Consider the following 288,358-nt stretch of genomic DNA (forward strand, 5'->3'; position numbering starts at 1 on the left):
TGTTCATGCCATTGACAGACATTAATGCTGAATGCCTCGATCCATTAATTCGTTGGGAATAGCAAAATGCTGAAATTCGAATTTATCATTTGTTATGTACTGAATGCTTGTGCCCACCCCCAAAATGTATGTGTTAGACCCTACTCCTCAATATGATGGTATTAAAAGGTGGGGTCTGTGGGAGATAATTAGGATTAGATGAAGTCATAAGGGTGGAACCCTCATTAATGGGATTAGTACCCTTATAACAATCACAAGGGAACATCCTTCATTATTCTGCCCTTCCACCATGTAAGGACACAAAGAGAAGCTGATTTCATGCACCCTGGAAGGAGACCCTCACCAAAATTCGACCAAACTGGAAGCCTGACCTCAAACTTCCAGTCTCCAGGACTGTGAAGAAATAAATGCTTGTTGTTTAAACCACTCTGAGGTAGTTTGTTATAGCAGCTCAAACTGAGTAATGCATCATTTATTTTTCATTTGTTGGTGGCAATACTTTTATGAAAGTTTTCCCTTATTTACTATTTGTTTACCTAGTGGTACAGACATAAGGAAGGCTGAATTCTTGATTCTTTCCCTTTATTTACCAGTTTTCAAGATAAAGAATTAGTTTACTATTATCTTCTGAAGGTGACCAATTAGATTGCTTATTTATGATATATTTGAATATTTGATGGGGTTCACACTTGATGGGGTTTAATCTATTGAAATTATTATCCTTATTGAAGTTCAAAATTGCCCATCTTTGGTCAATGGGAACCTCTTCAAATTGGCTTCCATGCTATCAGGAATAACAAGAAGTTCAAAGCTCATTTTGTACATTTCCTCAGACCTACAGTCAGCGATTTCCCCATGAAAACCTGATTTCTTTTAGTGGGAGGAAGTATTTCAAAACTACAATCTGGATACTAGGGATGCTTATCACTACTGGATTGACCCTTGATTTACTTAATAGTTCGGTAATGCTGCTCTGTGTCAGGTATTGCTCTAAGGTTTTTACAAATGTTAATTCATTGATTCTTCATGACAAACCTATTATCCCCATTTTATGGATGAGGAAATTGAGGTACACAGAAGTTAAGTAACTTGTTTAAGGTCATACAACTAGAAGTGGCAGAGCCAAGATTAGAACCCAGAGTCTAAGCCTTTACCCATCATGATTTGCTTCTCCACAGATGATGTGTTTTTAGTCATAGGCCCACCCTTAGTCTAAAGGAAACATATCCACTGATAAATCCTTTTCCCTAAAAGACACAAAGGTTCTGTTACCAGAAGCAGAAATGAATCCTGGAAGCCAAACAGCACACAATGTTCACTGCATTAGTACAAACACACGCACAATGATTCAAGATTATATAGACCAATTTTTATTACAGGCATTTCAATGATTAAATTTTGAAAGACTATATTAAAATAGATTAATCCCCAATAGACTAATCCCAAAAGCCACAGGAATAATATATGAGTAAATATGAAGTTTAGTGTGACATAAATTTTGTATTCAAAGAAGTGTTTTCTTGTTAGTTTTTCAGTATTTCGCCCTGAACAGACTCAGGGTTATTAGCATGTGAATGATCTGATTCGTCCTCTTCTTCCAAAGCTATAATATCTGGAATTTCATCAGTCTCAGATGTCAAGTCTATGGCAGTGAAATCAAATACCTGTAAAAGAAGAATCTTGGATATTAAAACAAACACTACTAAAGTAAGCTGGCAGTTTCGGGTGATTTCATGGAGACATTACTTACTGCATGGGGGTGAACCTTACTTTGTCTATAGTTGTGCCTTCTGGCAAGGTGTTTTATAGCCTTATTCCCCAAATTCACTCGTATTATAAAAAGCACTATAAAAGGAAAGTTCTCTTTAAAAGAATAGTGACTAGTGGTAGATTTATTAAATGAAAACTTTTTGAAAATACAAGAAATAAAAGCATTTCTGGTTATTCATTTATCAATTATTCTCCTAAAAACAATAATGCTCTACTTTTTTTTATAAGCCGGACTTCCAACAATATAAACCCTTTTGGAAATGTTTAGGAACTGAGAAAGCAAAAGTTCTTTTACTAAATAGCCATCAAAGTCCTAGCTCTTCTCTTCATTGGAAAGCCTTTTAGGAGTAAGTTCTATTAATTCTTAGTTTACATACAATTTTGACAAGCTAAGTAATGTTTCTTAGCCAAAAGCAGATTAGAAGCAGAAAATTAGTGAGGTTTAATAAATTACCTAAGGGTGGAATCTTGATAACTGAGAAAAATTTCCTGATTACTTAACAGAAACAAAATTAAAAAAAAAAAAAAATCCATCAAAAACCAGAGGGGGAAGGGAAAATGGGAAGTTATTGTTTAACGGGTATAGAGTTTATTGCTTGAGATGAGGATAAAATTCTGGGAATGGCTAGTTGTGATGTTTGTGCAACATTATGAATATATTTAATGCCACTGAATTGTATACTTAAAAATAGTAAATTTGATGCTCTGCATATTTCATCACAATTTCTAAAAATATTGTTTAGCCCTGGCTAGTGTGTCTCAGTGGAGTGCTCATTGAGTGCTGGCCTGCAAACCAAAGGGTCGCTGGTTCCATTCCCAGTCAGGGCACATGCCTGGGTTGCAGTCCAGGTTCCCAGTGGGGGCACACAAGAGGCAACCACTCACTGGTATTTCTCTCCTACTCTTTCTCCCTCCCTTCCCCTCTCTCTTAAAATAAATAAATAAAATTTTAAAAAATAAAAATACTGTTTAAAATAACAAACAAGAATAATGTTCCTTTGGTCACTGAGCCCCCTTACCTGGCTCTTTGTGGTCTTCATTGCACTTTTCCCTAAGAACCAGGTGCTCAGAGGATTGCCTGGTTTGAGGCACAAACTTCCATTTGTTCCTGAGGCTTTCCGTTTGGGTAGACCAAACGGCATTGTAAAACTACTCATGAATGTTTCTTTGCAAAGATGATATCCATCCTGATATCCACAAAAGCCAGCAATATTTATATGAATGGATTCAGAGCATCAGCCAGACAAGTCAACAATTGTAATTTTAGTCCTTTTAGGTTAAAAGCATACCTTGCTTATCTTTCTCTCCAGAACTATTCCGAATAACTGTATACTTTAACCTTTTCTTTTCACTTTTGTATTAAAAGTGAAAAAGAAAAACAAATATCACTTTATTTGTTTCTAATAAATGTAAAAATGGGACAGGAAGCTACAAGAAGATATAGGCAGAGGGATTTTCTGGGTCCCAAACAAGAAAACAAGCTACTGCTTTCTTCTAGCAAAGGCCTAGAATGCTAAAACAGAAAAAAACCACACTTTTGACAGCAGTAAGACTCTGTGCTAAATCCTCACTCTGCCATGCATCTTGTGTACTTCTTTCCTTACCTGTCAAATGAGGACAATACCTAACTGGTGGGTTGTAGGTGATGAATAAAGGTAGTATGTACCTAGCTTGTAAATGGTGCTCGATAAACAGTAGCTTTTCTCATTAGTCCTTTAAATACCACCACACACAAAAACCTCCAAAGTCACCTATTGACCTAAAATAGAGTTCTTTACAAAGGCTGGAAATTTCACAGAGTTTTAAGAGAAGTTTCCATCACCACCACTACCATCCCAAAAAGTACCCCTAGTCCCTGAGATGATTTAGGAGAGCCATATGAATCAGGGCTGTGAAAGAAATAGGAGAGAGCCGGCAGCTAGAAGGTAGCCATATTCTATCAAGTTTCCAATGGTGAGTTTAAAATGTAGTGGTTGTACCTGACAATCTTCATGGGGTTTTTAGAAATGTGGCAGAATTCAGTTCACAGATTTATACAATAAATCTTTTTGATTTTCCTGAACAAGTATCAAAGGAGTGTAGAAGTCTCTTGCTGTGAATGTTCATCAGTGATGGAAGCCAAACTCAGAATCTGATGCTTACTTTGAAACTAGTGAGATAACCATAGTCCCTCCCTGAAAAGGACAAGAAAGCAATAGTATGTTCTTTTAAAGAAAACCAAGTGACCATACTAGGATTTCCTGGACCCTGTGCACACTTTGCAGGTTGCTCACCATACCACCACAGTCTGCACCTTTCCTATCCCAGACTTCATTAATTTGCATATTTATTATGACTTTCCAGAAGGTGACACTCCACATGTTGAGGATAAGGCACCATTTTCTAATTGGCAAGAAGGTAGGACAGTAGTGGCCTGGGATCTTGGAGAGGGGAGGCTACTACAGGGGAAAAAAACAAACAAAAAAACCCCATCTGTGCGAATTTAACTCACTAGTAAAGGTGAGTTGGCACATAACGCTGGTAAACATGACACAGAATCAGGACAATTGAATTATTCTGAAGTAGAAAATAACTATTGAAGAAATAGTGAAGTGAAAAGAAAAATTAAAATTGTTGTTTGTATAAATGTATAAAAGTAATTCCTACGTGGAAGGCCATAAAAGGATAATAATGTAAGAGGTAATGATTACCTCTAATACTAAACACATAAGCCCAACTCTGTTGAGGGTTTAACAGAAATCTCTTCCCATCCAAAATAGTTTGCATATTCAGCTTGATTATGCACTTGCAAGTTACAGGGGCGGTACCATCTAGGTTCTGCTGTACTCTCTCTTTACCCTCTACTTGAACAATTTGATAGAGCTTGAGTGGGGACACACCTGTACCCTGTAGCAGGAACACCCTCTTGTACCAGTATTTTGTCCTTGGCTTAGGAGAATCAGTGGAATTGGTTAGAACTCAGCCTAGGGAACAGGTTGGGACTTACTGCAACAAAATCAAAGTGATTCTTGGTACCCACTGCACAACATTCAACTAGTCAATGCTAATTCCTTTGTATTTGATATTTAAGCAGATACATCAATAGTAGGTCTTTTTAAAATACAACATTTAGGGAGCCCACACTGAAGATCTTGTTTGGAGAGAAGGGACTACATGTAACCTTATCCCTATTTTTGTCTCAAGCTAATATCATTTGTTTCCTATTTCTTTTGCTTCCCAAAGTGTGGATAGTGGTTCACCTGCAGTAGAATCACTAGGGATGATTTTTTTCTTTGGCAGGCGGTGGAGAAGGGGAGGTGTTGCTTTTTAAAAGTGCAGATACCTGGTACTACCTCCAAACCTACTAACCAGATTCTCTGGTGGTGGAACCCAGGAATCTGCATTTTATCAGTCCTCCCAGTTAATTCCTGGCATAGACAGGAAAGGCAGGAGAAGATGATGTGGTTTTATCCACACTAAGAGTTCACTCGGGCCACTTTATATAAGGGAATCAATCTGCTAAATATATTAGCTACCTCCTTAGCTGAGTTTTCCTTTAATCTCCATAGAGTAGACAATGAAAAAGAAAAAGTCCTTAATTCACAGTATGCGACATCAACTCTTATTCATTTATAATTTAAGTGGTTAGCTAGAATCACAAAGTTAAATAACAAGTGTTGGTGAAGATGCAGAGAAATCAGAACCTTCATACCCTGCTGGTGGGAATATAAATGCTGCAGCCACTTTGGAAAACAGTCTGGCAGTTCCTCAAATAAACATAGAGTGACCTTATAACCCATGAGCAATTCCACTCCCAAGTATATATCCAAGACAAAACAAAACAATTTAAATGGTAACCATTTTTCATCACTGACATTTACACAAAAGTACCATTTAATCTGTTCATTACTTTTGTAAAATGTTAATTAATAACACTCTTTATTACTTTCTTAAGAGGAGATTTAAGTTAGTGTTCTCTTTCACTTCGGTCAATAAAACTTAAAACTCAAATTGTTGCTCTGTACAGCCTTATGCTGAGATGTCATATTTTACAGGTTAATTTTGTAATAAAGGTAGGAAATTTAAAAATTAGCAACTTGGGACCATTAAAAGTGAAGGACACATAGTGCTATACCAGGATATTACTTGAATATTCATCAACGAGCTTACCCTAAGCCTTTCATAAGTCTCTTGAGGACAGTTTGTGGTGTTTACATTCTCAGCAAGGCAGAGTTCATGCCTTATACTATTAGGAACTCAAGTACTGAATCGAATCCTTTTTAATGCAGGTACATATAATAATGTAACTACCTACATATTCACATTGTCACTAAGCAGTAAGTGCAACAACTATTAATAGATGTTGTCATGTTAGCTCAAAATGTACATATTATGACATGGCTTTAATATCTTTTATATGGCTCTCTCAAAGAGCACTTTCATAAAGCCAGTACCAAGGTAGATAACTTAGAAGGTCCATTCTATATCAAGACTAGTCTCCCCTGTGAGATGCACAGCCTTTCATTATATTATAATCCATTTCTCTCTAATCTATATGCCCAGTGGAAGCAAATTAAGCATGAAAGAATCCCAGCCAACTGTTCCACCTCCTCCAAACAACTGCCTTTCACACTGCCTTCCTCTCGTTTCGCTTAGTCATCTTAATGACAATCTTAACTAAAGATGTATTATTCAGCAATCTCACAGTCAAACTCAGTAACCTGCCCGCTTTTACCACGTCAGCACCAATTGAGGGTATGACTTTCCTTTTCAGCCTTTTCCACCTGAGTACCCTGCCCCTGCCTCTCAGTTGAGCTCAGCCTCAGCCGGATGGTGACCAAGAGGGCTTGACTCCTCACCAGCCCCAGAAATATGACCTGGGACTATCCTAGTGAGGATCCAGTTGACACCATTTCTCCCAGGAATCAGCAATTTCTAACACATGGGACAGTGGCATCAGAATCTCAAAAGGTGAGCACGGAGAATAGGGAAGACACCATAAAACGTGTCTTTGGCTTAAACTGACCATAAGCCTGAAGAGACTTCTTATTCTTCTTTTTGAACAGTTTGATGCTATTATCTTTCCAGTGTCTCCACCATTCAAATGAAGTAAGCTGCTACAGGTCAGACTCGAAACTTAAGATGTTTCTTAACAAACATCTTAACCAAATGGTTACTGTGGAAATATAGGATAACTGTTGGTAAAGTGAACACCTATAGCATAAAGGTATTGCCCTTTAAGATACAAGCTACAAATACTTTGGCCTACAGAAGAGGGACATCTCACAAGACCAACACCCATGCAGGCCTCAGTGCTGGGTCACTCCTGAAACTGAAAGAGGACAAGGCCTAGCTGACCCAGTCCCAAGTCCACGAGAACCCAGGAAGGTCAGGCTGGCAAGAGGCCCTCCTTTCCATCCCCCCACAGCTGACAGATATATGCACAAATATCTGTCCTGCTCCTTGTTCGTCCTTCCCTCACTACCACCTCCATGAGCTAAATGATATCTAAAAAAGGTATCTCAGGCAAACCAAATTTTAGTTTTTTCCCTTTTAATTTTTTGTTTTTCTATACCTATAATGCCTTAACAAAGTAAAAATATTTTAGTAATCATGACCTTATAGTATATACTCACACCTGAACTAACAAATTAAAGACACTACATGTCACTGTCCCATAGATGGTGTCCCCTTGTCTCTCATGCAAAATGAGAAAAAGACAGCCCATCCTCAGACACTTCACTTCTATCTGTTGAGGGATCACTAATTTTATGACAGGTGGAAAACTAAGGTCAAGATATTAATAGCTAGTACATCACATCTCTTTGATTTTTTTTTCACCCAGAATAAACCATAAAGCCAATATTATTATTACATGCAAAGGAAATACATCCTTGAACGTTCAGGAACACCATGACCAGCTTCATGCTGCTAAATGTTTAAAAACCTGCCATAGTTACTGTGCTAGGCCTAGGTTTTTTCCTCAAAAGAATTGCCCTCCTAGGGGAAAAGTTTGTTAGACCAAAACTGCCAGTTTATACAATAAAGTTTAAGACACAAGAACACTGCAAATTTTGAAACATGTTGACAACAGAATGAAATGGCCTGAGGCACAAACTTGAGACACAAAGACAAAACCACAAGAGTGCATAGCTCATGGCAAAAAGCAAGGGCTGGTAGTGTTCTAGAAGTTAAGAGGTCTCCTTCATACTGTCTCGCTTACATAGAATGCCTTTGACATGTCTCTTTTTCACAAGCAATTCAGTTGGCACTATAACTCTTATGACAGGAAAATGCAAGTTTATATTCAAGTAAGAAAGCAATAGTATATGAATTTCTCAACCACTTTGAATAAAAGACAAAATGCCAGCCTTGGAGTTCTGAGGCAAAGAGGGGCAAGGTCATATTCAATTTAAACTAAATAAAACTTAGAGGCTATAGAAAATGCCAGTCACTGGGGGCAGGCAGGCGGACAAGTGAATGGATAAGCTCTATTCCTAAAGCCCATATACCATGACAGTCCCATCTTCACCAAACCAGAAGCTTCTTAGCTTCAAGAATCTCAATCCCTTCAATTCAATTCACCTGTTTACTGATTCCTGTTACTGATTTCTCAAGGGGAGAAAATTTAGCCCTATAACTGAGTTTTGATAGCCTCATTCACACCAGTGCATGTAACGTTATGTGCTGCCTCCTTGTTTTCATGGGAAGAGGCAAACCAGGGCAGAAAGAGGAGACATTAAAATTTCGACTTTGGCTCTGAAGGGCAGTCTTGCTAACCTTTTAGTAAGGACAGGCAGGGGCATGTAGGCCTAGCTCACAAATTCTATGACTTTTTGGAAACATCTGGCATCCTGCAGCTTTTTTATAAGTAGATTTATATTTCCTAAGTAGCTGATCAGCATTGAAGGGGCTAAAAGTCTAAACATCCTGGACAGGAGGTTAAGTTGAACCCTTTTCTACAGGGGGTCCAAAGTCTTTTAACTGCTGATTATTCTCACGTGATCTTCTAAGGGGTGTCCAACCTGTGGCCCACAGGCCACATGCAGCCCAGGATGGCTGTGAACGCAACCCACCAGAAAATCGTAAATTTACTTAAAATATGAGTTTTTGTGATTACATGTTGTAATGTACTTATTGTGCGGCCCAAGATAACTCTTCTTCTTCCAGTGTGACCCAGAGATGCCAAAAGGTTGGACACTCCTGATTCCCACTAACAACTCTTAGTGACTTTCTGGAAAGTTAGTGACAACAGAGTCCAGCTGAAACTGGACACTGAACAATCTCACTCCAGGCCTCACAGTTTAAGTGGCCCCTGGGTGAGAAATGCCTTTATGTGAAACTGATGCAAATAGTCACTCACTTGCCTATTTTCACTTTGGTTGCTTTTCAGCAAGGCAATCAGTCATGAGGAGGTCCTTCTACTGGCTTAAAAACCCTCTCAAGGGGCCCACTAAATGCGCAGATAAAGGCAAATGTCACCCAGTAAAATTCTTATATGCACATTACGTTTTCACTTGTTTAAAACCTGTCATCGCACATTCCATTTTTGACATTAGTCTTCCAATGTTACTATACTGCCAAATTCCCTCTAACGGCCCAATTGGAATTTATGCATGTGTATTAAGAACCCTGTCACACCGGCCAAGCAGCTCAATGAAAGCAACGCAGAAGCACTGGAACACATAGCATAAAACTGATCTATTCTGTAGTGAATTTTATTGAACTCACAGGGTGTGTTCCTTTATGAAAACATAACAAAAACCCCTGAAGTTGTATAAACATGCATTGTGTGACAAACCAGTGATGAGGCCTGCTCAGACCAAACTGGAGCAGATCCAGTTCACATGACAGCCGACATGAAGGTGTTTTTATTCAATGCAAACAAACAGCAACAGTGGCAGCAGAAAGAGACCATAAATGCAATGTGATTTTTGGTGACCCCTGACCAGTTTATCATTATTTTCTTACCAGCCACGTAAGCAAAATAACTTATCTGCTAATGCCAGAAACTCTAAAGATCTTAATCCAGTTGGAAATGACTGTAATGAAGGGATCTTTTTCTAGCTAGCTGTTTCCCCCAGTTCAGAGTTGTCTAGCAGGTTATTTTCAATATAACAAAAGGTGTCATCTGGCTGGCTGCACCATGCACTAGTGATAGGGACAGGATTAATGTGTTTTGTGCTCAGGCTGCTGGGCCTCCTGGCTGGTTGTGTCCTTCTCTGCACCTCAGTCCTGAGTTTTCTGAGACTCGGTTATCTGAGGATAAAAGGGACCTACCAGCCAGTTGAGGGGTGTGTTGTTAACAAGATAATCCATCACATCATCTAAAGACTCTTTCATTTTCTGCAGCTGTCCCTTGCTAGATGTGAGGAAGCCATCAGACACTTCTTTAAAGGAAGCAGCATTGCGGAACACTGAGTAGATGTCTCCAGCCATCAACCCCAAGTGACTGGCCTGATCTTGGATGTTTTGCGGTAACCCTTGGATGTTAGACCGGAGAGTGGAGCACGTGGTCTGCAGCTGCTGAGTCAGGTTTCGGGCAATAGCAAGAGTACGTGACTCAATATGCTAAAAATAAAACAAATTTAAAATTAGCCATGAACCTAACAATGCTATGTATGAATTAGTTCATTTACAGTATGCTAGTTATGTGTCCACCACATATGCAGATTCTTCAACTTTTTAAAATTCTCATAACAATCCTGAGTGCAGCAGCAATATTTTTATTTACATTTCACAGATATGCGTACTAGCTTCTGGAACCTAAAGAACCACTTTTGAGGACTACAACACACTATTTCTTCTGTCTGGAACATTAGTCCCCTTACTACCCTTTCACCTAGTTTATTTTCTCATTCAGTTCCAGCTTAACACACCTCTTCCAGGAAGTCATCTGACTCACCCATCCTCACTCCAAGACTAAGTTAGGTACTTTTCCTATATAGTCTCAGAGCCCCTGTTTTATGCTGTTAAAAAATACCATGACAGTAAAAATGTTTATATGCCCTGTTAGTCTATACTGAGGGCCAGGCCCACGTTTCTCATTTAGCTGTATACCTTAGGGGCAATATGCATATCTGTAGGTTGTTAAAGTTACTGTACCATTTGGCTTTTCTGCCACATAACTTTGCTTTTGTGTTCAAACTTTTGCTGAAGAACAGTATTCTAAGAGGAACTATGGCAACACTGAAATAAAAGCCTGGTAGGACCTCTTCAGGAACTGTCGTGGACGAGTGCGTCCCAATTGTCTTACCTCAGCGCAGTGGGATTCATCGGTGTCATCATAGCCAATGCTTCTCTTCCACTCCAACCAGGACAGGTAGAGCTTGTCCTGAGCACCCTGAATTTTCTGGTTGGCACTATGCACATTCTCCCTGGCAAATTCAATCTAGAGCACATTGAAATAAAACGAAGGAACTAGTCAGACATTTGTGCCAGCCTGTTCTCAAACCTATGGTGAAAATCACACAACCTAAAAACCAAGAATATCTGTAAGAGTTGAAGGAAAGCAATCCCTGCCAACACTGTTACTTATTATCAAGTAACCATAGTTCTTTCTTGCCTCTATTTAATCATAAACCACTGTCTACAAATTTACCTCCAGTTTTCCACAGTGTAAAATATAAGAAAAAATTACAAGAAAGAAATTCAAACTTCCTGTTCCCTGTGGTCAGTTGTGCATTTTCCCTTCCAAGAATGGCTGTACAATACATACTCTTCTGTAACTTGGCAATCTTTAAAGCCTACACAATAGTCTTTTGTGATCTATCAATTCAATTAGTTCCCTATTAGCTGGCATGCATTGTTTATAGTCTTCTGCAACTCTAAACAAACATAAGTATCTGTGGAACAAGTTTCTGAAAGTGAAAGTGCCGAGGAATAGGTGTGTTTGTAACTTTCTTAGCAGAAAATTACCACCCCTCAAATCCTCCAGAAGTACACAAGTACACCTCTTCCTCTATACCACTGCCCACAGCATCACACTTTTGCCACTGTGTAAGGAAGAGAGAGGAACCTATAATTTGACACCTCAGAGTAAGATTAACAACACTTCATATATTTCAGCTACTTATACTTCCTTTTCTGTGAGTTGTCTGTTTACTCTTCACCCATTTTTCTATTGGGTTGTTCATAAATTAAAATTAAAAATTCTTGGACCTCATGATCACATTTACTTTCACCCCTTGGGATTAATGATCTCACACCAAATACCTTTAAATGAACTTATACTCACCAGGTTAACAGTGGAATGGAGCTGAGAAATGGTCTCTTGGCTCTTTTGCTTAGTTTCTTTCACCCTGCTAAGAGCCTGCTGGTAGGCACGTGAGCGGAGCTTGGTAGACAAAGATCCCAGCCTAATATAATAACTTGGCTTCTGAACGGTATCAAATCCTTCAACTTTTTTTGCTTCTTTTTCTGAAGTTAGAAAGAAGGGACAAAAACCATAAGGGACCAAAGCTGTAAGTGACAAGGCCTGGACTCTAACTTGGATCTTGATTTTGTTGATTCTATTAACCTACCTAGCAATTATACACACACTTTCCCAAGACAACTCATGTCTACCGATGGGCTGATGGCTACCTAAAACTTACCACTGCATCTGACAGGTGAATCTACACACATCTCTTCCCACTGGAGCAAGCTTCTTGGGCAACACAGAACCCGGCATACAGTAGCCACTAAATGTTCAATGATTCTGCAAAGCAGTCCATTAACTATCTATTTGTAGAAAATATTTCTCTAGGCTAATTCTTCCTAAAATTTCAAAACACTATGCACAATTCAATGTGAAACTTAAGAAAGAAAGAAAATCTATGAAGACAGAAAGGTTAGTGGTTGTCTGAGGGAGAACTGGACTGAGGTGATGCTGAGAAACTGCAAATTTAGACAAAAAAGGTGAATTTTTTGGTATATAAAGTATATCTCCATGAAGCTGGTTTAAAAGATTGACTTAAGATACGCAAAACTATTTCAAGACAAAAATCCACTTACCTAGTTCTTCCTCAGTGAGAGGGAGGTACTGGTCTACCAGCAGTTCTGATGTGGTGAGCGCATTTTCTACTCCACTGCTCACCAGCTGCATCATCCGACTCCCCATGACTGTGTTAATGCTGCCATTGACCACAGACTTGGTTTTCTCCACACTGCCAGTCACTGCTCCTTTGGTCCTGTCCATCACCCCCGTGATGGTATTGGCCACAGAATCCTTGGCCCCAGTCACAGCACCTTTGGCATTGGCAACAACCTACAAGTAGAAAAACAGATCACTTGGCTAGTGAGAAACAAGGGCATAAATACATATTGAAGGTCTTAACTTAGGCAGCATAGCTGAAGAGTTATAAAAGGAGTCGGGCCCTTTCACTCTGGGTTTAGGTCTTAGGCAAGTCACTTAGAATTAATGAACCTCAATTTCCTTATCAGGTATACTTGCTCTACCTGCCACCATTCAAGGGTTGTTGGAGTAGCAAATGAGGTAAACATATAAAATTTATGTTACATACAGGCAGACACGTCTGTTCCTTTATCTTAGTGGATGTGCTCTCAGACACCAAGCAACACAAGGTTCTGTATACCATCTCTGCATTTACCAAACACCACATGAGAACCAGTTATACTAAATATATAGAACATGAAAACAGGTGAGGTAGAAAGCCTCAGTCTTCTTGTCCCAAGCTCACCTGATTTGTTGGCTGATTCAGAATAGGCAGTTTCTCCTCAATCCTGTCCAGCCCCATACAGGCATAAGTATTGGCAACAGCAACTAGAATAATCACAGATGGGGAAAATATTAGCACTGTAGGTATAGGATGAATGCATATTATCATACCTTAAATATTTAGCTATAAAAAACAGCAAGAATGATAAAATGACCTTCATTTGTCACACTATGCATTGCCTGGTTTCTCTCGCTCAGACAGGAAGAGGCTCAGCAGGATGCTGGCAACTTTCTTCTGACAGGGAAATAAGGGGGTGGAGGAGCAGCAGGCAGAAGGAATGACAAGCCAGGTAGGAAGCTGGCTAAGAAGCTTCTTCCTCATCCATTGGCTCCTAAGGTTAATGTGAAGAGAAGCCAAGCTTCCCCTGAACCCTCAATTCAGGAATAAGGTTTCTGAGAACTCTCAAAATTATCATTTCCGTGTTAGTTTAACCCCCACCTAAACTTAATTCAATATGTGGCAACAGGAAATGGTTATGCTAACAGCACCCTGGATCTCCCTGACAAGGCCTAGATTTTAGTCCAAGCTTCCCCCTAATGATTATCAAGTCAAGCACCAGCTTTAAAATTCATTTGGGAAGTAGCAGAGCTAGAAAACTGGTCTCTAAAGTTCCTTTTACTCCAGAAACTCCATGCCTTACCCATTTAAGTGAATGATTTAAACCTTCATTCAAAAGGGCTCAGACATAAACCTTGATACACTGCTAGTGGGAATGTAAAATGATAAGCCACTCTGGAAAAGTTTAGCAATTCCTCAAAGGCTGAAACAGTTATTATATGACCCAGCAATTTCATTCCTGGTAATTACTCAGGAGAACTCAGAACATGTTCCACACAAAAACAAGTACACAAATGTTCACAGTATCATTCATTATTCTTATCACCATAAAGCACCCAAATGTCAATCAACATAAAGCACCCAAATGTCAATCAATTGATGAATAAATAAAATATAATCTAACCACACAATGGAATATTATTCCACAGTAAAAAAGAAGTACTTATATATTGTACAACTATCACCCATATCATTTCCATAACTTTTTCATCATCCAAACAGAAACTGGTATGATAATCCTTTTTGGGATGATAATAATGTTCTAAAATTGATTGTGGTGATGCTTGCTCAGCTTATTCAGGCTAAAAAACAGAACAAAAAAACCACAACACATTGACTTGTACACATTGAGTGTGAATTGTACAGTGTGTTAATTACATCTTGATAAATATGTTTTTATTTATTTTTAAAGTAGTTGATGTACACTGTCTGGTCTCAAGAAAGTCAACTGCAGTTTATGCACTGCCTCTCCTGGCAACCTCAGCTGCCAACATAGAAGCATTTAAAGGTTTTTAAAAAGTTATCATGAACATCTACCATTGCTGGGAAGCAAGCCTTCTGTAATAACAAGGGTCACCCAGCAGTTGCTAGACAAAGGCAGTATGTGCCTCCAGAAAGGCTGAAAATTCCCTGATGCTGACACTGTGTGCTCTAGGGCACTAGACTGGCATTCACCACATTCAAACCAGCTCTGGGCTTACTTTCAACAGGTCCCTTGCATTAAATCTTGAGAGGGGGAATCAGAACTCACTTTGTGGCTCTAGCTTCTGGATGATGGGCAGAGCGCTCATCACAGCCACCGATGTGATGGTCTTCACACCCTTCTCCGCAATTTCACACACAGACTTCAAGTAAGGATGCTGATCCTTTGTGGTGACATACGCCGAGGAGACGAGGTCACACGTGGAGCTTACCAAGGGTAGACTGGCGACCCTGGTCACCACACTCTGCAATCATGAAGGAGAGGGAATTAACTTCTCAAAACATGGGGAGAGAAAGGAATCATGAAACAGCTATTTAAAATTCATACCGGCTGTGGATCAACTGCAACAGATACCATTTTTCTTCGTGGAGAAAGAAGAAATCTGCAGAAGAGAAACTTATTTCAGGACACTAGGACGAGACTCTCCCAGATTCATTCCTCAACTCAAGCAAATGCTAATTTCAAGTAGATTAAAATTCAAATTGATTAAAGTGTAGTCTTCTGCACTTATTCACACCTTCCAGCTGAGACCTCTCCCCTGGGGGAACACCTCAGGCAAAGTTTCAGAGCTCCCTTGTAAACCCTTCAAGAGAAAACAGACAGCAGGGAAAAGCAAACTTGCTGATACTTTCATTTCTTCACCAGAATACTAGAAATGACTTTTGAAGGGGAATATCTGTTTGCAAAAATGCTAACCAAGTTAAAACGCATGTTAAAACTAATGGGAGATTTCAATCAGAAGGCATTTTGGACAGTCAGTACTACGGAGTGGAAGCACACTGGAAGGGGGAACGGGTTTATTCCTTCCTTGTCAAAGAAACTAGTTTGACGGTGATTAAGCAAGGGAGGAAGGAGGTGCTCCCAGGAACTGAGAAACATTTCAGGGCGGCTCTAAATGTAAATTGTGGTCCCAAAGACCCACACCAACACAATCGCCTCGCTGCTCAGCAAGAGAGCTGGAAGTTACAAGAACCCGCACAGCCCGCAGTCCAGTACTTCTGGGCCAATCAGTTCACTCTCTGGCCACCAAGGGTCCCACTTCTACAAGAAATGAGTAAGAACCGCGCTGGAGGGGGAAGTCAGGCCCCAGCATCGATTGCCCTGACGTCACTGCGTACCTCACACAATTTTGCTTTAAGACGATGTTCTAACTTAGCTTTTCCTTTTAAGTAATGTTCTTTCGGGACAAATGAAAAATGTTACCCTGCAACCACGCCAAAAAGCTACAACGGTACTAGAGCAGCTGGCAGAAAAGGAGACAAACTACCAAAAGCAAGGGTCGGAGGCGAAGGCGCCGGCGCAGGCCCAGGCCCAGGCCCACGCCTTCCCAGCAGGGCCCGGAGGCGGGCACACCCCACCGGCCACCACCCCACGCCGTCCAGCCCAAGCCCCGCGGAGGAGCCGAGCCAGATGGCTGGTTAAAGAGAAGGCGCGTACTCACCGTCCGACAGCAGCCCAGAGGCGAAGATCCCGAGAGCCCCACAACCCGGGTCCTGCAACACCTACGGCGTTCGAAGAGCACGGCCCGCGGACGGGACTATATACTCTGGCCCGCCCCGCCCCTCACAACACGTGACCGCGGCCCGGGACCCGGAACACCCAGCGAACTAGGCCGAAAGTTGCCCTTGACAGCGTCCCTCCGTTGCGACTCCTTGATTGGGTGAGACCTGTTCCGCCAGAGTTGCGGGCTCTGCCTGAGTTAGGGATCCCGGGAAGCCTATGGCAAAAGTGAGGCGGGCGCCCACGCGGCCTCTGGGGTTTCTGGAAACGGCAGTGTGGAATCGTGCAAGTTAACAGGAACAGGATTACAATTAGTCCTCAACATAGAACTTAAAAAAAAAAAAAAAGGAAACAATAATTCTAGATTTATTTTTATCAAATAACTTGTAAAGTTTTGTAAAATTCGAACCCAGTGATGAACCTATAGAGATTTGTTTCACTGTTCTTTTGACTTTGAAGTCTATTTCTCATACATAGTTCTATTTTAAAGTTGAATCAGAATGTCCAAAAGAGACCCTGAACATTCTGGGTCGATCCTCCCTTTTTTCCTCAGCAAGACACTCCGGGCTGACAGCTGCCTATGCTTATTATGCAAGATGACTAAGTCGTGGGCTATGCATTAGTTTATTTTAAAAGAAACAAATCAACGTATGAGTCAGTTTTGTTGTTGTTGTTGTTTTTCTCCTCGTGTAAAATTCCCAACTTCGACCTGATTTTTTGAGCAAACAGGCCGGGCAACTGCCCAGAGCTGGGTAGGTGTTCCGTGGATTTCTCCCCGAATGACTGGCCAGGGAATCTCCAGGTGACGGTTCCACGGGCCTCGGCCTCCCTGGTGTCTCCCAGGCGCTGGGGGTGGTCACCGGGTCCTCCGCCTCCAGAACGCGGAGCTGGTATAGGCAGCCCAGACGCTAGAGCTGGGGGCACCTGTTTGTGTGTCAAGGTAGAAAGCCCTTAAAGGCATTCACTCAGTTACTTAACTAATGTCGCATGCGTCTGGATACTGTTTATCATATTTAAACCTCCAAATTGACCCATTAAAACTGTCCCTTATACACCATTTAATACACCTACAGGTCCTCAGCAAGGAAAAACAATTATGGCATTTCTCACCCCCCTCCCCATGTAGTTCAAGGTAAAATACAATACTAAACTCTAAGATAAATGTTAGAAAGCCCAAAAAAGTCCTACCCACCATGTTGATAGCCTCACTGATTTAAGCAATCAAATTATTACTTTTTCTTTTTTGACTTTCTGGCTTGGTGCTCTAAGCAGATGTTTGGTGTGCCTATCATTAATTTACCTCTGCTCTGGGAGACAGGAATGTGCAGAATTTTGAGTAATGATGGTTTTTTTTTTTTACATGCTACTAATCTGACCTCCTATTTTGCAATAGAGGACTCTTGCCCTTTCACCTACTAATGGCTCCATCTTTTCCTTTTTTTTAAAAAAACCCTGTGAGTCACTTTGTCCTCTTGGAGGATAAGCAACTTCCTTTTACTTTTCTATTACATCTATAAAGCTTCAGGAACAAATATTGGGGACAGATTCTCTAATCTCACAGAGGACGAAGCACCAAATTCTGCACATGCAACTTTCATCTTTCTGACTCTGTGAGAAGGTGGAGCTAGTGACAAGAATAATACTTAAGTCCTCCAGGTTATTTTGATAGTCTCTAGAGAACCATTTTTTACAGAAATGTTTTTTCACAGTTTGGGAGGGGAACTAGTTCATCAGAATCACCTAGCATGTTTGTTAAACATTCTGCTTTCTATCCCAGATGTACTGAATCAGGATCTACAGGGGCAAGGCCCAGAAACCTGCCTCTTTAACAATACTTCTTTTGAGAACCACCACTTTTTACTCTTCACAAAGCATTTTTGCATGTTCCTCAGATTTGAGCCTCACAACAGCATGGAAACTCAATGGAATTGGGGTTATCATTCCCATCTTAACAATCAAGAAACAGCCTCAGAGAAGTTACAGGATTTATCTACAGTTTTATGACTGACTTAGCAGCAGCTAGGCTGACTAGATCCCAGGGGCATGACCAAGGCTGGTTGTCTAATTCTCTTCACCTTAGTTCCTTGATCTATAACATAGAAATACATACCATATTTTGCCATGTATAATGTGCACTCATGGTTTTGGCCCAAACTTTCAGGGAAAAAAAATCTACATTTTAATTTTTTTATTCAATTATTTGTTTATTTATATTTAGAAACAAAACCAATCATTGTATTCCAGGGTGTTATTTTGCGTATAGATATCGATATTGCTCTCTAGAGTTACACTTTTAATGCATAAACATAAATAGAAGAATTAACATTTATATAGATACAGAATTACTACTAATATATAATGCACATCTTTATTTTCCCCTCAAAAATTTGGGCAAAACAGTGCACATTATACACGGCAAAATATGGTAATAATATTCCTTCACAGTCTCAGTAAAGGGTATTTGGGTATTCATTGTACTAGTTTTTCAACTTTCCTGGCACTAAAAATATTTCAAAATAAGAGATTGAGGGTATTATATAGCAATAAGAGAATGAACAGACCTATAACTACATGCAATGAAATGTAAGTGAAAGAAGCTGTATACAAATAATACTGTATAAGACAAGCAAACTGAGTTCTGCTCTCAGAAGTAAGGATAGTAGTTGCTTTGGGGCAGCAGTCACCAACCTTTTAGGCACCAGGAACGGGTTTCGTGAAAGACAATTTTTCCATGGACCAGGGTTGGGGGAATGGTTTCAGGATAATTCAGGGGTGTTACATTTAAGCTCACCTCCTGCCATTCGGCCGGGTTCCTAACAAGCCGAGACTAGTACAAGTCTGAGGCCTCGAGATTAGGGAACCCCTGCTTTGGGGGATGGGGAAGACTAGTGACTTGATAGGGCCTCAAGGGGCCTTTTAGGTGCTGGTGATTTTCTTTCTCTTGTTCTGGATGCTAGTTATACATGTGAAAATTTATTAAACTGTACACTTACATATAGTTTTTTATATGCATGCTATATTTCTATTAAAAACTAAAAAAATTTTCGAAAAGTTGAGGGAAAAAAATGGTGGTGCTTACTTCATAAGCTTTTTGTGTGGATTAAATGAAGCATTACATCCAACAGTTAAAATAATGCCAGGTACTTAGAAATGGTAGTTATTATTAATGTTTTCCAACCATACCCAGAGCCTTTTTGCCCAGGACAGCCTTGCTGGGCCTTGGCCTGCAGAGAACCCAGCTCACAGGGGAAGTAGAAGGGGTGCGAAGGCAAAACCCCAGGTCCTGTCTGGTCTTCCTTCTTGGGCTGCAAAGTATGGGAGACCCTGTTGACAGACATATTCCCTAGAGTTCATAGCAACTCAACCTTCTTTGGGTGTACATTTTTAAAAGATTTTATTTATTTGTTTTTAGAGAGAGGGCAAGGGAGGGAAAAAGAAAGGGAGAGAAACATCAATATTTGAGAGAAACATTGATCGGTTGCCTCTCACATACCCACAACTGGGGACCTGGCCTACAACCAGGCATGTGCCTTAACTGGGAATCAAAGCTGCTTCCTTCTGGTTTGCAGAGTGACACTCAATCCATTGAGCCACATCGGTCCCAGCTCATTGGGTATATTATTGATACAAAGTAATAGTAAAATAGCAAGAAAAAAAATCTGGCAGTGAAGGTTCCTCTCCCAGAGGCAGGGTAACTCTTCCTTCCTCCAACACCCCTCTGTCTTTACTTCCCTCTCCCATAAGCACTGTATGCTTCAGCTACATGTACATGCATCTGCTCCTCCATTAAGCGCTCCCTCCCTCTCATACCTCTCTCTTTGGACATAGCCTCATTTCCTCTGTCTGGAATGCCTGCCCATTGTGGGGAAAGAAGAAACTTACTTCTGCCTTCAAGGTTCTTTCAGCTTGATCTACTAATCAAATAGATATGAGACAGATTAACAAGAGAAAATGACCAAATTTAATTACATACATGTGAATGGAAACCCCACATACATGAGAGATTCAGGGACAGAAAGTTAAAATGAGGCATACATGACATTCTGAGCTAAGATTGAGGTAAGGTGCCTTGGGGGCTTCAAAGGGTCATTGCAGGATCATAAGAGGAGCAGATGTTTAGAAATTAGACATTTTCCCTGCACTATAAATAGGTCATAAAACGTTATTTCTGGTGACAGCTGTTATTATGGGCAAGGCCCCTAATTTAAATTCTTTAAGGGAGAGGTAAAAGTATCTCACAAGTCTGCTGTCTGCTCAAAATAATTCCAATGCCAAAGTGGCATGTTTTGGGAAGGCCTGTTCTGAACCCCTACACCATCTGGCATACTCACTCTGTATGACCCAGCTCTTCATCTCCGTAAAGTCTTCCGCAGCTGTATGTCACAAACTAGTAAGTGGTAGAGCTGGGCCTCAAACCAGGCATGTTCAACTCTGCAATCTATGCTGTACATCTCTACTTGATATATGCGCTCAAGTAATAAATACACTTGACTCTTATAGGCCTCAGCGCCTTTAAGATAAAGGGGTTAGGTGACATCTTGGGTTCCTTCCCACTGTATTATCTTATTTCAATATATACCAATGCCTTATCTTGTTTATAGCTTTACAATATCCTTCCTATAAACATTATCTCAAAGGAGAAAAATGCCTTTTCCTATTCCCTTGTTGCAGACAGCCTCAGCCAAACACAGGGGAATATCACTATGTTCATTTTCCCTTTCACCTAAACTTGAAATTAAATAAAGCTACCTTTCTCATGGACCAGAGGCGAAGGTAATGGGCCACAAGTAACGAATCATGACTCCAGATGATTTCTGTTTTGACCAGTTCAAACTCCATGCAAACTGGTCACCAGCAGGAAGAGTCTCTTTGATGACCCAATTAATCTACCTTCCTATTCATCCCTGAACTTGATCCTCTGCCATTCTTCTTTTATTTCCCTCCAAATACCTGGTAAAGGAAATGGCAATTGCTCTTTTGCATGCCTTTCATCTTGACTCAGTTTCCAAGCAGGCTAACCTTCTGTCCAACTGAACTTCATGTATTTTAGTCTGCCATGGCTCCTTCCCTTCTCTATCTAAAATAGATAACTTGGGTAGAAGCAATCAAAAGATACATCTCACTAAATTTCAAATCGATTTTTCATCTCACCTCTTTTCCTCCCAATGTTGTAGGTGGTTATGTATCAGAGAGGGCTGACCAGATAGTTGGGTAGTGGGGGAGGGAACCCCAGGTGGTATGAAAGGCTCGCTTCCCCGGACTGAGGGAGGGGTAGCAGGAAACCCCAAAGTGGTGGATTGAGGCCTAAGCAGATGCGAGCCAAGCGCCAGGGTGAGGGTAAACAAACTGGTGCATGACCCCGCCCTGGCAGACTCGATGGGCCCCTGCGCCCAGCTAGAAATGCTCCTACCTGCTTTTGCATCATGGTGGCAGGCGGAGGGGCAAAGACGCTGTGGGGGCTGACCCTTGTGGTAGAAGTTTGCCTGAATGGGCTGGCAAGTTGGACACTTCCACAACACGCAGGATTCAGGGGTAGAAGATTTAAACAGAGGGCGTGCAGAAACTTGTCTTTTTCTCCTTCCCCTCGCTAGCCCAGGAAGGGGCCCTGGAGACCATATGGTCTGGCAGTGTTCCCAACCCTTCTTTGCATGAGAAGCGGCAGCAGCATGGGCAACTGGCACTGTTCTAGACTGCACAGTCCCACTTGGCCAGGTGCGTGGATGCGCTGGCAATCCAGAAGGACGGGGCACAGGCCCTGAGCTGGCAGGCAGTGGCTAGAGGAAAGGGCAGCGTGGAACAGGCAAGATCCTGGAAAGTAGCACAGACTCCAAAAGAAGCCTGGAGCCAGACTGTGGCCAGGAACCAGCTAAGCTGCCTGGATAATCATGCTACAGCCATATGCTTATTCCAAAGGATGGCATTTTTAAATGGTAGAAGGAATTCCAGGCACAGCCTAGAACTTATCTGGCAAAGGGTGGAGGAGTTATTTGTCTCAGGGTATTTTAAAGGGAATGGCCTTTGAGACAGAAGCCCATTATCCAAAATTGTGTAGTTTTTGAATGGACAACTCCTTTCCTTTTTCACCAAGCTTGTGCCTCCACAGTTTGTAGTGGCGGACAGCAGAACCCCATATGCTGTTTGGTAACAGTTATAGGTTTGAAATTTTATAAATTGAAATTATCCTGTGCTGTCACAATTTTATGTATTTTTATTTTCTCTAAGTGAATGTAACCATTAAATGAATTCATAATATAGCTTACTTTTTGTTATTTATTTATATTTAACTTATTCCTTACCATACCTTTTTTACCATAGTTTACCATATCCTTTGTGTATTTATAGAATACAGAAAGAATAAAATTTAAATAGGTAAAAGAGAATGGCAAAGAGGAATTAAGATGAAGCTTATTGTTTTTATATTATCATCATCACATCAGATAATTAGCGTTCACAATAGGAGAAACTAGGTGATTCAACAAGGATGAAGAGGGGGGGAGGCAGAGACAAATGTATTTAAAAAGTAAATAAATTTTAAAAAATAGTAATAAATAAATAAATAAATAAAAACAAGGATGAAGAAACAGTTACTAAAATAGTAATTTATTGTATGCAAATAAGGTACCACGCTGGAGCTTATAAATTACTATAAGATCTTTTGTAGTTTCTTACTGTAACATGACACAGTGAGGAATAAACATTGACTTTGAAACCAGAGTCCCAACTTTCTTGTTGTTGTTGTTGTTGTTTTTCAAGTACAGTTGTCTCCATTTTCCTCCCACCACTCCCCCTCTCCCCACCCATCCCCACCTCCCATCCTTGATCCTACCCCGCTTTGGTTTTGTCTATGTGTCCTTTATACATGCCCTTGACAACCCCTCCCCTTCTTTCCCACATTATCTCCCTCCCCCTGACTCTGGTTACTGTCAGTTTGTTCTTTGTTTCAATGTCCCTGGTTATATTTTGTTTAATTGTTTGTTCTGTTGATTAGGTTACACTTATAAGTGAGATCATATGGTATTTGTCTTTCATTGCCTGGCTTATTTCACTTAGCATAATGCTCTCCAGATCCATGCATGCTCTCATGAAGGGTAAGAGCTCCTTTTTTCTTTCTGCCGCATAGTATTCCATTGTGTAAATGTATCATTTTTTGATCCACTCATTTACAAATGACAACTGTTTCATTTCCAGCATTATTGAGGTACAATAGACATATGACGTTGTATAAATTTAAGGCGTACAACATGGAGATCTTACACATCTATATATTGAAAAAAAGAATACCACAACAAGGTTAATTAATGCATCCATCATCTCACATAGTTATAATTTGTGTGTATGTTTGTGATGAGAACTTTTAAAATCCACTCTTAGTGACTTTCAAATATACAATACAATATTGTTAACTGTAGTCACCATGTTATACATCACATCCCCAGAACTTATTCATTCTATAATTAGAAGCTTGTACAGAGTCCCAATTTGAATCTATGCATGCTATGGTGGTAATAATAATATCTGCCTCAAAGGTTTATTATGCAGAAAAATAAGATAATCTGTAAAAGGCCCCAAACATAGCACTGCACAAAGGTTATTAGCACATGTCATTTTCTTTCTCCAGTTAATTTTGCTTTGTTCATGGAAAAATAAAGCTAACTAAAATTTAGATAATCACAATTAACATAATTTTAGAATAGACACAGATCCTGTTGATGGTCCCATCCAGCGGGTCTCTGTGTGCATCCTAGTGGCCTAGGACCCTAATTAAAAACATAGATCCTCAGAGATTGATTCACCTGATTTAGGAAATAGGCTAGAAATGTTTAAAAAGTACCCTAGGACATTCTGATGCAGGTAAACCAAGAATTACACTTCAAAAAACGATCACATTCATCAGACTCTTCTGAGGGACAGAGCAGCTGCGTGATTTGCCTAAGGTAGCAATTTTCTTTTTTCCTATTCTTTTTTTTATTTTTGTCTCCACCTTCCTGCCACCACTTTTCCCTGCCCCCCGCCCCCACATCCCTCCCTCAATCCTTTCCCACTTTGGCTTCATCGATGGGTCCTTTACTAAGGCAGCAATTTTCAACCGATGTGCCCTTAGCAGACACAGCGGTGTGCCGCAAGAATTTTTAAGACATGCAAATACCTGACTATTTGGTCAGAGACTCTGACCTGTTTTCCCTTAGACTGTCAAATAAAAAAAAAAATGACAACAGCTAACACAACAATAGTCCAGTGTGAATGAATCAAAATTATTTTAAAAAATACAAATATATATAAATTTATATAAAAACATTAAATAACTTGGATGAAAAACCTTGTCCAAGTTTAGCCAGTTTGTATGTGACAGAGTTGGGTCTACAACCTTTTAAGACAATGGTCTTCCAGCTATATCATGCCACCTTCAAAGGATAAATGTCTAAAGGTCCCAGTAAATGTTTGTTGAATGGATGTTAAAATAAAGAGTAAGGAGGAGTGAAGTAGTAAGAAAGAAACAAAACAAAACAAAAAAAACAAAGCTAAGGGGCATTTCCTTAGGGGAACAGGAAGGAATTATGCTTGGTAGTTGGGGAAGAAGGCTACGTGAAGTTAAGAAAGTCTGCCCCAAACACACACACACACACACACACACACTCCTCTCGTGTGCTACCTGTGTGTCAGCCCCCAGGTTTGATTAGTTCCTAAAGGCCTGTGGATAACATGTTTAGTTCTTTTTTGTCCTCTTTCTCCAGAATTAAGAATCAAAGTTGGGTCATTTTAATTTGGGGCCAGAAAGTACAGAAGACAACACTAGTGATTATGTAGTCCAGTGAGTTGCTATGTGCTTCTGCATGCATGAAAATGGACTGGGACACAGAGCCTCAGCCAAGAACCTTCTCCTCAGGTGGCTGCTTCAGCAGTTTTGTTAGAGGCAAGAGCTGCTGGCAGCCACCCTCGGAACCCGTCCATTTGGCCTGGTTTCATTTTGTGAAGGTGCCTGATTCTTCCATTTCTCTGAGTCCTCTTATTGGTCAAGAGCAAGGTGGGAGAGGAGATTTGTTATTGGTTTTTGTTTAAGTATGGTGATTTTGGAAAGATGACTGAGCCAAACGTTTCAAGAATGACTTCACTGTCATATTCACTGTCAGCGTCCACATTCCAGCTCTGGAATTGGATTTGGCAGAGTCTTCTAGGTTGCCTCTGACGAGGCCAATATTAACAGTTCTTAATGACTCAACAAACAACTGAGGAAGTTGGGGAAACATGATTTACCAACCCGTACCAGGGCCATTTCCAGAATCATCCCACTCTCTGAGCTGTAGAATGAAACCCTCAAAGTCAGGAGAATTTTTGTCATCCCACTATGAGTCATTTCTTTTGTCTGAACCACTTAATCAAAGTCCCACATTTGTTCTGATGTTCTATTTTTTAAATATCCTACAAGCTTCGCTAAGACAGGTTATATCATGATCCAAAGTTCAGCAGACATGCAGACCCACACTAGTATAAATGTTATGAAATTTATCAAGGATTCAGAGTTTATCTAAGATGATGCTGGTATTGAGGAATCCTAATACATGTTTAACATATCAGTAAAAAGAGTAAACAAATCAATCTTTCTTTGATGATCTTCAAATGTTAGAACACTGAAACAGAAAAAAAATGTGTGACACAAAGTTATTCTTGTGAGAATGGCGTCTATGATAACAAAATCACTTTTCCAAGGCTCCAGGAATTTTCATGTTCATGTTTGGCTTTAGCGAACTTAAACCACTCTAGGACACAGGAGCCACAGGAGCTGCAAGAGCCAGACTAGGTTCGCTGTGCATCTTGCTTCCGAGCGCTGGCCCCCTGAAGTAGCACCCTTAGTTCCCTGCCTGGAGATGGCCAGGGCACCCAATCTACAATACCAGAGAAGTGGAAGCAGAAAGATGAGTGAAATTGCTGCCATTGTCTTCTTTTTCACAAGGCTAATTCAAAAACATGATTAAGTTGAAAAAAGAAGCAGTTGAGAGGTTTGCTGAGAAATTAATGCTAATACTTCAAGAAAAATATAAAAATCGCTGGTATCCTGAAAAACCATAAAAAAGGCAGGCCTACAGGTGCCTTTGTGTCAGTAAGTTTCAGAGAGTTGATCCCTGAAAGCATTGTGAGAACAGCTGCATCTTGTACAGTAACCTGGACTCGACAAAGGAATTCACTGTGTGGGTGGAATTCTATGAGGTGTGCTGTTGGTATGGAGAGAAAAACAAGGTGAAGGGATTAAGCAAAAAGCAAAACAAAACAAAACCTCATAGACACAAACAACAGTATGGTGATTACCATGGTTACCAGAAAGAAAGGGAAGTGAGAGTGATAGAAAAGGGGAAAGAAGAGATAAATTGTGATGGAAGGAGACTTGACTTTGGGTGGTGAACACACAACACAATATACATATGATGTATTATAGACTTGTACACCTGAAACCAATGATTACCTCAATAAATTCATTACCTCAACATTGAAGCAATTAACCAATGATACCTCAATAAATTCAATAAAAATGTAAAAAAAAAATACAGTGCATTCATTGTTGCTAGCTTTGAAAATGAGGATGAGAACAAGGATGAGATCTCTAAGAAAGTTACCAGGGCCCTTGATAAGTTCACCTCTGATTATCATTCAGGATTCTCTTCTTTGGATGAAGAAACAAGTAAGGAAGTAGAATTAAAACTTTTTCAGTGACTGCAACTCCAAACCCTGTGTATCAGATTTCAGAACTGATATTCCCAGCTCCTCCAAAGTGGCACCCTTTGCCCAGACAAGGCCAGGAATGTACCAAGGGAATGGCCATCAGAGTCACTACCCTCATCCTGTTTCATTTGGTCATCCAAGTCAGGGAAGGTAAGGATAAACCATATGGCCCAATTCCAGTAACATGGGTACCTCCTCCTGGAATGCAGTGTGACTGGAATCATTGGCTTAACCTCACATGTTAACACCTCACTAGCTCCTTCGGATTCTGTTGGTGTTGAGAGAAGGTAAAATAAGTCTGACTACATGTTAAAAGTTGAAAGTTCATACTCATAATAGTCGAGTTAGATGGGTCAAACCATCAAACATTTTTTTATAAAGTTATTGAGAATATTCTTTCTTAAAACATAGGTGCACTTTATTTTTTATTGATTTTATTTATTTATTTTCAGAGAAAGGGGAAGTGAGGAAGAGAGGGAGAGAAACATCAATGTGTGAGAGAAACATCAATCGGTTGCCTAACTCACGCCCCCTAACCAAGACCTGACCTGCAACCCAGGCATGTGACCTGACTGGGAATCGAACCATCCATGTTTTGGTTTGCAGGACAGCACTGCATCCACTAAGCCATACCAGCCAGGGTCACATATTCACTTTATTTATTTATTTTTAAATTTTATTTATTTTTAGAGAGAGGGGGAGGGAGGGATAAAGAGAGGGAGAGAAATATCAATGTGTGGTTGCTTCTCATGCACCCCCAACTTGGAGCCTGGCCTGCAACCTGGGCATGTGCCCTGACTTGGAATTGAACTGGTGACCCTTTGGTTCCTAGGCCGACGCTCAATCCACTGAGCTACACCAGCTAGGGCCATATTCACTTTAGGTATATTGATATAGTTTGAGACTTTGTTAAAGTTAGTCAAGTGCCTGAGTTTTAAATATTGAACTTGCTATTTATATGTATATCAACTCTGTTGTATATGAGAACACTGTAGGAGTGGAAAATCTGTTCTAACACCTTTGAGCATTTACTTATAAAGAATATGTAAGTTGTTTATACATGAGGAAATATATTTTATGTCATTGTTGTTTAGAAGAATTGTATGAATCATGTAGTTGCAAATAAAAAGTAGACTGAGGCATGAAAAAATAAATAAATAAAACCACTCTACTGTCCCAGAAGAAAAAAGACCATTTTTTCTGAAATTAAAATGCAGATCAGCTAGCTCCTGCACCCCGTTTACATTGATCACTTAGATTCTGAATAGATATAACTAATAGGGAGGTAATGGAATATGAACTAAAAAATATTCCCCCCTCCTTGCATTAAGAAGCTTCAGGCTGGCCTTGAAGGCCACAAGAGACAAGAAGGCCACAGGTCACAAGATATAATCTTGGAAATACAGACAAAAGTAAATCTACATATACCTAGGTAATATAGAACTGAATTAAATTGAGTGTCATACATACAATACACGCTGGTTTTTCATTCCTCCTCACACTATACTCCTCTTACATAATTTTTGTTTCCAAAAACCATCCTCTTAGAGTTGAGAGGAAACCACAATGTTGGGAAATGCCTTGTCTGGTTCAGGGACTGTAGCCCCGCTGACAGGCAAGAGAGCCCCAAAGCTGGAAATAATCAAGGAGGCCTTGGGAAAACAGGCCACTGAGGAGACAAAACCTGTCCCCCTGGCAGGGGCGCAGCCCCTGTCTCCTTCACATCACCCTGCTGGGAGATGGCTGGTATTCAATGACGGTTAAGATCCCTCAGTGGAAGGGACAACCTAAGCCAGGCACAGCCACAAGTGGGCATCAGGGAAGAACTTGGGGGACATGGAGAAAGGACAAAAGACCCTCATCCCCAGCTTTGATATGGCCAGAGTTCCCATTCTATCTGAAAGAAGTCTCCTTATCTCCTGGTAGCTCTGCCCTGCCTGTTGGCTCAGGCTTGAAACAATACTAAAGGCAAGTGCAGCCCTAAACTGGATTGGGCAGCTCCTGGGAGTAGGGGGGAATCAGACCTAGAAGTAAGTTTCTAGAAGCATGCTTTGTTTCTCCCTCAAAACCTATGATAACCAGCTCATACTGGGAAAGAGATTTACATCATTCATAAACCCTGACCTGAGGCAAATCTCTTGTGTTCCTCCAATTGTTATCTCTGTCTATTTTCTGTAAACACAGCCTTTTGACACTGATTGACGAGTTTTGTTGTATACCCCTGCACTTATGGTTCTCAATAAAAGACTTTGGACATGGGGACTCAGGGCCTTCTCCACTAGAGGGAAGAGCACCCTTCTCCTGGAAAACAGAGAAATTTTCTGTGATGACTCATTTTGTTTGTCCCCATCTGTGACAACCTGGGGATGGGTTCTGCAGGATCAGAGCCCATGCACCCACCTCAGTTTGCCCCGGACAGTGACCCACAGATCCAGGAGCCCCACACTCCCTGCAACACCACATGGCACTTAGTTTGATGAAGGTTTTACATAAGAAGGAAAGACACTGGGACAGAGAGGAAGTTATAAATAAATGGAATTTTCTTTATTATAGTATCATTTTATTTTTGGTCCTAGCAAGGTAGCTCAGTTGATTAGAGTGTCATCCCAATGCACCAAAATTGTGGGTTCCATCCCTGGTCAGGACACATATGAGAATCAACCAAGAATCAGCCAGTGAATGCATAAATAAGTGGAACCACAAATCAGTGCTTCTCTCTCTCATTTCCTCTCTCTAAAATCAATAAATTAAAAAAAATATCCAGTGTTAAAAATTAATAATTATTATAATCCACAACTCTATACTGTTGATATTTTGTATTATAGCATTCCCATATTTTTCTAAGAAAGTGTATCTATCTAATCTTTATTTACTGATTTTTTTTTTTTAAGAGAGAAGAAGGGAGGGTGAGAGAGAGAAGGAGAAACATGGATTTGTTGTTCCACTTATTTATGTATTCACTGGTTGACTCTTCTATGTGCCCTGACCAGAGACTGAACCAGCAACCTTGGTGTATTGGGACAATGCTCTAACCAACTAACCTACCTTGCCAGGGTGTACCTAATCTTATATTTTTATAAAAGTGGTTTTATATTATTGATACTATTCTGTGGCTTACTTTTTCACTAAATATATCATAAACATTAAATATTCTGCAACTGACCTCACTCCTCTTGAAAGCTGAAGAGTTTTTAGATATGTGAGAGAAGCAGACCAGGTTGGTTGTTAACCCAATCATCCACATGACTCCAGTATAAGCAATGTGACTCTATTTGAATATATCTCTGAAGACAAAAGACCTAACAAATACTAAAGGAGAAAATACAGAAACAACCGGGTTTGATATTTAGTGGCTAGAATATTATGGTCCATTTAAGGATCAAACTAAAGCAACATTAATCAAGGTCCAAGGACCTTGCTCTGTGGATCAATATAAAACTTTTTTTAAAACATAACATTCTTTCGAAAATATAAGTATGCCATTTGACAGAATGTGTACTTAAACAATCGGAGTAAACCAATTTATTATCTGCTTCTCAATTCATAGTTAGTAGAATGCATTTTCATGCTTTCAAAAAGAAATCCTTTAGCTCTCAGTGTCTTTATTCAGATGGTAAGGATACAGATATCTGAAACCTCCAAAGTTGCCATTAAGATTGAATGAAAATAATTCATGGTCAAATGTTTTTAAATAATACAAATAAAGTATTTCTGTAAAGAAAAAAAAGAAACATTATAGCTACCCCTAAGTTGAAATAAAAGAAAAACTTTTTCATATAACTATAAAATATCTATTTATTAAACCTTATTAAAGTATGGGGATTTTAAAAGGAAATACACAAAAATGTTAATTACAGTTATGTAGAAGAATTATACAATAGCTCATTTTTCTTATTGATTATTCTTTAAAATGAACATTTACTACTTGTGACAGAATAAAAATGTTTTTTAATGAAGATTTTTATTAGATTGTAATTAATGTTTAAAAACTAAACAACTAGCCAGAGGAGTCACTGATGATTGCTAAATTCTACTTCATAGCTTTATTACAAAAAAAGCCAGTAACTGGGTGCAGAAAAATCCAACTGTGAACTTTCCCACATAATACCTGAGTCAGGAAACCCCACAGCTGCTTGGAGATGGTCACTTAGGGTGTCCCAAAATTGCAATTCTAATTGATGAACCAAGACAGAGTCTCCCAAATGTTCTGGAAACGTGTGGGTGGGGGTGTTGGGTCATAAACTGAGCAGAGTCAGCTACAGTATCACAGGACCATTCCTAGTCACCTGCTGGGCCTTTACAATTGCATTCTCCAAGGAACACACATCTCCTACTAGGCAGCACCAATTGCTAAAATTGCTTGGTGGGTGGTACATCCCCAAAGGCAGATGGTCAACAAAATAAATTATCATCCCCAAGATTATTTCAGCTGGGGGGGATCAGATCTAGTCACCCCAAGATGCAGCATGCAGATTGTTTTGAGTTAAGGTCAATTTGAGCTTCGGGCTCAAGAGAAACTGTTGCTCTTCCCCCTTCCTACCTAGAAGAATTTGAATTGGGGGCCTTGCCCATAATAAAAGATTAATCTGATGACAATCTCTTTTTGACCCACCTATATGGCAGGGCTAACTTCTATTTACCAAACATCTGCTCTTCTTATCATTCTGCAATGACTCTTAGAAGCCCCCAAGGCACATTACTTCATCCCCAGGTCAGAATATACTTCAACCCCACTTTCTATCTCTCAACCTTTTGTGCCTGTGGGATCTCTGACTCTCTCATGTAAGTGACATTCCCATACATATGTATGTATTAAATTTGGTTATTTTTTTTTCACTAATCTGTCTGACATCTATTTGATTACCAGAATAGCTAAAAGAACCTTAAGGGCAGAGGAAAGTTTGTTTCTCCTCCACACAGGATACGAGATTAATATACAAAAGGCAGCTTGCATATCACTTAGCAGTCGATCACATATTGCCATCATTAGCTTCATACCAGACTTTTTTGTGATATTCCTTCCTGCCTATCTTTGAGAATCACAAATACAATCTCCAAGCAGTTGTGAGAATTCCTGAGAAAATCTGGCAGCTCCTTACAAATCCTCTAAATAGTTAGGAAATTGTGTAGATATATACCTTGGGGAAAGTAGAGGTCCCCTGGGCTTCCTTTTTCTGTGACTCATTTGCTTGGGTCTGCTGGTACTGTCTTCACCCATCAGAATGAGCAGTTTCCCTTCAGGTCCTTGCTTACCACCACCTCCAACAAACCACTCCCACTCCCCACCCTACATCTTTTGTTTACAGTTGATTCCCTAGTATGCTCAGAAAGTGGCTAATGGCCGTAGTGAAACCAGAAAAGCTGGCGCGTGTTCGTGTTTGTGTTACCTGTCAACTACCAGACCCGATAAGCAGAGACGGATTGAATTTTTATGGGAGCTTTATTCAGATGGTCGGCAATCTGAGAAGATGGTAGGTTTATACCCTAAGACCACCTTGTATTCCATTTTAAACCGGACCTTTTTATAAGGAGAAGAAAAGTGTAGGTAAGGGGTTTAGAATTCAGGGAAAAAGTTAATCAGATAAAAAGCTGCAGTATTCTTTCATCTGTTGACAGATGATGATTCTTTATCTGTGTCCTGGAATACAATGGCTCAGATATCATCATGATTGTTTGCAGTCCTCCTGAGGCACAAAGGTGGAACTTCTTATGGCCTCCTGGAGTCAAGGTGTGTCATACCTTCAGTTCCTGAAACAACAGTGTTTTACATACATTGATTACTATACTTTTTAGCTGTTACCTGAAACTAAAGTTTTTCCAACATTTGAGCCCCCCATCAATAGGAGTTTAATCTAGTATTGGCTGTTGGCAACAACAAACCTCATGCTTAATCAAAGACATCTGGTAGAACTGAACTGTTAGAAAGAGCTCTTTTTTTTAAAGATTTTTTTTTCTTTTTTAATTTTTAGAAAGAGGGGAAGGGAGGGAGAAAGAGAGGGACAGAAACATCACTGTGTAGTTGCCTCTCATGCTCCACTACTGGGGACCTGGCCCACAACCCAGGCACGTGTCCTGACTGGGAATCGAACCAGCGACCCTTTGGTTTGCAGGCCTGCACTCAATCCACTGAGCTACACCGGCCAGGGCCACTGGTTGATTCTTGTATGTGCCCTGACTGGGGATCAAACCCACAACCTTGACTTATGGAGACGATGCTATAACCAACTGAGTTATCTAGCCAGGGCCTTCCTCCACATATGTTAAGAGCTCTAGCCCTGGCCAGTGTGGCTCAGTGGATTGAGTGCCAGCCTGCACCAAAGGGTCGCAGGTTCGATTCAGGGTCGCAGTCAGAACACATGTCTTGGTTTCAGGCCAGGTCCCCACTTGTGGATACACGAGAGGCAACACACATTGTTGTTTTTCTTCCTCTCTTTCTTGCTCCTTTCCCCTCTCTCCAAAAATAAATAGATAAAGTCTTAAAAACAAAAAGAATCAACCAGTGAATCGATGGATGGGTGGAACAGCAAGTCAGTGTTTCTCTCTCTCTGCCCCAACCTCCTTCCTCTCTCTAAAATCAATTTAAAAAAAAATTTTTTAAACATGTGTGAAGGAAGAATGTTAGAGGTGTGGTGGGGAACTTTTGAGCTCCTGGGGATGCAAGTCATTTAGCACCATCATATTGCCAGGAAGCCAAGAAGCCATTTTCTTTGAAACCAAAAAGAACAACATGCTATATTCAAGGAGGCCCTGACATGACAGCAGCTCTCTGCTGGGAAACATTGGGACACAACCAAGAGAAAAATTCATGACTCCTGCTCTTGAAGAACTCAAAATGTAGTTAATATCTGAGGATTTGACTGTTGTAAAGGGGTAAGGTAATATTGTTCTTTCTTTCCCTCCAACACCCCGACCCCCATGTGTGTCCACATGCTCACACATGCTTAAGGTACTTATTCCTGCTAATCATCATTCTGCTTATATACATAGTTCTTTAAAGATATTCTTCACCAAATCAAGTACTGCTGTTTAAGCTCTCCCTTTCCTTTGGCTTTGGTATTCTCCAGCCACACTTCCTGTTACCATAGGGACAGAAGAGCAGAAGATAAACATTATTATGAGATAAAACAACTATGGGACATCTACACAATGGAATACTACTTGACCATAAAAAAGAAGAAAATTTTACCCTTAGCGACAGCATGGGTGAACTTGGAGAACATTATGCTAAGTGAAAGAAGCAAGTCGGAGAAAGGCAAATACCATATGATTTCACTTATATGTGGAATCTAATGAATAAATTGAACTAACAAGCAAAATAGAGACAGACTTATAGGTAGAGAGCAGGCTGACAGCTATGGGGGTGGGGTTTAGGGGTGGAGGGATCCAGCCAAAAGGAAAAAGGACTCATGGACATGGACAAGAGTGTGATGATCGCTGGGGGAGGGGAGTTATAAAGGGGATAAATGGTAATAAAAAAAATTAGAAAATTAAATACATCTTTAAAAAAAAGGCAGCATTATGATCCAGTCTGCTGCTGAGGAGGGTTGCTTCCACAAGACTCAGCTTATTCTAGTTGCTTCAAAATCCTGTCCACTGTCCTTACTCTGTAGCCCTTCTCCTACTTATCACTTCAGAGTCAACCACTCCTAGAATATTGACCCCTGAGGGGGTTCCTGCTTTCTTTCCCAACCAAGCACAGTTTAGGAATTAAGACCTAATTGTTCTGAGAAAAATATTCTGTTTATACAGAATGAACTTCTAATGGAGTCCTGGGAACTCGGCAAATAGCCACGCAGATTGCTGCCAGCCAGTTCCAGGAAAGACACAGAGGAGCCTGCTGATCCCTCTGTCTTCTCACCTCCATGGTAAATGGTATCCTGCTCATAGTTTACAATGTCCCCATTCTCCTGGTGACACCCACTCAACAGGCTTAAACAGCTTCCTGCCTTATGGCCTGGCAGGGAATATCAAAAGCCACAAATAGACTAGCATTTGTGGCTTTTGATATTCCCTGCCAGACCATAAGGGCTACCTGCAAATGTTAGTTCTCTGACCTATGTAAATTCCTAGAATCGCTAGGTTGGTCAGCACAATTATAAACCCCAGAGAACTAATGAGAACAATGAAAAGTGGAGCTTGAGAATGGTAGAGGACAAATTATTAAACAAAGAGCAATAATAACAAAAGAAACCTCAGAGTCTGCATGTAAGCTAAACAGCAAGCTTTGTGAAGTCTTATAAATTTGCATAATTTAATAAAACACAATTACATTTTTGACAAGATGAAATAATTGTATTTATATGCCTATGCAATATGCCAGACATAATCACATATATATGTAAGTATTTTTAAATAATAAAAGTATTAAAAATAATAGCAAGCTGGTAGGAAAAAAGATGTGCCCATCTGATGACTCAAGCTGAAGTTCATGAAAAGAAAGGCAATAAAGAGCATTAGTAAGAAGCATAGCCTGGAATGAGCCAGGTTTGTGTTTCATGCCAAAACAGTATACACTTACAGGAAATGCCTCTAAGGGGAAATGGGACAGAGCCAGGAGAGGCTGGGAGAGACATCAGACTGTGAGGCAGGCCTCCTCAGAACTGAAGAGGGAAGGAAGGGAGGTTGGGTGGAAGCTTTTTAAGATGGTAGCGTACTCTCAAGCCATCAGAGGAGTCCCACGTCTCCAAAGAATGGGCCTGCCTTAATATCCCTGCTGTATTCCGCCACTGGCGAGCATGGCCTCAGCCAGAACACAGTGATGGACCTCAGGGCTTGCAGAACTCAGTCAGTTGCTTCACGACGTTGGAAGGATATCTGAAAGGCGTATCTCATGGCCAGAACACTTAGTTTCCTCTTCAGTAAAACAGGACAAAATCCATGCCCACTTACTTCCAAGGGCAGGTGTGTGGCTAAGAAGAGGCTATGTTTATGGATACTTTGTAAGTTATAAAGCATGGAATATGCAATCTATTATTTATGAAGTGCTATGCGCAAGTCATGAGGTGTAGTTCTTCACTCCCTATTTCTGTCTGCCTCTGTTAATGCAAGCAAACCTGCAACAGTGGACCAGACTTCCATCCTGCCTTTGAACTCCTCATTCTTCTGGGCTTCCCAACTGAGTTACTTCCTGAACCTAGCCCTATCTGAACAGCAGAAATGGAAACTACAGAGCCTTTGGCTCATACCTAAAATGTCCTCACGTACACAGAGCCAGCTGGTTGTGGCTGGGTTGGTCCAGACCCACGATGCCCCACTTCATGAAACTGGACATTGACTTCTTTGCTAATCATGAGGCATACACAAGTTCCCCAAGAAATATTTAAATCCAGTTTCTTGTGTCCAAATATGGTCTGCAGATAAGCTCCAGAGAACTCAAGTGCTCTTTTTAACTTACAAATTCCCTGCCCTTTGCCCCTATCATCCCACGTGGTGCTGTTTTCCCTGACAGACTTTGTTTAGCTTCCCTCAGAAGACCTCATTCTTTTCAAAAGCTCGGGAGTTTTTAGGCATGTGGGAGAAGCAAGCCAGACAGCCCAGAAAACCCGTTTATCTTTCTTTATCTCAGCCTACTTTGACAAACACCTTACTACTCACAGTATGGCCCATGGACCAGCAGCATCAACCTCACAGATCAGCACCATGACATCACAAATAGCCATCCTCAGGTCCATGCAGCCCACTGGGAGAGAATCTGGATTTTAATAGGTCCCCAGGTGGTTCCTGTGCACATGCCAGACTACTACACTCTCATTTCAGAGTTAAATCCATTTCATGGTTTAACAAAAAGGTCAAGGAGATTTGCTAGATAAATTCCAGGTGGGAAGAAGAAAATACAAGAGCAATTAATGACATTTATTTTAAGGGCTACCTTTTCCTTTTCCTCATTTTATTTCTTAGATCTTCTTTGCTTCTTCACTCTCATTCTTCACAACTTATAATACCACTTGTTGAGCCCCTCCTCTGTACCAGAGACATTTCTAACCCTTAGAAAATTTCAAAAGATGTATTTATTCTTAATGTGCAGATGAGCCTCAGAGGGTAATATATACACTCAAAGTCGAAGAGCTGTAAATTTTAAGCATAGGCGTGTCCCTTTCCAAGGCCTGCTGTTCTCTTCCCAAAGCATGACATTGTCTCTCAAAACCCTGGCAAATGCCCCAGCCTGAACCTGCCCACCTAGGTCAGAGGCCTATGTCTGTCACTTGAGGCTTCTGGATTTGTCTTTTCCTCTCACTCCCTTTCTCTTGTTCCTCTCACTGTAAATTTACCTAGATCTTAATCTCCCAGCTCCCAAGCATTTTACTGCCTCAGAAAAATGGGAAACACCTGTGCATTCTAACAGTAGTCTTCAGCAGCAGTGGGGAAGGGAGAAGTGAGAAAATGGCAGGCAGGTGGAGATGTATTTAGGCAAGTAGAATGCACTCTGCCAGGATATGCCCTCTTTCCATCCAAATACAGAGCTCAAATGGCTGCTGTGGATATGGTACTGAGCTGTACCTGTGCTAGGTAGAAAAATCTGAAAAATGTGATTTCATGCCCGTAAAGAACATTAATCTAGCTGGGGGGCTGGGGAGCTGGGGTCTGGGCACATAAAATCCCCATGAAAAAAGTACACAGGAACAGAGGGGACTGTTTATGGGTATTGATATCACAGACGATTCCACACAGCAAGTAGCATTTGAGGACATCGCCAAGTGGAAGGGTGGGGTGGGAGGGAGAGGGCATCCTGGTCAAGGGGGGAACATACAGAAAGACAGAAGAAGAAGCATCTTTGAAGAGTGTTATCCATAAAGTCCTGTGTGGCTCACAGATGGGATGTTAGATGCCAGGAGGGTGAGGTTAAGGAGATAGGCAGATTGAGGAATGGCTCTTGGGATTCACTGAAGTTTGTGAAGTGGTATGATCGGAAATGGGCACTTGCGTTACTACTTTGGCAGAGGAGATGGACCAAAGCAGAGAGTGACTAGACTAAGGAAGATGACAGATTCATACCTAGAAAAAAATTCAGAAAACATGTAAAAGAGATGTTTTCAAACTTTTTGCCTACTTGTGCAAATTAAATCTCATTCAACTATATAAACAAAATGGATTAAAGTTAAATTGCTCTGATTGGAATGAGAGGGAGGAAAGTACTCTTCTTCCTTCCCTCTTATTCTCTTCTTTCTCACCAACCAGATTCTAAAGGAACTTCTTCTCAAAAATCAGTGATCAATAGGAATCAGCAAACTATATCTAATTCCTGCCTGCTGCCAATTTTTGCAGATAAAATCCTGCTTGACCACCACCATGCCCATCCAATGACGTATGGCTGTGGCTGCTCTCATGCTACATTAACAGAGTTGAGTATCTGGGACAGAGACTGAATGGCCCATAAAATCGAAAATATTTACCGTTTGGCCCTTTACAGAAAAGGTTTGTCAACCTCTCACCTAGAGCCTAGAGACTCAAAGATGGTCCTTAGACCAGTTGTACTGGCCTACACACATTGCCCCTGTACGTATAGAGAGCAGCGCAGGGAAGGTTGATTTAGTAGTCATTACCTTGGAGGGGATCACTGGAATTAGGAGTTGTGTTATATGGCTAGTGACCAAGGGAGGGAGGCCAGAAAGAAAAGAAAAGAGGGTCTGAGAAACTGCAAAGAGTTCCTAGATTTGGAGAGCAGGCTGAACAAGTGAGGAGAAATCACTGGGAGAAGTAGCAGCTGTCACTGGCACTAAAATATGACACATTGAAAGAACTTCTTATATTTTTAGTCAAACATTCTAAAATATTTCTCTCTCCTCCAAAAGACTTGAAATGTTTGCATCTTAAGAACCCAGGTTAAATGATACAGATATACATCCTCTTGCTTTTCACTGCATACAATGTCCTTATATACACCTGCCTTTACCTTTCCAAAGGAGTGTTTTTGAGGCCATTAACACATTCTTAAAACGTAAACTCTTCTTTAAGAAGAAGTGTGTATAATGATGTATTTATCAAATGTCTGAAAACATGGTAAATTTCCTCTCCTATTTAAAGGCATATCCTACTTTTTAAGGTGACATACATGTCAGGAAAATTACAATACAAACTTACAAATGAAAGAACACCTTCTTACAATCCCAGCCTACTTTTTACCTTACAAATAGCCTACAAAGATCTGCTTTTGACAATTGTTAAGTTACTTTTACAATTCTGATTGCTGAAATTTTCCTCAAAGCAATTTCTAACATGTTCTTTTTTCTTCTTTTTCCCCCCTTCCTTCTCTACTATAACCCTGGGTCATTGACTGAATGTTGAATATTCCAAATGTAAAACATTCACAGACATTCTTTAAGATGCTGTTATTATCAGTGTTATCCTATATGCTCACAAAAATGGTATCCTTATGGTACATGAGGTCTGTCCAGAAGGTATCCATCCATGCAATATGAAAAATAGAGACATTTATTGAAGAAAATACAAGATACAAGAAACATTGTACATAAGACAATGAGCCTCCGTCCCCTTCAAAGCAGGCAACTTGAGACATCACACAGTTCCCCCAGTCACCATCAGCTGCCCTGTAGTATTTTCATGAATCTCATAGATGGTCTGAAATCTCTTCCCTTTCAAAAGTGATTTTAGTTTTGGGAAAAGCCAGAAGTCACTGGGTGCCAAACCTGAGCTGTAGGGGGGCTGAGTCACCTGGTCATTCTGTTTATGGCCAAAAAATTCTGCCATAAAATGAGACGTGATGCATGAGCAGGCGCATTTTCATGATGAAGCTGCCAATCTCCAGTTGCCCATAGCTGTGGCCTTCTGAATCATCCGAATAGTTTCTGCAGAGGAATGTTCAAGTTTAACACAAAATCTCATGCAGATTCATTGCTCTACTCGCTCAGTCATTTTGAATGCAATGGGCAAACAGGATACATGCTCACTCAACAGCATCTGCTGCCCCCACTGACTCGCACAGTGAAGTCATCATTGTTCCTGTATATGCATTCCAGTCTGCTCTCTTTGGCTACCAGGTTACAATGATGTAGAGCAAACTGTTCTTGATATATTAACAATGGCTGGACTTTTTCCAGACAGACCTCATATAAACTTTATTTTAACTCCACTGATTTGTACCAATAAACTTTCCAGATCAATGCTGCCCAGTAGAATTTTTTGCAGTGACAGAAATGTTCTATATCTGTTGTGCTAACTGTTCACTAGCTTCTAGCCACTTGTGGTTATTGAGCACTGCAAGTGTGGGTAATGTGACTAGATAATGGAATTTTAAATAATTTTAAATTTTATATACATTTATTTATATTTATTGATTGATTTGAGAGCGAGAGGGAGAGACATCTATTTGTTGTTCTACTTATTAATGTATTCATTGGTTGATTCCTGTATGTGCCCTGGCTTGGGATTGAACCCTCAACCTTGGTGTATCAGGATGACACTCTATCCAACTGAGCTACCTGTCCAGGGCAATTTTTAAAGTTAATATAAATTTAAATAACCACAGATAGCTATGGTTACCATATTAGATGGTGCCATTCTAGATTCTTTCAATCACATCTAAAAGATATCATTTCATTTATTAAAATGAGAAGAGTAACATCGCCTGTTGCTTTGACATACCTCATACACAAATGATATAGCAAAAGGAAAAGGCATTCTTTCTATTCATGAGAAATAGGTTATTCAGGCCTTTCCAATGAACACTATCTATATGCCAGTTACTTTAGTAGAATCTGCAAAGGGATATAGAAATGAAATCGATACAGTGTTAGTCACCAATCTCAAGGGAAAAAATTGTAAACAACTAAATATACTACATTAAAGATGCAGTATGATCTAAACAGAATCATGCCCAAAAGATATAGTTGAACATAAAACTCATTCATATTGGAGTGTGGGGGTTGGGGGCAGTGCTACAAGGAAGTTCTCATAAATGAGGTGGTTTTGGAGCAGGGTTTTCAAGTGAACTCTAGGGAAGGGAACCATATCAACAAAGTGCATGACATATTTTGGGAAAATGTAGTCTAGTGAGGCTGGGACAGATGGTGCATTGAAAATTTGTAGGAGATGAGGACAAAAAGGTAGATCTGAAAGGTCCTTGAAAAGCATGCTAAGGGTGTGAGCTAGGATGAAGGTGGGCCACTGCACTTGCGGAAGGGAATGAAATGAAAGGTATATGTGAGGGAATGGCAGACAAACAGGCAGAGACCAGAACATCAAGGCTTGGTGTGATGAGCTCAGGAGTTAAAACTTTATTCTGAGAGTGACGTTGGGGAATAGTTGGACAAGTTTACACTGGGATTATGTGATCTCTGGCAGCAGTGTGGAGGATGGATTGGAGAGAGATCAAGGAGGAATTCAAGAAATTCTCAAGAAGGACAGCTATTTTGAAAAGAAGAAAGACTAGTTTATCTGGCTCACATGGAAACCCTGAAAAAGTTTGAAATTTCTAGGGAGCCAAGTGTGGGAAACTAAGCATTCTGTAGCTGGTCTATCCCTACCTCAAACCAAGGGACAGAGGTGATTCTTGGACCCTCCCTAGATTACAAACTGATTCTAGGATGTGGATTGACTTGCCTTACCAACATTTTGTCCTATACACAAGGCTTATGGCACTCATTAAAATGTCCTTAATTATTGAAGAGCCCCTGGTAATATTACCATTTCCCAATCAGTGAATTATGACATTCTGGTAATCACAGAATTGGATTACTGTGTTCTGACAGGTGGTTCTCCAACTCAACTTTGCCAGTATTTGCCTAAAACAGTAGAGGGTAGAAGTTGTTACAGGTAGGATGATAAAACAAAGGAGGAAAGAAAGGCAGGAAATGGCAGGAGCGGTAAAATAGGTGGAGGGCTTTGTGTTCTAAAAAGTTCATGGCATAATGGTTAACAGTATGAGCTTCAAAGCCAGACTGCAGAGTCCAAATCACCGTTTCCCTATCAGAGTAGTTACCTTAAGCAAATTATTTAACCTCTTTGTGATTTAGTTTCTTCACTTATAAAATGGGGATAATAATAATAGAACCCAGTTTTTATGAATATTACCTAAAAGATTTACAACAATACCTAGCTTGTAGTAGGAGCTCAATAGGTATTAATTAGTACTATTACCAGAGGATGGGCAAGAAATGCAAGTGCTATTTTCTACAGCTGAGATGGAAGAGTGGTTTTAACTTCAGATGTATGTGCTAATAATGTTTGTGTATTACTTAGATATCTCAAATATCAATAGATTAAAAAAGGATTGTTAAATCCACTTAAAGTACTATTAATAATTTCCGGGAATCAGATATCTAGGCGAAAGTTCACAGAGGAGTATGTATCATTGGAACACAAACTAGGCCAAAGTTCAGAGGTAGATAGACTTACTATATTACTCATTTACCCTATCATGGGACCAGCACAAAGTGAAGGTAAAACTTAACAGAAAATGGGCTCAAATCTAGTCAAATTCTTGGCATTGTGCAAGACAAAAGGGGTGAGTGTTAAGTGCCATGCATGATGGGGTAATATATTGCTTAAGAGGCAAGTGTGCAATCAGTCTTGGCAGCAGTCAGATCATCATCTCACTTTAGAAAAGGTTTTCCATTTTCCCTATACACTTTCATCCTCTGGATTATTTCCCAAAGTACATTTACCTTAAGCTAATAAGCAAAGAAACCCTTTCTGAAGCACACTGAGTTTATCATTCCCCTTTTCTACACTGTCATCAGGGTCATGTTAGTGTGGAAGAAAGTCCCAGAGAAGATCCCCTGAGGAAATTAAGTGTTTATGAACTTAAGAGGTATTCAGGAGTGGCTACACCTGGGGCTGGAAGCTTAGTGTCACAGGGGTTAAGACATAAAGTATCTCCTAAACTTGAGAAGAGTTAAGAAGAATCATCGTGTAAAATGAAAATGAATCAACAACATATGGGGAGGCAATGTGTTGTGGAAGCTAATGATGCAAGAAATGCAACCTAAAACCAAATGAGATACCACCACACACCCACCAGAACAGCTTAAACATTTTAAATGATGAAAAGAATCAGCAAAATAATACTTTTTCTTTCACCTTGAAAGTTCTCCTAGATGGGCAAAAAATCATTAACAGAGACAGATTAACAGGAGAAAATCTAATTTTAATACATGTGCAGGGGAAAACACATATGCATGTAAGGCAGCAGATATTCAGGAAAAAGGAAACTCCAGAGGTACCCCAGGGCTAACATAGAGGACATCCATATAGGACAGAGACCCTATTCTAAGACCAGTTTTTTCCGCTTTCTGGAAAAGCACTGAATCATGGTGAATCATGAATGTACCTGCACAGAAGATGTTGCATGACCCCCATTTCATTATAATAGCATTATAAAAATTTGGCATTGTGGACCCTCTTCCCTAGTGGCCAATCAAGGAAAATCATGGGAGATCACAGCACAGGAGCTTTAAAGTAATATAACTACTTGTACATGTGCAATAAAAGCCCACCAAAAGTAGCCAGGAAATATCCGCCCTATAGGAATAGAAGCCCTCCAGCCCTTGAGGTCAATCTCTGCTCAGAGTTGACCTGCTCCCATGTTCTGTGGAGTGTACTATTGCTTAATGAATATTCTTTCTCTCTCTTTCTGCTATAAACTCTGTGTGTTTGGTTCAATTCTTTGTCCACAATCACCAAGAACCTGGTTACCTGTGCCCAACTGTGACACATGAAAATTCCAAAGACAATAAGGCAACACTGGGTGTGTAGTTATATACATTTTGGACAAAGGAGAAAAGGGGGAGAAGAGGTACTAGACTTCAGAAGTGCGAATGGGTGATTTACAGTGTAGAAGAAGAGGGGTCACATATTAACCTTACAAGTTCAGGGGAGGCCTGTGTGGCAGCCTTACAATCTCAGAGACCTAAAGTAACCACAAAGAATTGTCTGAAATTAAAATTTATTAACTAAAAGCAGGTTATGGAGGGTAGTCAAGTCCTAGGCCAGTGTTTTTCCCTAACAAAGGTCAGTCTTTACTCTAATTGAGTCTGTTTATTGTCCTTTTGCATCTGTGACAACATACCTAAGGAATGTCAAGGTAACTTCCCTTTTTCCAAAACCCTTGGGTACAAGCACCAGAGCTGAGACCACAAATCTCCTCATTGTTATTGTTATCATGTTAATTGTTGACTGTTAACTATGCTTTACCCACCTATGCAAAAGAAGTATGTGTCTATCATTTTACCTTTTATCCAGTCCTAGCAGTTTACCCACTTTGCTTTCTCCTGCTTCCCTAATCTACCACCAGGAGATTTCATGTAACCCCCTTGTGTCTCCTCCTTTGATTGTAATACATAAAATAAGGTGCTAAACTGCCATTTTCTGGAGTGTTTCTCAATTTGTTAAGATTTTGCTTCCTGGCAATTGTCCTCACCTTGGCTCAAATAAACTCACCAAAAATTCTCTACAAGTTTGAATGTCTCTTATGTTAGCAACAGGTAGTTGAGGAGGAACAGAACATACATGGCAGGAAAATTCTTTTTTTAAAAAAAGATTTTACTTATTTATTTTGAGAGGGGAAGGGAGGAAAAAAGAGGGAGAGAAACATCGATGTGTGGTTGCCTCTGGTGTGCCTCTTACTGGAACCTGGCCTGCAACCCAGGCATGTGCCCTGACTGAAAATTGAACTGGAGACTCTTTGGTTTGCAGATAGGTGCTCAATCCACTGAACCACACCAGCCAGGGTAGGAAAATCCTTGCTAAGCAACTCAGAAACAACGGGATGTGGGGAATTTAGCTAACAGGCCTCTACCTGAAGCCCTCTTATTTAACATGCTTAATTCAAATTAGGCTAAGGCAACATCTTAAAATTTCCTTCTTGGAATAGGCCTGTCCATCTGAATCTCTTAGGCAGGAAGGAGGAGGGTCATAGGTTCTTTCTTTTGTTTCTTAATAACCACTTGAAATCAAAATCCCAGAAGGCAGCTTCAGGGTGGCATAAGTTTTGTCCCCTTCAATGGCAATTAGAGTTTAACAATACTTTAAGAAAATATTTTACGATTTTCCTCTAAATTTTCTTCACATTGGTCAACACACAAAGAAAGTGATGGGGGACTCAAATGTTGGAAAAATTTTCGTGTCAGGTAATAGCTAATAAGCTTAGTAAATGTACGTAAAAAGTTATTGTTTCAGGAACTTAAGGTATGACCCACCTTGACTCCAGGAGACCATAAACTGTTCCACCTTTGTGCCTCAGGAGGACCGTCGGCAATCAAGATGGTAACTGAGCCATTGTACTCCAGGGTGAGATGTTCACCCTGAGCACAGATAAAGACCAGAGCCCAGGACACAGATGAAAGAATGCTGCAGCTTTCTATCTGATTAGCTTTTTCCCTGAGTTCCAAACCCCTTACTTACACTCTTCTTCTCTTTATAAAAAGGGTCAGTTTAAAATGGAATACAAGATGGTCTGTTAGGGTACAAACCCGCCATCTTCTCAGATCGCCAGCCATCTGAATAAAGCGCCCATAAAGATTCGATCCCTGTCTCTGCTTATTGGGTCTGGTAGATGACAGGCAACACGAACACAGGCTTTTCCAGTTTCAAAGGCAGGCATAGGGAAAAACAGATGGACGCAGGGATCACAGAAAAAAAATTTGCCAAGGACAGAGTGATGAAGCAGAGAGAGAAACAATGGGAGCAGAGTAATAGCAGAGATTCTGGAATCAGCCATGTGAGAAGCAAATGAGAGCCTTTTGCTGAAGGGCTTTTGTAATCTGTGAAAATGAGAACAAATATTATGTAATCCACTAATGGCTAAACAAAAACTACAATGTTGAAATTCAGCCTTCATCTGACAAAATCAAAGTTCACCATGAAACCATGATTACACTCAAGGTTCTGTACAGAAATAAGGTGTGAGGCTGGAATACTTTGTAGGAAAGGCTCCAAATGTGTCTCAGTTTCCTTGTGCAGGTTGTAAAATGTACAACCAACTAAAACGATTTTGAAAAATGTCTGAAGTATAAACAGCAGCATTCTGAAGAATGAAGGGGGTTGAAAGTGGTGAATACCAGGACATTTTTTTTCAAAGGGGAGAAAGAAATACTTTAGAGGATGCCAATTTAATAATCAAAAAGACACCTTGTGTCAGATGGAATAAGCGGACCTTTGATCACCCACCTACCAGCTGTCATACTTAGCACCATCCCTCCTCCCTTAGGCCAACATTCCCTTTCTCCTACTCAAGTCTCCCAAAAATGCATTCATGTTACTGTTATTCTTCCTCATTCCAAGTCTTATCAGTTCATGAACCTAGTCCTGTAAATCATTGACCTGGTGTGAACTTTACTTCTGGGTTTCGTGGTATGTGTCCTATTTCTTTACCCCAGTAAAAGCCTTTACTTGAATTTTCTGGAAAGCACATCTCTAGCTGTTTTATGTCAATAAAAGAGAGGACAGAATTGTGACTTAAATAATTTCTGAATGTGTTTTATGTGTAAATTTCTAACTGCTCTTAGAGTTAGAGCTCTTTTGTACTATGAGGTCACAAAGATGCTTTTGTGTGGAAGTGATATAATGAAGGAGCAAGGAATGAAGATGCCAGTAATCAAAAAATAAAATATACTTTAATAATTTTGTTGGCTACTTTAAGAAGAAACAGATATAGCTGACAATTTTTTAAAATAATACTGAGAACATATTAGGCCAGAAAGGTTTTTATATTACTCTAGGAAATAGAAAGAACTCAAAGATTTTATCAGGTAATGGGTAATATGTCAATTGAAGTGCATATATTAAAGATTTGCGGCAAAAATCTAAATGTTTGGGTTTTGCTAAATTAACAAGTCTAATACACCAACTTTGAGTGAGATAATTTTCAGCACAATAAAGAAGCTTGTCAACAAGGAAACTGTGTTCTCCACAGATCTGTGGCATAAGGCACAATGCTCCTTTGTGAGATTCTTTCTTTCTCTCTCTCTCCCTTCCTTCCTTCCTTCCTTCCTTCCTTCCTTCCTTCCTTCCTTCCTTCCTTCCTTCCTTCCTTCCCTCCTTCCTTCCCTCCCTCCCTTTCTTTCTTTCTTTTTAGAGAGAGGAAAAGGAAGGGAAAAAGAGAGGGAGAGAAATATCAATGTAAGAGAAGCACCTATTGGTTGACTCTCCTATACACCCCAACTGGGAACTGAACTTGCAACCCAGGCATGTTACTCTGACTGGGAATCAAAACAGCTACCTTTCACTTTGAGGAACAATATCTAACCAACTGAGCCATGCTGGTCAGGGCTTGATATTCTTTTTAAAGTAACATTTGCTATTGTTAATTATTTTTTCCCCTCAAATGGTACAAGGAGGTATAGAAAGTGGTTTTCAATGCTAACTTTACATTTGAATAGCCTGGGAAGCTTTGGAAAAGCCAGTACTTAGTCCCTTCTCTCAGAGATTCTCATTTAATTCACCCCTGAAGTGAACCCAGCCAAAAGTATTTTTTTGAAGTTTTCCATGTGATTCTAATATGCAACTAAGGCTGAGAACCACTGGTGTAGAATGGGAAGAAGCTTTTCTTTTCACCCTGGACCTTTAGTCCCAATTCTCTTGCCAGATGCAGCCACTGTTACCAGGCTGTTGTGAATCCAGATATATATGGTGAATATATATATACCCTGCCATTCACACACACACACACATACACACACACACACACGCACGCACGCACACACGCACACACACAGCGCCTATATGTCCCCTATAGTACTACACATAAATGTAGAGATTAAGAGAAAGGGCCATGAAATCAAGACTACCTGGACTTAAATATCAATTCTTCCAAGCTATAATTTGGACAAATTATTTAACTTCTTTCTGCCTCATTTTCACCTGTAATGTAAGTACCTACTTCCTAGGGCTTTTATGAACAGTACACGAGAAACTCCCTTTTTTATTTTTTTTTAGAGAGAGAGAGAAAGAAGGGTTGGGAGAGAGGTTGCCTCCTGCATGCCCGCAAATAGGGACCTGGCCCGCAACCCAGGCATGAACCCTGATGGGGAATTGAACCAGTGACCCTTTGGGTCACAAGCCGGCACTCACTCTGTTGACCCACATCAGCCAGGGTTAGCAACTCCATTTTAAAGTGCTCAATAAACTTTGACTATTACAACTTCTGGTAATCGCGATGAGATGTACAATTTAACCACTTTTAGGTCACGTCTAGTCTTTTTTTAAATCACAAGTAATTTGCAGTGAATATCTCTTTACACAGGTATTTGTCCATGTGTGAAAGTACTATATACCTTTTAAAAAATGTCTAGAAGAAAAATTGCTGTGTTTAAAATTTTGATGGGTATTGCCGAATTGTTTTCCAGAAAGCATAAACTAATATATACTCCCAAGAGTGGATGAGAGTTCCTGTTACCCTAAATCAACTATAAAACTGTGGATTTTGCCAAACTACTGACTGAAAATGACTTCTCTTTGTAATTTTAGTGTGCATTTTCTATATTATGAAGGAAATTCAGATCTTTTCCAGAATTTGGGGAGACAGATTTATAAACATGTAAACACAATACAAAAGTATTGTGACAGAGATTTTTCTATAAAGCTCTGGGTTAGGAAGGAGGGTGAGATAAGGCTCCACAGAGGAGGTGCATTTGAGCTAGGTCTTAAAGGATGCATGGGAATTCTACTGTGGAGTGCCTTGATCCTGGTATGTAGTAAGTCAAATGCTCAACAACTTTATGTTGACTTGAATGGCAAAATTAAGACATTAAGAAAATACATTATCTGGTGGCTGAGGAAATTTTTGGTTACAAACAGTAAGACACTGATGCACAAATACTAATACATGACTAAGCAAACCATAGATTCAGACAGTGGGAATGGCAGGGGAGGACCAAACTGGAATTTTATAATTCATGCTTGGTTTCTTAAACTTCCTGGATGTTTAGTGACACCTAATGGCCAAAAAGAAAAAAGTCTATATTTTCAGTATTTCATGTTCAAGGAGAAGTCCCTTGTAGTCACATAAGCGCAATTTTAAAATTTATCTCCAGATTTAGGAAAAGCAAATCTCTTCTCAGTGAATAGAGGGGGAAAGTGGAACAAAAATTAATTTTTTTGGTCTGGTGCATTGAATGTTAAATGGGATAAAAGATGACAGAATTGGAAGAGAACATAGACCAGAATCCAAGTAATTTATTTTATCAATGAGGAAAATTTACTTTCACATAGAAATGACTTATCCAAAGTTACATAGCTAGTGAATTATTGGTGCTCTGATATAGTATGCTTTTGGTACAACAAAGAGAATAATGAATATTTATCCATCCATTTGCAAAGCCCAAGATGAGAAAGACAAAACACTTTTGATTACACTAACACCTATTAATTCACAACATGGGACATGTATGAAATTTAATGCTGTCTATAATATTTGAGATACTGAAGTAGTTGGTTACTGATCACTAAACTTTGGATTTTTCAGACCAGTTACTAATAAACAGGCAAGTTCCTATGGATGCCAGACTATGTTCCAAAAAATTCAAGTAAAGATTTGATCTCTGTAACCTAAGAGTTGCTTCCCTAATTTTTCTCTTTGCCTTGTATCTGACAACAGGCAAAGTTGGGGCAGGAGATGAAGATCAATCCACATCATTTAATCAACCAACCCCTAAGCTCTTACTGACCCCTTATGCCCATGTACAGAGAGATTGTTAGGAATACAATACCATACAAAGCAAACAAGTCACAGTGAACTCACTTTAACCTCTTGATCTGAGTTAAGTCAAGGGCAACTTAAAGATGGAAAGGACTTTACTACAGTACAGCCACAACCCTGGGAAACATGTTTATTAATTCATTGAATACGTATTTATTTACCTTCTATTATTATGTTCTAGTGGTAGGGATACTGCAGGGATCCAGACCCAAATTCTCATGGAGCCTATAACCTAGTAATTATATGTTAACAATTGTGATAATGCTACAAAGAGAAGTTACAGGTGCCATAATTACGAAACATAGTTAATATCTATCGAGTGCTTGCTATATTCTTAGCATTTATATATATATATATATATAAAGTACTTTAGTTGTCACAGCAATCCTATAATAAAGGTCTTTTATCCTCATTTTATAGATGAGAACATTGAGAAAGTTCTTTTTTTAACTTGCCTAAAGTCACACAGATGGGTAACTGTATCCTTGGGCAAAAAAAGAATTTCAGAGATATTTAACCTAGTCTGGAGAATTAGGGCATGTGTAAAGAAAAGCATAATTACTACCAATCTTGCCTAAAGTTGATTGTGTATATGTCTAATTCAGAACACTCTGTTGAGCTCCAGATCCATAAATGTCTACATGCTAATTCCATCTGGATGACCCATAAGCACCTCAAAATCAATACAACCAGAATCAGTCTTTCCTTCCCCTTAGGCTATTCTTCCTATGTTTTCTATTTCACCCCTATTGACCAAGTACCGAGGCCATCAATTTTATCCAATATTAATTTTGAACAATGAGTGCAAAAGTCAACACATAAAAAAAGGCAAGTAAAATTTTTATGTTATTATAAAAATATTTTTTATTTTTCAGACCGCCTGAAAATTTTCAGGGACTCCATTGGTCCAGAGATTACACTTTGAAAAATGCTGTTCCAGCTATTAAATCTGTTACTTGCAGACATTGCAAGTACTTTTTCCTAATCTATCATTTGCTCCAGACTCCAGTATATTAAACAAATGATATCCTATGTGCCCCCAAGTCAAATGCAATAGAATCATTTTAGGTGCCTTAACAAATGCAGGTTCCCAGACCTCACACTATACCTACTGAATTAGAGTGGAGAGGGGGGATTTGAATTTTTAACAAGCCTTGTGAATGATTAACCATTCTGGTCTACTGCTTTCTAAAAATGAGTCCTTTTAGAAATGCCTATTTTTAAGGAATTTGTGAAAAAAATTTTTTAAACTGGGCTAAGTGGCATTTTAAGCCAAGATTACAAATAACTTAAGAGGTGGCATTGGAGCCCTTCTTCTTGTCAAAAATTGGCACAACATTGATGAAGCATGTGCTCCGCATTGGCTGGTCTGTCTTCTTTTCCTGTGTGGCCCACCTTGGGAGTCTGACCTCTCACTTTCCCAGCACTGACCAGGAATCCAGTCCCACACCAGTACAATCAAGAGAGAACATTGGTCTTTCCTTACCTCCTAGTCTTCGCTCTATTTCCTTCTGCAGTGACTGCGTAACTGCTTAGAAATGTCATTTTTTGAGAGGTTAGACAAGGAGGGAATAGAGAGGTGAGAACAAGGGGAGGCATTAATAACATTCCTCTTCTCTAGAACTGTCCCCTTTGGTGTTAGCAATGAAGGCTTGTGAACTTTGAGTTAACTGAGTTAATTTAGTATATAAAAATGAGTTGTAGTGCTTGTTAAAATCACATATTACTGGGTCCTTCTCCAGACATAATGATTCCTTAACCTTTATGATTCTAATGTAGGTGGAATCCTACACTTGGGGAAAGGCCACACTTGTGGGAAAAATCACTTAAACCTGGAAAAGAAAAACTAGAAGAAATCTTGAAAATACATGGTCTTTTTTGAAATCTAGAGGTTGGCTACTGAATATTGACGGCTTCCTTTTCCCAACTAATGAAAATTATCCTTGATGGAAGAAAGTGATTCATTCTGTAAAGAGTGTGTTCAGTAATCTCTGAAGCACAAAAACATTTTTTCCATTCTTGGTGTGCAAATAAACTGTTGGCCTTCTTCAGGGAGGCAGGCCCAGACAAAATCTCAGCAGGCCCTTCCAACAGCATTTTTTTCTACAGATGAAATTAGGTCAAAGAGAAAATTCAGAACATTTGAAGAAGGGAAAAACAAAATCCCTGAATGGCAGCATAAAGCTGGGGCCAGAAAGAAGCCCCACCTGCTTTGTTTGCTCTGGTGAAGGCACATGGCTTGTCACATGAATCTCAGGCCTTCCGGTTATGCAGCTGCCTTCTGAGTCACCGTGGGCAGCAGGGGAGGGCCCTGTAAATATTAAGGAACATAGGACTGACTGACTGACCATATGACTTTTAGGTGAGGCTACTGGGCTGGGCTAATTTAAAAATTAAAGAGCAACTGCATCATGACTATATTGTTTATTTTAAGGAGTTCTTTAGTTTTGTCTATTACTGCATATTAGCAGAAGGCACAAAAAACAGGCCGGTAAGTGAAACTCACATCTGGTAAGTGAGAACTAGTGCCAGTCTTACTAGCCACTAAGATCATTTGAGGGTGGAATACATTAGCAGTATAAACATTAAACCAAAATAAAGTTTCTTGTAACAGTTGGGGTTTCCTAAGAAATCTTTAAAACAAAAACTTAGATGCCTAAGCAGGCAAATACAATAGTTAGAAAAGCAGACCTTTTTATACTGTCCTCAGCTGTTGCAGAAGCTGTTGCAGAATGATGTTGGGTATATTATATACTCTGTGAATTAAGATTTCTCTATTAAACATGTATGTTTAGATTATAAGAAAGCCTCCCCACATTTTAAAACATTCAGTCTTTTAAACTGAAGCATTCAAGAATCATTTCATGTAATAGAAACACCATTGAGGTATAATGCATTTGGACTTGAAGTTCTTTCTCTACCCCTCGGCCCAATGCCTGGATGAAAGAAGTACTTAATGAAGACCTAACTGATGGTGTGATCAGCTTATTAGTTGTAGAACAGTTATAATAATTGATTCACTTCTCTAAGCCTCCATTTTCACTTCTGTGATCAGAGAAGAAATATCTTTTGCCTACCATACAGAATTTTTGTTAGGATTAAATTTAAAAATGTATATTTAATTTATGCTTTCTTATATCAGAAAATGCATTTATATTTATAAATATATATATATATATATATATATATATATATATAAAGGGTTAAATAAAAAACCAGGACTTGTGGTCATCTCAGGGTAGGGGAACTGAGAGACAAGGGTCATGGCTAGGCAAAAGATTTCCTTTTCATTGTATACACCATAGTTTCTACCATATTGAAAAAAATGCATGCATAAGCATGATTATACAAAGAGGACAGACAGATGGCCGACAGACATATGGAAAGATCCTCAATGTTACTAATCATCAGAGAAATGCAAATTAAAACCAGAATGAGATGTTGCCTTACACCTGTCGGAATGGCTATCATCAATAAATACATAAACAACAAGTGTTGACAAGGATCTTGAGAAAAAGAAACCCTCCTGCATTGTTGATGCGAATACAGATTGGTGAAGCCACTATGGAAAATAGTATGGAGGTTCCTCAAAAAATTGAAAATGAAACTGCCTTATTGTAGGGGGCCACTTTGAGTGGTATCGGGGACTGTAGTCCTGCGCAAACTGGGGCCTGGGAGAGGACCTGTAAGTATTGGCTGGAACAATGGTAATGTGGTTGATAGGCAGGACCTGATAGTAACTCTGAGGGCCCCTAGGGGAAATTAGGCCTAGAAGGAAAGTATACTCCATGAAACATGCTTTGTTTTTCCCTCAAGCTTTGTTAATCTTATACCATATAACGAGCTCAAGGCTGGGAAAGAAATTTACAAAATTCCTGGACCCCAACCCAAATCTCACCTGGTGCCATAATGTTTGCTCATCATGGACCCAAGCAATTCGGTGTGTTCCTGCCATTGTCTTCTTTAAACTTCACCTATTCTCTGTAAACTTAAATTACTGATATAATTAGATTACCTATACATTCCTGCTACCTATCCCCTGCCCATAATCCTGTCAATAAAAGCCATTGAGCATGGGGGCTTGGGGCATTCTCCTTTAGAGAGAATTGTCTTCCCCTTTCCTTGACAAGTAAACAGTGTCTGGAAAATGACTCTTTCTTTCTGTGGTGAATTGGGGGACTTTGTGGGCCAGAGTCCCTCATACCTTATGACCCAGTGATTCTACTTCTGGGTATCTGAAGAAACCCAAGACCCTAATTAGAAAGAATACATGCACCCCTATGTTTATTGCAGTGTTATTTACAATTGCCAAATACAGAAGCAAAAGAAACCCAAGTGTCCATCAATAGACAAGTGGATAAATAATCTGCAGTACATATATATGATAAAATATTATTAGGGCATAAAAAAGAATTAAATCTTAATATTTGTGTCAGCGTAGATGAACCTAGAGGGTATTATGCTAAGTGAAATAAGTCAGACAGTGAAAGACAGATTTCACTTATGCAGAATCTAAAGAACGAAATAAATGATCAAACAAAATAGAGCTCTGGTTGGCATGGCTCAGTGGATTGAGTGCTGGACTGCAAACCAAAAGGTTACCCGTTAGATTCTTGGTCAGGGCACACCTCTGGGTTGCAGGCCAGGCCTTGGTTGTGGGCGTGCAAGAGGCAACCGATGATTTTACTGATGTTTCTCTCCCTATTTTTCTCCCTCCCTTCCCCATCTTTAAAAAATAAAAATAGAAGTCATAGATACAGAAATCAGACTGATAGTTGCCAGAGGGGAGGGAGGTAAGATGGGTGGAGTAAAAAAAGTGAAGAAATTAAGAAGTACAAATTGGTAGTCACAAAATAGTCATGGGGAAGTAAACTACAACACAGGACCCATAGTCAATAATACTGTAATAGCTAAACGTAGTGCCAGATGGGTACTTGAAACATTGGGGAGACCACTTTGTAAAGTATCTAACCATTATTGTATACATCTGAAACTAATATGAAATAATGTATTAATGAATGTAAACTTAATTGAAAAATAAAATTAATAAAAGAATAATTAGTATGAAATTCAGGCTTTAATAAAGTCATCATGAAAATGCAGACAGAAGCATGCTACATTTAGATCTATTATGCTGACTGCAACCCCTTGTAACAGAGTCTGAATTAGGTGTGTTCTACATGAGAACTAAAATTACATGGTAGGACACTGCATACATTTTAGGGTTATGTTTTTTATCTTATGAAAGTCAATGTCCTTAAACTATTTCAAACAATGGAAACAGTTCAGAGACACTTGAAATGTCATTTTTTGAAAACTCAAGCTAGAAAGAACAGTATGAAATTTATGTACTGGAATCTGATATAGTACTTACAAATCTACGAATTTTTTTATCCTGGGAAAGTATGAAATGCAGGGTAAACAAGACTACTATAATAACTTAACCCAATACAAAATATACCAAAAGCTTACTGTGTGCTGAAAATTTACTATTTAATATTTTGACATACTTACAACCTCTTTTTTTATTAAAGTTTTTAAACCAGGATGTGGTCACTGAAAATTAGAACTATATCAGAGAGTTGTCTCTGAAAAATACAAACCTCACCTAGATGTTTTAATAATACAGCATTTACTGCTCTAAAATTTTTATTTTAAAAAATAAATCTGAGTAGAAGTAATGGCGAAATTTCTCCTTAAGGTCCTCTTTCTCAATAAACTATAATTCAGACTTCTGGTCAAGATGAAGGTGTACATAGCCATGCTTAGCCTCCTTGAACAATCATAAGAAGGATCACGATTAACTTCAAAACAAAAACCACTCAGAACTGCCACTAAATCGAACTGTATGGAAATGTGACAACCAAGGATTTAGAGAAGTCATATCCATCCAGATGGCTGGGAGGGACAGAGATGGGGAGGTGTTGTGGAGAGGATGTGGTGTGGTGGTGTCCAAGAGGTGGTGGTCAGCTGACTGGGTGGTCCTACATCCATGTGGGGTGGAAAAAATTGGGAGGGGTACCTTGGGAGCGAGCGATCCCAGCCCCAGGCCAGACCATGCAGCCCAGGGTTCCAGTACCAGGAATATAAAGCCTCATAACTTCTGGCTGTAAAAACCAGTGGGGGCTGGGATGGCGGAAGAAACTGCTAGTCTCTTCAGAGAATCTTTTTAAAGGGCCCATGCAGCCCCAGAACAAACAAGCCTATCCACTCTCAGAATGACCACTGTGGCAGCAGCTAGAGGGGCACCAGTCTCATATGGGAAGGAGGTGAAGTGACTGGAATCAGGGTGAGTGCTGAGCAAGCCTCCATCAGTCAGGCAGCAGCATTGTCTCTTCTTCAACCCCTCTCCCACATACAGAACCACAAAGCAGTGAGGCAGGTGGCTGGGCCCTGGTGAATACCTAAGGCTCTGCCCCATACAACTTCAGGTGCACTAAGACAGTTCTACCTAATAACACAGAAACAAACAAAGGGAGGCTGCCAAATTGAGGAAACAAAGAAATATGGCCAAATGAAACAACAGAACAAGACCCCAGAAAAAGAACAAGGCAAAACAGAGATAGCCAACCTATTAGATGTAGAGTTCAAAACACTGGTGGTAAGGATGCTCAGAGAACTCACTGAATACAGCAAAAGCATAAGGGAAGAAATGAAAGCTACACTAAGTGAAATAAAGAAAAATCCACAGGGAACCAACAGCAAAGGGAAGGAAGCCAGGGTTCAAATAAACAATTTAGAACATGAGGACGAAATAAACAATCAACCAGAACTGAATGAAGAAACAAGAATTCAAAAAAATGAGGAGAAAATAAGAAGACTCTGTGACATCTCCGAAAGTGCCAACATCCGAATCAGGAATGCCAGAAGGAGAAGAGGAAGAGCAAGAAATTGAAAACCTAGTTGAGAAAAATAATGAAAGAAAACTTACCTAATTTGGTGAAGGAAATAGACAAACAAGTCCAGGAAGCACAGAGAGTCCCAAACAAGTTGGACCCAAACAGGGTCACACTAAGACATATCATAATAAAAATGCCAAAGATTAAAAACAAAGAGAAAATCTTAAAAGCAGCAAGAGAAAAGAAGACAGTTACCTACAAAGGAGTTCCCATAGGAGTATGAGCTGATTTCTCAAACTTTGCAGTCAAGAAGGGACTGGCAAAAAAGTATTCAAAGTGATGAAAAGCAAGGACCTACATCCAAGATTACTCTATCCAGCACAACGATAATTTAGAATGGAAGGGCAGATAAAGTGCTTCCCAGATAAGGTAAGGTTAAAGGAGTTCATCATTACTAAGCCCTTATTATATGAAATGTTAAAGGGATTTATTTAAGAAAAAGAAGATCAAAACTATGAACATTAAAGTGACAACAAACTCTTAACTGTCAACAAATGAATCTAAAAAAAAACCCAAACACAAACTAAGCAAACAACTAGAAAAGGAACAGAATCATAGAGATGGAGATCATTTGTAGGATTATCAGTGTGGGGGGGAGGGGGCAGAATGGGCAAAAATGTACAGGGATTAAGAAGCATAATTGGTAGGTACAAAATAGGCAGGGGTATGTCAAGAACAGTATAGGAAATGGAGAAGCCGAAGAACTTATATGAACAACCTATGGACATGAACTACGGTAGTGGACTGTTTGAGGGAAGGAGGGTACTGGGTGGAGGGCAGAAATGGGGAAAAATTGGGACAACTGTAATGACATAATCATTTTTTAAAAACTATAATTCAGTTTGAGGATTTGAATCTTCAGTTACCCAGGAAATGATTGGATAATGCACTTGGTAATCATAGTGTAGACAGTCCTCAGCACTGTTCAAAAGAATATGCACCCCTTGAACAACCCAGAGGAAACTAAAAAGCAAAAAAGCAGAATTTGTTTCTCTATAAGAAAGACACCATTACTGAGCATTAATCATATAAGGATCTCCTTCCCATTAACCTCAAGAGATTATCATGTTTCTTCCTTGCTGTCAGGAGACCTAGAGTTGTCTTGGCTCCATGCCTATAGTTATAAGTTGATCTTATCCTTAACACTTTATTATTTTTTAAAAAGGTTTTTATTTCTTTATTTTTAGAGAGAGGGGAAAGGAGGGAACAGAGAGGGAGAGAAACATTCATAGGTTGCCTCTCACACCCTGCCAACTGGGGACCTGGTCAGCAACCTAGACATGTGCCCTGACTGGAAATCCAACTGGGAACCTTTCAGTTTGCAGGCTGGCACTCAATCCATTGAGCCACACCAGCCAGGGCTCCTTAACACTTTCAAGCCCTTGTCTTTATTTTGAAACCAGAATAACGGAGGCACACAGTGTGATCATTTTGAAATTATAGCATCTTGAGCTTAAAGAACTTTAAAGACTATCTTGTTATGTAGTTGTTTTTTTCTTTTTTTCTTTTGTGAGTAGAACTCATATTCAAACAAAACTATAAGAAATAAAATGAAAGCTAAATAGCTTTGCTTGAAGGAGGATGGGTGTTGGACGCCTGCCTGCTGGTCTCCCATCCTCTCTCTGTAGTCCTTTGGGGGAGCCCTAGAGCTCTACAGTACAATTTAAACCACTGACTTAGTCCAACCTCATTTCACAGATTGGCAAAACTGAGGACCTTTCTGAGTTCTTTGCAAATTCACAGCAGATTCAGGCCCCCTTGCTCATTGTTGTATCCATATTCATAACAACAAATGTTTGTTGAAATATTTGGGCTAAGCCCTGCTAAAAGTCCCTCAATTGCATTATCTCATTTATTACTTACAATAACCCCCTGAGGTGTAGGTACTGCTAAGATACCTATAATTTAATAGATAAAAAAGTAAGACAAAGAGAAAATAAGTTAATTTCTAAAGTCGCACAGTCACCATGTTATCTTCCTAAGAGCTTCAGCTCCTTCATCTGTAAAAAGCTAGGTAATACCTGAATTGCACACTTGTGTGCAACTCTCAAATTCTATAATTTTATGATTCCAAGTTGTGACCCTTGTTCTTTCACCATGAATTATTCCTTCAGATTTAATGAGACTCTTAAATATTTTAGGATCACAAAAGGACATTTTAAGATGCAATTGTTTCAATTCACCAATCATGTGCGTCTGATAACCTTCCATTTGTGAGCAAGTACTGTCATTGACCCAGTGTTTGTTTATGCAATAAATGGTATTATTATGGGGCACTTTGTTTTGGTCTTGGTCTTTGTGGTCACAGAACCACAGAATTAGGTTGTAGGAAAAGATGAAACAAAAATCTTCTTTTGGCAGTAGAAGTGACAAAAATGTGCATTGGGGCAGAAAAACACAGAACTGTAAGAGAAACTTAAGAACAGGCAAGTGGCAACAACAGCAGGTAATGACCAGGTTAATGTGATAATAGTAAATTGGAGAGCAATTTTTATTTGCAAAAGGACATAAGTCCATTAAGTATACACAAAATATTTTTTACAATCAGCTTAGCTAAAAACATAACTTTTGGCATGGGAAACAAAACTTATTACCTAAATAATTCTGGAACTATTGTGATGATCTTGCAAAGAGAATAGTAATATTTTCATAAAGATAACCAGTTCTTGAACTTTCACAATGTATAATACATAGAGATGATCACATCTGACATCAAAGTATCATGACTCATTAATCTTATTTTATTGTTTCAAGTAAACTCAAGGGTAGTTCACTACTTCCCTTGGTTTCAATTTCCTGCAAGTGGGATTAGAATACTCATCTGTGTATACCTGCCAACCTAAAGAACATGATTTGCTTTTTTAAAAAAGTATATTTTATTACAAAAGTATATTATGCCATTACAGCTGTCCCATTTTTCCCCCTCCACCCTGCACCCCGCTCCCTCCAGCATTCTCCCTCTTAGCTCATGTCCATAGGTCGTACATATAAGTTCTTTGACTTCTTCCTTTCCTATACTACTTTTAACATACTCCTGTCTATTTTGTACCTACCAATTATGCTTCTTATTCCCTGTACCTTTTCCCCCATTCTTCCCCCCATGCCTCCCCACTGATAATCCTCCATGTGATCTCCATTTCTGTGATTCTGTTCCTGTTCTAGTTGTTTGCTTAGTTCATTTTTGTTTTTTGTTTTAAGTTCAGATGTTACTATTTTACTATTTACTGCTCATAATTTTGATCTTCTTGTTTTTCTTAAATAAGTCCTTTTACCATTTCATATAATAAGGGCTTGGTGATGATGAACTCCTTTAATTTTACTTTATCTAGGAAGTACTTTTTCTCCCCTTCCATTCTAAATGATAGCTTTGCTGGATAGGGTAATCTTGGATGTAGGTCCTTGCTTTTTTATCACTTTGAATACTTCTTTCAAGCCCCTCCTTGCCTGTAAGGTTTCTTTTGAGAAATCAATTCATAGTCCTATGGGAACTCCTATACAAGTAAACTCTCTTCTCTTGTGGTTTTTAAGATTCTCTCTTTGTTTTTAACCTTTGGCATTTTAATTATGACGTGTCTTGATGTGTTTCTCCTTGGATCCAACTTGTTTGGGCCTCTCTGTGCTTCCTTGACTTGCACGTATAGTTCCTTTGCCAGATTGGGGAAGTTTTCCTTCATTATATTTTCAAATAAGTTTTCAATTTCTTGCTCTTCCTCTCCTCCTTTGGCAACACTGATTCAGATGTTGCAATGTTTAACATTGTCCCAGAGGTTCCTAAACCTCTCCTCATTTTTTTGAATCCTTGTTTCTTCATTATGTTCCTGTTGAATGTTTATTTCTTCTTCTTTTCCAAATAATTGATTTGAGTCTTGGTTTCCTTCCATTCACTGTTCGTTCCCTGTATATTTTTTCTTTCACTTTGTATAGCCTTCACTTCGTCCTTTATTTTGCAACCATACTCAGCCATTTCTGTGATTACCAGTGTTTTGAACTCTGCATCTGATAGGTTGGCTATCTCTTCATCGCTTAGTTCTATTTTTAGTGCTTTGATCTGTTCTTTCATTTGGGCCATATTTCTTTTTCTCAGAGGGCCTGTTACATTGGAAGGGGTGGAGGTTTAGGTATTTGCCAGGGCAGGGCAACCCATGTCACTGCATTGTGACACTGTATGTGGGAGAGGGGTCCGAGAGGGAACAATGCCACTTGCTCTGCTCTCTGCAGGCTTTCAGTCACTTCCCCCGCTACCCACAAGTAAATTGGGCCCTTCTAGTGCTGATTCCTGGGTGGGTAGATTTGTGTATGTTCTAGGACCCTGTGGGTCTCTCCACCAAACTCTTCTGTGAGGCTGGGAGTTTCTCCTGCTGCCTCAACCCCCACAGGTTTTTAAAACGAGAAGTTTTGAGGCTTTCTTTCCCCACAATGGAACCCTGGATTGCACGGTCTGTCTTGCTCACCAGCTACTCCTCTTGGTTTACCCGCATGCAAATATGAGACTGTGCCAGCTGCTGCCTTGCCCTCCTGATCCTCTGGCCACTGCCTTGCCATGCATCCTCTCTGCACCGGCTGCCTATCTCTGCCCCTCCTACCAGTCTGGATGAATGTTTCTTCTTCAACTCCTCAGTTGTCCAACTTCCATAACAGTTTGATTTTCTGGCCATTCTGGTTATTTTTTGTTTTTAAATTTGTTGTTTGTTTTTGGTTGTGGAAGGAGGCAAAGCATATCTTCCTATGCCTACATCTTGGCCAGAAGTCTCTGAAAGGCATAAATTCTACACTTTAAATTAGTGAATTACATGGTGTATTAATCAGCATTCTCCAGATAAGCGGAACCAATAGGATATATAAAAGGAAGTTTATTGGTAGAATTGGCTTACATGGTCATGGGGGCTGAGAAGTCCCACAATTTTCCATCTGCAAGCTGGAGAACCAGGAGAGCAAATGGTATAACTCAGTCTGGGTCTGAAGGCCTGAGAATCAGGAGAGTTAATGGTGTAACTCCTAGTCTGTACATTCCAGCTCAAGAGAAGGGAAATTCCACCTTCATTCCTCTTAATGTTGTAGTCCAGCCTTCAGTGGACTGAACAATGCCCATCCGAATTGAAGGAGGATCTTCTTTTCTCTATCTACTGAATCAAATACTAACCTCTTTCAGAAATAACCTTACAAACACACCCAGAAATAATGTTTTGCCCGCTACCTAGGCAGCCTGTAGCACAGTCAAGTAGATACATAAAATTAACCAACAACTCTGGCTGGTGTGGTTCTGTGGGCTGAGTGCCAGCCTGTGAACCAAAGGGTCACAGGTTTGATTCCCAGTCAGGACACATGCTTGGGTTGTGGGCCAGGTCCCCGGTAGGGGCACTCAAGAGGCAACCACACGTTGATGCTTCTCTCCCTCTCTTCCTCCCTCCCTTCCCCTCTCTAAATAAAATCTTCAAAAAAAATTATCACATATGGTATATGAATTGTATCTCAATAAAGCTGTTAAATTTACCAAGATTTGGGTGAAAATTACTTGGTGACTATGCATAATTTTCAATGTAAGAGTTGGAAATGTGCCATAAAAATATAACAGATTGGATGGGACAATGCAAGTTCTACCTAAGTATAAAATTTATATTTTCATAGCAAGAGTTAGTGTCTAATATAAAATTCTAATATTAAGGAGTATTTAAATATTACACTTAAATATTCTCAGTGTCAGACTTCCTTTCCTTAGCTTTTCCACAGATGTAGAATTTTAGTTCTAGTTCAAACTCTACAGGTAAAAGGAGAATAGAAAAATGAGACTCTCTTAAACTATAGATGTGAAAGTAAGATTAATTAGCAGGCATCATGGTGAAATGGTTTAAAAAATTTTTTTTGTAGATATAAAACTCTATTTTCAAATAAGATGTAAATTGGAAGTCTAGTGTGTGGAACAGATGAAAGCATTATTGTATAAATGGAACTCCTTTGGTTAAGGTATGGCAGCAAGGAAGCCTTTGCCTCTAATCCTCCAAACAGATATAACTCAGTCCAGTCAGATCAAAGCAGCTCCTTAGTATTCCCTGGAACACAATTTAAAGGTGTAGAAACTCAGCGTCTGTTTTGGCAAAGTACAGAAACTCCATAGGCTTCTGTTTCCTATCTATCAGATGAAGGGTTAAACTAAAACTACTGAAAGCCCCTTCCTATTCTCAAGTCTATAAGTATGTGGCCTGAAAACAGCTAATACAAAACTCAGTAGCGACTGGCTTCTAAAATGTTTATCAATCACCCCAGAGCTTAGTTCAAAGATCAAAACAAATCTTGAGCTATAATCACCTTTCCCAAACCTATAAAATAAACAGCAAACTATGGATGAAAATAGAGAATAGGGGAAAGGCTTTTATTAAAGATAATGAAATAGTCTGAGCAAAGGGCAGCTGCTTTCCATTGATCTTTCTTATCTCTTAGATAAAGGTAGTTAATGGCCACAAATACAAACAAAGGATTTGGTATCCCAGGAAAAGGGAGGGGAGGCAATATAGACCTTACCTCCATGGTGGCAGCACCTTCAGGGAGAAACAGAACAAAGAGTTTCTGTTAAGTCCAGGAACTGGTCACTGTTCAAACAGCTGTGGGTCCTAACACTTGAAGTCCTAAGAACTAGAAACCAATTGAAGAGCTGGGGTGGGTGGAGCAGAGACTGTGCTGGCTAAGGTGCTGCCAGTATGGAAGAGGCCGCCCTCACTCAAGCATCTAAGGGAGAGAGCAGATTTATTCCTACAGGAGTGGTTTCTTTGGTATGTAAAGTGGGAAGTGGGGTCCCTGGACCAGTGGAGTGGGTGGCACTAGTGAGTTTGTTAGAAATGAAGAATCTCAGACCAGCCTGCAACTACTGAATCACAATCTGCATTTTAACAAGATCTCTGGTGATTTTGCATTAAAGCTGGGGTGTAGCTTCACAAAGATGTCAACCATGCTGGCTATGTCTAATAACGGAAAACTCCTGAGAACTCAACCAATTGCATCTGAGTTCCATCAATCTTTGTTTAAATTTTTTAAAGAGAGAGAGAAAGGCAGGGAAAGTGGGAGAGAGAAAGAAACACCATCTGCTGCTCCACTCACTCACTCACTCGTGCATTCATCAGTTGCTTCTTGTTATGTGCCCTGACTAAAGATCGAACCCAAAACCTTGCTGTGTGAGGTCCAACCAACTGAGCTACCCAGCCAGGGCCAGTTCTATCAATCTTAATAAAGAAAAAGCTAAAAGTTAAAAAACTGAACTTCATGATAAAAATGATTAAGATCATCCTTCAAGGCTGGGAAATGTCAGTATAAGCACATATTGATTCTAATTAATCCTGTTATGTGATAGGTAAAGATGATATGATTTATCAATCCAAAGAGTTCTCATTTCACAAGGGAAAAAATTTTTTTCCTTCTCTTTTTACTATAGCTATGAGATGATGGATGCTGACTAAATTTACTGCAGCAATCATTTCACAATATACATGTCAAATCATTATGCGGTATACCTTAGAGTGATGTATGTCAATTATATCTCAATAAAATTGAGAAAAAAAACATTAATCCATGGAAAAAATCTGAGTTCTAGCATTCTTACTAATGTGGACCCCAAGAAGAAAGTGTCATTTTATGTGAATCCTGAGAAGGAATTTATCTGGTGAGATGGATTCCCCATGGTCAACTGAGGGCCCAAATTTTAAAATTAGTAAGATTCTATTATTTTGGTCATTTTCTAATAAGGACTCCCAGGAAGAACCTCAGACTAAACGCTAGGCTTCCTGCACTATGCCCCCATTGGTTACGCTGTCTGAGTCAACCTCTGGAGGGGAAAGCCCTGGTTTTGTCTCTCCACCAAAGGACATAGACCTGCCCCCCCATTCAGAACTGCACAATTATATCCTTATTTGCATCTATACCAATCAGAACTGATCTATAATGACCAATTAAAATTCATGATACTGACCAACCAGAACCCCATGATTCAGGCCAATGAGAACAATATGAATTTGGAAACCTTGTTTGCATAAAGTTGGATCAGTTGGGAACCAGGGTGGGGAACTTTATATATAAAAGGTGGCCTCTCCTTTGTCTCTGTGGAGAGTACTTTCAGTTTCCACCAAAAGCTGTATTTTCTCAGTTTGCAAACTGTTCACATGAATAAAGTCTCTCTATTTTCTAATATTCTTTTTGGAATTACTATCTAGTAAATCTTCCCTGTAAAACCCAAGAGGATTGGGTCTATATGTATTTCACTTACCTAACACACTACCTTACATATTACCAATGATACAGAGAGATCTGATCACATCACTGGGGAGAAGTAGGGAGGGGCCATTGCAGGAGGCTGCCCCAGCCAATGGTAAACAGCCTAGGATGGGATTGGCTGAGAAGCTGAAAGCCTCCAGAATGCAAGGAATTAGAAAGAAGTTACCCGTACATACCTGAGGCAGGACTTGCCCAGCTAGGAACTTATAATCAGATCACCACGTGAGGTTACTTTCTCTAGGATTCCTTTTTTCATCCACAACAGGAACACACCAGGCTCCATGAGGGAAGAGCTCAGGTCTGGTTTGTTCACTATATTCCTACCACAAATTTAGTATGTGACTAGGACATTGCCTAGGAAATACGGGATAGGGCAAAAGTAGGGTTATAGTTATGAGTATGCAAAACACAGTTTACTCTTGTATTATTATTGTATTTTCTGCTGTATGAACGATTGTAAACCTACTTTGCCCCACTCTATATTTGAGTAAATGAATGAATGAATAAGTGAAAGACAAGTCAATTATTCGTAAATATACCTAATAACAGTACGGAGGAACCTACCTTTCTTTAACCCCTGGATGCCCATGAAATCAAGGTTGAATTTACCTGACATTGAAAAGGATCTTGAAGTTGATGTGAGTAGATATCACATAATGCTTACCATCATAACTTAATTATTTTAAGTCAAATTTCAGTTTTTTAAATTATACCATAAAAATGAGGCAAACTTTAACCTAAAATGGGTCTGTCTTACACATTCTTGTTTCTGAAATATTTTTAGAAATGTGACTTACATCATTTATAAAAAAGTCCCTTGGCCTGATTTCTGCTATGGAATATCTGGGCAATACAGGGAAAAAAAAATATTGGGGGAAAAAAAGGCATCTTATATTTTGCCTTTTCAGGATTTTTTTTTTCATTCCACAAGAAATCATAACTTTGTTAATGATAGAAACAGTGCAAATTTCAAGCACAGCTGCAGTTACTCTTTTGAAACACCAAAAAAGGTCCTCCTTTCTGGATGGTTACATTGTTAATTCCATAATGGCATTTACAGTATCATTGCTGTTGTTCTTTAGGGCTTGTACTGCCTTTGTTCTGGACACATTTGCCCGTGACATGCCAACTGTATGTCCTTATCCATGTCTGTTTCATCAACCTCTTCCTCTTTACTCTTCTCTTGTACAGTTGGAGTCTGTGTGTTTTCCTGAATGTTTGAGACAGCTTCACCTTGAACTTTTAATTTCTCAGGAGCTACCAGCTGTGTTCGCTGAGATAAATCCTCGATCCTGGATTCCCACAAAACTATGTAGATATCTAAAGCTGCATTCTTGTAGACATCTGGTTTTGTGATGACAAAGAGGTTATTAGATTTTCTGATAATGACCCTAGTAACCCCTGTAACCTGTTGAAGATCCAGTTTAGATATAGCTTCCCATACCTTCTTTTCACTCAGCTCTCTTTTGCTTTACTGACCAAATCTTCATTGATTTCAGCTGCTGCCACCAGCTGCGGTGGTTGTACAGTTGTCTGGTACTGATTCATCACTGTCAGATTCTGTTCCAGGCCTTGTCCCAAGCCTGGGGATGTGGTAACTCCTGCTCTGCAGTAGTAAAGGTTTCTGTGGCTTATACATGGCATTTTGTGCTGGGAATGCAAAACCAAGATGGCATTAGAAAGACAGAACTCCAAGAATTCAATTTTTAAAAAATCATATTTATTCAATTACAGTTGTCTCAATTTTTCCCCCTTTGCCCTCCTCTACCCATTGTCCTCTGCCCCCCACCACCCAGGCTCCCATAGTCAATTCCCACACTGTTGTCCATGTCCATGGGTCATTCACACATGTTCTTTGTTTAGTACCTTCTCCTTCTTTCCACCATTGTCCTCCTTCCCCAGGCCCCCTGGTCACTTTCAGACTGTTCCATGTTTCCATGCCTGTGGTTTATTTTGTTTGTTGGTTTATTTTGTTGAATAGATTCCACATATAGGTGAAATCATATGGTATTTGTCTTTCACTGACTGGCTTATTTCACGTAGCATAATATTCTCCAGTTCCATCCATGTTGTTTCAAAAAGTAGGAGTTCCTTCCTTCTTTCTTTCTTTCTTTTTTTTTAAAAATGCAGATTGATTTTATTTATTTATTTTTTAAATGCCAAAATCCATTATAAAATATTAAAAAATTTAAATCCCTTATAAAGTCTCAGCAATTAAGACAACATGACTCCAGCACAGAAATAATCAAGTAGATCAATGAAATTAAATGAGCATTCCAGAAACAAACATATATATCTGTCTAACAATGTGATATATGATTAAATTGATATTTCAAATCAATAAGGAAAATAAGGTTTATTCAACAAATAAGGTGCATGGACCACTATTACTTGAAATAAAACAAATATAGACCCCTAGTTCACACATTATACAAGAAATATTCAGGCGAGTTAAAAATCAACAAGCAAAATCTGAGGAGTTTTACAAGAAAAAACAAAATAGTATTTTTCTGACCCTGAAGTAAAATATTCAAACCCCAAAGCTATAAATAAAAATTGACAATGTGATTATATTAAACATGCATATATTTGTATACATGCATGTATACAGTAATATACATATAAAAAAGGTTAAAGGACAAGTAATAGGATAGGAAAGTATTTGCAACACATCTAAAAAAAGGTTAATTTTGGGGGGGTAAATTCTACAAACATTTGACCGAATAATGGATAAAGAATCCCAAAAAGTCAATTAAAGCTTTTTAAAAATAATAGAAATAGGCAGAAATATACAAAAACAGGTTTTGTTTCAGCGAATACTAAAGTAACAACATCATTGTTACAATTGTATTAATAAGTATTAAAAATATTGGTAATATCAAGTTTGGTGACTGTAAAAGGAACTTGGTATTCATAGACTCTTTTTCTTCATCTTAAAGCAGTCCTTTTAGCATACCTTGCAGTGCTGGTTTGGTGGAGATGTATTCTTTTAGCCTTCTTTTATCTGGGAGACTCGTTATTTTGCTTCCATTTTAACTGAGAGCCTTGCTGGGTAGAGCAGTCTTGGTTGCAGGCCTTTAGCTTTTCATGACTTGGGATATTTCTTGCCATTCCCTTCTGGCTGTAGTGTTTCTGAGCTGACTTCTGAGAAGTCAGCTGCTAACCATACTGGGGCTCCCTTGTATGTTATTACCTGTTTTTCCCTTGCTGCCTTTAGGAGTCTCTGTCTGTCTTTGGTATTTGCCATTTTAATGATGTGTCCTGGAGTGGGCCTCATTGGGTTCCTCTGGAATGGGACCCTCTGTGCTTCCTGGACTTGTGTGACTTTTTCTCTCCTCCAATTAGGGAAGTTTTCCATCATGACTTTTTCAAGCAGGTTCTCTATCCCTTGCTCCTCTTCTTCTTCTGGTATCCCTACTATACGGATATTATTACGTTTCAGGTTGTCCTGCATTTCCCTCAATGCCCCTTCATTCTTTTTGAGTCTTTTTTCATTTTCGTGCTCTTTCTGGGAGTTTTTTTCTACCTTATCCTCCAGCTCGCTGGTTCGATCCTCTGCTTCACCTAGCCCGCTTTTGATTCCTTCTACTGTGTTCTTCAATTTGGAAATTGTATTCTTCATTTCCTCTTGTCTCTTCTTGAGAGTTTCTATGTCCTTTTTCATGCTGATATGGTTTGCAGTAAGTTCCTTGTAGTTTCCCTGTAGTTTTTGTTAATTCTCTCTGTGCTCACGAAGCTTCCTTAGAACTCTTGTTTTGAACCCAGTATCTGATAGTTTACTTGCCTCTATTTCATTTAGTTCTCTTTCTGGGGATTCCTCCTTTCCCTTTGACTGGGGGGTGTTTCTTTGTCTTCCCATTATTTGTGAGACTCTTCTCTTTTGCTTCTGATTCTTAAGTTGATCTGTCTCAATTTCCTGACTTTGTGGTGCGAACGTCTGTGGTTGGAGATCGCTGTTTTTTCTTTCTGGATCCGCCTCTGATGATGTCAGATGTTGACCCCGTCTTGACCTTAAGCAGTCTGTTCGAGACTTCCAGGAACCTACTGTCCGTGGCTGTCTCCTTCAGTTGTTGACCTAGTCACTCTGCACTCAGCAGTCTGGCCTAGACACCCCAGGGCAGGGCAGAGTCCCTCCTGGTGGCGAGTTTACTGTGCCCTCTCACGCTGCAGCCACTCAGGGGAGTCGCCTGCCTGAGCAAGATGGCTGCTGCTGCATAGGATTGAGTCAGCACTGGGATCCCTCCAGCTACTCTCTCAGTTCTCTCCCCGAAGCCTCCTTCCCCAGTCTCTCCTCAAGTGCCTGTAGCCCACCCTGCCCCGGCCTTTGCCAGAGACCAGGGTAAATGGCTGCGAATAAAAATGTATGTGTTGGCCCTTTAAATTGTTCTTGGCGTCTCCAGCTTCCTGTCTTTGGTATAGAGCAACCCTGTTGCTTTTCTAATCTGGGTTTATCTGTGTCTTTTTGGGCTGGAGGGGGCACAGTCCTGGGTTGCAGGGCTGGTTCCCAGCTGGAATGCATGCAAGAGGCGACCGATTGCTGTTTCTCACACACATCAACATTCCTCTCCTCCTCTTTCTCCCTTCCTTCCCCTCTCTAAAAGTAAATAACATATTAAAAAAAAATTAGTGTAATATTTGATGCATACAAAAGAATGTGTCATGTGAATATATGTTATGTGTTCTGCTTACAACAAGAACATTATCATTTATTTCCTTTGGGATCTTATACATACTTTGAAAGGATTTTGGTTTCTAGTTACCTGACATTAATGTAAAAGGTTTGAAAAATACATATTCAATAATGTGCTACCTGCTGACAATAGTTTTAGTTTTTATTATTCTTGGATGTATAAAATTTTATAGCATTTTTTTAATAATAAAATTGTATATATTCATTGCAGAAAGTTTTGAAAAATACAGAAACATAAAGAAAATAAAAATAATAACCCCATTATCTCTACATAATTGTTAACATTTTTAAATATGCAGGGGCGTGCATCCACATGCACATACATACTCACACACTAATATATTTTATTAGATGTCTTGAATTCCTTTCAAGAAGCAAAGTTATGAATCCTTAATAGTGGAATTTCAGGCATTGTGGCAGGTTAATGGGAAACTTATTGAGGGTAAGGTTTTCTCAAATTGTACCAAGCAAAGCATTTGCATTCCAAAAATATAGCAATATATTGCCTTGGCTGGTGAGGCTCAGTGGATTGAGTGCCAGTCTGCAAACCAGAGGGTTGCTGGTTTGATTCCCAATTAGGGCACATGCTTGGGTTGCAGGCCAGGTCCCCAGTTGGGGGCATGCAAGAGGCAGCCACAGACTGATGCTTTCTCACTCTTTCTCCCTCCCTTCCCCTCTCTCTAAAAATAAATAAAATCTTTTAAAAAATAAATAGAAATATAGCATTATAGTGATACTCTCATATTCAGTTATTAAGTAACCCAAACAACTCTAAGGCCATGGGTGTAAATAATTGAACATTATAATTCAAACAGATTGGCATCAAATTCATATACTCAAAATAAGATGAGAGTATTCAGCTAAATTCATGCTAAGTAAGCGTATGCCTGGTAACATGCATTCACATGTTCACATATATAAATTTACCTGGACGGATGGGTGGTGACAGAATCAGAAGTGTTTTAACAGTGAAACGACACCAGAACAGAACTAAGGTACAAGAAAGTAGTTCATTCTAATAAACTATCCATGAACCAGAAAACTATTGAGGCAACTGTGTTTGTATATGGGCAGTAAATGAGGAGATGAGCCTCAAATGAAAGACAGATCTCCAATGTGTATCACATGGATGTCTTTTCTGAGAGATGGCAAGTAGTCTAGCAGGTTCTTCTTGTCCTCTTGGGGGAAAAGCCTCTAAGAAAAGATAACTCTTGCACAATGTTTTTTGAATTGACACATTTTGGTTTGTATGTGAGGACCCTCCACCTAAGAACAGATTATATCTAAAGATCATATCCAGAGACTAAGAAAGATGCTTTTCTAGCTGAGCTAATATTTCACTTGTGGTTTCAGTCTCTAGGACATAGCAAATAATCTCTCAGTTTAAGAGGTGTGTGGGTAGAGCTTGGGGAGTGTCAAGTTCAGGAATTTGAATTGAGACACAAGCTCAGGATGAAACAAAAGCTAAGAAAGATGCCAAAGATAGGATAAAAAATATGAGAAACCATATAAACTAAAACCAGAATCCAAAGCTAATTTCACAAATCAGTGCCAGGCAGAAAAGGCCAACAGTAAGATTTATAATACAAAGAAAGTACAGCACTGGTGTCTAATAGTAAGCTCCTATAAATTTTTCTAAACAAGGCTAAAAATATAAGCAGATACCTACATGAGTGGGTCTGACAAGCTTTCAGGGGGATAAGGTCAACTTTTCTTTCATGAGGCCAAAGGTTCATATCTGGCAGCCAGACTTGAATCCTGACTATCTAGAATGTTATGGATTAAATCAGCCAATATAGGCATTTAGCAAATAATGTTAGGCAAATAAATTAATACACCTCACATTTGTTTAAATTGTTATATTGACAGGGGGTCCTGAGAATTAATTTTCAGCTGGGATGTCTTTAGGTAGAAAAAATTGTGTGGCTCACTTGAAAGGTCATTACTTGTAGATTATTCAGAGAATTATCATTTGTATACTATAACAAGCTGTTGCCAAAACTCTAAAAATAATAGTCCCATCTTTCAAAAGTCATTAATGGGTTTAATAGTTTTGCTGGGATTTCAAATTCAGCCTTCTGGTCATTGTTTGTTCCTTTGGGTTTCATAGCTACAAATTATGTTTGGTGTTATCTTAATTAGGGTCACATTGTCCAAACAACTAGACTTCAAGAGCAGGAATGGTTAACCAAGAGGCAGGTTAACACACTGTTACATTCCTCTTCTCTCTAATATAAAAATACATATAGAGCTATTGCTAAACACTATATTTAGATACAAAATCTATCAGGAAAAACTTTACTGAAAACATACACACAGGCTAAAATATAATACTTTTACCACATTTCAAAATATATCACATTTTGGTATTATGCCCATACCAAGTAGGAAGGCTTCTTTTTAACTGACCCTAAATGTAACTTTTATAAAAGGACTCCTGCCAAGATGGTCCCCACGCTTCAGGCCAATCTAGTCTCAAAATTCCTCTAGAAATAAGAGCTCAATGAGGTTGCTCTCTAGCTTCATCAAGTCCAGACTATGTTCTTGCCACAAAAAATTACTTGAGTTAATCGAGGTTTAGTTTTCTTAGTTCCCCTGTTGCCCCCCTCCAATCTGTTAAAGGTCCTTATCAGTTCATCTAACTGCTTTGTTCTCCTTCCACTTGGCGTAAGAATAAAGAAAGAGATAACAGTCACAAAGACACTTCCTTATATTGACAGGGAAAGCTCCAATCCACAGGGAGTCATTTGCTGTTTTCCTAAATACAGAGCAAAGCTTCCTTACTAGCAGCAATCCAGCTTTCCTCTGTTTGCTTTTGTTTCCTTCATGGTCCATTTCTGAAACACTATCTTATTTTTAAACTTATTCCAATGCATACTCTTTGTTAAACATTTTATAAAAGCTTTTATTAGATGATTGTAATATGTGTTCATTGGAAATACAATTAGGCATATTGAAGAAAATAAAGTCTCCATTATCTCACCAATCTTAGTGGCAGTGTTTTTCTATACATATACATAGGCATGTGAATATTCACAGTCATTTAAAAAGCAATCACCTGTACATACCATTTTTTAGTCCACACTTTTTCACATAAAAAAAAATCAATCTTAATATGATTCATAGTAGTTCATCTCATAGATGTCCTAAAATTCAGTTGTTCAACATTTGCTAAATTATTTTTTTAAGATTTTATTTATTTATTTTTAGAGAGAGGGGAAGAGAAGGAGAGAAACATCAATGTGTGGTTGCCCCTTGCATGCCCTCAACTGGGGACCTGGCCTGCATCCCAGGCATGTGCCCTGATAGGGAATTGAACCAGTGACCCTCTGGTTCACAGGCTGGTGCTCAATCCACTGAGCCACACCAGCCAGGGCTGCTATTTTATTTTTTAAGGGCAGAATTTAGCCTTTATACAGGACACTGCAAGATGTGAAATTTCACACAGAAATAAGAAATACATTGAGAGGTGAAGCTTCATATAGTATGTACGGTTTGGAACTGTTACAGTATAATTTTATTGTAAAAAATGCTACAATAACCAACCACATTTAAAAAGAGTTCTTAGCAGAGAAACAGTAAGACAAACTTATACCAAACATACTATACAACAAACAACTTTATGCCTCAGTAAAGGCCCCAGTAGTACCATCCTGAACTTGGAACATATAGCCTTCAGAGGTTGTTTCTGGCACAATATTTTGATCTTCCTCCTGAAGCTTTGTGTACAGACTCATTTTAATGGTTTTGTAGAACTTCAATTTTGTCCAAACGTCTACATTCTTCAATCATTACACTAAGTTTCTCAGTTTCACCTAGTTTCTTAGCAGCCTGGAAAGATAATTTGAAATGGCATCCAGAATAACCAAATAATTCTGATATCCTTCACAGTTAAGAGATTCATCACTAGTTCTATTATGTCACAATGAACAAGATATACAATCTGTGCAACTGTTCCACCACTTGAATAGTTGGTCACGGCCCATACAACTTTGTTTTGTATCTTAAAACCTGCCTTAGAGAGAACGTGAGTGAGGAACAGGAACTAATCCATGATTTAAAACTTTCTGCATCTGGTCCTGCAGCCAGCTGTGATGTTTCACATTGTCTACATAGCCTCCTTCTGGAGTTCGTTACCAGGCTTGGAAAGGCAGCAAATCCTTCCACATCTGTTCATTTGTTCCGGTAACAATATTTCCTATGGCTCTTAGAACAGGAGTCACAATCAGCAATTCAGTAGCTCCTAGGGACTTCACAAGTTGGGGTACAACTCCTGTTTTCATTACCATTTCAATCTGTTCATTTGGACCATCAATAAAGTAGGAAATGGACCATCTGCTATCTGCTAATACTTCTGGGTCATGATGTTGTAGGAGACAAACTAAAGTAGGAATAATTTGCTTAATAGCATCTAATGGGGTTGCATGTTTATTGCAACAAAGGTCTGAAAGTGTCCAGGTAAGATCACGTAAATAACCACATGCTAAAGAGGAAAAGTCAGGAACTGCAAGAAGAGCCAACAGTGGGTCAACTGCACGATATGTGATAATCAAGTCTCGGAAAACTGAACGATCACCTGCAATGTTTCCTAGAGCCCCTATGGCTTGTCCCCAGATATGAACATGGGAAGAGGTCAACAGAGAAATGAATGCTGCAATAGCACCTGCGCCTGCTATAGCCTTGGTCTGTTCTGATGTCCAGTAAGCAAGATTCAAAATGAATGAAACTACAATCAGCTCTGCCCAAGATGGACACAGATTTTGGAATCAAACTAGCCTAGATTATGTTGCATATGGTGGCTGTTTTTCCCTAGAAAGAAGTTTCCTATCAGCTTGAGTAGCTTGCAGCTGGCTTTCCAAATTGTTGCTATTTATGCCTCTGACAGTGTCCTCAACAGATCAATTTGCAGTGCCCTAGTTGTTGTGGGCTTTTTTTCCCCCTTCAGCAGAGAAGTAGCACCATCAGGAAATGAGTTTACATTTCTCCTTTTCAGCATCTGGTCATTCTTCCTTGCTTTCCTCAGCTCCAGGTTAACTTCTATTCGGCATCGCCTCACCTTTAAACTGTTTCTCCTTGTTCTTGAATCTGTTAAAGCAGGTAGTTGGTGAATTAGCGTTCTGGTTGGTGGACATGGTTATGAGACAAAGAGAGAAAGCTACCCAGCTAGCTCAGGCTTTCACAGCGGACACTGTGGAGTGCATAGTTTGCAGGTCTGCTGCTCTGAAAACATCCACATCAAACAAGCCCAAAGATGGTGTGCAAATATTTGCTATTTTAAACTATAGGATTTAAACAATCCCAAAATGATCTTAACTAAAAGTTAACTGAGATGTAACCTTACTTATGTTTTAGTTAAAAATTCTAAAGAATTCATTGGATAAAATGCTATGCAAGCCCTGGCTGGTATGGCTCAGTGGACTGGATGCTGGTCTGTGAACCAAGAAGTCGCCAGTTTGATTCCTGGTCAGGGCACATGCCTGGGTTGTAGGCCAGGCCCCCAGCTGGGGGCATGCAAGAGACAACGGATTGATGTATCTCTCACACATCAATGTTTCTCTCTCTCTTTTTCTCCCTCCCCTCCCCCTCTCCAAAAATAAATATTAATAATTTCTTTAAAAAAAACTATGAATCATTTTGTGGCATTTAATAAACACTCAAATTGTACTGCAGAAAGTATATATGAATTAACTATTCTAGCTTAGTTTATGAAAGTGCTTTTTTCCCATAACACCAATACTTCCTCTTTTTGTCATTCCTTTTTTACCTCTTTGCTAATCTGCTGGGTGAAAGGCAGATCTCATTGTTTTATTTTTTTATTTCCATTTCTAGTAAATGCATATATTTATTGGCCAAATATTTGCATATATTTATTTGTATTTCATCTAAATTGTCCTTCATGTTATTGTCCATTTTTCCCACATAAATATCATCTTTTATGTCATTTCTTATGTAAAAATGCTGTTTGTATTTTTATTATTGATTTGAAGGAGCCATTTATATATGTTACTAATAGTAAACCTTCATATATTTATTTCTCTGTAATAAAATCTCCCAAGCTAGAAAAATCTAAAATACTCACAAACAAGTGACTGATTAAATGCATTATCATTCCATCATGTAATAGAATATACAACGCTAATGTTAGAAAAAGTAAAGTAGCTCTATATGTGCTAACAAGGAAAAATGTCCATGATTTACTGTTGAGGGTGAAAAACTAAGTGGAAAACCTCACTTAGAATGACTCTTGTTTTGAAAAGGTTATATATTTAAGTACATACACTATATGGGTACATACATACTGAAAAAGGTCTAGAAATATATAAACAAATTGTTAGAAATAGTTACCTATGGAGTGAGGAATTGAAGAAAGTAAGGAGACACTAATTTTTTATATAACTATATTGTTTGATGTTTTTATATTGATGTACAATGAATTCATAATGAATATGTATTACTTTCCCAACTGAAAAGTGCTAATCAATAAAAATGGAACATATTTTAATTTTTGTGGAGCCATGTCTTTTCCTGTATGGTTCTCATCTTTGGTATCAAACCTAGAAAAATCTTTCTTGTGCCAAGATTATATTGGTATTTTTTTAAATTTTATTTTACCATTTTTATAGCTTTACTTTCTGACATTTACAACTTTAATAAATTACAATTTATTTTGCTGTGGTATGAGTCACAAAACAACAATAAAAATCTACCTTTCCCAACATTACCTTATTATAAATTTTTAATTTATATATGACATGTCCAGAAAGTATCCAGCTATATACTATGAAAAACAGAAACATTTATTAAAGAAGATAACAAAATACAAGAAACGTTGTACACAGGACAATGATGACTCAGTCCCCTTCAAAGTGGGCACCTTGGTGCCCTGGCTGGTGTGGCTCAGTGGACTGAACGCTGGCCTGAGAAACAAGGAGTTGCTGGTTTGATTACTGTTTAGGGCACATGCTTGGGTTGCAGGCCAGGTCCTCAGTGGGTGGTGCATGAAAGGCAACCACACATTGATGTTTCTCTCCCTCTCTTTCTCCCTCTTGTTTTTTTTTTTTGTCTAAAAAAAAAAAAAGAAAAAGGAAGTAGTCACCCTGGGACCTTACACAGTTCTCTCAATTGACATCAGCTGCCCAATTGTATTTTCCTGAATCTCATCAATGGTCTGAAATCTATTCCCTTTCAAAGGTGATTTTAGTTTTGGGAAAACTCATAAGTCACTGGGCACCAAATGTGAGCTGTAGGAGGTCTGAGTCACCTGGTAATTTGATGTTTCGCCAAAAAACTCTGCATGAGACATGATGCATGAGCGGGCAAGTGGTTGTGATAAAGCTGCCAATCTCCAGTTGCCCACAGATATCGCCTTCTGAGTCATTGAAATAGTTTCTGCAGAGGAATGTTCGAGCTTAATGCAAAATTTGATGCAGAATCTTTGCTCTACTCATGCAGTAATTTTGAATGTGATGGCCACACAGTACATATGCTCACTCAATGGTGTCTACCACTCCTACTGACTAGTACAGTGAATTCGTCATTGTTCACACATGTGCATTCCAGTCTACTCTCCTTGGCTGCCAGACTACATTGATGTGGTGTAAACCATTCTTCTTATATTAACAATGGCTGGACTTTTTCTGTACAGACTATATGTATACACCGCAAGCTGCAACTTATTTATAAAAAAATTGTACATTCTTACATGTTTAAACTTCAGTCACCCTCATAGTATTCTCCATTTGATGTAATACACCTATGAGACAGGTTTTCCACTGCTCAAAACAGTTTTGAACTTGTCGATTTTGATGCCTTTTAGCGCTCCTTCCATTTTTTTGTTTCACCTCTTCCACATTGGCAAAACCTTTCCCTTTTGAGGACTTTTTTCATTTGGGGAAACAAAAAAAATATTGCTCAGGGTGAGACTGAGTGAGTAGAGGGTGGGGCATGGAGATCATGCCGTTTTTTGGTCAAAAACTGTTGGGAACCGTCCTGCCTGGTTTCAAGAACTGTAGCCTCGCCAACAGGCAAGAGGGCCCCAAGGCTGGAGCTGAACAAGGAGGCCTTGGGAAATAGGCCACTAAGGAGACAAAACCTATCCCCCTGGCAGGGGCATAGCCCCTGCCTCCCTCACATCACCCTGCTTGGCCCGAGGATGGCTGGTTAGTCAATGAAGGGTAAGACCCCTCGATGGCAGGGGCAACCTAAGACAGGCACAGTCACATGGGGGCCATCAGAGAGGGACTTGGGGGACACGGAAAAGGGGCAAAAGACCTTCACTCCTCGGCTTTGTCATGGCCAGAATCCTCATTCTATCTGAAAGAAGTCTCCTTATCTCTTGGCTGCTCTGCCCAGCCACCTGATCATCAGTGAAACAATCTAAAGGCAGGTACAGCCCTGAACTGGATCAGGAGGTTCCTGGGGACATTTAGGCTTGGAAAAGGAATGTATTAAATCTTATGAAACTTACTTTGCTAAGAATGCCCTGGAGTGAATGAGTATTGACTTTGTGAGGCACTGGGAACTGTAGCCCTGCAAAATAATACATTGTATACACTGCAACTTGCTCTGCTTCACACTGCCCTCACTGATGAGGAAAAATCAGGTGTTTTACATCACAGCAAGGAGATAATTTGAGTCCCGAAAACTGTGCCTTAATGAGCATCTGGTGCCAACTTGTCTGATGGACCTTGATTTAAGACAAACATCTGTATTTCTTCTATTTATTATCTATAGCCTTTTGATGTAGATTGATAGGCTTTGTATGCATGCTGTATACCCCTGAGCATATCGTTCTCAATAAAAACCACTTCTAGGGAAGGGCTCGGGGCATTCTCCATTAGAGGGATTCGTCAACCCCTTCTCCTGACAGGCAATTTGTGTTTAGTACAGTTTATTTCCCCATCCGTGGCGACCTGGAGTGGCTCTGTGGGACCAGAGCCTGCCTCCCCCTCAAAAACATGCTGAACGCTCAGTGCGGTTTGGGCAGGCGCACTTGTAAATCACCCATCATGAAATGGGCAAATGTGTTGAGTCTTCAGAAAAATTCACTGAAACTGAATGCAGCCTTTCACAACCCAGCTGGTACACTGATACAGATGGGTTCCTAGAACACTCACCTAGTGGGGGAAGCTTGTATTATAAGAGGCCCGCCCTCTTGAAGGTAATTCTGGGTTTTTTCAGGTTCCTCCCTTAATTTTGAATCTGCAGTTAACTATTAAATGAAATTTATTCATCATACTACTTGAAATGTACTTGGTAGGAAAAACACTTTTTAGGCTAACTGAAACCAACTTAGAGAAAAATTTATAGAATCTATCCTGTAGTGTTATAAAATTTGTCTGTATTTAATAACCTGGAACTAACAATAAGAACCTGTAAGAGAGAAGTATCTTTAAACACCCAAACACCGAGAGATACATAAATCCAGATAAAAATAAAGCAGAATAATGTTATCTAAGGTGCTTTAGATATAATACTCTTGGATAATATTGTAAAGGCAAAAAGCTGTATTATAATATCGTTGACAGTTTTAGGGTTTTTCTTTTTCTTTTTTTTTTGGATAGCAGTTTGCATGTACTATTTGACTAGGCTTGAAATAACGATCTGTAATCAGAAGAACAAACTGAGGATTCTCTTGTATGTAAAAAACACATTTGTCAGGATTAATGAATATTCATTTGTTGTATAAATTTCAACTAATGATATTTTTAAATATATATTTTACTGCTTATTCTATTACAGTTGTCCCATTTTTTTCTCCCCTTTATTCCCCTCTGCCCCACATCCCCATCCCACGGACATACCTCTTCCCTCTTTGTTCATATCCATGGGTCGTACATAAAAGTTCTTTGGCTTCTCCATTTCCTATATTATTCGTAACATCCCCCTGTCTAATTTGTACCTACCACTTATGCTTCTTATTCCCTGTACCTTTTCACCCATTCTCCCTGCTCCCCTGCCCCTCTGATCTCCATTTCTATGATTCTGTTCCTGTTCTAGTTGTTTGCCTAGTTTGTGCTTGTTTTTGCCTTTTTTTTTTTTTTTGGTTAGGTGTTGATAGTTGTGAGTTTGTTGTCATTTTACTGTTTTTTATCTTCTTCTTTTTCTTAGATAAGTCCCTTTAACATTTCGTATAATATGGGTTTGGTGATGATGAACTCCTTTTACTTGACCTTACCTGGGAAGCACTTCATCTGCCCTTCCATTCTAAATGACAGCTTTGCTGGATAGAGTAATCTTGGGTGTAGGTCCTTGTCTTTCGTGACCTTGAATACTTCTTGCCAGTCCCTTCTTGCCTGCAAGGTTTCTTTTGAGAAATCAGCTGATAGTCTGATGGAAACTCCTTTGTAGGTAACTGTCTCCTTTTCTCTTGCTGCTTTTAAGATTCTCTCCTTATCTTTAATCTTGGGTAATGTAATTATGATGTGCCTTGGTGTGTGCTTCCTTGGGTCCAACTTCTTCGGGACTCTCTGAGCTTCCTGGATCTTCTGGAAGTCCATTTCCTTTGCCAGATTGGGGAAGTTCTCCTTCATTATTTTTTCAAATAAGTTTTCAATATCTTGCTCTTCCTCTTCTCCTTCTGGCACCCCAGTGATTCAGACGTTGGGACGTTTAAAGTTGTCCCAGAGGTTCCTCAGCCACTGCTCATTTTTTTGAATCTTGTTTTTTCATTCTGTTCTGGTTGAACATTTATCTCTTCCTTCTGCTCCTAATCGTTGATTTGAGTCCCAGTTTCCTTCCCTTTACTGTTGGTTCCCTGTATATTTTTCTTTATTTCACTTTGTGTAGCTGTCACGTGTTCCTCCCTTTTGCGACCATACTCAACCAAATCAGTGAGCATGTTATTACCAGTGTTTTGAATTGTGCATCTGATAGGTTGACTGTCTGTTCATTGCTTAGTTCTATATTTGGAGCTTTGATCTGTTCTTTCATTTGGGCCGTTATTTCTTTGTCTAAGTGTGCCTGTTATATTGGGAGGGGCAGAGCCTTAAGTATTCCCCAGATTGCTGCTCTGTGACACTGCGTGTGGGGCAGGGGTCTGAGAGGAAACAGTGCACTTGCTTGGCTCTTGGCTGTCTTTCAGTTACAAAGGCCCCACTACCCCCAAGCTAGTTGGGCCTTTCTGGTGCTGATTCCTGGGTGGGTGGTTTTGTGTACATTCTTGGACCCCGTCAATCTCTCCAGTGAACTCTCTTGTGAGGCTGGGAGTTTCTCCTCCTGCCACAACCACCACAGGTTTTTACCTCCAGAGGTTTTGAGGCTTTTTTTCCCCATGTTGGAATCCTCAGTGGTGTGGTCTCACTCCCCAGCTGTTTCTCCTTGTTTATCCACATGTGAATGTGGGACCGCCCCGTCTGCCAGCCTCACCTGCCTGGTCAGCCATCTGCCTTGCCAAGCATCCTCTCTGCTCCTCCTACCAATCTGGATGAATGTTTACTGTTTAGCTCCCTGGTTGTTGGATTTCCGTGCAGTTCAATTTTCTGGCAGTTTTAGTTATTTTTTTGTTTTTAAATTTGTTGTTGTTCTTTTGCTTGTGTGAGGAGGCAAAGTGTATCTACCTACATCTCCATCTTGGCTAGAAGTCAGATTTCCTATTTCTTGCTTTTCCTCCTCTCCTTCTGGCACTGGTATGATGTCAATGTTTGAATGCTTGATTTTGTCCCAGAAGCTGCTTATACTATCCTCATTGTTTTGGATTGTTTTTTCTTCTTGTTGTTCTCATTGGTTGTTTTTTGCTTCCTTATGTTCCAAATCATTGATTTGATTCTCGGTTTCATCCAGTCTAGTGTGGTTTCCCCATAAATTATTCTTTATTTCAATTAGTGTAGCCTTCATTTCTGACTGGATGCTCCTGAGGTTATCATTAAGTTCATAGAGCATCCTTCTAACCAGTGTTTTGAGCTCTGCATCTAATTGATTGCCTATTTTCATTTTGTTTAACTCTTTTTCTGGAGTTTTGATCTGTTCTATTGTTTGGGTCATGTTTCTTTTTCTCCTCTTTTGGAAAATTGGGACAACTGTAATAGCATTATCAGTAAAATATAATTAAAGAAAAAATCACTGAGAATAGTGACTGGCCTATAGTAGGTGCTTGATAAATGGTTGCTGCAAATGATAATAATTAATCTTAAATGACTCGGCAGGATGGATATTTTATGCATGAGTAATTAGAGGCTCAGGGACATCAAATAACTTGTACAGAGAATAAATAATAAATACCAGGATTCAAAAGCCTTATCTGTCTGCTCTATTCCTTCTTAGTGAGTACAGTTTTGATTGAGTTTGATCTAACTATAGTAATCTAGGTGAATTGAGTAGTAAGTTCCAGGAAATATGGACCTGGAATTTAAGGGAGTAATGGAAATAGATTTAAATTTTCTGCAGAAACCTGTCTTCTCATTTTAGTTTCTTAATTAGTGATCCCCACCAGGAGCTATTAGGACATCAAGAGAATATTAAAATCACAGTTAACCTTGGTTACTAAAGTAAACACAAACACAATTTTCACTTGGACAAACTAAAAGAAAATGTTCTAATAATTCTTAATGAAGGCAGCAGCCATCAGTAAATAAACCATTAAACTGAGAATTAACATGCTACTCATCAGTTAAGGAAAAAATTCGTGAACTTGTTTTTTTTAGGCATTAATCAGTTAATGGTTATTGTTATCAGAATTGTTCACAATAGTATTTAATGCTCTGGACTCAGCTCAAAGAACTTCCTTACAAAGATTGCAAGAGGGAAAAATATGGATAAGAGTCCCACAGATTTTCAGATATGCTCAGGCATTGGAGATGGGGCCACCTGGGGTTTACTGGTTCTTGGATTTAAGAAATCCCAGGGATGGAGCCCTGGCCAGGCAGCTCGGTACAGTAGAGCATTGTCCCAGATATGTTAAGGTTGTGGTTTGATCTCCAGTCAGGGCACATACGAGAAGCAACAAATGAGTGAATGGATAAGTAGAACAACAAAATGATTTCTCTCACTCTCAAAAAAAAAAAAAAAAAAAGAAAAAAAAAAGAAAAAACAGAAATCTCAGGGACGGAACAATGACCAGAAACATGAATACTGAACATTGGTGAGACAGACAGACTCCTAAAAGTGCTGCTTAATTATTTGATTCACCAATCATTTTTTACTATCAGTGAGACAGTAGTGAATAAAATAAAGATCTTGCCCTTATGGAGCTTCTATGTTGGTAGGGGAGATCAATAATAAACACATAAATAGTAAATGCCAGTGACCAGAGTATGCGGAAAATTTAAAACAGGGCAAAATGGTAAGTGCTGTTTTAAATAGGATAGACAGGGAACACTGAATTAGCAGCACTACACCATTGCACCTAGGGAAAATAAAGGATTAGCTTCATAAAAGCCTATGTTCACATTTGTGACAACTGTTCAACATGACCTTCTTTCATGTGTGTTTCTGTTGAGGCACCTTATTTAATATATATCATTGATTCATTAATATTGAATTCATGGCTAACAGCTCTACAAGTTATGTCTGAATACAGCTTATCTAACATATATTTTTTCCATAAGACAGTGGTTTCACTTCTGCTCAGCCCACCCAAGTGTTGGTGTTAAGGCTTTCTCTTCTGTACCACCACTGCCCCTCTGGGTGTCAAGGTCCCCTTGCCTATATCCTGAAAAACTAAAATGGGGCAGTTGTTTACATGGACAATATGGTTAGGTATTCAAATCTCAGGACACAGGCTTACATTCTTTTGGTCAAGAGCCACAGCCAAGCGTAGACTGCTGTCAACAGAAAGACCACACCCTTCAATGACCAGGTACATAGCTAAGGCAACTGCTTCACTTGACTCCACATGACTTCATGTTGTGCGCAGATGAATGGCAATCAATGGTCTGTAGGCACTGGCCCTTATGTGCCCCCTGGCACTGGCCTGTGAAAGTGCTGGGCAGTTCTCCCATTGCTGTCCCCTTTTCCATTTCTCCTCTCTCTTGCCAAATGATGTCCTCCCTAATTTCATGACCTACCTTTGGAGAGAACATCACTTGGCAAGAGAGAAGACATAGTGGTTCCATGTAATAAAATAAGTAGCCTAAAAAGAAATTTTGGGGGGAGACGCAATGCAGGGAGGGAATTGAGTTGTGTTCTGAACATGCAAAGTATGAGTTGCCATTCAGGTGCAGGATGTAGTTTGATAATTGAAGCAATGGCTTAAGGAAATGTGGGGCTGGAAGGTAAATTTGTTAGTGAACAACATATGTGGGTAGCATAAATACCACTGAGAGGAACAACATCATTTAAGGATAAAGAAAGGGTTAAACTTGGAACAGAAAGGGGTTGAAATCACTGTTTTCTATTGATCTTTTTGAGTGACTATTTCTAGTATTCAGTTCATTTATCCTTTTCTGTGTGAAAGTATAAAACTAGAGGAAATTCTGAATAGTTATTAAGGGGTTATCTTCTTCTTCTTTTTTTTTTTTTGGCCAGGGCATGTAAAACAATACTTAGCCTATTGAACTCAGACTGAATATAAGCTGTAAATAAGTATTACTTTTGAGATTTTTAGGCAGACTCTTGATTCTTATATATTATTGGCATCTTTGATCTGAATAATGAACCATCTTTAGGGGGGAATACTTCAAAGGAAAGAGTCTCTACCCTATATTCTCTGAAGCATGGAAGAAGCTAGAGAAAAGTTAGGATTGAGATAGCAACATTCTTTTGGGTTGGCCAAAAAGTCTGTATGTTCTTTTCTGTAAAGTAAGACACATTTTTCATTTTCACCAATAACTTTATTGATTTATATATTTTTGAGTATGTCAGCTATCTCCTGTGTGGTAGGATGTTGATTGTTCTCAATTAATGTCTTGATTTGAACACTGTCAACTTCAACAGGTCTGCCCCACCGTGGAGCATCATCCAGTGAGAAATTTATAGTACAAAACTTTGCAAACCACTTTTGACCCATTCCATAGCACCTTCTCCATACATTGCACAAATCTTTGTGTTTCATTTGCATTTTTACCTTTCTTGAAATAATAGAGCATAATATGCCAAAAATGTTATATATTTCCTTCCATTTTCAGTATTAAAATGGCTACACAAAAGTTCACCAATTTTCGTAAGTTGTTTTTTTTTTTAAATCACGCTGATATGACAGCTGTCACAATACAACCTAACAAAATTGTTTTGGATGAAGTTAAAGGCAACTAAGCGCTACTAGAGCCATCTTACAGGAAAAACCAAATGAACTTTTTGGCCAACCCAAAAGTTAATTAACCAAAAAGGTGTATGGTAAACTCAAACCTTCTAGGCAAGAGTTGTATCCAAAAATAGATCCTTGAGGAGTGGGAAGGGATGAGAGATACTGCAATATCAATATTTCTAGTTTCTTTTTTTAAAAAAAGATTTTATTTATTTTTAGAGAGAGGGGGAGGGAGAATGAGAGGGAGAGAAACATCAGTGTGTGAGAGATATATCTATTGGTTGTCTCTCTCACGAGCTGGGAACCTGGACTGCAACCAGGCATGTGCCCTGACTGAGAATCCAACCAGAGACCACTTGGTTTGCAGGCTGGTACTCAATCCTCTGAGTCAAACCAGCCAGGGCTCTAGGGTTTTTCTCATTAAAAAATACAACATTTAATAAAATAGTAATTAAAAGTTTTTAAATGGTGAGAATGGCCTTGTGGTTATTTTTTTAAAAAGTCCTTATCTTTTAGAGATACATGCTGAAATATTTATAGTTGAAATGGAATATCAAGCATTTGTTTGAAAATACTGGTGGACGAGTGGGGAGGTAGGTATGGGGTTGCATGAAACAAGATTATGAGTTGAAGCTGGGTGATGGATACAAAAGAGTTTGTTATACTGTTATTTTTTTAAATTTTTTAAAAAAGATTTTTATTAATTTTTAGACAGAGGGTAAGGGAGGGAGAAAGAGAGAGAGAAAGAAAGAGGGAAATATAGATCTTGACCTATGGTCAGGATGATTTCCTATGATGTGGGACTACCAAAACTGAGGCTCACGAAAAAGAGTTTGAGGGAGGCAGGTACTAGTCAGGATAGCAGCATTTCTGTGAATTGGGAAGCTAGGAACATATCTAGATGGATGGATATGGACAAGTGCCAGTTCAGAGTGGCCGTATTTGGAGTTGTTAGGTGCTAAAGTGGTGTTCCAGTTAGCACAGCCACTGATCCCCAATAGTGGGGAAAGACGGGGGAGGGGAAGACTATGACCTCCACTTAAAGTACTGTAGGGAGTCTATAAAAGCCAGACATGGGTAGCATTGTCTTGCATCTTATATCCATATAGGCTATCTTCCTGTTCAACTGCTCTACGCATTATTTCTTTCTGTTTTTCTCCTCATAATCCCTGCCCTTCTTCATGATCTATTAGGACACTTTTCTCGGCATCACTTATATCTCCTCTACCTCAAAACCAAGTGTTTTGTGTCAGTCTTTCTACTCCTAGTTCAGCCATGTTTGGCCTTTAGAAAAGACAGCTGGACAAAGAATGTGCTGAGAAGAGCCCATTCTAATAATGCTGAGACAAGAGAGGCCAGCCAGGTAAGATATTGGAGTGGAACACAAAGAGCGGAATGTTCTAGTGCTCCCTGCGGAGGGCCAAACACACTGAGTCCTTCCAATATATAAATAACCAAGATTTAGGGTTCGCTGATGTCATTATTACTTAAAACTCTATCTAAAACTATAACTAAGAGCACCTGCAGGTGTGAAGCACCAGGCCTTCAAACCCTGTTTTCAAAAATTGATGAGTGAAGGGCTGGAACTGGATAAATTGCCAGTCTACAGCATGTGGAAATAAAGAGCAGGCTCAGATTTTCATGCCGTGGAAGCTACCCTAGGAAATCTGGAGCAAGTTATTCTGTTTGGGAAAATAAAGAGCTACCAATTTAGTAGTTTCTCCTCAGCACTCAACTATGAAATCACTACAACTGAGATTCGGAGACTCTAGGTGAGTCAATAAATTTCACTGGGTCTTCACTTCCCCATCTATCAAATGAAATAATTAGAATAGATGATCTCTGAAGAGTCCCCTCAGCTCCAAACTTCTGATTCCATGAAATACATAAAACATACAACTACTTATTATGGAAAAGAATTTAAGGCATAAAAGGTAGGGAACTCTGAAGTATCAATCACTCTGCTTCAACATGTGTCCAAGTGTGTTTTTAGATTAAAAATTTTTTTTATTGATTGATTTTAGAGAGAGAGAAAGGGGGAGAGAGTGAGAAGGAAACATCTATTTGTCTTTCCACTTACGTACTCATTCATTGGTTGATTCTTGCACGCATCCTGACAGGGGATTGAACCAGCAACTTTGGCATATCTGGGATGACACTCTAACCAACTGAGCTACTCAGCCAGGGTTAGTGTTCAATTGTGTTTTACCTAAACACCTACTTATTCACCCTCCCACTCCCATGGCATTATTTTCAAGCAAATCTTAGACATCATCTGAAATGAATCTGATAATTTTAATCAATTCTCCTGGAGCAAAGATAGTCTATAAATAACAGATCAGGTAAAGCCAGTCTTTTCCTGGATACCTTCTCTTATTGCAATTTTAAAAACTATTGTTAAACTCAGCATTATAGGATATGAAATATTATATGGTAAACCCAGTTACATTCAGTAAAGGAAGAGCTGCCATTAGAGCACTTGCTATCTTACAAGTAGTATAGTTATCTATTGCTGTGTAAAAAATGATCCCCAAATTTTGTAGCTGGAAACAAGAAAAATTTATTATCTCATAGCTTCTGTGAATAAAGAATCCAGGAGCAGCTTTGCTGGGTGATTCTGGGTCAAAGTTTGTCAGGAGGTCACAGTTGAGGTGTTGGTTTAGTCATCGAAAGGCTCAACTTGGCCAGGGTCCAATTCCGAATTCACTTATAGGGTTGTCGGATGACAAGGTAGTTGGCTTCCCCTAGAGTGAGGAATCCAAAGGATGAGAGAGAGAATCCAAGACTGAAGCCACAATCTTTTTTATAACCTCATCTTGTTAGAGAAATCTCATCATTTTTGATATATTCTGTAAGTTAAAAACCAGTTAGTAAGTCTGCGCCACACTCATTGGAGGGACATTACACATTGGCATAAACCAGAAAGGAGGGGTCATTGTAAGCTACAATGAGAGGCTATGCATCACATGCTAAGTACTTTATTGATTACTGAACTAGTCTATTGGATAGTTATAGCTTATTATAATTAATAAATGGTCTTAATTCTTATAAATATCATTATACCCACTTTACAGATGAGAATTAAGTAACCTGCCTAAGGATGGAGTAGAAGAAAGCAAGGGATAAACAGACTGATTTATTTCAGCTGTTTATATTATTTTCTAAGAGTCTATTATATATTGCTTATTCTGCTAGGGATACTGGGGATCTGGAAGAGAAATAAGACATTTAAATACACATATGTGAAATATGTCAACCCTGCTCTCACAGGGCTTACAATATAGTATGGAATTCAGACATTATTCATATTCATTTCTGTGGGTGCAATAAACCAGGAAAACAGGGAAAAAACTCTCAATCTGTGAGTGTTAATAAAATGTATCCATTAAAAATTTTTGTTAATTTTTTAAAATTAAAAGATTTTGTTTACTTTTAGAGAGAGGGGTAGGGAGGGAGAAAGGGAGAGAAACATCAGTGTGTGAGACATATATCAATAAGTTGCCTCTCATACCCCCTTACTGGGGATCTGGCCTGCAACCCAGGTACATGCCCTGACAGGGAATCAAAACCTTTCAGCTTGCAGACCCACACTCAATCAAGCCACACCAGTCAGGGCTGTTTTTATTTACTTAAAAATTTTTTTATCCTCACCAGGGGACATTTTTTTCATTGCTTTTAAAGAGAGGGGAGAGGGCATGGGGAGAGGGAGGGAGAGGTATGGGGAGGAAGGGAGAGGGAGAGAGAGGGAGAGGGAGGGAGGGAGGGAAACATCTATCAGTTGCTTTGTCTACACACCCACCTGCAAACTGGGTATGTGCCCTGCACCCACAGACAACCTGGTTATATGTTCTGACCAGGAATGAAACTCACTCAGTGACATTCTTCTACCAGACCACACTCCAACTAACTGAGCCACACCAGCCAGGGCTATATTAAATGTTTTAAAAGATTACCAGAGAGAGGGGGAGGGAGGGAGGGAGAGATGGAGAGAACCAAACATCAATGTGGTAGAGAAACACTGACCAACTGCCTCTCGCAGGTTCCCAACTGGGGACCTGGCCTGCAACCCAGACATGTGCCCTGGCTGGGAAGACAGGCAACTTTTAGGTTCACAGGCCGGCGCTCAATCCACTGAGCAACACGGCCAGGTCTAAAAAGTTTTAAACTATTAAATAACTTGACCTTGAGAAAGGAAGGACAAGACGTCCACAAGCTAAATTTCTAAGCATTAAACTTCCGTTTACATTGTCAATGTCAAAAATTGGTTTCCAATGGGCTCAAACCGACTCTAAACATTACTAAATAAGCCTTATTTCTACTGCTGTGCATTTCTACTCAATTCAGACTGTGGTTAGGAAAAGAGTTTCTGCTGTTCGCTACAAAATTCAAATTATCCATACATTCAACAATCTTCAGAAGTAAATTGACAACAGGGCCCTCACGACCGCCTGATTTCATATTTTTTGTCAAAAATACAGATTGAGAAAGTGATTCTCAGGAAAATTGTCATTATATGTGAATACTCACTAGATGTGCACAAATCTTACCAGCTCTAATTTTGACTTGCCAGGGAATCTGTGAAGTCTCGCCAAATTTTCCATCTTGCAAAATTTGCATTAAGGCCAAAGGCCCACGTTTGTATCCGTGTAGATACGGAAGCTACACTTAGGAGGCAGGAGAGCACTGATTATTTAAATAAGCGATTTCCACATTCAGATTTCCCATTCTGAAATCTCGGCAGAGGTGGTGACGCGGAGCGCGGCCATGGACTTTCATGGGGCGCCGCAGCCGGGAAGCACCAGTCGGCGAGTCTCTCTCCGGCCTCTGAGGCCAACCGTCTTGTGTGGAAATTCTAACTCCCACCCTGGGAAGGAATCTTCTCATCCACAGACCTGCATCCCTCCCGGCACTCTCCTTAGTGACTTTGAGCGATTCGCCGTCACTTTCCCCATCGTTAAAAGACCCGAGAAACAGCCGCCACCTGCCAGAGGCCAAAGCAATAAACCTACATCACAAGGTGATCTGGGCTCGGAAGGAAGGGCTGCAAGGAAGCGCCCTGGGGCCTTTCTCCTCAGCTGTTTCTACTCGTAACCCAAAACTCAGACGCGCAGCTGGGGCTCGCTAGCTGACTGCGCTGCTGCCCCTCGTACGCAGGGGTCGCGGCGGACGAGGAGGAGGAGGAGGAGCCGTGGCCGCTGGGCCTCCGCCATCCCCGCGGGCGGGGCTCGAGTGCTGCCCCGCCCCCGCATCCTCCCCGTCCCACCCCTCCCCCACACCCTTTTCCACCCGCCCCCGCAGTAGGAAAAGGAGAGGGAGGAGGGTAGGAAACTGCTGTTCGGTGGAAAGGGGCGGAAGGAGAGGAGGGAAAAAAAGAAAAAGGGAACAGAAACATGGCCGTCAGCTGTCTGGACCGCCGTGCCTCAGGCGGCTCCTAGGCGACCCGCCGCCCGTACGCCTGGCCTGTGGTGAGAAGAGGTGCCGGCGCGAGTTCGCTCTCTTGGCCGTTACCCCTAGCTGCATGCGGCGCCCCTGGGGACCCAGCCTGTGAGGCGGCGCAGGCGCAGATAGCGCCGTGGCAGCGACTGCGGCAGCTGCGGCGGCGGCCGAGAGAGCAAGTCCCCCGCCCGGCCCTGCCCGGCCCTGCCCAGAGCGCCCAGACCGCGAAGCCGGCGCTTTCATGCCCCAGGAAGGGGCTGTGTCCGGGGGGCACTGAAGGAGGAGCGGGAGGCAGGTGAGTATGCCGCGAAAGGCCTTTTGCGGAGGATCCCTGTGTGCGCCCGCTCCGGGCCCGTGCTCCCGTTCCGGGAGGGCACTGGGCAGGTAGCAATTCGGAGGTGGGGAGTTCCAGAGGCCTACCTGCAGGGGGTCCCCGAGCTGGCGGAGAGTGGCCGGAGCTGGCATTCCCGGCCTAGTTTCTCCGGGGTTTCCGGGGGCAGGGAGTCCCCGGAGCCTGCCGGCCGTGATGGGTAGAGGCTGTGCCAGGAAGGGCCTCTCCGCGTCCGCCGGGTTCCTGAGATTCACTTGCGTGGAAGCGCGAGCAGTCTGGGCTTTGGGGACTACCGGGGAGACTTCTGTCTGGGTGGGGGCAGGGTGGGGAAAGGGCGGGGATGGGGGAGTTTCTGTTGCGGGGCGCGGGGGGAGGTGGCCGAGGCGGGCGAATAGCGAGGAATTCTCTATCGGGATCGCGGGACACAGCGGGGGACAGTTCGGTGCTTGAGCAGGTGTCGCAGGTGAATTGAGAGCATTTCCTCCTCTGCCTTACGTTGGCCGTTCCTCAGGACTTCTTTGTTGGGGATGACTTTAAGGAAGGCAGGTTCCGTTCAATTCCAAGTGACTAAACACAAAACCAACTAATGAGCCCCTAGTGCTGACTCTTGTAAAGAGCTGTAACTTTTCTGTATTGAGGATGATGTCGTTTTTTTCCTCCCTTTTTCTGCTTCATAGACCTTTCCCTCGAGAAGACCGTGCCTGATCAGAATAAGGAATGACCCAGTTTTTAAAGAGTACCCCCCCCACACCCATTTTGTGTTTCACGCGGCAAAATGTAGGGCAGTTGCCGCAGTTACTTGTGCACATATGAGGGAAAGTGTCATTTTCAGTAAAGAACCCCCAGCAGTCTGTGTGTTTTTGCCTCAGATTTGTCAGGTTTTGTAGTCTGGAAAATTGACAACTTAATTGAAATTGTCTGCTTAATTGTGTGCACACCAGTGTTAAGGCGGTCCCGTGAGGCTCCAGTTTACAGGAGAAGTAGGTCTTCCCTTTCGGTCTCCAGTTTAGAAGTTGTAAAGTATAATATTGTAAGATAGGGGAGAATATTAGTGCTAAGGCGCTAAGTTTTCAAATATTTGATTTAAGGTGATCACGTGTATTAAGCAGCTATCTGAAATGCAGAACAGTGTTCTGTGTACAGGTGATAAGGGGCAAAATTAGTTGCAAAAGGAAAACATCTCTGAGCTTTAATACCTTTTCTTGATCAATATAACCATGAGAAAACCACCTATTTTATTTTCTTGGTATTTAAAAAATTAGTAAACTGCCTTCTTGGTGTGGGACTAGGAACTCAGAAATGAACTTCCATTTGTATTCATGTGGAAACCTCTCATGTAGGTTACTTTGACTCGGTTTTCTAGTAATGGGAAACTCAGTCTACACTTTCCCCTTATTGGTGTCTATAGTGGACATTTTGGATTAGAAATCTGATCTTTCGTATTACTGATTTTAGTAAACTGTTAATGTCGTTTGAGTTTGACTGTAGTACCTCACTTGGTATACTAGTGTTTAGACTTGTTAATTTGGATAGTAGAAAAATCTATGATGTTAAAAATGTTGAAATTGTATTTTGAAGTATTTTACACTTGAATAATTTGTAAGTTAGGCCATTCTGTTGTTGAGAGTAAATACAGTATTTTGTAGTATAAACTTGAGCTCTCAGCTGAAGAAATTGGCAGTAGAGTTGGTGTACGGAGATTGTTCTTAAAATGCAAATATTTTAAATTACAAGGAACTGCAGTGGTGTGTAGGCTGTAACAATTCATGGTGCCAGACTTGGAAGTTACTTGTTTGAGGTATTCTTTATAAAGAAACATGTTGTGTCTGCAATAAAAGCTAATTTGTAGCTCTACAGAAGGGATTTTGCATGGTAAATAATAATCCAAGAAGGCACCTTTGCTTTTTATATATCTGCCAAAGACCAAAACATTTTGTTTTTTCATTGGAGATTCTTGCCAAGACAGATAATGGTTTCACATTGACTTTGCCACTCAGTTTGAAAGTTAGGTTTCAGTCTTATCCTTGCAACTTAAGCACAGGTTGTAAAGTGAAAAAGAAAGCTGCTGAGTCACAGAGATAGATTGTTTCTTTTGGTCTTTCTGATTTAATTTTCCTATATAATATGTTTACTGATACTTAGATAATAAGGGCAAATAAACTTTAATAGCAGTACATGGATTAAAATTTTATCTTCTCTATACTAGTGCCACAATTTGTCCCTCTTTCAGGTTGTCAGTTTGACAGACTTGTAATAATGGGATGTTTTATTGGATTTGGAGATCCCTTTTTAAGAGTTAAAACTTGGAGAAATAGTTGTAAATAGTATAGCTGGTGCGAACCAGTAGGTCTTTGGCATTATCATTAGAATTTGAAACAGTATTTTTACGGGGCAATGTCAGGTAGTTTATCAACTTAAATTTTTTTCTACTTGTATTCGTACATAATACTTACATAAGTAGAAGTAATAGAGCCAAATGTGGTATTTGAAAATGTTTTTATTGTAAAGAATATAATAATTAAAGGAAATTTAAAAGAAAACATTTTTAATATTATGTTTTTCTGTACATTAATTCTATTATGCTTGTATAATATATATTTTTAAAATATTGTTTATTTTCTTTTTTCAATGTTATATTAGTTTCAGGTGTGCAACATAATGTTTAGTATACTTGCATAATATGTTAACTGGTGTAATATACTTGTTATATCTGTACTTGTTTATAATTCTGTTGTTAATATTTACATAATTTTTTAAACATAACATGTTTGCTTGGTGTTGCATATTACCCTTACAGTTTTGTAATAGTTTTACTGTCCAGTTTATTTAAACTTTTCCTATTTTTTGACATTTTAATAATTCCACCTTTTTACTCTTAAAATAATGCTATAATGAAATCACTTTGCTAACATATGGTCCAAGACAAATTTCTTTTTTACATCTTTGAAAAAGGTGTTTTTGGTTTTTGTTTTTCTTTTTGCAGTGGCTGGTGTGGCTTGGTTGGAGCATCATCCAGTAACTAAAAAGTTGTGGGTTCAATTCCCAGTTGGGACACATAACTAGGTTGAGGGTTTGATCCTGGTCCAGGCTCATATGCACCCCATATGATCCCAGGTCCTGGTGCCTATGGGAGGCAACCATGCTTGTTCCTCTCTGCCATCGATGTTTCTCTTTCTCCCTTCTTCTCTCCTTTCATCTCTCTCTAAAAGCAATGGAAAAAAAAAATGTCCTTGGGTGAGAATTAAAAAAGAAGTTGTTGTTTTTTTTTTTTGCTGTAATATCCTGTTTAAAATTTTCAATTACAGTTTACATGTTATTTTGTATTAGTTTCATGTGTGGCGTATAGTGGTTAGATAGTCATATACTTTATAATATGTTCTCCTTGATATTTCCAGGACCCACCTGGCACCATATTATTACAATATTATTATTACAATATTATTATTACAATATTATTGACTGTATATTGGGTTGGCCAAAAAATCTTATTTTTTTTCTGTAAAATAAAAGACACGTTTTTCATTTTCACCAATAGCTTTATTGATTTGGATATTTTGAGTATGTTCACTGTCTCCCGATATTGGCTTGTAGTGGGTAGAGGCCAGGGGTGCTGCTAAACATCTTCCAATGCATAAGGAAAGGAATTATTTGGCCAAAATGTCATTAGTACCAAGGAACTTCACAAATCACTTTTGACACATTTGATCAGTCGCAGTACTTTCTCCATACACAGCACAAATCCTGTTTGCATTTCAGTTGCGTTTTTACCTTTCTTGAAATAATAAAGCACAGTATCCTGAAAATGTTGCCTATCTTCTTCCATCTTCAGTATTAAAATGGCTATACAAAAATTCACCAATTTTGATTTTTTAAAAAAAAATGCACGCTGATATGACAGCTGTCACAATACAATCTAACAAAATTGTTTCAAATGAAGTTAAAGACAACTAAACACTAATGTACAGAGCCATTGTGCAAAAAAAATCTAACGGACTTTTTTGCCAATCCAATTCCTACCATATGCTGTATTTTACATCTTCACAACTATTTTGTAACTACCAGTTTGTACTTCTTAATTCTTCACCTTTGATAAAGTATTTTTTGAACTACTTCTTTTGAAGTGTTTCATTAGGGCTTCTATGATACAGTATTTAATTGAGAATTGAATTAAAAAGCAAGGTGGAAAACTGTAGATGTGCGTATTGACTTGAATCCATTGAGTAGGAATCAAAGTATAAATTCATAATTCTCCCTGTTACTGACTTGCTACAAGTTTCTGTGTCTATTAATTTTACTTTTACAATGTAATAAATAATATTCTTGTAAAAATTCCTTTTCTAAAATTCATTGATTTGAGAGTGCGAGAGAAGCATTGATTTGTTGTTCCAACAACTTACGCATTCTTTGGTTGATTGTTATATGTGCCCTGACCAGGGATCAAACCTGCAACTTTGGCATTTGGGGATGATCCTCTAACCAGCTGAGCTACCCAGCCCTGGCCCCGCTAGGAATTCTTAATTCTTACTGTAATATTGTGGGGAATGTGCTTCTAAGTGTACCTTGTTTCAACCAAACCTTAAATTTACAAATTTGGATTTATAATCTTTTGACTTACAGAAATGTTTTTCTGCAGGGTTTTTATAAAAATATGAAATAAATATTCCTTGAATCTAGGTTATTTAAAATTGTATATTTGCAGTTTATTTACATCTTAATTTAGGGATGCTTAAATACAAAAGCCTAAGAATTATGACTATCTTTTTAATTATGAAAAAATTATTAAATAGATACTATGCTTTCTGCCAGGGATAAAAAGATGAATAACATACAGTCCGAATATTAAGGCCTAGTATGATAAATAGTCTCATAAATAAGGACCGTAACTACAACCCAACAAATCTAGAATAGAGCAAGCGATGCAATGAGAAGAGGGAAATACCTAATTATGTCAATTAGAGGTGGTGTACATAGGAGATACTTGATTTAAAACTCGAAGGATGATGTGAAAAGGCACCAAGTAATGAAAGAATAATGGATTTTAGTGAGTTGGCCCAAAAGTTTGTTTGCTGCTGCTTCCATGAGATGGGCTCTAGTAGTGCTTAGTTGTCTTTAACTTCATTTGAAACATTTTTTTTAGATTATATTGTGATTGCTGTGATATCAGCATGCATTGGAAAAAAAAAATCAAAATTGAATTTTTGTGTAGCCATTTTAATATTGAAAATGGAAGAAAATGTGCAACATTTTTAGTATATTATGCTTTATTATTTCAAGAAAGGTAAAAACACACATGAAATGCAAAAAAGATTTGTGCAGTGTATGTATGGAGAAGGTGCTGTGACTGATGAAATGGATCTGAAGTGGTTTGTGAAGTTTTGTGCTGGAGGTTTCTCGTTGGACGATGCTCCACTGTGGGGTAGACCGGTTGAAGTTGATAGAGATCAAATCAAGACATTATTTGGGAACAGTCAGTGTCCTACCATGCAGGAGGTAGCTAACATATTCAAAATATACAAGTCAATAAAGGTTTTGGTGAAAATGAAAAGTGTGTCTTTTGTTTTACGGAAAAAACCACATAGACTCTTTGGCCAACCCAGTATTAAGTGCAGGAATTTAGTGTTTGGCACAGGTAGTTCTGGATAGAATTGGGGAGTAAGCTATGTCATGAAGGGTATTAAGAATCAAATAAGAAATTAAGACCGTATATTGTGAGGAACAGGGAGCCATTTAATGATTTTTAAGCTGTTAAATATTTTTTACTCTATTTTGAAGGATAGATTGAAAGAACAGCTTCAAGGCATCTAGGTGAGAATTGAGAACAGCAGTGGTAGGGATGGATGAAAAAGTGGATAGATTTGGAAACATATAATACCAACATTTTTTCTTTGGCTTGAAAGCCCTGTCTCTTTAATCTATCTTCTGCTTGTCTATTGTGCATCTGTTATACCAGCCTACCATCAGGTTGTTTCCCTTAGAGCCCATGTATATGCTATTCCATTTACATTTTACATTTTCTGAGAGGTTTCTCTTAATCACACATTCTAGATAGGGAGATAGCTAGCTATTACAGCACCTTTTTATTTTCTTTCTCTGTCCCCTCCCTCTCCCTCTCTCTTCTTACTACTGTGGAAGGTATATGCAATCTGATTCCTTTTTATTTTTTCCTAGTGTGAGTCTATTCTGGTCTCTTTTTTGTTCCATTAGTTTATATCTTTAACCTTATACTGATATTATTTTGTGTTTATTACTATTACTTCATAACAAGTCTTAGAATTAGGAAGTGTCTATCCTTCAATATTGTCTTTTTTCAAAATTGATTTTTTTAGATCTGTAGCATTTTCATATAAATTGTCAAATGAGCTTGTCAGTTTCTAAAAAAAAAAACAACAGCCTATGGGGGAAGTTGACATCTGAATGAGGCTTAGTCTTCCGATACTTTAACATCGTATATCTTTCCATTTATGGGGGTGGGGGGTGTTAGTGTATTTTCTGTAGTATTTTCATTTTATAGGTCCTGTACAATTTTATTTAATTTATCCCTAAGTATTTCATGTTTTTTTGATGCTATCTTTTGTAAGTGATACTATATTTAAAAAAATTTTTTTTTGGTAGTTAATAGTTTACAAAAACAGTTGATTCTTTTGTATGTTGACTTTGTATTCTGTTACCTTACTAAATTCATTTTTTAATTCTAGTAGCTTTTATGTAGATTAATTAGGATTTTCTTCGTGCACACTCATAATGTCTACAGAGAAGAAAGCCAGATTTGCTTCTTCATTTCTAATCAGTATACCTTTCCCTTTTTCTTACATTATTTCCGCTAGCTAGATTGGTGCTATTCACTAGAAATACAGTGTTAAGCCATATATGTAATTTTAAGTTTTCTAGTAGCCCCACACTAAGAAGAAGCAAGTGACATTAAATTTAATATACTTTTTATTGCACTACATCCAAAATATTCACAAAGCTCCCCCAGGCTTGCTTTAAATTACCACAAACCATGTGGTTTCAAGTAACAGAAATGTATTCTGTCACATTTCTGGAAGCTGAAAGTGTGAATTCAAGGTGTCAGCAGGTACATGCTCCCTCTGAGTGAGGTTTATAGGAAAGAATCCTTCCTTGCTTCTTATTTCTGGTGGTTGCTGGCAATCTTTAGATTTTCTTCTAAGTTGTTGAATTTATTGGCACATAAGTGTTTATAATATTTTCTTGTTATATTTTTAATGTCTAAAGAATCTGTAATGGTATACCTTCTGTCATCCCTCATATTAGTAATTTCTCCCTTTTGCTTTTTTCTTGACTTAGAAATAATTGATTTCTATTTCTTGTTCATTTTCAATTTTATTTATTTCTGCTTTTAATTTTTCCCCTCTACTTACTCTTGGTTTAATAAATTTTTCTTTTTCAGCATCTTAAGGTGGTCACTTAGGTCATTGATTAAAAACTTTTCTCTTTTTGATATAAGTGCTTAAAACTATAAATTTTCTTCTGAATACTGCTTTAGCTACAGCTCACAAGTTAATTTTTTTTTGTGAAGTTCAAAATATTTTCTGATTTGTGATTTCTTATTCGATCTGTGGATTATTTAGGAGAGTGCCATTTGATTTCTAAATGCTTGGAGATTTTATAAGCTATCTTTCTGTTATTGATCCTAAATTTAATTTCTTTGTGGGCAGAGAACATGTTCTATATGATTTATATTCTCTTAAATTTATCCAGGCTTGTTTTATGGGCCAGCATATAGTATATCTTGGTGAATTTTCTATGTGCACTTAAAAAGAGCTGTTTTGCTGTTGTTGAGTGGAGTGTTCTGTAAATTTCAATATATTCAGTTAGTTGATAGCTCTTCAAATTTTATGTATCCTAACTGATTTTATGTATATTTGTTCTATGAATTACTGAGTGAGGAGTGTTGAATTCTCTTTAATTGTAGATGTTTATTTTGCCATTTAATTTTGTCAGTTTTTGCTTCACAGACTTTGACACTTTCTTGTTAGGTATATATATGTTTAATATTCTTATATCTTGATAGATTATATTATTGTTAAAATGAAATGTTTCTATTTACCCCTGCTCTGAAGTCATCTTTGCCTGTTATTAATATGGACAGTCTAGCTTTCTTATGATTAAAATTTACATGTTATATGTTTTTCAAGCCTTGTACAGTTTATTTTTACAACAGTTTTAGATATACAGGCACATTAAGATTTTGCAGAGAGTTCCTTATAAGCCAGACTTAGTTTCTCCTAGTATTAACATCTTATATTAGTATAGTATATTTGTTACCATCCTAATTACTGAACCAATATTGATGTATTATTATTAATGAAAATCTATAGTTTATTTAGATTTGTTTTTTCACCTAATGTCCTTTTTTTCCTATTTCCAGATTCTATCCAGATACCATATTACATTTGGTTGTCATGTCTTCTTAGGCTACTATTGGGTGTGACAGCTTCTCTTTCCTTATTTTTGATGACCATGACAGTTTTGAGGAGTACTGGGCAGGCATTTTGTTGAATGTCCCTTCCTGTATTAGAATTTTTGTGATGTTTTTCTTATAATTAGACTGAGGTTATGGGTTTTTGTGAGGAAAATCACAGAAGTAAAGTGCCATTTTCATCACATCATATCAAGGGTACATACTGTAAACATGATACACGACTTTGATGGTGATCTTGATTACTTGGCTGAGGTAGTGTTTGTCATGTTTCTCCACTATAATATTATTCCCCTCTTCCCCCTTTCCATTCTCTATTCTTTGGGAGAAAGTCACTAAACTCACCCCACACTTAAACAGTAGGGAGTTATACTCACTTTTTGAAGGCAGAGTATCTACTATGTTATTTGGAATTATTTTGCAGGGGACATTTGTCTTTTTCCTTCCTTTATTTATTTATTCATATCATTGATTTATGTCAGTATGGACTTATGGATATTTATTTTATACTTTGGGCTGTAATCCAGTACTACTTTACTTACTCAAAGAATTCCAGCTTTGGCCATTGAGAGCTTGTTCAGGTGGCACATGTGTTCCTTTAACAGATACTCATCAATGTGGGTTTGTTTGTTTCCTTTTTTAAATTTATTTTTATTATTTTTTAAATATATTTTATTGATTATGCTATTACAGTTGTCCCATTTTATTCTCCCCTTTATTCCCCTCTGCCCCGTACACTCCATCCCACCAGCATTCCCCCGTACCTTGTTGATGTCCATGGGTCGTACATAAAAGTTCTTTGGCTTCTCCATTTCCTATATTATTCGTAACATCCCCCTGTCTAATTTGTACCTACCACTTATGCTTCTTATTCCCTGTACCTTTTCACCCATTCTCCCTGCTCCCCTGCCCCTCTGATCTCCATTTCTATGATTCTGTTCCTGTTCTAGTTGTTTGCCTAGTTTGTGCTTGTTTTTGCCTTTTTTTTTTTTTTTTTTTTTTTTGGTTAGGTGTTGATAGTTGTGAGTTTGTTGTCATTTTACTGTTTTTTATCTTCTTCTTTTTCTTAGATAAGTCCCTTTAACATTTCGTATAATATGGGTTTGGTGATGATGAACTCCTTTTACTTGACCTTACCTGGGAAGCACTTCATCTGCCCTTCCATTCTAAATGACAGCTTTGCTGGATAGAGTAATCTTGGGTGTAGGTCCTTGTCTTTCGTGACCTTGAATACTTCTTGCCAGTCCCTTCTTGCCTGCAAGGTTTCTTTTGAGAAATCAGCTGATAGTCTGATGGAAACTCCTTTGTAGGTAACTGTCTCCTTTTCTCTTGCTGCTTTTAAGATTCTCTCCTTATCTTTAATCTTGGGTAATGTAATTATGATGTGCCTTGGTGTGTGCTTCCTTGGGTCCAACTTCTTCGGGACTCTCTGAGCTTCCTGGATCTCCTGGAAGTCTATTTCCTTTGCCAGATTGGGGAAGTTCTCCTTCATTATTTTTTCAAATAAGTTTTCAATATCTTGCTCTTCCTCTTCTCCTTCTGGCACCCCAGTGATTCAGACGTTGGGACGTTTAAAGTTGTCCCAGAGGTTCCTCAGCCACTGCTCATTTTTTTGAATCTTGTTTTTTCATTCTGTTCTGGTTGAACATTTATCTCTTCCTTCTGCTCCTAATCGTTGATTTGAGTCCCAGTTTCCTTCCCTTTACTGTTGGTTCCCTGTATATTTTTCTTTATTTCACTTTGTGTAGCTGTCACGTGTTCCTCCCTTTTGCGACCATACTCAACCATTTCTGTGAGCATGCTGCATTACCAGTGTTTTGAACTGTGCATCTGATAGGTCAGCTATCTTTTCATTGCTTGGTTCTGTTTTTGGAGCTTTGATCACTTCTTTGCTTTTTTAAAATTATTTTTATTCTTTATTTTTTAATCATGTTTATTAAGTTGTCTCAGTTTTCCCCCTTTTGCCCTCCTCCACCCATTGTCCTCTGCCCCCCACCACCCAGGCTCCCATAGTCAATTCCCACACTGTTGTCCATGTCCATGGGTCATTCACACATGTTCTTTGTTTAGTACCTTCTCCTTCTTTCCACCATTGTCCTCTTTCCCCAGGCCCCCTGGTCACTTTCAGACTGTTCCATGTTTCCATGCCTGTGGTTTATTTTGTTTGTTGGTTTATTTTGTTGAATAGATTCCACATATAGGTGAAATCATATGGTATTGGTCTTTCACTGACTGGCTTATTTCACGTAGCATAATATTCTCCAGTTCCATCCATGTTGTTTCAAAAAGTAGGAGTTCTTTCTTTCTTTCTTTCTTTCTTTCTTTCTTTCTTTCTTTCTTTCTTTCTTTCTTTCTTTCTGTCTTTCTTTCTTTTTTAAAATGCAGATTGATTTTATTTATTTATTTTTTAAATGCCAAAATCCATTATAAAATATTAAAAAATTTAAATCCCTTATAAAGTCTCAGCAATTAAGACAACATGACTCCAGCACAGAAATAATCAAGTAGATCAATGAAATTAAATGAGCATTCCAGAAACAAACATATATATCTGTCTAACAATGTGATATATGATTAAATTGATATTTCAAATCAATAAGGAAAATAAGGTTTATTCAACAAATAAGGTACATGGACCACTATTACTTGAAATAAAACAAATATAGACCCCTAGTTCACACATTATACAAGAAATATTCAGGCGAGTTAAAAATCAACAAGCAAAATCTGAGGAGTTTTACAAGAAAAAACAAAATAGTATTTTTCTGACCCTGAAGTAAAATATTCAAACCCCAAAGCTATAAATAAAAATTGACAATGTGATTATATTAAACATGCATATATTTGTATACATGCATGTATACAGTAATATACATATAAAAAAGGTTAAAGGACAAGTAATAGGATAGGAAAGTATTTGCAACACATCTAAAAAAAGGTTAATTTTGGGGGGGTAAATTCTACAAACATTTGACCGAATAATGGATAAAGAATCCCAAAAAGTCAATTAAAGCTTTTTAAAAATAATAGAAATAGGCAGAAATATACAAAAACAGGTTTTGTTTCAGCGAATACTAAAGTAACAACATCATTGTTACAATTGTATTAATAAGTATTAAAAATATTGGTAATATCAAGTTTGGTGACTGTAAAAGGAACTTGGTATTCATAGACTCTTTTTCTTCATCTTAAAGCAGTCCTTTTAGCATACCTTGCAGTGCTGGTTTGGTGGAGATGTATTCTTTTAGCCTTCTTTTATCTGGGAGACTCGTTATTTTGCTTCCATTTTAACTGAGAGCCTTGCTGGGTAGAGCAGTCTTGGTTGCAGGCCTTTAGCTTTTCATGACTTGGGATATTTCTTGCCATTCCCTTCTGGCTGTAGTGTTTCTGAGCTGACTTCTGAGAAGTCAGCTGCTAACCATACTGGGGCTCCCTTGTATGTTATTACCTGTTTTTCCCTTGCTGCCTTTAGGAGTCTCTGTCTGTCTTTGGTATTTGCCATTTTAATGATGTGTCCTGGAGTGGGCCTCATTGGGTTCCTCTGGAATGGGACCCTCTGTGCTTCCTGGACTTGTGTGACTTTTTCTCTCCTCCAATTAGGGAAGTTTTCCATCATGACTTTTTCAAGCAGGTTCTCTATCCCTTGCTCCTCTTCTTCTTCTGGTATCCCTACTATACGGATATTATTACGTTTCAGGTTGTCCTGCATTTCCCTCAATGCCTCTTCATTCTTTTTGAGTCTTTTTTCATTTTCGTGCTCTTTCTGGGAGTTTTTTTCTACCTTATCCTCCAGCTCGCTGGTTCGATCCTCTGCTTCACCTAGCCCGCTTTTGATTCCTTCTACTGTGTTCTTCAATTTGGAAATTGTATTCTTCATTTCCTCTTGTCTCTTCTTGAGAGTTTCTATGTCCTTTTTCATGCTGATATGGTTTGCAGTAAGTTCCTTGTAGTTTCCCTGTAGTTTTTGTTAATTCTCTCTGTGCTCACGAAGCTTCCTTAGAACTCTTGTTTTGAACCCAGTATCTGATAGTTTACTTGCCTCTATTTCATTTAGTTCTCTTTCTGGGGATTCCTCCTTTCCCTTTGACTGGGGGGTGTTTCTTTGTCTTCCCATTATTTGTGAGACTCTTCTCTTTTGCTTCTGATTCTTAAGTTGATCTGTCTCAATTTCCTGACTTTGTGGTGCGAACGTCTGTGGTTGGAGATCGCTGTTTTTTCTTTCTGGATCCGCCTCTGATGATGTCAGATGTTGACCCCGTCTTGACCTTAAGCAGTCTGTTCGAGACTTCCAGGAACCTACTGTCCGTGGCGGTCTCCTTCAGTTGTTGACCTAGTCACTCTGCACTCAGCAGTCTGGCCTAGACACCCCAGGGCAGGGCAGAGTCCCTCCTGGTGGCGAGTTTACTGTGCCCTCTCACGCTGCAGCCACTCAGGGGAGTCGCCTGCCTGAGCAAGATGGCTGCTGCTGCATAGGATTGAGTCAGCACTGGGATCCCTCCAGCTACTCTCTCAGTTCTCTCCCCGAAGCCTCCTTCCCCAGTCTCTCCTCAAGTGCCTGTAGCCCACCCTGCCCCGGCCTTTGCCAGAGACCAGGGTAAATGGCTGCGAATAAAAATGTATGTGTTGGCCCTTTAAATTGTTCTTGGCGTCTCCAGCTGCCTGCCTTTGGCAGAGAGCAGCTCTGTTGCTTTTCGCATCTAGTTGTTATCTGTGTACTTTTTGGGCTGTGGTACTGTAGGTTGGAGATCCCCACTTATGGTTTAGATCCTGCTCTTCTCAGGGGGATCCAAATGGCTGTTCCAGTATCCTACTGGTGTTGCTGCCCTTGGGCACCCTGCCCACCTTGTTGAGTCTGTACTGCACTCCTTACCAGTTAGATTGTGCTAAAGCTGATTCTGCTGTCTGTCTGAGGTTATAAGTCTTCTCTCTCTCTATTGTTTGTTTGTTTGTTCCAGGTGATTTCTCCACAATTTAGTTGTGATTCGTGCTTGGTCCTGGTAAGAGGTCAGTGTGACTTCCACTCACTCCTCCGATATCTTGATTCTCTGATCTGTTCTTTCATTTGGGCCATATATCTTTGTCTCATCCCACCTGTTACATTTTTAGGGGTGGAGCCTTAGGAATTTACCAGGGCAGGACAACCTATATTGCTGTCTTGTGGCTACTATATGTGGGTGTGGAGCCTGAGAACGGACAGTAAGGCTTACTAGGCTTCCGGCCACCTTTCAGTCACTTTCTTGCTACCCACTGGCAAATTGGGCCCTTACAGTGCTGATTCCTGGGTGGGTGGGTTTATGTAAATTCCAGGACCCTGTGCTTCTCTCCAGAGAACTCTTCTGTGAGGCTCGGAGTTTCTCCCGCTGCTGTAACCCCCACTGGCTTTTTATAGGCAGAGGTTTTGAGGTTTTCTTTTCCCGCACTGGAACCCTAGTTTGCATGGTCTGTCTCACTCCCCAGCGTTTTTTCCCCCAGTTTATCCACAAGCAAATGTGGGACTACCCAGACCACCAGGTGCCGCCTCACCCAACTGGTCCTCCAGCCGCTGCCTTGCCACGTGCCCTCTGCACCTTGGCTGCCTGTCTCGGCCCCTTCTACTAGTCTGGATGAATGTTTCTTCTTTAGCTCCTTTGTTGTCAGACTTCCATGCAGTTCGATTTTCTGGTAGTACTGGTTATTTTTTTGTTTTTAAGTTTGTTATTGTCCTTTTGGTTTTGCAAGGAGGCAAAGTATATCTATGTATGCCTCCGTCTGGGCCAGAAGTTCTTGTTTGCTTATTTTTTAAAAATTTATTTACTGATTTTAGAGACAGAGAGGAAGGGAGGGATGGAGGGAGGGTATGTGAAGGGGTGAGGTGGGCAGAGAAAGAGGGAAGAAGAGAGAACGATTGAAATTTGTTGTTCCACTTATTTATGTATTCATTAGTTGTTTGTTGTATGTGTTCTGGTCTGAGATTGAACCTGAACTACCTGGCCAAGTATTGTTTGCTTATTTTATGAGTACTTTCTGGCACTAAAAAAATGTGCCACACTCACTTCGTATACTTCTTGTCCAGGCCTATAATCACTCATTTTTTTCAAGAAGCCTTGACTCATTTTATGGAGAACGGTGTTAGGAACTAAGATTGTGTTCAAGGTATACTGATTGCTACTCTGGGAGTCAGTGTTTCTAGGCTTTTTTAGTTGATTGAGCAATGAAATATCCTTGGGTTTATTAATCTTATATATATATATCTGTTTAAATATTCCTATTATTTTAAACTGCACTTTTTTTATATATACGTTATTGATTATGCCATTACAGTTGTCCTAATTTTTTCCCTTTTGCTCCCCTCCACCCAAAACCCTGCACTCCCTCAGGCAATCCCCTGACCCGTGTTCATGTTGATGGATTGTGAGTGTAAGTTCTTTGGCTACTCCCTTTTCTACACTGTACTTTACATCCCCATGGCTATTTTGTAACTACCGATTTGTATTAATCCCTTGACCTCTCACCCGTTCCCCCCCACCCCCAATCTCTTTATCTTTAATTTAACCTTTGGCATTTTAATTATGATGTGTCTCGTGGTGGGCATTTCTGTGTCTGTCTTGTTTGGGACTCCCTGTGCTTCCTGGACTTGCATGTCAATTACCTTCACCAAATTAGGGAAGTTTTCTTTCACTATTTTTTCAAATAGATTTCCAATTTCTTGATCTTTGTATTCTTCTGGCACCTCTATGATGTGAGTGTTGCAACACTTGAAGTTGTCCGAGAGGCTGCTTATACTATCCTCATTTTTTGGGGGGGGTGGGGGGTGGTTCTTTTTTCCTCTCGTTGTCCTGATTGGTTGTTTTTTGCTACCTTATGTTCCATATCATTGATTGGATTCTTGGCTTCATCCACTCTACAGTGGTTTCCCTGTGAATTGGTCTTTATTTCCATTATTGTAGCCTTCATTTCTGACCACATCTTTTTATGCTGTTGAGGTCCTCACTAAGTTCCTTGAGCATCCTTCTAACCAGTGTTTTGAACTCGGCATCTGATAGACGGCTTATGTCCATTTCATTTGGCTCTTTTTCTGGAGTTTTGATCTGTTCTTTCATTTGGGCCATGTTTCTTTGTCTCCTCATTTTGGCAGCCTCCCTGTGTTTGTTTCTATGTATTAGGTAGAGCTGCTTTGACTCCATGTCTTGGTAGTGTGGCCTAATGTAGTAGGTATTCTATAGGGTCCAGAGGCACAGCCTCCCCAATCACCCAGGCTGGGTACTTGAGGTGCGCCCTTTGTGTGGGCTGAGTACACCCCCCTCCTGTAGTTGAACCTTGCTTGCTGTTGGCAGATCAATGGGAGGGACTTACCTAGGCCAGTCAGCTGTAAGGATTGGCTGTGACCACTTGCTACCAATCTGTACCTCCCATGGAGGATCAGCTGTGCAGGGGCAGGGTATGTTGCTCCAGTGCGGTCTGCAGTTCTCCACTGGGTACATTGGCCCTGGTGCTTCCCCGTGTGGTGCAGGCCAAAGTCAGCCCCTGCCTGTGTTTTCCTTGTGGCCACCCTGCCTGAATTAAAAGCAGTCTGAGATGGCTGCTGCTTGTGCTGGTTTTGGATATTCCCAGGCGAAGCCAAGCTGTTAATCTAGGCTGGCTGCTGCTGGTGCCAGGCCTGGGTCTCACTGAGGCCAGCTGTTGCTTGTTTGAGAGGATATAGGAAGTTATGAAGCCTGAGCCAAGACCAGCCATTCATACGTAAAAGCACCTTGGGTTGGCTTGTAAATTAGTTTGGACAGAGTCTCTGGGGATCTCCAAGGCTGGTCAAAAAGCGTAGCCAGGTTGATGGAACCTTAGATACTGCACTAATATGCTGGCTCTGTAGGGGGAGGGCCCATAAAGGGAAAATGGCTTCTGTTTGCCTTGATGCCAGACACCTCAACTTCCCCTTGCACACCACTGGTTCCCCTCAATCTGCTGCCCCAGTACGGGAGCCTGGAGGGAGTGAGTCTTAGGAGGTAAGTCCTTGTGTGGGTTCTAGAAGAGGAAGTGCTTGTGGCTCCAGCAGTTTCTTCCACCGACTCAGTTGCTGCTGATTTTTGCAGCCAGAAGTTGTGGAACTTAACATCCTGGCACTGAAACCTTGGACTGGGAGCCTGATGTGGGACGGGAACGCCTTGCTCTGGAGATATCCCTCCCACACTTTTATCCACCACATGTGGATCTAGGATCAGCCTCTTCTCCATCTGTGCCATCCCTACCAGTCTGGATGGATGTGGTTTCTTTAACTGCATAGTTGTCAGACTTCCATTCACCTAGATTTCTGTCGATTCTGAGCAATGGTGATTCTATATTTTAGTTGTAATTTTATTGTGGTTGTATGAAGAGGTGAGCTGTGTCTGCATACACCACCATCTTGCCTGGAAATCAAAATCTTTTCTATGTATAACATCTGTATTTATATTAAGCTAAATATAAATTCGTACGTAGTTTTCAACTTTAATCTATTACTACGTAGATCATCTTAGCCTCCTCTACTTGCTTATCTGTAAATTCCTACTCTGGCAGCGGGAAACCTGGCACCCACCATTCATCATCCATTTATGTAATTTTTAATTCCAGTATACATACATAGCAGTATTAGAATTGTTAACTCAGACTCCTGTGGGAAACAATTTTATCAACTAGAGTGTCTCTTTATAGTTCCTTTTGACTTTAGTTTTACAGACTCCGCTCACTTGTAAAGTTACTTTGGTCTGCATTTCCCCCCTCCCCCACCACCTTCAGTGAGGTTGTTTCATACATTTGTAATACAGTTACATTCTTTTGACCTACTCCACAGTTCTTCAGGGGAAACCCTGACCTCCTTAATTTTTTTTTTTTTAATTTTGCATGCAATAAATCTCACTCTCTGCTCTAAAGTTCAATGAATTTTGACAAATGCATGAAGTTATGTATACACCGTTATGGTATCAGACTGAATAGTTTTTTCTCTGTAAAAAAATCCCATGCACTTCACCTCTTCGACATTCTCTGCTTCATCACAAAGTACTGGAAACAACTGATGTCTTTTACTCCTTTATAGTTTTCCCCTTTCTAGAATGTCATGTAAATGGAATCATATGGTATGTAGCCTTTACAGACTGGCTTTTTTTTTTTTTTTTTCCCTCACTTTGTAATGTGCATTTAAGGTTTCTTCACATTTCTTCATGGCTTGATAGCTCATGTTTTTTTTAAAGTCACTGAATCATCTATTTCAGTGTATCAGAGTTTATTCATTTACCTATTGAAGAGTTTTTTTCTTAAAAAAGATTTTATTATTTTTATAGAGAGGTGAAGGGAGGGAGAAAGGGTGAGAAACATGAATGTGCCAGAGAAACATGAATGTGCCAAGGAAACATCGATCAGTTGCTTCTCGCATACCCCCAACTGCATCTCCTGCGACCCAGGCATGCACGCAGCTGACCTGGAATTAAACTGGCCACCTTTTGGTTTGCAGGACGATGCCCCCAACCCACTGAGCCACACCAGTCAGGGTGAAGAATGTCTTGCTTGCTTTCAGTTTTTGGTGATTATGAATCAAGCTGCTATAAACATTGTGTGTAGGTTTTGTATGGACCTATTTTTATATTTTAAATTTAATTTCTAAATTTATTTTTTCTGATTACGTATTTTTTCTTTTTTATTGAATTTATTGGGGTGACATTGGTTAATGAAATTATATGGGTTTCAGGTGTACAGTTCGACAACACATTATCTGTATGTTGTATTGTGTGTTCACCATCCCAAGTCAAGTCTCCTTCTGTCACCATTTATCCCTCTTTTTACCCTCTTCTTACTTCCCCCACCTCCCTTTCTCTCTGGTAATCACTGCATGGACAATGTTTTTAAATCAGTTGGTTAAATAACTAGGAACATGATTGCTGGATCATATAGCAAAGCTCATATTTCTCTTTGTAAGAAACTGTCAAAGTGTCTTCCTAAGTGGCCGTTCCCTTTTGCATTCCCACCTGCAGTAAGTGTGAAAGCTCCTGATTTGCTTCCTCATCAGCATTTCGTATTGGGGGTTTAAAATAGGTGTGTATTGGTATCTCATTATTTCAATTTGCATTTTTCTAATGCCTAAAGAGTATTTTTTCACATGTATTTGCCAATATGCATCTCTTTGGTGAAGTGTATGTTCAGATCTTTTGCCTATTTCTTAATTGGGTTGTTAGTTTTCTTACTGTTGAGTTCCAAGAGTTATTTGTATATTCTGGATACTAGTCCTTTATCAAATACGTTTTGCAAATATTTTTCTCACACTTTGTGGCCTGTCTTTTCATTCTTTTAACATTTTCTTTCATAGGATAGAAGTTTTTAATAAAGTCTAACATCAATTTTTTCTTTCATGGATTGTGCTTTTGGTGTTGTATCTAAAATCTCATTGCCAAACTGAGTATCACATAGATTTTCTCCTATATTTTCTTCTTGAAGTTTCTACTATTGTATTTTATATTTAAGTCTATGATCAGTTTTGAATTACTTCTTGTAGGAGGTATAAGGTTACTGTCTAAATTCATTTTTTTTTCCTGCATGTGTACATCCAAGTATTTCCACCACTATGTGTTGAAAGACTGCCCTTTTTCCACTCAACTGCCTTTACTCCTTTTTTAAAGGTCAGTCATTCTTTTACTTTTAATGCATTTGTGTGTTTGTAATTAAAGCATGTTTCTTTTATATAGCTTAGAATTGTCTTATTTTTAATTCAGTCTAATTTTTTTAATAGGAATGTTCAGACCACTTAAATTTTCTTTTCTTTTTTTTTAAAGTGTATTGATTTTAGTGGAGAGGAGGAGAGAAACATCAATTGGTTGTCTCCCACATGTACCCCAAACCGGGGATCAAATCTGTAACCTATGTATGTGCCCCAACAGGGAATCTAACCTGCAGCCTTTTGGTGCAAGGGATGATGCTCCAACCAACTGAGTTACCTGGCCAGGGCAAAATTTTCTTTTTTAAAATCAACTCTATGGAGATATAATTTATATACCACATAATTTACTCCTTTAAAAGATACAGCTTATTGGTTTTTAGTGTATTTACAGAGTTTTACAGTCATAAACGTAACCTAATTTAGAACATTTTCGTAACTCCAGAAGGAAACCTTCTGGAAACCTCCAGAAGGTCCATTACCAGTTTCTAATCCTGTCTTCCCCACCCTGGCCCTAGGCAACCACTAATCTATTTTCTGCCTCTGTAGATTTGCCTATTTTGGACATTTCACATAAATGAAATGATATAATATGTTCTTTTTTGTGACTGGTTTCTTTCATTTACAATAATGTTTTTGAGGTTTATTCATGTTGTATGTATCAGTACCTCATTCCTTATTTTAAAAATTGGCAAAATTTATATAACATAAAATTCACCACTTTAACAACTTAAAAATGTACAATACAGTGGCATTTAGTACGTTCACGGTGTTATGCAGCTATCACCACTAGCTAGTTCCAGAATTCTTTCATTGGCCCAAAAGGAAACCCCTTTCCCTTTAATCAGATACTCTTCATTTCCACTCCCCAGCCCCTGGCAACCACTAGTCTGTATATTTGTTTATTATGTATATTTCCTATAAATGCAGTCATACAACAATATGTGATTTTTGTGTCTGGCTTCTTTCACTTAGCATACTACTTTCTGTTTTTATCCATGTTATGACTGATATCAATAGCACTTAGTTTTCTGTGGCCATGTAATTTACATTGCATGGAAATATACTGTATTTTTTTAAATTGATTCATGACATGATGGACATTGAGTTTCTATATTTTGGCTATTTTTGAGTAGTGCTGCTATGAATATTTGTATACAAGTTTTCATATGTCTTCATTTGTCATGGTAGGCCTTTTAAATTTAGTGAACTTATCTATATGGCTGGGTTTGAACCTGTTATCTTGCTATTTGTTTTTAATTTTTCCTATCAGTTCTTTGTTCCTTTCTGGATTGAGTATATTTTAGTATTCCATTTATCTCCACATTGGCTTATTAGCTAAACATCTAAACATTTTTTTTTTAAGTGGTTACCTTAGGGTTTATAATATTTTAACTTACCATAGTCCATCTTCAAACAGCTCTGTACTACTTTGGTATAACCCAGGACTACTAATTCAGTACACTGTTCTCTACCATTCTTTCTCATCATTAAAAATCTTGAGCTGTTATGATATGAAATGAGTTTATATATGTAAAATACTTTTAACATAACTCATGCTTTTATTTCTATTTGGGCTAATAGGTGAAACCTTACTAGAAGTTCTTGAATCTGCATATTTTAGGTTTCTTTTCCATCCTGCTTCAGCTATGTACTTCCATGATCATACACAAGACTATTGGTTCTTAATCTGACTGTATATTACAATTAACCGTGCAGCTTAAAAAACATCAATAATTGTGTGCCACCCTCAGAAATTCTTATTTTATTGGTCTAATATATGTGTGTGTCTGTGTCTGTGTATGTTGTGTACACATATCCACACACATATATAGTTGTATAAAATAATTTTATTTATTGATTTTTTTAGAGAGAGGGGAAGGGAGAGAGAAAGAGAGGAGAGAAACATCAGTCTGTTGCCCCGACCAGGGACATATTTCACAACCTCAGCATGTGCCTTGACCTGGAATGGAACTGATGACCTTTTGCTTTGTGGATCAAAGCCCAACCAATTGAGCCACACTAGTCATGGCTGATATATTTTTTAAAGTGTTCCAGCTGGCTCTAATGTGTAGTCAGAGTGGAGAACCATTGCCTGAGACTTTATCACCATGTTCTATAATTTAACACATTATAAGCATCTAAGTCTGATTTCTATCTCCTCTTTTGCCTGGTCTTATATTCTAAAACCCTATTGTGACATTTCTGATATTCATTGAGATCTCCAGGCCATTAGCCAAACCACTTTTTCACTGTCCATCATCCCCTCATGTGGTAATTCTTTTCTTAACCAATTGCATTTATTTATTAAATGAGAATTTTAATGCTTACTATGTGTTCTATACTGTTTTGTGGCATTATCAACTCTCTTTTTCCTCTGTTCGTTCACGGATCAGGGCAAAACTTCAGACCTGATTAAACCCAATTCTTTGCCAATTCAGTGCTTCCTTGAACCTGAGGAACTGAGTGTGACTGGAGAAAACAATACTAACTGGTCTCACTTTAAGTTTATGGTCACAAATATAAATATGTGCCCTCAGGATCAGCATTATCTAGTCATTTTGCTCTCCCACTTCCATTACTAGAAGTTTATTTAATGTCTTTCCCTTCCTTACTTAGCCATACATATGCTGGCCCCTCCATCTGTTCTGTGGCCTCTTACCCATTTAAGGATTCTGCTTCTGGAGTCATCCTTTTTTACCCCCATATCATCTTTCTTTCCTGCTAAATCATTTTTGTAAGCATATGACTATACCTTCATTTTCTCTCTTTCTCTCACACACACATACTTACCTTTCTCTTTCATAGCAAAGTTTGTCGAAAAGAATTGCTCATACTCATTCTCTCTACTTTCTTATTTTGCGTTTTCTCTTCAACTTACTTTAGGGTGATTCTTCTCTACCTCCACCATTTAAAACCACTCTTGTCATTATTCTCATCTTAAAGTTATTCTACCTTTCATCAGCATTCAACACAGTTGATTGATCAGCCCCTATTTTTTTAAAATTTCATTGGTTTTCTGCATGCCATACCATCCTGATTTTTTTTTTCCTGATTTATGGCACTTGCTTCTCAGTCTTGTTTTCTAGCGTCCGTTACCTCTAAAGGTTGAGTGCCCTAGGCTACGACCTTAAAAATTTTCTTTATTAGTATTTGTCACTTTTTAGGGTATCTTATCTAATTCCATGTTTATAAGTATCATTAATTTGTTATTGACTCCAGCTTTGATATTTTTATCAAATTGCACACTGTGGAGCTAACTTCTCCACGTAAGTGTTTTAGTAGGCATTTCAAACTTGTCCAAAATAGAATTTTTGAATTATTTTTTCAAACCTACACTTTCCTCATGCATGGCCATCTCAGTGTATGGCAGCTCCTTTTATCCACTTTTTCTCCTCATACCTTCACTCCATCATCATCAGTTTTACCTTTAAACTGTATCTCAAATATTACTATTTCTTTTTATTCCACTCCTTTGCCCTAATATAAGCCATTATTATCTCCCTCTGGACTATTGCAGTTGTTTTCAACCTGCTCTCTCCACTTCTGCTCTTATCTCCCTCTAGTCTGTTTATAGCAGCATGTAATTTTTTTTAAGGACATAAATAATAATATATCACTCTCATCTGGAGGCCACTAGTAGCTTCCCATCACATTTACAATGAAACCTGAAGACCTTATCTTAGCCTAAAAGGTACTATATGATATCCCCCTTCACTGATCTCATCTTCCAGTACTCCCCTAAGCTCCAGAGCCATTGCCTTCTTGCTTTACCTCAAAGATCAAGTTATTTACTTGTCTTAATGCTTTTATTTTTTATTTTCTTGCTTGGAATGATCTCTGTCATATGGGTTACTCTTTGTTATTACTTAGACCTCTGCTCTGATCTTTCTTCCTTCTTCAAAGAGTTCTTCCCTGATTGCACCATAAAAATAAGCCCTTCTAATATCATTTTCCCTCTTTTATTTTTCTTCCTAGCACTTACGCTTTCTGAAATTATTTATTTACAAGTCTATACTTGTTTACTGATTATTTTCCAACTTATAAAGTAAGCTCCATAAAGACAGGCTGTTTGGTATTTTCATTGCTTTAACTCCCAGCATGTAGAATGATGAGGCTCAGTCATAGGTTATTGATATACCAACAATGATTGTTTAGCAAACATAGGAACTCCCTCCTCTTATCCAGAAAACTGTAAAATACTTGTGAATAATACAAAAAAAAAAAATGCAGATCTGGGTGAAGAAAGTCATGATGACACTTTACTTAAAGGCCTTTTTTTTTTTTTAAAGACCTGAATAAAATGGAGAGATACAACCATACTACTGACTGGAGACCTTAGTGTCATAAAGATCCCTGTTCTCCGTAAATAAGGTGTGTTTTAGTGCAGTTCCAAACAAAGATCTCAACTTTGTTTTCCCTTCTGAAACTTGATGAGCATGAATGAATAAGCCTGGAAAGTATTGAGAAAGGGTGAAGAGGGAGTGTATCTACCAGGTCAAAAAAGAGAGAACTATTATAACTAACTATGGGGATAGTACTATCTTGGAAATTGGCTAAAAAACAAAATAAAAGTTAGATTTTTTAGGATTATATAAGATTTTAGTATATGATAAAGGTGAGAAAAGAATTATTCAGTAAGTTAACCTTTCCATTGTAAGTAGATGACATGATTATAAACTTATTTTGTAGAGCATTTGTAAAACAGCCCAGGTATTTTTGAGGTGTGTGGGGCTCTTCACTCTTACAATTGGGGATCTAGTTAACTGGGCTCTTAGGTTACCTTCTATTTTATAAAATATTTCCTTCATTCTTTGACAGCTTAATTTTTTGAATCTGACAGCGTGTTTATATCTCTTGCGTTTAACTTGTTACTACTTCTGCTGTGTGTTTAGCATTCAAACTAAATAGAATTTCTTGTAAAGACTAAGTAGACTATGAATAGGAGACTGAAATCCATAAAGTATGTATGTTTGCCTCCTTTGTGATAAGTATTGTAGTTCTTCATGGCTGGCTCTCGACTGTATATGAATTGGTGAATTTGCCAGATAGCTGAGTTTCAGAAACTTGTGACGTGTTATTTTACCTAATCAATTGGGAATGTTCAGATTAATAATTATGCTTTCCTTCTTGAAACCAGTGTTATTCATGGCTATATTTTCTTAACCTTGCTAACCCTCCATTTCCCCCTATACTTTCGTTGAAATCTCAAAAGACAGGAACTGCTTGTTTTTTTTAAAAAACAAAACTTTTTATTTAGAAAAAAGTTAAACTTTCAGAAAAGTAAGAATGTTATAATAAGCATCCAGTATACCCTTCACTGAGGTTTACTGATGAACATTTTGACACATTAGCTTTCCTTATGCATATTGCTATTTTTTGGTTAAACCATTTGAGAATTAAGGTCAGCATGTACTTCCGAAGAACAAGGACATTCTCTTACACGATACAATGATTAGGAAAATAAGCTTTGTTACAAAAATATGTGACATATAGCCTGCATTAAAACTTTTCTACTGCTATACCTTACAGCATTTTTTTTTCCTGTTTCCTGATCTATTCTTGTATCATTGATTATATTGAGTTATCATTTGTTTGGTAGATTACTTGGAATCTCTCTGTAGATAGTCCAGTCAGCAAACAGGGATAGTTTTATTTCTTCCCTTATTTCTTTCTCTTCTATCTTTATTATTTTGTTTTTTTCTGCTTTCTTTGGGTTTATTTTGGTGTTTTTTATTTTCTAGCTTAAGATTGAAGCCCAAATTATTAAATTGAGACCTTTCTTTCTTTTTCCCCTACTAAGTGCTTAAGGCTATATATTTCCCTGTAAGTACTGCTTTAACTGCAGCCCATTCCACAAATTTTGATATGTTGTCTTTCTCCTTTTTGTTCAATTCACAATATTTTATAATTTCTGTAAACTTCCTCTTGAACCATAAATTACTTAGAAGTGTGTTCAGTTTCCACGTGTATAGAGATTTTTCTGTTTTCTTTGTTTTGTCACTTACTTTGAGTCTCAGATTTTAATTTTTAATCTAGACTAGTACCTTGGGACTTTTTATCTTTTTCACGATACTGTAGTACCTTGGACCTTTTTCATAATACTGACTTTTTAAAGAATTCTACACTTTAGTTTGACCTTGTCTACCTAATCCCTCATGATTATATTAAGGCTATGCATTTTTTTTTGTCAGGAATACCCTGTAACTAATGTGGTGGGTGTCCTTCTTAGTACATCACATCAGGAGGTATGTAATGTCAGTTTGACCAGTTATTAGTAATATTAACTTTCATTGTTTGGTTAAAGTGGTGGCCACCAGATATCTCTGGTGATACGCTTTATTTCTTTGTAATATTAGCAACTCTGACAAGATTCTGAGATTGTATAAATACCTATTTCTGACAGTATTATATACTCAGTGGTTTTAGCATCCATTGATAATTCTCTCCTGAATCTGAATACTGTGATGATTGTAATACAGTTTTTATTCATTCCTTCTAGATTTATTAGTTGGTATTCCATTGCAAACAGCATTCCTTTTCAACTCTCTCCTTCATTCACTTACTTTATAGTATCAGTATGGATACAAGACTTTAAAAAAACGATGTGTTATATACTTTATTACTGTCATTCATTTTCATACTGAAGTTGTTCACAGTTTGGCCAGTGGGAGACTCTTCAAGCTAGTTCCTGTGTCCTTTTCATAGGACCCTCATTGGTCTTTGAGCAATGATTTTGTTTTGTTTTGTTTTATTTTGTTTTCTCCCTTGCATTAGATGTTCTAGGTATATCTTGTACTCTTCTTGCCCAGCTTTGAAGTTGTTGGTTTCTCCAAGGAGCTCTAGTATCCTTTGGTGGGGAATGGTTTTGAGAAACAAAAGTTTAGGTGCTGCATATGTTTTTGCTTGTGGGGTGACACTACTTCTGGATTTTATTTTTAGCAGAGAGAAAGAGGAGATACATATACATTTTTAACAGTTTTATTGAGAGACAATTTACATACCACACAATTCACTGATTTAAAGTATACAATTCATTGTTTTTAGCATAGTCACACATTGCTCAACCATTACCACATTAATGTTAGAACATTTTCAGCACCATAGAAAGAAACCATGTATCCATTAGCAGTCACTCCCCATTTATCCCAACCTCCTAACTTTAGGCAGCCACAGTGTACTTTCTCTTTCTATTGATTTGTCTATCTTGAATATTTCATATAAATGGAAACATACAATATGTGGTCTTTGTGACTTCTTCCACTTAGAATTTTTTTGAGGCTTCAGAATTTTTTTGAGGCTTCATCTTGTAGCATGTAACAGTACTTAATTCCTTTTCATTGCTGAGTGACAGTCCATTGTATGGATGGTACCCCATTTTATTTATCTCTTTTTTTTTTAGTCTCCTGATACCCCTTCCCCCAGCTATCATCGCACTGTTGTCCATGTCCATGAATTCTTTTTCCTTTTTGCTAAATCCCTTCCCTCCCCACCTTAGCTGTTATCTTGCTCTTTGCGCATCTGTCTCTATTTTCCTTGTTATTTCAGTTTATTCATTAGATTCCACATATGAGTGAAGACATATGGTATTTGTCTTTCTCTAACTGGCTTATTTCACTCAGCATAATGTTCTCCAGGTCCATCCAGCTGTCACAACGCATAAAATTTTCTTCTTTTTTTATGGCTCAGTAGTATTCCATTGTGTAACTGTCCTGTAGTTGTTTTATACACTCATCTACTGACAGACACTTGGGCTGCTTTCATATCTTGGTGATTGTAAATACTACTACAATGAATATAGGGGTGCTTATATTCTTTTGAATTAGTATTTTGGGTTCCTTTGGATATATTTGCAGAAGTGGGGTTGCTGGGTCAAAAGGCAGGTCCATTTTTAATTTTTTGAGGTATCTGTATATTGCTTTCCACAGTGGTTGTACCAGTCTCCATTCCCACCAACAGTGCAGAAGGGTTCCCTTTTCTCTATATCCTTGCCAGGACTTGTTTGTTGATTTATTGATGATAGCAATTCTGACAGGTGTGAGGTGGTATCTCAGTGTGGTTTTAATTTGTATTTCTCTGATGTTGAGCATCTTTTCATATGTCTATTGGCCATCTGGATGTGCTCTTTGGAGAAGTGTCTATTTAGGTCCAATGCCCATTTTTAAATTGGGTTGGTTGTTATTTGGTGTTGAGTTTTGTAAGCTCTCTATAAACTTTGGATATTAACTTTATGTCAGGTGTATCAACAAATATGTACTTCCATTCTGTAGATTGTCTTTTGTTTTGATGGTCTCTTTTGCTGTGCAAAAATTTGTCAGTTTGATATAGTCCTATTTGTTTATTTTTTTCTTTTGTTTCCCCTTGCTTGGGGAGGTATATTAGATAAAATATTGCTGTGAGCAATGTCTGAAATTTTACAGCCTATGTTTTCTTTTAGGATTTTTATGGTTTCAGGTCTAACATTTAAGTCTTTGATCCATTTTGAATTTATTCTTTGTGGTGTAAGAAGGTGGCCTAGGTTCATTTTTCTGCACATATCTGTCTAATATTCCCAATACAATTTATTGAATAAACCGTCTTTAGCCCATTGTATGTGCTTGCTTCCTTGTTGAATATTAATTGAGTGTAAGGATATGGGTTTATTTCTGGGCTCTTTATTCTGTTCACTGATGTATCTGTTTTTATGCTAGTACCATGCTGTTTTGATTATTATGGCGTTATAGTATAGTTTGATATTAGGTAGTGTGATTCCTCCAACTTTGTTCTTCTTTCTCAGGATCACTGTTGCTATGTGGGGCCTTTTGTGGTTCCATATAAAAATTTTAAAAAATATTTGTAGTTCTTGAAATACGTCATTGGAATCTTGATAGGAATTGCATTGACTCTATAGATTGTCTTGGGTAGTGTGGACATTTTAATTATGTTAATTCTTTGTATCCATGAACATGGTATGTGCTTCCGGTTATTTGTATCTTCTTCAGTTTCTTTCTTCAGTATCTTATTATTTTCCAAGTACAGGTCTTTTACATCATTGGTTAAGTTTATTCCTAGGTATTTTATTCTTTTTGAAGCAGTTATGAATGGGATTTTTTTCTTAATATCCTTTTCTGTTAGTTCATTATTAGCATATAAAAATGCAACTGATTTCTAGATATTAATTTTGTATCCTGCTACTTTGCTGAATTCATTTATCAGTTCTGGTAGTTTCTTGGTGGAATCTTTGAGGTTCTCTAGGTATAATAACATGTCATCTGCAAATAATGTCAGTTTTACTTCTTCCTTTCCAATTTGGATGCCTTTTGTTTCCTCTTGTTTTATTGCTGAGGCTGGGACTTCCAGTACTATGATGAAGAAGAGAGGTGAAAGTGGACATTCCTGTCTTATTCCTGATCTTAAAGGGAATGGTTGTAGATTTCACTCAATGAGTATGATGCCAGCAGTGGTTTTGTCATATATGGCCTTTATTATATTTAGGTATGTTCCCTCTAATCCCACTTTGCTGAGAGTTTTTATCATAAATGAGTGCAAGATTTTATCAAATGATTTTTGTGTATCTATTGACATGATCATGTGGTTTTTATCCTTCATTTTGTTTATGGGGTGAATCATATTTATTGATTTGGAAATGTTCCAACCTTGCATTCCCAGAATAAGTCCCACTTCATCATGGTGTATGATCTTTTTGATGCATGACTGTATTTGGTTTGCTAATGTTTTGTTGAGGATTTTAGTGTCTGTGTTCATCCTGGATGTTGGCCTATACTTTTCTTTCTTTGTAGTGTCTTTATCTGGTTTTGGAATAAGGATAATGCTGGCCTCGTAAAACTGAGTTTGGGAGCCTTCCCTTCTCTTGAATTTTTTGAAATAATTTGAGAAAGAGAGGTGTTAGTTCTTTTCAGAACGTTTGGTTAAATTTACCTGTGAAGCCATCCAGTCCAGGGCTTTCTTTTTTTGGGAGTTTTTTGATTAGTGCTTCCATTTCACATGGTGTAATCTGTCTATTTAGATTCTCTGAATCTTCCTGATTTAGTTTTGCAAGATTGTATGTTTCTAGGAATTTATCCATTTCATCCAGCTTGTCCAGTTTGTTGGTATATAGTTGTTCATAATATTTTCTTACAACCTTTTGTATTTCATTGGTATCAGTTTTTATTCCTCCTCTTTTATTTCTGATTTTATTTATTCTCCTCCTTTTTTCTTGATGAGTCTGGTTAAAGGTTTGTCAATCTAGTTTATCTTTTCTAAGATCCAGCTCTTGTATTCACTGATCTTTTGTATCAATTTTTTAGACTCTATTTCATTTATTTCTGTTCTGATCTTTATTATTTCCTTCCTTCTATTCACTTTGGACTTTGTTGTTCTTTTTCAAGTTCCTTTAAGTGTAAAATTAGATTATTTATTTGAGCTTTTTCTTGTTTTTCGAGGTTGGCCTGCAATGCTGTGAATTTCCCTCTTAGGATTGCTATCTCAGTGTCCCACAGTTTTTGGATTGTTGTGTCCTCATTTTCAGTTGTTTCAAGGTATCTTTTGATTTTTTCCTTGATCTTGTTGTTGACCCATTCATTGTTTAATAGCACATTAATCCCTTCCATGTCTTTCTTGTTTTTCAGTGTTCTTCTTGTGATTGATTTCTAGTTCCATAGCATTAAGGTCAGAGTAAATGTTGGATGTGATTTCAATCTTTGTAATTTATTGAGACTTATTTTGTGTCCTAACATGTCTATCAGAAAACATTCTGTGTGCCCTTGAAAAGTATGTATATTCTTCTGTGTTGGGGTGAAATGACTCTGAGGGTAATAATTAACTCCATTTCATCTAGTGTGTTGTTTTAAGGCCACTGTCTCCTTACTGATTTTTGGTCTGGAAGATCTAACCATTGAAGTCAATGGGGTATTAAAATCCCTGACTATGACTGTATTTTTGTTGATCTCTCCTTTGATGTCCATGAAAATTTGCTTAACATGTTTAGGTGCTCCCATATTGGGTGCATAAATGTTTACTAGGGTCATATCCTCTTGTTGGATGTTCCCTTCCACATTATGTAGTGTCCCTGTCCCTTCTTTGTCTCTTACTATAGTCCTGGTTTTAAAGTCTATTTTGTTGGATATAAGTACTGCTACCTCAGCTTTTTTCTTCTTTCCATTTGCATGAAATATCTTTTTCCATCCCTTTTAGCCTGTGTGTATCTCTTGATCTGAGATGGATCTCTTGGAGGCCGCATTTATATGGATCTTGTTTTCTTATTCATTCAGCTCCACTGTGTCTTTTGATTGTAGGATTTAAGTCGTTTACATTTAAGATGATTGTTGCTAGATATGTATTTAGTGCCATTTTACTGTTAGGCTGTTTTCCTCTTTTTCCTTTCTCTTTTTCTTCATCATCTTAGTACTGGTTTGGTGTTTAACAAAAATCCTGTAGCTTTTTCTTGCCTGGGAATCGCCTTCTCTCTCCTTTGCTTTTAAATGATAGCTTTGCTGGGTAAAGTAGACTTGGTTGTAGGTCCTTGTTTTTCATCACCTTTAATATTTATTTCATGCCACTCTCTACTGGCCTGAAATATCTCTGTTGAGAAATCAGATAACAGTCTAATTGGTGCTCCCTTCTGTGTAACTGCCTACTCTTCTCTTATGGCTTTTAGGATTCTCTCCTTGTCTTTAAGCCTTGCCAATTTAATTGTGTCTCACTGTGAGCTTCTTTGGGTCCAAGTTGTTTGGGATTCTCTGAGCTTCCTGGATTTGTATGTCTTTTTCCTTTACCAGATTAGGGAAGTTTTCGGTCATTTCTTAAATAGGTTCTCAATTTCTTGCTCTCTCTCATTTCCTTCTGGTATTCCCATGATGTGGATGCTGTTATGCTTAATGCTGTCCAAAACGTTTCTTAAGCTCTCCTCATTTTTTAATATTCTTTTTTCTTTTGGCTGCTCTGTTTGTGTGTGTGTTTTCTACCTTGTCTTCCAAATCACTAATTCAGTCCTCTGGTTCATCTAACCTACCATTTATGCCTTCCAATGTAACATTTATTTCAGATATCACATTCTTTATTTCTGACTGGTCCTTTTTTGGTTTCCGTGTGTTTTTTCATGCTGTTGAGTATCCTTATAATCATTACTCTAAACTCTCTTATCTGATAAATTGCTTGCCTCCATTTCATCTAGCTCTTCTGAAGAATTCTCTTACTCTTTCATTTGAGGTCTGCTTCTTTGCCTTCCCATATTGGCTTCTGCTTTGTATTGGTTTCTGTGTATTAGGTAGATCTGCAAAGACTTTGGTGTAGACCTTTGTCAGAAATTGTTAGTGGCCCTGGTGAATCCGTTTGGAGCTGTCAGTGATCCACAATTTGTCATTTCCTGTGCTGGTCCTGAGTGCTTGTAGAAAAGCTGTTTATCTCTTCATCAGTTGATGGTCATTTGGGCTATTTCCACTTTTTTTCTATTGTCAATAATGTTGATACACATGCTTAAAATATTTTATTTTTGAATTATTTTATGTTTATAGAAATGGTGAAAAGGTACTACAGACTTCTTTTTCCTTCCTGGTTAACCTTTTATGTTACCATAGTACATTTGTCAAAACTAGGACATCAATATTATTACATTGCTATTCACTAAAATCCAGATTTTATTTTAATTTCACTAGTTTTCACATCAGTGTGCTTTTCTGTTCTATGATACACATTGCATTTAGTATATATGTATTTTGAAGCTATGAGTTCATATTGATACCTCTAATTCCATTTAATATATAGATTTTACTTGCTTTCTCCCATTCCATATTTATACCTCCCTTTTCTCACAACAAGAACTCTGGTTCCCAATAATTGTTGCATCATATAATACATACAGAATAATTTTAGAATTGCTATAACCATACCACTGTAAAAAGCAAGCCTTCTTAGTAAACTTCAAGATTTCTTTATGTTAAAGTAAATTGTTTGAAAGTTACTTGGATTAGTTCTTTCATTCCCTTTTATATGGTTGTATTACCAATTTGATATACATTTTGATACATTGGCTCACATATCTTTAATGTTGAGGTTAAGTTTTTAACCAGGTCATTTTTTAAAAATGAAATTTAGAAATTGTTCTTTTCTTAAACTTTACAGTGAATATACCCTGCTTCTGTGCTTTGTTTAATCTTCCTAATGTTTTAGAATTTTGAATTAGTTGCTGATACTTTGAAACTTGGGGATTTACATAGAAGTCCTGATTTCTGGTTTCTCTTGCAAAGGCAAAAAGGAAGTTCTGGCTTTGCTAAGTCCATTTAGCCGCAATTGGATGGATCTGACTCGTAGTCGTTGCCTGTGTTCCCCAGTTCCCAAGACTCATATCCTGCCTGACCCCTTTAGTCATTTGTGTTTGCAACCCTCCTTCTTCACAAAACTTTCAGTGGCAGGTACTATAGTAGAGAATTACACTGCTTTGTGTTTTGGAAAAGAAACTGATTGTATCTGAAATGACTTAACTTCTTCAGTTTGGTAGTTTCATGACCCAGCCAGCATAACTGATGTTGATAATGCTTTCTAAATAGAATCACCAAGGACCTATTTTAAATGGCTTAACTGTAGCAAGTAACTTTGATAAAACTGTAGTTTCTTTGTGGTTTAAACAGACTTCATCATTCATTCTGCATGATTTGGAACACCAGGGAACACACAGATATTTTTGAAGTTTTAAAAAAGTTCTTTTGTTACAGTAAGGAATTGTGTAAACTACACTTAGCCTTGTAAGTTGAAGGTAATAACGTTTTGTTGATGTCAGCAGTGTTTATATATTAAAATGTGTGCCATTTTAAAGGGTAAGTTGAAATGAAATTGGTTCTAAAAAGATTATCTCAGTTATAGTTGGAAAAAGTAATTAATTATTAAGCTATATATGTTTTTACAAATATTTTAATTCTTTTCAAAAGCTTTTGCTAATACAGAATAATATTACCAGAGATAAAGAAGGCCATTGCATAATAATTAAGGGGGTCAGTTAATCAGGAAGACATATTCTAAATGTTTATGTCCTTAATACCAGAGCTTCAAAATGCATGAAGCAAAATCTGATAGAACTGAAAGGAGAAATAGGCAAATAGCAATTATAGCCAGAGACTACAGTACTACTCTTAATAACTGATAGACTTAAGAGGACAGAAAGTCAGCAGGGAAATGGTAGACTTGAACAACACTATGAACCTACTTGACTTGATTGACATTTGTAGAGTCCTCTTTGTAGAGTTCAACAGCAACAGATCACACATTCTGCTGAAGTGCACATTGTTTTCTTATCAAGGTAGACTGTATTCTTTGCCATATAATAAGTATCAATAAATGTAAAAGAATACTAATCATACACATTATATTTTCTGACCACAGTGTAATTAAGTTAGAAATTAGTAACCAAGATTCTTGGAAAATCCCAAGTATAAAATTTGGAACCTGAAAAACATACTTTTAAAAAGCACATTGGTCAAAGAAAAAGTATTTTAAGAAAGGGAAATTAAAAAATATTTTGAAATGAATAAAAAGAGAATACAACATACCAAATTTGTGGCATGCCACTAAAAATTGCTTGGAGAGGGGTTCATAGCACTAAATATTTACTTTAGAAAAGAAGGAAGATCTCAAATTAATAACCTTAGCTTCCAGCTTAAAAAACTAGAAAAAGAAGAGTAAACTAAATTTTGCATAAACAGAGGAAAACAAATAATAAAGATCAAAGTAGAAAGTAATGAAATGTGATAGTGCAGAAAAGCAATAGTGAAAAAGTAAAACTGAAAACTGTTTCTTAGAGAAGATCAATAAAAGTGATAAATTTCTAGCCAAACTGATCAGGAAAAAAAGAGAGACAGCACAAATTACTAATCAGGAATGAGAGGGATGACATCACTACGTAGTCTACTGGTATTAAAAGGATAATAAGGGAATATTATAAACCATTTTATGCCAGTAAATTTAACAACTTAGATGAAATGGACAAATTGTTTGAAAGATACTGCTATAGACTGAATGTTTTGGTCCCCTCTTCTCAAGTTCTTACCTTGAAACCTAATCTCAAATGGGATGGTTTTTGGAGGTAGGGCTTTGGAAGGTGCTTTAGTCATTAGGGTGAAACTCTCATGAATGTGATTAGTGCCTTTCTAAAAGAGACCCAGAGAGATCCTTGACTCCCTTTTGCCATGTGAAGTTAGAGCAAAAAGAGGGCTTTCTGTGAACAAAGAAGCCAGCTCTCACCCAGACACTGAATCTGCCAGTGTCTTGATCTTGGACTTAACTTCCAGAACTGTGAGAAATAAATTACTGCTCTTTATAAGCCATCCAGTCTACAGTATTCTGGTGTAGCCGTGGGAATGGACTAAGATACAAAGTATGAAAATTTTCTTAAGAAGTTGAGTAAACTTTAAAGGAATTGAGTTTGTAGTTAAAAGCCCTACCCACAAAGAAAACACCGAACCCAGATGATTTCACAGGTGAATTCCATCAAACATTTAAGGAGGAAATACCGTATTTTGTCATGTATAATGCATACTCTTTTTTTTGCCCAAATTTTTGAGGGGAAAATATGGGTACACATTATACATGGGTAGTACCTGAAATACCTTGTATCTATTCTTGTGTTTTGTAATTATTTGTTACATAAAATTTTTTGTATAATATGTTCACAATAAATGCTAAAATTCCTTTATAATATAAAAATGTGTCTAAGTATAAATAATTAAAAAATTAAAATGAACATTTTTTTTTTCCTGAAAGTTTGGGGCAAAAACTTGGGTGTACATTATTCAGCGGAGCACATTATACACAGCAAAATATGGTAATACCAGTTCTATACAAACTCTTCCAAAGAACTGAAGAGGAGGAAATTCTTCCCAACTCATTGAGGCTAACATTACTTTCTACGAAAACCAGATAAAGACGTTATAAGAAAACTACACACCAGTATCCCTCATTTAAATATAAAATTTCAATCAAAATTTTAGCAGATAATCCAGAATATATAAAAAGGATAATATGATCAAGTGGGACTCGTCACAGGCAAGGTTGGTTATTAACTTGAAAAATAATCAGTGTAATTCACTATATTAAAATCCGGAAAAAGAAAAACCACATGATTTTAGTAGGTGCTAAAAAAGTGTATGATAAAATCTAACATCTATTCCTGATAAAAGTCTTAGAAATAGAAAGGAACTTCCTTAACCTGAAAAAGAACATGTATGGAAAACCTGCAAGTAACATTATATTTTGTGGTAAAAGAAATAATGCTTTCCTCTAAGATTAGGAACAATACAGATGTCCACTCTCAATACCCTCCCTTTTTATGATCAAAGAAATATATATTTAAACAATTTTTCTGCAACAGCTTTACTCTTAACACTATAAATAAATACAATTATAACAGTCACTGGCACTAGACATTATTGTTGTCATGATAAATTGGCATATTCTTTTCAAAAGGCAAAAACGTAACATCGCAATAGTGCACAGGCATTTATATTCTCTGAATTAGGAAGTTGACTGCAGGAATTTATAAGTTAAAAGAGCCCAAAAGTTTAATATGGAGAGATGATTATTGATGCATTCTCTCTTTTTTTATTGTGGTAAAATATACATATGTAATATATGTCATTTTAACTATTTGTATGTGCACAATTCAGTAGCATTAAATATGCTGACAGTGTTGTGTAACCATTGCCACTGTCTATACCCAGAACTTTCTCATCATTCCCAATATAAACTCTATGCCCTTTAAAACATAATTCTTCATTCTCCCTTTTTCCAGCCCTTAGTAATCTCTGTCTTACTCTGTGTATCTATGAAGTGGAATTATATAATATTTTTCTTTGTCCTGCTTATTTCACTTAGCATGTTTTCTAAGTCCCTTCATGTACAATTTATCAAATTTAATTCCTTCTTATGGCTGAATAATATTCCATTGTATGGATATACTGTATTTTATCTATTCATCTGTTGATGGATACTTGGGTTGTTTCCATGTTTTGGCTATTGTGGATAAAGTTGCTATGACAAATGATGGTGAACATTTATTCATGTGCTTATTAGTCATTTGTATATTTTCTTTGGTCATCATTTCTCTTAAACATTTTACTGAATGTTCTAGGCAGCACAGTGAGACAACAAAAAGAAATAACAGGCAACTACATTGGAAAGAAAGAAGTAAATTTGTCTTTATTCACAAACATTATTATCTATATAGAAAATTCGATGGAATCTGCAGAAAAGCTCTTCAGCTCATAAGCAGCTTTATAGCATGATTGCATTATATAAGATCAAACAATAAAAACCAGTTGTAGTATTTCTTTATAGTAGCAGTGAACAAGTGGAAATTGAGTTAAAAGGAAACAGTGTCATTTACAGTAGCATCTAAATTGTTAAGTACTTGAGGGTAAATCTTACAAAAGATGTGAGAGACTTATGTGTTGTAAACTATAAAATATTGAAGACAGACATTTTTAAAAATCTAAATAAATGCAGAGCTACACCTTGTTCACAGGTTAAAAGATTCATTGTTATCAGTCCTCCTTAAATTGACCTACAGATTCAACATGATCCCAATAAAAATCTTACTAGGTGATTTAGAAGCGACTGGTGTTGAGAGCAGTATGTTGAGAGCAATGTGCTGTCATTGAAGTACCCCATGTGATTGGACTTCTGATTTATTTGCATTCCCACACTGGTCAAAAATGCAAATCCTTGTGAAGACCTTGACTGGCAAGACCATCACCCTGGAGGTGGAGAATGTGAAAGTCAAGATCCAGGATAAGGAAGGCATCCTCCAACCTGCACCCCTCCTGCGCCGCCCCGCCCCCGCCCCGACACACACAAGAGGGGCTCATTTTTGCAGGCAGGCGGCTAGAAGATGGCCGCAGTCTTTCTGACTCTCACAACCAGAAAGAGTCCACCCTGCACCTGGTCCTCTTTCTGAAAAGTGGCTGATAATTCTTCCGTTTTGCATCATAGTGCCCACTGATGGCGCTAGTCTGCATTCTAGCCATTTGCCCCCATTTAAGTTTAGAAATTACCAGTTTCAGTAATAGATGAATCTGTTCAAAGTGTAAAATGTTTTGTTGCATGATAGTAAAACAAACAAACAAAAAAACTTAGTAGGCAGTTTTTTTTAAAAAAGAAAATGACAAGCTGATTCTAAAATGCAAAGAACCTTTTTCAAAACAATTTTGAAAAAGAACAGAAGACTAATGCTGCCTCATTTCAAGATTTATTAAGCTACATTAATCAAAACCATGTGGTACTGGCATATAGATAAGTAGATCAATGAAACAATAGGGAATCAGAAATAAGCACACATACTCGAAATTAATTTTTGAATACAGTGGGGAGAAGATAGTCTTTTCAACTAATGATGCTAAAAATAAAAATGGATCTCTATATGTAATAAGTGAATATTGATTCATAGCTCATACCATATACAAAAATTACCATATTTTGTCATGTATATTGCACTCCTGTGTATAATGTGCACATACAGTTTTGTGCACATTATATATGGAATTATTATGCCCATGATATGTAATGATTATACCCATGTATGATGCTCATCCTTATTTTTCCCTCAAAAATTTGGGCAAAACATTTTGCAGTATACATGGCAAAATATGGTAACTCAAAGTGGATCAAAGACCTAAATGTAAAACCTACATTTATAAAACTTTTAAAAGAAAACATGGGAGAAAAAACCTTTGTGACCTGTTAGACAATGATTTCTTTAATATGACACCACATGCATGATCCATAAAAGAACAGATTGACAAACTGGACCTCATCAAAAATAAAACCTTCTTTTCACAAGGCACTATTAAGAGAAAAAGATAAGTCACAGACTGGGAGAAAACATTTGCAAAACATATGCACATATTCTAGAGACAAGTTATATATTCTAGAGACAAATAACTTCTCTCTAGAATATATAAATATCTTCAAAACTCAGTAATTAGTAAACAACCCAATTAAAACATAGGCAAAAGATTTGAATGGAAACCTCACTAAAGAAAATATATGAATGGAAAATAAGTGCATAAAAAGATGGTCCCCATCACTGTTATAAAGATGCAAAATAAAACTACAGTTAAGTATTACTATAGATGTATTAGAATATCTAAATTAAAAAGTCTGACCTTGCCCTGACTGGGTGGCTGAGTTGGTTGGAGCATCATCCCATACACCAAAAGGCTGCAGTTTCGATTCCTGGTCAGAGCAAAAACCAAGGTTGCCAGTTCAACCCCTGGTTGGGGTGTGTATGGAAGGCAACCTATCAGTGTTTCTCTCCCTTCCTCTCTTAAATCAATAAATATAACCTCATTGAAACTGAGGATTTAAAAAAAATAACTGACCTTATAGAATGTTGGAGAGAATGTGGAAGAACTGGAACTCTAATATACTTATGGTAGGAATGTAAAAAAGTAGACTCATTCTAGAAAACTATTAGGCAGTGTTTTAGAACAACATATACCCATCAGGTGATTCAGCCATTCCATCTTAGAAATTTATCTACAATAGATGAAAGCACATGCCCAGAAGACTTTTGTACATGGGTGTTCGTGACAGCTTTAATAGTCCCAAACTGAAAATAACCCAAATGTCTATTATATAGGTGAATGAGTAAACATATTGTGGAATATTCAACAGTGGACTATTCAGCAACAAAAAGGAGTGAATTGTTGATACATACAGCAGCACGGATGAATCTCAAAATAATTACAATTAGTGAAAGAAGCCAGACAGTAGAGTACATACTTTACTGATTCCATGAATATCAATTTTAGAAACCAGCATATAGTGACAGAAAGCAGAACACTCATTCTCTTGGGGTAGAAGGAGGAATCATGAAGGAGTACAGGAAAAATTTGGTGTTCACAGATATGTTTAATGGTTTCACAGGTGTATACATTTGTGAGAACTTACCAAATTGTACACTTTATATATGTGTATTATACCTCAAGAACATTGTTTTTAAAAAGTACATAAAATCCATGAAAATATCTAAAACTCAGAAGCTTAATTTTATTTTTAGAGGTACTGAATTTAAAAATAATAGAACTCTTTACTCAGAATTCATATTCTCTCAGTTTCTACTATGTAGTGACTAAGTCTCTTAATGTGTATTTTATATAATTTTGTTTTCTTTGGTTATAGCTCTTTATGCTCTGTCTAGTATTTATATATAAAATATTTAATGATTCCTAAATGTAGTTTGCATGGTGTTTACATAAAGTTTCTTAATTATTAGATACAGATTCCTAACTGGATGGTTAAGAGACTGATTTAATTATATTTATTACCATTACCTTCATTTTTTGGTGTGCTGGACCTTGAATAATCCATGATGTGCTGTTTTTATTTTCTGTTTTTCTTTTTTAATATATTTTCTTGATTATGGTATTACAGCTGCCTTCATTTTTCCCCTTTGCCCCTCCTCTACCCAGCACCCCCCACTGCCCGAGGCAATCCCCACACCATTGTTATGGGTCATGCACATAAGTTCTTTTTGGCTACTGCATTTCCTACACTGTACTTTACATCCCCATGGCTATTCTGTAACTACTTATTTGTACTTCTTAATCGCCTCACCTCTTCACCCATTCTCCCACAACCCTCTCCTATCTGGTAACCAACAAACGCTCTCTGTGGCTGTTTTTTAGTGCTGAGTTGTTGATAGATTATTTATTTTTAACCATTTTATTTTTCATAGTTTTCCTCTTCTTCTTAAGTACCTTTAACATTTCATATAATAATGGTTTAGTGATGATAAACTCCTTTAGATTTTCTTGTCTGGGAAACGCTTTATCTGTCCTTCAATTCTAAGTGATAGCTTTTCTGGGTAGAGCAATCTTGGCTGTAGGTCCATGCTTTTCATGACTGAATATTTCTTCCCAGTCCCTTCTAGCCTGCAGTTTCTTTTGAGAAATCAGCTGACAGCCTTCTGGGAACTCCCCTGCAGGTAACTAACATCTTTTCTCCTGCTGCTTTTAAGATTCTCTCTTTATCTTTAACCTTCAGCATTTTAATAATGATGTGTCTTGGAGTGGATTTGCCTGCATCCTGTTTGGGACTCCCTGTGCTTCCTGGACTTGTATCTCTATTTCCTTCACCAAATTAGGGAAGTTTTCTTTCACTATTTTTTCAAATAGATTTCCAATTTCTTGATCTTTGTATTCTTCTGGCACCTCTATGATGTGAATGTTGCAACACTTGAAGTTGTCCGAGAGGCTGCTTATACTATCCTCATTTTTTTGGGGGGGGGGGGGGGGTTCTTTTTTCCTCTCGTTGTCCTGATTGGTTGTTTTTTGCTACCTTATGTTCCATATCATTGATTGGATTCTTGGCTTCATCCACTCTACAGTGGTTTCCCTGTAAATTGGTCTTTATTTCCATTATTGTAGCCTTCATTTCTGACATCTTTTTATGCTGTTGAGGTCCTCACTAAGTTCCTTGAGCATCCTTCTAACCAGTGTTTTGAACTCGGCATCTGATAGACGGCTTATGTCCATTTCATTTGGCTCTTTTTCTGGAGTTTTGATCTGTTCTTTCATTTGGGCCATGTTTCTTTGTCTCCTCATTTTGGCAGCCTCCCTGTGTTTGTTTCTATGTATTAGGTAGAGCTGCTTTGACTCCATGTCTTGGTAGTGTGGCCTAATGTAGTAGGTATTCTATAGGGTCCAGAGGCACAGCCTCCCCAATCACCCAGGCTGGGTACTTGAGGTGCGCCCTTTGTGTGGGCTGAGTACACCCCCCTCCTGTAGTTGAACCTTGCTTGCTGTTGGCAGATCAATGGGAGGGACTTACCTAGGCCAGTCAGCTGTAAGGATTGGCTGTGACCACTTGCTACCAATCTGTACCTCCCATGGAGGATCAGCTGTGCAGGGGCAGGGTATGTTGCTCCAGTGCGGTCTGCAGTTCTCCACTGGGTACATTGGCCCTGGTGCTTCCCCGTGTGGTGCAGGCCAAAGTCAGCCCCTGCCTGTGTTTTCCTTGTGGCCACCCTGCCTGAATTAAAAGCAGTCTGAGATGGCTGCTGCTTGTGCTGGTTTTGGATATTCCCAGGCGAAGCCAAGCTGTTAATCTAGGCTGGCTGCTGCTGGTGCCAGGCCTGGGTCTCACTGAGGCCAGCTGTTGCTTGTTTGAGAGGATATAGGAAGTTATGAAGCCTGAGCCAAGACCAGCCATTCATACGTAAAAGCACCTTGGGTTGGCCTATAAGTTGAGTGGGGCAGAGTTTCTGAGGATCTCCAAGGTGGGGCAAACAGTGTTAGCCAGGTTGATGGAGTCTCAGATATGGCATCAGCTTGTGGGTTCTGTGGGGGGATGATTTAGAAAAGGGACAACGACCTCTGTTTGCCTTGTTGCCAGACACTTCAGTTTCTCCCTGTATACCACTGGTGCCTTTCAAGCTGTACCTGGTGCAGGAGCTTAGAGGGAGTGAGTCTGAGTAGGTGAGTCCTTGTGTGGGTACTTTAAGAGGAAATGTTTGGGGCTCCAGCAGTTTCTTCCACAGAGTCAATCCCCACTAGTTTTTGCAACCAGAAGTTATGGAATCATCTTTGTGGCACTGGAATCCTGGGCTGGGGGGCCTATGTGGGGCTGGGACTCCTCTCTCTAGAGATACCCCTCCTATATTTTTATCCAGTTACGTGGGTGAGGGACCAGCCCATTCCACATCTGTGTCCCTCCTATCAGTCTGGATGGATGTGGTTTCATTTTTCCTGTAGTTGTCAGACTTCCATTCAGCTCTATTTCTGATGGTTGTGAGTGATGGTTGTTCAGTTTTAATTTTGTTGTGGTTCTGCGAAGAGGCGAGCCATATCTGCCTATGTCACCATCTTGACCAGAAAAGTGCTGAATTGTTTGTTTAAATGTAAAGTTTAGCTCTAAGAATTCTGTAACTTAAAAGAGAATGATTTTTAAAATGGTACAGATACTGTTCATTATGTGTATTTTGCTGAAAGGAACGTACCATAACCCGCCTCTGATAGTTTGATTATTCTTACTAGAGGCTTAGGTACATGAAAGGATCATAGTAGCCTTACAAATTAAGTGATGCTGCCAATTCCTACATTGTAGGAAGTAAAAACTCACAAGATAATGCTAATACATGCTTCTATAGAGTGACAATCCTTTGATTATAAATCCAACCGGGAAGTCGATCACTGTTAACTCAGGAATATTTTAATTTTAGTGAGTCAGGATAAAGTATTTTATTTAATTGATTTTTTTCCCCCCTCTTCTAGGAAATATAATAGCCGCCATGATAGAAGACAAAGGGCCAAGAGTGACCGACTACTTTGTCGTGGCAGGTCTCACTGATACATCTACTCTGTTGGATCAAGAAATAAATCGTTTAGATACTAAATCAACTGGACCTAAAGCTCCAATTACAGACATTGCAATTATTAACAAATCAGCTGGGGAAACAGTACCTGAAGGTTACACCTGTGTTGAAGCCACTCCATCAGCTCTCCAAGCAAACTTGAACTATGGAAGTCTGAAAAGCCCAGAACTTTTCCTCTGTTATAAAAGAGGGAGAGATAAACCACCCCTTACCGACATTGGGTACTGTGACTTATTTTTTTTGCTTGGAGTGAAGGGAAAAAAATTTATTTAAGGTGCATGGGAATAGGAATTTGAAATCCTTGATAGTTCTATTGTTATTTGTTACTTCAGTTTTAAGTATTGCAAGATACTACATCTCTCTATCCATGTCTACTAAATGTCTTTGCATTGTGCTTGAATCATTAGATCAGTTCCTTTCAAAAGAATATTGAAATGAAGACATTGGAGCCTGAAATGTGATTCCATTTCTCTTGTACTTATCAGATAATCTTATTAATTAACCATAAAAGAACAGGAAGCTCCAATAAAAGACAGCATTTTTTTTAAAGGAGCTACTTGGGTTATGTTATTGGCTTTATCAAAGTCCTGAACTTATTTAACAGGATCATTCTCCTTTAAAAAATATAATTGTGCCGTGTGGTTTTTAGTGCAATGAAGTGAGGGTATTTACAGTTTAGGAGAAGTGTAGTTGTTTTGAGGTATTTACTATCTAGGCCACAGCTAATGAACATTCTTTGGAAAAGCCTTTTTTCCAAATATGCTTTTAGAACATACATAATATTTTTCCATATATACATGTCATATGTTACTCTGTTCTGTTAATTACAATTATCATCAGTTAAAAAAAAACATACTATCAGGACATAAGAGTATCTTGGGAAGTATTTGGGATCAGCTTATCCATTTATGCAAAACATGCCATTGGAATTTTGATGGGGATTGCAGATGTATTTGGGGAATAGTGCCATCTTTACAATATTGTCTTCTAACCTATGAACATGAAAGGTCTTTCTTTTAATTTAGGTGTTTTTAAATTTCTTTCAGCAATGTTTTGTGGCATTTAGTCTTTCAACTCACTGATTAATTTTATTTCTAAGTATTTTATTATACAATAAATGGGATTGTTTTCTTAATTTATTTTTTGGATTGTTCATTGCTGGTGTACAGAAACACAGCTGAAACTTAATTTCACATGTTAATGTTGTACCCTGCAAGTTTTCTGAACATACTAACTCTAATAGCTTTCATGTGGATTTTTTGGGAGTTTGAACAATAATAAGATTGTATCCTCTGCAAAGAGATGTAATTTTATTCCTTCCACTGTAGTTTGTTTTATTTGCCCCCTACCCCACTTGTTTTATTGTTCTGGCTAGAACTTAAGAGTACAGTGTTGAACAGCAGTGGTAAAAGCAGGCATCCTTGTCTCATTCCTAACCTTAAGTGAAAAGCTTTCAGTCTTCCACCATTGAATATGGTGTTAGCTGTGGGTTTTTCATAAATGCCATTTATCATGTTAAGAACGGTTCATAACTCTTTTATTCTTGATTTTATGTGAGAGGTTTATCATAAAAATGTGTTGGATTTTGTCAGATATCTTGTCTTTGGTAATTGAGATGCTCGTGGGTTTTCATTCATTCTATTAATGTGATATATCAATTGATTTTCTTATGTTGAATCTCTGTCTTTTAATGTAACCATAATACCACATGTCAAAAAATGATTAATTCCTTAGTATCATCATATATACAAATTTCCCTAATCAATGAATTTTTTTTAAGCTGTTGGTTGCTGGTTATTTTGCATTGTTCAGATACTAAGAAAGGTAGTGAGCTGCTGCATTTGAACACCACTTGTTATGTTCATCACTTCCTCAAGTGTTGCAGTAGAACTCTGGTGAAATTATCCTAAGGTCCTCATTATGTTTAAATTTCCAAAGCCAAAGGATGATTTTTCCTTACCTTACTTGAACTTTAAGCAGCATCCGTTTAACTCCTTTACTATCATCCACTCTGTTTAGCCCCCATCATTTTCCTTCAACTCAGTGCAATTAGGATGGTGGTCATACAACTTTATAGGATCATTGGTTACAGAAGCCAGGTTAGAAATGTTGAGAAATGATTGGCACATGGAATAATAGAAGCTTCTTTTGGAAAGCCTGACTATAAGGAAAAGAGAAGATAATGAGCCTTGCTATTCCAGGTGTGGTTCATGGACCCATGTTGTCCATAGGGCCTGGGAGCATGTTAGATATTCAGAATCTCAGGCACTGCCTCAGGTTTACTGAATCAGAATCTGCATTTTTAACAAAATCCTTGGAAGCGATGTTTTAGGATAGTTGAGGGGCTAGGGGATGTGGAGTTAAGGGCTGTTATTTTTAACCTTTCTCCCAGGGAATAACTTGGAATATCTTCATATTGAAGGAAAGAAACCCATGGAGAAGGAAGAGCTGAGATGTAGTAGTAAGAGGAAATATTTGATAGAAAAAATTATGAAACAGATCAAAGGGGTAATAGCAACAGCAAAAGTGAGTAGATTAGCTGTTAATGTGAGGGGTTTTCCTTCTGAGAAGGGGAAGGGAGGTTAAAGTGAGTGTGAACACAAATTATTGGCTAAGATGGAGTGACAGAGGACATGTAATGTATTTACTTTCAGTGTTTAAAAAATTTTCTCTATATTTGTCTTAAGATAGGCAATATCCATAGAAAGATGTTTATAGGATACATTTTTTAATAATATCCATGTCAATTGAAGGAAAACCAGCCAGGGACTTAAGTTCTAGCTCTCACTGTTACCGGTCAGCCGTCCTTGCACAGCCATCTTTTCACGTCCTCCTGCCAGCACCCCACCGTTCAGCCATAATTGAAAGGATGTGAAACTCCAAAAAATTATTGTGGCTTGTGGTTCAGTGGCACAATTTAAAAATAAAATGATTTAGATAATTATACTTAGATGCTTTCAGGTTGCATATGGCTCTTTCATATATATCTTTACAGTTCTCTAGGCATTTAATTTCTGTTACAGTAGTTTACTGATCCAGGTTTGCTAGAATGTATGGTTGTCTTTGAGCTAACCATTATGGTAAATATTTCTCTCCAGATCAAATAATTTTTAATATCTGGTGATATAAATGTTTTACCTGTCCCTCCCCACTCCCCTGCACCCCCTTAGGCATATTGGTGAGGTTTGGAAAACCCATTAACCACTATAAGACAGGTGTCCATCTCATTTAAATATGAAACACCATTGTCCAACTTTTGATCTTTTTGACTGATATATAAACTGAGATATTTACAAAAATAGTTTTTATTTTCTGGAAAGCATGTTTAGTTAAATAAGATATATTCCCTCATAATATTTAAATACTCTATAAAGTATAATTTAACAGGATAATATATGTCAGATATGTTTATTAAGATAAAGAACCACAGACTACTATCCAAAGTTCTTATCTTCCTCCATTTATCAGATTCATTGACTTCCAAATGAGTATTTTCCTCCAGCATTATGTTTTTTGAACTTTTTCAACCATATAGAACAGGTAATAGAAGTTAAGTTTTGAAATGGGGCAGTGTGAATCTTCCAAATTTGTTCTTATAATACCATGTTCCTTCCATTCCCATATGAACTTGAAAGACATGTCGCCAATTTCTATAACAAAAAAAGGCAACTAGGATTTAAATAGGAACTGTGTTGACTCTGTAGATCTATTTGGGAAATATTGACATCTTACTATGATAAGGTGCTTATCCATGACCATGAGATATGTTTTTTATTTATTAGCTCATCCATTATATAAGGGAGTTTTAAAGGCAAGATTTTAACAGGAATTATGAGTGAAAATTTTGTGAAAATATCTGATTACTCGTTCTCTAGGAATTGACCTGAGCATGTTTGTGGTGCTGCCCTTTTCTTCTTTCATGTTTCTTAAAATAAGCAACAAAAAAATCAAGTTCTCTGATTCTATTTACACTTCTTAAAATTATATTCTTGCTGCTTAAAAATAGTGAAGAGATTTATAATTCTCAAAGTAATAATTTTAGTTTTGGTTTGCAGGGAAACAGTAGATAAGAGTATACCAAATTTTTTGTTTTTTCCAAGAAGAAAACCAGCATTAACCTGAAATTTGTTTACTTATCTATTTCTCCTCTCCTGCCATGCAGAGTTCTATATGAAGGAAAAGAAAGGCTTATTCCAGGATGTGAAGTGATCCAAGCCACACCCTATGGTCGCTGTGCCAATGTCAACAATAGTTCAACTACTTCACAAAGAATCTTTATCACTTATCGAAGGGCTCCTCTAATTCGACCCCAGAATTCCTTGGCTGTAACAGATATTTGTGTTATTGTAACAAGTAAAGGAGAAACCCCTCCTCATACTTTCTGCAAAGTTGACAAAAACTTAAATTGTGGAATGGTAAGAATAAAGTTTCATATTTTAAAAAGATAATTTTTGAATTCCCATTTATTATTAGGCATGTAATTGACTCTGAATTTATATTTTTATGATTTTTATTATTTTTAGCTATCTAATTTTTGGGTCATAATAATTTAAAAAAATCCTTAGGTATTTGATGTTTGAGAGTAATTTCATCCAGAAAATATGTACTTAAAGTCAGAATTTTTGGGGGGTGGGGAGGGTATGTGCTAAAATTGCTTTTGTTGCACTATTATATAGCAGTTGTATTAGCTTTTGAGTTTCAGGGGATGTTTCTTAAGGACAACTGCAGGGAGACTGGGTGGGGACCTGCCTGTATGTATTTGTTTGAAATATTTACATAATTTTTTTAAAGGGCTCCAATGAAGAGGAAAATTGAAGATATACATTTGATTTATAGGTTTATGAGACTAAAGTTTACTATTGGGTTTATTTATTTTGAAAAATATGTTTACATGAAACTACTATTAGCTGAAATGTGGTATAGGCAGAGATGTCTAATGCACCCATGGCTATTAGTCAAGACAGATTTGCCTCTGGAGGTCTTTACAGCACCCCAGTTACCCTAGTCTCTCTTAGTTTCAACTCTAGTTTGTTTTGTCTCTTTCAAATATAAGTGGTTTTGGATTATTACAGAATTCTGAACTTTTTGAAACTGACTTCATGTTAGTTTTATATGTGTGGCAATGTTATTTTATTCTGGTGTTCTCAACTTCATGTTTTGCTGTATTTTATACTATATAGTCTGTTTTGATAAACATGTGTTTTAAATAGACTTCCCTGAATAAATAATCAATCTTTAGAAGATATTCAACAAAATAAAATTTGTTCTTTTTCGTCTTTTTTTAAACTTAATTTATATTTTACAGTGGGGTTCCAGTGTGTTTTTGTGTTATAAGAAGTCTGTGCCTGCTTCTAATTCAATAGCATATAAAGCTGGTAAGTAAACTTTAAAAAAATTGTCTCTATTACTGTAGTTATTGTTGCACATTAACATTTCGTTAGGAGAGGCATTGTATGCTCCCTTATGTAGTTTGTGGAATTGATCTATTTATAAATGAAATTATCTATAATCTTAGCATGTAAAGGCATAAATTTTCTTAAATACATTATACTTTACAAGATATATTAATATTGTGCGTCCCACACCCTATACCCCCGCCCCAATCAAAAAGTGTTGTTAATTAAATAGGAAACTTCATCTCAAGCAAGCATTTGTGGAATAAACATACAGGCTTTTAGTCTACACTAATAGATTTAACAATTCAGTGGAAAACTGCTTACTCTCTGATCTTTTTTATTTTGGCAATCAGACAGGTGTCAAACTGCATCTTTACTTCTTACATTTCCTTCTCTTATCTCTGTGTGTCTGATTTGAAACCACATGTTACTTGCCATGAAAGGTGGACTTGCTTCCTTTCTCCCTTGTTGCAAAGAATCAGCTATATGGAGGAGAGGAGGGCCTGAGAAACTTTTCTGCCATGAAGTGTTTGAGAAATCTATCGTCACATACTTACTGCACAGTAAAATGTCAAGGGCTGTAAAGATTTAAGTGTGACCTCTTCATCCCGCTCGTATGGTGGGATAAAAACTGAAAATACAGGTATGCTCCAGTTGTAAATAAAAGAGAAATACTGGAATACTTTTTTGTAAAAACAAGCAGTGTCAAATTCTTTTTTGATCATGAACAATTTTTGGAATAAAGTTTTACTTCAGAGAAGTCAGGCATATATCTGAAAAATGCTGATTGTCCTTATAGAGACAGTCATACTAATGAATTAAACCATTTAATTTATAATATAAAAATTACAAATTCAGTATCATTTTAAAACGTGATACTGTTAATGCTGTAATGTGTTGATTGTATATGATTTTCTTAAAATATTTTTTTTTGGTGGTGAGAAAGTATCACTTAAAAAAAAAAAGCTAACCAAAATGAGCTTTGTAAAAGTATTCAGGTATTTTTTGTAAGACACATACTCTAGAATACAGAGTTTTGAAGTCTGAATTTGGACTCAAAAATCTGCTACTGATTTTCAAGTGTTTATCTGAGATGTGGTCTGCATATAAAGGCTAAGGAATTAATGCCATGGAGCTACTTTATTATGAAGGGGCTTTGTTATGCTTTTCAGAGTATCCCCTTGCACACCTACTTACTTGTTCTCACATACTTTCTACCCAGTCACAAATGGTTTCTCTCATTTACTGTCCATGTTGCATGCCTTTTACACTGCTTCTCACTCAAGATGAGTTTAAGGGCTGTGGTAATTTCTGTTTTCTTGGTATTATTTCATAATTCTTTTCTCTTCCCTGAATTTTTTACAGAAGTCTAACTGAAATGGAAAATTTTCCTGTGTGTTTTTACCATTCCTGTAAAATGTTGGCAGTATATAAAAGAAAATACTTTAAGATTTGTGATCCTGTTGAGTAGAGTTTTAACTAGTATATTTAATACGTTTTATAACCAAAAGACCATAGGTTAAAAAAGGGAAAATTTATTAATTTATTTTAATTTCTGATATGGCAAGAGAAAAATTGATTTTAAAATTTCATACACAAAATATTTCCATGGAATTTGCTATTCAAGTATCCTAGAAACATGTAACATGTAATATATGGAAAAGTAACCATTTAAAAAAATTTATCATTGTCTCCTTTCTCCAAAAGGTTTAATTTTTAGATATCCAGAAGATGATTATGAGTCATTTCCACTTTCAGAATCTGTGCCTCTCTTCTGCCTTCCTATGGGAGCCACTATTGAATGTTGGGATCCTCAAACCAAATACCCACTTCCAGTTTTTTCAACTTTTGTCCTGACAGGTTCTTCTGCTGAAAAGGTATGTTTTTTCCTCTTTTATTTAACCTATTTTGTTCATGTTTTAATCCTGTAAAATTATTAATATGGCCTAAGTTTTATTTGAATGTTAGGATTATTTGGACAGAATACATTGTGGTTTAAATACTGTAATCCCAAGGTGAAAGGTCAGCATGAAAACTGGTTTCAGGATGTTGATAACTCTGAAGCTTGTACAGGAGCAAATACAAAGTCTTTCTGGGGAGACACCCCCAAAACTCAGGCCTTAAAATGAGATTATAGTAAAAGTTACAAGACATAGCTACCATAGGAAGATTGACAAGACTTGTAATACAAAGCTAGGTTAGACCTTTAAGACATTGAAATGAAAGAATAACAATATGAAGGATATTATAAGTTGAATATATAATTGAAATGATTCAAGACCAAAAAGAGAGGCTCAAAGCATCGAGGAAAGAACAGCATATTTTGAAAAACAAACAAAAGAATCAATGTCTAGAAATGAAAAATACGGTTCTTAAAAGTGAATTCAGTGAATGGTTTAAAGAACAGAGAAGACATATGAAAGGAGAATTAATGAAGTGAAATTAGTGAAGACTACTTCAGATGTAGCACATAAAAACATAAAACATAAAAAGAGTTTGGAAATATATACAGGATAGAATAATAAGAACCAATATATATTTAATGGATTTCAGAAGTAGAGACCCCATAAGGGAGTGGCAGCATATAAAGAGCTAATTGGTTGAGAGTTTTTCAGGGTTGATGAAAAATTGAGTCTTTAGATTAAAGAAAGATACACTCTGAACCTTCAGTAGAAAAAAAGTAAAAATACAAAACCACCTCTTTTCATATAGGGACACCAAGACAAAAATCAATAAAAAGAGGAGATATTTACTTTCAAAGGAACATCTATTAGATTGGCTAACTTCTCAACAACAATGAAGGTCAGAAGGAAAAAAATATATTAAAATGGAGGGAGTAAGCAAAGATAGTTTAAACAGCATTCAGAAAGCACTAGCCGTAAGAGAACAGATGAAGAGTAGACATCATTGGAGTTAAGAACATCTATTCATTCAAAGATAACATGAAGAAAGTAAAAAAACAGGCCGCAAGCTGAGAGAAAATAGTGCAATATATGTATTCAAATGGGTCTTGTATCCAAAATAAATATAGAACTTCTACATTATCTGCAAGGAAAAGAAGCAACCCTGCGGCCCAGCAATTATACTCTTGAGCATATCCTAAGAGATAGGAGTGTATACATCTTCCAAAAACATGTATATGCTTTATTTGTAGTAGTCAAAAATTAAAAACATATATAAAGCAGTAATAATGACATAGAATGATAATTTTAAAAAGATATTAGAAAAAATATTAGAAAATAAAACTAAAACTACTGATATAGTAAAATTGAAAATTGAAAATTTTCTTAGGAAATTTGATAAAATAGGCAATTTTATTGAAAATTATAACTAACCAAAGCTGACTCTTGTAGCTCAAACAAAATATATCTGTGGCCTAATTATGCAGGCTACAAGTTTGCAACCACTGTATTAAAGACAGTGAAGTCTAAGATCTTGCACAGCATCTGGAATATAGTAAAATACTCACTGAATGAAGACCAACTATATTAAATGGATTGCTTACAGCTAAGTTAATTCTTTAGCTTGATAATCATTTACTGATTCTCTTATCTGAAAGCTTTAAATATAAATGAAAATTTTAAGATCTTCAAATTTTGGGTTACCAAATTTTACCATTAGAGAACAAGCCTCATTGAAATGCTTATTTAAAAAACCTCTGAGATCACTTTGAAATATTATCTGGGAGTGTTGTATCTATAAAGACAAGGGTTAATGTGATATGTATATAACAAAACAGTTGGAAGATTTATAAAAGTATTACTATGCAGTTTGAGAACTTTTTCATTACCCTAAACAGAAGCTTCCCTCACCCCATCCCAAGTCCCTGATACTCTCTATTTTACTTTTTGTCTCTACATATTTGCCTATTCTAGGTAGCTCGCATAAGTGGAATAATATAATATTTGTCCTTTTGTGTATGGCTTATTTCACTTAGCATAATGTTTTCAGGGTTCATCCATGTTACTCTCTCTTTCAGGATATCATTTTTTAAAGGATGAATAACATTCCATTGCATGTGTATACCACATTTTGTTTATCCATCCATTGATGGAAATTTGGGTTGTTTCCGCTCTTTGGCCATTGTGAACACTAGTGTACAAATACCTTTTTGAGTCATTGTTTTGAATTCTTCTGGGGATACAGGTTTTCCCTACTCTCCGAAAGTAGAACTTTTTTTTGAAATCTTTTGAAAGCCAAAATGGTGTAAAATGAAGAAACAGTTGCCATTAATTTATATAGAAAAAAATGTTGAGCATTCCCAGATTCCAAAAATAACCTACCAAATCATATTAAAAAACTCATGAGACCTAAAGTAACACTGACATGTAGTAAAAGCAGGAATGGTAAGATAAGTACACACTATTCTTTGTACACCCATCAGTCCACTTAAACAATAGACTTTCTATTTGATCCGTTACTGGATGCTAACTAAAGGAGACCGCTTTGTTCCTAACAGAACCAATAGTAATTTTGGCAGATTTCAAGATTTTTTACTCTCTTTGTGTAAATGGTACAAATAGTAGACCAGGCAAGTTAAACACATGTAGGATGTCTTTATTTAGTTCATGATTAAAATGCTTAATTATGTCATTTTAATCATGACGTAATTATGTTATGCTAAGCATAACACCCTTATGAGCTCTTTTAGGCTTTTCTGGTACGTTAGGGCACATCTTGCTAATAGAAACACAAAATAAATCAAGATAAAGCACAGATACTCACAGAGACATTTCAAAGTATGGGGTCATGATGTGGGGATGCTGAGTATGGTTCCCTGGGAAGAAGTTTGGTGGTGCCCCTCTCACTGCTGGGGTGCATACTGCCTCTGTAACGATGGCTGCAAAACAAATGCTGAACACTAGTTTTGTTTTTTTCCTTTTTAAAAGTGAAAACCCCCTTTGGATTTATTTCTGTTAGCATAAACAGGTGCTAATGTAGGTCTTTTGTACAAGTGATGTGGCATACTGTGAACTTTCAAAAAGCAAGGAATGAATACGGGGTGGGGGGCGGGTCCCCCCAAAAACCCATAGTTATCTTCTGGAGCCCTTCCCCTGCTAGGTGAGTGTTCTAGAAACCCATCTCTATCAGAGTACCAGCTGGCATTGTTGTGAGATGCTGTGTTCTGCTTCATTGAATTTGTTTTGAAGACTCTTTCAGTGCATTTGCCCATTTCATGATCGGTGATCTGTGAGCACACCTGCCCACACTGCACTGAGTGTTCAGCAGTTTTTGATAAAAAACGTCATGACCTTCATGCCTCACCCTTCATATTCATTTGACCTTTCCCTGAGTGACTTCTTTTGTTTCCCTGGGTGAAAAAAGTCCTCAGGGAAACGTTTTGCCGTTGTGGAAGATATGAAATAAAAAACTGCAGAAGCACTAAAAGGCATCAGAATCAGTGAGTTAAAAACTTTTCAGCTGTAAAAAAAAATCTTGATAGGTGTATTACATCAAATAGAGAATACTTTGAAGGTAATTTAAGTTTAAACATGTAATTAAAACAATACAATAATTAACACAATTTTTTATTTATAAAAGTTTTGTTTTGGGGGGTACCCTTGTACTTGTATATGTAAGAGAGAAATTGGCTGTATATCATCTGGTAATTCTTCATTAAATTTTTGGAGGAGCTGCCAAACTGTTTTCCACAGCAGCCACACCATTTTATGTTCCCATCAGCAATGTCTAGGTTATTTTTATTTATCTGTCATGCATTGTAAGCCAATATTTTCGTGGAATAAGAGAGAGAGATTAATTTTAAAAAAATCCTCAAATCTTATAACGGAATTCTGTTGCTCTGTAGGTATATGGAGCTGCCATCCAGTTTTATGAGCCTTACTCTTGGGAACAACTAACAGAGAAGCAGCTTGTGCAGCTGGGCCTGTTGACACCTGTGGAGAGAAAAATGATCTCCAAATCCATCAATTCAAACAAATGCATTTGTTTACTCTCACACTGGCCCTTCTTCGAAGCTTTTAGAAAATTTCTCATGTTTATTTACAAACTTTCTGTGTCTGGACCACATCCTCTTCCCATTGAAAAGTATGTATAATGATTAAAGAGAGTTCTGGTGAAAAAACTGGGAATATATTGTATATTATTTTGCTGTTCACCTGACTTTAAGCAGCAAAGTTGGAAGGAGAGTCACAGTCACTCTACTTTTTACTTGCTCCCTTTTTCATCTGAATTATTGACTGTGAATTTAAAATTGAGGAGTGGTGGGCAAGGATGACCAAATAATAGTCTTTTGAGAATTCAGCTGAGGAAGGGACTTTGATTGTTGTGTGTGTTCTTCCTATTCATTCTCTAATAACCAAGAGAAAAATTGTTGTGTATGCACATACACATTTAAACACCCAGTCATTCAAGTGGCCATCCCAAGTTCTAACTATAAAACATTTCTAAACTGATCTAGAAATTAATAAGAGTTAATTGATGTTACAAGTGAGGTTTCAGTTTTAACATTGACAGAATTCTAAATGTTTTCCCTTTGATTTATATTGCCTTTTGTCATGGAAATCTTTTGCAAGCAAGAAAAATATATGTGGAACCTCTGTCTTTTGAAAACCACACTTCTCTGACTTGTAGTGGCACATTGACTTTTATTTATTATAGTAAATAATTTATGTACCCTGCTAACAAACCAGGGGGTGTCAAGAGCTTGGTGGAAATGTATATTATAGTATGTGTAAACATAGATTTTCCTTATAATTTGAAAAATCTCACATTATAGTAGATAGAGTACTAGCAAAATATACTAGTTTAATGGATAAGTTGGGGGTAATTATTTGTAGGTCTTAAAATAATGTTGTTTAAAATCACTTTTAAAAAATAGTAAAGTACTGTGCATAGACTTGTCACAGCTTGGTATAGAAATACGGTTTTGACTTTCAGGTTTTACCCCTGGAATGCCAATCTAATGGTTCATAATTCTAGATTTAACTTTCAGCTGCCAAATTAACTTAAAATTGTTTGAATTAAAATTTAGCCCTGGCTTGTGTGGCTCAGTGGATTGAGTACCTGCCAGCAAACCAAAGGGTCACTGGTTCGATGCTCAGTTTAGGGCACATGCCGGGGTGGCAGGCCAGGTCCCCAGTCAGGGGGCATGTAAGAGATAACCACACAGTTCTGTTTCTCTCCCTCTCTTTCTCCCTCCCCTCTCTAAAATAAATAAATAAATAAAAATCTTTAAAAAAATTTAATATGACAAACTAGCAGCCTTTTGAAAAAGTAAGTTTCTATAGATTTTTAAAATAAAATCAATATATTGATCAATTTTTTTCTCAGTTGAAGTAATACTTTGCATTATAATGGTCTCTAAGATCCCAGAACTTTGAGAAACTTCCAAAGCATAATTTATAGGTGGAAAAACAGAAAGGGTAGGTGATTTGCCCTGAAAGTTATAGTAAAAGAATTAAATTATTAGCTTTAATTTATTATATCACATTTAATTGGTCCCCATATTGGCACTGATAACAAGGACAATATTTGCTTCTTTCATGAAAACTGTATTCATGTTACCCTTATTTTAATAATAATAGAGTATCATAATAATATGGACTTTTATTTAGGAAATACATTGTGCATTTCAGAAGTTTAGTAGGACGAGTACATTTCTTTACACTAAATTTATTTAGGATAAGTTTTAGATAAGTGGCTTTGTTACATTTGGGATAATATATAATGATACTTAAGATTTGTTAAAATCTGTGAAGCATTTTGGAAAAGTAATTATGATCTTTATTCCTAAATTTTTTCCAGGCACATTTCACATTTTATGCAGAACATCCCTTTTCCTTCACCGCAAAGACCAAGAATCCTTGTACAGGTAATTAAAAAGCATATATTTCAGGGGAGCCCTGCTTATGTTCATTATAATCATTGTAGAGTGGGAGTTCTGTGGGTCTTTGGGTTTGAGTGGAGCAATATCCATTCATAAAGTCCTTGAATTTCCTACATTTTATTTCTTTACTGAACATCCTCTGTATTGTTTTTAATTTTGTATGTACAGAATTGGAATAATTATTCTTGGTTCATGACATTATCAATATTGGTCTATGTATGGCATTTATGTACATTTATGTAGCTGATTTTAATAACTTAAAACCCAGGATTATGTTATAGGCATATTTTTAATATAGGAGTGACTAATACTAAATATGAAATGAGTTATGGTTGGAGGGTGAAAGTGAAATAGTCTATAGTATTGGTCTTCAAACTATGTTTAAGGCCTCGTTTCTTTTTATTTCCAACCAGCGGCGAACATACATAAGTATACAGCTTGTGACATATGGAACTTACTGTGTGAGATCTGTATAGACATGAATAGGTCTATACCCCATCCAAAGACATGAATTCACTGAACATGGTCTTGGATGTGTGAGCAGTCTCAGATTGCCATAAAAGTTTCTCAGTGGCGTGCTCTTCATTTTCATCCTCTCTCCCTGAACTCGTAACAGTTTGCAGATTGGCAGTTTGAGTAGCATTGATTTATAGAGGCAAGCGATTTAAAATATTTTTCCAAGATGTTATATGCGATATAGAGGCATTAAGTCAAATATTGTTAATTTTGAATGTGCCTCAGTTTGGCAAGTTTTAATATGTATTAAGGAACATCCAAGTGCTTACCAATGTGTAGAGTAAATAAATTGAGGCTTTTAAAAAGCAATTATTTCAGCCCTGGCCAGTGTAACTCAGTTGTTTGGGTATCCTTTTTCTAATCAAAAGGTCGCCAGTTTGATCCTGGTCAGGGCACACGCCTGGGATGCTGGTTCAGTCCCAGTCAGTATACTTGTGAGAGGCAACTGATTGATGTTTTTCTCTTACATCAGTGTTTCTCTTCCTCTCTTTCTCCCTCACTTCTCTCTCTAAAAATAAATAAATAAAATCTTTTTAAGAAAGCATTTCATACTTTTTAAATACCTATATTTTAGCCAATTAACTGAATCGAAATTCAATTGGATTAATACTTTAAAAAGAATAGTTACCTCTGAACGAATACAGCTATTGTTTTATATCTTAATACATGTTTCCTGCACAGTATTAGTCTGCACAGTATTTTCCATTTTATCCTTGATCTAAATATTTAGGTGTCAAAATTGGCATGGTTAATTTATCTTTTTTTCTTTTTTTTTCTTTTTTAAGCTGTCAGTCCATGATGCGCTCATATTATCACAGCCAGTTTCTACACCTTTACCACTAAGGTAAATAATTTAACTAAAATGATATATTTATTCATTTGGAGCACAGTACTTTTAAAACATTTTAAGGGTTAGGCTAAGAAAGTGCTATTTTCACAAACTATGTAAGAGTAGCCTTAAATGTTTGTAACTTTGATAGTTGGATAGATGGTGGGGCCATTTTAAATATAGAATCCTAAAGAGAGTTACAAGGTTAGATGTAAGGAATAAGTACTTTTTCTTATCTACCCTCCTCATATTTAGTTCATAACTAAATAGTCAGGATGAACTGATTTTAACCTACTAAAATGTTTTAACATCTATTAGCATCTCTTCATCTGCATCACTAGTCCAGGTTAGCAGGATCTCTCACCTGGACTACTTAAGTGCCTCTTAATTGAGATATTTTTGTTCTTTCGTTCCTTTAGTTCTTTATTCACATTGCAGCCAATGTGTTCTTTTGAGAATGCAAACATAATTGTGTCATTTTTATTTTGGCATAATCTCTTGCTATCTTCACCTCTTCCTTTACATAGGCTTCAGTCATAGGTTTATTTCAGTTTCTGGAACTTGACAAGCCTATATATATGTCCCTCCTCCACTCTACCCAACCCTCACCTCCATTCTTTTGAGCTCTTTTCATGGGGTTGGTTGATCTTCAAAAATATGTTTCCTGATAAATACCCCTTTGTTACCAAGGGATGAGTTTGAATCATTCTGTTCCAAGGGTGTCCAATGTGCAGCCTGTGGGCTGCGTGCTGCCCAGGATGGCTGTGAATGCAGCCCAACACAGAATCATAAATTTACTTAAAATGTTGAGAGTTTTTTGTGATGACCTGTTGCAATGTAGTTAATGTGTGGCCCAAGACAACTCTTCTTCCAGTGTGGCACAGAGACACCAAAAGGTTGGACGCCCCTGTTAGATTATCTCATTAGATTTGCTATTTTTCAGTGATACCTAAATCAGGACTTGCAATCAACACTAGATTCTCACTCTATTAATATCTAGGAAATAATTTAATAAGGAAATCTTAAGATGTTTTAAGAAAATAGTTCATAATTATCTCTTTTTCTCTCTCTTTCTAGTGGAGCCAACTTTAGCACCTTGTTAATGAATCTGGGTCCTGAGAATTGCGCAACACTGCTGCTCTTTGTTTTACTTGAGAGTAAGATTCTGCTGCATTCTCTTAGGCCAGCTGTGTTGACTGGAGTAGCTGAAGCAGTTGTAGCTGTAAGTATAGAATTTTTCCTTTTAGTACAGAATGACAGAAGGTTTACTCTAAAAGCAAACTTCTTTTAATGAAAGCAACTTTGGAATTACCAGTATAAGTTTAACGTAAAAATAATAGGATGGCAAAGAGAAACTTTTTCTATTTGAAGGAAACTTTCAAATTCTAATTTTTCTTATTTTAGAGTTCTTCAGAGAATCTATATGATTACAAAATAATAAAACTTGTGAGTGAAACTTAATTGCATTAAAGGAGAGGCTCTGGCCAATTTTAGCTGCCCTAATATAAATGGAAGTAAATTACACAGTTGACTTTCTCCCATTTTGAATTTTTAATCATTGTGAGCCAGTAACATATGGGAAATTCTAACTGATTTTTGAAATAGGATAATGTACAAATGCTTACTTAGTAGCTTGGAGTAAGCACTGAATAAATACTTGTTAAATCAGCAAATGGGATATATCTCTGTGATCTTAATCTGGTCGAAGAAATGCTGCTAGAACTGAAAACAATAACTTGTGAGATGGTTTATGGGAAGCAAAGAACTTCATTATATATAAATTAATTTGTCAAGCCACCACAGTTGCATGTGAAAGTTGTGATAACATGAAAATATTTGTTAATGAGCTGGCCAGTGTTAGAAAGTTCCCACTCAAATATTCCTTCCTATAAAACATTAATGTTGATCCATGCCCCTTTGTCAGGATTTTTGTAGCCCAGTCTCTTGATTGATTTCAGCAGTATAGTTTGAGAACAGGTAGAAAAACTGCAACATGAAATCAGAGATTTTATGAAAAATGCAAGATTGCATGGAATTTATGTAACTGTTGGTTGAGAGCTCCCTGAATTGCATGTACAACCACTGGTAAGTGAGGATTTGGCAGTTACGCAACTTGAAGAAGAGAACATTGAAAAGAATGGTGTCAGGATAAATTCTTCAAAAGCCCTGCAGAAAAGTTAATGAAACCAATGAGTATTTTTGTAACAATCACCCTGTTTATGATTGTGCTGCAAAAGTTAGAGTTGAAAACAAGGGCGTCATATTTTTCTGTCAGATCTATAGTTGCAAGTGTAATGTTGAACAGAAGGACGTTTTCACTGAAGGAAACCTGTAGTCCTTGCAAGTTTCCTGTGTGAGTGGCTCTGTCCCTCTTTTCTTTGATCACTTTTCCCACTACTGTTCCCCTTGATCACTCTGCTCCAGTCACACCGGACTCCTTACTACCCCTGAAGCATCTTAGGCAAGCCCCATACCTTAAAACCTTTGTTCTAGCTGTTCGTTCTCTTTGAGGCACTTTTCTAGATACCCCCTTGGTGAATTCCCTCTCTCACCTCCTTCAGGTTTCTGTTTAGTTGTCACTTTCTTAAAGGAGGTAGGCCTGTCTGGCCTATTTAATAATACTTGTTTCCCCTCTCTTGTGAACTGTAAAACTGTAATCCCCTTCACTTGGTTTTATCTTTTCATTTTTCTGTAGCACTTAGCAGTTCCTGACATGGTATATATTTCATTTATTATGTCTTCTGTTTATTTTCCATCTTTTCCTGCTAGACCAGATGTTGACAAACTATGGCCCACAAATCAAATCCTGTCTGCCACCTGTTTTTGTAAAGTTTTACTAGAACATTGGCCGTTTATTTACATATTACCTTCAACTGCTTTTGTGCATAAAGACAGAGTTAAGTATAATACTTAAGACAAACAATAAGGCTCCCAAGTCCTACAACATTTCCTATCTTGTACAGAAAAAGTTTGCTGACTTTTATGCTAGACTGTATACCTCATGAGGGCAGGGATCTTTGTTTTATTCACTGGTATGCTCCATAATCTAGAACTGTGCTTGCCATGTATTTGATGAGTAAATAAATAATTGAAGATAAAAATCCCAGTTCTGAATAACTGTCTGGAATAATTGGCAGAGATAGTGAATGCTATAGGCATTTCTTTGGGGTGAATGATGATGGATGAGAGTAGAATTGAACTAGGCCTTGAAAGACAGCAAGGCTTTTTATAGTATAGGAAAAATTTTATTGTCAGTAATTAAAAATTTAATTAGCTAATTATTACAATTTTAACCTGGATTTTTAATTAACTATCTTAAAATAAAAACAAACATGTCATAAAATTAAGGCAGATTTTTGTAAAGGTAACCTGGTAAAGACTCTTCACGTATGTTTTATATTGACTAGTATTTTTAAGAGGTCAAGCTTGACTGAAGTCATTTTATGTTTGAATGGTTAGGAAATTTTTTTGTTGAAATTTTTAATAAACTATTACCATTCCCAAGGGAATCGTTTTAATTTTTATTTTTTTGATTCCTTGGTGCTCTTAATTGAATTTTAGTCAAAGGTTATTTTGAGACTTAAGAGATGGATGAAATGCATGAGATTCAAAAAATCATGAGTTTGTTTTATAATTTTTTAGTCAATTATCTAGTTTGAGTTTTCCATAAAACTGAATGTGAGTTTTGTATAGACATTAGAAAAATTAACATGAAAAGAGCTATTAGGATTTCTGTTGCACTTGTGATCATTGTCATGCTCAAAGGTTTTAATTACATTGGCTTATAGTATTGCCTAATAATGTTTTATAATCATTTCTTTTTGGAATGATATTGAAGGTAAAAAAGAACTAGACTTAACTGCTTCTTAATGGTCCCTTTCAGTAATATTAGTTAAATACATAATTTTATTGCACATTTCAAATTTGGCTAATTTTACAAAAACTTTTTTCCTAGATGATCTTTCCATTTCAGTGGCAATGCCCATATATTCCCCTTTGTCCTCTTTCACTGGCGGCAGTGCTTAGTGCACCTTTTCCATTTATAGTTGGAGTTGACTCAAGGTATTTTGATCTTCATGACCCACCACAAGATGTTGTCTGCATTGACTTGGACACAAACATGTTATATGTGTAAGTTGATTCTTTTTATATTATCTGCCATTTATATTTTCTCCTATATAGTTACAGTTCATTGAAAACATCTAGAAATACGCTATTTTTAAAAGTTGTTAGTAGGTCTTCATCTGTGAGTCTCAACCAGAGGAATGTACCAGAATCCTGCAAAATTGTGTGCTTTGGAAAAGAATCATCTACATTATAATAGTTTATATTTGGATACTAATATTACTGGCAGACAGTAGATATTTATATGTTAATCAAAAGAGAATATGGATTTTTAAAAAAAAGATTGAACACTGCTTTCTGAGCTCAAGAGTTGATATACTTTCGAGGTTTAATTCAAAATCCATGGTAAGCTTTAAAAAAAAATGTGTTTACCTCTTTGAGTTTAGAATATAGGGTGATATTACATCATTTCCATAGTTGTCAAGATTTGAATTTTATAAGGATGTATTTTATTGCAGAGAAATTGATAATAAAAATGAATCATAATTTGTGTTTACTGGAGATGATAGATATATCCAACAGTGGTGTAATGGGATTTCAGAGAGTAGTCTACCACATTAATAAAGGAAGCAGCTCTGATGGATGCTTAAAAGCAAACTGCTCCACACTCCCCTAACCCCTCAAATGGGAAAGAGTAGTAAATATGGAAAATTTCTTAGTGTTGGTGCCATCTTCCAGATCTTGGAGTACTTTTATTCAATACTTTTTCAGATTAACATAAAATGAAAGAATAAGAATTTTGGGTGAGACTTCAGTAGTCATAGCGATGAATTGGTTTGGAAAATGTCCCAGAGTGAACCAAAGGAATAACTTAAGGAAGGAAACAACATTTGCTATAACTTTAAAAATAATTTTAAAATGGATCTACCATTGTATTTTGAAACTATAATTGTAGTAGCTCTTTACTCTGCATATGTAGATTTACTTATAGCCTGGAAATAATGACCCTCATAAATGCACTAAATATTTCTTACAGCAACATTTTTTTTTTAGCTGCTATCTCTGAAAAACAGTTATTACATGGTGGTATACATTGTAATGCTTTTGGAAATGATTATTTATGAAGTTGTAACTCAGGTGTTCACCTTAATGTACTTACTCTTCTGAATAAAATAATATTATGGAGATTCTTAATTTTGCCAGTTTTAAGTAACTTCTATAAAATTTATATTGATTAAAACATTGTTTTCAAAAATAACTTTGAATTCTTTGCTCAGTTTTACTTAAAGAATTTTGAAGTATTCTACATAACCAAGAATTATAGAGGATAATGTAAATAACTCCTATGTATCCACCATTTAGGTTAAAAAATGGAATATTACCAATAAATCTGAAATCCCTGGATAGTTCTCTGCAACATGTCTTGCCTCGTCTTGAATTTAATGTTTATTACTTCCATGTGTTTTTGGAAACATGTATTACTTTAAATGATACTTTGTTTTCCATGCTTTAAATTTTTTTTTGTTTGTGTAGTTGTCTGTGACTTGCGTTTTTACTTGGTGTTCTTTATGAGGTTCATCCTTGTTGATACATGTTGCTCTTCATGATACTTCAATTTCAGTGTTTATCAATGTTGATGTATATTTAGATTGTACCTAGATTTTTGTAAAATATTATTATTTATTTTGTCATTCCTCACCTGGGGATGTGTTTATTTTAGAGAGAGAATAAGGGAGGCGAGGGGAGAGAGAGAAACATTGATGTGAGAGAAAAACATCAATCTGTTGCCTCCTGCACATGGCTGGACTGGGATTGAACCCACAGCCTAGCTGTGTGCCCTGATTGGGGGGTTGAACCTGCAGTCTTTTGGTGTAGGGGGTGATGCTCGAACCAACTGTGTTACCTGGCCAAGGCTGTACCTAGATTTTTGCAATTACGAACAAGGCTGCTTTGATCATTATTATTTATGTTGGGCAGGAATTCCTCTGAAACATATACCTTAAAGAGCCAGTGTTGGTTGGTAGGCTTTGCTAATGCCATGTTTCTCTTCCAAGTTTACCCCCTTCAGCAAATGAGAGTTTTTGTTTTTTTCATATCTTTGTCAGTACTTACTATGGTCAGAATTTAAAATTTTGCTAATTTGATGGTAATGCGATCTTACTGTGGCTTTACTTCACATTTGCCTCGTTAGTTACAAATAGAGAATTTTAATTTGTTTTTGTCCTTTAATTTTCCTCTCCTGCTAATTGAATTCCCCCGCCCCTTTTTTTGTAAATTTTCTTGTTGGGTTGTTTGTCCTTTTCTTTTGATTTGTGTAAGTATTCTTTACATAATCTGGAATTAATTCTTGGTTTGTTATATGCATTGCAAGTAGCTTCTCCCACACTGACTTGCCTTTTCATTCTATTTAAATGTCTTTTGGTGAACAGAAGCTTATTTTAATTGATTAAATTTGCCAGTTTCTTATGGATTGTGGTTTTTGGTTCTTGTATATGAAATCCTCTGCTTCAAATCATGAAATATCCTCTCAGATATTCTTAAAGTTGTAAGGTTCTGCATTTCTCATGTAGATCTATTTAATTTGGCTAAATTTGATAATAGTATATGATATGACATACAGATACCATTTTATTTATTTTTTTCACATGGGTAAACAATTTTCACATAGCATTATTTATTGAATAGTGAGTTTATCTCCTTCCCACTAGTCTTCAGTATCAGCACCATTATGTATAAGGTTCTTTATTAGTGTGTATATCTGTCTATTCAGGCTTATTAGTCTATTCTTTTGTTTTGTTTTAGCCTCTTGCCAGTATAACACTATATTAATGACTTTAAAATTAAGTTGTATACAACATGGATGAATTTTGAAAACATCATGCTAAAAGACCTTCTGTGATCCCATTTATATAAAATATCCAAGGCAAATTGATACATACAGAAAATAGATTAGTGGTGGGTTAAGACGGGAGGATGGAGGAATTAGAAGTTAATGGCTAAGGGAATGCAGGGTTTCTTTTTGAAGTGATGCAGATATTCTAAAACTCATATTGGCAGTGGTTACACAACTCTTGACTATATTAAAAACCATCAAATTGTACATTTTAGGTGGGTGAAATGTATGGTGTATGAATAATATCTTAATAACATTGTCAAAAAAAATGTTGTGATGTGACATAGCAAGTCCTGTTACCTGTTTTTAAAAATTGTTTTGATATATTTGGTCCTTTGCTCTTCCATATAAATTTTAATACAAGCTTAAGGTAGTTCCATACAAAATTATATTGTGCTTTTAGTTAGAAGTCTGTTGAGTTTATAGGTTAATTTTGGAACAAATGACATCTTTTTGACATAGTCTTCCTACCCATGAATATGGTATTTTACTTTATAAATCTTTTAAATTTTCAATAAATTTGTAGTTTTCTCAATAAAGACCATACACATCTTTTGTTAGATGTATTCCTAAGTACCTTGTAGTTTTTATTGCTACCATAAATGGTATTTTATTTTATCTTTAAAGTATATTTTATTGATTATGCTATTATAGTTGTCCTATTTATTTCCTCCTTCCCTTTATCCCCCCTCCACCCAATATGCCCATTCCTTCTTGCATTCTCCCCCTTAGTTCATGTCTCTGGGTTATACATTTAAGTTCTTTGGCTTCTCCATTTCCTATACCATTCTTAACCTCCCCCTATCTATTTTGTTCCTACAAATTAAGCTTCTTACTCCTTGTACCTTTCCCCCCATCTTCCCTCTTTTCCCTCCCCACTGATGACCCTCCGTGTGATCTCTATTTCTATGATTCTGTTTCTGCTCTAGTTTTCTTTGTTTTTGTTTTTTTTTTCCTTAGGTTTAGTTATTGATAGTTGTGAATTTGTTGTCATTTTACTCTTCATAGTTTTGATCTTCTGCTTTTCCTTAGATAAGTCTCTTTAATATTTCACATGATAAAGGCTTGATGATGATGAGCTCCTTTAACTTTACCTTGCCTAGGACGCACTTTATCTACCCTTCCATTCTAAATGATAGCTTTATTGGATGGAGTAATCTTGGTTATAGGTCCCTGCTTTTCATCACTTTGAATACTTCTTTCCAACCCCTCCTTGTCTATAAGGTTTTTCTTGAGAAATCAATTTATACTCCAATGGGAACTCCTTTGTAGGTAATTCTCTTCTCTTTGGCTGATTTTAAGATTCTCTCCTTGCCTTTAATCTTTGGCAATTTATTTTTTAAATATATAAATCATGTTTATTCTATTACAGTTGTCTCAATTTTTACCCCTTTACCCCCCTCCACCCATCCCATCCCCACACCCTGCTCCCACAGTCAATTCCCACTCTGTTGTCCACATCCATGGGTCATTCATACATGTTCTTTGTCTAGTCCCTTCCCCTTCTTTCCACCATTGTCCTCTCCCCAACCCCTCTGGTCACTTTCAGTCTGCTCCATGTTTCTGTGCCTGTGGTTCATTTTGTTGAATAGAGTCCACTTATAGGTGAAATCATATGGTATCTGTCCTTTGTCAACTGGTTTATTTCACTTAGCTTAATATTCTCCAGTTCCATCCATGTTGTCACAAAAGGTAGGAGTTCCATCTCTCTCTCTCTCTCTCTCTTAAATGCAGATTGATTTTATTTATCTTTTTACCTGTCAAAGTTAATTATAAACATTAAAAAATTTAAAACCATTGTAAACTCTCAGCAATTAAACCAATATGACCCCAGCACAGAAATAATCAGGTAGATCAATGAAATATAATGAGCATTCTAGAGAAAAACATATATGTCTGTCTAACAATGTAATATATGGATAAGTTGATATTTCTAATCAATGGGTAAAATAAGGCTTATTTAACAGATAAGGTACATGGATCACTATTACTTGAAATAAAACAAATATAGAGCCCTATGTCCACACATTATACGAGAAATATTCAGGTGAATTAAAAATCAATATGTAGAATCTAGGGAGTTTTAGAAGAAAATAAAACTAATATTTTTCATGACCTGAAGTAAAATATTCAAACCCAGAAGCTATAAAGTAAATATTGATAATGACTATATTAAACATTTAAGACTATACAGTAATATACATATAAAAAAGTTGAAGGACAAGGAATAGATAGGAAAGTATTTGAAACACATCTAAAACATGGTTAATAGGATTTTTTGTTGTTTTTTTAGGGAAAAAAGTTCTACAAACCTTTAATCAATAAGTGGATAAAGAATACCAAAAAGTCATTTAAAGCTTTTTTTAAAAATAATCGAAATAGGCAAGATACACAAAAACAGGTTTAGTTTCAACCAATAGTAAAGGAACAATTAAAATAACATCATTGTCACAGTCAGGTTAATGAGTATTAAAAATATTGGTAATATCAAATATTGGCAACTCTGAAAGGAACTGGGTATTGATAGAAATATTTTATTCATCTTAAAGCAGTCCCTTTAGCATATTTTGCAGTGCTGGTTTGGTGGAAGTGTATTCTTTTAGCCTTCTTTTGTCTGGGAAACTCCTTATTTCGCCTTCCATTTTAATTGAGAGCCTTGCTGAGTAGGGCAGTCTTGCTTGCAGATCCCTGCTTTTCATGACTTGGAATATTTCTTGCCATTCCCTTCTGGCCTGCAGGGTTTCTATTGAGGAGTCAGCTGCTAGTCGTATTGGGGCTCCCTTACATGTTACTACCTCTTTCTCCCTTGCTTGCTTTAGGATTCTGTTTGTCTTTGCTATTTGCCATTTTAATGATGATATGTCTTGGAGTGGGCCTCATTGGGTTCCTCTTGAATGGGACCCCCTTGAATGGGACCCCCTGTGCTTCCTGGACTTGTGTCACTTTTTCTCTCCTCCAATTAGGGAAGTTTTCCATCATGCATGACTTTTTCAAACAGGTTCTCTATCCCTTGCTCCTCTTCTTCTCCTTCTGGTATCCCTATTATATGGATATTACTAAGTTTCAGGTTGTCCTGCATTTCCCTCAATGCCTCTTCATTCTTTTCGAGTCTTTTTTCATTTTCTTGCTCTTTCTGGGAGCTTTTTTCCACCTGATCCTCCAGCTTGCTGATTTGTTCCTCTGCTTCATCTAGCCTGCTTTTGAATCCTTCTACTGTGTTCTTCATTTCAGAAACTGTCTTCTTCATTTCCTCTTGTCTCTTACTGATAGTTTCCACGTCCTTTTTCATGCTGATACAGTTTGCAGTAAGTTCCTCATAGTTTCCCTGTAGTTTTTGGTAATTTCCTCTGAGCTCACTGAGCTCATCGAGCTCCCTTAGAACCGTTGTTTGGAACTCAGTATCTGATAGTTTACTTGCCTCTATTTCATTTAGTTCTCTTTCTGGGGATTGCTCCTTTCCCTTCGAGTGGGGCGTATTTCTTTGTCTTCCCGTTATTTGTGAAACTCTTCTCTTTTGCTTCTGATTCTTAAGTTGATCTGTCTTGATTTCCTGACTTTGTGGTGTGAACTTCTATGGTAGGAAACCGCTGTTTTTACTTTCTGGATCTGCCTCTGATGATGTCAGATGTTGTCCCTGTCTGACCTTAGGCAGTCTTTTCGAGACTTCCAGTAATGTACCGTTTGTGTCTGTCTCCTTCAGCTGTTAATCTAGTCACTCTGCACTCAGCAGGCCGCCTTAGACAGTTCAGGGTGGGGCGGAGTCCCTCCTGAGGGCGGGGTTATTGGGTCCACTCACGCTGCCTCCGTATGGGGGAGAAGTCCGCACTGGGATCCCGCCGGCTACTCTCTCTCCGTTCTCTCCCCAAAGCCTCCGTACCCAGAGTCTCCTCAAGTGTCTCCAGACCTCTCCGCGCCCCCGTTAGCCAAGGATCTACTGTCTGTGGCTGCCACTCTGCACTCAGCAGGCTGCTCAGCACAGGGCGGAGTGGAATCCCACCTGGGGTGGGGCTATTGGGTCTTCTGACGCTGGTGCCGCTCAGGGGGAGTCGTCGCCACCTGAGCAAGATGGCTGCTGCCGCATGGGGGATGGAGTCAGCACCGAGATCCCACCTACTACTCTCTCAGTTCTCTCCGCAAAGCCTCCTTCCCCAGTCTCTCCTCAGGCGTCTCTAGCCCACTCTGCCCCCGCCTTTGCCGGAGACCGGGATAAATGGCTGCAGATAAAAATTTATGTGTTGGCCCTTTAAACAGTTCTTTGCATCTCCAGCCTCTGCCTTTGGCAGAGAGCAACCCTGCCGCTTTCGCGGCTGGCTGTTTTCTGTGTACTTTTTGGGCTCTGGTGCCGTGGGCTAGAGATCCCCGCTTTTGTCTTAGACCCCGCTCTTCTCAGAGGGATCCAACTGGCCCTTTCAGTGTCCTTCTGGTGCTGTTGCCCGTGGGCACCCCGCCCGCCTTCTCGAGTCTCCACCGCACTCTTTACCAGTTAAGTTGTGTTAAAGTTGATTCTTCTGTTTCTGAGGTTACAAGGCTCCTCTCTTGCTATTGTTCAGTTGTTTGTTCCAGGTGATTTCTCCACGATTTAGTTGTAATTCCAGGTTGGTCTGGGGAGCAGGTCAGTGTCACTTCCACTCACTCCTCCACCATCTTGGTTCTCTAACCTTTGGCAGTTTAGTTATGTGATGTTTCAGTGTCTTCCTCTTTGAGTCCAACTTCTTTGGGACTCTCTCAGCTTCCTGGACTGGTATTTTTTTTCCTTCACCAAATTGGAGAGGTTTTCTTTCATTATTTTATGAAATAAGTTTTCAATTTCTTTTTCTTTCTCCTTCTTCTGGAACTTCTATGATTTGGATGCTGCAGTCTTTAAAGTTGTCCCGAAGTTTCCTCATCCTCTCCTCAATTTTTTGAATTCTTGTTTCTTCATTCTTTTCCTGTTGAATGTTTATTTCCTCCTTCTTCTCCAAATCATTGATTTTAATCTCAGTTTCCTTCCCTTCACTGTTGGTTCCCTGTATATTTTTCTTTATTTCACTTTTTATAGTCAGCACTTTTTCTTCTATTTTGTGGTCATCCTCAATGATTTCGGTGATCATCCTGATTACCAGTGTTTTGAACTCTGCATCTGATAGGTTGGCTATCTCCTCATTGCTTAGTTCTTTTCCTGGAGTTTTGATCTTTTCTTTGATTTGGTCCATTTTTCTTTGTTGTGGGTTTCCTGTTATGTTGTAAGGGGCAGAGCTTTAGGTATTTGGAGGGCAGGGCAACCCACGTCGCTGCATCGTGACACTGTATGTGGAGGAGGGGTCTGAGAGGGAGCAATGCCACTTGCTCAGCTCTTGCCTGCTTTCGGTCACTTCCTTCCTTCCCACAAGCAAATTTCACCCTTTGAAGTGCTGCCTTGGGGCTGATTTGTGGGTAGGTGGGCTTGTGTATATGCTAGGACCTTGTGGGCTCCTGCAACAGACTGTCCTGTGAGACTGGCTGTTTTTCCTGCTGCTGCAACCCCCCACAAATTTTTATAGCCAGAGGTTTTGAGGCTCCTTTTGCCTGGTGCTGGAACTCTGGGTTGCGCAGTTTGTCTCGCTCCACAGTTGTTCTTCTGGTTTATCCGCACACGAATGTGGAACCACTCCATCTGCCAACTGCTGCCTGACCTGTATGTTCTCTCCATCCTTGGTTCCTGTCTCTGCCCCTCCTAGTGGTCTGGATGAATGTTTCTTCTTTACTCCTTATTTGTCACACTTCCATATAGTTCGATTTTCTGACATTTCTGGTTATATTTTGTTTTTAAATTGGTTTTTATCCTTCTTTTGGTTGTATGAGGAAGCAAAGCACATCTACCAATGCCTCTGTCTTGGCTGGAAGTCCTGTTAATAGGATTTTAAATTACATTTTCTACTTAGTTGTTGGGGTATAGCAATATTACTGATTTTATGTAGTGGTTAGCTTTCCAGCAACTTAGTTGAATTCTTTGTTTTAAGTTTGTAGATTTTCTTCAATTTTCTGGGTAGAAACAATCATGCTATCTACAATTCTTACTTTTCAATTTTTTGTCTTAATTTTCTGGCTGAGACCCTAGTGTTATGTTGAATAGGAATAGTCATAGCCCATATCTTGTCTTGTTCCTAATTATGATTATTGCCTTTAGGCAAGAATTAACATCTAGCCTAAGGGCTGCAAATATGAATAAAATTGTATTCGCATAAAGGCATGCTCATTTGTTTACATATGGACCAAGGCTGCTTTCATGCTAGTGGCACATTTGAGTAGTTGTGACATAGGCACCATCATCCTCAAAGCATGCAATATTTACTATCTGACCCAAAAGCTTCCTAGCACCATTCTAGGGTCTTGATTACTTAATAATAAACTAAGAAACTTTCCTTTTACTTCTAGATTAAGATTTAAAAAAAAAAAATCATAAATAAGTGTTGGATTTTGTAACTCCTTTTTACAACTATTGAGGTGATTATTAAGTTTTTCTCCTTTAATCTTTGTGGGTACATTACATTCTAAAGTAATTTAGTTGTGCCCCGGCTGGTGTGGCTCAGTTGGTTGGAGTGTTGTCCCATAACCAAAAGGTTGCGGGATTGATTTCCAGTTGGGGCACATATCTGGTTTGTGGGTTTGATCTTTGATTCTCAGTCCATGATCCTCAATCCCCAGTCTCCAGTCCTGATGCATACAGACTCTGTACGACACCCGGTCTTGGTGCATACAGGAGGCAACCGATCAATGTTTCTCTCTCACATTGATGTTTCCTTCTTTCCCTTCTTCTCGCGCTTTTAAAAAGCACTGAAAAAAGTGCTCTCAGGTGGGGATCAAAAAATAAAATTAAAAATAAAGTAATCTAGTTGTAAACAATCTACATACCTGAAATAAACATCATCTTGCTCTTGTTTTTTTATGTACTTGTATATGAAATTTTCTAAGAATTTAAGATGCGTGCATTGATGTTCATAAATCATATCAGCCTGATGTAGAGCATTAGGCACAGCCCATGGTTGGTACTTAGTGCTTTCATCTTTATGGAGTTTTAAGAGGTGTTGTGGAAGATGAAAATAAGACAGGAGAATTTTGGGGGGACACAATAAGCCCTTAACAGCATGTTTGGGGAAAAAACACTTAGTGGTACAATTTGACCAAGTGAACAGTTTTAAGAGGTGTTGTGGAAGATGAAAATAAGACCAGAGCTCAGATTATGGGTAGTGTTAAGGGCAGTCTAAGAATATGGATTTTTCTGATCAGCGGTAGTGGCTAATTGATTCATGTTTCTTCTTTCTATTAAAATAATTTTCTTTGTGCATTGTTTTAAACTGTTCTTTTGAACTTCCTAAGTTTTTTTTTTTCTTAAATGCCGAATCAATTGAACTGTGGACAGAACATGCATTATATGTCACTGACTCTCAGTATTTGTTGACATTTGTTTCTAATAGGTAATTTGAAATCTCAAGTCAATTAAGTTTGACACTTTATTTTTTTTAAAGAGTTTATTTTTTTATTTATAGAGAGAGGGGAAGGGAGGGAGAAAGAAAAGGAAGGAAATTATTAATGTGTAAGAAACATTGATAGGTTGCCTCTTGAATGTGCCCCAACCAGAGACTAGCCCACAACCCAGGCACGTGCTCTGACTGGGAACTGAACTGGCAACCTTTTGCTTTGTGGGATGACATTTCAACCAACTCCATACCAGTCAGGGCAACATTTTAAATATTATAATTGTAAAATACTCTTGAGGCAAGACTTCAGTGTTATGTTCATAACTCCAGTATTGAAAATCTGTGCTGGAGGGTTAGCATGAGTGATAAAATTTGACTCAAGATAATTGAAAAGAAAAGAGAAGTTCCTTGAAAACGACTTAGTCAGGCTGTCTGTATCAATTGTTGTAACTTCAGTAAAGATATCCTTCCCATATTCTTTTTTAGTTTGACGTAAGAATTCCATTTTAAGGAAAAACAGATGAGAGACTTCATTAGTTATATTTTTATTTTATAGAGCCGATGAAAAGAAGAACATGAACTGGAAGCAGCTTCCCAAAAAACCATGCAAAAACCTGCTTAGCACCTTGAAGAAATTGTATCCTCAGTTATCTTCAGGTAAATATGAGGAAAAAGGAATATTTTAATGAAAATTCTCCTTAAATTTAAACACAATTTTGCTATACTTAAAAGGAGTCTCATTACAAAATTCCAGTAAGAAGAAATTAATATTGTGGCTCATGACTTTTTAAGTGTGCCTTGTCTGCTTGAGCATTCCTGTTATCTCTTCCTAATGATCCCATTACATTAAGGGAGAGAGGAATTTCAGAAAGTCACAGGCTTTATTTTGACAATTTCCTTAAATGTTCAGTCATTATATATATTACATTATATATCAATATCATTTTCTCTTTTTTCTTTACTTGTCAGTTCACCGAAGAGCTCAAGAAGGTTCAGCAATTGAGATGACTCCCATTGAAGCAGATTTCTCCTGGCAAAAAAAGATGACCCAACTTGAGATGGAAATTCAAGAGGCATTTTTGCGCTTTATGGCGTCCATTTTAAAAGGATATAGAATATATCTCAGACCAATTACAGAGGCTCCTTCAAATAAAGCCACTGCTGCTGATTCATTGTTTGACCGACAGGGTGAGTGTTATTGAAAATACAAATACTTTCTATAGAAATGAAAAATACTTTCTTTTTGCTATTGCTACCAAATAATACTATTTAAACCCTTACAAATTTATATTAAAATATAATGAACTTTTGTCTATTTGTAATCTGGCTCTATGAATAGAATTTCTTATACTTTTTGTACCACATTTTTCCCTGAGAAATCTAAAGCTGAAGGGCTTTAATTATAAAAAGTCAAAGATGTTGCTTATATTTACGGTGCTACCTAGTTATTTTAGTGGAATGTGATTTGCGTTAGGTCTATCTTCAGCTTTGCATAAATTTTGGATGTACATATTCTTTGCTTTAAAATACTCCCTAACAATTAATTTTTGGAATAAAGCCACCAGTTTTTTAAATTTTTCCAAAAATATACCCTTGTTTCAGGGGAAACACTATACTCATCTTTTTTATTATTTGTTAGTTGAAAGAATTATAAAGCTTTTTTTTATTATTCAGCTACTCTTGTAACATATATATAGTAGCAACCTTACAGATTCATTAATATTTATATAAAATTATATTACATTTCTGTGCTTTTATTTAGCAGTGACTTTGAACAAAGTCTGTATTTTCCCAGTAATCCTTTTGTCTTTTACCATTTCTGCTTCAGAATAATTTACCTCTCAAATATTTAGCCACTACTTTCCAAATCCAACTAGGTATTATCTAGGGATATAAAGAAGTATAAAATCTAGCTCTATGGGATACTAAATGGAAAATAATCTAAAATGTTTTTTTCTAAATAGAGCAAGTATTCAAGAAAACAGATTTTAGACAATTCAGTGAGATATTCTAAAAACTCATAAAAATAGAAACATTCTTTCAAATGAATATTTTGGAAGACATTATAGAAGAAGAGCATGACTTGGAAGGATTAAGATAAATCGAGATGAACAGGAAAGGCTTTCTAAAAACAGTAGGCATTAAAAAGCAAATCTGAATTTGAATTTCTTTGCTGTTTATGAAACTTTTCTGGGGTTTTGTTTTCTCATTAATAAAATGGGGGTATACCTAGTTCATGCATGGTTGTGAAGATTAAATGAAAAAATGTATGTGGAGCAACTAGTAAAAATACAATATTCAGTACTTGTGATAACAGCTATTATTGTCAGTGGTATTAACAAAATGGAAGAAACCTCAAAAATCAAAGGAGAAAGATATGTGTGTTTGTTTGCCAGGTTTGACATAATAAAGTACCATAAATTGGGTGGCTTAAACAACAAAAATTTATTTTCTCACAGTCCTAGAAGCTACCTGGAAGGCCTCTCTCCTTGGATTGTGGATGGTTGTCTTTTCCCTATTCTTCACATAGTCTTCCTTCTCTGTGCCCAAATTACCTCTTTTTTTAAGGATACCAGTCACAGTTGATTTGAGTCCACTATACCTCATTTTGACTTGTTTCTTTAAAGGCGTTATCTGCAAATGCAGTCACATTCTGAAATACTAGGTGTTAAAACTTCAACAGGAGAATTTGGGGGGGACACAATAAGCCCTTAACAGCATGTTTGGGAAAAAACACTTAGTGGTACACTTTGACCAAGTGAACAGTTTTAAGAGGTGTTGTGGAAGATGAAAATAAGACCAGAGCTCAGATTACGGGTAGTGTTAAGGGCAGTCTTAAATGCCAGACTAAGAATATGGATTTTTCTGATCAGCGGTAGTGGCTAATTGATTCATCTCTGTAAGCAAGAGGCATTACTAATGAAATTTGGAAAGATAGATATTTAATTAGTGTCTGAGGCCTAAGGAGTTTGTGTTGGTAACAGGTTGACATTTGGTTGAATGCGGGATACAGACATTAGACACAGTAACAAATACTATTTACATTTTATTAAGTGTGTTGTGAAGGAAAGTATTGGGTCCAATGAGAGTGCTAGGTCAGGGAAAGTTTCCCTGTAGAAGGAACAATTAAGCTTGGGCCTGAAAAATGAGTAAGAATTAGCTCTTGGTTTTGGGATAACTTTTTTTTAGGGAATAGTTTCATAAACATGTATCAAATCATATAACCATCTTCCAACTTAAGCAATAGTAGCAGTCAACATTCTCCTATTTGTGTTTCAGCTATCTTGAATGGTCTTTCTCTAAATTCCAAATAGGACATCATTTCACCCATAAGTTGTGTTAATTATCTTTATAATTTTCTGAAATTATCTGTGCTTTTGGTTGTGTGTATCCTTATGGTGTTATTTACATATCTTCCATCATCTGTATTTCCTATAAACTTGTAGTTGGAGCAAGAGCCAATCATCCAATAGAAATATAATGTGAGCTACATATATAGTTTAGAACTTTTAATGGCCACAGTTAAAAAAAGGAGTAAGTGATAGGGGAAATTTTTTTTTTAATTTTATTTTAATTAAATGTATTGAGGTAGCACTGGTTAATAACATATAACTTTCAGTGTACAACTTTATAATGCAACATCTGTATACTCCATTGTGTGCTCACCACCCAGAATCTTTTTTTTGTCACCATATACTTGACCCTCTTTACCCTCTTTGTCCTCCTTTCATTCCTCTTCCCCTATGGTAACCATTATTCTGTTGTCTATATCTATGAGTTTTTGTTTGTTCATATGTTGATTTTTGTTTTATGTCCCACATATGAGTGAAATCTTGGTTCTTGTCGTTTTCCATTGGACTTACTGCACTTAGCGTGATACTCTCAAGATCAATCCACATTGTTGCATTTTAATAATCTTTTCTCCAATTTAATATACTTAAAATAGTATTATTTCAACACATATTCAAAATTTTTTAAATTTAATGAAATATTTTACATTCCTTTTTTTGTACTAAGTCTGAAATCAGCATGTATTTTATACTTACATCATATCTTACTTTGGACCAGCTGTGTGTCAAGAGCTAAATTACCACATGTGGGTAGTGGTTACTGAATTAAATAATACCGATCTAGTGCTTGATTAGATTTAGGTTCAATTTTCTTGGCAAGTAATGCCAAAATACTTGGTGCTCACTACTTCCTGTTTTGAGGTACATACAAGTCTGGCTGTCCCATATTTAGTGCTCTTAAGATTGATTAATGGGTTTAATTGCCACCCTCACTCATTTGTAATGGTTTCCCATCTACTTTTCATTTAATTGTTTCAGGAGCTTTTGCTGATAATTGCCCCTATCCATTAGAAGGAAAAAAAACCTTTACTATTTGTCAAGAATAATTATTTCTATTTTATGTAAGCATTTCTCAACTATTTTGTATTTCACTGGGTGCCACAGTATGTGAAATGGCAAAAGTGTCAAAGAAAGAAAGGCTGGAGAGAAAAGTGGCTCTAAAACCACGCTTCTAATGGCACACATGAGCCAGATCATGTAAGATCTTTCAGAACCAGTGAAGGACTTTAGTCTTTATTCTGAGAGTACTTGGAAGCCAGTAAAGGATATTTAAGTAGGTAATAGGATCAGATTTACATTTTTAAAAAAGATTTTATTTATTTCTGTTTTTAGAGAGAGGGGAAGGGAAAAAGAGAGGGAGAGAAACATCAATGTGTGGTCGCCTCTCATGTGCCCCTCAGTGGGGAACCTGGCCTGCAAACCAGGCATGTGCCCTGTCTGGGAATGGAACTCACAACTCTTTGGTTCGCAGGCCGGCACTCAGTCCACTGAGCCATAACAGCCAGGGCCACATTTACATTTTTAAATCTCTGTAGCTTCTATGCAGAGATTGAATTAAAGGCACCCGAAGTATGGATCTACTAATTTGTTGGTTAATGCATTGGTCCAAAGGATCAGTGGAAGTAACCTGGATTACCTGGTGATAGTATGAATAGAAGAATGATTTTTAGGAGGTAGAGTGGATAAAACTTGGTGATTGAATACAGGATGTAAGATAGAGGGAGATACCAAGAGCAACTTTGAGATATTTGTCTTTAACAACCAAGTTGAAGATTGTGCTCTTTATTGAGCAGGAAAACAGCAGAAGAGGGAGGATCTGATTATTTGTTAAGGAATGGTGGGGGTGTATTTTGTTTGTTTTTATGAAAGAGACTTGAGTATGCTGATAAGTAGCTAACAAAGAGGAAGAATTGTTCTGAGAATACTGAGGGGATGGAATTCCAGGCTGAGGTGGTGGGCTTGGCCTTAGGTAGGAGGCCTGGACATATCAGTTGTAAAAAGAAGGAAGGAATGAATGATAATAGAAAGAGTCAGATTTTGTAGTGAGATAATGAAGGTAGTTCTCATTTAATGATTTCCACTTTCTTTGCACTATAAGATATAATCAGAAATTGGAAATAGCTGTGAAAACACACGTAAAGGGTTTGCTGGTCAGGGATGAAGGTACAGTAGTGATTGTGATCCACCTAACTGTGGAACTTCTTTTTTCCCATTTAACTTGTGCTCAGACACACTGGTGCAGACCCAGAGAAAGCAGGCAGTACGTTCCTCTAGGGTTGGGTAATACTAGTTGGGTTTGATAAAAAAGACAAAGAGCGTAAGAATTTAGAGTGTTGACAGGAAGGTAATTGAAATGATGGGCATGAACATGGGATCACTATTAGATAGGTAGAAAAGTGAAAACATGAGGGCTTACTTAGGTAGAATGGAAAAGGGTAAGTGGATTGTAGATTTCAATGAGTCTATCAGCCTCCCCCCTCCAAAAAAAAAAAAAGAGCCTTGGTAGGAGTACTTAAGCAAGCAAACCAGAAAGATATGGGTAATGGTCAGAGAATAACATGTAAATTAGATATTTGGGAGGCTGAGCTATTTTTAATGATAGCAAGAACAGTCCAGAGAGCATATGTGTGACTTTATGTAGAAGTTGGTGGTTGAGATAGGACAGATCATTGAAAGTGTTGGATGGTTTGTGGTTGGTGTGTGTTGAAGAATGATGATATTAGGAGTTGGAGAAGAGAAGACTTTGAATTTGGTTCCCTGATCTTCGCTGAATGAAGGGGAGTGTCCCTAAAGTCAGTAGATGACTACAGTTGGTAGGGTAATGGGTAAAATAGCCAGATGCTTGAACTTTCAGTGAGCATAAACTTTTATAAGACTACATAGGAATAATTGGTGACATTGCAGAGGAAAGACATTGACACCTCTTGCTCGAGAATATGCAGAATATCAGAAATTTCTATTTGAGAGCTGTAGGGCTAGAGGTTTCTTATAAGAGATTCAGATTTCAGTGAAAAGGTTACTGGTATAAATTAAGCATTTTTGTGGTTGAATCAGGCAGAAGGAGCCATGGTTAGTAGAAGCTTCTATAGTGATATGTATAAAAAGACAACAATATAATATAATGTAGAAGTTTAAAATAGTGTTTAATATAACATCTAGATCCACTTTAAAATTTGAATTTAATTGTAATTTTGTTTTCCTTAGGATTTTTGAAAAGTCGAGATCGTGCCTATACAAAATTCTACACTCTTTTATCCAAAACACAGATTTTTATTCGATTCATTGAAGATTGTAGTTTTGTAAGTGATAAAGATACTGGATTGGCATTTTTTGATGACTGCATAGAAAAGGTAAAAGTTTGTCCTATATATCAATGTTAAGGAAAAACTAATAGTTTGACTACCTATATGTATAATCATCATCATCATCATCATTACTATTGGCCCAAATGATCTGAAGGAGACAACATTGGTGGGGGGGGGTGCGTGTGTGGACACACTCATGACTGTGGGCACATGTCTGTGCTGACATGTGCATGCAAGTGCATCATTCTGGGCTTAATATGAGTCATTTTCCTTGTGGTATCTAGTTCTACCATACATAGGTAATTTTTCTCTTTGAATCTAACTTTGTTTTTGTAACTATTAAATACTAAGAACATTTCATTGACCCTTCTAAATCTTACATTTTTAGATTTATATGGATAATGTAAGAAGATTTAGTAGTTTATTTAAAAAGTTTAGTTTTGTGGGTAATGGAGTCTTGTGTTATTTGTTTTAATGTCTTTCCAAATACTTTTGCTAATATATTTCTTTTGTCCTAATGGAGAATATTTGGAAATATGTTAAATTTTAAAACCTTACTCACGCATCCTAAGGAAGTTCAAGTTGACTCTTAACAGTCAATTGATGACTGACTGAGATTTTTTAAAAAAATTTTTTATAGAATTTTTATTCTTGCTGTGTGACTCTTGAGGCTGATAATTTATACAAACTATATATTATATAAAATTTGAGATTATATCCAAAAAAGGTAGAATATTATGATGCTGTATTTTTTTTATGGGCTCCTAATAATTCATATGCCTTAGAAAACTTGGTTAATTTTTCTTCCATTCTATCAGTGTGATCTCAAACTTCAGGGATACAATTAAAATTATTTAACATTTTAGTTTACTTATAAAATTGATAGTCCACTATCATCCGGTTATAGTGATGCTTAGATAATATCAGTCACTAATGCAGAGGTTTAATAATAATGAAATATTTGATTTGAGAAGCCTTCTTTTGTTTCTGAAGAAGGATTTGTGAAAAAACTAATCAAAATAAATTGTTTTCTATTTTAATAGCCATAGGAGAATGATACTTTAGCCTAATATATTACAATATAGGGTCCCAAAAATATATTGTGAAGTGTTTTGTATCTGCCTAGTATTAAATAAAAAAGATAATTTTTATATAAGAATTTAAGATAATCTCTATTAAATTCACAGTAGACATTTCCACTAAGAATTTGTTTGTTCTTTTCCAGTTGTTTCCTGATAAAGGCATGGAGAAAACAGATAAGGTATTTTTTTCTTAAAATTAAGTTCTGAAATTTCAGGAGTAGATCTTGCTTATATACAAATTAACTGGAAAAAATAATTATTTTCAGGTTGATTGTGATTCAACAGATGATACCAAATTAATAGAGCTAGATGATTCACAAAAAAGTGAGCACACTGTATTCATAATGCCACCAGAGCCGCCTCCTGATGATGGAAAGGACCTGTCACCAAAGTACAGGTAGCAGGAATTTTTTAAAGGAGTTCTTTGGGCATCACTTTAGTAATTTATTTTGATTGTTTCTGATTAATAGTAGTTACGTGTATTAATTATTTGTGAAGGTCATTTTCAAAATTTATTCAGTGAACTGCTGGAGATGAATATTTTATGTCACTGGGTAATGTAAATTTAGAATTGGATAGCCTTGTTGGAAGATAAGCCAGATTTGTTCACTGTTCACTGAAACATTTATCCATATTTTAATGTTTGAAAAATTTATTTACTTTTGTGAGGTTCCCCCTCCTTTTTGGGGGCTTTGTTGTTAGTATAAAGACTAAAATTCTCATGTTTAAGATGTCAGAGTAGACTTAAAAGTAGAGGGCCAAGAATCATTCTTTATTAAAATAAATTTAAAGAATAGGATTTGGATGGGAATCCTTTTTGAGAAATCAAATGTATTTGTTATTATTATAATTGTGATAATACAAAGTTTAATAAACTTAGAAAATGAAACAACAGAAAAAAGAAAATTAGCACTTCATTTTAGCACCAATACTTAGTCTGTTAACAATTGTGTGTGTATTTTTCCTGTCTTTTTGTGCATAAATTTGCATTTACTTTAAACAAATGGAGTTCATCCTGTACATATTCTTTGTAACCTGTGCTTGCCTTTAGTAGTCTGAACATATGTCTATGTCAAAAAATATTTTTGTGCCATATCATTTTGAATGACTACATTGCATGCATTTATTGCGATTTGTTTCATTAGTCTCCTGTGGATTTGTTTGTAGTTTTTTGCTATCTATATCTTTGTGTATATACACAGTTACTTCTTAGGCTGTATTCTTAAAAAAATATCTGGAGCAAAGGAAATATAAAATAACTGTCTTCTAAAAATATGGAAATACAGAATTAGTATATAATCTCAGAAGTACTGCATAAGAATGAAGAGCATATACCATAGAGATTGAGTGGCTTAACTGAGTACCATTTTGATTTCATATTAACGATAGAATTCTTTTCTACTTTGGTCTAATCTCTATACATTGGTATCCAGGTATTGACAAACAGGATAAATAGGGAAAGGCAGTATCTCCCAGAAGAAAATTGGCCAAAGGAACTAAGTAGGCATTTTCTGAGAAGAAATCCCAGTAGTAAATAATATGAAAATATATTAAGCTGCCATATACCTGGCTGGTATGGCTCAGTGGATTAAATGCTGTCCTGTAAACCAAAAGGTTGCTGGTCCAATTCCCAGTCAGGGCACATGCCTGGGTTGTGGGCCAGGTCCCCAGTTGGAAGTGTGCAAGAAGCAACCAATTGGTGTATCTCTTACACATCGATGATTCTCTCCCTCTCTTTTTCCCTCCCTTCCTCTCTCTCTAAGAATAAATAAATAAAATTGTTTAAAAAAGAAAATATATTAAGCTTTTCTAGCATTCAAAGAAATGCAAACCAAAATGATGATTAGAAGCATTTAAAAAATATTTATTATTTATTTTTAGAGAGAGGGGAAGGGAGGGAGAAAGAGAGGGAGAGAAATATCAATCTGTTGCATCTTGCACACACCCAGCCAGGACTGAACCTGCTACCCAGGCATGTGCCCTGACCGGGAATTGAACTGACTACCTTTTATTTTGTGGGACAGCACACAACCAAATTAGCCACACTGGTCAGGGCAGAAGCATTTACAATCTATCATATTGAGGATAATCTGTGCTATTAGAATGTATGTTAGATTGTATGCAAGTATTGCTTTTTTGGAAATAATTTGGTAGTAATTAAAATTTGATTCTCTTGATAAATATTGACCGTAGCAAACCCTGTTATTAGGTTATCCTGTTATTTCATTATCTTAAGAAATTAAGCAAAAGTATTCACAAAGATATATGTACAAAGATATTTAACTGCAAAAATTCAGAAATAATCTAAAAGTGTCCAAAAGTAAAGAATTGGTTAAATTATTGTATATCCCTAAAATAAAAATATTATAAATTTTTTTCCTTTTAGGTATCAGTCAGTGCAGAGTACTTTTATGAAGAAAAACAAAACTACAAATTATACTAAATATTTTTTGAAACATAAATTATCGTTGAACACATGGGTTCTTTTACAAGGGTTAATTCCTCTGTCAAGTAAGATACCAGGGTTTTCTGTTTTCTAGGGATTGGTTGAAAGTAACAAATAGGGTGGCGAGGAGCCAAAGTTTCTGTGTAGGTGGCCTGTGTATTTTATTCCTATATCATTTTACAGTTTTGAAAAAAAAATTCTGTAAGGATTTTGGGGCTAATATTGGGTACTATTAAGGTTTAGAAATAATCACCTAAATTCTGGAATAATATGACGAGGTAATGTATTTTAAATCAGCAGTTCTATTTTTGCTTTTTATTTTAGTTACAAATACTTTCCAAGACTGGACCTTAAGCTTTTTGACAGACCACAGGAGTTGAAACTTTGTTTTAGTAGACACCCTACTGGGAATAGCATTACAAACAGTCCAGCTCTCATGGCTAAGAGAACTAAACAGGTCAGATATTCTTTATCTAATACATGTTAATTTAAAATGTAAAATATGTATATGTGATATGCAGCTCATAGTTTAGAATTATCACCCACAGTAACCATTTGAAGACCCACTGTGGTTGATAATGAACTATATTTCTTGCAACCCTACTTATATTATAATGTTGAGGATGAAGTTTTTGCATGCTTATGTTTATGCTTTAGGAGAATCCTTGGGAACCAAATATATTTTAAAAATAATTTTGTTGAGATATCTTTGACATACATACAATTCACCCATTTAAAGTATATTCAATGGCTTTTTGTATATCCACAGGGTTGTGCGACCACCACCACAGTCAACTTTAGAGCATTTTTGTCTCCCCTAAAAGAAAGCTCTCACCCTTTAGCTATTAACTCCTAGGTTTTTCCTCCCATAGTCCTAGGCAACCCCTAGTCTATTTTCTGTCTTTATAGTTTTGTCGATGCTGAGCATTTCATATAAATGGAATTGTATAACATGTAGTCCTTTGTGACTGGCTTCTTTCACTTACAGTAATGTTTTTAAGGTTCATGAATGTTGCAACATATATCAGTACTTCATTTATTTTTATTTCTGAATAATATTCCATTTTCTTTGTCCATTTCATGGACATGTGAGTGGTTCCTACTTTTTGGCCACTATGCATAGTGCTGCTATGAATGTTTGTGTGGATGTTATGTTTTCATTTCTCTTGGGTATGTACATAGAAGGAGAATTGCTGTGTCATATGGTAACTCTATGTTTAAACCTTTTGAGAAAATGTCAAGACTGTTTTCCAAAGTGGCTACACCATTTTACATTCCCACCAGCAGCGTATGAGTGTTCCCAGGTTGACTACATCCTTGTCAGTTCTTTTTATTATCTTTTTTATTGCAGAATCTTAGTGGTTGTGAAGTGGTAGGTATCTCATTGTGTTTTTGGCTTGCATTTCCCTCGTGATTAATGTAAATATATTTTATACTGCATACTACATTCTAAAGGGAGTTCAAGTGAGTTAAGTCAGGACAACCTAGACATCTTGCTTTAATACCGTACCTGATTTAAATGTGAAGAGTTAAGCTATAGTTAAGTGTGAATTAAAATCAGACATCGTTTATGTATATGCTGACATTTTGGGGGTCTACAAAACATGGAAAATTTCAGAATGAAATTCTTAGTTCAGGTTTTACCTATTCATGTCCAGTCCCCCAAATCTGAGAGGTAATCCGAGGTGTTCCTTAAATTCATACAGTACACATTTTTCTCAGTGTTGTCTGAAGAGAAATTTTTTTTATATCCTTGCCAGCTTACTAAAGGCAAGTTTTTAAAGTGGGAGAATTTTGTTACTAAGTGTTTAAATCTCATTTTCATCACCATTTTTTCCCACCAGCTAGCTGGAAAAGGAAAGGAACTGTATTTTCAAATCTATCTTTAAGTCTTACAAAAATAGATCACAAGAAAAATTAATACATCAGCATATTTTTATTTAGAACACATCCCAGTAGATAGATATTTCATGCAAACCACACTATAGCAGTTTGACATATTTGGAAGGCTCTGTAGTTTCTGGGAGTATGTATAGTTTGGTAAAGCTCAGCAGGTGATTTTGATACCTATCCTCTCTTCCACCTAAATCAGAATGAAAATCAGAAGTTGAAAACATTACTATTGAACAGTGAGGTAGGAAGGTCTATGCTCTTTCTCAGACTGTGCTGTCTTCAAAGGAGTAAGTCTTTTTATGTAATCAGTTAGTGAAGAAAGAATTAACACAGACTGTCGTGAGGGAGGGTAAAGCGAAAATCTTGGCAAGAAATAGCCTAGGCGGTCTTAACTTTTAGTAGGGAGAAGAGTGAGAAGATTCATTTTTTAGGAATGACATTGAAGAACTCGTAAGTTATGAATGGTTAAATCCCCTTTCATCCTTCAAACATATGAGTGCAAAACATATGTGAAGGTCACCGAATAATCATTATATTATAAAAATATGAATGATCTCTGCTTTGAAGGAATTTTTTGTCTTATTAGGAGATGCATGCTTGCTACAGTACAATATATAGTGCTTCTGTAGGTGAATTTTGAAAGAACCATGTGGCGCTAAGTAGGAAGCCACTCACCAAAGTAAAACTATGAAATGCTTGATTTTAGAGTCAAATTTTACACTAAATTCTTTTTTCTCTTCCTCACTTTTTGCTTTCCTTATCCTAATGAATTTTTGTAAATACCATGTTTTATGTATTCTCTTTCTAGGAGATAAAAACAGCTCATAAGTTGGCGAAGAGATGTTATGCAAACCCACCACAATGGGCCAAGTGCCTCTTCAGTCATTGTTACAGTTTATGGTTTATTTGTCTCCCAGCCTATGTTAGAGTTTCTCATCCTAAGGTCAGAACACTTCAGCAGGCATATGATGTCCTTATTAAGATGAGGAAAACAGATGTGGATCCACTAGATGAGGCAAGTATAACAAATTGAGAATGTTACTAAGATAAATTTTATTTTTGTAATTTTAAGAATATTTATGTCTCATTTGCTATAAAGTATCCGCAGGTATTTTCATTAAATAGGAAGGGTAAGAACATTTACTCTGTTTCATAGAATGAATTCTTGTTTTTTACTTTTATATTTCTGAACATATTTATTTTAAAGATACTGCTTTGGAATGAAGCTGAGACTTCTTACTTAGACCAGATTGTTTGTCCTTGTTAAATAAAAAATAACATTGATTTTATTTTATTCTTGATAAAACTTTGTTAGGGAGCATATAGGGAATAGGATTTTCGTAAGTGACTTTCTGCATAGGACGTATGTCCTAGGGTGAGTTGTAAAACAAACTGTTTTTCGGATTTTGTATCTGAAATGTAGATTCTAGTTTCTCGATCTTGGCACTACTGACATTTTGGCTCACATAATTATTTATGTGGTCATGGTTGGATGTTTAGCAGCATCCCTGACCTCTACCCACTAGATGCCAGTAGCAACCCCCACTTCTGTGCCAATCAAAACTATCCCCCGACATTGAAGTGACTCCTGGAGGACAAAATTGCCCCACTAATGTACATAATAATAGTACTTTCCTCATAAGTTTGAGGGTTAAATCAGTTAATGTAGCATACCTAGAATAGTACCTGGCTTGTAGATAGTAAGCACTGAGCGAATAATGTGTTAAATGTTTCATATTACCTCTCTTAAGACTCAGAACCATTCAGAGAGATTGTGATATGGCTTCAAGATGTGACTTCAAAACTGAGTCACTTATTTAGTCTGTCTCTTTGCTGTGTTTTTCCTTTGAAATTATATTTAGTGTTAAAACAATTACAAATGAAATATAGAATCAGATTAGAATTAAACTGAAATTGAAGTAAAAATTTAGAGTAATGATGTCTGGGGAAAGGAAAGAACACAAGGATAGAACACAAGTGGGATTGAAAAGAGCACATTCTAGGCTTCAGCAATAACTATAATATTTTTCTTTAAAATGGATCTGAAACTAATACAGCATTTACAAAATGATTTGATAATGCTATGGGAACACTGAAACTCATTTTTCTCTAAGTATTGTTTGTGTATTATAAAAGCTTTGAAAATAAGGTATAAAAAATACTAATACCATTTTCATATTTGATTACATTTCCTCTCATCTGATGTTTATAAAACTATTTGGAAATTAAGAGTACACTGGTACCTCGGTACTTGTCGTTAATTTATTCCAGAACTTGAGATGAGTACTGCACAATGAAGCATTTTCTCTTGCGGGACCGCATCGTGACTCATGCAAGTTCTAGCAAGTGTGAGGAGGCCCGAGCAAGTGCCAAGTGCTGAAACACTTTTTTTCTTGTCAAAATGTGCTGAGTACAGAGTTTGATGAGTTCTGAAGTCTACGAGTACAGAAGTATGGCTGTACTTGATCAGAATCAGTGCTTTGTACTTCATACATTTTAGTGTTTAAAAAAATTATTCTGGTAATTTTTATAAAGTGTATTAGAGTATGCTGTATGAGAGAGCAGGTGTTGATTATGTTACTGTACTCTAAATTGAAAGCACAGTACCGGATTATTTCTTTGATAAGTTATAAGTTCATGAGACATACCACAAATTGCCTGAAAATTATTTTCCTCCAGAGGTATTGAAGTTCTAAGTTAGTCTCTGGTATAGATAATTACATTCTCTTGTTTTCTAACATGCAGTAATTAGAACTGGTAAGCTAAGAAACTTTTTCTGACTATTTATCCAATAAACACCATGATATCAAGGTTAATTTCTCCTATTTCTACATCTAGCAAGTCATGTCAAGAGATTTTTGTGGTGTGCTGAAGTAATTGCACTTCTACTACTGGAAGAAAGAAATGTTTGTTTACTATTTAAGAATCATATTTGCTAGGTATATTTGGTGCATTTTATCTGTTTTTGATTATACATAGAACAGAACATTATGTACGTTATTACCTATGGCATTCCCAACCAACTCTGTGATGTAGTTTGTATATTAGCTACATTTTAAAAAGAAAGAAATTTGAAACTTAGATGAATTGACACACACATAGGCCACCCAGCAAGTAAGTGTTTTCATACTCAGGTCCACATTCCAATAGAACCCACTGTTTCATTTATATGCTTAATGGTTTAATTTGACTGCTTTGTATTCTACATTTTATGTTTGTAAAAATTGTAATAAACTAGATTTTAAGATAAAACTTTAGAAGACCCAGAAATAGCATACGCCATTTAGTCTGACTTAAAATGCATAATGCATTTTGCTTTTTAATACTATTTACTGAATTTTTAATGAAAATGAAATATTTTTCATCATACTTATTTCTATATTGCCTCATCAGTCTAACAGATATTGTTGAGTAACAAACCACCCCAGAACTTACGAGCTTAAAACAGCTATTTTATTAAGTCTTTATTTGCTGAGAATCTGGGAACGATTCTGGGTGATTTTTCTGCTCCACATTGCATTAACTGGAATTGCTTGATTATAGCCAGTTGCTCCCTGGTCTAGTCTGGAAATTCAAAGATAGCCTAACTTAAAGGCAGGAAAGTTACCTTGGCAAAGTTGACTGGAAGGCAGGGCTCAGGTGGGACCATCTCCATATGGTATTTGGGCTTTTTCCATTGTAGCTTAGAGTTCCAAGAGCAAGGAAGTATTGTAGAAACTGGCAGTTTCTTAGGCCTGGAGCCTGGAAACTGGTGCAGTGTCACTTCACCCGAATTCTCTTGGTCATGCAACAGAATTAAGCCCTTCCCCCTCAGTTCAAGGAGAGGGACATGGACCTTTCAGTGTGAGGAGCAGCAGAGTTGGTCACCATTTTTTATCTTCCTCAGACATCCAAAGGATATCACGTTGTTGGCAACACAATATTGCAATTGGAAAATTATATCCCTGGTGTTACTACTATTTATGTAGTTTGGTGCTTGGCTTTTATACAAGTAAACCTGAAAGGTTGGGGGAACACTCTGCAGACTTCATAATATATTCATCATCTAGAATAATTTTAGAAAATTCAGATTAATCCCAATTTGATATAGAAAGTGATTTTCTTGAATAGGACTCTTAAGATATTTTAGTATAACTTCAACCTAAAACTGAGGTGCTCTAGAAAGTTTGTAACATGGGATCTTGCCTATGTTTGAATTGGCTGTAATTGTTATAAGTGTGTGTGTTATGATTAGCTTAGTTCTACGTCCCTGTGGCTTTTTGGAGGTGCACAAACTGTTTACCCCCTCTTTTATGTGACAACTCTTCGGATATTTGAAATACCCTCTTGTGTCACATTTTTCTTCATAGATCTTATCTAGTTCCTTCAGTTTTTCCTAATTCATGTAGTTTCATAAAATATCTTTAACCTGGTCCTTTATAGAGATCCTCTAACAGTTTCTGCTCCTCCTCTTGCTCCTAAATTATACTCTGCATTTCTAGCTTCATAGTACTCATCTTTATGATCCTCTACCTCGTCAGATCTCTTTTCACATTTCATTTCTTCTGTTCCTTTGAATATAAGTTCCTTCCTCATATCTTTTTACTTTATCCTTTAATGGAAAGATAGCTTGCCTATTTCTGTCAACAGTTGTTAAGCAAGTCTGACACAAGCAGAGCATATTTTGAGTCCCAGCAAGAGTATCTTCTATATGTATATTTCTTTATTTGCCTCATGAACTTTTGTGCCATCTTCACACAGGGGATACACTGATCTTCTCTGTATCTTTTTAAGTTTGGTATATGTGCTACTTGAAGCAAGCACTGCATATTCTCAGAATAAACTATTTATTTATTATAAATAAGTCTGTGGCTGCCCTGTTACTATTTCTATAAATGATCTCTTAGTCAGGGATCATTGAAATTCCTGTTTCATTCTTCACGTTTTCTACCATTGTCTTCTAATATGTGAGATTGTACCTTTTAGGAGTACCCGGTTGACTTGTCCTCTTATGATCAAATCTAGCCCCCCTTCATAAATATATATCCTCAGAAAAGCCTTTGCTAATTATATTACAGTGTTTTTAACCTTTTTTTCACATATTTTTAAAGACCTGGGTTTACAAATTCTTTTTTTGTTATAGGATCCTATAAAATGCTGTCTTTAATTCCTTTGATATAGAATATAAAACATGATTTAGGAGTGAGCTATTTTAATTATACTTGATTTTAAAAATGGATTTCTTCTCAAATTATGGAGAATAATAGTCATTCTCTGTGTATAAACTTAGTTACTGAAACAAATGGCAAATGTGGCTTACATGCAATAGTTAATCATGCTGGTACTTCCATTAATGAATAGACTTTACAAATAATTTAACAAGACTCGAACCACAAGAAATGAGAAAATAGTGTGTAATAACTTTGAGAAGGACTGGGTAAATCATTAAAAAATTTCTACAAGACTTCTGGTCAAGATGACAGCATAGGTAAACATCGCTTGCCTCCTCACACAACCACATCAAAATTACAACTAAAATAATAGAACAACCACCACTCAAAACTCTCAGAAATCGAGTTGAATGGAAGTCTGACAACTATGGAATTAAAGAAACCTCATACATACAGACCGGTAGGAGGAGCAGAGAAGTGGAATAGGCTGGTTCCATATTTGCCTATTTGTGGTAGATAAAAATTCAGAAGGGATATCCGTGCAATGAGAAGTCCCAGCCCCCACCCCAGGGTTCCAGTTCTAGGAAGATAAGTCCCCTTAACTTCTGGCTGCAAAAACCAGCAGGGATTGAGTCAGTGGAAAAATCTTCTGGAGTCCCAAGCAGTTCCTTTTGACCCACACATGGACTTACTCAGACTCACTCTCTCTGAGCTCCAGCACTGGGGTAGCAGCTTGAAAGGCTGGCATAAAGGGAGGAACTGAAATGTGTGGCATCAAGACAAGAGCTGGGTGACAGCTTTCTCCCAGACAGAAATGTGGGCAAAGGCCATTGTCCCTTTTCTGAGCTCTCAGAGCCACAGAGCTAGTGGGCTGGTGCCATACCTGAGACTCCATCAACCTAACACTGTTTGCCCTTCCCTGAAGATCCCCTGAGACACTCTCCCACCCAGTTTATGGGCCCACTCAAATTGTTACCATGACTTTTCCAAATGAATGGCTAGTCTTGACTCATACTTCATAATTTCCTAAATCCTATCAAACAAGCAACAGTTGGCCTCAGCAAGCCCCTGGTTCCCGTACCTCTTGCTAAGTGGCCCCAGGCCGAGCACTAGCAGCAGCCAGCCTAGATTCACAGCTTGGGCCTGGGAACCTACAAGCCCAGCACAAGTAGCAGCCATCTCAGATTGCTTTATAGCTCATGCAGGGTGGCCCTGAGCAGAACACAGGTGGGGACTGACCTTTGCCTGTACCACCCAGTGGACAGCTGGACAGCTACAGACAACGTCTGAGCACTACCACCCTGCCCTTGCACAGCTAATCCTCCATGGAGGGCAGAGGTTGGTAGTCAATGGTTACAGCCCATCACTGCAGCTGCCTGGCCTGGGTAAATCCCTCCCATTGATCTGCCAACAGCAGTCAAGGCTCAACTACAAGAGGAGGGTGTACTCAGCCCATATGGTGGGCACACCTCAAGTATCCAGCTTGGGTGATAGGGGTGGGTGTGCCACTGGACCCTACAGGACACCTACTTCATTAGGGCACACTACCAAGACAGGGACTTATAGGAGGTCTACCTAATACATGGAAAGAAACACAGGGAGGCTCCCAAAATGAGGAGACAAAAAAACATGGCCCAAATGAAAGAACAGAGCAAACTCTAGAACAAGAGCTAAACAGAGATAAGCAATCTATCAGATGCAGAGTTTAAAACTCTGGTTATAAGAAAGCTCAAGGAACTTAGTGAGGACCTCAACAGCATAAAAAAGATCCAGTCAGAAATAAGGATACACTAATAGAAATGATGAACAATTTACAGGGAAACAACAGTAGAGTGAATGAAGCCAAGAATCCAATCAGTGATTTGGAACATACTGAAGCATAAAACAACCAATCAGAACAAGAAGAAGAAAATGCAAAAAAAAAAAAAAAAGGGGGGGATAGTGTAAGCAGCATCTTAGCAACTTCAGGTGTTTCAGTATTCACATCGTAGGGGTGCCTGCCAGAAGGAGAAGAGAAAAAGGAAGAAATCAGAAATCTATTTGAAAGAATAATGAAAGAAAACTTCCCTAATTTGGTGAAGGCAGTAGACATGCAAATCCAGGAAGCACACAGGGTCCCAAACAAGATGGATGCAAAGAGGTCCGCTCCAACACACATCATAATTAAAATGCGGAAGGTTAAAGATAAAGAGAGAAATCATAAAAGTGGCAAAAGAAAAGCAGTTGGTTACCTACAAGGGAGTTCCATGAGACTGTCAGCTGATTTATCAGAAGAAACTTTGCAGGCTAGAAGGGATTGATGAGAAATATTCAAAGTCGTGAGAAGCAGGGACCTACAGCTAGGATTCCTCTACTCAGTAAAGCTATCATTTAGAATCAAAGGACAGATAAAGAACTTCCCAGACCAAAAAAAAACTAAAGGAGTTCATCATCACCAAAACATTATTATATGAAATGTTAAAGGGACTTATTTAAGAAAAAGAAGATCCAAACTATGAACAATAAAGTGGCAAAAATACATATCAACAATTGAATCTTAAAAACTAAGCAAACAAAAAGAACAGAGACAGAATCACGGATATAGAGAATGTTTTGATGGTTGCCGACAGGATGGGCTGTGGGGGTGTAGGTGAAGAGGTGAGGGGATTAAGAAGTACAAATAGGTAGTTAGAGAATAACAATGGGGATGCGAAGTACTGTATAGGAAATGGAATAGCCAAAGAAGTTGTGTGCGTGACCCATGGACATGAACAGTGGTATGGGGACTGCCTGAGTAAGAGGTGCTGGGTGGACGGGGACAAAGAGGGGAAAATTGGGACAACTGTAATAACATAATCAATAAAATATAATTAAAAAAGAAATCTCTGCAAGTTATAGATGGACTATGTACTAAGTAATACTTTGATGTTATGTTTTTGTTAGGTGTGCTATCGAGTAGTAATGCAGCTTTGTGGACTTTGGGGTCATCCTGTTTTAGCAGTGAGAGTCTTATTTGAAATGAAAACTGCTAACATAAAACCAAATGCTATTACTTATGGTTATTATAATAAGGTAAGTAGAACTGACATTGGGCAGTATATGCTGCTTATCAAGATTGATAATTTTTTATACCTTCTTTTAGAGGTTTTGTGGTTTAATCCTTGTATATGTATTATACAAGTATATGCATGTATATTTTTTAAATCAAACATTTGTACTAATCATTACCTTTACCTTTATTTTACCTTAGGTAGTTTTGGAGAGCCCATGGCCTAGCAGTACCCGCAGTGGTATCTTCTTATGGACGAAGGTACGGAATGTGGTCCATGGCTTGGCACAATTTAGGCAGCCGCTTAAAAAGACCATGCAAAAGTCACAGGTCTCCTCAATATCAGGTAATACATGTAATTGGAAAGATATTTTCTTGCTGAACCATAAACTTTATAGGTAGAATTTAAATTATATGAAGTAGGAAACTTAAATTTTGGTTGATATTTTTATATACAAATAAAGACAGATAATACTTTAGTTCAAAATTCCACCCCCCTCCCGACATACTTAGAAAGTATTCTACAACTTTAAATGAACGGTGGGTCATTGATGTTTGCTTTTATAGATTATCAGTGCATGAATTATTGAACTACTGTTGTCCTTATCTTTAGCTCCTCAGAATGCCACAGGTGGAAGTGATGGGGACACGGTGAGCCACGGTAGCGTGGATAGTTCTAATGATGCTAACAATGGGGAGCACACAGTCTTCGTCAGAGATTTAATCAGGCTTGATTCCATTGATAATCAATCTAGCACAGGTACTAAATCTGGATTTTACTAACCCTTCATTTACTCTCCTGTTATGTCTTTCCTTTGTTAAAAAGATTTTCCGCCCCTCTCAACTTTGTCAATATGAGTACTTTAAAAATACTATCTATAAGTAAAGGAAGAAATTACACCTTTGATTGCTGCTCACTTCTCTTTATTTCCTGTAGTTACCTTTTGCTGTGCAAAAGGCTCTAGCATGGAACTTCTTTGTATTTATTCATCATTCATTTGTGAAAGTGTATGATGTAATTGTTAGGAAACAATGAGCTGAGGAACTTGAATATTAGTAACAACTTGTAAATCTTTTCTTTTTCATGAAGTTGGAAATATTTATTAAAGATTTGAGATTATGAATATTAAAGAGGTAAGAAAATAAGTTACACATGATGAGAAAAAGTACTCTCTGCATAGTCATTAACTTAAATGACAGTTTTGAAAATCTGAGAAATTACGGAAGCTACTTTTACATACAAAACTATGGGCATGATCTCTTTCCTCTGAAGGTAGAACTAAGTATAATTAAAAGGAGCACATTGAGCAGATATGCGTGTGTTGCACATCCTTCTTGTTTGTTTTTCTTTTTTGTTGTTAATATCTCAGGCTTTTCTTTAAAAGAATTCAGAATCTAATTCCTGTGCTTCATCTGATGAACTTGTCTCAATGACTGAAGTTTCCTTTTCTCTGCTCTTTGTTGCTCTGCTTCTTGCTCTGTGCTGTTGCTTGGTGCTGCATTTGTCCTTGGCTGTCATGGTATGGGGGTGCAGACAGACTTGTATGACGTGAAGCTATGGATACACGTGTGCATTAATTCTACCCTTGAATGTTAACCACCTCAGGTAATTTCCCATTTATTAGGTTAAATTTTGCTGACATGCAAGGGTGGGGGAGAAGAGACCTTTTATTGTATTTTAAGTCTTGTTAGCAGTTAAAGACAATTATAGTTTTCTCGGCTTTCTCTCCTTCAGATAAGTGTAATCATGTTCTACTGAAAATATTCAACTAACATTTGATGATCAGCTTGCAAGCATGTTTGTTAACTTACTTGAAAATATACCATACATTACTGTAATTCTTATTTTGAGGTTTGTTTATAGCATTATCATGTTAAATAGTTTTATAGGCATTAAAGATTTCAGGGTTCTATCTGTTGAGGTGGTTTTTTTCTTGCTAAAACTGATCTAAATTCTTAAACTAAAAACTACCCCCATAATTACAGAAGCATGTATAAAATCATTGAAAGTCAACATAAGGCTAATTACAATTCTGATTGTGAACTACCTTTCTTTTATCAAATAGTTTTTATCAGCCTTTAATATTAAAGACATCTTATTTCCTCCTGTATTTTTTCTAATACTTAGAAATGAAATGGATTTCAATTATGAAATGGCAAGAAGATAATTTTGTGGCATGAAGCGATTTCCATAGGAATAATAATAATAATAATAATACTCTTCTTATCCCTCTAGATTTTAAAACTTGTCTTGTTTGATTGAAAAAAAGTGATCTAGTAGTCCTGGGTAATTTACATAAAGATTCCAGTAGTTGGAGAGTTGGGGAAGAAACTTCAGATCCCTTTTCCATATATTTCTTTTCAGTTGCACTTCAAATGGCTGAAGCTCCAGTACTGAATTTACAGTGATTATATATCTGTATAGAGTTTCTGGTGATGTCATTTGATACCTTTGGAGGCTTGTAGCCCAGATACTTAAGTTACTTTTTTCATTAAGGATTATCGTGTAGAATCTTTCCACTTAATACCTGATACTGAGTCACTTAGCTTGTTGGGGAGCATATCTGGGTTTAATCAGTTTACTCAGTTTCCAGTCTAGTGTCCTTTCATGGCACCACAATGCTTTAACCTTTCTGAGGAGGGACTGCAAAAATGTGACTGAAGTTAGTCATTCTAACTAGCAGCATTTAAAGAAGCTTAGTGTGTTTATTATATGTATGACAAATCCAACACTTGAGTGACAATGTAACAAGTGGTGGTAGAAAGTATAACACACTGTATTTTTTATTTTATGTGTTTTTTTTAATAGCTTATTTTTATTGTATTTCTTCCATTACCATTTATCCCCCTTATACCCTCTTACAACCTCCAGCCCCCAATCCCCAACAATCACCACACTGTGTCTGTGTCCATGAGGTCTTTTTCTATTTTTTTGCTTGATCCCTCCACCTCCAACATCCCCGCCCCCCCAAGGTATTTTTATGTGTTTTCATTGATGTGCTTTATAAAAGGATTGCCTAGAAACTTGTCTTAGTTTTGGTTTTAAATGATACAAGTTTAAAGCCAAAATAGACTTAACAAACTTCATTTTGAAATAATTTCATACTTGCAAGAATACTATAGAGAACTCTTGAATAACTTTTATTTAGATTCACTCACTGTTAGTTTGCCACATTTGCTTTATTGTTTTCTTTCTATACACATATACACATAATTATTTTCTCTAAATCATGTGAGAGCAGGTTGCATATATCTTGCCCTGTTACCTCTTAATACACTCGTGATATTTTGTCTTACATAACCACAGTATAGTTATCAAATTCAGGAAAACATTGTAAACTGCTGTAATCTATATTGACATTCCAATTTTGTCAATTACTGTGATGTCCTTTGTGGTACTTTAACTCCCTCTCTTTGTCTTCTTTAACTTGGCATAGTTACTCACCCTTTCTTTGTCCTTCATTACCTTTAACCTTTTGGAGAATTCAGTCCAGTTATTTTGTGGAATGCTCCTCAGTTGGAGATTGCCTCATTTTTCCCTGTGGTTAGATTAGGTTATGTATCAATGGCTCTACTACAAAAATGATACTGTATCCTTTCAGATGATCACATCACAGAGGCACACAGCGACTGTCTGCCCTGCATTGGTGATGTTAATTTTAATCTCTGGTTTCAGTGTTTTGTTTCTCTTAGTTACTGTTATCCCCCTTGGAGATAATAAGCTATCTGTGAGGAGACACTTTTAGACTATGCAACAATATCCTCTTTCTTATCACACTTTCTCTTTTAAATTTAGCATCATCGATGACTGTTGCCTGAACCACTCTTTACTGTGATGGTTATAAAGTGGTAGCTTTGCCAATATTCTCCCTCCACATTTGTAAGATGATATTCTATCATATGTCCTTTAGGCATGCCTCCATCTTGTTTTTGAGCACTTCCTTTCTTGTGTAATAAAATGTTCCTGACTTCTTACTATACCTTCTCTGCCTGAGCTCTGGAATTGGCCATTTCTTCAAGGATCGTAGGTTCCTTTTAATGGGCAACAGATTTTAGAAACCAACATCTGGTCTCTGGGTGTGTTTACTACTCCAAGGTGTTACTGCTTCTAGACTTTTTTCAGAAGAGCTAGAAAATGTGTATGTATATTGTAGAAATACTTCTAATTCCAATTAACCCTACAGGGTTTTTTTGCCTGCCTTCATTCTTTTTTTTTTTTTTTTAATCTCTCACATTAAGAATTTTGGCTTCTAAAAACATCATTACATTTACTGATTTGCTCAATGGTACCATACACATAAAATAATTTCAGATTTGCTACACCCATTTCTCTGTGAAAAACAAGCCTCCTCATGAGTTCAGGATTTGACTGTTACTCCCTCCACCCCCAGGCTTAGGGTATATACTCAAAATAGTGTGTTTGAAAGTTAGTTGGATTAGTCTTCCCCATCCTTTCAGTGTGTTTATGTTATTCCTATAAAATACAGTTGCTTTCATTTGTATTTTTTTGCATTCAATTTTAGTTACTCCCCCTTCCCCATCTTACCGATTTAATTTTATGAGTATGTAGAAGTTAATACATTTCCAAAAATAAAAACAATATAATAAGCCCTACTTATAGAAGTTTTCTTTCTGTCCCTTCCATCCTATTTTGCACCATGCCTTATAGGTAACCAGTTTTGTTTTCTGGTTTATCATTCCTTCATTTCTTCTTGCAAAAGTAAGTAGACATATATATTTGTTTTATTTCCCCTTCTTACACAAAAATCAGCATTCTATAGACACACTCCAAAAGAAGATTTCAAGACATCTTATCCATATCTATTAATTTACAGATGAGGATTAAGGTTCAGTGCTTTCAAATGTAATGGTTTTTAGTCTTTGACATTCCTGTTTCTATTGTTGTTTGCTTCTTATTGTTTTAAAGTGTCCTGTGTGCTTTGTATACTTTCTTGTCTTCCATTTCTCTAAGTCATGTAGATCAATGGAATTTTCTTTTGAAATTTTATAGCTGGACTCTAAGTATATGAAAACATTTCTATTGTAAGCCTGCACTGTTTTTCACAGGTGGTCAGTCTGACCAAGGCTATGGGTCTAAGGATGAACTTATAAAGGATGATGCAGAAATTCCTGGTACTGAAGAACAAGCAGCAAGAGAATTGATAATTAAAACAAAAGTACAAACAGAAGGTTAAGTACTAATACTTTCTAGCTTTACTTGGAAAAATACCTCTGTTAACTAAAAGTGTTGTTTGATAATTTTAGTGATAATTTAGAATTGTAAGGTCTGAATTTATAAGATCTGTGTACCATTATATATGGTAGATTTTGATAGTCTCTGAATTTTAGAATGTAAGAGATCTTTAGAGACTGTCAGCCCTTAATATTGTAGGAAACTGTGACCATTAAAGTATTTATTTACCAAAGTTACATAGCTACTTTGTGACAGAACCAAGACTAAACTTTGAGTCATTAAACTTGTATTTTAGTGCCCCCTTTATTTAAAATGCTCTTTTGCTGGAAGTCTGTCAGATACCTAAGTGGGTGTTTCTCATTGATGGGTTAAATGTAATCTCTCTGGTTTCCTGTTCTGTTTTGTTTTGGAACTCATTGAGATAGAAATGATTTGTAGTAATCATTTTATGGAAATATGGAGGAATATTTTGACTTTATGGTAATACAATGTTCTTTTTACACAAAAGTATACTTTCTTCAATGATGTCATTTATTTTATTCTCCAGTTATCCAAAAGCAAGCCCATCTCCTACTTGACAAATGATGAGTATAAATGAAGACCAGTTCTTGAATTTAGTCATTCAGGAATGTTCAAGTTAGGATTATTGAATGCTAAAATAAAGCTTTTATTTCAGTCAGTACTGGCAACATTTATGGCATAAAGTAACTGAGACATAATAAATCAATAAAAAATAGTTATGTATTCATCCCCACTAGGATGAAGAAACTACGTACATAGATTAACATCAGTACATGGTTTTTGTTCTATATTGGCAAAAGTAGGAATGATAACATTTAGATTTTTTTTCCCCCTCAGAGGTGTGTGATGTCTCTTCTGTGGTGGCAAAACATTCACAATTTAGTGGAGAGCCACAGAGTCCTACTGAGCCTCCTGCATGGGGTGGCAGTATTGTGAAAGTTCCATCTGGTATATTTGATGTCAGTGGCAGGAAAAGCAGCACTGGTGAGTCTTTATGTATTGGTTATTACATATTTAAAATATACTTCTCTAGAACCCTGGCTGTTGTAGCTCAGTTGGTTGGATGTAGTCCCGTACACCAAAAGGCTGAAGGTTCAATTCCCGGTCAGGGCATATATGTGGTTGTGGGTTTGATTCGTAGTCCAGGGGCATATGGGAGGCACCCAATTGATGCTTCTCTCTCTCTGTCTCTCTCTGTCTCTTTCTCTCTCTCTCTCTCTCTCTCTCTCTCTCTCTCTCTCTCAAAGCAATGAAAAAAATGTCCTTGGGTGAGGAATGCACACATGCACACACATACACACTTCTGCAGATATACATATGTCTTTAATGACATTTAATTGTTGGCTAATTACAGTGAACATGCTGAAGAGCCAGAAGTAAGTTTAAGTCCTATAAATGAGCTAAGTGAGAAGTTAAAACAGTGGCTAAAGATACTTAATTTTTAAAAAGAGGGGTATTTAGAGTGTTTAGTTGTTATTTGGAATACCTTTTCTTGTTGTAGTGCCTGTTCTCAGTTTGGTCCCACTTTCTCATGGTAGATAATGAGAGGTGACCACCAGCCAGGGCTCACTCGCTCGCTCTCTCTCTCTCTTTTTTTTTTTTTAAGCATAATGACCTGGGAAACTTGGAGGGAAGTCTTTGATAAGGTTTTTTTAGGGCCTCCTATACTCATCAAGAACAGAGATGCAGTGATGTGATGGAATTTTAGAGGGCTTATGTGTGATAGGATAATTCCTGTCACTGAAGGGAAATGTAAAAAAATGATCGACATCAATTACTTTCTACACAAAATACCAGTGGGTCTTTAATTTTGACCCAGTTATTGTAAGCACCCTGAGCCACTTGTTTGTAATTATGTTTTTGTAATGAATAACTGTTATGTGTGACTCCCTTGAATTTGAGTTTACTACTTTGTTATATTATAGCCTCCCAGGTACTCTTTTCTCTTTTTTTTTAATTTTAAAATCTTATTTTGTTTTTAGAGAAAGGAGAAGGGAGGGAGGAAGAGGGGGAGAGAAACATTGATGTGAGAGAGAAACACACATCAGTTGCATCTCAAACTTGCCCCAACTGGGGACCAAACCTGCAACCCAGACATGTGTCCTGACTGGGAATTGAACTGGCAACCTTTTGCTTTGTGGGACAATGCCTAACCAACTGAGCCACATTGATCAGGGAACCTGCCAAGTACTCTTAAGGCATACATCTAAGTATATGCTTTCAAAGAACAGTGAAGTTGGCCTGTATCTTGTGCCCTTCATTAGTAGCTACTATTCACTTCTCTAAAGTCGACTGTCTTGTCTGTAAGTGTATGTTGTATGACTTTATAGAACTTAATTTTCCCAGTTTTTTAAATCAATATAGAAATACTTATTCCTAAAGGCTTCTTTATGTATTTACTGTGATACCAAGTCAGTTTTTTGGGGGGATGGGTGGACGGATAATGCACAAAAGGTAGAGTTAGAGGTGTTTTGAGCAAATAATTGAAATATATGTTCTATATCCCATTTTTCCAACCTGTTGATGGCAGGTTAAAAAAAAAAGGAGAAAGACAGTTTTCTTCATCAAAGGGTTAGAATCTTTTCAGGATACTGAAATGGACATGATCTGGAGACTGATGTGGTTTCTTGCCATTTTTACTCATCTTATTTCCATGTTAAATCTTGATCTAGGAAGGTTTATGTTAAGAAAGAAGGAGGAGGTAGTGGAGCTTTTTGCCAATACATCAAACAGTCAAATTCATTTTAAAATTGAACTAAATGTCCCACTAAATTCTTGGAAATACTATGAGAACCAATAAATTTGCAAAGATCTGTTTCTCAAATATTGGTAAAAGTTTTCAAAGCAGGTACAAATTTGTAAAATAGGCTAATATGATTCCCCTAAAAGCTTTAAAAATATCTCAAAGTGCTCATTATTAGTTCTGTTTAATTGGTATAATTATGATTATTAGTTGGTACCAATTTGGAAGATTAAAAAGAAGCTTGAAATCAATTTGGAAGATTAAAAAAACTTTATCAAAGACTTCCCCTCCAAAATTCCCAAGTCATTATGCTTTTTAAAAAACAAATGAGAGCCCTGGTTGGTTCAGTGAGTTGGGTAATGTCCTGCAAACTGAAAGGTCACTGGTTCCATTCCTGGTCAGGGAACATGCCTGGGTTGTGGGCCATGTAGGGGATGTGTGAGAGAATACACTGTATTCTGCTGTGTATAATGTGCTGCTGTGTGTAATGCGCACCCACATTTTTGTGTGCATTATATGTGGTATTAATATACCCATGGCGTATAATCATTGTACCTATGTATAATGTGCATCCTTATTTTCCCTCAAAAATTTGGACATAAGAGTTCACATTATACATGGCAAATACAGTAATTAAGCTTTTTCGCTCACATTGATATTTCTCTCCCTCTCTCCCTCCCTTCCCCTTTCTCTAAAAATAAATTTTAAAAATCTTTAAAAAAAAAGAACATGAAGATCTGACACTATTAAAGAATTTTAAGAAACAATTAACAAAACAAACAAATGAGAATCCTAAATATGAATGGATAAATAGACTTAAGTTTGGGTAACGATTCAAATAGAAAATAGCTTTTGGTTTTGAAGTGAAAAATATTGCATGGTAGCAAAAAGTAAAAGACTACTTGCTTCCCCCAAAGTAGCTGGGTGGGATATTCCTACAGCCATAATTGGCATAATTTTGTGCTACTTGATCAAACAAGATTGACCTGTGAGGGCTGGGATCATGTCTGTTTTATTTGCCATTATATTCCTAGCACCACACATAGTGGATGCTGGTAGACATTCAGATATTTGTTAAAGGAATGAATATATCTGAACAATTTTTAGTTACTCAGATTTTATTAACCTTCTTGGAGTTGACCAATTTTAAGCACTCTATTCTTGATTCTTTACTTCAGGGCAGTTATTTTACTTTGAAGCAGTAAGACTGGCTATAGCAAATATATAATTCCTCTATAATTATGAATTTGCTTTGTGCAAAGTAGATTCCCAGCAAATATTTGTTGAATTAGATATATGAAAGCTAAGAGAGAAGAGATTATTTCTTTTTAGATCTGTTATTTGATACAGAATATACTTCTTAAATTGAATATAAACCCTTAAAATGTAAAATATAGATCTGTATGGATAAATGTGATGTATTTTAGTGAACAGTGCAGGTATATACAACATACATTACACAATCTATTTTGGAAGATTATGCATTAAAATATTATTTCTGAGAGGCAGAGTTGAATGAAGTTTTGTTTGTACTACTCTTTTCCTGTATACTTTATTTTTGCCTTCTAAACTTTCTGGTTCTTTTACAGAATATGTTACTTTCAAAAATCAGAAAAACGTTTTAATAAAAATTACTTTAATTGAAAACATTCATTTTTAGTATTCTACTTTCCCTCTTTAGGTAGTACATCAAATGTGCTATTTTCTGCTCAAGATCCAATTGAAGATGCAGTCATTGGTGAAGCTACTAATCTCAAGAACAGTGATAGAGGAGAAAAAAGACAAAAGCATTTTCCAGAGAGGAGTTGTAGTTTTAGTTCTGAAAGTCGAGCAGGAATGTTGCTTAAGAAGAGCAGTTTGGATTTGAATTCCAGTGAAGCAGCTATTATGATGGGAGCAGATGCCAAGATTCTCACAGCAGCACTGACATGTCCTAAGACTTCTCCACTTCATACTGCAAGAACCCATAGCTTTGAGAGTGTTAGCTGTCATCTAGCTGATACTAGGACTTGTGTATCCGAAAGCACTTGGGATTCCGAGCACAGGTCTTCATCAGTGTTAGAGATGCTTGAGGAAAGCCAAGAGCTGCTAGAATCTGTGGTTGATGATGGTGTTGCTACAACTACTATGACAAAGGATACACAGGACAGTCTACAAAGTGATGGTAACAGTAATCAGTCCAGAGACTTGAAAGCAGAATCCAAAGATCTAATAAATAAAAGAAGTAGTTTCTACGGTGTTGCTAAAGCTGTTGAGAGGGAAGATGTTGAAACTGGACTAGATCCTTTGTCTCTTTTAGCCACTGAATTTATAGGAGAAAAAACTGATTCTGAGGATAAGTTGTTTTCTCCAGTTATTGCACGTAACCTGGCTGATGAAATCGAAAACTATATGAACCTAAAGAGTCCCCTGGGTTGCAAGTCTTCTAGTATGGAATTACACAAAGAGGGAAACAGAGAGTCTGGAACTACCCCATTTATTCACCCTTTAGAGAGAAGATCAAGTCTACCTATAGATCATGGTCCACCAGTGCAGGAAAATCCTGAAAGTGAAAAGAGCTCCCCTGCAGTGTCGAGGTCTAAAACACTTACTGGGCGTTTCAAGCAGCCCTCTCCCTCGAGAGGTCACAAAGAACGTTCAAGTTCTTTATCAGCACTGGTTCGCTCTTCGCCTCATGGCTCACTGGGCTCTGTGGTAAATTCTTTGTCAGGGCTAAAGTTGGATAACATACTCTCGGGGCCCAAGATAGAGGTCCTGAAGTCTGGTATGAAGCAAGCAGCGACAGTTGCCAGCAAGATGTGGGTAGCTATGGCGTCTGCCTACAACTACTCAGACGATGAGGTAAGAATGTTTTGCTATCTGATATTGGAATGTTTGTATTATTTTTTACGTACAAATGATTATTTAGAGTTACCTAGTAACTTTGGTTTTTATATTTTAAAATGATGCATATCCTATTTCCTTCTTGAAAAAACTTTAACCTACACATAAGAAAATTAATAATGAATAAATAGAATATCAGGACTATTTTATAATTCCATAGATTAGTCTAAACTAATACATTAAGTTTATTTATTTGAGAGCACTAATGATTAATGTTTCAGTTTAATAATGGTGCCATATTATGTTTGCATGGCACTTCAGTTTTTAAATAATTTTACGTTGTTATCTTTTTAATACATTTGAAGCAACTCTGCAACTTGATCTGTAGATTTCATACTCTATGACAAAAACTGATTATTATTTTAAAAATCATTGTAAAGAAAATTAATCATTAGATCTTCATATGAAAATAAGTAGGGAAATTTTCCTTATTTTATAGAAAAACTTTAAAATTTCACTGTTGCCCTGACTAGTGTAGCTCATTTGGTTGGGCTTTGTTCCACAAAACTAAAGGTTGCCAGTTCGATTCAAGGTCAGAGCACATGTCTAGGTTGCCAGTTCGGTCCCTAGTCGGGGCGCGTATGAGAGGTAACTGATGGATGTTTCTCTTCTCTCCTTTTCCCTCCCTCCCCCTGTCTCTAAAAACAAATAAATAAAACCTTAAAAAAATTTTATTATTATGTTACGTAATATTACACTATTTATAAACTACTATTGTATAAAAAATTATAGTAGTTTACTAGGAAAAAAAAACAGACACCTATAAATGTTTACTATTATTATTGTAGCACTATGTTCTAGGTACTGTCATAAGATGTATATGTATTCTATACATACATATATATGCATACATGTATATTTGAAGTATTTGAAGCAGTCCTAATGGTTTATACTATTGTTATCCCCATTTTATAGATGAGGTATCTGAGATTCAAAGAGGTTAATTAATCTCCCCAGATCACACAAGTAGTGAGTGGGAGAACTGGAATTTGAAGTCTGGGAGACTGGCTCTCGAGTCCATGCTCTTCACCACCATAGTAGCAAAGAAGGGAGCAGCATCTTAGAAAAGGTTCCTTTAGGGACTATCCAAAAAGAGGAAAGCAGATTGTATCTAAGTTGGCTTTTGGTGGATAAATTGAAAGTTTTGGGTTAAAGTAGTAAGATGGCAGAGTGTGTATCAGAGAAAATAAAGGAAAAAGTATGAAGGCTTAAAACAGCATGCATTTTCAAAATAATGTAATCAATTTCAGATTGCTAAAGTTGTAAATAGGAAGTAAGAGACAGGAAGTTAAATTGGACAAATAAGGCTTGTATACCATTTGAAGGGAAACTATTCTATTGGCAAACCTAATTGAATTAAAAGTACAATAAGTAGTATAATTGAAATTGTATTTTGTATTTAAAGAGCTTATGAAGTCAGTTAAGGTAAGAAAAAATAAACTAACTTCAAAAGTATCGTACGCTGGAATTTTGTTTTTAAAGAGTGAGTCATTTTTGAAATTTTATCTAACAGAATTTTAAAAAAATTTTTAATTTTTTTTTTGCATTAACATTTAACCCTCTCATACTCCCATCCCCCGACTCCCACAATCATCACACTGTTGTCCATGTCCATGAGTCTCTTTTCCTCTTTGCTCAACTCCTTCACCCCCTAACCCCAGCTCCCATAGCTGTTAACCTGTTCTCTATTTATGAGTCTGTCCCTATTTGCTTGTTAGTTCAGTTTTTTCATTAGATTCCACACATGAATGAAATCATATGATATGTCTCTCTCTGAATGGCTTATTTCTCTGAGCGTAATGTTCTCCTGGTCCATCCATGCTGTTGCAAAATGTAAAATTTTCTTCTTTTTTTATGGCTGAGTAGTATTCCATTGTGTAAATATCCTATAGTTGTTTTATCCACTCGTTTACTGATGAACACTTGGGCTGCTTCCATATCTTGGCAATTATAAACAGTGCTGCAATGAACACAGGGGTGCTTATCACTTCTTTCAAATTAGTGTTTAGGGTTTCTTTGGACATGGGATTCAGAAGTGGGATTGCTGGGTCCAAAGGCAGAGCCATTTTTAATTTTTTTAGATGTTTCCATACTGCTTTCCACAGTGGATACACCAGTCTGCATTCCTGCTAACAGTGCAAAAGGTTCCCTTTTCGCCACATCCTCGCCAGGATTTGTTGTTCGTTGAATTATTGATGATAGCCATTCTGACAGGTGTGAGGTGATATATCAGTGTGGTTTTAATTTGCATTTCTCTGATGATTAGTGATGTTGAACATCTTTTCATATGTCTATTTGCTATCTGTGTGTCCTCCTTGGAGAAATGTCTCTTCAGGTCCTATGCCCATTTTTAAATTGGACTGTTTGTTCTTTTGCTGTTGAATTTTGTAACTTTTTTATAAATTTTGGATATTAACCCCTTATCACATGTATCAACGAATATGTTCTCCCATTCTGTGGGTTGCCTTTTTGTTTTTGTTGATGGTCTCATTTGCTATGCAAAATCTTTCTAATTTGATGTAGTCCCATTTGTTTATTTTTTTGTTTACATTGCTTGGAATATATTAGATAAAATATTGCTATAAGCTATGTCTGAGATTTTAATGCCTATGTTTTCTTCTAGGGTTTTTATGGTTTGGGGTCTAATATTTGTCTTTAATTCTTTTTGAATTTATTCTTGTGCGTGGCAAAAGAAGGTGGTCTAGTTTCATTTTTCTGTACATAATCTAATTTTTCCAACACCATTTATTGAATAAACTAGCCTGCTGTATGTGCTTGCTTCCTCTTTCAAACACTAATTGACTATAAAGGTGTGGGTTTATTTCTGGTCTCTATTCTGTTCCATTGATCTCTCTGTCTGTTTTTATGGCAGTACCATGCTGTTTGATTAATATGGCCTTGTAGTATAGTTTGATGTTAGGTAGCGTGATTCCTCCAACCTTGATCTTCTTTTTCAGGATAGCTGTTGCTTTGTGGGGGCCTTTTGTGGCCCCACATAAATTTTTTGAAATATTTGTTCTAGTTTTGTGAAATCCATCATTGGAATCTTGATAGGAATTGCATTGAACCTATAGACTGCTTTGGGTAGCATGGACATTTTAATGATGTTACTTCTTTCTATCCATGAACATGGTATGTGGTTCCATTTTCGTGTCTTGTTCAATTTTCTTCTTCAGTGCCTCATAGTTTTTAATGTACAGGTCTTTTATATCATTGGTTAGATTTATTCCCAGGTTTTTTTTTTTTTTTTTAAAAGGGTGAGCCATTTCATATTTGAAATTTTACCTAACAGTATTTTTTTAAAAGCTTTATATTGAGTAATTTGGACTTGGAATTTAAGATTGTAAATATGGAGGAGAATCAAGATGGTGGAGGAGTGAGTGGAAGTGACACTGACCTGCTCCCCAGACCAACCTGGAATTACAACTAAATCGTGGAGAAATCACCTGGAACAAACAACTGAACAATAGCAAGAGAGGAGCCTTGTAACCTCAGAAACAGAAGAATCAACTTTAACACAACTTAACTGGTACAGAGTGCGGTGGAGACTCGAGAAGGCGGGCGGGGTGCCCACGGGCAACAGCACCAGAAGGACACTGAAAGGGCCAGTTGGATCCCTCTGAGAAGAGCGGGGTCTAAGACAAAAGCGGGGATCTCTAGCCCACGGCACCAGAGCCCAAAAAGTACACAGAAAACAGCCAGCCGCGAAAAGCGGCAGGGTTGCTCTCTGCCAAAGGCAGAGGCTGGAGATGCAAAGAACTGTTTAAAGGGCCAACACATAAATTTTTATCTGCAGCCATTTATCCCGGTCTCCGGCAAAGGCGGGGGCAGAGTGGGCTAGAGACGCCTGAGGAGAGACTGGGGAAGGAGGCTTTGCGGAGAGAACTGAGAGAGTAGTAGGTGGGATCTCGGTGCTGACTCCATCCCCCATGCGGCAGCAGCCATCTTGCTCAGGTGGCGACGACTCCCCCTGAGCGGCACCAGCGTCAGAAGACCCAATAGCCCCACCCCAGGTGGGATTCCACTCCGCCCTGTGCTGAGCAGCCTGCTGAGTGCAGAGTGGCAGCCACAGACAGTAGATCCTTGGCTAACGGGGGCGCGGAGAGGTCTGGAGACACTTGAGGAGACTCTGGGTACGGAGGCTTTGGGGAGAGAACGGAGAGAGAGTAGCCGGCGGGATCCCAGTGCGGACTTCTCCCCCATACGGAGGCAGCGTGAGTGGACCCAATAACCCCGCCCTCAGGAGGGACTCCGCCCCACCCTGAACTGTCTAAGGCGGCCTGCTGAGTGCAGAGTGACTAGATTAACAGCTGAAGGAGACAGACACAAACGGTACATTACTGGAAGTCTCGAAAAGACTGCCTAAGGTCAGACAGGGACAACATCTGACATCATCAGAGGCAGATCCAGAAAGTAAAAACAGCGGTTTCCTACCATAGAAGTTCACACCACAAAGTCAGGAAATCAAGACAGATCAACTTAAGAATCAGAAGCAAAAGAGAAGAGTTTCACAAATAACGGGAAGACAAAGAAATACGCCCCACTCGAAGGGAAAGGAGCAATCCCCAGAAAGAGAACTAAATGAAATAGAGGCAAGTAAACTATCAGATACTGAGTTCCAAACAACGGTTCTAAGGGAGCTCGATGAGCTCAGTGAGCTCAGAGGAAATTACCAAAAACTACAGGGAAACTATGAGGAACTTACTGCAAACTGTATCAGCATGAAAAAGGACGTGGAAACTATCAGTAAGAGACAAGAGGAAATGAAGAAGACAGTTTCTGAAATGAAGAACACAGTAGAAGGATTCAAAAGCAGGCTAGATGAAGCAGAGGAACAAATCAGCAAGCTGGAGGATCAGGTGGAAAAAAGCTCCCAGAAAGAGCAAGAAAATGAAAAAAGACTCGAAAAGAATGAAGAGGCATTGAGGGAAATGCAGGACAACCTGAAACTTAGTAATATCCATATAATAGGGATACCAGAAGGAGAAGAAGAGGAGCAAGGGATAGAGAACCTGTTTGAAAAAGTCATGCATGATGGAAAACTTCCCTAATTGGAGGAGAGAAAAAGTGACACAAGTCCAGGAAGCACAGGGGGTCCCATTCAAGGGGGTCCCATTCAAGAGGAACCCAATGAGGCCCACTCCAAGACATATCATCATTAAAATGGCAAATAGCAAAGACAAACAGAATCCTAAAGCAAGCAAGGGAGAAAGAGGTAGTAACATGTAAGGGAGCCCCAATACGACTAGCAGCTGACTCCTCAATAGAAACCCTGCAGGCCAGAAGGGAATGGCAAGAAATATTCCAAGTCATGAAAAGCAGGGATCTGCAAGCAAGACTGCCCTACCCAGCAAGGCTCTCAATTAAAATGGAAGGCGAAATAAGGAGTTTCCCAGACAAAAGAAGGCTAAAAGAATACACTTCCACCAAACCAGCACTGCAAAATATGCTAAAGGGACTGCTTTAAGATGAATAAAATATTTCTATCAATACCCAGTTCCTTTCAGAGTTGCCAATATTTGATATTACCAATATTTTTAATACTCATTAACCTGACTGTGACAATGATGTTATTTTAATTGTTCCTTTACTATTGGTTGAAACTAAACCTGTTTTTGTATTAAAAAAGGACTTGTGTCTTCTGTGCTATAAAATCATATTAAATGATAAAAAATTTAAGTACAGATATACAAGAACCTTCTAATCAGTTTTAAATATTCATAATACATTTTTCCAAAATAGGAACTGTTTTTTAATGTATTCTTTTCATGTATTTTTCTCATTACATCTCTATCGCTCTGACCAGTGGGGCTTGGTTTGGTGCTGTCCAGCAAAGCAAAAGTTCGCAGGTTGAATTTCTGGTCAGGGTACATGCTTGGGTTGAGGTTTGGACCCTAGTCGAGGTGTGTACAAGAGGCAACTGATCAGTGTTTCTCACATTAACGTTTCTCTCCCTCTCTTTTTCCTTCCCTTCTCCTCTCTCTAAAAATACATAAATAAATAAATAAAGTTCTTTAAAAAATCTTTTACATTATTTATACCCCTCTATCCTAATCCAATTTACTGATGTACTATTATGTATTTAGTAAATCCTCCATTGTGTACACATTTAGAATGCTTTAAGTTAAATAAGTTACACTGATGAATTCTGTTGAGCTATTTTTTCACTTATTCCTAGTTTTTTCCCTAGATTAAATTCTGGTTAGTAATATGAACATTTTACAGACTTGTTATTCATTTTTTCCTTTGAAAATGTTAGGTATATCCTGTTTGTTATTGTCAAGCACCGGTATCATGGCTATAGCTATGAAAAGAAAGATTAAGATCTGTGACCACTTCATATTACAATATTTTTTTAATTTATAAATCATGTTTATTCTATTGCAGTTGTCTCAATTTTTACTTTATCTCCTCCACCCATCCCACTCCCACAGTCAATTCCCACTCTGTTGTCCATGTCCATGGGTCATTCATACATGTTCTTTGTTTAGTCCCTTCCCCTTCTTTCCACCATTGTCCTCTTTTCTATCCCCTCTGGTTACTTTCAGTCTACTCCATGTTTTTGTGCCTGTGGTTTATTTTGTTCATTAGTTTATTTTGTTGAAGAGAGTCCACTTATAGGTGAGATCATATGGTATTTGTCTTTCATCAACTGGCTTATTTCACTTAGCTTAATATTCTCCAGTTCCATCCATGTTGTCACAAAAGGTAGGAGTTCCATCTTTCTCTCTCTCTTTCTTTCTTTCTTTCTTTCTTTCTTTCTTTCTTTCTTTCTTTCTTAAATGCATATTGATTTTATTTATTTTTTTAGATGTCAGTTAATTATAAAATATTAAAAAAATTTAAAACCAGTATAAAGTCTCCGCAATTAAACCAACATGACATCAACACAGATATAATCAAGTAGATCAATGAAATACAATGAGCATTCTAGAGACAAACGTATATATCTAACAATATAATATATGATTAAGTTGATATTTCTAATCAATGGGTAAACTAAGGCTTATTCAACAAATAAGGTGCATGGACCACTATTACTGGATAATAACTGACTTCCACTCACTCCTCCGCCATCTTGATTTCTCGACACAAGTCTTCTTTAAAGCAAAAATTAAAATGGAATATGCTTATTGAAATATTTTTTATTTAAACTAAAGCACTAACAGTCATGGTGGTTCAGAATTACAGTGTTTGGAACTTTAATCATTCTTTATATCTCTACTATTGGTGATTGCTTTTCCAAACAATCATATTCCCAGCTGAAAATCTCTTAATCTTATTTTAAAGCACTCATGTCATCCATATTTTCAGATGATATAATTATAAGTTAGCTAAATAATTTTTGCAAAGTCATATTACATGATTAGAAGCCAAGATCACACACTGGCTGTGTTTGACTCTAAAGCTCCTTCTCTACTTGTGCTGCCATCCCTGATCCCACTGGAGACTGTGAACTCCTAGAGTTCCTTTATTTTATTTTGTTTTATTTTTTTCTAAAGATTTTATTTATTACTGGAGAGAGGGAAAGGGAGAAAGAGAGGGAGAGAGACATTGATGTGAGAGGAACATCGGTTGGTTGCCTCTCACACGTCCCCACCTGGGGACTGGCCTGCAACCCAGGCACATGTCCTGACTAGAATCAGGCCAGCAGCCTTTCTGTTTGAAGGCTGGTGCTCAATCCACTGAGCCGTACCAGCCAGGGCAAGTTCCTTTATTTTATAATACTAAATATTGAGAGGCACCACACACCCCAAACATACACCAGGGCCACAACACAATCTTAACGGTTAATATTATGTAGGTCATTGCTTGAATGTTTAAGAGTCTGGAAGGGAAAATACAAACAAGAAGTTTTTGTTGTGAAAAGTATGGAGGTGAAGATATATTTAAGGATTATAGAGGAGTTTAATTCTGAAAAAGGTGAAGTAAATATATTCTCATTGGCAAAGTTATTATTTATATTTGTGTGGTTTTATTCTTTTAATTAAAGGAGGAAACTAATAGAGATTACAGCTTCCCAGCTGGCCTTGAAGACCATATTTTGGAGGAGAATACGTCACCTAACACAAGTATCTCAGGGATGGTCCCCAGTGAACTTACCCAGAGCAACACAAGCCTTGGCAGTAGCTGCAGCAGTGGAGATATAGGAAAATCACATTACTCAGCAGGTATGGGGAAGGATTGTCTTCTCTTCTATTTTATAGGCCCCTACCTTTCCCTTCTCCCACCAAACTTACAATAAGCCTCATTTGTTGAGATAATCTGATAGATCTTTAAAGTAGCCACAATATAGCTACTGTCACTGTTATTTTATATGATCTCTGAGTACTACAGTTAGTGATTTTATTTTTAATTGTTCATATTTGTGGATTATATCATTTGTTCTTAAACTTTAGTGTGTCAGAATCACCTGGGGAATTTGCTTAAAAATATATACAAATACCTAATTCCTAGGCTAAAATTTTTGAGACTGAGTGTGTGGGATATGGCCTTAGAAATTTGTGTTTTAACCAGCTCCGTGGGTGAATCAGATGCATATGAGGGTTTGAGAGCCCCTGGGCTGTGTCAACTGAAATGTCTTTAGCTCTGTGCTGTTTTTAAAAATTATAGTTCTATTTTATCTAACTTTCTATTAAAAATTTCAAATACCCTGAGAATTTGAAAGAATCATGTAGTGAACAGTTACATATTCTCCACCTAGATTTAAACTGTTGTTAACTTTCTCCCTCTCTCCTTCTCCCTCCTTCTCTCCCCTTCTCCCCCCTCCCACTCACATTCACTCACTTACACTGAACCATTTGAAAATAAATAGCAGACTTCATGATCTCACCCTGAATTCCCCCCTAAATGCTTAAGGATGCATTTCCAAAGAGTAAGAACATTCTCATAATGTGTTGTGATGGTTACTTTTCTCTAGGTGAACTTCCATTTCCAAGAGGCCTAAAAGGGCAGGACCTTGAAAAATCAGACCATGGTTCTTCTCAAAACACCAGCATGTCTAGCATCTATCAGAATTGTGCAATGGAGGTAAAGTTCTGTTTTTGCTCATGATAAAGTGGCTGTGAACATATTTTCACTTCAGAATGACAATTCACAGGATTCTGTGGTAACCTTATCAACAGAATAATGAGTCATTTTGTTGAATTTGTTTGATGTCTTATGTAAGCAAGGCAGTAAACTGGCAGTTTTATCTGTAAAGTAATTGAACTGTAATTCCAAATTTGATCAATAAAATAAATAAAAACTCTGTCTCAAGAGAATGGTCTATTAAGATTGTCATGGAGGTTTTCAGTGTCTGCATTTTTCTATTCTCAGGTTTTGATGTCAAGTTGTTCACAGTGCACAGCTTGTGGAGCTTTAGTTTATGATGAAGAAATTATGGCTGGATGGACAGCAGATGATTCAAATTTGAATACAACTTGCCCATTTTGTAAAAGCAACTTCTTGCCTCTTCTCAATGTAGAATTTAAAGATTTCAGAGGCTCTGCAAGGTTAGTATTTTAAGAGCCCTCTTAAGAGATAAGTGCCCCCCAATGGCATGACTCCTGGGGGAAGAGTGAAGTATTCATGGTATGTTCCAGGGGTCCCTTACCTTTCTCTTCATCACTTTCAGTACTTAAGTAGTATTTAAGTACTACTTAAGTATTTATTTAAGTAGAAAATAATGGTAATGTAAGAAGCTTCTTTTCCATTTTATTTAACATAATTATCAGTAGCAATTAATTCTTGCAACTAAACTTTATAGATAATTGAAAACTCTTGTTTTAATGTTAGGCATCATTATAAACTTTCTGCCTCTTGACCTTAATTATGTCTTTTAGAAACAAACAAAAAAGTGGGGGGTGGGGCTTGATCTCTTCTTAACTGGTAGTCCTTTGTACAGTGAAATAACCAAATTCTAAGCAGTAAGAAGGATACTAACTGATCTATAATCAGGCATCAGGTAAATAATTGAGGGTTTGGTAACGGTGCTGACCTATGTAATTATACTTAATATTCTGTTTGTTTTATGGAGCAAATGAACTTCATATTATTGTCTGTTTTTAGCTGCTTTAAAAAAATGCCCAGTCGTATGAGTGTTTTCTCTCTATCTTTCCTTTTAACTTCAGGTGTGGAGCTGAATGAAGTTATACTCTGACTCTTGTTATAGTATCAATGGTTTCTGTAACTTTTAATTTTTTTTCTCTCTCTTTTATTATCCCTGCCCATTCCCATCTCATTGCTTTTTCCAACACAGACATTGTGCTGTTTGTGGTATATCCTTTAATATATATCCTTATAAAATAGGTTGTTTTGCAGGATTATGTATTTTTAACTTATATGTTTAGAATAATGCGGAAAATCTCTATTTTCTTTGCCACTTGGTTTAAAATCTGGGTTGCTATATGTAGTCTAGTTTGTTTCTTTTCTCTAGCAGGAAGTTAATACCTCATTTTACTTATCCATTATCCTAGTGTTGGATACTTCAGTTACTTCCAGTTCTTTGTTGTTATAAATACCACTGCAGTGATATAATATGAGGGGGGGACTAAAAAATGGAATTTATTTATAAAAATACTGTGTATTTATCGTATATATTAAACTTCAGCCACCGTCAAAGTACTCTCCATTTGATGCAATACACCTATTGAGACATTTTTTCCCACTACTCAAAACAGTTTTTGAACGCATTGATTTTGATGTCTATTAGTGGTTTGGCCATTTTTTGCTTAACCTCTTCCACCTAGGCAAAAATGTTTCCCTTTGGGGACTTTTTTTCATCTGGGGAAACAAAAAAAGTCACTGGGGGCAAAGATCAGGTGAATAGGGAAGGTAGAGCACAGGTGTCATGCTGTTTTTGGTCAAAAACTGCTGAACACTCAGTGCATAGTGGGCAGGTGCACTTGTAAATTGCCCATGATGAAATGAACAAATGCATTGAAAGAGTCTTCAAAAAATATTCGCTGAAGCCAAATGCAGCCTGTTACAACGAAGCCAGGTGGTACACTGATACAGATGGGTTTCTAGAACACTTGCCTCGTGGGGAAGGCCTGTACTATAGGGGGCCTGCCCTTCAGAAGATAATTCTGGTTTTGGGGGGGTACCCCCCCAGTACACTGTAAATACATGTCTAGTTCTGGACTTGTGAAGTAGTTTCTCCCACAGTAAGTCTTATGAGTGAGTCTATTAGGTTGTTTCTTGCATAATTTGAATAAACTCTGGGAAATTGCTTCTCAGATGTCACAGATGGCTACACTCCCACTAGTAGTGTCTAAGAATTTTCATTTATGTACCTCCTTACCAGCATTTGGTATTACCATTTTTCTGATTTTTGCATTCTAATGACTATAAAGCACTATCTCATTCTTGTTTGAATTTCTCTGAATACTAGAGAGTTTGAGTATCTCTTCTTGTTATTCCAGTGTTTTCTATAAATTGCCTCTTTACTGTATTTTGCTGTGTATAGAGGGCTCCCATGTATAATACACACCCATGTTTTTGGCCCAATGATCATGATTTATGCTTCTGGAGTCTTGTTTTAGAAGTTGTTCCCATCTGTAGTACATTAAAATTTTTCACCTGAATATTCTTCTGATATTTTACCTCTGATATTTAGGTCTTTAATCCCAAGTACATCTCAAATTCTTACGTACACTCTACTCTGTGTTCTCCTGTTCTTTTTGTCAATATCATATTAGTTTTATTACACTTTGTATTATATCTGTAAGTTACCCCCTCATGGAATTATTTTTTCTTATGGTTATGTATTTAAAAAATTTTAGCTGTGGCTCGTGTGGCTCAATTGGTTGGAGTGTCATCCCATAGCTGAAAGGTTGCAGATTCAGTTCCCAGTCAGACCACATGCTAGATTGTGGGTTTGATCCCTGGTCCAGGTGTGGACAGTCCCCAGTCCAGACGTGCACAGAAGGCAACCAATCGATATTTCTCTCTCACATTGATATTTCTCTCTCTCCCTCTCTCCCTTCCTCTTTCTGTAAAAGCAATGAAAAAATGTCCTTGGTTGAGGATTAAAAATATGTATGTTTATGTATATATAAAAATTTTAGAATAACTTTTAAGTTCCTTAAAAATTCAGCTGGAGTTTTTATTGGGATTACATTAGATTGATTAATTTAGGGAAAATGGATATTTTCAATATTATTCTCTTATCTGTGAGCATAGTGTATTATCTTCATTTTTTTTAGATCTTTTTTATGTACTTTTAAAGTATTCTCCATAGGTCTTGTACTTTTTTGTTGAGTAATTGTGTTTCTTAGGCCATAGTGATAAGTATCTTATTTTATATTTTCTAATTGAGTATAAAGGAGCATTACTGATTTTCCTTAACAGTATGTCAGTATGGAAAATTTCAGTCTTAAAGCTTAAAGATTTTTTTTTGCAGTGACATCCAAATATTCACCCCTACATTCAGCAATTAACATTTTACTGTACTTGCTTTATTACTTATTTATCCCTACAGCCAGGTGACCAGCCAGCACGGTTACTGCTAATTGAAAATAAATAAATAAAGTAGAATGTAGACATTCATACATTTCTCCCCCCAAAGACTTCATCCTGTATATAACTGTTGGAGTTCAGTATTTATCATATTTTTTCATTTGAAGTAGAGTTAGTATCCAATAAAATGTACAAATCTTAAATGTTCCATTTGAATAGTGAATGCATATGTTCATGCAAATTTAAACCTTTATCAGGATGCAGAGCACTACTGTTACCTCAGAAATTTTCTCTTAATGTCCCTTGCAAAGCCCAACCCTCATACTGTTCTTACCCAGAAGGAAAAGGAGAGAAAGAAAATAAAACTCTGCATGAATAGAGGGGAGAGGAAATTACTAGAAACAAAATGGAGATTTTATCAGGGGCGAAAAAAGAGGTATTATAAACAATTAAAGGTTAACACATGTTAAAATGCTGCTGTTTCTTTTTTAACTCAGAAAATCAGTGAACTATTTTGCTTTTTATCTTCCTTCATAGCTTTCTCAAATGGTTTTCAAAAACTGAAGGGATCTTATATTGAACTAAAATGACCTCCTCTAGACCTTTCATTTGAATAGTTTAGAACAGGAGGGGAAGAATGAAGGCAGTAGTGTGAGGGGGAGGGGAAGGGGGGAGAGAGAGAGAGAGTGTGTGTGTGTGTGTGTGTGTGAAATAGGCAGTATTTCTATGGATTATTTAATTCACTAATGACTGCTTTACCATAAACTGATTCTAAATATGAAATTTAGAGGACTTGAGGATTTTTAAAGATTTACTTTTTGGACTGCTCTGTATTTTTTAGTTTTTTTCTGAAACCAAGTACCTCTGGTGACAGTTTACAAAGTGGCAGCATTCCGTTGGCAAACGAACTTTTAGAGCACAAACCCGTACCCAGTTCAGCAGAACCTGACTTGATCAACTTTATGGATTTCTCAAACCAAAACCAGACCATAACTGAAGAAATAAGCTCTGCAGCTGAATCAAGGTACTATATGTTATAGAGAACTTCTCATAATAAACAGGATATCCCTGTAAAAATTCCGTCTTTAAAGATAACCTGACTCATGTAGGCATAAGTTCTGACATTTAAAAAGTTTAATCTTAACTTTTTTCTACCATATATTGTTTAAATATCTAATGAATGAATCTGATGATTAACTTTTTTAAACTATGTTTAATGTTTTACAAAGTCTTGTACAAAATGAACTTCTCAACCAGTAAAAAGTATTTTCCCCTTTAGTGTGTTCATTACCAGTTTCCAGAGACATACTGTCTTTACTCTTAAATATGTATTGAATCAAACGTTTATTGAGAGACTTTTATATTCTAAACACTAAAAATAAAAAAGTGAGTAAGTTTTGATCTCTGTCCTTGGGTGGATCATAGCCTAGTAGAGATGAAATAATTTGCCAATGAATCTACATTACTTATTTGCATGCAACATAATTACTTCTAGGTGATTTTCTAAAATAAAGATGAAATAATATATGAATAAAACAACTGAATGGGCACTTAATCTTTTTAAAATGAAACCTGTTATCTACCACGTGTCCCCTTCCCACCCTTCACCAGAGTCATTCACTCTATCCTGTTCTTTCAACCAGTTTTACAAAAATGCCTGAAGAAGATTTTATTCTTACAAGGCAGTACTGACTACTCAGATATATTCAGTAAACTCAAAATTCATTGTAAAAATACTTTAGCTCTACAGATTTAGATTGTTTTACAGAACTAATATTTCTTTTTCATTTTTTAAGTGGTGAAATAAAGAATGCCAGTGGAGATGTTCAAACTATGAAAATTACAGCTGTGCCTAATAGTTTATCAAAGAGGAACGTATCTTTGACTCGAAGTCACAGTGTTGGAGGTCCTTTGCAAAATATTGACTTTTCCCAGCGACCACTTCATGGTATTTCAACAGTTAGTCTTCCAAACAGTCTGCAGGAAGTTGTGGTATGTAACAACATTATAATTATATTGTGTGTTCATGTGAGTGTTTATTAGAACAATATGTGATTCTTCTGTAGAAGATGAATGACATGAAAAATGTTAAGAATTTTTCATAAACGACTAAGAACTTTTTAGAATTTCAAATATGTACAAAAATAAACAGAAGAGGAACAAAAATTGAGTCCCTTGGACCCATCATCTAGATCCAGTAATTTTCAACTTAGGCCATTCTTCTTTTATGTATACCTTCATTCACTTCATTATAGGTTATTTTGAAGTACATTTCAAAAATCATATATTCTATTTGTAAATATTTCAGTTTGTATCTCTAATAAAAGATAAATATTCTTTTAAAAATACAATGCCAATAGCAGACCACAAAATATAAATAATGTCAAATTTTTCAGTTTTTGTTTAAATTTCTCATTGTCTCAAAAATGTCAAGTATGTCTGTTTTGTAGTTTGAGGAATCAGGATCAAATAAGGCCCATGCATTACAATCGATAGATCTGTTTTTTAGTCTTTTTTAGTCTGTAGACTCTCCCTTTTTCCTTTTGCAATTTATTGATTGATTACAACCCTATAAGTTGGTAATTATACCTAGAAGCTTGGTCAGAATCAGTTATTTTGTTTTGTTTTTTGTTGTTCATTTGTTTATTTTTACAAGACAACTTCATCAGTGGCAGTATATTCCTACAGTGGAGAAATGAACTATCTTTCTGATGTTAGTATCTGCCAATGTCTCATTGCCTAGATCAAATTATTCATTTGGAGTTTATAAAATGATAGTCTAATGCTGTTATCTTTATTATATGGAATACATCTATGCAGAATCCCCCCACCCCCAACCAAGGTCTTCTGTTTGGTTTTCTAAAGATGCAGTTTATGTTGGAAAGGCAGGAAAAACGTTTGATTCTGCTCCCCACCCCCCTATTATTTATCAATCTTCAGAATAACAAGTTGGGTTCCTAGTATTCTCCAAGGTGATCAGTTAATTTGGGGGGATAGGGTATCATTATGAAAAATTGATTTTTAACATTTATGTTTACATCCATTGCTGTGCTTATTCTTATTGATGTTAATTACATCATCCCATCTTTGGTCAGCTAGAACTCTCTCCAAGTTAGGCCTTACATCTTGTGATACAACACTAGTAGAGTTTTAAAATTTTTTAGAAGTCTCCTTGCTTTCTTATATGACAAGATGTTTCATGCTCATGTTATTTCCTTTTCCGGATTTAGAATCAGCTATTTCTCTAAGAAACACTGCTCCATTTAGAGGAAAATGGTATTTGGATATTTCAGACTGGGTGTTGGGGGTACTTATTACTGATTATAAGTAATTTTCTTCTGATTATATGATGTACAACTTATAAAGTCTAGGGTTTTTTATTATTTTGTTTGATTTATAAAACTGCTCTTTAACTACTTTAGTTTTTATTGCAATCAAATGTAAAACTGACTTAGATATAATTTTTTAGAAAGTCACAGACTAGTAACACAAAAAATTACCCTATCTGTTTAGAGTTGTTAGGAGGAAGATGAAGTCATACATATTTATTAATTTTTTAAAAATTGGCAAGGAAAAAATCAATCCTACACAGGCCATTGCTTTTATCAACATGGTAGGAAAACTGTGATGTTTATAATAGCGGCTATTATATGGATTATTAATTTTATCTATTTAACTTTAGTTATGATTGTTTTTTTTTCTAGGTTTTCATTAAGGTGTTCTACTGTATGTCAAAATGGCCTTGAAATAACTGATTTTGAAAGGATAAGCATAATCTCATTGAGAAATACTTCTAAAGCATACCGAATTAATTAGATAATATTCACATCTTTATATATTTTTATTTTTTTTTAAGGATCCTTTAGGAAAAAGGCCCAATCCTCCCCCTGTTTCTGTGCCCTACTTGAGTCCTCTAGTGCTTCGTAAAGAGCTTGAATCTTTGCTAGAAAATGAAGGTGACCAGGTGATTCACACATCCTCTTTTATCAATCAACATCCAATCATTTTCTGGAACCTCGTATGGTATTTCAGACGTTTGGACCTTCCTAGTAACTTGCCAGGACTTATCCTCACATCTGAACATTGTAATGGAGGTATACAGGTAGGGTATCAACTTCAATTGGTGTCGGTTAGGATGAGGCTTAACTTAAAAGTAACAGAAAATATGCAACAGTAGTGGCATAACAAGATGTAGATTATTCCTCTCATTTAAAAGTTTGGGTAGGTGGTCCAGGGATGGTACTGTTTGGGACATGAGGTGCTTCTTTCTTTTTGCTCAGCTATATATGACCTGCCTTTCCAAGTTCTGCACCTGTATGGCTGACTCTACTACTTCTAAGCTATCACACTGACATTCCACCCAACAGTAAGGAGAAAATGGATGGAAAAGAATATGTCTTCCTTCTTTAGGGACAGTTCCTGGAGTTGCACATAATATTTCCATGTATATCCATTTGGCCTGATCTTAGTTAATATGGTCATTTCTAGTTGCAAATGTGGCTAGAAAGGTAGCTTTTATTCTGAATTGTCATACTCCCAGGTGAAATATTCACAACCACCATTTTTTATAAGACTCATTCCATACACACAACACCAATACAAAATACAATTGAAAGAAGAAAAAAAGACTCAACCGTATTTTTCAGATGATATACTTAAAAGTTAGAGAAGGTAAATAAGTTTTTCAAGGCCACATACCTAATACATGATGGGGAGCCAAGATCACACTCTGGTTGTCTAACTCTAAAGTTCCTACTCTACCTGTGCAGGGAACCCCTACCCCACTGGAAATAATGAGCTCCTAGAGTTCCTTCATTTTGATATTGAATATTGAGAGGCACCCCATACTCCAAACATATACTAGGGGTCCAACAAAATCTTAAAGTATTACAAACTCTATTTTGACCCATTTATTTTAAGTAGTAGTCAGTACACCAAGGTAGAAGAAACTGTTGTACTTACTCTTACCTGAAAATTTATTGTAATGGCAGTTAATCTTTCATATAGGCACTGTGCTGGTTACCAAGTTGTAATTCCAATCTTTAAAATTTAGAATGAGAAACCTGCACTTCAGAAAATAATAAGAACATAAATCTTCAGATTTAAATAAAAATTCTTGCACAGAATTTTAGGTTCAGTTTTTGAAAAAACTCATCTGCTTTATATGATCAAGTTTTGCTAGGTTCCCTGATAATTATTATTGTTAAGGTGCTAATACTTTCTATTGATCTTTTTTAGCTTCCTCTATCATCTCTGTCTCAGGATAGCAAACTTGTATATATTCAGCTGTTATGGGATAATATCAACCTTCATCAGGAACCAGGAGAACCTCTGTATGTCTCATGGAGGAATTTTAGTAAGTAAAATAGAATTAAAGTGACCCATTTACCTATGTCAGGTCTCCACATGAGTTGAAGAGTATTGTTTTGTGATTTTTCTGTCAAATACCAATTTGGTTAGATATTTGGAGACTAAAGTCTATATTGTGGAATAGTAATTTGGATGTGTAATTTGGACAGGGCCATAATTTCAGTTATATGAAAACTAGTCTCAAAAATTCTGGCTCATTTTTAGTCTTTTATATTTAGAATGTATTTTTACAAGGGGTTTAAAGGGTCATCATCCAGTTCAGAAGCCCTGTGAGTCAATAAGAAACCACGAACAACTGAGTACATAAGTGAGCGAATAATATCAACAGGCAGTTCATGGAAGAAACATTAAACGGCTTATACAATCTATTAGTTGCTAGGGCTACCTTAACAGAGTACCACAGACTGGGGGGCTTAAACAGTAGATATTTCTCATAGTTCTAGAGACTAGAAGTCCAATATCATGGTGTTGGTAGTTGTGGTTTCTCCTGAGGCCTCTCTTGGCTTGCAGATGGCCTATTCCCTGTGTGCACCTTCATCTCCCTGGTATCCTTTTCTTATAAGGAAACCAGTCATGTTGGATTAGGGTCCCATCCTTATGACCTCATTTAACTTTTAATTACCTCTTTAAAGAACCAATCTCCAAATATAATCACATAGAGGGTTAGAGTTTCAATATATGAATTGGGGGGAGACATAATTCACTTATAACACAAGTATGAAAAAATGCTCAATCCCATTATTATTTAGTGAAATACAACTTTTTAAAGAAAGGAAAATATAAAATTATATACATCAGGATGGCAACAAATTTTAACAGTAACGTCCCATGTTGTTGAAGATACAGAGGAAACGAATACTTTGTTGTACTGTTAGAAGTGTAAAATGATGCATTTCTGGTGAACAGTATGGCAAACATTATCTCTATTTAATCTGTGGATGCCCTTTAACTCAGTAATCACAGTAAGACAACTGCCTTCAATAGAAATTCAGTGTACAAAGCTGTCTGTACAATGATGCTTACTTCAGGATTGTTTATAATGATGAAAAACTTTAAGATCTAAGAGGAGAATTGTGAAAAAATCCACACTATAAAATGTTGGCAGCCAAGAAAAAAAATGAGAGTCATTTGTATGTGGATATGTGAAAGGATGTATGCCCATTACAAATTCCGTGAAAAAAAGGCGGGTTGCAGAACAGTTTTTGATCTTCCTTTTTTTTGTAGGATAAAAATTCTTTTAAAAGTATATGTTTTTAATATATACAAAGAAAAAGATGTAAAACCATATATACCAATCTGTTAACAGTGACCACTCAAAAGATGAAGGGAAAAGTTCACTATTTTTTTACTGTTTTATACTTTCAACAGTCTCTCACTACTTTGCAATTGTTGGGAGACAAAAATCCAGTGTTTTCCCTTGAAATATGCCAGTCACAAAATTGTGGTTAAATACAAATTTTTCTTATCTTTTTATTGTTGTTTCAGTTCTGATTTTGAATGGTTTTTAGGCAGGAGCAGAATAACTGAAATTTATGCTAGAAAATAATACAATCAGAGATGCCATTTCTTTAGTTGTTTTCTTGCATGTCTTGCATTTAGTGAAAGGGCCATGTGCGCAAAGCTCCCAAATGCTGAAGGAGCCAAGGGGCCAAAAAATGATGCAGATAAGTCCAGCTTACTGGTAAAATAGGGAATTTACTTACAGAAAGCATTCCTGGGCAGCAGCAGGACAGAAAAGGGATCCCTGTACCGTTCATCCCCGGATCCCCAGTTTTATACCTCCCTAAGACATGGACCTACATAAGTCAAAAGGAGTTGCAGGGGTGGTTGAGGGGAACAGAGGACCAGATATTGGAGCCCTGATGCCATTCGAGTTAAAAAAATAGGTAACACAGAGGGCACCTTGCCCGGAAGGAAGGGCTAAACAGTGGAGGAAGGATTAATGATTGTGATTACCCCAAAGCCTTCTTGCACATGCCAGGGTCTGTGAGGGGAGATGGGGAGGAGAACAGGGGTTCAGGCAGATTAGTTTTAGAATGAAATCAGCATTTTAAGATGAAATCAACTCTTTCCATACATACCATGAAATAGACAAGTGATTCAAAATGTTCTATAATTTTTGCTGGGATAAAATTAGAGCCCTTAAGAATGGCCTTGTTTCTTTACCTGATTGGCTGCTTTATATGAAGAATTGGCATATAAATAAGGATAAAAGACATATAAGAATTAAGTAAGTGATGACTTCTGGTATGGCAGTATAAAGAGCTGTGCCACCCACTTCTCAGCAAAACAACCATAATTGGTGAAAATTATTTTTTAAAGATTTATTTATTTATTTATTAGAGAAGGGACGGGAGGGAGAAACAGGGGGGGATAAACATCAGTGTGTGGTTGCCTCTCACATGGCCCCTACTGGGGTCCTGGCCTGCAACCTACTCATATGCCCTACACTGGGAATTAAACCTGCGACCTTTTGGTTTGCAGGCTGGCACTCAATCCACTGAGCTAGGGCTGAAAATTATTAAAGAAAAAAGTCTAAGGCTATAGGCAAATGAACAAATATTCAGAAAATATACTAAATTTCAGTAAAATCACTGTGTCTCTGTGGCACTTGAGTTAGAACTTGCTGCTCCCACCAGCCCCCACTACCAGCTCACCATCCAGGGCTTCAGCATCTCCCTGGGAAAGTCAAGCTGCCAGCCTTTCTTATCCTGTCAGCTCTGATACCTCAGAGGTGAATTCCAGGGGAGGTGGAGGCCCATTCCCTCCACCCAGCCCCATTCATTGAGCAGTCATTCTACCCTAGTTGGCAAGCCAACTAGGTACTGAGTGCTGGGGTACCAATTGTTCTTACTGCATTTTGCTTATAGAGCAGGAGTTTTATGACAAAAGAGGCAAGCTGAAAAGACAGGGGCTACTGCTCCCACCCAGCACCCTGTTCACAAAGTAGGAGTGTCATTCCAAGACAAGGGCCACTGTTCTGAGCCCCAGCTTCAGAGCAGTGGCTCAGAGACTTTGCACAGGAGGAGAGGCAGGTCATAAGAACAGAAAGCTCTGAAATTCTCTCCAAAGGAAATGTTTGTATTTGGGACAGAGTATGGAGAATTTCAAGCCTGAAAACACTCTTGGAAACAGTGGAGCTTGTGGTAAAAAAGTGAGTATTACCCTGATACAAAAACCAAAGACATCCATAAGAAAAGAAAACTATAAATCTGTATCACTTATGAACATGGACATAAAAATTCTCAACAAAATACAATACTAGCAAATCAAATCCAACAAGATAGAAAAAGGATTGTACAATGACGACCAAGTGCAATTCAGTTTATCCCCGGAATACCATGTTGGTTTCACATTTGAAAGTCAATTAATGTAGTACACCATGACAATAAATAAAAGACAAAATGTACATGATCATCTCAGTAGGCATAGCTAAAGCATTTGATAAAATCCATCACCCTTTGTTAAAAACATTCAAGCTAGAAATAGAGAAGAACTTCCTCAATTTGCTTATGAGCATCTTGAAAACCCAGAGTTTTCTTAATGATGGAAGACAGTATTTTCTTCTAAGTACAGGAATAAGACAAGGATGTCTACTTCTATCATTCTGTTCATTTTACTGGACGTTCTTGCTAGCGCAATTAGACAAGAAAATAAAATATATCCAAATTTGTAAAGGAAGAAGTAAAACTATCTATTTGCAGATTATATGATCTTAATATAGAAAATCCTAAGGAATACATATACACAAATACAAAACATGGTAATAAGTCAGCAGAGTTGCAGGATATAATATCAATATATAGAAATCAACTGTATTCCAGTAAAGTTTCAATAAATCCAAAAATGAAATTAGGAAAATAATTCAATTTATAATAGCATAAAAAAGAATAAAATTCATGGGGTAAAGGGGTTAAGCACCCCCCTCCCCCCCAAGAAAATACAACTCAGATACAGACAATAGTATGGTAATTACCAGAGGGAAGGATGTTGGGGGGAGAAAGGAGGGTAAAGGGGGAATAAATGATGATAGAAGGAGACTTAAATTGGGGTGGTGAAACACACAATACAACATGCAGTTCATGTATAGATTTGTAACCCTGAAACCTATATAAGTTCAATAAAAAATAAAATTCATAGGAATAAATTTGTGAAAGCATACCCTAAAAACTAAAATCATTGTTGAAAGAAATTAAAGAAGACCTAAATAAATGGAAAGAATGCCATGTTCAGAAGAGTTAATATTATTAAGATGGCAGTACTTCAAAATTAATCGACAGATTTAGCAAAATCCTTATCAAAATTCTAGATGGCTTTTTTACAGAAATTGACTAGCCTACCCTAAAAATCATGTGGATAGTCAAAGGACCCAGAATAGCCAAACAGTCTTGAAAATGAAGAACAAGGTTGTAAGACTCATAATTCTCAATTTGACAGTTTACTTCAGAGCTATAGTAATCAAGAAAGTACTACATAGGTATAGACAATATGAGTCAATGGAATAGAGTTGAGTTTCCAGAAATAAACCCTTACATGTATAGTCAATCAGTTGCCTTTCAGCAAGAGTTCCAAGATCACAGAACTGGAACAAATGGTACTGGGACAACAGGAGCAACAGGCAACAAAAAAGAAAGTTGCTTTCTCAAATCATACAAAAAATGAACTCAAAATGAATCATAGACCTAAATGTAAGAGTTAAAACTGTAGCATTCTTAGAAGAAAACATAGGAGTAAATCTTCATGGCCTTCTGTGGGGCAAGGTCTTCTTAGATACAACACCAATAAAAGCTCAAGCAGCAAAATTTTAAAAAGATAAATTGGACTTCATCAAAATCAATAACTGCTGAAAAGTATTAACCATCAAAAAAGTAAATGTCAACCCCGAGAATGGAATAGGGAAAGTATTTGCGAGAATGTATAAAGATCTCTTACAGCTCAATAATAAAAGACAAATAACTCATGTAAAAAATGGCCAAAGGATCTTAATCCATTTGGCCTGCTATAACAAAATACCACAGACTTGGGTAGCGTAGCTTACAAAAAAACAAACTTATTTCTTATACTTCTGGAGGCTGGAAGTCCAAGGTGGTGGGTGCTAGCATGGTCAGTTAAGGGTCCTCTTCGATTTCAGACTTCTCATTATAGCCTCACATGGTAGAAGGGGCGAGAGATCTCTTTGATGCTTTGCCTTTTTTTTTTTTTTTTTAAAGGGACACTAATCCGTTCATGAGGATTCTGTTCCCATGACTTTATTACCTCCCAAAGTCCACATCTCCAAATACCATCACATTGGGTATTAAGTTTTCAGCATATGAATTTTGGAGAGACACGTTCAGACTATTGTAGGATCTGACAGTTCTCCAAAGAAGGTATACAAATGGCCAAAAGCAAGTGAAAAGATGCTCAATATCACTAGATGTCAAGGACATGCAAATCAAAACCACAAAGAGATACCACTTCACACTCACTAGATTGGCTGTAACCAAAAGGACAGGTACTAACAAGGGTTGGTAAGGATATAAAGAAATTGGAACCCTCATACACTGTGGATTGGAATAAAAAATAGTGCAGCTGCTCTAAGAAACAGTTTCACCGTTCCTCCAAATAGTAGTTACCATATGACACAGCAGTTTCTCTTAGGTATATATCCAAGCAAAATCACTTGTCCACATAAAAACTTACACACTGTTCGTAGCAGCATTTTTCTTAATAAATGTCTGTCGGCTGATGAATGGATAAAGTTTGATATTCCATACAATGAAATATTATTTGGCAATAAAAGTACTGAATGCTGATTACAGCACAGGTGAATTTTAAAACATTGTAGAAGCCACGCACAAAAGAGCACAAAGTATGATTCCATTTATATGAAATATCCAGCATAGGCAAATCTGTAGAGACAGAAGGTAGTGGTTACCTAGGGCTATGGGTTGGGAAGGTAGAGGAGTGATTACTAATAGGATGTTTTAAAGTTATTTGTGATGGTTGCTCAACTTCCAGAATATATTAAAAACCACTGCTTTGTACAGTTTAAATGGGTAAATTGAATGGTTTGGGAATTATATCTCAGTAAAGGTATTATTTTAAAAATTGAATTAAAGGAGAAATAGGGAAGTTACATATTTGGGATAGGCTCTAAAATAAAAACGTAGGACGAAAATCAAATTTATAGCAAGGTAATCATTAAGCAAAGTAGAAGAGCTAGGATCAAAATGTGTAGCAGCCAGTATTTCCTCTTGTTTTGTAACAGAGAATTTTGCTAATTATTTGGTTGAATACAAATGAAGTATTACTAGTTGCCTTCATTAAGGGGCTGTGTTGGATGAAAAATACAACAGCTTATTCTATGACAGGCACTTAGAATCAGGCTGGACTGGGGCGTTACTGGATACATATTCCCATGTCAACTAATGTGGGTACAAATAAAATTGTATGGTTGATGGAATTTGTTGTGGTATTAAAGTTTTCCCTTTTTGGGGGTCAGGCACATATTGTTGACTTTGTATATTTTTCATGTTAGTATGATTCAATTTCAGTTTATCACTGAAGCGCTTTTGTAACCTATGAAATCTATATAAATGTTTGTTCTTAATAATTATAGAATTAGCCTTTACCAGTTAGGATTATATTCTGTATATAATAGAAAATAACAGAAACTTAAACACTTAAAGATTATCTTCTCACATTAAAAAAAATTATGAAGTAGACACTCCAGGACTGATGAGCAACTGCTCTGTCACCGGGGATCCAGGCTCCTTCTGTTGTGTCTGCTTTTTCACCAGTAATGGTTGCTTAATGGTCACAAGATGACTGCTGGAGTGCAAGCTATCATACCACAGCCTCAAAAAGGAAGCCCTAAATTCAGGGAAAAGGCAAAGGGATAAGTCTCTCCTATCTGAAGAAAAAAGGAAAACTATTTTTTAGCCAGTCACATTGCCACATAGCTTTACTAATAAGGGGAGCCAATGTTCAATAGAAAATCAGAAAATGCTACAACTCTGGAAAAATACTTATGTAATAATTAGAGTGGATAAATATATTCTTAATTACTGTGTTTTTATTATTAGATTCTGAAAAGAAATTATCTGTCCTGTCAGAAGAGCAACAAGCAACAAGTACTTTAGTAGAAACCATCAAGCAGAGTATTCAACGTAATGATGTTCTTAAACCCATCAACCTGCTTTCACAGCAAATGAAGCCAGACAAGAAAAGACAAAGGTAATAATTCAGTATTCGCTACTCAAAACAATGTCATGTTTAAAAAAATATCTCTAGTTGTAAAAGAAGCACATACTCACTGTAGGACATCTGATTGTTTTAAAAAGTGCTACCAAAATGTACACATTCATACTTGAGCAGAAATAAAATAAAAGTGCCTCCCTGGGGGGAATAGGTTAAACTTTAGGAGGTAATTCATTTGTGTTTAAAGTGTATTGAATCTTTGGAAAACAGTACTGCTATTCACTGGAAACCCTTTGTGAATTTGTTAACATTGATGTTATACGTATGTTCTACTTGCTCAGGCCCTGTCTTACATACACATCTTTTGTTTACTTGAAGGACATTTTAAAAAAATGGGTTTAGGAGTTGAAACAATTTAGGAAAGTGGTAGAAGTAGTGAATACAAATGATATGGTGCTGTCCTGATCCTCTTACACTTGTCTGCTGACATATTTGGTACTCGTCCCAGGGTCAGCGTAAGTGAATTTTACAGTGGAAGCTTTGAAAAAGCTCCATGAGCATCATCAAAATCAGCATTCCTTCCTGATTTTGTGTTCTATGTGAATACTCAGAAACCAGTTTATTTCTTAAATTTATTTTTAACAACTGAGCCAGGAATGTTCATTTTTAAGGTTTCATTTGTGACTTTTTTATGTCCACAAACCAAGTAAAGGTGATTGATCTTTTATTGTTGGGTTAGATAGTAAAGAAACCACACCACCTTTCACACTGTTTGTGTCCAAGTGTTTTAGACTCCTAATTTAGAAATTAATTTGTTACTTTTGTCCTGGCTGGTGTGGCTCAGTGGATTGAGCACCTGCCTGTGAATCAAAGGGTCGCCAGGCTGATTCCTAGTCGGGGCATATGCCTGGGTTGCGGGCCAGGCCCCTGGTAGGGGCGCGCGAGAGGCAGCCACACATTGATGTTTCCCTCTCTTTCTCCTTTCCCCTCTCTGAAAATAAATAAAATCCTTTAAAAAAAAATTGTTACTTTCCAAGTGGCAAAAGGTGAGAGAAGACTCTCCTTTTATAAATTTTAACTAGGAAAAGTAATGTTAAAAATTACAAGAAAGTTAATCAGTAAACCATTTTCAGTTGTTTCTGGTGTGAAGCTTTATACCCATTAACTTTTAATTTTTGAAGTTGAAATAGATATTCACAGGAAGTAGTTGCAAAAATAGTACAGTTCAGTGTACCCTTCACCCAGCTTTCCCCCAAAGGCGACGTCTCATATAACTGTAGTACATATCAAAACTGGGATGTTGACATAGGTACATTACTGTTAGCTATACGACAAACTTAATCTTTTTTTTTTTTTTACCATTTAAAAACCATGTGTTTACTTTAGTACTCTTTGTACATTAACTTTAAAAATACTTGTTTTATAGGAGCTTATACAGAGAAATCCTGTTCTTATCATTAGTGTCTCTTGGAAGAGAGAATATTGATATTGGTAAGTTGGTTAATTAGGGATTATTTTCTGTTTTCTTGTGTTTTATTTTCTAATGTCATTTTACATTTTCTCAAATAATTTTGTTCGCTAAAATAATTTAAAAAACTAGTATTGGTAAATATTCCATTTGCCTTCAAAAAGATTTCTACTTTTTAATATGCAGTTTATATATATATATATCACATATGATTATATTGTAAATAGTTTTTATGATAGATATTATTTGACTACCATTTTTAAATGCATGACTTTTCCTTTAACAAATTCTAACTGCATTTTTGAAAATGTCTTTCAGAGGCTTTTGATAATGAATATGGACTTGCATACAATAGTCTATCTTCAGAAGTCCTTAGCAAGTTGCAGAAAATTGATGTTCCACCAAGTATCAGTGTGGAATGGTGCAGGAAGTGTTTTGGAACGCCTCTCATTTAAACAAAGGAATTCACTAGATTTCTGACACACAAAGCTGGCGGAATAGATTCAGTCTGGAAACATTCAAGCTTTGTTCCAAATATTAAGAATTGGTGAAAATTGAAATGAAGTAACTCTTGGGACAATATGTGATGAAATGTAATTCATACTGAATCATCTCATAATGAGAAAATGCCATTAATATGCCACAGGGTTTATTGGTGGTCAAAATTTGTAATTTTTGAATGGTTCATCTGCTGAAAACTGTTTGAATTTCTCAATTATTTGTAGTGGTTTGATCATGAGAAACCATATTCACCCTTGGCATTTTGTTTATATTTGAAGCTAATTGGGAATAGCAAATTAATGTACACTTGCCTAATCCCAATACAAATGAAATATCTCAATAGTAAGAGCAACTTTTTGTATATGTGTGTGTATATATGTGTGGCTGTGTAGGTATGTCTATATACAGCCATATTGTATTTATTAATATTTGTAGATTGTTGCAGTTCTGAAAGAGGTTATTACATGACTACTACTAAACTCATCTGTAGTCATTAATCTCAAAATTAACTTAAAGTCTGGTGTAACTGCCTTGCCTGACTTTAAATTTAGTATGTATCTTCCCCCTTCATATTTTGTATTATCTCCTTAATGGGTTGTATCTTGAATATCGTTACTTCCTTCCATCTTGTTCCCAATACCATGTTAATACACAACAGCTTTAAAATTGGGAGTAAATGAGCCAGTCAGTTTAAATTAAATTGGCTTCGTAATTCACAAACTCGGAACATGCTTAAAAACCTTGTATATATTATCTTTGGACCTGAAATTGTTGAGGCACCGTAAATGGTTCCTCTTGGTCACTTTTAAAAACCTGTGGGATAAACTTGCACTGCAGTCTTATTCTTGTATAATATATAGATTTGTATGCTTCTTTGTGCATTTGTAAATACTTTTTTTTAGGATAAATCGATTAAGTCTTAATACTTTAAAGCTATTGAGCTTATTGCCAGTAGGTTTAAGAAAATCATGACCTCACATGCCTGACAATTATGGCTTTTGTTGAAATAAGATTGCCTTAACTCTCTCTGCGTGGCTTAAAAAGCCAGTCCTTATGTGGGTGCTTTTATATATAATTACGCATATGACTAAATCAATCAGTGGATAAAAAAAAAAAAATTATTTACTGGTAGTTAACAGCACAAATCTCCCTTCCACTTGGTATAATCTTTTACTTACCATTACTGTACCACTCTGTGACTATTTCAGGGTTAATCCGACCTATGCAGAATTGTAGTTTGTTTACTGTGAAAGTGTGCTAAGTGAAATTGTCAGAAATTATGTACAATTTTCATTACCTTAAAACAGATCTTTTGCACTATCTCAGAGTATATATTTTTGCAGCTTAAGACTTGGTACTAGTTTTAGTATTTAACACTTACTACCCCAACAGAAAGTTTGTGATTACTCTTGCATATAAAGAGGTTAAATGAAAAAAATTGTTTTGCTGTGCTTGTTACATTTTCAAGCCTCCCAAAGGATGTAAATTTGAACCTTTATGATCTTTAGAATTCCAATATTGTTTTTCCATTTCTTCCCTGTAGCCTTAAACTAAATTACTTCTCACTTAAAAAAAAAAAACTGTAATGAAGATCTTCTCACTTTAAGAATATTTGGCTATAATGTATCTAGTAGTAAATTTTCTAGTAACTTAACATTCTAAATTACAGCCATTATATACTGGAAACCTGAGGCCGCTGCAGTCATTTAGAAACACAAGCTGATTTGTGTTAAAGGCCTTTTCTAGCACCTACCACTAAAAACTTATACCAGAAAATATAGATCTCAGATCATCTGAATCTACAAGACATAGAAATGTAGCACTGTATGAAACATACCTTGATTTCTGAAAGCAGTCTTTCAAATTAGTCCAGACTGTTTAGTCTAAAACCTTATACTGTCTTTGGATTTCATAGTCTAACTTTAGTTGCATTTTTTACGTTGATCATAAGCATCCTGCATGGTTAATAATGAACATTGTCTCCCATTAACTCTGGGATGTTCAGTCATTGCCCTTTTATTTTTGATACCTAGTGGTAATACAAGACTGAACATGTTTGTAATCTTAATAACTCTTTAGATATTATCTAACACCCTTTTTAAAAGTTCTCAATCTTCAATCTGCCAGAATAGTCTAGGCAAGCCATATTGGTCCACTTCAGGGAATGCACTCAAAATCAGAAAATGTGGTTCATGTTTTGTGTTTTAGAATCAACTGTGTATGAACTGGCTACTAAAGAATTCTTGGCTATACATCACACTTGGCTTTTGGCTTTAGGTTGCCCCCGACTATAGTACATCCTTTGTTTTGGGTTCTGAAGTTCAACTTTTACATCAGTTGCCAATTAAGATTTTCCATATTATAGAACCAGTACCACATACTAAGAGCAGTGGGGATTAAGAATCTTGCTTCTAATGGTACAGTCCAGGAGTTGGCATTATTGACCTCACATGGGAACTTATTTGAAAATTTTACCTGTGCTAGAACTGTATTTAGCAAATAAGGAGTCCCCTTCCTTCACCCTGAAACCCTAACATGCCTTCTAAGACCCTTTCTACCCTACAAAGGATAATTTTAACGGCAATTACCAGATTAGATGTGACACATTAGAAAAGGTATACTTTGTGCACCCTTCACTGATGCAAGTGTTTAATCTTAAACAGGTAGCTCCTTTTCAGAGTATGGAATAGAATAAAAGCATGAAAAACAATTCACTGGAGTTAAAAAGCTTTCTATTAATGTAGTAAATTTGCACTGGTTTTAAAAGCTTTGTGAACTATTTCAAAATGGTATCCATTAACTACGCTTTTAAGAAGTTTTCTGTATCACATATGACAAATGCCCACCTTCATAAGGGCACTTTCCATGTATTGTGCATAGATGTTTAAGAAAAACTGTATGCCTCAAAATAAAGTGTATTAAAAGACTAATAGTTCTACTCATTTATTTTCCCGAAATTGTTCCATGCCTTATGCTAAGGGTATTTTCTTGGGCTACCCAGATTGTAAGAGAAACCCTATCCTGGACATCTCTTCCACTATCACAGTATGGGCCCAGTCTCTGAATTTGAAGGGTATCATTTTTTTAAGATTTACTTCTAGAGATGGGGGGCGGGAGAGAAATACCAGTAAGTTCCCCTCTTGCACACCCCTGACCTGGCCGCCTACCCACGCGTGTACTCTGACATGGAATCAAACTAGTGACCTTTCAGTTTACAGACTGGGGGGCTCAATCCACTGAACCCCAGCAGCCAGGGCTCACCTTCAAGTTTTAGGTTTCATACTGCTTTACACAATACCCCCATTTCTCTGACCCAAGTCTTTCTCCCTTCATTTATTTAAATTTTATCATCAATGAAAAGTCAGTGAAGGAGATCTGATGTTCTGTTCTCATTTATTTGTTACTCTTAGAAGACCTCATTTTTGGCTGGACTCAGACTTAGAGGTAGAAGCTCTCAGAGAAGACAGCCTACGTCTCTTGGCAATCTGTTCCTGGCGTTTCTCTTTGGCCTCCTAAACAAAACAAAAAAGCAGAATCAAAAGCTTGTCAGTGTTAAAAATGCACACCTGAGGTGAGGCCTGACCCCTCCCCCTTCATTCTAATCATCTCAGACTGACCTTCATTCTCTTTGCCAAAAGTTTAGCATACTCTGCAGCCTCTTCCTTATTTTTCTTAGTACGTTGTTTCTTCAGAGCAATACGCCGACGTTTGTGTTGCAGGACACGTGGAGTAACAAGACGCTGAATCTTAGGTGCTTTGGTTCTAGGTTTCTTACCTAAAAATTCAAATAATGGCTTGATCACTTCTCAATATCCTTGGTCCTTCAGGATTTTAAAAACTTTAGAAATAGATGCAGACTTGAATTAGCGGTATCTACAAAAACTTACTTGTATGAGGCCTTTTAAATCAAACTTGACTATGAACAGAATATAAGGTAGGCTAAATACTGTCCAAATATAAGGAAAACTGAGTCCTTATAAAAAGGGACCAGGCTAACTTATTAGCTGCCGGTGTTTTCCTATTCACATTTAATCTTCCTAAGACAGCTCATTTAAGTAATACCTAATTTGGATGACAAGCTCAAAATCATGTAAATTTAGGTTACTTACTTTAATCAGTCATGCTACAAGCTGTTTTCTATTCACTTTAATTTCCCTTCCACAATTACGTTATGAAATACCTTTGTACCGTAAGACACAGGAGCGTTATTTTAGCAATCTGAAAATTAGTAAAGCACTATCCCTATCACCATTCCACCATGCTTTGACGTGCCATTTACCCTGAATCTATACTTTCCTGCCAATCTGGGGAACTAAACAATTAACATTAGAATGTCTACCATGTTCTTCACAGAATATCTTCATTTAGTCTGATTTATAATTCAATACCCCAAGGATTACAGATCTGTTTTAGAACACAAGTATTTTTCAGTTGTAATCATTTTAAGTGTGGACACCTTGTGGAAGAATACCCCAGGCTCAACTGTTCAAGTTCTGCTAAAAGTGAAATAATTTAATATAAAGACATAAAAATCATCTTAAAAACACCTGCCAACAAGCACTTAGTACACTGACAGTATTTCCAAAGGTATGATTATGGGAATCAAACCTTTTTTTGAGTGTTAATTTCATGAGACTAAAACTATACATGAAAACCAAAACCCAACCAATCGCCCCCCCCTCATGATTCTCCAGGAAAACCCAACCTGAAGTAACACATTATTTATTCCATTTAATGTAAATATTCACACACACACACCACTACAGAAATATTAATGTTACAAAGCATTACTGCCACAGACTGCTCTGGTGGTAATGACCATTCCCTAGTATTCTGAATATAGTACTTTTCTAATTTTCACAATTCTTCATAGAATTTTCTATCATTCTTCCAATCCAAGAGCAATGAACTTATTGTCTGGTAAATTACCTTTGGATAAACTTACACATCAACGACAGGAAAATTTTCAAAAAAAGTTCGTTACACACTAGATAGAAAGCATTGGGTGTAATGAGAATTAATGCTGCCTATCTTGAACCTCTTCAATATTTTCCTAAAACCTCCAGGTTAAGTTGTGGGCAGATTTTATTTCCCAATAAGCACTCAAAACACTAGTGACATATTACTGAAATTTAATCAAGCTCTCAATTTCATTATCTCCCTTACCTTCCTTGTTTAGGGGTTTTCTCACAACATATTGACGGACATCGTCTTCCTTAGAGAGGTTGAAAAGTTTGCGGATTCTGCTAGCTCTTTTGGGCCCCAGGCGACGAGGCACAGTAGTATCAGTGAGGCCAGGAATATCCTTCTCCCCTAAGAGATGTGAACCAAGACATTTTAATTCAACTTCCTTACAGAGAACTCTAAATTGTTTACACTTCGGTAAAAACAAAACACCTCCAGTGGTCAAACTGACTATGGCAAATGAAAAAACACTTGGACAGTTTTAAACTTTCAAACCAGTGTCAGCCATAACTGAACTCAAGAACACAAACTTCACCTTTTTTTACAATGACCAAGTTGAGAACACTGAGATTGGCATCCACAATGCAACCCCGAACTGATTTGCGCTTTCGCTCTCCAGTCCTCCTTGGTCTGTAGCAGGAATGCCCCTTGCTCAGCAGCAGGCGGACGCGGCCATGGGTCAAGACACCCTGCTTCATGGGGAAACCCTGTTTGTCATTCCCACCACTGATCCGAACCACATAACCCTGTAGGAAAATACAAAGATAGGTTATATAGAAAAACTTGAAATTTCCCAAGATAAACGTTTTCTCCAGCCACTCAGTTTTGTCTACATTTCCAACTTGCCAAGTTCAATTAGCAAATCCCTTTCAGTCAAGCCATGTTTCTCATCTGTTTAATTAGAGATAACAATTCCAAGGGAATATTAGTATCAACAAACAACTAAACACCCTTCCTTGCCCTTTGGAAACTTAATACCTTGCAGCGCAAATACTTGTTTTCTCATTTGCTCTACAAAACCCTGCCAGATGATAGCTCTACCATATAGAAGGACATCTGCCAAGTAACTTACCCAAGATCAGAAGACAGAACCTGGAGTTTGAAACCCATTGCACATACCAATTACCAATAGCGTTTTACTAACTCTCTTAAAATATCTGCAACAATTCAATTACGTAGTCAACTCTTACCTTCCACTCTTCACCCAGAGCATCAGCAGCAACTTCTGTGGCCATACGCTTCTCATAAAAAGTACGAAGTTTGCGTTCATCGTCCACTTCAATGAGTTTCTGGCAGCCAGTGGCTGGGAAAGAGATGTTCAGCTAAGGATTAAGATGGGGGTGGGAGGAGAAAAACTTTTTGAGAACTCTATAATCACCTACAAAGAAAGGTATCGCGAAAAGCCTTCCATGTCACGCCCACACAATCTATAGAAAGCTTGATAATTTTATTCACCATAAAGCACGTGTGTGCACAATACCGCGCAACAAGCACCGCGCTAAATATAGGACTTTTATCAAGCAGGCCCTGCAGAATGACTCCGGGTGCAAACGGTGCTCCGAAGCCGTTCACCCTCTCGGAGTAAGAAGCCCAAACTACCGCAGGGCCGCCTCCGTCCCGGCTAGGCCAAAGGCCGCCGCCACCATTGCGCTCCCGGGCGAACGCAGCTCCAGCCGCAATCGCTCACCATCCGCTCTCCAAAGGAGCTCCAGCCCCATAAGCGAGAGCTTTCTCTCACCTCAGAGCCTTCTCTACCTAGAAACAGGGTTTTGGGGAGCTATAACTGCAGCAACGTCGTATTCTGGGGCTCGATTCCCGTTCCCCAAGCCTAACCAACAACTGCGGCCCCTTCTTACCTTCATCTTGGAGCAGCCGACCGCCTCCGAAGCGCCACGAAAAAAAGGACTAGCTTCCGCTTAGTCCAGATCACATAGTACCTCCCAGCTCTCGCGAGATGGGCAAAAGACTGGAGTGGCGGAAGTGATGGTGTGTAGACGGAACTTCCGGGGGTGGGACTAATCTGAAGCCAGGTATCGTACTGGTCAGACCCTAGTACGCCTTTGGCGGAGTTTTAGCGTGGCTCCTGGTTTAGTCCTGAAGGTTTGACTCTCCCTTGCCTCATCTTTTCCGCGTTACTCTTGGCTAGGTGAGGGACCCAGCTCCGTTTCGGACACTGTTCATCTGATACTATCAAACAAGGTGGGCAGGACCGGAGTTCAGCTCTCTTTGGGCTCTCATTAACCTCGGCCTCCGTGGAAAGATTTCTAGTTGGAGAGAGTGCCTTGCCGTCGTTCCGGCCGTTCACTACAGCATACCCCGACAACCCTGATTTGTTTTTCCCTTAAATACTGGATCAACAGCTTGTCCTCCAGCAGCTCTGTAATCACTGTTGTACTCTCACAGAATAACACTCTCGCCAGCCAGTAATCACAGTTATCCCAAGTCCAGGCCACCATCGGTGCGTACTAAATAGTCCCCTTGTTTCCTATCTTGCCTCTGCGATTTTTTTTAAACGCAAAATTATATCACTCCTTTCCTGGAAAATAACCATTTTTTTTTTTCCACTTAAATACTTTTCAAACTCCTTATCCTGGCATCACAAGCTTTGCACAGTCCCGGACTCACCTATTGCCATTGGTTAATGCCATGCAGTTCTTTCAGATTAAATGTCCCTCCTAAGAGAAGTCATTCCTGACCACACTGCCTCAAATTATCCCTCTTGTTCTCTGGTATAGCACTGTTTTCCTTTACATGACTAATCATGATAAATAAATGAGTTTTTTATGGTCTGTGTCCTCTGCTAGATGAAAAATTAAGCCAGGGCTTATGCCTTACCTTTATACCATGGTATGTACACCAGGACGCAGCAAAGTGCATGGCTCGTAAATACGTGCTCCGTAAATATTTTTAAACAAGTATAACCCTAGGTCTGGTATGTATTGGTCTACGAGAGTGTGGTATAGTATAGGGCCAGCCATCAGAGGGAGGATAAGTGAATGTATTGCAGTAACTCTTGAATCAGCAATGGTGCAACTCTTTACAGAAAGATGTGGGAAAGTTACAGTTCATTTGACAGTCCTGAAAATTCCTGGGAGAACGAGAATGAGAACCCAGGTGATATAAATAATTTTTACTTTCTAAGATTATTATATCCCATCTTCCACTGCAGTAGTATCAGTTTTGAAGTTAGGCCTGCTTCACATTCAAAGCTGAAAGATTCTACTAAATCTTGTTGGATCATCTGCTATTAATATATAGGATGTTGGTGAAATAATGCATTTAAAGCCTGTGTATATAATTTTTTGTGAAATTGACACAACAAAAATCATTTTTAAGTGAACAATTCAGTGGCATTTAGTATACTCACAGTGTTGTGCAACCACCACCCCTATCTAGTTCCAAAACATTTTCAACATCCCCAAAGGAAACCTTGTACCTATTAAGCAGCTGCTTCCCATTCCCTTCTTTCACCAGTCACTGGCAACCACAATCTGTTCTGTCTCTCTGATTTACTTATTTCTTACATTTCATATAGGAATTACTCAATATGTGACCTTTATGTCTGGCTTCTCATGTTTTTGAGGTTTATCCATGTTGTAGCATGTATCAATACTTCATTCTTTTTTATGACTGAACAAAATCCACTATACATGGACCACAATTTTTTAGGCATTTATCCATTCATGGAATTTAGGCTGTTGTTAATACTGCTATTGTGAATACCGCTATTGTGAATACTGCTGGTATATTTGTGTATCTGTTTTCAATTCTTTGGGATATATACCTAGGAGTAGAATTGCTGAGTCATATGGTAATTCTGTGTTTAGCTCTTGGAGTTTTCACAGTAGCTGAACCGTATTACACTCCCACCAGCAATGTGTGAGTGTTCCAATTTCTCGACGTTCTGGTCAACACTTATTACTCTCTTTCTTCTTTAAAAAAATTATAACCATTCTAGTGAGTGTGAAGTGGTACCTCATTGTGGTTTTGATTTGTATTTCCCTAATGAGGTTGAACATTTTTTGAGGACTTATTAGCCATTTGTCTTCTTTGGAGAAATGTCTATTCAAGTCCTTTGCCCTTTTTTTTTTAGCTCTATTTATTTGTATTGAAGTAGTGGTAGTGAGTTAATGGGAAGCAAACAGTAAAGTCCAGGACTATTGCTCAGGTTTCTTTCTTTATGAATTTTTAAATTATTATAAAAAAACATATTTGCCATCTTAACCATTTTTAAGAATGTATACAGTTCAGTAGTGTTAAGCATATCCATACTGTTGTGAAACAGATCTCCAGAACTTTTTTTATCTTCTAAAACTAGACCTCTATACCCATTGTACAACAACTACCTTTTCCCTCCTCTCCTAGTCCCTAGTAACTATTATTCTGCTTTCTCATTCTAGGAATTTAACCTACTTAAGATCCTTCCTATAAGTGGAATCATACAATAGTTGTCTTTTTGTGACTGGCTTATTTTACTTAGCATAATATCCTCAAGGTTCATCCATGTTATAGCACGTGACAGGATTTCCTTCCTTTGTCAGGCTGAATAATACTTTTTTGTATCTATATACCACATCTTGTTTATCTGTTCATCTATTGATGAACATTTGGGTTGCTTCCAACTCTTAGCTATTGTGAATAATGCTGCTACAAACATAGGTGTGCATATATCTCTTTAAAACCCTGCTTTCAATTCTCTTGGATATTTACCCAGAGGCAGGATTGCTGGGTCATATGTTAGTTCAATTTTTAATTTTTTGAGGAAATGTCATACTGTTTCCATAGCAATCGCTCCATTTTATAATCCCACCTCAGTACACAAGGGCTCTTTACCTATTTTTTAATTGGCTTGTCTTGTTGAATTGTAAGAATTCTTTATATATTCTGAATGCTACACTCCTATTAGATATATGATGTGCAAATATGTTCTCCCATTCTGTATCTTTTTACTTTCTTGATAATGTCCTTTGATCTACAATCATTTTAAATTTTGATGAAGTCAATTTATCTATTTCTTCTTTAGTTGATCATGCTTTTGGTGTCATATCTGAAACAAATCCCAAGTCATATGATTTACCCCTATGTTTTCTTCCAATAATTTTATGTTTTCAGTTCAAAATGATTGTTGATCCATTTTAAATTAATTTGTTAATATGGTGTGAGGTAGGGTGTCAACTCCACTCTTCCATAGGTAGGTAGATAGCCAGTTGTCCCACCACCATTTGCTGAAGAGACTGTTTTTTCCCTCCTTGATTTTGGTAACCTTGTTGAAAATTGACCATTGATATATGAGTTAATTTACTCTCAATTCTACTCCAGTGGTCTATATTTCTATCCTTATGCCAATACCACACTATTTTGATTTGTAATTTTGTATTGAAGTTTCAAAATCAATGTGAGGCCTTGATTTTGTTCTTCTTTTTAAAGATTGTTTTAGCTCTTTGAGATCCCTTGTAATTTCATATGAATTTTATGCCCATTTGTGTAAATTACGCTCTTGGACTTTTGATAGGGATTGCACTTAATCTGTAGATCAATTTGGGGAGCACTGCCATCTTTATCATACGAAGTCTTCCAATTCTTGAGCAAATGATATCTTTCCATTTATTTAGGTGTGAATTTAAGCAATGTTTTATGGTTTTCAGTGAGCAAGTCTTACCTCCTTGATTAATTTTATTCTTGGATATTATTTGGATTGTTTTCTTAATTTTCAGAGTTTTCAACGCTGGTGTAAAGAAACAACTCATTGTGTTCATCTTATTCCCTAAAATATTGCTCAATTTAGTTATTATCTCTGGTAGGATTCTTTGGGATTTCCCATATATCTGATCATGTCATCTGTGAATAGAGGTAGTTTTACTTCTTCCTTTCCAATTTGAATACTTATTTATTTTTCTTGCCTAATTGTTCTGGCTATCCCTTCCATACAAATGTCAACTAGCAGTGTTAAAAACAGGTATCCTACATATGTAATCTTGGTTATAAGCTTTAGAATCACCTGAATACTCCTGAGGAATACAAATAATAGCTAGGATTTCAGCCCCATTTTCTATTTGGTCTCTCATCACTCCCTGTATGCCTGCTCTTCCCTCAGAGTTCCCCATCTCAGTGATGGCACCCCTGTGACAAGACAGAAATTCTAGGTGTCATTTCTGACTTAGCAGTGCCTATTTGTTAAAAAGTTCTATTACAGTAACATACACTTTTTTTTTCTGAACCATTTGAAAATAAATTACAAACACCATGGAATGTCACCTCTGAATACTTCAGCATGCACCTCCTAAGAATAAGGTATTCTGCCACATACCCTCAATATCATAATCACACCTAAAACTTAATTTTATTTAGGTATCGTATATAAATTTTACCAATCATCCTCAAATATCTTTTAATTTTTTAAAAATTTATTTTTTTCAAATACATTTGTCTCCACTTACCCCCCACAGCTTTCCCCTGCCCCCCTCCCCGCTTTCCCTCCCTCAGTCCTTCCCCACTTTGGGTTTGTCCATGAGTCCTTGCTATATGTTCCTTGACTTGCCCCTTCCCTTCCTTTTCCCTGCCCACACCTCCCTCCTTCCCTCTTGTCTCTGTTGGTTTCTTTTCTTTTCTTTTTTTTTCAGTGTTGCTGGTCTTATTTTCCTTGCATCTTAGTTTTGTTGGTTAGGTTCCGCTTATAGGTGAGATCATATGGTATTTGTCTTTTGCCCCCTGGCTTATTTCGCTTAGCATGATGCTCTCCAGTTCCATCCATGCTGTCGCGAAGTTTAGTACTTCTTTTTTTCTTTCTGCTGCGTAGTATTCCATTGTGTATATGTACCATAATTTTTTGATCCAATCATCTCCTGATGGGCATTTAGGTTGCTTCCAACATTTGGCTATTGTAAATTGTGCTGCTATGAACACTGGGGTGCTTAGGTTCTTTTGAACTGGCGTTTTGGGATTCTTAGGATATAGTCCCAGCAGGGGAATCACTGGATCAAAAGGTAGTTCCATTTCTAGCTTTTTGAGGAAATTCCACACTGCTTTCCACATTGGCAGCACCAGTCTGCATTCCCACCAACAGTGTACTAGGGTTCCCTTTTCTCCACGGCCTCGCCAGCACCTGTTGTTTGTTGATACGTTTATGGTGGCCACTCTGACCAGTGTGAAGTGGTATCTCATTGTGGTTTTGATCTGCATCTCTCTGATGGCTAGTGATACTGAGCATCCTTTCAAATGTCTCTGGGCCCTCTGTATCTCTTTCTTAGAAAAGCGTCTGCCCAGGTCCTTTGCCCATTTTTTGATTGGATCATTTGTCTTCTTCGAGTGGAGTCATGTGAGCTCTTAATATATTTTGGAGCTTAAATCTTTATCTGATGTATCATTAGCAAATATATTTTCCCATACACTTGGCTCCCTTTTCATTTTGCTGATGTTTTCTTTAGCCATGCAGAAGCTTCTTATTTTACTGAGGTCCCACTTGTTTATTCTTTCCTTTATGTCCCTTGCTTTAGGAGACATATCGGTGAAAAATTGCTGCATGGGATATCTGAGAGTTTCCTGCCAATGTTCTTTTCTAGGACTTTTATGGTGTTGCAACTTATATTTAAGTCTTTTATCCATCTTGAGTGTATTTTTGTGTATGGTGTCAGCTGATGATCAAATTTCAATTTTTTTGCATGTAGCTGTTCAGCTCTCCCAACAGCCTTTGTTGAAGAGGCTATTTTTACTCCACTTTATGTTTCTGCCCCCTTTGTCAAATATTAGTTGCCCATAGAGACCTGGGCTTATTTCTGGGCTTTCTCTTCTGTTCCACTGGTGTACGGGTCTGTTCTTGTACCAGTACCAGATTGTTTTGAGTATAGTGGCTTTGTAATATAGTTTGATGTCTGGTATTGTGATCCCTCCTACTTTGTTTTTCTTAAAATTGCTGTGGCTATTTGGGGTCGTTTGTGGTTCCATATAAATTTTTGGAAGGCAGCTATGCTCACTACTATACCACCAACGCCACACTGCATATAAATTTTTGAAATGTCTGTTCTATTTCTGTGAAATACATCATTGGTCTCTTAATAGGGATTGCGTTGAATCTATAAATTGCTTTGGGTAGTATGGACATTTTGATGATATTAATTCTTCCAATCCGTGAACACGGTATATGCTTCCATTTATTTGTGTCTTTCTTAATTTCTTTCTTCAATATGGTATAGTTTTCTGCATACAGGTCTTTTACCTTGGTTAAATTTATTCCTAGGTACTTTATTTGTCTTATTGCTATATCGAATGGTATTTTTTTCCTGATTTCTTCTTCTGTTTAATTGCAGGTATACAAAAATGCCTTTGATTTCTGAATATTGACTTTGTAACCTGCTGTTTTGCCAAATTCACTTAGTAGGTTGAGTAGATTTTTGGTGGAGTCTATAGGGTTTTCTATGTACACTATCATGTCATCTGCAAACAATGATAGTTCTGCTTTCTCCTTTCCTATTTAGATGCCTTTTATTTCTTTTTCTTGTCTGACCGCTGTGGCTAGGACTTCCAATACGATGTTGAATAGAAGTGGTGAAAGAGAACATCCTTGTCGTGTTCCCGATCTTAGTGGGAAAGCTTTTAGTTTTTGCCCATTGAGTATGATGTTGGCTGTGGGTTTTTCATATATGGCCTTTATTACATTGAGGAATGTCCCATTTATTCCCATTTTGCTGAGTGTTTTGATCATAAATGGGTGCTGTACCTTATCAAATGCTTTTTCTGCATCTATCGAGATTATCATGTGGTTTTTGTCTTTCCTTTTGTTTATGTGGTGTATTACGTTTATTGATTTGCATATATTGAGCCATCCCTGCATCCCTTTGATGAATCCCACTTGATCATGGTGGATAATCTTTCTAATGTGTTGCTGGATGTGGTTTGCCAGTATTTCATTGAGGATTTTAGCGTCTATGTTCATCAGTGAAATTGGCATGCAGTTTTCTTTCTTTGTAGGGTCTTTATTTGGTTTTGGGATTAGGGTGAGGCTGGCCTCGTAAAAAGAGTCTGGGAGTCTTCCCTCATCTTAGATTTTTTGGAATAGTCTGAGAAGGACAGGGGTTAGCTCTTCCTTAAATGCTTTGTAAAATTCTCCTGTGAAACCGTCCGGCCCTGGGCTTTTGTGTGCCGGGAGTTTCTTGATTACTGCTTCAATTTCCCCAGCTGTTATTGGTCTGTTCAAGCTTTCTGTTTCTTCCTCCTTCAGTGTTGGAAGATTATACTTTTCTAGAAATTTATCCATTTCATCGAGGTTTTCAAATTTCTTGGCATATAATTGTTCATAGTAGTTTCTGACGATCCTTTGTATTTCTGTGGTATCAGTTGTTATTTCTCCTCTTTCATTTCTGATATTATTAATTTGGGTCCTCTCCCTTTTATTCTTGATGAGTCTGCTTAAAGGCTTGTCGATTGTATTTATCCTTTCAAAGAACCAGCTCCTGGATTGGTTGATCCTTTTAACTGTTCTTGTCGTCTCTGTGTCATCCAGTTCTGCTCTGATCTTATTTCCTTCCTTCTGCTTGCTCTGGGATTTATTTGCTGTTGATTCTCCAGTTCTTGAAGTTGTAGTGTTAGACCTTTTATTTGAAATGTTTCTGTCTTTTTTAGGTAGGCATGTATTGCTATGAACTTCCCTCTGAGGACTGCCTTTGCTGTGTCCCATAGATTTTGGACTGTTGTCTATTCATTTTCATTTGTTTCCAGAAACTTTTTGATTTCTTCTCTTATCTCATTATTGACCCATTCATTGTTTAATAGTGTACTGTTCAGTCTCCATGAGTTTGCAAGTTTTTGAGGTTTCTCTTTGAGGTTGATTTCCAGTTTCAAGCCCTTGTGGTCCGAGAAAAAACTTGGTATTATTTCAATAATTTGCTTAGTGCCCTATCATGTGGTCTATTTTTGAAAAAGTTCCATGCGCATTTGAAAAGAATGTGTATTTTTCTTCTTTCGGATGTAAGGTTCTATATATGTCAGTTAAGTCCATTTGATTCAGTGTGTCATTCATTTCCACAATATCCTTGTTGATATTTTGTTTGGAAGAGCTGTCCATTTTTGACAGTGGGGTGTTAAAATCCCCTACTATCAGCGTGTTACCGTCTATTTCTTTTTTGAAGTCGTCCAAGATTTTCCTTATATATTTGGGTGCTCCTATGTTGGGTGCCTATAAGTTTACAATGTTTAAGTCTTCTTGATGGATTCTTTAAGTATTATAAAGTGCCCCTCTGGCTCTCTTTTTATGACCTTTGTTTTGAAATCTATTTTTTCTGATATAAGTATTGCTACCCCTGCATTCTTCTCTTGCCCATTTGCTTGGAATATTTTTTTCCGTCCCTTTACTTTCAGTCTGTGTAGGTGTTTTGTTCTGAGGTGGGTCTCTTGTAGGCAGCATATGTATGGGTCATGTTTTCTTATCTATTCAGCTATCCTGTGTCTTTTGATTGAGGCATTTAGTCCATTTACATTGAGAGTTACTATTGATAGAAACGTATTCATTTTTTCTCTTTGTACCTGTGTTTTTCTCTTTCTCACTCTTTTCCTTCATCTTCTTAAACCAGTCCCTTTAGCATATCTTGTAGTGCTGGTTTGGTGGAGCCATATTCTTTTAGCCTTCTTTTGTCTGGGAAACTCCTTATTTCCCCTTCTATTTTAATTGAGAGCCTTGCTGGGTAGAGCAGCCTTGGTCATAGGCCTTTGCTTTTTATTTCTTGGAATATTTCTTGACATTCCCTTCTGGCTTGTAGTGTTTCTGTTGAGAAGTCACCTGCTAGCCGTATTGGGGCTCCCTTGTAAGTTACTACCTGTTTCTCCCTTGCTGCCTTTAGGATTCTTTCTTTGTCTTTGATATTTGCCATTTTAAAGATGATGTGTCTTGGACTGGGCCTCATTGGGTTTCTCTTTGAATGGGGCGCTCTGTGCTTCCTGGACCCATGAGACCTTTTCTCTCCTCAAATTGGGGAAGTTTTCCATCATTATGTTTTCAAAGAGGTTCTCTATCCCTTGCTCCTCTTCTTCTCCTTCTGGTATCCCTATTATATGGATATTATCGCGTTTCACATTGTCCTGCATTTCCCTAAATGCCTCCTCATTCTTTTTGAGTCTTTTTTCCATTTCTTGTTCTTTCTGGGAGTTTTTTCTTACCTTATCCTCCAGCTTGCTGATTTGTTCCTTTGCTTCATCTGGCCTGCTTTTGATTCCTTCTGCTGTGTTCTTCAATTCAGAAATGGTATTCATATCCTCTTGTGTCTTCTTGATAGTTTCTATGTCCTTTTCCCGGTTGCTATAGTTTGCCGTAAGTTCCTGATAGTTTCTCTGCAGTTTATTACAGTTATCTTTGAGCTGAGTTCATTGAGCTTCCTTAGAGCCATTGTTTTGAACTCAATATCTGATAGTTCACTTGCCTCTATTTCATTTAGCTCTCTCTGTGGGGATTCCCCTTTTCCCCTCATTTGGGGGGGGAACTTCTTTTTCTTCCCATTTTTGTGAGAGTGTTGTTCTTTTTTTTGTTTTTTTGTTTTTGCTTCTGCTTTAATTATTCCATCTAGATTTCCTGACTTTGTGGACTAAACTTCTATGGTAGTAGGTGGGTCTTTTTATTTATTTGTTTTTTATTTACGTTTCTGGGTCTGCCTCTGATGGTGTCAGTTGTTGACCCTATCTGACCTTGGGCGTTTGTTTGAGCCTTCCAGGAATCTACTGTCTGTGTCTGTCTCCTGTGATTGTCAATCTGGTCACTCTGTCCTCATCTGTCAGGCTTAGGCACCACAGGGCGGAGCAGTGCCTCCTGATGGAGGGACTATTGTCCCCTTATAGGCTGCTGTCACTCAGGATAGTAGTCCGCCTGAGCAAGATGGAGATAGTGGACTGGGGAAGAGTCAGCACTGGGACTCCCCAACACTTCTCTCTCCAGTGTCTCCTCGAGGGTCTCTGGGCAGCTCTATGACCCCTTTGGCCAGGGATCCACCATTTCTGCAGACCACTCTGCACTCACCAGCCGGCAGGGGCGCTAGTGCATGCCCGCCCTTAGCAGCCCGTGGGGCGCTGGCCAGCTCGAGCCCTCACCCGCAGTGCGGGCGCTGGTCCGTGCATGAGCCAGTCCACGGGTGCCCTCGCTGGCCTGTGCAGGCGCCAGTCTGCGCGCGCCCACTGATCCATGTGCCCTTGCTGGCCACTCGCAAGTGCACCCCTGCACTGGGTGGTCTTGGGCCGTCTATTGTGTGCTTTCCTGCTTTTGGCTCTTTGGGGCCATCGCCTGCCCACGCACAATGGAGACTACGGAAAGGGGACGGAGTCAGGACTCCCCAGTTCCTCCTCCTGTCCTTTCCCCAACGCCTCTGTCTCTACTCTCTCCTCCAGGGTCTCTGGGCAGTTTTGTGACCTCTTCGGCCACGGATCCACTATTTCTGCGGGATCCACTATTTCTGCAGACTGCATTGTAATCGTTGGCGACTGCTCATGCCCCGGCTTCTCCCTCTTTGAGGGCGTGGCCTGCCTGCGCAAAATGGAGACTACAGAATGGGGATGGACTCCCCAGTTCCTCCTCTGTTCTTTCCCCAAGGCCTCCGTCTCCAGTCTCTCAAGGGTCTGTATTCAGCTGTGTGTCCCCTTTGGCCAGGGATCCTCTATTTCTTCCAGCCAGTCTGCACTCAGCCCCCAGCTCACACACGCACAAGCTGTGTGCGGAGCGCACAGAGGGCAGGTTAATTGATTCCCTTATGCCTGAGCGAAGTAGCTGCAGAGTGGGAGGTGAGTTATCACCGGGGCTCCGCTGGCCACTGTCTCAGTTCTCTTCACAAAGTTTTCCTCACCAATTTTTCCTCAGGCACCAGCCCACCCTGCTGCCGCCTCTACCCAGAGATCAAAGAGGGCGGCCGCCACTGCAAGTTTTTGTGTTGGCCCTTTAAATGTCTCTTTGAATCCCCAGCCGCCTGTCTCTGGCAGAGAGAGCCCCTACACTTTTCGGGGTTGCGTTTTGTCTGTTTTCCTGGTTTCAGCTGCTGTAGTCTAGGGGGTCCCTGTTTATGATTCAGACCCCGTTCTTCTCAGGGGAAGCTAACTGGCCGTTTCAATGTCCCTCTGGTGCTGGTGCCTGTGGGCACCCAGCCCTCCCTCTCGAGCCTCCACCGCACTTCTCACCCATTGGGATGTGTGAGAGTCAAATCCACCGTCCGTTGTGGCTCCAAGGCTCCTCTCCCTCTATCATTCTGTTGTTTTCCAGGTGATTTCTCCACTGTTTAGTCACAATTCCAGTTTGGTCTTGGGAGGAGGTCAGCGTGACTCCCATTCACTCCTCTGCCATCTTTTTTCTCCCCCAGATATCTTCTTTACCTTTCCCTTCTCCATCACACTTTCCAGGACCTAATCAAAGTTCATGCATTGAATTTGATTATTAAGTCTCTTTAGATTAATTGAGAGCAGTTCCCCCCAGCAGCACCACTCTTGTTTTCTCTATGTCTTATGACATTGATTTTAAGATTGCAAATCATTTGTCTTGTGAAATAAGACCACATTCTGGATTTGTCTGATGGTTTCCCCACATTTAGATTCAAGATATCTTTAAACTACTTCTTTGTCCTTTTGATATAAACCCATTAATCTTTGAGACATTTATTTTTTTCTGGGACAAATATTCTAGATTCACTTTGTTCTTATATTGCCTCAGATCCTGAATTAGCCAGTTCTCTCAAGAACTCTAATTCCATTTATTGGGGCACGGTATTTGGAAACCAAGACCTGGGTGTTAGATGTGCTCATTATTTCTTGGGTGACATTGCTAGTAGGCCCTATTATTGGACAAGCTAATACACACACACACACACACACATACACACAATTTAAATGAGTACATACTGATATTCCTATTCAACTCTAAATCCAAAAGATTCTATTTTTTCTATATTATCATATTTCACAGTGAAAACCTTGCTTCCCAAGACATCAATGGATTATTTGCTCTATATCCTATAATATATACACAATAGTTTCAGTTATAAGACTAATATAACTATAATTAGCAAACCTTGTAAGTAAAGTTTAAGATATCCTTGCAGTTTTGTTGGTCCCTAAGCTATATCCTCCACTAGCAATGTACAGTCAGCATTCTGTACTAAAAATTTCTTGAAATTAATTTTTATCTGATTAAAATTTGGTATATATTGTTAGGGTAATTTGTTTCTGTTTACAGTCCACCACCTCAGATAACAAAATCCTCAATGTTCAAGTCACTTATATATAGTGGAGTAGTATTAGTATTTTTATATAAACTGTGTATATCCTTCAATATACTGCCATACCTCATTTTATTGAGCTTCACAAATACTGCTTTTTACAAATTGAAGGTTTGTAGCAACCCTACTTTCATCTTTCCATTGGTGCCATTTTTTTCCAACAGCATTTTCTCACTTGGTGTCTCTCACATTTGGTAATTCTCACAACATTTTTCAAAGTTTTAAAATTATATTTGTTATGGTGATCTGTAATCAGTGATCTTTGATGTTACTACTGTAATTATTTTGGGATATAAGATGGCCAAGTTTTTTATTTTTAATTTTTTATTGATTTTTTTAGAGATAAAGGGGGAGAGAGAAACATCAGTTTGTTGTTCCACTTATTTATGCATTCATTGGTTGACTCCTTTTTTTTTAAGATTTTATTTATGTTTAGAGTGAGGGGAAGGGAGGGAAAAAGAAGAGGGAGAGAAACATTGATGTGTGAGAGAAACATCAACTGGTTGCCTCTCATGTGCCCCCAACCAGGGACCTGGCCCGCAACTCAGACATGCACCCTGACCAGAAATTGAACCAGTGACCTTTCCGTTTGCAGGACAATGCCCAACCCACTGTGCTTCACCCATCAGGGCCATTGGTGGATTCTTGTATGTGCCCTGACCAGGGATTGAACCTGCAACCTTGGTGTATGGGGATGGTGTTCTAACCAACTGTGCTACCCAGCCAGGGCATAAGGTGGCAGAGATGATTGAGAAATGTCTGTGTTCTAACTGCTCCACCAACCAGTGTTCCCCATCTTTCTCCCTCTGCTTGAGGCCTGTATTCTCTGAGACACAATATTGAAATCAGGCCAGTTAATAACCCTGCAATGGTCTTTCAGTGTTCAAGTGAGAGGAAGAGTCACACACCTCTCACTTTAAATCAAAAGCTAGAAATGATTATATTTAGTGAGGAAGGGATGCCTGAAGCTGAGATAGGTTGACAACTAGGCCTCTTGTGCCAGTCAGCCCAAACTATGACTGCAAAGAAGATGTTTTTCAGGAAATTAAAAGTGCTACTCTAGCCCTGACCAGGTAGTTCAGTTGGTTACAGCATTGTCCCAACATGGTAAGGTTTTGGGTTTGATTCCTGGTTGGGGCACATGCAGGAGTCAGCTGATGAATGCATAGGTGAGCGGTGCAACAGGTCGATGTTTCTCTTTCCCCAGCCCTTCCCGTCTCTGAAATCAAAAATTAAAAGAAAAAAATTTAAGTGCTATTCCAGTGAACATACAAATGGTAAGAAAGTGAAACAGCCTTATTGCTGATAAGGAAATATGTAGTAGTCTGGATAGACGATCAAATCAACCACAACATTCCCTTAAGTCAAATGCCTAATCCAGAATAAGACCAAGCTCTCTTCAATTCTAGAAAGGCTGAGAGAGGTGAGGAAGCTGCAGAAGGAATGTTTGAAACTAGCAGAGGTTGGTCGTGTGGTCTAAGAAGTTGTCTCCATAACAAAAATGGAAGGTGAAGCAGCAGGTACTGATGTAGAAACTGTAGCAAGCTATCTAGAAGATGCAGCTAAGATAATTAATGAACATGGCTACACTAAACAACAGATTCTCATTGTATATGGAATAGTCTTGCAAGAAGATGCCATCTACGACTTTCATAGCTAGAAAGGAGAAGTCAATGCATGACTTTAAAGCTTCAGATGACCGGCTGAGTCTCTTGTTAGGGGCTAGTAACAGCTGGTGATGTTAAGTTGAAGCCAATCCTCATTTACCATTCTGAAAATCCTAAGGCCCTTAAGAATTACGCTAAATCTACTCTGCCTGTACTTTATAAATAGAACAACAAAGCTTTGATGCCAGCACATCTGTTTATGCCATGGTTTATTGAGTGTTTTAGCCCACTGTTGAGACTTATTGCTTACAGAAAAAGATTTTTTTTCAAAATATTACTGCTTGTCGACGATGCAGCTGGTCACCCAAGAGCTCTGATGGAGATGTACAATGGGATTATTGTTTTCATGCCTATTAACACAACATCCATCTTGCAGCCCATGGATGAAGGAGTAATTTAAACTTTCAAGTCATATTATTTAAGAAATGCATTTTGTAAGGTAGTGATTCCTCCGATGGACCTGGGCAAAGTAAACAAAACCTTCTAGAAAGAATTCTCCATTCTAGATGCCATTAAGAATGTTTGTGATTCATGGGAAAAGGTCAAAATTTCAACATTAACAGGAATTTAGAAGAAGTTGATTCCAACCCTCATGGAAAACTTTGAGAGGTTCAAGACCAGTGGAAAAACTAACTGCATATGTGGTGGAAATAACAAAAGAAGTAGAATTAAAAGTCGAGCCTGAAGAAGTGAGTGAATTGGTGCAGTCTCATGATGATAAAACTTTAACAATGACTCCTATCTGGTATGGCTCAGTGGATTGAATGCCAGCCTGCAAACCAAAGGGTCACCGGTTCGATTCCATCTAGGGCACATGCTTGGGTTGCAGGCCAGGTCCCCAGGACAGAGTGCGTGAGAGGCAACCACACACTAATGTTTCTCTCCCTCTATTTTTCCCTCCCTTCCCCTCTCTAAAAATAAATAAAATATTTACTTAAAAATAAATAAAATCTTAAAAACAACAGATCTGTAGCTTTTCTTGGTGTCTAGTCTGGAACTTTACTGGCAATGACTTTCGTCATCTACAAAATATACTACATTTTAGATCCTGTTTCCAACTGTTATATTGATTAGAGAATTTAATTAGAAAGGGTGATCCTCTCAGTAGTCTCAGCCTTTTCCACTCCAAGGCCTCTGACCTCATACACGGACCTCTCAATTTCAGTAGAGAACTTTTTCTCCCACTTCATTCAGAAGTATAAACTGCTTCAATATTCTCTCATTCTAACAATGTGTCTTAGATGTTCATATACTTTCCACTTTCCCTTCTTTCTTAGCAGAGAGTTCTGTTAGGACACTTGGCTTTAGGTCACAGAAACCCAACTTAAACTGGCTCATGCAAAAATGTGACTTTACTATAAAGATCATGGGTATCTTGGGAATATCCGCATTTGGCTAGATGCCTGGACATAGCTGGAGCCAGGGACTTTTCAGTTGGACTATCTTTTGTTTTTACAGCCCTTTTTGGGACTGCTTCAATATTCTCTTGCACTGTTGACTGGTTCTGCCTCCTCCTCTATCCTTCTGGTAGAGCGAGTAACCAATGCTGCCCAGGTTTACATTTCTATTCCATCAGGCAGTCAGATGGAGCTGGGAGAGCTCAATTCTGATTCCAAATTCCCAATGATGTATTCTGATTAGCCAGCTTGGGTCAAGACCAAGTTCTGGACCACTGAACTCTAGAGATGGGTCACAGTGTCTTATGGAGTTGGGGGCAAGGGAAAGTGGGAGGTGGGATAACCCCTATCAAAGAATCAGCAGAAGGTCCCAGAAAAAAAGGAAAGTTGTGACAGACTAAACAATGTGTCTATAGCATTCCTTCTCTCCAGGCAAATTGTAAGAATTGAGTTTTCAATTCCACTTTTCTCTCCTTCTCGATCTTTACCCTTTCTTTAATTGAGTGCTTCTTCCTTAGGTTCAAATTTGCTCAAGGTGCTCCTTTACTAAAGGAATATCCCATAACCCTTCTCCCAGCTTTTGCCCAATCTATGTACCTTTCTTCTCCACCAAATAAATTTCATCCGCCCCTTACATTTTACCCCCGCCCCCCTCCCCCGGCCTCCTCCCTACTTAATTAACCCGGTCTCCATTTCCCCAAGTTGTTTTTTGGTCTCTGAAAGGGTGAAGACAAGGTAGAGTAAAGAAAGCCTGAGATTTGTAGGCCACTGACGCAGCCCTTCCATTGGGTATGCCTCAGACGCACCAGGGCTGACTTCCTCATAGCACGTTTCAGGAACCACAGCCCAGCCCCAAGGGGCCCCACTGGATCATGAGGCATGGCACTGACCAGTCCCTGACCTTTCTAGCTTCCTGGTTCCAGAGAGTCTGTGGCCTCAGCACCACCTTGACCCCACCCAGGCTGCTGATAGACATCTTGTTGACCAAAGCCTCCCTTGGTAAAAAGGCCTTCTCAAACAGGGGCCTGAGACGGTGCTCTCTCACACCATTTGCTATTTGCTTCCTCAGGTGACGATAACCTCCCTGCCAGCTCTGCACCCTCTGGAATGAAGGGGACAGGAAACAACCACAAATTCGACTAGAACTGCTGCTTTAAGGATACCCACTTCTAAAAGCTGAACCCTCAGCACTAGCTGAGCCTGTCTACCTTCTGGTGTTCTTGGCTACATGCATGCTTGTAGGGATACCTTATTTAATGAAGCCCTTTGCTGCTTCAGTTTTTTTAAAAACATACGGAAAATTTTAAACACATACACGGTAGGAAGACTAATTGAATGTGTCTACCACCCCTTTTAAACAATTACTCGTTGAAGGACAGTGTTGCACCATCTATATGCCCCCCAAAAATCCTCCCCTATTATTCCAAAGCAAATCTCAGATGCATATTTTGTCGACAAATATTTCAGTGCGTTTCAGGATTTTTATTTTTGGTTTTGGTTTATACTTTACAAAATAATATTTACCTTTTTAAGGTACAAGTCTGAGGTTTTGTAAGCTCATTTAGTCATATAACCATCATAATCAGGATACAGAACAGTTCTGTCACCCATCAAATTCCTCCCTCTCCCACCTCCAAGTAACTGTTAATGGCAAACAGCACCAGGTGTTAGACCTTGCTCCTTGAGTTTGGCTAAGAAAAGAATTCAGAGCCAAGGAACTCAAATACAGGGAGAAGTTTATTTATAAAGTCACAGAGGTAGAAGAAGTAAGCCAGCTGGGCTGGGAAAGCAAAGGCATGTGCCTTGAGGGAATACAGGGCTAAGGAAGAAAGGCACGGTGAAGTGGGGGTGGGGGCAGAGAAGGAAAACGCTGCTCTGGATTCATTTTAAGGACTTTTATCTGGAGGTCTCAGGGAGAATCTCAATAGAATATTCATCAGCTTTCCAGGTGTGTCACCTCAGGGTTGTGGTCTCTACTGACTGATTAGTCAGTGCCGGGGTAGGGGGTCCTTAGCCACTGCAGCCGGTCCCAACATCAGCCATGGCATTGCCCTGCCTGGCCTAGTGCTGCTTTTCTAGGTCTGGAGCTGAAACACAACTGAGGCTTAGATGTTATCTCTGGTTTGACCAAAACTCTGTCTCTCTGGTCACAGACCTGAAACTTTGTTCCTAAGATGATTCGATGAGGGCCAGAACCTCATTGCCCTGAGGGCTTAATGCTTAAGGGAGTTGTTGCGTGAGGGACTCTTTTAAGGCTGTCCTCCCACTGCCTTGTTCCTCCTCTAAGGGAGTCTACTGCAGGACCAGTGGCATGACAGGGGAGGAAGGATCAGGGGAAGGTCAGAACCACATGGCCAGTGAGCAATGTGAAAGGTCAGGGATCTAAACTACATGGCCAGTGATGTGCTAGGGGAGGAAAGGTCACCCTTGGGGCAAGGTCCCACCCTATAATACTTTCAGCCCTGGTGACCCTCTGTACCTGGCCTGTCCTTCCAACTCTGCTCACGTCTGTCTAACTGCCTACTATATCGTAACCACAGATTTATTTTCTGTTCTTTAGTTTTACCTTTTCCAGAATGTCATAAACACAGAATCATAAGGTATCTTTTTGAAGACTCAAGTTTTAAAGCAATCATTATACCATTATCAGCATCTCCCCCAATCAACAAAAATTCCCCAATATCATCAAATATCCAGTTTCTACATTTCTACAATTGTCCTAAAGACTATTTGTTGACACTTTGATTTAGGAGCTAAACAAAGTCTCCACATTACAATTGGTTGTTATGTCTCTATAGGAAATCTATAGGTTTCCTCCCCATCTTTTAAGCAAATAAGTTGTCAAAAAGGTTTCCTTATTCTGTCTTTATTGATTGCATCTGCATGTTGTCATTTCTTCCGTTTGCTAGTCTTTCTACTAAAATATGGCCCATGGACCGGCAGCATCTGTATCACCTGGGGGCAGTCTGCTAGAAATGCAGAATCTTGGACTCCACTCAAGGCCTACTGAATCAGAATCTGCATTTTCAGCAAGATTCCCCAGGAGATTTGCCTTCTGTCTATTGTTAATGAGAGCTAAACTTTTGATCCAGTTTAGGTGCTATGTTTTTTGGCAAGACCCCTTCGCAGGTGGTGCAAGTCCCTTACTATTTTTCTATTTTGCTCTCCTCTCTGCTCATGTCTGCCAGGACTGGTGCCTCTGTTGACAAGCCCAAGGATCTGTCCTTTTGCACATGTTGTTCTTTCTGGAGAATTCCCTGTCCTTGGTGCTCTGCCTGGTAAAATCCTACTCATCTTGTACATCTTAGTTCTGCTGAGGGCTCAACAGAGGAGAGCCTCCCTTGGCTCTCAGTGCCCCCACCCCTCTGCTGCCACATTCTGTGTATGTACCTCCATTTTAACAATTACCATGTGGCATTCTAATGGTTTGTGTGCCTCTAGCCTCTACTAAACATAGCTCCATGAGTCCAAGAACAATACTTTATTTGACTTTATATTATCTAGCACTTAGCCCTGGCTGGTGTAGCTCAGTGAAAGGAGTGCTGGCCTTCGAATGAAAAGGCTGCCAGTCTGATTCCCAGCCAGGGCACACGCCTGGGTTGCAGGCCCAGTCCCTAGTTGGGGGCATGCGAGAGGCAATCGATGTATCTCTCACACATTGATGTTTTTCTCCTCCATCCTTTCCCTTCTCTCTAAAAAGTAAATAGATACCATTTTTTAAAAATTTGGGTTATTATCCAGGCTTAATGTGGAGCCTTGCACAAAGCAGGTGCTCAAAATTTCTTACTCCTTTGCCAGCTACAGTTCTCTATCAAAGAAATATCTTCTCTATCCAGAAGCAGGAGTCAAAACATATGTTAACAAGTTCCATGCATGTCAGGCACATGCATAGCCTCGGACTTCCAATCAGAACCAGCCAGCTTTTATTATACCCCCAGTCCTAACATTGGTTGTGGTTTTCCAGTGCAGATTAAAGAAAGGAGAGAGGCACTTCTAAAGAGAGGCTGAGTGACAACAGCAGGAAGTGGCCTTATGTGGCCCATCAGTAAACAACTTGAGAGCAGCAAATTTGGCCACCTTCTTGGAGTGGCTGCATTTCTGTTTCTCTGATGAGGCCCCTGCTTCCTATAGCCCTCTCCCACACTTCTAAGCCTCCTGAAGACTTTGTCTTAGATTAAAGAACAAAAACAAAACAGAACATCTTACTCCTTTTGTTTCCTTCTAAGCGAAGAGGGGGGCCAGACCGGGAGCCCCTGGCTTCCTGGTGATAAGCCTGATGAAAGGATGACTTCCTCTGTGGGGCTTCCTTTTCTCTCTCCTTTCCTTGATGGCAGCAGCATTCTTGACCTGGACTTGATTTTTCGGAGAAGCAGTCCACTGAATTTCTGCCCCACTAGGCATTGGTTAAAACAGTGGTTCTCAAACTAGAGTGTGGGTCAGGATCACCTGGAAGGTTTTTTCATCCTGAGACTGTTGAACTCCACTCCCAGAGTCCCTGATTTAATAGGTCTGGAGTATGGACCTCAATTTGCATTTCTAACAAGTGCCTAGGTGATGCAGATGCTGCTTCAAATTGCTTCATTTACGCAAGTGCCTGTATTTTTTTTTCCCCTAAGGAAGACTTTGTGACTTGAGTTCTACTTGTGGAACCAGTTGAACTGGATATTTATCATAAAATATTTACTTAGATCAAGTAAACACTGTTAGAAACTCTGTAAAAATAGAAGATGCTGGTATCCTGACTTCCCTGCAAGGGTGGATTTCCCAAACCCACTGTCTCATGGATCTGTATCACTGACTCATGTTTAGACCAAAAGCACCACATTGCCCTGTTCTCTCTTGTCTGCCCACCCCACCCCAACTCTCTTCAAACTGTTTACATCAGATATCATATTTTGTAGTAAACTATTAACAGTAGTTGCTAAGGCATCATACTATTAATATAAATCAAGTTAAAAAATACCTAATGATAGATCCTAACGTTATATTCATTGAAAAAAATGTTACCAATGGAGAGAGTCAGAAATAGCAGAAAAATTTCAACACAGTTGCAAGACAAACATAGGTGTCTTTGGAGGAATAAAATTTGTGTTCTTTACTCACCAGTGGCCTTTGGCTTGAGCACTCCCTGTGCAGTTGTAATAAGACAGAACCCAAGTGGTCAGTTTTGATTCTGAAACAATTGTCATTGACAAGAATTCCTGCTTAGGAGGAAAATTCCCTCTCATTCTTTCAGCAGAACTTGGAGAAAATGACGAATTCTCTCCAGTGAATTCCGTATTTCATTGGTGCTAAAATTTGCATTGTTTTGCATTGTAACATCACTGAAGTCCAGATACATCTTACAATGGAAGGTATTTTATAATCATGGTTGACCAGGCCAGATATAGGTTGAGATGTGTTACCCAAACATGCACAAACTCAGTGGTAATTCCTGGTAGGATGACTTGGCAACTGTAATCTCCATGTTTCTGTCAACAAATCATATAAGTACCATTTGGAAAAGAAACATGCTACCTGTTGTCTGAAAACCTTCCACTGACTCCTTCATGTAAGATCAAGACCATGGCATCATCAAAATGTCTACACTAGGTGTCAGTGGCTTGAAAAATTAGCAGTGTGCATCACCAGCACCTGGTGATTAAAGACACCAACGACCTAGTTGAAAATGAGTCAGAAAAAAAGAGATTCTGAGTATGAAGAAATGGTAGCAATTCCTTAATGAATTTATATTGCTTATATTTTCCTTTTTATGTTTGCACAAGAATGATGTATGATAACAATGCATGTCTAAGTCTAAAAGCTCACATTCAATAAATATTTTAAAAATTTTAAATGATAAAAAAGGATTACAAATAGTTTAACTGGGAGTATCTTTAATAGCAGCTTTCTACCTCTTTGATCTGAGGACTCCTTTTATACTCTTAAAAATTACTGAGTACCATAAAGAACTTTTGTTTATGTGGTGCTATCTATCAATATTTATGATATTAGATATTTAAACAGAGACTTTAAATACTGATTATACACAAGCACGCATTCCATTTGCTGTCAGAAAGATAATGACACACACAGTCCTGGAAAACTCCAAGCAATGTAGACTGGTGAGAAGGTGAGAGCAAAAAGGACAGATAATGTCAGTGTTTACAGGAAAAGGGTTTTGACCTGCGGGTCCCCTGAAAGGGGAACCTTACTTTGGAAGCCACTGGCATATAAAATAATGGTGTGTTTTACACCATTAGACTTAATGAATATGGGTATATTTTCACTTAAAATATTAGAAGGAGTAAAATCTTGACAACATGGAAAACTGATGTTGGACAGCTGGCATAGTACTCTGACACACTGGGTATCCTGCAGGTCTGGGGAATTCTGGTCTTAGAAGTTACCAGTGTACCTAGTGGAACTGGTTGTCTAGGAGGAGGACTAGACAGAAACTGGGACAAAGATGAAAGGAGAGTGTTTAGCACTCTGGACAGAAAGCTGGATTTCCAGGAGACTAGGAGGGGAGTTGGGGCTTGCTTGTCTGTCAGTGATGTAGATTTGGGGAGACATGCAAATTGCTGTAGAAGATGGACAATGGGTACACAGGGCATTGGAACACCAGCCTGGTTTCCATTGACAGTCAAGCCAGAGACAGGGCAGCCCTCCCTCCCCTCCCCCGGGGGTCTGCTGATCTTTAGGATACCATTCAGGCTTGCGCAAGGAGATCCTGGTGACAGCCACCATGGCCTGCTGACCAGGGTCTCTTCTGTCACTACCACTGTCCTGACCTGAAATTCTAAAACTGCCCAAGGAAGGAGGACCAGAGCCAAGACCAAAAAGGGAGAGAGTGAGAAAGAGAGAAAGAGTTGGGGTAGAGAGATTGGCTTTCTGCAGGAATTGCTGAGGCCAAATTAGCTTTGATGTGTAAACTTCAGAACAGTTACAGCTGCAAAGTAAAGGACTTATTCGCAGATCTAAGGTCATCCTAACTGACTTCTAGCTCTTTCACTTACCATCTGGAGTGACATTGCTCATAGAACCCACTTCATAGGATCGCCAGTTGGAGCACCCAATGAGTGATACATGGAAGCTCTTCAAACATCTCCTGGCACATACTAAGTGCTATATTTATGTCATCATCTCTTGTACCTTGGAGGTTCTGGAGATGTCATACGGGCCACACTACATTCTTTGAGAAGGGTTGGGATGGCTGACGTTTGACCCCATGTCTAATCAAAGACTAGATTAAAGCCTAACCGCGAGTCCAGGGAACTGAGGGCAGGAACATACTCGAAATTGCATTAGTGCTCTCTCTACTCCAGCCCTCGGGCATCATGTCCTAACCCACGGTACCAGGCCAGTGCTTACCTGCTTCAGAGGGACCCAGAGCCCTTCTCAGGTGTGAGCGCCGGTGCACACGCGCTGAGCAGGGAAATCGATGCAAACTTCCCAAGGCTCCATAGGGAGTCTGGTTACTCCATTCCTGAGTTCTCCTTACTTTTAATTTTGGCCAGGCGGGCGCCGGTGCTCTTTGCATAATTGGGGGTGGGGTGGGATGGAAGGGGCGCCTGCGTGTCTGAGCCGCGAGGTGGGCGTGGGCAGGACCTTGTGGATACCTTCGACACGCGCAGGGAATAAAGATGCCTGGAAGCTTCCGAAGGTGGTCGCGCCTGTCTACGCCCCCCCCCGCTCCGCCCCCCCCCCCCCCGCTCTCACGCTCATCCAGCCCTGAGGTGGGCGTGGCCGCCTCGCGGCCCCAGGGCTCCTACAGGGGGAGCAACAGAGGGCGGAGTCTGCCAGCCCGTGAAGTCCGACAGGCGGAGCACAGCGCGGGGAGGCTGGGTGAAGAGGCGCCACATCCGGCGGCTGTCCCGTTCTGCATAAAGCCACCGCGGTCGCTGTCGCCGCCGCCGTTGTGGGCGTAGAGCCCCAGCTCTGGCCTCTTCTCGACTGCGGTAGCAGCTGCTCCAATGCTCCAGAGCGGCCATGAGCGCCCCGCACTGGTGGGACCAGCTGCGGGCTGGCAGCTCGGAGGTGGACTGGTGCGAGGACAACTACACCATCGTGCCTGCCATCGCCGAGTTCTACAACACGGTGCGGGTCGCGGGCGTGGGGATATCAGGCGGGCTGGCGGGAGGGGTCTGTCCCCAGGCGCCGCGGTGCCTGAAACCTGAACGTGGCCCTCGGCATGTATCTGGGGCATTCTTTCTCCTGGACCAGAGTCGACTCACGCCCCCTCCTCTACGCGCTCCTTCCAGTTCTCCATCTGTCCTTCTCTCCAGTCCCTACCCCCCTCGTCTGGGCTCTGCTTCCTCCTCTTGTCATTTCTGATGACCCTATTGTGTTGGTTGGTCTCCACCCGTCCTGGAGCCAGTGATCTGTGTCAGCCCATCTCCCAGTTTAGGTCATTTGCGGGCGGTGAACCTGCCACGACAATCTCCCGTCTTAAGATCTCAGTGTCATGACGCACTTGGGTCACGTTGTGCGCTTTTGCTCTGAATACCTGCTCTAGGAGTCCCAGGAAAGAGGATGACACCCCGGCATGTCTCAGGAGCAGGGCCCATTCAACCTTGCTGTCTTGCCACATCCCACGAATACACCAATAGGTCGAGTTGCCTTTGGCCAGAATCAAGTTACCTTAATTACTGCTAGTTCTTATTTCTTTGCCTTACTTAGTACCCAGTCTAATGCCAGCTACAAATTCAACTCCCCCAGGCTTGTGTGCTCTCCACTTATTAAGCCTGGAGAGTGAAAGGGAAATTTGGCAGTGACGGTGTGCATGTTTTCTGGACTTGCCTAGGTCTCTAGATATGGCAACTTCCCCACTGCAGAATCCTGTGTGCTTGCAGCTGGGAAGGAAATACCTTTTTGCTGTGCCCATGGCTCAGGATTCTGGTACCTAATGTTAAGGCTTTGCACATTCATTTATGTGGCTTATCTCTTCACTGCTCTAACAGGGGAAACAGGAACTCCTGGTTTAAGGTTCATTGTAAATTTCAGGTTGATCTTTAGGATTTTCACCTTCTATTTGCTGGTGAGAATGTTGGCCTCAGTTAGGTGCTTGTTGCCTGGAGGGATCTCTGCTGAGCTAGTCCTGGTCCTTCTTAGTCATTGATGAAGAAACTGAGCTCGTGAGAAGGGAGCTGGCATGCTCACATTTCCAGGATGGCCAGGGGCGAGTGGTGGGGGGCACATTTCAGAAATCTGCACTCTCCCTCCTCTTCTTATTGCTCAAATCCATGGCTGCCCTATATACAGAACTACTGTTTGTATATGACCAGATAGTTCCTCAAGAAAACCTGGTCTTTTGCTCTATGTAGATACAGCTAGTGGAGGTGGCCACACCTCACTTATTGTACTGTGCATCCTTTTTCAGTGCATCCTCTTAGGTGTAAATGGGTGCTCACAGAGGGCCGGCTGGAGCAGGACTGGGTACTCTCAACAGTGGTAACTCAGGTTCTCCATTTGAAAGTGGATTTCACCATATTTAAGGAAGAAATAAGAACTTGGGGACAGGTTCTCCTACTCTCTGCAAAGTAATTATCTATGGAATCTGAGGTCAGCAGAGAGTCAGGTCTGGTTATTTGGCCAAAAAGTGTATAGCTGCTCTGAGCCTGCCTTGAAAAGTCCCAGAGTGCCGAATGAAGGGGAGAATTTATTTTGTCTTTATTTTTAATCTAGTTCCATTGGAGCAGTTACATAGGGAGTGCCAGAATCTTCTTTAGAAATAAACTGTTGATCTTTAGCTGCAGTGTCTGTGGCTGATGAGCCCAGCTGGTCTGCCTGACAGACCTTATTCTCTGGATTAGTTGTAAGCCGCAGAACTTGCTTTAGCAAAGCAGAAAGCAGTGTGCAGCCCACCGCCTGCAGACCTCATGCTGCTCAGGGTGGCTATGAGTGTGGCCAAACACAAAATCGTAAATTTACTTTAAAACCTTTGTTTTGCTCATCAGTTTTCACTAGTGTTTGTGTATTTAATGTGTGGCCCAAGACAATCTTCTTCTTCCAATGTGGCCCAGGGATGCCAAAAGGTTGGATACCCCTGGAAGGTTTGAGAGATCTGGTTGGTCACTAAGCTTTGTTCTGTGTAGGTCCAAAGAGATTAGCAAAAACCGTAGCTGCTTCTCTGTTTCCATGCCCTAGTTATCTGTGGGTACTTATATGTCACAGGAGAAACCTCTTGCTCTTGTATTGAGGAAGGCAGAACTATTTCTTGATGATTAACATCTCATTAAATCCTCATAGTAAAGCAGCAGGTCTAACTATCCATTATGTAAGATAATTTGGCACAGTTTAAGCAAAACACATGAATAAAATCAGCCCAGAATCAATCACCTCCCCCAATCAGCTTTGCCTCTAACCATAAGGATAAGGGAAGTAGAGTTCTCTTTATATGTCCAAGACCACATCCTATTATCTGTAAGTCATAATCACCCATCCATCCATCCATTTACTGGCCAACTACTGTGTGCCTATCACAGAGACAAGATCCACAGTCATCTGGGTGGTGGGGGCCATACAGAGGTGTGTACAAGTCACCCCAGTGTTCTGAGAACTCTGCATGGGGTTGGTGCACTGTGGGAGGTGGGGTTGGGGGAGATTTTGAAGAATACTGCTATGTAGAGTGACCAACCTGTCCTGGTTTGTCAAAGACAAAATTGGACTTTCCTGATTTGAAAACTGAAAGTTCTATGTCCTGGCAAACCAGGATGGTTGGTCATCCCAGCGGCAGTAGGGGAGCAATGGGATGGATAGTTAGGAATGTGCATCCAATTAGGATACGCAGACACAATGTTTAGCCACTGTAATGACCCTTATCTGTTTATGAACTTGTTGTTCACAAAAACTTACAGCCTATTGCTTTGTCAGTATTTACCCTCTGTCTGGGAAAGTGCACATTCACATGCATCAGGATGAGATTGCAGTGTGTTCATGAGATTATTTTGGTGCAAGTGTTATGTGGGAATTCATAGAATAAGGAGCTTTCTAAGGAAATACATTTTAGAATTGTGGTTTCCTTTCAATGAAAACAATCTGATCTGTAGGCATTAAATAATCCAATTTCCCAAACGGTAATCAAACAATAGGCTTTAAAAAACACTCCTTGGCTGAACTATTCTTCAACTTTAGTGGCCCACACCATTTTGAAGGGAAGTTTCATTTCTCAGTAGATAAGGAGACATTAAATCCCTCTTTTAATGACTACTCATTTGCTTTTCCATATTTCTTTAGGAGTTCCTTCCTCTTTTTGTCTTGGGGAGCATCTCCCTCTAATTTGGCCTTTTCCTTTTCAGAGACTGACTTCTTTAAAAGGCCTGATGGAGACCAGCAGATGTTGATAGGTGGGCTGTGCAGAAGTAATAATGTGATTTCATGTTATTTGGAAGCATCTGTTAAAACGGTGCTTCTAAATTGAACTTCCTAATATGTGCATTAAAAAAAAAATGTTTTGAAGTATCATAATTTTACTGCAGGTATAATAAATGACTTCTTGCTTTTGTGAATGTGTGTAAATACATTTAAAAATGATTTTTGTGTACCTTGCTAGTGGTAATATAAATCGACAGAGCCATTTGGGGACAGCTTGGCAGGAGTTAGCTGCACTTGGCCGAAGCAAGAGAGATTGAGGGGACTTGAGGCAACAGAGATATACTGGAGTAGACCTGGCTGGTGTGGCTCAGTGGATTAAGCCCCGACATGTGAACCAAAGAGTTGCGGGTAAGATTCTCAGTCAGAGCACATGCCTGGGTTGCAGGCCAGGTCCCCAGTGGGGGCCCACAAGAGGCAACCACACAGTGATACTTCTCTCCCTCTCTTTCTCCCTCCCTTCCCTTCTGTCTGAAAATAAATCAATAAAATATTTTTTAAAAGATACGCTGGGATAAAAAACAAATGTGTTATATTTCCTAACATTGTAGGTGGGACTGTAAATTGCTTTCCTTCCATTGGGAAATGGCTAAAAAAAGAAACAAACTGCCATCTGCAGCACTTATACCAAGTAAGGTAAATCTAAGTGAACTAAGGTGAAAAGATTTGAAGACATGCTGTTGAATAAGAAAAAGTTGCAGAATGATAATGTTACAGCATGTGATACATATGTAAAGAAATGCAAAGAAAATGACTGGAAACCTATGAGTCTGAGAACAGTGGCTATCTTTAGGATGGTAGAAGAAGGGAGATTTTAGCCTTGTCTAACAAGGAGAACATATTCATGAATATGAAAGGAGAAAGATCAGTTTTTATGTTTCCTGTGGTATAACAATTTCATTTTCATTTTTTCTCTTCCTTCTTCCCCTCTACCTTCTTTTCTTTCTTCTATGTTTAACAAAAGGAGAGCCATTTTTAAATCATGGAACAGGTCCTATGGGCACAGTGTGTGATGCAGTTCAGAAGTTTTTGATACCAGGAGTTAAACCCAGGCGATCAGAATGTGGCTGGGTGACTTGGAGGTGCAAATCGGGGGAAGCAGTGGAAAGAGCTTGCAGCAGGACGGGATGCTGGCCCCAGCTCCCTGGGCGATTGCCTCCCTGACCTTGGCCAGCCTAGGAGCCTTTCTGGGGCCCTTAGCGATAGCCCTTGTAAAACAAGGGATGGTTAAGATCTCTCGCTGTAATTCTTAAAGATCTCTGATTATTTAAATGAGTTCATAAAAAGTTAAAGGACTGTGATATTAACAATGAACAATAGCCTACTGCTTATCTGCTTTTTAGTAAATGAGCATTGGCTATATTTCCAGGACTGGAGAGTGTATATGCCTGACACAATTTACCCATTCTCTCCCCCAGGGTCAGAACTCATAGGGCTCTGTCTGACGGGGGAAGCAGAATAAGATTCCCGTCAGAGTACACCACCTACAAAAATGTACCTTGTCTTCCAGGATGATGTGGCTCCACTAGGGATTTCAGCCTGGGATTTTGATCAAAGGCAGCAGTGCTACTCCCATCCTGCCCCTAACGAACGGTCTTCTCCCTCTTGACTTATATATTATTTCTCTCCTACCTTATCTTTCTCTCCTTGCCAAAAATGATGTCATTACATAATAACTATGTATGGTGAAGTGGGCACTGGAACTATCAGGGGGATACTTTGTAAAGTATAGGCTTATCTAACTGCTGTACTAACTCCTGAAACTAATACAGAATAATATTGAATGTAAACTGTATTTGAAAAATAAATTAAAAAAAGGTTAATACCTAAGCAGGAAAGAAAGAATAGAAAGAAAGAAAAAAAAGAAAGAAAGAAAGAAAGAAAGAAAGAAAGAAAGAAAGAAAGAAAGAAAGAAAGAAAGAAAGAGAAGGAAAAGGAAGAATGGAAGAAACAAAGAAAGAGGGAAAGAAAGGTCTCACTCCTAATCTTTCATTCCCAAATATTGACAAAGGCGTACGCTGGCCACTGATGTTGCCAATCCTTACCTGTGCTATGTCTTAAGTTCTGGAGTTAGCTGATGCATTTTGTTTAGTTGTGCACTAGTGTGATTTCACAGGTGTAGAAAAGCCCTTCTGCCCTGCCTGGCTCCATCAGTTCAGTTCAGGCACCTGCCCTCATGGTTCCTTTGAAGCCCCGTCTCTGCCATCCAACATGGATGACCAGTCTTTTCTTTTGAAAACCCCCTTGCCCTTGGCTTTCCCAACTTCATCTGTCCCATCCTATGTCTGAAAGTGCCTTTCCTTAGTCTTTGTGTGTGTGTGTGTGTGTGTTTACCCCCCCACCCCATGCCCATTGGTGTTACTCATTTAGACTCAGCCACTGTCTTCACTTGCTGCACATTTTGTGTACGTGGTCCTTTATGAGGAGCCCTTCATGCCAAACTTAGAGATGAAACTTACAAAGCTGAATATCCCTACCACTTCATACCTTCTAGGATGGCCTTCATTCGACAAAACAATCCCCAGAAAATAAGTGTTGGCAAGGATGTGGAAAAAGTAGAACACTTATACATTGCTTGTATGAATGTAAATGGTTTGGCCACTGCTGAAAACAGTTTGGTGGTTTCTCAGTAAGTTAAACATAGAATTACCATATTTTCACTGGGAAGGGGCTGGGCCAAGATGGGTTTGCCCTGGCACGGTTTGGGATATGCAGGCTCTTGACTTTGTGCAGGAAAGATTTCAAGACATGAGTCTGGGTGATTATGAGAGTAAGTAATTTTATCAAAGCTTGGGATGGTGAGATAAAGGAAGGGCTGAGGATAGAGGAAGCAAAATCACAGGAACAAGATTGAGCTGAGGAGGTACTGCACTGGCTCAGAGAAAAGTCGTAGAGTCAAAAGGAGTGTCCTTGAAGACGGGATCAGGGGGTTAGCCTGTGACAAGCTGCTGCTGCCCACTGTTTCCCTGCTTGCAAGTCTCGTTGGAACCCCTTAGAGTTTAGGAGAAAGAAAGTGAAAGTACACCTGAGGAAAGACTGGCACAGGTCCTTCGTCTTAAGAGTTTTTATCTGTTTTCTACAGGTGGGTCTTTTAGGGGAGGTCTTAATAGAATATTCATCAGCTTTCCAGGTGTGTCCTTTGATATGCTGGTGAATCAAAATGAGCATATAGTATAGTCTGTGATCATTTTCTGGTCAGTTTCACCTCTACCTTGAATTTGTTTGGCTAATTGTTTTTGTCATTGTTGTTGTTACTTATTCTCTTGGCTTCATTTGCTCTCAGGTTAGGCTGGCACTAATTGGGTCATGTTATCTCTGTCCCTAGCTAGGGTTAGTTAAGCCATCTGCTCTTTGGTTGGGGAGGATAAACTTAAACCATTTACTCCTAGATGTCTTTGGTCAGTGAAGATAGGGTCTTGTGGTTCATTAGTGGGCTGCTAGTTGTTCATCCATTCATTCAACTATTTGTCTCACTTTCCTGATTCCATTTGTCAAGGAATTTTTCTATCTTCTCACTAACCTGCCTGAATAAGGCCCAGCAATGCCAACCGTATACCCCCAAAATTGAAAACAAGCACTAAAAACTTGTATGTGAATGTTCATAGCAGCTCTATTTACAGCAGTCTGTTAATGCATGAAAGGATAAACAGAACATGGTGCCCATACCACAGAATATTATTCATCTGTAAAAAGGAAGTACTGATACCTGCAATAATATGGTTGAGCCTCAAAAACATTATGCCAAGTAAAAGAAGCCAGACACAAAAGGTCATGTTGTATGATCCTACCGCTATGAAATATCAAGAATAGGAAAATTCATAAAGACAGAAAGAAGATTAGTGCTCGTCTGAGGCTGTGGGGTGTGGGAAATGGGAAGCAACTGCTTAATGGGTACAGGGTTGTCTTTTTGGATGATGAAAATGTTTTAGAATTAGAGGTGATGGTTGCACATTATGAATGTATTAAATGCCCCTGAATTATATACACTTTAAAATGGTTAATTTTATGTTATGAGAATTTTACCTCAATACAAAAATTTGGTCGGGGGATATAAAAAAGAACTAGCTATGACCCCTCCCCTAAAGAAAGATAAAAAATAACTTTTAAAAGTGAGAAGTGAGGATCTAGACTTACCCTGCTTAGTATGGTGGTCAACAGCCAAGTGTGGCTGAGCATGTGAAAATATGGCTGGTCCCGATGGAGATGTGTTATCAGTGGGGAATTCACACTGGGCTCCCAAGCCATGGTATGAGCAAAAAGAATGGAAAATATCTCATTAATGATATATAAATACTGATTACATGTTGAAATGACAGTATTTTGATATTGCATAATATCAAAATAGAATATATATATTTTTTAATTTCTTTTTTTAAAGATTTTACTTATTTGCTTTTAGAGTCAGGGGAAGGAAGGGAGAAAGAGAGGGAAACATCAGGGTGTGAGAGAAACATCAATCGGTTCCCTCTCACATGTCCCCAAAAAGGGACCCGGCCTGCAACCCAGGCATGTGCCCTAACTGGGAATCGAACCAGCAACCTTTCAGTTCACAGGTTGGCTCTCAGTCCACTGAACCACACCAGCCAGGGCTAGAATATATATATTTTAAAAGAGACTTCTGAAGAGATAACAGAGAGGCTTAAATCCACACTAAAGTCTGAAAGATAAAATGGTATTTTAAAGCTGGGAAGTACCTAAAAAATTGATCTTTCCCTAAAAGCAGGTATGTATAGGGTGAGAAAGGGACAAAGGGTGACAAGGGGAAACTAGGAAAAATCCTGCCTTCTTGTGAACCCAGAAGAAAAAGCTAGTATTGCTGGCAGAAAATCCTGGAGGCTCAAACTTGTCTAGTCCCTCTCACCTCTTTTTAAAATTTATTTTTAATCCTCACCTTAGGATATGTTTATCAATTTTTAGAGGAAGAGGGAGGGGGGAGAGGAGAGAGAGAGAGAGAGACAGAGAGAGACAGAGAGAGACAGAGAGAGAGAGAGAGAGAGACATCAGTTGGTTGCCTCCTGTATGTGCTCTGACCGGGAATCGAACCTGCAACCTTTAGGTGTAGGGGGATGATGCTTCAGCCAGCTGAGCCACCTGGCCAGGGCTATTAAACTTTCTTTTTAGCATTATTTAGTATAGGCCTTATGTTTAAAAATGTATGTGCAAGTAAATTAGCATACTTCTTAGTTAATCTGTGTGGAAAAAGAATTAGGAGTCACTGATTCTTTAAATTGGGAGTGGAGCCTGGGCAGCTTTCACAGATTGCAGTGGTTTTGTAGCTGCTCCTGTGACCAGGGAGGCTGGAAGGAATCGTCTAAATGCTTATTAAAGAGGTTTTAAGTTTTCCTGGTTGTATATCTGCAGTTCAGAAAAGTATAAGTGCTTAACTTAAACAAGATGTATGGCCACATTCATAATTTGCAAAGGACATACTTGGAACAGTCTGCTTCGTTTTTTTGCCCTTTTACTTAACTTACCTTTTCATTTTACGTTTCCCCTCCAGATCAGCAACTTCTTGTTTTTCGTTTTACCGCCCATCTGCATGTGCTTGTTTCGTCAGTATGCAACATGCTTCAACAGTGGCATCTACTTAATATGGACTCTCTTAGTTGTAGTGGGTAAGTGGATTCATTTGGGAGCATGGACTGAACGGGAGGAAATGGAATTCTAACACTTCCTGTCTCCTTTGAACATTATGTTTTATAAACCAAAGTCACTCTGACGTCTTAGCGAACTTTTGTTTTGCTTGCTTGATGCCAAAAGGACTCTTTTGAATATGCACTTGATAACCAGGTTGGCTGTAATTATTGCTTTAATTGTTTTAGAGAGTTCATTTATATAATTGCTACTGGTGTTGTGCCAGCACAATTTTCTGAGAACTTTTGAAGAAAGTTATGTGAAACAGTTGAACTCTGATAAGACTGTGGTTTCTAATGGAATAAAGGTAAAAAAAAAACAAAACAAAACTATACACATACACACACACACACACACACACACATAAATTCTAGTTGTCTGATCCTTTATTGCCTTCATTGTTCTGGGAAATACTTGTGTAATTTCCATTTTCTCTTTTAAAAAATATATTTTATTGATATGCTATTTTTTAAATTTTTTAAAATTATTTTATTTTTTTTTCAAGATTCTCTCTTTACTTCTAACCTTTGGCATTTTAATTATGATGTGTCTTGGAGTGGGCCTCTTTTCATCCATCTTGTTTGGGGCTCTGCGCTTCCTGGACTTGCAAGTCTCTTTCCTTCACGAAATTAGGGAAGTTTTCTTTCTTATTTTTTCAAATACATTTCCAATTTCTTGCTCTTTCTGTTGTCCTTCTGGCACCCCTGTGATGCGATGTTGGAACACTTAAAGTTGTCCCAGAGGCTGCTTACACTGTCCTTGTTTTTTTTCTTCTTATTGTTCTGATTAGTTGTTTTTTGCTTCTTTCTGTTCCAAAACATTGATCTGATTCTTCGTGTCGTCCATTGTACTGTTGTTTCTCTGTAAATCATTTTTTTTGCAGTTAGTGTATCCTTCATTTTTTATTAGGTCTTTTTTATGTTGTTGAGGTCCTCAGTAGGTTCCTTGCGCATCCTTATAACCAGTGTTTTGAACTCTGCATCTGATAGATTGCTTATTTCCATTTTGTTTAATTCTTTTGATCTGTTCTTTCATTTGGGCCACGTTACTTTGTCTCCTTATTTGTCTAGCCTTCATGTGTTCTGATTATGCTATTATAGTGTCCCAATTTTTCCCCCTTTGCCCCCTCCACCCAGTATCTCTTTTCCCTCCAGCAATACCCGCCCCCCCTTAGTTCATGTCCATGGGTCATGCATATAAGTTCTTTGGCTTCCCCATTTCCTACACTATTTTTAACATCCCCTTGTCTATTTTGTACCTGCCAATTATGCTTCTTAATCCCTGCACTTTTTCCCCCTTCTCCCCCTTCCCCCTCTCAGCTGATAACCCTCCATGTGATCTCGTTATCTATGATTCTGTTTCTGTTCTGGTTTTTTGCTTAGTTTGTTTTTTTAGATTCAATTGTTGATAGTTGTGAGTTGGTTGTCATTTTAATAATCATAGTTTTGATATTCTCTTTTTCTTAAGTAAGTCCCTTTAACATTTCATGTAATAATGGCTTGGTGGTGATGAACTCCTTTAGCTTTACCTTATCTGGGAAGCACTTTATCTGCCATTCCATTCTAAATGATATCTTTGCTAGATAGAGTAATCTTAGATGTAGGCCCTTGCTTTTCATCACTTTGAATATTCTCCAGTCCCTTCTTATGAGCCAAATTTCTTTTGAGAAATCAGTTGATAGTCTTATGGGAACTCCTTTGTAGGTAACTCTCTGCCTTTCTCTTGCTGCTTTTAAGATTCTCTCTTTACCTTTAACTTTTGGCATTTTAATTATGAATTTTTTGGTGTGTTCCTCTTTGGGTCCAACTTGTTTGGGACTCTCTGTGCTTCCTGGGCTTATATGTCTATCTTCTTCGCCAAATTAGGGAACTTTTCTTTCATTGTTTTTTCAAATAAGTTTTCAATTTCTTGTTCTTCCTCTTCTCCTTCTGGCACCCCTAAGATTATATGTTGGTACCTTTATGGTTGTCCCAGAGGTTCCTAAGCCTCTCCTCATTTTTTAAAATTCTTTTTTCCTTCTTGCTGTTCTGATTGAATGCTTTTTCCTTCCTTGTGTTCCAAATCATTGGTTTCATTCTTGGCTTCCTCCTCTCCACTGTTGGTTCTATGTAGATATTTCTTTATTTCATTTAGTGTAACCTTCATTTCTTCCCTTACGTTTTTGCCATACTCAGTGAGTTCTTTGAGCATCCTGATCAGCAGTGTTTTGAACTCTGCACCTGATAGATTGATTATCTCCTTTTCATTTAGTTCATTTTCTGGGGTTTTATTCTGTTCTTTCATCTGGGACATATTTCTTTGCCTCCTCAATTCGGGAGCCTTCCTGTGTTTGTTTCCGTGTATTAGGTAGAGCTGCTTTGACTCCCTGTAAAAGGCACCCATCTGGATGAATGTGGCTTCTTTAAATCCTGGTTGGTTATGAGACTTCCATACAGCTTGATTTTCTGATGGTTCTGGTTGTTACTTGTTTTGAGAAATAGTAGTAATTCTCTCTGTGATTGCACAATGAAGTAAAGTGTGTCTACCTACACCTCCATCTTGATGGGAAGTCCGTAGTCTCTCACAGAAGAGTGAGAGAATGTTTAACCTGTATTTACTGCCTGTTCTCACGAAGGCTAGTGGACAAAGACAGAATGTGTTTCGCGGTGAAACATTAAAGTTCTGATGTGCTGATATATAGGCCCTGCTTGAAATTATCTTTCTAGACTTGAATTCTGGCCCTAACTCGTGTGCCTTAGTGAGTGAGGTGTTCCTCTGTAAACTAAAGTGTTGCTGGTTCTATTCCTGGTCAGGGCACAAGCCTGGGTTGTGGGCCAGATCCTCAATTGGGGGCATGCAAGGGGCAAATAATCGATGTTTCTCTCTCTCTCTTTCTTCCTCCCTTACCCTCTCTCTAAAAATAAATAAATAAAATCTTACACTTGAAGTCTGCATGCCCAGGTGGTGTGAGTTTCTTCCTTCAGTTTCTTTTTTCAAACAGAGAGAGTGATCTGGTGATTGTGATAGTGGTTGGTGAAAGGGCTATCTGTAAGCAATGTACTGAATTTGTGAGTCTGTTCTTTGGTGACCTTTTTATTGGTTGTAATTGATTCTAGGAATCGGATCCGTCTACTTCCATGCGACTCTGAGTTTCCTGGGTCAGATGCTTGATGAACTTGCCATCCTTTGGGTTTTGATGTGTGCTCTGGCCATGTGGTTCCCTAGAAGGTATCTACCAAAAATCTTTCGGAATGATAGGTAAGCTTGGCTAAACATTTTTGCATTTACTGCTAGGTGCAATACCCAACAGAATGTACATATCAAGAAAAATAGCAGACAATGAAGCCCAGCCTAGTGATAGCTAATCATACACCTGTTGAATATCCACTGATTGTTTAGAGTCTGATAGTGTAAGTAAACTGACACATAAAAGGGGGGATTCTAATATGCTTGGAAAAGAATTCTTGCAACATTAGGGAGAAAAAGTCAAATGTCTCCCTTATTCAATATGAGAAAAAATGGAAAGATTTTTCAGTGGAGGATTACTGAATATTAGCTCAAAGACCTTTGGTTTTCTGTTAGAACATTTCCTTTGGTCCAATCTACTCCACTATTTTATAAATTTACAGCAGTATCCACAAAGGAATTGGTTCTTTTTTTTTTTTTAAGATTTTATTTATTTATTTTTAGAGAGAGGGGAAGGGAAAGAGAGAAACATCAATGTGTGGTTGCCTCTTCCACGCCCCCTACTGGGGACCTAGTCTGCAACCCAGGCATGTGCCCTGACTGGGAATCAAATAAGTGACCCTTTGGTGTGCAGGCCAGCACTCGATCCACTGAACCACACCAGCCAGGGCAGAATTGGTCTTAGAGCCATAGATACAGAAGTTGTCAAATGGCACTGTTTTTGCTTCTGATAAGAGCTACGGGTGTGCACACACACATATACATGTGCATATCTCCAAATTGGAAACCCAGAATTTCAGGCAGAGATGCATTTTAATATTCATTGTGTTAGTTTTGCTTACATGATTATTCATCCAGTTAATAAATTTTGAACACTTACTATTTACTATGATTTCTCTAGTCTTCTGGACACTGGAATATGGCAGTAAATTAAACAACAGAATCTCTGTCCTTGATGAACTTACACTGAGACTGGGAGACTGTGAATCAATAAACACACACATAAATAATATTAGGGAGCGACAAGTGTTATGAGGAAAAATGAAGGTGGTTAAGGGGTTGTAGTAACTTGGGTGATATTTGGAGTTTGGTCAGGGAATGCTTTCCTGAGGAGCTGTATAAGGTTGTTAATCTCTGAAGGAACAGAAGAGAGTCAGTCTTATAAAGGTAAGAATGTTCCCAGAACATATTACTCACATGTCTCTCTGCAGGACACTATGACTTGTCAAGATATATGTGGATAAATAGTCTAAAGATACAGATTAAATCAAGCAAGTTGGAACAGGAACAGGAGCTATGTAGCTCTTAAAGATGAAGTCTGTTGTCTATGGACTGAGATGGAGGAGCGCCCATGAAATGTGCCAGCTCCAAAAGCACATTTTATAACCGTGGGTGTAATATTCTAATTTTAAAATGAATGTGAGAACCTCTTTTTGAGTATATGTCTTTGTATGTGCACAAAAACTCCTGGGAAGATGAGGACAGCAACTACTTCCATTCTTAGGAACTGGGGTGGAGAGAGAACTTTCATTTTTACCTTTAATCTGTACTGCTTCCTTTTTTTTTTTTTTTACAAGAGCATATGTTCATTTTTAGTATGAAACGTATTTTTAAATGAGGCAAGGAGAAAAAATACTTTAAATGGATTAGCTGTAAAATCTTCATCCCAGGTAGCAGGACTTGAATAGTGTTATCTCTCAGTATTTTTGAGCAGAAAGAAGTATCCTCAAGAAGTTTACTCTTCAAAAAATGAGAGAAAGGCCCTGGCCAGGTAGATCAGTTGGTTAGAGCATCTTCCCGATATGCTAAGGTAGTGAGTTTGATCCCTGGTCAGGACACATACAGGAATCAACCAACGAATGCATAAATAAGTGGAACAACAAATTGGTGTTTCTTTTTTTCTCTCTCTCACCTTCTTCTTCTTTCTCTCTCTAAAAATCAATAAATAAACATTTTAAAAAGTGACAGAGAGAAAGAACTAGCTGTTTACAAGTATAAGTAAAAAGGAGGTGTTCCTGGTCATAGATGAAATACAGTCTCCTTCTTGCCGAGGCTGCCTGCTCGGTGCAGGAAGCGTACTTTAAAATGCAGCAGGCTGTTCAGGCGGTCTCCCGTTTCTAGTCTTGTCTTGTTTCCTTGTTAGCTTCAAGAGAATGACTGAGGATGACCAGAAAGCCTTGGGAGGTGGGGAAGGGGATGAGGTTAGGGATGGAGGAGGATGGCACTAGGCAAGGTCATGAGGTGACTTTACAGGCAGGGACTTTTTTGACTCTGCCTGGTAAACACACCATTTCCTTTTGGCTTTTCCTATTGTTTCAGAAGGTGCCCACCAGTTACCCCCATCCTCTACCAGAGCCTGGAGGTGTGTGTTAGGTTGAAAGTAGAGGAACCACTTTGTTCTTAGATCTTATCTTTCAAGTCCTGGGATCTGAGCAAGAAGTTGAAGAAATGGAATAAGGGCTTTGTTTATTTCTTTGCGGTACTCTGGAAGCCTGGGTTGCAATTCCAAGTGGCATTTTTAATGTATTACTAATAGAGAACCTTTTTCTTTTCTTGTTTCTTGACAGTGGGAGTGAGGAAACATTGTTATGAGCAGGAGAGAAGAAAATGGGGCAGTGGCTGTAGTAATTCAAGCTTACTAACTTTAATAATGGAAACACATTATGAGGCAGGGAGGTCTGTGACCCCTTGGGACTTTTCCATCTCCAGCACCATTTCTCTGCAGAAGATGTGACTCCTGTCTTCAGCTTTGAGCAGAGACCTTTGGAGGCTCTGACCACCTTATATGTATATATGCCTGGCTTTGAAGAAAACCTAAGTTTGAATCATAACTTCCCTGCTTATAAACCGTATCATCTGTCTCGATTCTTCAACTTTCTATTTCTTCATCTGTAAAATTAGCTAAGTAATAGGGCTTTTGTGAGATGACTCTGCAGAGCATTTCTTACAGTACTAAGAACAAGGTGAGTGCTTGATCAAAATGAGCTTTCATGACTACCCATGGGATGTAGAGATTTCTGCCTGGCATTTCTGAGGTATACATAAAAATTGAAGGAGAGAACGGGCATTGACAATTTTAAACAGCAAAGAAAGAAAAGGCACACGTTACAGAAAAGTGGCTCATTCTAAATAAGAATATCGGTTCTGTTTGTCTTCAACTTTCCAGTGTTGGGGAGGGCAGGAAGACCAAAGCCTTCTGCGTGGGCTTCACCGCCCACGCCAGGGGGCAGCTCTACAGTGGAAGTGGCAGGCCAGACCGAAGATTTCAGATCAAAACCAAGATTTCTGTAGATTAGGGGTTGTGTGATTTAGCTGTCTGAATTTATCAGATAGCTAAAATTTATCCCTCCTTTTTAAAAATTTGTTTGTAATCTAGATTTTGCTGGAATACTTCTAAAAGCATAGTAAGAGTAGTTCCAGTGTGAGATTTATGGAGAAGAGAGTATGGATTCTAAGTGACTTTGGATCAGGCAAATATGAATTTGAATAAAAATCTGCTTTTTTTTTTTTAAGTTTGATATTCATTTTGCTCATCTGTGAAGTGAAGATAATAAAAGTATCTACTTCATGGGGTTAGAAATATATGCTATAATCTTATAAAGTCTATAGTATAGTGTCTCATCCAGAGTAAGGACTCACTAAAGCAGTTATTATGAATGGCTAATTTGGACAAGTGTTTTGAAGATAAGGGTGTCTAGAACAGCAGGTGAAAAAGTTCATTATGTTAATAGGAATAATTAGTGGATTTCTAAAAAGAAGAGCTTTGTTTCATCTTGCCTAGACTGTTTTAAGAATTGTCAGGACACACACTTCACTATTCATGGTCATTAATAATTTTTAGACATTTTTGTTTTGAGAAAAAACCAAAAACAAAGAAGTATTATAGGCTAATTGTATCCATTTCTCTTTTTTAAAAGATTTTATTTATTTATTGTTAGAGAGAGGAAGGGAGGAAGGAGAGGGAAAGAAACATCAATGTGTGGTTGCCTCTTGAGCGCCCCCTACTGGGGACCTGGCCTGCAACTCAGGCATGTGTCCTGACTGGGAATTGAACTGGCAACCCTTTGGTTCACAGGCCAGTGCCACACCTGCCAGGGCTAACTGTATCCATTTCTTAAGTAATTTATCCTGCTGGGATTTTTAAGATTTTGTTTTTACAAATTCTAGGGACAGACCTATTTTATCATCCAGTTCATTTTTTGACTCCTGAGGGCCAGGTTGCAGGCTGAGCTCTGCTTGTCCGGCTCTTACACTGACATGGTGATTCAGGGTCACCATCCTAGACTCTCTGGGCCTCGTCAGCTCCTTACTTGTAAAATGACAGGGGTGGGCCTTCCAGGGTCAAATGCTATAGTCCTGTGACAATCAGGGGCTTGTTCTAAATAGGTTATGTTTTAACCCTATAGGGCAATTTAAAGTATTGGGTCTTAACCAGGGACATTTCTGTCTCTTAAGGGACATCTGAGTTTATGGTGGTCACGATGATGGGAGGTTTTATTATCCATAAATTGCATTTTACTTCAGAAGAGCAAGAGGGACATTACCAAGTACTTGATTTAAAAAATGGGCACAGGGTCTGACAGAGTTGAAAGCCACTGCTTTAAAGGGTAACTGATGATAATGATAACAGCTATGTTATAATAATATGATGCTAATGGTATTGGGTTGCTAGATTTTGGTTTGGGGAATACAGAAGGAAGGGGTGCTAAGAGTTCCCTGACCTTGTGTTCCAGTTTAAATCCCTATGAGCTGGAAAGTTGAACACAGGACCAGAGCCTGCAGTAGGGGCTGCCTATCATCACTGCTTAGAAAGCATCCACAGGGGCCCTGGCTCTTAGATATTTCTAGCTCTTACGTACCCAGGGTCTTGGGTGATGCTGGGGTTGGCTGGGCCGGCCATGTGATCTCTGCTGGCTTCTGCAGGTTGCAAAATCGTACATGCACAGGACGTCCTCTTTGGCTAAGCTGCCTTTCCAGAGCACATTCCTCCACACCCACGGGACTGAGGTGGGAGGTGTCTGCCCACGTTCTCCTTAAAGAAAGCATGTTTTGTCAAGCTGCCTTTGAACTCTTTGGCAATACTATATAGAATCTTTGGTGACTGCAATACCAGCTCAGTCAGATTTTCCCCGAGAGTGTGCTATTATTAACAATAATAATAGTTTAAATAGCATTTATTCTCAAATTACGGTAATGATAATAGTAGTAGTGGACTTTATTAGCACACACCATATACCAATCACTGTATGAAGTGCTCTAATGCTTGCAAGAACACCACAAGGCAGGTGTTGTAATTTCCATACAGGACACCTGAAGCTTGGGGAGAGTTCAGTGACTTGCCAAAGATCCCACAGCTACTAATTGGGAGGAGGTGATATACGCAGGGGATACAATTTGGAAGTTTTTGATTATGTGTTTATCCCATCTAAAAAGGCCAAAAGCCTTGGCATGTGTCACAGAACCTTAAACCCAGTGAGAGAGTATTGTGGGTCTCTACGGGTTACGTGCATGTTGGGGGTGGGTGAGCAGGCGGCCTTTTATCCGGTAGCTGAAGGATGCTGGCCAAGGCCAGGAGGAAAACACGGTTCTCCTGGGGATTTGCTGCCTGGACCCTTTCCCATATATATTTTTTTCCCTCTGGTCCAAGTTCAGGGCTACAATTCCTGCTCATTCCACTCAGAAAGTTGGCAGCTTGATCAATGATTTCCTGTGCCTTGATTATAAATTATTTTCCTCTAAGAGATAAATTTGTGTTTTTAAGGTTTCAATGCACTTTGGGTTTTTTTTTTTTTAAATAATGGAATGTCATTCAAATTAGTTTCCTAACTATGACCTGTTCCAGGGCTCTTGGCCAAAGTAAATTGGGCTCATAACAGAAACTTTGGGAAAATCACAAGCTCTTAAATTTCAGTCATAGATGAGGCCTTAGAGATAATCTAGTTCAGCCTTTCCATTTTATAGATAAGGAAACAGAGTCCCAGGGAGAGAAGACAGAGCATGTTCAGGATCACGTCGCTGTTTCTGGCTCTTTCTGAAAGCGCCTTTACTCTGAAGAGTGGAAGCACAGTATCAGTTATTTTTCTAAAACTTGTCGTGCAAAAACTTGTCAACACAAAATTCCAATGCATACTAGCCTGTGGGTTGTCAGTAAATATAGACACTATCGGAATGTTTGAGGACTTACTTTTGCATGCTAAAAACAGGACGTTTTTCCTTTTAAACTAGGAAGCTTGCAGAACACGGGTTGATAAACTGTGTTCTGTTGGCCAACCTGGTCCACTATCTGTCCTTGCAGATCAAGTTTTATTGGTGCACAGCCATGCCCAATCACTTACTTACTGTCTACAGTGGCAGAGTTTAGTAACTGTGGCAGAGACCTATGACCTGCAAAACTCAAGATTTTCACTACCTGACCCTTGTGAGAGGGTGTTTGCCAAATCCTGGGGTAAAACACGTGAAAAGAATATGGAAAAATGACACTAAAAAACAGGTATCCACATCTCACCCTTAGGGACTAAAGTTGATTCTAATTTTATTGTTCTCATGGCTAAATACTTAGACAATTTCTGATTATTTCCTAAAGACAAATTCCTTGAAGTGGACTTATTGAGCCAGTGAGTATGAGTGGCTTTTAGACTCTGGGTACTTACTGCGCAATTTCTTTTTGAAAAGTGCCTGCAGCTGGTCCACACTTGACAAACAAGACTTCCTTTGCTAATAGCTTTGGTTTGCTTTCACCAATTCAGGGGCAGGTTCAAGGCAGTGGTCTGCGTCCTATCTGCAGTTACAACATGCCTGGCGTTTGTCAAGCCCGCCATCAACAACATCTCTCTGATGATGCTGGGGGTTCCTTGCACTGTGCTGCTCATCGCAGAGCTAAAGAGGTGGGTACAGTTCGTCTTGCCTGCCCATTTGGCCATCCCTGTAACAGAGACACACCCACTCCTGGTGCCTTTACTAATCCTGAGTGTGGAAAAGGCGTTTGACTCTTTATGAAGAGATAGTTTCTGACTGTTGGATTGAAAGCAGGCTTGATTTCATTTTCAGAAAGAGGGAAACAGCTGTTTTGTGCATGCAATATGTCATGAGGGTCAAAAGTTAGCTTAGCAGGGACATCTCAAGGACCTGGCGTGGCCCTAGACCAAGTGGCTTAGAATGAACTCTGTAGAAAGGAGAGTAGATTTGTTCATATGACGAGAATAAGGAGAAAAGTACTAGAGAGGCTGCTGCATTCACACAGAAGGAAAAAGAAATGAATTTCTATGTACAGGGTAACAATGGCTTCTGGTGTAATACTCTTGACTTTGCTAGGTAAAACCTTTGCTTGACTGGTCAGGTAAAGCCTTTGCTATTTGTGTAAGCATTTTCCTTTGGAAAGTGGTATACTCAGAGTTCAAGGTTGATATTCAGAAACAGCTTAGCTCTTGTGTATACATGACTGTCTTCTTTTTTTTTCCTCCAGTCTTTTTTTCTTAATTGATTATACTATTACAGTTGTTCCATTTTTTTCTCCCCTTTATTCCCCTCTGCCCTGCACTCCCCCACCAGCATTCCTGCCTTCCCCACCCCCTTAGTTCACGTACATGGCTTATACATATGAGTTCTTTGGCTTCTCCATTTCCTATACTATTCTTAACCTCCCCCTGTCTATTTTGTACCTACCAATTATGTTACTTAATCCCTGTACTTTTTCCACCATTCTCTCCCCTCCACCCCCCTTACCTCCATTTCTGTGATTCTGTTCCTGTTCTAGTTGTTGGCTTAGTTTGTTTTTGTTTTTGTTTTTGTTATTTGGTTCAGTTGTTGATAGTTGTGAGTTTGTTGCCATTTTACTGTTCATAGTTTTTGATCATCTTCTTTTTCTTAGATAAATCCCTTTAACATTTCATATAATAAGGATTTGGCGATGATGAACTGCTTTAACTTGACCGTATCCAGGAAGCACTTTATCTGCCCTTCCATTGTTTCCTGGGTAGAGTAATTTTGGATATAGGTCCTTGTCTTTCATGACTTTGAATATTTTTTTCCAGTCCCTTCTTACCTGCAAGGTTTGTTTTGAGAAATTAGCTGATAGTCTTATGGGCACTCCTTTGTAGGTAACTGTCTCCTTTTCTCTTGCTGCTTTTAAGGTTCTCTCATTATCTTTAATCTTGGGTAACTTAATTATGAATTTTTGGTGTGTTCCTCTTTGCATTCATCTTGTTTGGGACTCTCTGTGCTTCCTGGACTTACATGTCTATTTCCTTTGCCAAATTAGGGAAGTTTTCTTTAATTATTTTTTCAAATAAGTTTTCAGTTTCTTGCTTTTCCTCTTTCCCTTCTAGCACCCCTATTATTTGGATGTTGGAACATTTAAAGTTGTCCCAGAGGTTTCTCAGCCTCTTCTCATTTTTTTGAATTCTTGTTTCTTCATTCTGTTCTGGGTGAATGTTTATCTCTTCCTTTTGTTCCAAATTGTTGATTTGAGTCCTGGTTTCCTTCCCTTTACTGTTGGTTCCCTCTATATTTTTCTTTATTTCACTTTGCATAGCTTTCACTTTTTCCTCCATTTTGTGACCATACTCAACCATTTCTGTGAGCATCCAGATTACCAGTGTTTTGAAATGTGCGTCTGATAGGTTGGCTATCTGTTCATCGCTTAGTTCTATTTTTGGAGCTTTGATCTGTTCTTTCATTTGGGCCATATTTTTTGTCTCCGCATGCCTGTTGCATTGGGAGGGTTGGAGCCTTAGGTATTCCCCAGGGTAGGGCAACCCAGGTTGCTGCATTGTGACACAGTATGTGGGGGTGGAGTCCGAGAGGGAACAATGCTGCTTGTTTGGCTCTCGGCTGTTTCAGTCACTTCCCCCACTACCCACAAGCAAATTGGGCCCTTTTGGTGCTGATTCCTGGGTGGGTGGGTTTGTGTAGGTTCTGGGGCCCTGTGGTTCTCTCCAGTGAACTCTCCTGTGAGGCTGGGATTTCTCCCGCCACTGCAACCCCCACAGGTGTTTATAACCAGAGGTAGTTAAGGCTTTCTTTTCCCACACTAGAACCCTGGGTTGCATGGTCTGTCTCACTCCCTAGCAGTTCCTCCTGGTTTATCTGCATGCAAATGTGGAAACGCTGGGTCTGCCAGTCACCTCCTCACCCACCTGGTCCTCCAGCTGCCACCTTGCTGTGTGTCTTCTCTGCCCTTCCTACCGATCTGGATAAATGTTTCTTCTTTAACTCCTTGGTTGTTGGACTTTCATACATTTCAATTTTCTGGCAGTTCTAGTTATGTTTTGTTTTTAACTTTGTTATTGTCTTTTTGGTTGTGTGAGGAGGCAAAGTGTATCTATCTATGTCACCATCTTAGCCAGAACGATTATCTTCATCTAGCCCCAACTAATATATATCTGACTATGACCCTTATTTGAGTACTCTTTGAAAGTGCTTTTGTGTGTGTGTCTGTGTGCCTACTTTTAGAAATGCACGATTCTCTCATTATTATGGACATGGGGTGTCTCAGCTGAAGTCGTGTATCTAGCCACCTTTGTGAAAGTTGCTCTGTGTAATATGTTAAGTCAGCTTTCTCTCAGTGTTTGTTTAGAAAGGAGATACTTATTTCCATTGCTCTGCCTCTGGGAATTGCTTTGATTGTCAGCAGTACCAGGCAGGGTCAAAGGTGGTTGAAGAAGTATTTAAGCATGCGGGCTGGCTGTGGGAGGGTGCTGTCAGGTCTTGTCTTGTCGGCTTCTTTGAGAATACTTCAAAGACTGGGGAATTAAGAGACCTATTTCAGAACACTAACAGATCTTGAAGCCCTTTGGAAAACACACAATATAATAGCTGATAAAGACATCTGAAATGAATTTGTAATAGTCGCTCCAGTAATGTTGGCTTATATTAGGCCAGAAGTGAGTAGACTATTCTGGACCTAGCTATGTTTCTTGAGAATTCTTTGCAATCTAGTTTTATTTTAATTCTTGAGTCTAATATGTTTTATCCTATAATTTTTATTAAAAATAGCCTAAGGGAATATAAAATATCTTTAATTCATAATGCTTAAACAAGAGCAAATGAAGAAAGACAAGTGGTTAGGGCACTTAAAGTTTAAATAAATTCTGCTTCACAATTGGGATCTTTAAGCAGGGAGACATATTTTCCTTTAATCATCAGATCTTTGTAAGTAATTATAAAGGACTTAATTTCTGTTCCATGCTTAAAATCTTTGTCCCTGAAAAGCTAGTCACCCCTCCAGCTAATTGGTCTTCATCATGGCACTAGCAAATGCAACACATGGGTTGATTCTTCCCTCCTTCTCTTGTATCTTCTTTACTCCTATAATTATCTACTGTGTCATCCTTTCCTCTCTGAAGCGTCCTTCCCATTGGCCTTGAGAAAGGTTGGAGTCTTTCCTGTCTTCTGTAACACTCAACCTGGACTCAATCCTTGTCTGTTTCCAGCCACCACCCTTTCTCTCTCTTGTCTGTCATAGCCAAACTTCTTTGAAAGTTGTCTCCATCCCTCACTTCTCTTTTACTCTGAACCTAATCCTGTCTGGTTTCTGTCCCCACTTCAGTACCCAAACCCCTCTTAGTTGTACATTCAATGACAATTTTTCAGCCTCCTGGGTCTTACGTGTTGTTCTCTCAACTGTTGGCACAATTCATCCCGCGTCCTTCAGCCATTCTTTCCTGTGGCTGCGAGGACACCACATCTTCCTGGTTCTAACTGTGTCAGCTTCATTTTAGTCTCTCGTGTGAGCTCCTTCTTTTCTACACACCTGTGCATGTACGGGTCTCTTAAGGTTCAATCTCACCTCTCTGCTTTTCTCCCTCCAGAGTTCTCCCCTAATTGTCTCATCTACTCCCTTGGCTTTAATTACTGCACGAGTATGAGTGACTCCCAGATTTATGTCTCCAAACCAGTCCTTCCTTCTGCCTCCACCATTATGCACCTACCTGCTGACCTGACTGCTACAAGTCCATGTGTCACAGGTATCTCAAATTCAACGTGTCCGAAACCAATTCCTGATCTGCTTTTCCTATTGTGGTTCTCTTAATATTTTCAGCCATAGTAAGTTGAGCACCATTTTCCTAGTTGCTCAAGCCAGAAGAATGGCTTCCTCTTCCTTCCCTGAACATCCCACCTGCTCACAGTAATTTTTCTATTAGTTGACATTGCAGTTTAAATAAAGTTCAAAATCCTCATCATGGGCCCCATCTGCTGGTCTCTCCCATACAAAGCTCCCTCTTATATTCTCTCCTCCAGCCATTCTGACCTTCCTTGTCCTCAAGGTGGCCTCAACCCTCCCACCCCAGGCCTGTGGTCATCCTTCTTTCTAGCCCTTCTCCTTCTTTCACTTCTGCTCATCCTTCAGGTTTGGGCTCAACTATTTATATGCTCTCATTGTACCCCACACTTCTCCTTTATGACACTCATCCTGGTCATAATTTAAATGGTATTTATGCTGTTGTTTTGTTCCATGTCTGACTTGTCTGCTTGATGCAGACTCCTCATAGACAGGAACAAGGTCCCTGTGTTCGCTACTGAGCCCCAGTTCCCACTCGAGCCTCAGCAGGAAAGAGGAGGTGGCTGTTGGCTGTATTGATAAAATTCGCAGCCAACAGGATGCCTCGTTGTTCTTTGTGTCCTCTTTCAGGCTCTTCTTTGCTTCTCATCAGCTACGATCTGTCATATGTCAGCAAAACGTTTCTCATCGATCTTCCGTCCGCTCACGGAAGCAGGGGAGGGACTGCTGTTCTGCTTTCTCTTTCTTGTTAGCCTTGTTCTCAGAGCTCGTTTCTAGTCTTTTCATATTTTCATTGTCCTTTCTGAGCCTTCTCTCAGACCACAAGGAAATAAACTATTTTGACTTGGGGTCATGATCTGACATTTACTGAACGGTGTGGTGTTGTCACATTACCAAGTGACTCAGCTACATCTACAATATTTTAAAATAGACTTCGTTTTTCTGATTATAGGAATGAGTTGATTGTTAAGAAAAACTTTGAGAATGCAACAAAGGTTCAAGAAGAGAAGAAATGGCAGACCTCCTCTCAGATTTTTCTGTTCTTACATAGGATCCTGCTTTTGATCTGATTTTCCACTACAAACCCTGAAAATTGGGAATAAAACCTAATGGAGGTCAGGTTTGGATGAGCCCCAAGTGCAAATAAGCCTGGTCAGTGGCATATGTAGCTGAGTCTGCCCATTTGCAAACAGAGGGACAGTCCCAGGCTACCCTGCCACCCTGACTGCAGTGCTTTCCCTCCTGCATCACAGGTGTCCGTCCAGCCCGGCCCCCATGTGACTAGTCACTGCATGTGACAGTCCACCTCTTTCTTGCCGTCTGACATATACGCTCCTTCTCCAGCTCTCTGTATGGGTGTGTTCCTTAAGCCAAACTTTCTGGGTTTAATTAAACTAAGTGTACATAGATCCTCTTGTACCAGATTAATTGTTTATATATTTGTTGACATTTGTGTCAGTTTTCATTTAATCTTGTAAAATGGCAAGGCTATAGGCCTGTTTATGTAGCCTTTTGGGGTGCAAAATAAATTGTCCATATATTTGACCTGAGGTTCTGAAAGCATGGAATGACTCCTCAGGGAGCTGGGAGAGAATAGGTTTTGGACATGGGAAAGATTTGGAGTTTATTATGAACATATTCACTTTAGATCTATATTAGACATCGTGTGGGCATGCCAAGAAGGTAGTTAGGTATGTGAGTCTGGAGTTAGGGAGAGGCCTGGGTGAGATGTCTGACTTTGTGAGCCATCTGTGCACATGTGGGATTCACATCCATGAGCTGGTGGAGTGATGGTATGCTGGGTAGGGACCGCAGTGATGAGGGGCTGGGGAGATGGGAGGAACCAGACAAGTGGCCAGTGAGGTGGGCGGAAACCAGGGCTGATGGTGAGTTTCTCTCTGGATCCTGTACAGATGTGACAATGTGCGTGTAATTAAGCTGGGCCTCTTCTCGGGCCTCTGGTGGACCCTCGCCCTCTTCTGCTGGATCAGTGACCGAGCCTTCTGTGAGCTGCTGTCATCCTTCCACTTTCCCTACTTGCACTGTGTGTGGTAAGCCTCTGCTGGTGGGGAATTGGCTGCAGGACATGGGTCTGTACTTTCCGTAGGCTCCATTCGCCCTTCAAAGTACACAAGTGTGTCCAGGGGACAGAGCAGAGCCCGAGTGCCCCTCTCTCCTCGCAGAGACTGTCAGACTTTTCAGAAGCAACAGAAACCATTGTCAAAAGCAGAATGGGCACCATGGAGCTGGCTAGCCAGAACAAAAAGAACAAATTGTTTATGCTTCAAGTCTGGGTCTCTGAGCTCTATCTCCATTATTAAAGCATAATGGAGCTTGAAAACCGAATCCGTCACCTGAGCTCTGGCTAGATCTCTAAGGTAGGGGAGGAAGGGAAGGCTTGGGACAGATGTGGGGACAAGGATGGGGTGTCCAACCGGGAACCACAATAAGGTAAATATGACCCCTTTCAAGATATAGTACATTTTTGTCAACCCAAGTTCCCCTGTTCCCCTGTTCCCCTTTGGGTTTAAATGACCTGGTGAAAGCATGGGCCCCCCAGGTCACCCAGGGACAGCCTCACCCATTCACTTCCCAGGAGGAGACAGAGGCCCAGAGAGGTAAAGTGAACTGTTCATGACCAGCTGACTTTACAAAACCTGCCTAGGAGTTTGATAAGAGGGAATTCTTATATTCTTACATCTATACCTGGAATGCTCAGGATACGCTGTTACGTAATTAAAAAAAAAGAAAGAAAGAAAGAAAGAAGAAGCAGGTTACAAAGTATGGAGTCCTATACTCAGAAAACTGAGGAGGAAATTGAGCGACTTCCTTCCTAGGAACCAGTGCAGCTCCAAACTCAGTCATCTTTCCCTCACTGTCCTTCAGGACTACTGATTGCAAACAATAACAAGGACAAAGAGAAATATGTTTAGAGTGTCCCTTTCAAATAGAGAGTATCCAGGAAGGAATTATATTAGCAAAGAGTTGGAAAAACTTTGTTAGATATAGATCTAGGTGAAGCTTGACTTGTATCAGGAGATGCCTAAAACTGTATGGTTTGAAGGAATTTGCTTAAATTTCCTTTAACATGCGAACTTGTATATATCTATCATGAGACACAATCTGCTGTCAGTTTAAGACTTGAGGACTTCCATTATTGTATGTTAACTATTAATGAAAAAAAAATTTTCTTTGAAGGCTTGGGAACTTCAAGAACTCTTTGCAAAAGGCAGAATAAATAAAACAGCTCAAATTGCGATCCCAGCCTTAGGATCCATTGCCTGATATTTCTTAGGTTCAACCTTAACTCACACTAGTGAATTTATATGCACTTTATTTATTTGTTGAATTATAATTTACAGATAATAAAATGCACAGATTTAAGTGTATGTGTTGATGAATTTTGATAAATGTATCCACCTGTGTTAAATGACCTCATTCAACATGTAGTACATTTTTGTCAATCTACGTTCCCTGGTCACACTAGTGATTTAAGTAAAATTCAAAGATTACACTGTAATAATGTTGGCTTAAACAATTTGCTTCTAAGTTGTTATACTTTCTGCTTTGTTTTTAAAAATTGAACCATATTTTTGTCCCAGTTATAAACTGACATATTTGTTTTTTAACATAACAAATGTGAACACTGTAGAAATACAAGAAGAAAGAAGCTCTCTTAATTCCATCTAACAAAGAGGGGTAACAGTTGTAAACAGCCTGAGGTATATCCTTCCTGATCTTAAGTTTATGTATGTGTATATATATTTTTTCTCTAATTCTGCTTTTTAAAAACAAAAACAGCATCATTTTATACCTGATGCAAACTGGTCCTTTTTTTCTTTTTTCCCCCCTTTCTTTTTCCTTTTTATTTCTTTATTATTATTATTAATAATTTTTTATTGTTCCTTTTTTCTTTTTAAAACCAAACACTAGGTCATGGACAACTTTCTTAGCAATGCCTGTACATTACCTTCATTTTTTTGTGTGTCCCATTAATACTTCAGTCTGGATGCCTTATAATTCCATCCTCATAGAGCCCATTTTAAATCCTCAGACCTCAGGGTTGGTTGAATCCCAAATACATTTGCAATTTGTTCCTGTTACTAAGCCAGAATATTTTAGAACATTCTAAAACAGGCCCCATTTGCTCCAGATGATCATTCTCCTGCTATTGGGGGCGGGGGGGTCTGTCTGCCACCTTCACCCCGCCCTCATCAGAAGAGGCCTTGGGAGCTGGGGTGACGGGGAAGGTAGCGGGGCGGAGTGCAGAGGGAGGAGTCTCAGAGCTGAGGGCCCCGCAGCCTCTGCTGCAGCAGGTCCTCACCTTCGCTCTCTTTGCAGGCACATCCTTATCTGCCTGGCCGCCTACCTGGGCTGCGTGTGCTTTGCCTACTTTGATGCTGCTTCCGAGATCCCCGAGCAAGGTCCCGTCATCAGGTTCTGGCCCAGCGAGAAATGGGCCTTCATCGGCGTTCCCTACGTGTCCCTCCTGTGCGCCACGAAGAAATCCCCAGTCAAGATCACATGACGGAAGGGCGGGCTCCTCTGCTCAGGTGCTCCTGTCCTCAGGCTTCAGGCCAGCAAAGACAGCCCTGGGTTATCAGAGTTGGGGGTGGGATCCTTTTTGGGTTTTTTGGGGGTTTTTTTTTTTTCAATTTTCTTCCCTTGGCTCTCACTAGCTGTCTATCTATGGGCTACCAGGACTTCGCTCTTCCCAAGGATGGAAAGTAGAGGGCCAAGGGCTCTGGGTATATTTTGTCAACGTTGACTTTTAGAGGCAGTGGCTTGTTGGGCTGTGTGTCCTTTGTGGCAGTGGGGGACCTGGTGCTAGATAGCGCCTCGCTTCCTGGAAAGTTTGCCAGCTCCAGACCTCACCATTCCTGGGGATGACAGATTCTGCGACAGGTGACACCCTCCAACTGTCTGATAGAAGATGCCAGATTTTCATTTGGGAAACCCATCTTAAAACAAAAATCAAATGAAATGCGCACAAGGCTTGTGGCAACTGAAGCTGGTCTTGCACTTCTCAATCACCCAGGTTTGACATGTGGTTGTACATCCTTTCACTTCTACCTCTGCTGAGAGATAGAGACTTGACTTTAGATGAGGGTAAAGCTAATGAGAAACCCCTCTATGCCAAAAACCTACGCTTCACTTTAAGCCATTCTTGAAGATGACAAAGTTTTTAAATGTTGACATTGTTCGTCCCCCACCCCAGCCCAGTAACCTCAGACACACAGAAGAATAGCTGTGGCCCATACACAGACCCCCTCCTCACCGCTTGACCTCTGTAACATGCCAAAGGGCTTGTGACAATCATGATGTTGGGGGTCCTGGCTCAAAATTTGGAGCAAACATGAAGTTTCGGACACTTGTGCTCATGGGAAACCTCCTGTATGCTGTCTGGAAATTATGTTCAAGAATCTCCCCGGTTCTTTCTCTCATTTTTGCTGAGGGTATTACACTCCATCCTTTCACAGTGTGAGGTGCTTCCTGTAGTTTCTCCAAGCATTTGGTTGCTATTCTTAAGTGCTGGCAGTAACTACACACTGGCTGCTTGGGTCCTTGGGTGGTGCAGCAGAATAGATCTGCTGCCTTCTGAGTTTTTCTCACCTGAAGTGACACTGACTACAACTCAGTCTCCTTTTCACTGGGATGAATGGAAGACTCCAAACTCCCTTGAATGTTTAAGGTGGGAATGCATGACCTCAGGGATACTCATGTTAACTCAGGCGCTTCCTGCTCGGCAATGTTCTACTGTGAGAAAGGGCAGGACAGGCTGCCCTTCACGTGTGGACAGGAATCATGCGACCGCCCTGTGTATCTAAGAGTTGGGCAGCAGCAGCAGTTTTTGGCATCTCCGGGAACTCTTACTCTGGCTATAATTTGCACAGGATCTAAGGTGAAAAGTCCATGAAAGAACTGAATTACGAGTTTAAAAATGAATGACTTTATCCTATTTCTGTGGTTTTCAAATTATTTTAGCAGCAGAAAACTGTTTGCAGTAAGAAATCTTTATGAAACCCTAATGTATGACATAGATTGTATTTTATTAGCTTAAACTTATTTTAAGGTTAAACATATGACATTTCCTTACCAATATATCAGGCAGTGACATGTAAATGAACAATTTGGTGTTTTTCAATGTAGAAAAATTTGGTATCAAATGAGTGGACCTGTTGCTATATTATAGTGTAAAAATCTTTTAAAAATTATATTTGAATTAAACATTTCAGGAACCTCTACTATACCTCTGTGAGAGCTAGGTGGTTCTTGAAACAGAAATTGAAAATTATTAAGTCCTTTGGGTTTCAAGTCTAGAATTTTTAAAAGGAGAGTATCAGGCCGTCCTCTTCTCAGTTTGAGTTAGCAGGTATGGATTCTGGTTTCATCCATTCTGCAGAATCAAATGCTCTCAAGTAAGGGGTTTGATATATCTGAAGCCCAACTGCCTTAGTGTGGACGTGTAGATAAGGAGAAGCAAAGAGAAAAGAGTAGAGAATGTTATTTGTATGTGTGCCAGGTTTAATGTCTCTCTTAAGGGTTCCTCAGTGAGCGGAGCGTTGTCCCAGCAGTCCAGGGTGGACCATCTCCCACTGTCAGGTGTAGGGCTTGTTTCCTGGGGAACACTACCTTCTGCTCCCAAGCCTTCAGCCTTCTGGAAGTTTCTGGGTGTCCTTTGGAAACAGGGATAAGATGTGACTGCTGGAAGTAAGGAAGTGTGTGCCCTGTTTCTACCACAGACAGATGACTTAAGTTCAAATGTCAGAAGGAATGCGTTTTATATGAAGAACACACTGCCCTTCTAGAAATTGATTCTAAAGAAATGGGGGCTGACAAAGGAGTGTGGAAAGGAGCGAGAAAGGAGGGGTATATTGAGGAGGACAAAACCCAATTTTTCTTTTGAACAGCAATCACTATAGCTTGCCAGTGTGGGATGGTAAGTTAGGAGAATAGGAATATACTGATCTTGTTTTAAGTTAGGTTTATGGCATCATTCATATTTATAGTTACATATATATTTATAATCTTTTATAGCACTACATGCTCTTTTGAAGGAAATTGGGATACTGTAGAAAAGTTGAAGGAGAAATCTATTTTATAGCTCACTATAGACAACCACTGGTAATATTTTGGTATATTTCCTTCTTGTCTTTTTTTTCCCATTCCAGTTGTAAATATCTTTCAGAGCTGACAGTTTATCCTGTAGTTTGACTGGAATATAAATGCCAGGTGTGTATTTGTTTACGAGGAACAGGTTTTGCAGTACATTAGAATTAGCTAGACACTTGAGAACTCGTCACTGGATACTGAGACTGACTACTGAGTCTTCCTTGGTAGCGGAGCCTGATGAATGGGCTCTAAGAAATCATGGACCAAGTGCTACTTTTTTGATATGCTTCTGCACTTGGACTGATGTGTAATAGGAAATAGTTGTTAGATATATGGCTCTACAGGTTTTGGTGTTTTCTGGTTTAAAAATAAATGAAGGGCTTATTTCATTAACAAATGTGCAGTCAAGAATCTTTGTCCTCCCTGTTAAGGCAGGGAAGTGGAGATTTGACAATGGGAGTTGGGTCACGGCAGTTGCTCAGCATGGCTGTCAGATTTTTGTTCTGGTTAGAATTTGCCCAAAATCAATATCCAGAAGGAACTGGATAGCATGAAAAACAATGTTACCAAGTAATTAAGTCATTAATTCTTGTTTAATACTGTTTGATTGATTGCTGATTTTTAGAAAAAGGAGTCTTTTCTCCTTTTTATGAGTATAGTATTATCATAAAACATACTTCAGTGAACATATGTAGGGTGTGTGGGGTGCACATACCTGAATCTATTTGGTAACAAGCTACATTTTGGGGAAACTCTGTGCCTGTCCCTCTGAAGAGTGCCTAAAACATTGTTATAAATCACAGAGGTTCTACTGGGGGACTGAGCTTGATGGTGTTGCCCATGGCTGTGTAAAAGCACCGTCACCTATTTTGTGTATTGGATTTCTCAGGTGTGTCAAAGCCTCTCTGACCAGTTCATCATGCTTACATGAGCCAGTGCCGTCTTGGAGGCTCCAGGACTGCGATCTGAGCCCTCTCTGGCTCTTCGTTCCTGGGGGCTGACATGGAACCGCCTGAGAGGGGCAGGTGAAGGCTGACGCTTGCCTAGCTAGAGCGCCTCTCAGAGCTCCTTTGCCCCAAATGGTCTTGGAACCTTTCCTAGCCAGCTCCGTGCATGGGTGCTGCCATCCGAACTGACTGAAGGGAAGCCACCCTGGTCACGCTGGTATTCTCAATGGATTTTATAGATTTTATAGACATAATTCTATAGACTTTTTTTTTAATGGCCCCTATTCTAGGGGACTAACTGTTTGAATTGTATCTTTCTCTATGTATTAAACCAGGTTTAAGAGTATTTTATAACCACAATATACAATTATAGCAAATACAATATTTTCTGATATATTCCTTCTTCTACACTTTATACTTTTTGTAGGGTGTGATGTATAAGAGGGATGTGCCTACTGGCTGTGGTAGCATTTAATCTCCATTGCTTTGGGAGTAATTTAATGCCTTTTGAAATGGAGCTTTTGCACTTTATGCTCCTTCTGTGAACTATGACAGCTATGTTTGATATTAAAGTCATAATGGCATTTTCTGTGAATAAATATGTATATGTTTGTGTTTTTTTTCACAATGATCTTTGAAATATCTGTGTAAAAAATGCATTAAGTGGATCTTAGAGCAAAGTACATTTACCCAAATTCATTAATAAGTAAATTTGTTATTAAACATACTTAAAATTATCATTGTTATTAAACATACTTAAAATTAGTACAGTTGTTAGTTTCTGCTCAGAGCTATGAAATTGGTATATCTAAACACTTCCAGTATAAGATATCTAAAAGCAGATTACTTTTATTAGAAGTTCTGTAACTAAGCCCTGGCCAGGCAACTCAGCTGGTTGGAGTGTTGTCCCAATACACCAAGGTTGTGGGTTTGGTCCTGGTCAGGGCACACACAAGAATCAACCAATGAATGCATAAATAAGTGGAATAACAAATAGATCTTTCTCTCTCTTTCTCCCTTCCTCTCTCTCTAAAATCAATCAATAAAACAGTTTTTAAAAAAATTTCTGTAATTATATGGATATAAAATTTCAAATACAGAAAGTAATTCATCTATGCTGGATTTCATCCAATCACTGGAAGGAAGATCATATGACACTTCAAAAGAGTAAATGATTTTAGAAGGAAAATTCTCTATATACCTATTTTTAAAAATTTCCTGTGACAGTTTTTTTTTATTTAATTGTTCAAAGTCCATCATATTTTAAAGAGTAATAGGACCGTTAGAGAAGAACAACTGGATTAGCATCATCAGTATAATGACAGTGCTTTTTAAGACCTTCTTTTCTGGCAGTGATGAGGGCACAAGGCCTGGCCACAGAGCCTTTTGGCAGTCTGGTGGAAGCAGTGGATGTTCACCCTAGGAAAATACATGCACATATAATCTTCCTGGGCACTCAGATGTCCCTAGAAGCAACCCAGGTTTAAAACAAAACACGCAACCAAACAAAAACCGTCCTGTGTGACAGGACACTAAGCCAGGATTCAAATCCCGGGTGGTGCGGAAACGGGTGTGGGCACAGCTCTACTTTCCCTCGGAGACCTGCTCTCCCTGACGCCCCTCCTTCTCTTGTAAACGCCTTACATTAGGAGGGGCCAGAACAGGGCAAACATGGGGCTGGGAACTAACAAGTCTCCACAAACTGGGAACGGTCATCTTCCTCACAGCCTCTTCCATGGTTTAGTCTCAGACACAATGTGGCATCCGGGCCTGGCATACCATTTTGTGTACTTTTGCATTGTTTACATTTTCCATAATAAAATCATTTTAAGTGTGGAATATGGATTTTTATTCTCTGTTCTCTCTGGAGCAGGATTCAGCCTCCCCTGTCTTTAGGGGCTGGCAGCCCCTTTCCGCAGTTTGAGGTGTAATCTTTGTCTCAAGTGGGCACGTCCGTCTCTGACAACCTCCAGGCCTGGCGACACCGAGCTTAGCAGGAAAGCCACTTTGAGTATTAACGAAAGGGAAATATTAACCTCACTTGAGGTTTTCTGGTTTTTTTAAAAAAATTATATCTCATTAAAACAAAACTTCTGATTTAAGCTGCTTTTACAATTGAGAACAGAAAACATAAACCTATTTTTAAAATGTAACGAAAAGAAATAAAGTCGGTAAAGTTCATTTTTGTATTAGGACTGGTGATGGGAAAGTGGCTGAAAGTAAGGCGGGGAGCATGAAGTGACAGAAAATGCACAATGGCATTAATGACATAAGCCAGAGAGGGTTGCTTGTGAACAAAGAAAGCTGGAGTCACTGCGTGGGAGAGACTGGGAGAGACTCCTGGAGTAATGTTGCCATCTTGTGGTCTTTTTGGGTATTGCTACCAGCGACACACATGAAGCCCATCCCAATTGCTACCATTGCACTGAATATAATTGTTTTAAAACTCTCACAAGTTATGCAACCTCTTTCTGGGTCCAAGTGTTTCCTTGGACTTTTTAAAAAATATTTTATTTATTATTATTTTCATATAGAGGGGAAGGAAGGGGGAAAGAGAGGGAGAGAAACATCAGTGTGTGAGAGAAACATGGCATCACCTGCCACTTAACCCTGGCATATGCCCTGACTGGGAATTGAACCAGCAACTGTTCAGTTTGCAGGCCAGCACCCAATCCACTGAGCCACAGCAGCCAGAGGTGTTTCCTTGGATGTTTTAAAGCATCTCGATGCCTTTCTCTTCCTGTCCTCTTTCCTCACTAACTCATTCTTCACCCCTTAGGTTTTTGATCTTATTAGATTTTTAAAAATCTGCCAAATAGCATAAAACAAATATTTTCCTGCATATAAAACCACCCTAACATAGACGTGATCTAGAGGAGTTTTTTCTTAATGCAATGGAGTTAAATTTAACTTTTGGGATTAATAGTTTCATTTACACAAGTCAAATACCAGCACAACCCCAAGGCCTTTAACACTGAATGCAACACTTAGCAAATGCCTGCTTTGTATTCCCTGTTGTGCTAGTTGCAGAGGGCCCTGTGATGCACAGGGAGAAAGAGGAGGCCATTTGCTCTGCTGAAATCCTTGCACAAGAAAGGAATCAACAGTGCTGGGCAGGCAGACAGGGGAGAGCAGGAGGTTTGACCAGGGAGGGGTTGGGGTTCGAGAATTCTAAGCTTTAACTGATGGCCTATGAGCCACATTTAATAATAATAGTTTCAGCTGGTGAAAGAATTGGTATTCTCCCTCAGAGTATTATTATTTTCTTAAAGCGAACCATATTTGGGAGCCCATCACATAGTTATCTTTCATCTAAATTGTCCTATTTACTCTTCATGACTATTTTGTGAGGTAATGATTATTATGATTTCTGTTCTGAATGATAAAACTGAGGCGACCACAGATGTTAGATCGAGAATCAGAACTTGAGCCCAATACTTCCTTTTTATTATTTATTGTTGTGTGTGTGTGTGTGTGTGTGAGAGAGAGAGAGAGAGAGAGAGAACAAGAGAGAGAGAGAGAACAAGAGAGAACACCAATGTGTTGTCCCAGACCAGGGATCTATCTAATTTGTAACCTAGGCATATTGGAATGATGCTTTAATCACCTCAGCTGTCCAGCCAGGGTTGAACCTAATACTTTCCACTCTAAAGTTTAGTTCTTTTTCCCCCCACAAAAGATTTAATCTTATTTTTAAAATGGCAAAGGAGGTATAGGTGGACACCAAACTGGGATTATCAGATTCAAAACTAGCATATTAATACAAATGATTTAGATATAGAGTAACAGTTGGTATATAGTAAATGCTCAATAAGTGGCAAACAATAATCAAGATAACCTGCTACCCAACAGTCCTGGATGACAGTGTTGTGACCACAGTGGGGAACCACACCCCATTCCCCTCAACTTTCCATGTGAGGGTGTGTGTATATATGGGACTCTTCCTTCTTCAGGCTCCATTGTCCAAGCTCTCTCTCCACAGTGACAGATATGTAATCCAATTCCTTCCAGGCCATCCCTGTTTGGATGTCCAATAGGCACCTCACGTTTGCCTTAACTAATGTTTCTCTTAAATTTGTGCCTGTGCACCTTCTCAGTAAGTTGGGCCACTTTCAGGTGCCGGAGGAAATCCCCTCCGCCCCCCGATTCTCTGGATCTCACCTAACACTAGGTCCTCTTAATTCCACTTCCCCAACATTGCAAATCCATCCATTCTCTTCTCTCTAGTGAGGGCGCTGCCATTGCTTATCTATCCAACCTTTATGCGGGTGCCAGAAGGAGTCCCTCACTAGCAGGAGTCCACTCTCAGGCCTTGTTCCTAATTTTTTAAGGAGAACCCCCAAAGTGTATCCATTTCAGTCCCCACAAAACCACGCTCTGCCTCTGGGTGGTTCTGCCCCAAGTTTTAGTTTGGTCCCTGCTTTGACAGTCTCCATCCCTGACTCAAATAGGCCTACCACAGGGGCCCAGAAATGGCTTGAGTAATGCAGGGAGCAGAGCCCAGAGGCAGAGGTTTCGGTGCGTGCTTGAATGTGTGTGGTGTAGGGTGTGTACGTGTGTGCCTGTATGTGTATGTGTGTGTTTGAGAGAGAGAGAGAGAGGAGAGTAGAGAGAGAGAGACACGCTCTCTTCAGTGTAGCCTCACTCTGATCTATTTACAAATTTCTTATCCTCAAAAAATAGTCCTCTTTGCCCTCACTTTGGGCAGGGGGTAGGGGGAGAGGGTCCCTATTTTGTGAGTGCCTCTGTTCTTTGCTCTCTGGAATATCTTCATTTAGAGCAGGTTTCCTAACCTTGGCACTGTTAATGCTCTGGGCTGGATGATTCCTTGTTGTGGGAGATTGTCCTGTAAACCATAGGACATTTAGCAGGATCCCTGACCTCTATATCCCTAGTCGTGACAACCCAAAATGTCTCCAAGCGTTGTCAAATGTGCCCTGAGAGGCACAACTGCCCCTGGTGGAGAGCCACTGATTTAGAGCTACTTCGCCGGCCAGGAGGCCTGAACAATTCCAGCTGCCCTTTTCCATGGTTTCTTGTGAGTTTGATGGAACTGTCGCCCATGTAACCTTTTCCCAGGGATTTCCACCCAAAGAGGCTGGCAGTTTTTCCACAGCTTCCACAGCGAAAGCTCCGCACCAAAGGGTGGGTGTCAGGAGGCTGCACACAGGAGTCGGGGGAGCCTGAGGCCAGCTCAGGAGAGGCCTGGGCCTCCTGTGCTCCCATGGCCAAGGGCTGCAGCCACCTGAGCTGGGGGAGAGCCGCTGCTGGCCTGGCCAGGGGCGCCATGCTTGGCTTCCACGGCTGCGTCCTCCAACCGGTAGAGCTGAAGGGACCAGAGAAGCCTTAGGCCAACACTGGCCCTTTCCCTTTAAAATGTGCTTAAGAGGAAAACTTGGAGGCCCAGGACCCTGAGGACCCCCTTCCAGGGCCAGGGCACTCTGCCGAGCCGGAAGCTCACTTTTGTGAGTGAGTGTGAGTGATTTTCTCTCACTTCGAGCCCCGGGGTTTTTTCCTGCTACATGGGCAGCTTCTCAAAGAGCCCCCTGTTAAAAACAATCATCCGGGAAGACACACAGTGATAGGAGCGATCACATAACAAATTACTCCAAAACTAAGTAGTGTATGACAAAAACAAACCTTTACTACCTCTCCGTTTCTCTGGGTCAGGAATTGAGAGGCAGCTCGGCCAGGCAGTTATGGTTTCGGGTCTCTGATGAGTTTGTCAGACGGGGGCCGGCCGGGGATTTTGAGGGTGAGACCTTGTCAAGAATCTCTAAGTCTCAATTTCCTCATTTATAAAATGGGTATAATAGAAGTGACTTCATAGGGCTGTTATGAAGGTTAATTAATAAAGTAGTTCTTGAGTGGCAGAGACTGCCAATTGCCTACCTCAAGATTGGTTCTTCTTCTTTATTTTTACTAGACACTCTAATTTTTAGCTATGAAGATGGCTGTCTGAAATGAAGTCTATGTTTTCCTTCCTTTTTTTCAGTCAGTTCTGTTTGAAGAGAGAAAGTTTTCGGGAAACTTCCTGTGACGGTTAATTTTATGTGCCAACTTGACTGGGTTTGGGGATGACCAGGTATCTGTGAAAACTTTACTTCTGTGTATGTCTGTAAAATGTCGCAGGAGTTAAATTAGCACTTGAATCTAAGGAAGATAAGGCAGGTTACTGTGGGTGGGCATCATCCAGTCCCTTGAGAGTCTGAATAGAACAGAAAGGCGGAGGAAGAGCAGATTTGCTCTCTCTGCCTGAGCTCAGATTTCCCGACTCCCCCCTTCTCTTCAACTTGGAGGTTGGTGTTCCTGGTAATCTGGTTTTTGTACTTGGTCCTGGTTCTCAAACCTTCCATTGGGGCTTAGACTGGAAGTATATCACTGGCTTCCTTGGGCTTTCACTTTGTTCACATGTTATCTATCTCTCTCTCTCTCTCCTAAGGTTCTATTTCTCTGGAAAGCCCTGACTGACTGACTTCCTTTAAAAATAACTGATATCTCCACTTCTTCCTATTTTGTTACCCTTCCTGCATTCTGCTTCTTGGAATGTAGACGCGATGTCTGGAGCTCTGGTGGCCCTCTTGGAACATGAGGGCAAGCATCACAAGCCTGGGATGACGGAGGGATGGATTGGAAGGAGCCTGGGTTCCTGAAGGTTCTTGGAGCTGCCATACCAACCCTGGACTGCCTATGTGATAGAGACAACCTTTTATCTTGTTTAATCAACTGTTGTTTGGGTTTTCTGGCTC

The 288,358-nt window shown here is 38.3% G+C and overlaps 5 protein-coding genes, 1 non-coding gene and 1 pseudogene across 13 annotated transcripts; 3 read left to right on the plus strand and 4 right to left on the minus strand.

Moving 5' to 3' along the window:
* Positions 1-1,354: 1,354 nt before the first annotated feature.
* Positions 1,355-16,517, minus strand: PLIN2 (perilipin 2). 2 transcript variants are annotated; one of them, XM_054583193.1, is made up of 9 exons: positions 16,451-16,517; positions 15,337-15,391; positions 15,058-15,253; positions 13,431-13,513; positions 12,745-12,997; positions 11,987-12,168; positions 11,006-11,140; positions 10,030-10,320; positions 1,355-1,664 (listed from the first exon to the last, which is right to left on the minus strand). In XM_054583193.1, the coding sequence occupies exons 2-9, from the start codon at positions 15,364-15,366 to the stop codon at positions 1,524-1,526; spliced, it is 1,311 nt and encodes a 436-aa protein (XP_054439168.1). In that variant the 5' UTR covers positions 15,367-15,391; positions 16,451-16,517; the 3' UTR covers positions 1,355-1,523. The 2 variants fall into 2 exon arrangements, with proteins under 2 accessions (XP_054439168.1, XP_054439169.1); XM_054583194.1 differs by lacking the exon at positions 1,355-1,664 and having other exon boundaries at positions 9,454-10,320.
* Positions 16,518-25,350: 8,833 nt separating this feature from the next.
* On the plus strand, positions 25,351-27,478 carry LOC129078368 (protein BTG3-like; annotated as a pseudogene).
* Positions 27,479-87,444: 59,966 nt separating this feature from the next.
* LOC129078369 (uncharacterized) lies at positions 87,445-95,067 on the minus strand. Its single transcript, XM_054583217.1, has 3 exons — positions 95,064-95,067; positions 90,756-91,072; positions 87,445-87,643 (listed from the first exon to the last, which is right to left on the minus strand). Exons 1-3 carry the CDS (start codon positions 95,065-95,067, stop codon positions 87,575-87,577), a joined length of 390 nt encoding a protein of 129 aa, XP_054439192.1. The 3' UTR covers positions 87,445-87,574.
* On the plus strand, positions 90,236-223,120 carry DENND4C (DENN domain containing 4C). Of its 5 annotated transcripts, XM_054583196.1 has the most exons (34): positions 90,236-90,630; positions 109,658-109,725; positions 133,001-133,322; positions 137,264-137,516; positions 138,407-138,476; positions 140,205-140,374; positions 144,304-144,542; positions 146,262-146,328; positions 147,645-147,703; positions 148,766-148,910; positions 151,644-151,819; positions 162,639-162,739; positions 163,052-163,270; positions 168,637-168,782; positions 169,963-169,998; positions 170,086-170,216; positions 172,590-172,722; positions 174,967-175,173; positions 182,231-182,359; positions 182,538-182,682; positions 182,950-183,096; positions 187,404-187,526; positions 188,389-188,535; positions 191,976-193,135; positions 201,171-201,348; positions 202,098-202,207; positions 202,496-202,671; positions 206,460-206,642; positions 207,415-207,610; positions 209,475-209,720; positions 210,857-210,974; positions 218,056-218,206; positions 219,597-219,661; positions 219,957-223,119. In XM_054583196.1, exons 3-34 carry the CDS (start codon positions 133,018-133,020, stop codon positions 220,091-220,093), a joined length of 5,868 nt encoding a protein of 1,955 aa, XP_054439171.1. In that variant the 5' UTR covers positions 90,236-90,630; positions 109,658-109,725; positions 133,001-133,017; the 3' UTR covers positions 220,094-223,119. The 5 variants fall into 5 exon arrangements, with proteins under 5 accessions (XP_054439171.1, XP_054439170.1, XP_054439172.1 ...); XM_054583195.1 differs by lacking the exon at positions 109,658-109,725 and having other exon boundaries at positions 219,957-223,118; XM_054583197.1 differs by lacking the exons at positions 109,658-109,725; positions 182,950-183,096 and having other exon boundaries at positions 219,957-223,120.
* LOC129078527 (U6 spliceosomal RNA) lies at positions 178,854-178,961 on the minus strand. Its single transcript, XR_008529977.1, has one exon. It is a non-coding gene; the product is annotated as a U6 spliceosomal RNA (small nuclear RNA).
* A 395-nt stretch (positions 223,121-223,515) lies between the features above and the next one.
* On the minus strand, positions 223,516-227,028 carry RPS6 (ribosomal protein S6). The gene is made up of 6 exons (XM_054583200.1): positions 226,961-227,028; positions 226,295-226,426; positions 225,640-225,850; positions 225,306-225,452; positions 223,757-223,914; positions 223,516-223,651 (listed from the first exon to the last, which is right to left on the minus strand). The coding sequence occupies exons 1-6, from the start codon at positions 226,964-226,966 to the stop codon at positions 223,556-223,558; spliced, it is 750 nt and encodes a 249-aa protein (XP_054439175.1). The 5' UTR covers positions 226,967-227,028; the 3' UTR covers positions 223,516-223,555.
* Positions 227,029-250,229: 23,201 nt separating this feature from the next.
* ACER2 (alkaline ceramidase 2) lies at positions 250,230-282,589 on the plus strand. Of its 3 annotated transcripts, XM_054583202.1 has the most exons (7): positions 250,413-250,478; positions 253,933-254,102; positions 259,252-259,366; positions 262,481-262,622; positions 269,297-269,434; positions 275,463-275,600; positions 277,891-282,589. In XM_054583202.1, the coding sequence occupies exons 3-7, from the start codon at positions 259,291-259,293 to the stop codon at positions 278,075-278,077; spliced, it is 681 nt and encodes a 226-aa protein (XP_054439177.1). In that variant the 5' UTR covers positions 250,413-250,478; positions 253,933-254,102; positions 259,252-259,290; the 3' UTR covers positions 278,078-282,589. The 3 variants fall into 3 exon arrangements, with proteins under 3 accessions (XP_054439176.1, XP_054439177.1, XP_054439178.1); XM_054583201.1 differs by lacking the exon at positions 253,933-254,102 and having other exon boundaries at positions 250,230-250,478; XM_054583203.1 differs by lacking the exons at positions 250,413-250,478; positions 253,933-254,102 and adding an exon at positions 256,265-256,380.
* Positions 282,590-288,358: the final 5,769 nt, after the last annotated feature.

Source organism: Pteronotus mesoamericanus, unplaced genomic scaffold, assembly GCF_021234165.1.
Source record: "Pteronotus mesoamericanus isolate MK-2021 breed Mesoamerican mustached bat unplaced genomic scaffold, CSHL_Meso_final contig_73, whole genome shotgun sequence".
Lineage (NCBI taxonomy): Eukaryota > Metazoa > Chordata > Mammalia > Chiroptera > Mormoopidae > Pteronotus > Pteronotus mesoamericanus.

Bases quoted from the DNA above. Each gene is read 5' to 3' on its own strand.
- PLIN2 (XM_054583193.1), bottom strand. From the start codon at position 15,366: ATGGTATCTGTTGCAGTTGATCCACAGCCG. The intron at 15,254-15,336 runs GTATGAATTTTA...TCATGATTGCAG, and splicing joins TTGCAGTTGATCCACAGCCG to AGTGTGGTGACCAGGGTCGC. The intron at 1,665-10,029 runs GTAGGTCCCTTT...CTTCTTTTACAG, and splicing joins ACACACCCCTCAACTGGCTG to GTATTTGATTTCACTGCCAT.
- LOC129078369 (XM_054583217.1), bottom strand. The intron at 87,644-90,755 runs GTAGGCCTCTGG...TCCTCACTCTAG, and splicing joins AGCTCGGGGACCCCCTGCAG to GGGAAGCCAACTACCTTGTC.
- DENND4C (XM_054583196.1), top strand. From the start codon at position 133,018: ATGATAGAAGACAAAGGGCCAAGAGTGACCGACTACTTTGTCGTGGCA. The intron at 182,683-182,949 runs GTAATACATGTA...CCTTATCTTTAG, and splicing joins ACAGGTCTCCTCAATATCAG to CTCCTCAGAATGCCACAGGT. The intron at 183,097-187,403 runs GTACTAAATCTG...TGTTTTTCACAG, and splicing joins TGATAATCAATCTAGCACAG to GTGGTCAGTCTGACCAAGGC.
- RPS6 (XM_054583200.1), bottom strand. The intron at 225,453-225,639 runs GTGAAGTTTGTG...CACATCTCTTAG, and splicing joins CTTGGTCATTGTAAAAAAAG to GGGAGAAGGATATTCCTGGC. The intron at 223,652-223,756 runs GTCAGTCTGAGA...TGTTTTGTTTAG, and splicing joins TTTTGGCAAAGAGAATGAAG to GAGGCCAAAGAGAAACGCCA.
- ACER2 (XM_054583201.1), top strand. From the start codon at position 250,371: ATGAGCGCCCCGCACTGGTGGGACCAGCTGCGGGCTGGCAGCTCGGAG. The intron at 250,479-259,251 runs GTGCGGGTCGCG...TTTCCCCTCCAG, and splicing joins TCGCCGAGTTCTACAACACG to ATCAGCAACTTCTTGTTTTT. The intron at 269,435-275,462 runs GTGGGTACAGTT...GATCCTGTACAG, and splicing joins CTCATCGCAGAGCTAAAGAG to ATGTGACAATGTGCGTGTAA.